The sequence below is a fragment of the Silene latifolia genome, chromosome 10 (assembly GCF_048544455.1).
Source record: "Silene latifolia isolate original U9 population chromosome 10, ASM4854445v1, whole genome shotgun sequence".
NCBI lineage: Eukaryota > Viridiplantae > Streptophyta > Magnoliopsida > Caryophyllales > Caryophyllaceae > Silene > Silene latifolia.
In genome coordinates this window covers 151,004,802-151,293,159 of record NC_133535.1, presented here as the reverse complement: position 1 = coordinate 151,293,159, position 288,358 = coordinate 151,004,802, and the positions used below count along the sequence as shown (strand labels likewise).

The 288,358-nt window shown below is 39.0% G+C and overlaps 4 protein-coding genes, 5 long non-coding RNA genes, 2 other non-coding genes and 1 pseudogene across 13 annotated transcripts; 5 read left to right on the top strand and 7 right to left on the bottom strand.

The window, feature by feature from the left end:
• The first annotated feature begins 41,016 nt into the window (after positions 1-41,016).
• On the top strand, positions 41,017-41,766 carry LOC141608536 (uncharacterized). The gene has a single exon (XM_074427879.1). It carries the CDS (start codon positions 41,017-41,019, stop codon positions 41,764-41,766), a length of 750 nt encoding a protein of 249 aa, XP_074283980.1.
• A 10,667-nt stretch (positions 41,767-52,433) lies between these two features.
• On the bottom strand, positions 52,434-55,367 carry LOC141609351 (uncharacterized). 2 transcript variants are annotated; one of them, XR_012527374.1, is made up of 4 exons: positions 54,901-55,367; positions 53,892-53,935; positions 53,120-53,232; positions 52,434-52,630 (listed from the first exon to the last, which is right to left on the bottom strand). It is a non-coding gene; the product is annotated as an uncharacterized LOC141609351 (long non-coding RNA). The 2 variants fall into 2 exon arrangements; XR_012527373.1 differs by lacking the exon at positions 53,892-53,935 and having other exon boundaries at positions 54,901-55,360.
• Positions 55,368-55,665: 298 nt separating this feature from the next.
• Positions 55,666-56,632, top strand: LOC141608535 (uncharacterized). Its single transcript, XM_074427877.1, has 2 exons — positions 55,666-55,756; positions 55,827-56,632. Exons 1-2 carry the CDS (start codon positions 55,666-55,668, stop codon positions 56,630-56,632), a joined length of 897 nt encoding a protein of 298 aa, XP_074283978.1.
• An 8,777-nt stretch (positions 56,633-65,409) lies between these two features.
• Positions 65,410-66,456, top strand: LOC141608534 (aspartic proteinase nepenthesin-1-like). Its single transcript, XM_074427876.1, has one exon. The coding sequence runs from the start codon at positions 65,410-65,412 to the stop codon at positions 66,454-66,456; it is 1,047 nt and encodes a 348-aa protein (XP_074283977.1).
• Positions 66,457-82,529: 16,073 nt separating this feature from the next.
• LOC141608531 (acidic endochitinase-like) lies at positions 82,530-120,716 on the bottom strand (annotated as a pseudogene).
• LOC141609677 (small nucleolar RNA R71) lies at positions 100,744-100,850 on the bottom strand. The gene has a single exon (XR_012527597.1). It is a non-coding gene; the product is annotated as a small nucleolar RNA R71 (small nucleolar RNA).
• A 2,261-nt stretch (positions 120,717-122,977) lies between the features above and the next one.
• On the top strand, positions 122,978-124,862 carry LOC141609350 (uncharacterized). Its single transcript, XR_012527372.1, has 5 exons — positions 122,978-123,245; positions 123,412-123,532; positions 123,679-123,781; positions 123,879-123,958; positions 124,038-124,862. It is a non-coding gene; the product is annotated as an uncharacterized LOC141609350 (long non-coding RNA).
• Positions 124,863-126,197: 1,335 nt separating this feature from the next.
• LOC141606384 (uncharacterized) lies at positions 126,198-129,330 on the bottom strand. 2 transcript variants are annotated; one of them, XR_012526702.1, is made up of 3 exons: positions 129,126-129,330; positions 127,360-128,491; positions 126,198-126,829 (listed from the first exon to the last, which is right to left on the bottom strand). It is a non-coding gene; the product is annotated as an uncharacterized LOC141606384 (long non-coding RNA). The 2 variants fall into 2 exon arrangements; XR_012526703.1 differs by having other exon boundaries at positions 127,360-127,936; positions 129,126-129,313.
• A 5,372-nt stretch (positions 129,331-134,702) lies between these two features.
• On the bottom strand, positions 134,703-265,496 carry LOC141606386 (uncharacterized). The gene is made up of 2 exons (XR_012526704.1): positions 265,080-265,496; positions 134,703-135,011 (listed from the first exon to the last, which is right to left on the bottom strand). It is a non-coding gene; the product is annotated as an uncharacterized LOC141606386 (long non-coding RNA).
• Positions 172,511-174,866, bottom strand: LOC141609349 (uncharacterized). The gene is made up of 3 exons (XR_012527371.1): positions 174,414-174,866; positions 173,212-173,324; positions 172,511-172,709 (listed from the first exon to the last, which is right to left on the bottom strand). It is a non-coding gene; the product is annotated as an uncharacterized LOC141609349 (long non-coding RNA).
• On the top strand, positions 240,144-240,252 carry LOC141609775 (small nucleolar RNA R71). The gene has a single exon (XR_012527686.1). It is a non-coding gene; the product is annotated as a small nucleolar RNA R71 (small nucleolar RNA).
• Positions 265,497-284,117: 18,621 nt separating the features above from the next.
• LOC141608530 (protein FAR1-RELATED SEQUENCE 6-like) lies at positions 284,118-286,982 on the bottom strand. Its single transcript, XM_074427875.1, has 2 exons — positions 285,874-286,982; positions 284,118-285,576 (listed from the first exon to the last, which is right to left on the bottom strand). Exons 1-2 carry the CDS (start codon positions 286,980-286,982, stop codon positions 284,118-284,120), a joined length of 2,568 nt encoding a protein of 855 aa, XP_074283976.1.
• Positions 286,983-288,358: the final 1,376 nt, after the last annotated feature.

Sequence of the window (288,358 nt, the reverse complement as noted above, 5' to 3'; positions counted from 1 at the left end):
ATGAAAAGGGAATGTAGCAAGGTGCCACTGCCAATCCCCAAAACCCGGTCCTGACGCGGTGACAATACGTTCCAAGCTAGAACGAAGAGCGGCATCAAAAGGAAGATGGACAGACCCAAAAACACTAGGGGAGCAAGTACGAAGGGAAAAGTAGAGCTTAGAGATACCAAGATCAAGCTCGAAGAAGAAGCAACTCACATTGCGGGTCCTCAATCCTCGCAACCAAGTCCATTAGCTCAATGGTCTTAGTTACTCTCGTCGCCACAATCTCCTTTGCTAAAACCAGGACAAAATCTTGTGGTCCTCCCAAAACTGTAACACCACGCAAAGGCCGAGAAATAGAAGTGGGGAAAACCCCAGGGAGCCGACTCCGTGGATCCTCAACAGGCCAAAAGACCTCCATCTTGGAGACATTAAGATGCAATCCAAAACGAGGGCCATCCAACCTAATCAAGTCCAAAACCTTCCCCACCTCCAAAGTATCACCCACGATGGTGCCATCATCTAAGTACCATGCCTGTAAAGTGAGGTCAAAAGTGTCCAGGATCTTGCAAACCAAGGGATGCAAAACCAACGCGAAAAGCAAAGGCCCCAACGGATCACCCTGCTGAACACCCTGACAAGACCATAAGCAGTGCTCCCCATAAAAAAGGCGGGCCGGGCTGGAATAACAAAACTCCACCCAACGGGAGAGAGCCGGGCAACGACGGCGGACCTCCTGAAGCATGGTCGAACGGTCAACAAGGTTGAACGCATTCTGGAAATCAACCAGCAGCATAGAAAGCCCCACCTGAGCCCCCTGAGCCTCAATGAGCCGGTTCAAGGCATGCAAGATAGCCTCTCCTCCACCGGACACACCCACCCCGAACTGAAGACCATCAAAATAAGAAGATAAAGACGGACCAACCATAGAAGCACCAACCTTAGAGACAAGCCGTCTCCAAACCGTACCAACAGCAATAGGACGAACTCCACCACCCGGTTTAACGAGTGGCGTGAGAGGGGCGCTGGCAATGTACTCACCCAGAGGAAGAGGACATCGGCCCTCAAGAAAAAGATTAACCACCCTAGTAATAGAGGTGATCAAATCATCGGAGATAGCCACAGCAGCGCCACTCAAACAGTCCATAAGGTGCTGGGCACGAAAACCATCCCTCCCACAGGAAGTACCACGAGGGAAGCTCCGTATCATATCCAAGACAACCACCGAAGAGGCAACCAGAGGATGATGATCCCCAGACAGAGGAGGCAATGAAGGAGGCGGGGCGACATGATGCTTCTCACGCAGGGCCACGAGAGTGGCGTCGGAGTAGGGGGCGACCCCAGAGGAAGAAAGCACCTGTACAGCAGCAGTATAATGGCCATCAGAAATCTTCCGCCGACATTGGCGGAGGTTAAGCTCACTCATATCCAGATCCTCATCCACAGAAAAAGAAGAAGGACCCTCATCAAGACACTCCTGTAACAACTGCAAACCCCCCCTAGGTGCCCCCCAAGCAAGGATAGCCCTGGCAATACTCTCCTCCTGATGCTGACGCCGAATAGTAGTCCGACACTCATGATTACTCCGAGGAGCGAAAGTCCTGAGCAAACAAAGTGGGAGAACAAGCAAACGAATCCAGCGGGAAAGATCACTAGGGGCATCATACACCGCATCCAAGGTCCCTTTCAAAGCCCGAGCAAACCCAAGACGGCACTTAGGAGGAATAGATTTCACGGTGCGAAGGCCTAAAGACAACAAACGATCCAGCGAAGATATAGACCACTGAACGAGCTCGACACTATCATCAGAAGGAACCGAAGAAGAAGGAGCCAAAGGTCTCGGAATACCATGAATATGGAAGGTGTAAATGCCATCAACACACCCCGGATGCTCCACACAATCCCCCTGACTATGCCGACTTCTTGCTCTAACAGTACGGGTCATAAAACACACCCCACACAACCAGAGCCCCATCCGTCTCAAAGAACTCTCGGCATTGGAATAAACAGTCAAACTATCAGAAAGAGTCTGACGCGTAAGGTCCAACGTACCAGCATGACAATGTCGGACCTGGAAGTGTTTCTGCCAAGCTGCCTTTGTAAGGCCCTTACCGAAACCATCCCGACACCCATGAAGACTCGAAAAAGGACAATGGTACCGTACAAGCTCGGGCATTTAAAGGACAGAAAAACCCAACACCCTTCCTCGCGCAAGGCGGTAAAGAACGGCCTAGGGCGACCAACACACCAACCACCACAAAAATGGTTGACAAAAGCCCTAGAAGAACCGCCCAACCCCAACAACCAACACGACTACACCCATACACACAGCAAGGATGCAGCGGCTGATCACAGAACCGGGGCACCTGTAACACCCCGGTTTATAAAAGAAGCCTTCGTCAAGACATTCCCTAATAAACCGGACTGTTACCATCTCGGTTTCCCGAGGTAGTGAATAACAAATTAAACTCCAAGGCAATTTATATAATATTTTAACTTAATTATTACAAATCCTCTTTTACCTCAAATTACAAGAACTGACATAAATAAAAGTGAAAGTCTTCTAGATGATGATCTAGCTACTAAGTCGTCTGATCCAGTGTCTCACGCCCATCCAGCTCCCGTTCTATCTCTTAACCTGTCAAGTCTGCTCGCCAATATTTGGGTCGTCACAGGTGTTCACGAATACACAGGGTCAACCACGAGGTTGAGTAGGGAAAACAATTAAACAGTGAAATATGATATGCATGATACTCCGTCACCTCCATCTCCATCTCAACTCAATCACACACATCCCCGGCACGCCCAGCCATACCGATCCCCGGCAGACTATATCAATCGACCGTCGTCGATATACCACTAAATGGCGAGGTTATCCGGGCGGAGTGTCTGAGAACCCGCCTGGGCCTTATCACAACATCGTCATCATCACACCACATCACCACAACATCCTCCATCTCCAATGCATATGAATGCTCAAAAGAGATTAATGCAACACAATATATATATATATATATATATATAAATCACTGAACTGATAAATCATAAAGTCATGCCAGTTACCCGATGTTGTGATATCATACTCAATACGATCAATTCAGTCAATCACTTTCCCGTATATAAATCATAACGTAAATCAACAACCAGGAATCAAGTCAACACAATTCAACAACAACGATAATAGGACAAGTGTATTTCCCTACCTCAAAGTGCCAGCAAATCCAATTAAGCGATTCAAGCGATCCGAGAAAATAAAGCAACGAATCTGATTATCGATTCTTCACGAATCCGTCACCTAAAAAAATTATAATATTTATAATTACTAACTACTAAATATAGAAATCTCCCAAAATAGAAGTTTTCCCGAAATACAATCCCGACACCAAACTTATGCCCAACTGATAACTAAAATAACCCGATTAGTATTTGTCCCAACTTCCCAAAATAGAAAGTTACTAAAGTAGAAGTTCTTAGAATGGAAACTTTCCCGATATAGTAGCTTTTTCATTTTAACAAACCCGACTCAAAACCCGACTTGAATTATTTAACTGACTCGGAATTAAATTGAATAACCAATATGATAAATAAAGGATTAAACGAATTATACGATTAAGAAACCCGAATCAAACTTTAAACAACTCAAACAACCCGACTCAAACTCGTCTTTCATTATTTAAATAACTCGGAATTTAAATTAATTAATTAATACGATGAATTAACGAATTCTAACGATTAGACTTATGACAAAACCCGTTTCAAAACCAAAACAACTCGTCATCAACACCACCCCCTTCACACGCGCCCCCGCACTCTCACGCGCCACCACTAGGCCGTTTCAGCCACCAGCCCAAACACCCACTCTGACCCAGCCACCAACGACCACCCCCACTGAGGTCGACTGTCGCCGACGAGTCAAACCAGCGCCGCCATTTGGCCTGGTTCACCACCACGCCTCACCAAACACTCCATGTTCTCTCTTTACCACCACCGCAGCCAACACCTATTACCTGCCAACCCACCACTGTCCTGCTCGCCGTCAGCCCACGAACCCAGACGACTTGGCGCCGCGTTTCGACCTCCCCCGAGTCCACGGTGGCGCCACCCCAATCCTAACCCTCTAACTCCCTGAAAACCCGTATCTTAAACCCGTTTGTTCCCCCAAGTCGCTGCCGCCTCTCCCTGTCAATACCACCACCTATAACCACCCTAACAACCACCAAGTCACTCGTCTCACACCACACTACTCCTATACCCCGTCAACAACCACCATAAACGCCCCTATAAGACACGAAACAACAACCAATAAATCGACAGAAAGAAGAGGAGGGTTGTGCTCTTACCTTTCCTGCCACCACAGCCGCCACCAGGGTTGCCACCGGACGTCGACAAACGGCCTAAGGCCTTCCTTGCTGCGCCGTCACCACCCATGCTCTCTCTCTCTCTCTCTCTCTCTCTCTCTCTCGTTTTGCGTGAAGGTTGATGTTGGAGCTGATGAAATGAGGGAGGCGGGTTGAGGGGTAGGGTTTGTAGGGTTTGGGTATACTATTAGGGTTAGGGTTTAGGGTTAAGGGTAATTGGGCTGGACATGTTATTGGGCCAGCTCAAATGGGTCGAGGGTAAATTGTTTAGCTCACCTTTCGAATTCCTTATAAACCCGTCTCGATTAACTTACGATAGCTTAATGTAATTATCGACTCACCATTAACCCGACTTAATTAGTGATATAAAATGTATAATAATTAATATATAATAATATCCGTTTAATTGATTATATAAAATACGGGGTATTACAGCACCACCGGACCACCGCCGCAAAACAGAAAACTACGAGCAACAAAACGCAAAACCGAAAACAGCGAGAAACAAAAAGGGAAAGAAAACAGAAACACTCACCGGTAGGGGGCAGCGCCGTCGACCACCACAGCAATGGCGGTGACTTGAGGTCGGAAAACCAATGGGTGGTGGCACAGGACAAACAGTGATCACAGAAATAGTGACAATGCCGCTTGAGAGGACAAACGCTGCACGAACTCCCCCGCAACCCACCGTGAACAACCACAACTCCTTCCCCTGACCGGCGACGTGAGTTCCAAATGGTCGACGTGGGGTGGATGACGGCAGTCAGTGGCGGAAAAACGATGCCCTAGAGGAAAAACGATCACCTCATAACGACACAAAAACCGCAAGAAAACCCACCTGAACCCTAACCTGAACCCTAATGTCGATGCCAAGAATAGCCGGCGTGAGGCGGCAGTCCTGGTGGTGAAGAAAAGGGCGGCAGTGAGGCTGATGGTTGACGGCAATCGTGCACGCTGATGATCGCCTCTCCTCTTATTATTATTATTATTATTATTATTATTATTATTATTATTATTATTATTATTATTATTATTATTATTATTATTATTATTATTATTATTATTATTATTATTATTATTATAATTATTATTATTATTTTTTTTTTTTTTTTTTTTTTTTTGCAAGAGAGTTATACTCATCTATATTCATCCTCAATGGGGGAAAATAAATGAGAGAAATCATACAAGAAAAAAGAACTCCACCAGATTACAACTAAGTATCTACCTTCCTAGACTAGTGAAACAGATTCAGTCCAGCTACGGATCCGAATGTCTCTACTAACCGCTAGACGAGTCTTTAAAATCCATTTGAGCTGAGTGGCGATCTGAACGGGGGTCCTGATGCAGCCTTTGAAAATACGGTTATTTCTTTCCTCCCATATAGCAAAAACCAAACCAGCCAAGCAACTAGTAACTAGGGAAATCTTCCACTTAGGAGTGCTATTCAGATGCTCGAGCTTATATAACCAGTTTTTTAAATCAATCCCAGACCAGGAGCTCGGAAAACCAAGCCACCGGAGCATCAACCTGCGAACTTGCTGTGAGAACTGACAATGAAAGAATAAGTGCCTATGGGATTCTGCTGCATTCTTACATAAACAACACCAGTTGACTATTGGGTAGCCTCTGGAGCAAAACATGTCCACCGTGGAAAGAACTTTTCGAACTGCCTGGAAGGTGCAAACACGATGTTTGGGGATGACTTCAAAGCAGGATAAGACCCTAGTCCAACCAAGTTTCTGATGCTTGGTCCTAAAAATATCATATGCTTTCCTCACAATGAAACGACCTCGCGATACACATGAATTTAATAGGACCTGTGCACCAGCAGGGGTACCACCAGCTTGAAGCAGACAGTCCCTAATCTTTAGAATAGCTCGCCAACTTTCAGCATGATGGGGTTTACTCGTGGAAACCCATATAGAAGACCCCATCATGTTGTAGTCTCTAGTCCATTGGTCCCAGATACCCTCCCTTTCTTGGGTTAACAGCCAAATCCACCTGCTTAGTAACGCTTTATTCCAACTCAAGAGCTCCTTGATATTGAGACCACCTTCAGACCAAGGTGCACAGATTGACTTCCAGCTTTGAAATATCATTTTCCTGGTACCATTTGGAATGCCCCAGAAATAGTTCTTGCAAAGCTTATTTACCAATTTAGCAACTATCTTAGGAAGGAGGAGAGCAGAACACCAATAGTTTTCCAAACCGAATAAGACAGAGTTAATGAGTCTGAGATTACCCGCGTAAGAGAGGAGATTCCCAGTCCAGTGATGAATTGAAGATTGGATCTTGTCCATCATTGATCTAAACATCTCAGGTGCCAGTCTCCCTGGGTTAAGAGTGACCCCCAAGTATCTAAACGGGAAACGTGCTTCTGAATAACCAGTAAGGTCGCTAATGCTCTTCCTAATGCCATCATCAACCCCACCAAAATAGATGCTTGTCTTAGTGGGATTCGCGTGCAGACCAGAAACCTTAGCAAAATCTGAGAGACATTTAGCCACAGCAACTACAGATGGGACATCACCCCTCACAAAGACCATTAGGTCATCAGCAAATATCAGGTGACTAAGTCTGAGTTTTGCACATTTAGGGTGGGATGATACCTGAGGAAGGAGGTGGAGTCCTCTCAAATGTCTTGAGAGGATTTCCATACTTAGGACAAAAAGATAGGGGGAGAGGGGGTCCCCTTGCCTTACCCCAGACTTTCCTGGGAAGAAACCATTGTGAGAACCGTTGATTTTCAGAGAGAACCAGGTTGAAGTGATGCACCCAAGAATCCATTGAACAAATTTAGGGGGAAAGGCCAGTCCATGCATCATCTGGCTGATGAAATCCCATTGAATAGAGTCAAACGCTTTTCTTATGTCCACCTTGATGAGGCATCGAGGAGAAATTAGCCCTTGGTTATAACCTTTAATGAGATTCTGAGACATCATGATGTTTTCAAAGATATTACGCCCCTTGATGAACGCTGCTTGTTCATTTCCCACTAAGTCTGGGAGAGTATGCTGTATCCTAGAAGCCAATATCTTACTAATAGTTTTGTATACTACAGAGCAACAAGCAATGGGCCTGAAGTCCTGAACACTAAGGGGAACCTCCTTCTTGGGGACCAAGGCAAGGAGAGTGGTGTTAACTTTTCTCATCAGTTTCCCCTTCTTGAAGAAATCCTCAACAGCTAGGCAGAAGGACTCCTGAACAATATCCCACGAAGTCTTAAAGAAACCAGAGGAAAATCCGTCTTGCCCTGGGCTCTTATTAGAAGAAATGCTGAAAAGTGCTTGCTTAATTTCAGCTCTCGTGATTGGGGCAATTAAAGAAGAACTGGCAGCAACTGTGACCGTAGGACCTGCAGTGAAAATTGCCTCTGGAATTGGCACAACAGGGCAGGAGCCACCCAGGAGCTCAGTATAGTAATCGACAAAGGCAGTATTGACATTGTGAGCTCCATACCTGAGCGTACCTTTTTTATCAGTGATCATACCAATGGTGTTATGATGCTTCCTCAAAGCCACCTTAGAAAAGAAGAAGCTAGAGGGGCAGTCACCTTTCCTAATGTTATGTTCTTTGGCCCGTTGATAAATAATGTCCAGCTCCTTTTTACTCAGGTCTGTGTACTGCTTTGTCAGTTCCTTATCTTTTCCAAGGAGCTCCGGAGAGAACAAGTCAGATTGGAGTGCAGTTTGGCATCGCTCCAGCTGGCCCCTAAGGACTTGGACTTGGCCAGATATGTTGGTGAAATCCTTCCTATGGAGAGTCTTGAGGGAAAAACGTACATTCTTCAGCTTATGGAATAATTGGAACATTGGTGTACCAAAACTTGGAGTTTTCCAAGCTTCATAAACAATTCTCTGAAAATCAGGGTGATCCTGCCAGGCATTAAGGAAACTGAATCTCCTTGTCACATGAATGGGGGGGGGCATGGTGACAAGGAGGGGTGAATGGTCTGAGACTCCAGGAGGTAAACTTGAGGCAAAGGAAGAAGGAAACTGTGTTAACCAATCAGGATTAACTAGGACCCTGTCAAGTCTTGCCCAGGTTCTAGTACCCTCATCTTGCTTGTTTGTCCAAGTGAACTCAGACCCAATGCAATGAATGTCATCTAAGTAACAGTTGGCCAAGCAAGTATTAAAGTCCACTAAATCTTGATTTGCAGGAGGGTTAGGTCCTGCTCTTTCATTAATCCTCCGGACAACGTTAAAATCACCAAGGACTGCCCAAGCAAGGGTCATTGTGGAAGAGATGGAGGATAACTTTTCCCATAAGCCAACCCTATCCTTAGGGTCGTTATAGCCATAAACAAGTGTAATAGCTATACTTTGATTGCTCAGTTTAGACCATGCTTCACAGTGAATCAATTGCTCATGGAGGACCACATTCTTAATGACCACAGTGGAAGGATTATAGAGAAGCCAAATCCTCCCCTGGTTATTATTAGTAACAACTACATTATTATTATTATTATTATTATTATTATTATTATTATTATTATTATTATTATTATTATTATTATTATTGTTATTGTTATTATTATTATTGTTATTGTTATTATTATTATTATTATTATTATTATTATTATTATTATTATTATTATTATTATTATTATTATTATTATTATTATTATTATTATATTTAATATTATTATAGTAATAAGTTATTATATTATATTTATTATTTTATTAATATACTCATTATTATTAATATTATTAATCACATATTTATTATTATTATTTTAATATTATTATATTAATAAGTTATTATATTAGACCTATTATTATTATATTATTATTTATTTTTTAGTTATTATTATTAATATATTATATTATTATTAATAATTTTATCATTTATATTACTAATATTATTATTATTATTACTACTATATTTATTATTATATTACTATTTTATTTTTTATATATCTTATTAGATTATTATTATTAGATTATATTAATATATTATTATTATTAATGAATAATATTATAATAATATTTATTATTATTAATGCTATTATTTTTATTATAATATTTATTATTAGTGTTATTATTATTATTATTATTATTATTATTATTATTATTATAATCTTTTTGTTATTATTTCGATTCGATTCGATTCGATTGAATCGATTGATTGATTGATTGATTCGATTCGGCTCAGCTCGGCTCCATTGATTGATTCAGATTCAGACAATTTCAGTCCAAAAAAACAGGGCCTAAAAGAGTGGAAGAATTGAGAGTGCACAATTTAAGAGGGGCCATGATAATATCCCCCGTAACAATCATAATAATACTAATACTACTACTACTAATAATAATAATAATAATAATAATAATAATAATAATAATAATAATAATAATAAACACCCCACTGACAACACCAAACCCCCGTCACACCAAACTTCCCAACTCTTTGTCTTCTTCTGCCAAAAGCAAAACTAATAGAATTGTGATATGGGTAAATATTGTATATTGATATTTTATCAATTGTGTTTTGGTAAGAAGAATACAAGCCTATTTATAGTAGAACTATAGCTATAGTATTTACGGAAGGGAATATGTGCAACAGCTATAAAATATACATATAAGGAAAAGGAGGATTGTTTCCATGTAAGGTGAAGATATGTGCAGCGGTTGGCGGAGGAAGGAGGAAATCATCGCTTATTACCCCCTAAAGTTGGAGCGTGGGGATTTGAAACGCCCAACTTGGACATTAAACCATCAAACGGTATGCGGCCGAGAGCTTTTGTAAAAATGTCAGCGAGTTGTTCCTTCGTATGAACATAGCTTGGTGAGATGACGCCCTTTTGTATTTCATCACGGACAAAGTGACAGTCGACTTCAATGTGTTTCGTGCGTTCGTGGAAGACGGGATTGCGAGCTATATGGAGAGCCGATTGGTTATCACACAAGAGTTGGATCGGTTGGGTGTGATGTATACCAAGAGTACAGAGCAATCCTTTGAGCCATTTAAGTTCACATGTCGCGTAAGCAATTGCCCTGTATTCGGCTTCGGAGGATGACTTGGACACTGTGTTTTGTTTCTTCGTTTTCCAAGATATGGGAGAATCACCGAGTAAGACGAGATATGCACTGAGAGATCGGCGAGTGGTAGGGCAGGATGCATAATCAGCATCGCAGTAGGCTCGGAGGGCGAGAGTGGAATCAGCTCGAAGAAGTATCCCTTGGCCTGGTTTATTTTTGAGATAGCGAACAACCTGAAGTGTCGCGTTCCAATGGTCCATGGTTGGTGTATTCATGAATTGAGCAAGTATGTGGACCGAATAAATTAGTTCCGGTCGAGTAATTGTGAGATATACTAATCGGCCCATGAGTCGGCGATATTTTCGTGGATCCTTTATAGCGGGAGCCTTAAAAATACCCAAGTGATGGTTGGGTTCAATGGGGATGGCAGTAGGCTTCGCAGCGAGTAATCCGGATTCGGTGAGAATATCGAGAGCATACTTTCGCTGTGAGACAAAAATTCCTGATTTGTTGCGGGCTATTTCCAGTCCGAGAAAGTATTTTAGCGGTCCTAGATCCTTCATATGGAAACAAGTGCTCAAATAAGATTTGAATTTAGCAATGAGAGCGGAGTTGTTACCACAAATCACTAGATCGTCAACGTAGACTAGCACATGTACTTCTGTCGTGTCGTTTGTAATTGAAAACAGAGAGTGATCATATGGGCATTGCTTGAACCCATATTTGTTGAGGGCGGAGGCGAGTTTTGCATACCAACATCGAGGGGCTTGTTTGAGACCATATAACCACTTCCGTAGTCTGCAAACTTTCCCATCTGTCGAGGGGTGGAATCCGGGTGGTGGCTTCATATATACCTCTTCTTGTAAGTCGCCATGGAGAAAGGCATTGTGGACATCCATTTGATGGAGTGCCCAATGCTTAGCTGCGGCCACTGCGAGCAACGTCCGTACCGTGACCATTTTGACAGTTGGAGCGAAGGTTTCATTATAGTCGATGCCTTCGACTTGTCGATTTCCCATAACAAACAACCGAGCTTTGTGTCGTTCGATAGTGCCGTCGGCGTTGTATTTAATCTTGTAAACCCATTTGGATGCAATAGCTTTCTTCGTGGGTGGAAGAGTTTCGAGGGTCCAAGTTCTATTTTTTTCGAGGGCTTCCAATTCGAGTTTCATGGCTTCTCTCCATGTGGGTACCTGTACAACATCATTGTAGTGGGTAGGCTCGTAATTGTTGGTCACGGCCGATAAGAAAACTTTGTGGTTAGTGGAAAATTTGTCGTAACTAATAAAATGAGAAATCGGAAATTTTGTACCTGTGGATGATGATTGGACCGTGAGCAAGTGTGTAGAGGGGCTCTTGGTGTTGACCACGAAGTCTTTGAGACGGGAGTTGGGAAATTTTGGTCGATGTCCTTTGCCCATGTTTACGGTCTGAGATGTCGTGCTGGAGGTGGGGTCGTGTGGTTGGCCAGAGTCGGGTTGTGAGAGAGTGGATTCGGGGGAAGTAGTATTGGGGTCTGGTTGTGTAGGAGAGGTGTCGCTGGGGTTCGTGGATGTAGGTGTCGAGGAGGTGGATGTGTCAGAAATTATGGGCGGTGTGGGTTGGTCCGTTGGCTGGTCATGTGCGGTTGTAACGGGGACAATGAGGTGTTCGAAAGGGGTGAGGGTGTCAGTAAGCAAAGAGGGAGTATCATTGGCAATGTCATAAATATTCATAGTGGCATAAGGAAATTCATGTTCAACAAAAATTACATCTCGAGATGAAAATATTTTACCGGTGTCGAGATCATAAACACGCCACCCCTTTTTGCCAAACGGATAACCAAGAAAGATGCATTTGTGTCCGCGAGGAGCAAATTTGTCCCGAGTACGATTAATATTTCTCGCGTAACAAAGGCACCCAAAGGTTCGAATATTTTCCATGGGTGGGGGTTTTTTAAAGAGAATTTCGTAGGGTGTTTTGCCGTGGTGGATGGAGGAGGGTGTTCGATTGATGAGATAGACCGCTGTGAGGATACATTCCCCCCCAAAAAATATGGGTAAGCTGGCTTGAAAAAGAAGGGCGCGAGCAACGTTTAAAATGTGACGATGTTTTCGCTCGACCCGACCATTTTGTTGTGGGGTATCGACTTGAGAAGTTTGAAAAATAATACCATTTGCATTAAAAAAATTGATGAGACAAGTAAATTCATTGCCATTATCGCTTCTTATAGTTTTGATTTTCGTATTAAATTGGCGTTCAATCATTGCAAAAAAATTTAATAAGGTTTGACGAGTGTCACTTTTACGACGCAACAAGTAGACCCAAGTAGTGTGAGAGAAATCGTCAACAAGAGTTAAAAAATATTGAGAACCACAAGAAGCATTTTCGGAGTAAGGACCCCATAAATCACAGTGTACCAAATCAAAAAGACCGTCTGCAATGTTTGTGCTTAAAGAAAATTGTTCTCGGGTTTGTTTCGGCCGAATGCAAATGTCACAATGTTTGCTATGAAAAGCAGTTTTATTATTGTTAAGAAAAGGAAGAAAACGGGAAATAGACGAAGATGGATGACCCAAACGCCGATGCCAGAGTTCGGTTTTATCAAGGGTACCTATGTGACAGGCATCAGCTTCGTCATTGCTCTGATACCATATTAGATCGCATATGGGCCTGGGCCAGGTCCATCGAGGAGGAGAGAGTGTCCACTTTATAAGTCCAAGGAGGTTCCATCCCAAAACCAATTGGCAATGGGAGGAGTAGCCCCTTGGGTTATAAGCTAGATCACTCTTCTGTATTTCTCCGATGTGGGAGACCTACATGTGATTCTTCACACGCCCCCTCACATGTAAGGTCTCCTTTTCGATCGATTGACAGGAACGCCGTAGTTTTTCGAACCTGTTTCGTCGGGCGGGAATGTCGTCGCTTTTCGGACCCGCTAAATAGTGGCCCAGTTTTTTCGTCGGACGGGAACGTCGGCGCTTTTCGGACCCGTCTTCGCCTCACAACCCAGGACTAAACCTTGGGCTCTGATACCATAATAGAATTGTGATATGGGTAAATATTGTATATTGATATTTTCTCAATTGTGTTTTGGTAAGAAGAATACAAGCCTATTTATAGTAGAACTATAGCTATAGTATTTACGGAAGGGAATATGTGCAACAGCTATAAAATATACATATAAGGAAAAGGAGGATTGTTTCCATGTAAGGTGAAGATATGTGCAACGGTTGGCAGAGGAAGGAGGAAATCATGCTGCTATTAAAAATGACGCACAACAAACACCAGACCGGGCATAATTTCGCCCGTCCGGGTATAATTTACACCCTCGGCAACATTGATTTCAATCGATGGTTGCAAATATGGAAATTGTTAACTCGATGGCTGAACTCGGTTTGGGCTTCATCTTTGCTCGATTGGTGTTGGTTGATCTTGGTTTCGAGTTGAGATTTCAGGTCGGGTCTTCGTCAATTTGGGTGGTGATGGTGAATTGATGATGATGAATGAATGGTCATGGTGATTTTAATAATGAATTGGATATGGCGACGAAAGTAACAAAGGCGTCAATTGTTTTGTGAGGCATGATTTTGAATTTGGTGTAGAAGTATATGTATTTAATTAATGAGTAAATTAACATTTTTTTTTTTGAAGGAAAGGACGTGAATTTCATTAACTTGGTAAATCAAGAGCATCAAGCTCTACAAACAGTTCGATGCGCTCCGGATACGTTCCCACCCAATACCGAGTAGAATAATCAATCGGCAAGAGATGGGCTAACTCGTGAGCGACATAATTACCTTCACGACGAGTAAAATTAAAACGGATACAAGAGAAATTACTAGCTAGATCATAGACTACTTTCCCCATTCTCCCAAAATAATTTGTCGGGAAGAACTTCGACTTTAGCATAGTTATCAGCACCAAACAATCAGATTCAAGCACCACATTATCGAGGTCCATTTGCAAAGCCGTCCTTAATCCAAAGCTAGCAGCCATGGCTTCCGCAATGTCTGGATCCCATCTCTCTCGAACCTGTTGGACACCCATCCGTTCAACGCCCTCGGTATGGTTCCTTAACACGATGCCCATTCCACACCCCGCCTCACCCATGACTGCTGCATCGACATTATGTTTCCATTGCCCAATTCCCGGTGGTGTCCACACTATCTTATCCCTCCTCTGTGTACACACCACCCGATCCCCCATGGGTTGGACCTTCCTCCACTCTTCCCAGAAGCTCAATGCCTTCCCCACCATGCTGCTTGTGTCAGTCCTCACATTACCATAATAGTGATCATTCCGGAGGTTCCAGCTAGCCCATAGGAGAACCAAATACTTGCACACTTCATCATCCTGTTCTCGCCTCAAAATTCCATCCACCCAATCCACTATGCTTCCGCAAAATGCATCCCCCACATTCTCATTTTCAAGTCCACCCGCATCCCATACGTCCAGAGCAAAGGGGCAGCTAAACAGGGCATGGGTTTCGCTCTCCACTTCCTTACCACACCGTTGGCAAGTCGGATCAGCCTCGCAAACTCGCTTTTGCACGTTTAGCCCGCACGGTAACACGCGCCCTTGCAGGCCCTCCACACAAAGCTTTTGATTTTAGGAGGTAACTTAACTCGCCATAACCGCGACCAGAAATTCGACGGGTTACTCGAACCCCCATCACCGCGCTCGGCTCGCCTTTGTTCAAAAATAAAATGATAGCCCGATCTTACCGTATAAATACCATTCTTTGTGTGTGCCCAAGCAAGCTTATCACTCTCATCATCAGGGCATAAAGGAATTCGACATATTTCACGCACCTCAAAATCATACAGGTGTTGACGAAGGAGCTCTTCATTCCATCTTCTCGGCTGACCTACAAACCAATCCGCCACCACACTATCCCGCAAACCACTCACCGGGGAGATAATTCCAGGCAACGTTTCCGTTGAACACCATCTATCCTTCCAAAATCGAACCCGTTGTCCGTTTCCAATAACCCACGCACAACCCTTCTTTAATATAGGAAGGGCCTCCATAAGACTTCTCCACACGAAAGAAGGATGATGACCAAGCTTAGCATCGAAAACGTCACCCGTCGGGAAGTATCTAGCAAACAGAACTCGAGAAACTAAAGAATCCGGCCTCTCTTGGAGCCTCCATAACTATTTGGCAAGCATAGCGAGATTAAATGACTCAAAGTGACGGTACCCCAGTCCTCCCTCTTGTTTAGACCGACACATTTTCTCCCAAGCAACCCAGTAAATCTGTCGTTTTTCCCCGCTATGTCCCCACCAAAACCTGGCCAAATCACCTTCAATACTAGAGCATAAGGTAGTCGGAAATTTAAACAATCTCATATGATAGGTGGGAATCGATTGGGCAATAGCCTTTATGAGTATTTCCCTACCCGAGTATGAGAGGAGTTTTTCCTTCCACCCCTTAAGCTTCTTCCTAATTCGTTCTTTTAAGTGATTGAAAGCCATCGACTTATTCCTACCCACCACAGCGGGTATACCAAGGTACTTGCCCGGTGACATCACCACATTAGCAGCTAAGATTTGCGTGACTTCAGCCTGCTCTATCACCTCCGTACTAGGACTAAAAAATAGTTCCGACTTTTGCAAATTTAAACGTTGACCAGACGCCGCTTGGTAGAGATCCAGAACCCCCTTTATTGTCTCAGCGTTTTTCCTATCAGCTCGGCATAAGATTAGTGAGTCGTCCGCAAAGAACAAATGTGATAAACTCGGAGCACCACGGCAAACCCGAACACCATAAAGACTTCTTCGTTCAACTTCCCTTGTGAGTAATTTAGAAAAGACATTGGCACAAAGGATAAATAAATAGGGTGAGAGCGGGTCACCTTGGCGTAATCCCCGTCGAAGTGGAAAAAAATCAGACGGCATTCCATTAATCAAAACAGCCGAGTGCACAGTTCGAACGCAACTCATCATCATTCCCACCCATCTCGGTGCAAAGCCCATTTTAACCAAGACAAATTCGAGAAAGCTCCACTCAACCCTATCGTAAGCCTTGCTCATATCCAGCTTCAGCGACATATACCCCTTCTTACCAGCATTGTGTGATTTGAGGAAATGAAAACTCTCGAAGGCCATAATAGCATTGTCCGCAATGAGTCTCCCTGGAATGAAAGCACTCTGTTCTACCGCAACCAAATCATCCAAAAAAATTTTAACCGGTTCACAAGTACTTTGGAAATTAATTTGTAAATAACATTACAAAGTGATATCGGTCTAAAATTATTCAACTCCGTGGCATGCTTTATTTTCGGTATAAGAACAATGTGCGTGTGGTTTACCCGGGTCATGTCCTCTCTGCCATCTAAACAGCTGATTACATAGTCCGCCACATCTGTCCCAATAATATGCCAATATTTTTGATAGAAATTAGAATTAAGACCGTCAGGACCCGGAGCTTTACTCGGCTTCATTTGAAATAAAGCCAGCCGCACCTCTTCTCTCGTAAAAGTCTTGGTCAATTCCGCATTCATATCAGCCGTGACACAAGCCCCCACACACGCCAGAGCCTCGTCAATCCTAGAGGGACCATCCGAGGAGAATAACGAACCAAAATACCCCATAGCAAGCTCCCGCATCCTCCCTTCCTCAGTAACCCAATTCCCAGAATCGTCTTTTAGCCGAGAAATATTATTTCTCCGCTTTCTATTCGAAGCACGAAGATGAAAGAAACGTGTATTTCTATCACCCTCTGCTAGATACCCAACCCGAGAACGTTGCCGCCAAAACGTCTCCTCGGCCATTAATAGCCCATCGAGCTTCGAGCAAAAGATTTTCCTTTCAGCTACCGCATTGTCATCATGATAGCCATTGTCAAGGAAATGCAAACGGTTCCTTGTTTCTTCTATTTGCCGTCGTAAATCCCCAAATTGAACCCTACTCCACTCGCCCAGCTTCCTCGAGCAAACATTTAATTTACTCAACGCCACGTGCCCTAAATTAACGGAGCCCCCAGCAGCCCAAGCATCACCCACCACTTCTTCACAGTCCTCACTTTGAGCCCACATATCCTCAAACCGAAACCGTTTCCCCTTCCTCACCTTTACTGGAGCAAACATAGAAAGCTTCAATGGAACATGGTCAGACTTATCAAAGTCCAAATGTGACAGTGTAATCATAGGACAAGCTTCAAGAAGAGAAACAGTGGCCAGCGCCCTATCAAGCCGCTCATAGACAGCCCCAGACCCACTCCTCCGGTACCACCAAGTATAATTATTTCCCGAGAATCCAATATCCAGTAGCTCACAGTCATTCATAGCTTCGCGAAAGTCGTCCATAAGTCTGTGTTCCCTCGGAGGACCACCCTTCTTCTCGTGCTCAAATAAAATTTGGTTGTAGTCTCTGTTTTGGCAGGCTTTTTACTGATCTAGATTGTCCTGCCAGGGATTTATATGTAGGGTGATCTAACTCAAACAACTCGCCTGATTGGTATAATTAAGTGCAAAATGAACTAGTAAACAATGACACAAAGATTTTTATACGTGGAAAAACCCTGGGAATAAGGGAAAAAACCACGGGCACCAAGCCAGGAGTGATTGTTACTATGGTTTTAGATAGCCTGACAGAGTATTGTTATATCAGGCGTGACAGGCGAATATATAGCTTAAGAATACAAAAATATAAGTAAAAGTGAGGGTATATCTGATGTCCTTTCTCATCTTCTCTTCTTTTCTATTTATAGCTGATCTCTTCCTCTTGCTTATGCCGTTTAGGGTTTCCTGGTAAATAGGGAATGTGCCCTATTTAACCGGAGGTGGTTGCCTCTTTCTTAGCCGTTGTTTTGACTGCTTCCTATATCATAGCTTTCTGGAATCGGTCTTCCTTTTTTGTAGGGAACATATATCAACTGCCTATTTGTCGCTGCGTGGTCTGGTGCTTTTCCTTTTTAGGGCTCTTTGGTTATCTTTCGCTTTGTCTTTCATCAACTCCCGCTTGGTGCCGTCTGTGTTGAATCAATGCCTGGTTTTAGATGTCTTTTGCCTGGAAGTTGTCCTTGGATGTTGCCTGGCCTATAACAGGTCAGGCAGGATAATTTAGGGCCCAACAATTGTCCCTTATCTGCTTATTCCATTATTGGGTCTCGCCAGGAATAAGGAGATAAAAATTTGGGCCAGGCAAGTGATTTGTGCAGAGTCTTTTTATCGGATTTAGAATTGGTGTTTGGTTCAACTTCTTGTAACGGTTATTTGTCATTAATAGGGTAGGTTCACAAAACCCTAGGAGAGTCATGATTAGTCTCTACCACTTGCTTTTCTAGCCGTTTTAGGATTTGCGGTTATAAATAGCCTTCTTTTGCCGTGATTTCTTTCACATCTCAATCTCCAAATTTCTTCTTTCCCTTTCTAAAAAATTCTCTCTTTGAAAAATTCATCTTCCAGAAAAAATAAGATATGGTGGTGGCGGGAGAGAAGGACACTGACTTCAAAAGCTCTCTTTGAGGGTGAAAAAGTTCTGTTGAAGTTGAAATGGTTTTCTGCCGAGGTTGAGGGGGTCCCCGATATCATTCCCGAGGATGATGTGGTGGAGGTTGGTGCTCCTCCGAGGTTCATCCATGTCTTATAAGGGGGTTGAATATTCTCCTAATAAGGCTTTGGCGGCTTCTTTTCAAGAAGCCAATCACCAAACTTGCTTTTGAGCATTATATAAAGGGGGGGCCTTATTCCTTATGGGGCCGAGGTTTGGATTCGAGAATGGTCTGTCGGGACTAATTGGAGTAGCCCGGGTTGGTTCTGTATTTTTGAGTGGGCGTTCATGGGTGGCGGTCAGCTTCCCCTTTCTCCTTTTATGACTGAGGTAATTAGGGCTATTAGGGTTCCTCCGTTTCAACTCATGCCAATGGTTTGGAAAATTGTCCATTCTATTGAGCATTTATGTTCTAAGCATAAATTGGTTATTACCCTGGATGATTTCAAGAATGTCTATCACCTGAAGAGTCATTCTACTGGGAGGTTCAATTATCGAGTCAGGTCAAATATGGCTCACCTGATTACCAACTTTGATTCAGGGGATGATAAGGGATGGGCTCAAACTTATATGTTTATCAAGGCTGATTCAATTGCCCCTGACTGGACTATCCGAATTACCCAAATTGTTGAAGGAGGTAACTTTCTTTCCGCATTATTTTTGGTTTGGTAATAATATGTTTTGGAGAGTTTACTTACTTTGCCCGTGCTTTCTTTTAGTAAATGATTGGGTGAATGATCCGATCTTTGAGGGGTCGGCTGACCGGATAGCAGCGTTTATGGCGTTGCCTGAAGAGGAGAGGGCTTGGCCTGCCTGTCTGGGGCAAGCTTTTATGCCTCGTTTTAAGAAGGCTAAGTTGAGTACGTACATACCTGTAAAGAGCACTAAGGTTCCAGGGGCATCTTCGTCAGGGAGTAAGTTCTTTTGCTTATCTTTTGTCATTCTTTTTCCTGTATTGGATTCATGCTTATATTGCTAATTTAGAAACTCGTCGTGCAGCTACCAGGGCTTCTGCCAGAATTGCTAGTTTTGGTCTGTCTTTGGTGAAGGCATGGGTCTAGAGAAGTCAAAGAGCAGTGAGGCAACGGGAAGTGATAGTGCTGTTCACGTTCAGGAACCTGTGCAGGAGGTTCAGTTGGTGTCTCCTGAAAATATTGTGGATGATAGTGACCGTCCTGAGAAGAGGAAGAGAGTGGATGAGTCTAGAGGAGTTCATGAGGTCAGGGGGGTCAGGGCTCGTATGGATGAGGTCCAGTTTGCTAAGGACCAAATCCAGGCTCAGGCTTTTGTGGTTGATGATCCCTATTTCGAGTACCAGGCAGAGGAAGCTTCTGCCCGTGCTTTGGCTGCTATGTATCGTTCCAGGGACTATGCTGCCAACCTGATTACCATGCTTCAGGAGGTATATATTGTCTTTGTTTATTGTGGGTTTTTGTGTGTGTTTTCTTTTTTTTTTGTGGCTTAGATAGGCATTTTTCTTTTGTTTTAGAATGTTAATGATGTGCTGAGGAGCGCCTGTCAACTGGAATCAGTCCATGGTCTAAAAAATGCCTTGGATTGGGAGGTACAAATCTTGAAAAAAGATGCTGACAAGTTTAAAGCTGAGTTGGAGGTGTCTAAGGCTGAGAATCATTCTTTGAAGGAGGATAATGAGGCAGGGAAGGCTCGGTTGCTGGTGGAGTCTTCTAAGCTAAAATCGCTCAGGATGCTCAAAGCTCTTCAGGCTAAGTTTGATATTGCTCGGGGAAGAGTTGAAGGTCAAAAGCGAGGCTATGTAGGAGCAGTTAAAAGTAAATGAAGAATTGGCTGTAGAGAGGGATGGGGTCCAGGCTAGGTATAAAGATGCTGCACTGTATTTCTTTGGCAAGGGCCGTGTGGATGCTATGAAGAGCCTGCTGAAGTCAGGCCTTTTTGGAATCCTGATCAGGAGTTGGCTGATCTCAATACCACTTATCCTGAGCTTTGTAAATTGCATGCCGACGAGGAAGTGGACTCTCCTCCATCCAAAGGGAAAAATAGTGATGTTGAAGAGGAGGGAGATGAAGAAGAGGAGGCTGCTGATGAGGGGATTGGCTGCACATCGTGTCCAAGGCGGGCTAGTTTGATTTTTTATGTTGTGGAATTTTGTGTTGTTTTGGCCTATTCAGGGGGGATGTTCCCTGAACAAATAATTTAGGATTTGTTTTAGTTTTTGTTGGCTTTTCCTGGATAAACGGTTTGTTGTCTAGGAAGGGTATATTCCTGGGTAGGTTTTAATATATATATCCTTTCTTCTCTTGATTTTCTTTGTGTTTGACTGGAATTTGTACTGTACATTTATGTGATTTTTGTTAGAGTAATGCTGTCGGGAGGGCTTATGGCCCTCATTCCCGTGTTTATGGGGAATGGTGGCTCTATCTGCCTGTCGGGGAGGGCTTTTGAGAATGAGGGTGGTTGCCGGTCAAGAGGGCTTATGGCCCTCAGCCTGTCAGGAGGGCTTCTTTGACAAGTACTATGGTCTATTCCACCTTTGTACTTATCTTTTTATGTACTGAGCTCAGTTTAATTTTCGTGTCAGGCAGGCAGGTGCCAAATTAGAGCATTTTTAGAAATGCTGCTCAGGTTGGGTGGAGTGGCCCTCAATCCTGAATATTTGTTTAAGCCTAAAGTGTAACATATAATAAGTGAAAAGAAGGCGTAAAACAAGTTTTCAGGATTTAAAATAAAGTTTTAGGTGAAGCTAAGAATAACAGGCAAGCAACTTTAGCACATAGCAGGAAGTTCTATTGACATGTAAATAGGATAGGTAGTTTTACCTGCTTCACAGATATGAAATAGTTTTAAGTGGGAAATGTTCCAAGATCTGGGGATCATTTCTCCTTCCAAAGTTTGTAGCCTGTAAGCTCCTTGTCCCACTATTGAATCAATTAAGTACGGGCCTTCCCATGTAGGGCCTAGTTTGCCTGCGTTCTTTTCTCTGGTGTTGGGGAAAACTTTCCTTAGTACCAGGTCTCCTTCTTTGAATACTCTGATGTTGACATTTTTGTTGTAACTCGGCGATCGCCTTTGTTGGTAGGCGGCTATCCCGACTTTGGTCGCATCCCTTAGTTCTTCTGTTAAGAGTAGGTTATCTGTAATAGGGGCATGTTCTCTTATATTGTGTTCAGCCTTTCGGTAGTTGGCATATGAATTTTTCTTTGGTATTATCGCTTCGCAGACCATAGACCAGGGAATATGGTGTCCGGCCCTTTGTGGTCATTGTTTTGGGTGTGGTCTGTCGGCCCATAGGACTAGGGGAGCTCTTCCGCCCATCTTCCTTTTCTTCTTTTCAGTTTTTTCTTCAGGCAACTGATTACTACTTTGTTACTTGATTCTGCTTGGCCGTTGGCTTTAGGGTAGCCTGGTGTAAATGTGACTAGATTGATATTCCATTGTGCACAGAAGTTAGCTGTTCTTTTTCCCACAAATTGTGTACCATTGTCACAGACTATTTCTGAAGGTATTCCATATCTACATATGATATTCCTTTTGATAAATGATATGACATCTTTTTCTTTGACTTGCCTGTAAGAGTCTGCCTCTATCCATTTGGAAAAGTAGTCAGTCATTGCTAGCATAAAGACTTTTTGTCCAGGCGCCTGAGGTAGCTTGCCTACTATGTCCATGCCCCATTTCATGAATGGCCAGGGGGCTGAGATTGAATGTAGTAGCTCTGGTGGTTGATGGATATAAGGGGAATGGATTTGACAGGCTTCACATTTTGAGCTATATGCTATGCGATCGGCTCTCGGGGTTGGCTGTAGTAGCCTCCTGAGAATTTTGCTTGCCAGGCTCCTTCCACCTTTATGATTTCCGCAGTATCCATCATGTATGTCTTCTATGACCTGGCTGGCTTCATTTGGTTCTAGGCAGCGTAAATAAGGTCGAAGTTTAGTGCAGGACATTACTAAAGCAAGTACATACTTTTCAAGTAAGCCATACCTGGTTTCTGCGTCTAGGAGACTTTTACTTACATAGTAAATCGGATCTTTGTTGGCCATCAATTTCTTTGGTCGGGACTCCACTTATGCTGTTTCGTGACGAGATAGGTAGACCGTCGGGGTTCTCCTTTGTCGGTTTTGGCAAGTAGCGGAGGTGTAGTCGGGTATGTTTTGAGCTCTGGAAGGTCGACTCGTGTTCGTGCAACCATTTGAATGCTTTGTTCTTCCCGAGTAGGTCATAGAATGCCTTGCACCTTCGATGATCTGGAAATGAATCTATTCAGGGCTGCAACTCGTCCTGTCAGGTTTTGAATATCTTTGACTGACTTGGGGGATTCCAGTTCTAATATGGCTCTTATTTGTTCTGGGCTGCCTTCTATTCCTCTTTTGGTCACCATGTACCCCAGGAATTTTCCTGAAGATACTCCAAAATGGCATTTGGATGGGTTAAGTTTCATATTGAATTCTTCCAGGATCTTAAAGGCTGTCTCTAAGTCCCTGACATGATCTTCAGCTTTCTTTGATTTAACTACCATGTCATCAATATAGACTTCCATGGTGTCTCCTATTTGGTCCTTAAACATTGTATTGACCAGGCGTTGGTATGTTGCCCCTGCATTTTTCAGGCCAAAGGGCATTGCTGTGTAGCAGTATATGCCCCTTTTCGTGATAAATGCAGTATGTTCCTGATCAGATGGGTGCATCTTGATTTGATTGAATCCACTTGAGGCATCCATGAATGTCAGGAGTTCATGCCGCCTTTGTAGCATCCACCATTGCGTCTATGTGTGGGAGCGGAAATGGGTCTTTTGGGCAGGCTTTATTGAGGTCTGTGTAATCTACACAAACTCTCCACTTGCCATTCTTCTTTTGTACCACCACTACGTTGGCTAGCCAGCTAGGGTACATGACTTCTCTTATCATCCCCATGTCCAATAGTTTGTCTACTTCTTCATTAATGATAACATGTCTTTCAAATGCAAACTTTCTTCTTTTCTTTGGGACAGGCTTATAAGACTCATCAATATTTAGTTTATGTGTAATAATATTGGCATCTATTCCGGTCATATCAAAATGTGACCAGGCAAAACATGAAGATTTACCTTTAAGAAAATTTACTAATTCGCCTCGATATTATCGGGGACATCGATCCTACCAAATGACGTGCTGTCAGTGGTACTCGTGGTCTAAAATTACTTGATCGAGTTTCTATTTTGGTTTTCGCCACATGAGTTGTCTGACAGGGTTCGTAATTGCTAGGCGAGGGACTTACCGCCTTGGAAGGCTTCAATGACTCAAAGATAGCATTCTTGGGCAGATTTTTTCACCTTTTATGGTTGCTACTCCCCATTCTCGTTGGTATTTTGATGCATTGGTGATAGGTGGAGGGTATGGCTCTTATGTTGTGGATCCATGGTCTTCCCAATATGGCATTGTAGGGATGACAGCGATTCAGGACTCGAATCTTTCGTATGAAGATACTCCTTCCACGTATGTGGGCAGGTGTATTTCTCCCAGTGTGTTTCTTGTTTCTCCACTGAATCCCACTAGGACATTAGACTTCTTTATGATTTGGCTTTCATCAATCTTCATTGCTTTAAGGACATCAAGCATGATCAGTTTATGAATCGCCTCCATCTACCAGGATTCTCATGACACGTGAAGTTCCTATTTGCATGGTGATCACTGTTTGTCATGGTGGAGGTCCTGGAATGCCCCGCATATCGGTTTCGTCAAAAGTAATTTGAGGTAAATTGTTAGGTTTAAAAGGAGATTTCATTTTTGACTCCCTGGCAATTTTTTTTGCAAATTGAAATGGTCGGGCCACAAATTTTCGATCCTCCATTGATGAATTTGACTTCATAAATGGGTGGCGCAGGGGTAAGTCACGTTGTTGCCTTTTCGTGTTTTTTCTTGTTCCATCATCTTCCCTGTTCTTTGTTGGCATCAAGTCTTTCAGGTATCCTTTCTTTAGCAGGTAAGCCACTTGTCTCCGTAGTCCCAGGCATTCTTCTGTTGTGTGTCCTATGTCCATGTGAAATTCGCACCACCTGGTGGTGTCCTTCCTTGAGTTGGGGTTGTCTGACTTCTTTGGCCACTTGACAATGTCTCCCATATGGTCAAGTCTCTTGATCAGTCCTGCAATGTCAACAAAGAAGTTATATTCTTGGATAGGAGGATAAGTATAGGAGTTACCTCGTTGTTCATGTGTATAGTTGACTTCTGATCTGTCAGGTCTCGTGTAGGGAGATGGCCTGGAACTGCTTCCTCTGTGGTGAGCAATGTTGTCAGGATCGGGATTCTACTTTGGATCGATGGGGAGGGTAGGATCGAATCAGTAGAATCGGATCGTAGAATCGTAAGATTCTACAAACTCACCAATTATAGTGTTTTATTTGGTAAAAACATATCATTGAAGATCAAAATACTTATTTATTAATATTTATCCATAAAATATTGATAATTAATGATTTTAATATTATTATATGAACATGTTTCTACAACTTACCCGAAATTTGAGTTTTACGATGTCATTATATAAAAATATATATTAATTTTTTTTACTATGAAATCGGATCGTTGGATCGTAAGATCGTAGGATCATATTATGATTCTACCTCTAAAAATTTTTAGATGATTAGGATCGTAAGATTCTACAACCATGATAGAATCGTAAGATCCAGGATCGGTCAAGCATTTTTAGATCGTGAAATCGTAGAATCATAGGATCGAATCGGGATTCTGACAACAATGGTGGTGAGAGCTTTTTCTGTTTGTTTTGTCATATCCTGAGTTGTTGTCAGCATTATCTGCCTTGTAGCCTTTGTCTTCTTCCAGCCTGATATAGCCTATGGCTAATGCTTGGACATCTTCAAAGGTATGACAGGGCTTCATGGTCATTGCATCGTAGAAGTCACCGTCCAGGGTAGCCCTTGCTGAAAGCTTCAACTACTGTTCCAACATCACATCTGGGGATTGAAACCTTTTCTTTGTTGAATCTTGTCATGTAGGATCTGATGTATTCTCCAGGCTTTTGTTTAACCTGTGCAGTCACCGGATCTCTTTTCTAGTTCCCCCGGCAACCGATGATTGAAAGAGTTGACCAGGTCGTGCAAAGGACTTGATGCTTCCGTTTCGCAGGTTTATGTACCATTGCGGGCAGTCCGTTCGAGTTGTTCCAAATCCCTTACACATGCAGACTTGACGTAGTTCATCTGGGAATTGATCTTGCCAAAGATCCTTTGCTTGTAATAGGCAACATGGTTTTGTGGATCGTGGTTCCATCATAGATTCTCATTGAGGGAATTACAAATTTCTTTGGCAGGTCTATTTTTGCTATTTCATCCACAAAGGGTGAATCAGCATAGCTCTCTGGATTTGCTTCTTCAATTGGGGTAGGAACTCCTGGAATCTTTTCAAATCTCTCATGAAGTTTTTGGATTTCTTGGAGCATAGCCATCATAATGGCCGTGTTAGTACGATCCGATGAGGTCTCTTCATTTTGAAGTTCTCCGAGTCCGTTCCTTCTCCTGCTTTGGACTTTGATGGAGTAGGAGTACCAATATTGGAGAAATCAATGTTCCTTATGATTGAGGAGAATGGTGTGCCAGGCTGGACTTTCAACTTTGATCCTGAAGCTTTTTCTCCCAGCTGTATTTTTAGGCTGGATTCTGATTCTTTCAATTTTGCCACTTCTGCTTCAGCCTGGATCATTTTTTGTTTCAGTTGTTCCATCTCCAACAACTGTTGTTTGGCAGCAGCTAATTGTTGCTCTACGCTGTCTCCTGCCATCGTTTCTTAGTTTTTTGTGGTATTTGGTTATGGGCTTTGATTATTTTTGAGTTAGATGCCCCACGGTGGGCGCCAATTGTTTTGGCAGGCTTTTTACTGATCTAGATTGTCCTGCCAGGGATTTATATGTAGGGTGATCTAACTCAAACAACTCGCCTGATTGGTATAATTAAGTGCAAAATGAACTAGTAAACAATGACACAAAGATTTTTATACGTGGAAAAACCCTGGGAATAAGGGAAAAAACCACGGGCACCAAGCCAGGAGTGATTGTTACTATGGTTTTAGATAGCCTGACAGAGTATTGTTATATCAGGCGTGACAGGCGAATATATAGCTTAAGAATACAAAAATATAAGTAAAAGTGAGGGTATATCTGATGTCCTTTCTCATCTTCTCTTCTTTTCTATTTATAGCTGATCTCTTCCTCTTGCTTATGCCGTTTAGGGTTTCCTGGTAAATAGGGAATGTGCCCTATTTACCCGGAGGTGGTTGCCTCTTTCTTAGCCGTTGTTTTGACTGCTTCCTATATCATAGCTTTCTGGAATCGGTCTTCCTTTTTTGTAGGGAACATATATCAACTGCCTATTTGTCGCCTGCAGTGGCCTGGTGCTTTTCCTTTTTAGGCTGCTGGTTATCTTTCGCCTGTCTTTCATCAACTCCTGCTTGGTGCCTGTCTGTGTTGAATCAATGCCTGGTTTTAGATGTCTTTTGCCTGGAAGTTGTCCTTGGATGTTGCCTGGCCTATAACAGGTCAGGCAGGATAATTTAGGGCCCAACAGTCTCCAATCATTATCCATGGCAAATTGGACAAAGGCTTGATATCTCTCATAAGCTGCCAAGTTCTCCATTTCTCCTCATTATTGGACCACCCATAGATACCCGTAAGACGCCACTCATTAAGATTAAATAGACCCCTAACCACCACATCAATGTGATGGGCTGTCGACGAGAGGACCTCCACTTCCACCCATTCCTTCCATAAAATAGCCATCCCCGCCGACCTCCCTATAGAATCGATTCCCACACCAACATAGTCACCCCCCAGACGTTGGATAACCCGTTGCATCTCCTGTCCCCCTAATTTAGTCTCCATTAACACCACCACCTCCGCTTTTTCCCCCGTAGCAACCCCATCAACCTAACAACTGTCGGGTCGTTGCCTAAACCACGGCAGTTGTAGCAAAGAAGACTCATTGCTCCCGGCGGGGTTGCAGGTCCGCAACCTCCGCCGATATAGAAGAAACAATAGACTCAGTATGCACCACATCACCAACGCCACCCGACTCCACCATACCATCCTCTCCCATCACCTCGACAGTAATTCCCCCTCCTCCACCCCCCTCCCACACCCAGTTATCAGTGGGTGAATCACCTATAATAGCATCATAATTCCCCGTTAAACCATGAAGATGCTTTGGATTCCCAAGTGAAGTCTCCCCATGCTCGTCTCTGTCACGCTTCGTCGATGTCATCTCTCTCGTCCTTTCACTGTGGTTTGAACGAGGGCCACCCCTTGCCAATCTTTGCCATTTCCCCGGTCCCTTCCCTCTGCTCGACCCTTCCCCCGTCGCCTGATCAAGGCCCAAAGCCCCTCCGCCAGTCTCCACCAGTGAAACACCTTCCCCAGCTGGCAAAGTCATAGCTAGAGCACTTACGCCCTCATCCTTCATCTGTTTCCTGGGTTTAGCATGAAGAGAAACCGCCTGCAGGTTCTTGACCATACTTTCAATAGCAATTGTTTCCTCCACCTTCCCCATTTCCTCAAACACTTTACTTAGAGCTCTCCCCACACCCGTTTTCCTTCTCCCACTCTCCTCCACCTTGACAGGTTTCCATGGCGAAGCCCTAATCCAACTCCCATAATCATGTGATCCCTCCTCATAAAGCCCATCTTCACAATCCTTCTACCCATGCCCTAGTAACCCACACCCATAACAAAAAAGGGGCAGTCGTTCATATTTAACTGCGAAATTAACAACCTTACCACCCCTCATGCGAATAGAGACATCCTTTTTCAGTTTGGATCGAACATCCAAAAGTACTCGCAAGCGTATATCTCGGTCAAGATGGGGAAATGAAAAGGAATCTTTAGCCACAAACACACCAATTTGGTTGCCCAGCCTACGACAGTTCTCCTCCCAATCCCTTCCCTCCAAAGGTAAGTCGTAAACACGGACCCAAAAAGGCACGAAAGAAAGAGGGACATCCAATAGGTTTCCATTTGTGTTTGGGTCGTTAAAACACCAGACGAATGAGTCAAAGTGCCATGGCTAGCCCTCCATGACCCTTTGCTTATCCTTCAATTCACTAAAATGAAACATAAAGGTTTTTGTTTGAGCATCGAGAACATTACCTCGGACCTCATTTCGCGTACCTCACAGTTTGCACATCATCTCAATAGTTGCCTTAATGTTAGTGGTTTTCGAACCCCATAATCGCCCTATTAGGGCAAGCTTGGACGGTTGTGAGTTTCTACCATCATCGCCATCATCCCAATCAAAAGCATCCTCCACCCCTTCCTCATCCCCCAAACCCACGTCTCTCTCAGCCATAATCAAAGCAAAAGTCCAGTAAAGAGTAAAAAACAAGAGATTATAGAGAATTTTTATGTAGTTTTGTGAATTTTAAAGTATTTTTGCCCCTAGAGGAGGACGAAACTACCAGGAGAAAAGGACAGAAAAAAACCGCTCACAAGGTAGAAACCCTAGAACGACCCTAATGAGTAAATTAACAATTACTCCCTTTTATATACCACTTTTTTAAAATAACTTCATCATGAAAACTTTTTAATAATTTACTACCACAAAATATTCTCGCTTCAAAAGTTGCACCCATTTACGCATTCAGGGGACAATTTCCGTCAGAATTCAAATTTTCTGATTTAAAGACTAATTTTATGACTGTTTTGCCCTTTTTTATGTTTTTATACAATTGAGGTTTCTCTCTCCCTTCTACATCTCTTCAAGCTCATAATGTAAGAATTTGTACTCATCTTGCTCATGTTATACTGATAAATATGTCCATTTCCCCCCTCTTTTCAACATAAAATTTCTAATTTTATCCCCAAAACTTGATAAAAAAAACCTTAATTTCAAATTAAAAAACAAACAGAAAATTTGTAATGAAGAATGTACGGCAGTACAGATCATATTAGGCCTAGAATTAGATGCCAGGTTATGAAAATGATGCTTCTTCGGGGGACAAAGCCATTGTGTTCATGGCCTGGAAGGGACGAAAAAGTCTACGAAATCGGAATTGATTACAACAACAACAACATCAGAGCCTTAATCCCAAAATGATTTGGGGTCGGCTGACATGAATCATCCTTTCGAACCGTCCATGGGTGAACGAAATCGGAATTGATTAAGTGGACAAAATCTGGGGACAAAGCCATTGATGCTTCATTTTAGGCATACACAAATTCTCATTATAGACGAACACTATCCGTCTATACGTATAGACGGATACCATTTCCCCTCACAAAATACCCATTTGCCATAAAGTGGAAAGCACATGGGGGGTGCCCCACCTTGTCCCCCCTACCCATTTTATTAGAGGTCTTTACCTGTCTGTTCGCCCCACCCGTCTATACCAAGACCTATTGCTAGGCATATTAGCGAGGTTAAAAGAAACGCTATTAATTAGAAAAGAGGATCTTTGGCTGCGAGAGCGGATTCCAGAGAAGGAGCTTGTGAGAGCGGAATTCTAGAGAGAATGATTGACATAGCACGGAATTTCTACACTGAATCGGAATTGATTAAGTGAATGGCAGCCATGGTGATGGTAGTTGATGATGTCGAGGGTGGTGTTGCGAGGGAGAGTAGATGGTCGTGATCTTGGTGTGTCGAGGTAGATGATGTTGAGATGAGGAGGAAGTAGGTGACAGAAATGGTGGTCTAATGTGGGAGAGGAATGGTTGAACTGAATGAGAGGATGACAGAACAAAGGACCAAAGAAAGAAAAAAAAGAATATACCAAGGGCAAAACGGTCATAAAAAAAGTTTTTTCACGGAAAGACGAAATGGGTGCAACTTTTGAAGCGAGAACATTTTGTGGGAGTAAATTACTAAAAAGTTTTCATAAGGAAGTTATTTTACAAAAGTGGTATATAAAAAGGAGTAATTGTTAATTTACTCTTAATTAATTGGCATTTTTGGTGATGAATTCAACAAAGGAGCAGGGTAAAAGGGAAGTTTTGGTAAAACAATAGCCAAACTTTGACTTTGTGGGGGCATGATTCCGCGCGTTCTTCCACCATTTCACGTGACTCCGTCTTAATCCGCTTTATTTCCGTCTCATTTTACTCGGACTCCGTGTCAATTATTCCTCCTTACCTACACATTATTATAGTAAAGTAATAGTAATACTAATATTAAACAAGAATCCGATTAATTATTAATTCTAGCTAAGACGACTAATTATTATAAATTAGTAACTAAATGAGCTATTTATTCATTTAAGCACGCAAAATCGAGTCGGAGTAATGTATAAATGAGGGGTAAAAAACAACTAAAATTCTACCTGTCATATTACTTTGACTATTCACGCTATCTTTACCGTTATATCAATTCCCGTTAATTTTATCAAATTCTTATTTAAATAAATAAAATATTCTACCACTCATACTATTACTTTCGTTACATTTGTTGTGACTACTGTTATTTCCACTACTCCCACCGTCATTACCATTTCTTTTACTAGCTAGTCTTGTTATAGACGGATATATTGATATCCGTCTATAACTAAAGACGGGTCAAATAGCTTGAAAGTGGTGAAATTTTTGGCCCCACCACCCCACTTTTTGTTTGTCCTATTAGAAATGTGATATTGTATTTGACCCGTAATAGACGGATATGTGCCGTCTATAATGAGATTTTGTGTTCTTTCACTACTCCCCTATTTAATGATGTTAATTTCATAAATCTCGTTGTTGTTACTATTACTTTCTCTATGCCCATTGTTAATATTGTTATTTTTATTGCTCATACTAGTTTGACACCTGTGCGTTACAACGAGATAATTAACTTAGTTATAATCTTACATCTTATGTCTAATTATTTGTATTTATAATCACGAGATCACCCCCACCTTATGATAATATTTGGATGTGGGACAATTCAACTATTTATATGTAGTATATTCATCACACATACATTATTTTTCAATGTGGGATAAATATAGAAGTACACCATATATTTCGCACCTAATTCGACATCAAACCCGGTTTAATAATGAGCAAATACTATACTATCTATTAATATTCGTACGTTTTTTTTTTCAATTTTTTTATCATAATTAAAATATGTGCAAATTATATGAAAAATATACTCTAATGATAACATTTTTTTACCACGAATCTAATTTATTATTTTCATAATTTTTCTAAATAAACATATTATAATATCACTAATATATAACCCCTTTATAAAGATTTACGTGCTTAATATTTGTGTGTTATTGTTTGTATTATGACAATCTTGAGAGACATAAAAGATTCTGTGTTGATACCTAAGTTTCAATGATAACTCTTATTTATAATCATAGGATCAACTAAGCTTGTGATAATAATCTTTTGATGTGGACAATTCACCCTATGACAATCTTTTGATGTGAGACAATTCAACTATTTATTCGTAATATATTCATCACATCTACATTATTTTTCAACGTGAGACAAATAATATACTTAGAAGTACGCCACATTTTTCACACCTATACTCTATTAATATCCGTACGTTTTTTTTATCATAATTAAAATATGTGTAAATGATATAAAACTTATACTCTTAAAATAACATTTTTTTTACCACGAAATTAATTATATACTTTTCATAATTTTCTTTTACGATACCTTTTTACCAAATGAAATGTATAAGTTTTTATATAAATAAAAATTATAAACATTGTCACTTGAATATAATATAGGAAATTATATCATATTGTAGAGAGAATGATACAAACTCTTAAGAGCTCTTTAAGACAACACTTAAGAGACTCAAAAGTTTTTGGGTTGATACCTAAGTTTCAAACTTCCAATGATGTCTTCTATTTATAATCACTAGTTTAGACCCGTGCAAAATTGCACGGGCATATATAAATAATATATAAAATTAAGTTTTAAAATTTTATACTTACGTTATTGTATAGTTGGATGTATAATATCTTATATAAATCAAGTTAACAACATCGTAATATAGACAAATAAAGAAGAACAATTATTACTGCTATAGCATCAAATGCTTAAAGTTAATCATTCTCTCCAATCATTATAAATGGATATATTCAAGTGATCTTGTCATTCTTAATATTTGTTGTGTTTGAATTAGTATAAATTATTTTGAGGATCATAGTGAGTACATCTTTCTGACCCGACGCGAAAACCCGATATGCTCAATCTCTTTTTTTAGGGTCAAGACCCGAAAAATCTCGACACACTAACCCATTCGACCCGAAATGACACGTTAATCGAGAATTTTATTAAAATATTAATATTTATATATTATATTTGAAATAATAATTAAAAAATAGTTAGTTTTTGTACTTTGAATTACAAACATAGCTAAAAAACGAATATTATATAATTTTTGTAACCTTTAATAATAAAATAGTTATTAAAATAACTTAATTTCTATTATTATGTCATTATAATTAATATATCAATTTAATATGATTAAAACATTAATATTAAATATGTTTAGATGTTTTTTAAAATATTTTTTCAATTTAAAAAATGGTAGAAAAAAGGCGTTGGAACTTGGAACCTATTTTTTGATCCATATTGGCCCCTAATCCGACCGTATCCCGTAAGATCCGACCCTATGTCTTACTCGTATCCTGACCCGATCCGTTAACAAATAATGGTTAGTTGACGAATGGGATTTTGTAAAGTAGTATTACGTCTAGGGCGAGTGTTTAAGCGGAAAAAAAAACATTCATGGTTTGTGTTTTATTTAAACTTTTACCATAAGTATGTAGAAAAATATATGAAATACTATTAGAAACAAAATATTTATACTTGTAATCAAAAGCTCTTTCAAAGTATACGAAGTATAAATTTTGAAATTTTCAACAAATATGATTAGCATACATATAAAAAAAAGTATAGTCAAAATACGATTTGAAAACGACGTAAACTCAAATAGAAGAAAGCTTACTATTTACTTCTTTATTTCCATAAATATAAACTGTAGACACATGGTAAATCACTAAATCTGATTCATTAAGCAGTAAATTATACCAATTATGATGAACCATGTGAAAAAAATGCCGCAAACAAAAGACGATTTCCAGATTGATTAGGGTTAATTGGCAGCATTAATAAATTAGTGCATAATATCTAGTGGGCCATGTGATTAGTGGTAGGCTCTATAATGAGACTTGCGTGTAATATGGGGTGGAGGCTTAGACGGGAAAGAAAATGTAGTTGGTTTTTATTTTATTATATTATATAGATAAAATCACCCCATCTTATGTTAATTTTTCGATGTGGGACAATTCTACTCCCTCCCATCCACTCTTTTCTTCCCCTTTGGAGTGGGCACAGAGATTAAGGGTGGAGAGTATAATATTGATAAAGATATGAGTGGGGTTTGGAAATTGGAGAGAGGTATGAATAATTAGGATTAAATATTAATAAAGGAGATGAGTGGGGTTTGGTTATTGGAGAGATGTAGGAATAATTAGAATTAAATATTAATAAATGATATAGTGGGGTTTGTTGAGTGGAGATAGGTAGAAGTATAATATTAATAAAAACTTTCTGAAAAAGGAAAAGGGAAGAAACCTGAATAATCCGTTTTGGAAAATAGGGAAGAAAAGAGTGGATGGGAGTGAGTATTATTTATATGTAATTTATGTGGTACAAATAACGTACTAAGAAATATACCATCTTTTTCGCACCTAGTTCAACATCAAGTCCAAATTCTGATTATGGGCAATTGCTACTTCAATCATATCATATATTATATTAAAGCAACAACCGGCTACCCCTTCATACGCCATATGTCACAACACATTCAATTGTCACGTGTCATACTCTCTAATTAAAAAAACATAAAAAAAAGGTGCAATCACGTAACAATTCAATTACAAAACGATTCAATCATATATCTTATCATCATATATCATATCATATCATATCATATCATATCATATATTATATTAAAGCAACAACCGACTACCCCTTGATACGCCACGTGTCACAACGCATTCAAACGCCACGTATCATACTCTCTAATTAAAAAAGCCAAAATAAAAATAAAAATGGTGCAATATATCACGTAAACAATTCAATACAAAACGATTTCGAATTAAATTACAAAAAAATTCGTCCTTCAAATTCGGGATTTATTAGCAATTTTTAATACTCCCTCCTATTCTAGATAAACCTCCCTATTCATGGGGGGCACTAGAATTAAGGAGAGAGATTAAAATAAGGTAAAGTATTGTAGTGGAGTTTGGTAATTGGAGAGATGGAAGGTATTGTGGAGTATTATTGTGGGTGAAGTGATTAAAATAAGTATTGTTGTGGGTAAGTTGATTAAAATAAGTATTGTGGTGGGTTGAGGTGGGGTATTATTGTGGGGTAAGGTGATTAAAATAAGTATAAAACTTTACCAAATAAGGAAATAGGGAAGTTATTGTGAATAGATGAAAAAGAAAAGAGGGAAGTTTATGTAGAATATAAGGGAGTAGTATTTTCAAAATTTTCTAATGAGAATATCAAACATGATTATTTTTATTAGAATGTAATTTTAAAAAAAAAAACGGTATATAAAAAGTTTAGAAGGAAAGTTGCTAATTTTAAGTTGATTTGGGCGCAATTTTAGGAGAGAACTTGCTGGATTTTGAGACGTAAATTAAAAAAAGTATTAATTAGAATATTTTTTAATTGGTATGAGGCATGTTGTAGTTGGTTAGCTTAAAAAAAAGCAACTGAATCAAAATCCACCGGTTATTTTCAAAAATATGTTATCGTAACTAAAATATCACCTTTTTCTAATTAAGGTTAGTAAACATCTTTTACTCAATTACATTCATATTTTAAGATTAATGTGAGCATAAGGTTATTATTGCCATATTTGAATGCACATTTCAAATTATTATGATTGACCTAAAAAAGAAACTGATAACGCAAATTTAGGAAAATAATAATAAAAATATTTTCAAAGATACAACGAAAGTTACTCAAAAACTAATTAAAAAATATCTTTTTTTACGTGATTGACTCGAAATAATTCACAAAAAGATTTTTATTTTTATTTGACACCTATGTTATTCCACTACTTTACACAAATTAACAAAATTGCATCATTTAATTAGTCAATTCAACTTTTTTCCAAGAAAAACGTAGAAGATAAAGATAATTATTTTTTCCAAGAATAACGCAGAAGATAAAGATAATTATATAATTATGTTATGATAGCTTCCACCTCGCATCATTAATATAAAATCTATATATAATAATTAAAACACAAACTTAACACTTACCTAATTGACACAACATTTTATCTAGCATAATAATCCACATCATCACCATTTATTATTTAAAAATAAAAAGAAAAATAAAAAGTTGATTACTCCACTATTCACAAGCGGACATTAAACTTCAATTTTCTCTCGATACATAAGTGAAAATATATTCATGTGAGATCTTATTTGATTCGTCTTTAAGAGTACATTAAAAATATCTAACTTTTATAATTTTTGCAAATACGTAACTAAAGATATTTGCCGAGTAAAAGCCGCGTTGACAAACGTGATAAAGCATAATGGCCTTGTAGAATTGAATGGAGGGAGTATATTTGTAGCATTAAACAAAAATTAGATTATAATAATTGAAATTTGAGTTTTAATTTCAAAGTAGATTATACAACATCAAACATAAATTAAAATTTTTTGGTTTTAATTTCAAAATCTGTTATACGACAAATAAAAATCATATTACATTACTCTATATTTTACGTTGTTTGTAAATGCTACCCTCTTTTGTTATATACCTCCTTATTTTTAATAAATTGGATACATAAGGAGATGTTAAAAATTAATGTTTTAACATAATTTTTCCTATAACGTACTCAAATATTATAATAGCGTAAGAAAATTAAAATATTGTACTATAAGAATAATATTAAATACCCCATGTTACTCTTCTAAAGTTTTCATATGCAACAATTCGCGATGAGAACAAAGCAAATTAAAGAAAAAAAAAGCACGTGCTACAAGTCTACAACAATTGAGAACAAAAAACAACAAAGATACATTATCGATAAAAAAAAATACCGCATGAAGAGAAAATACATAATGAAATAGAGATAATTAAACAAATTGTGCACTACAGAGATTTTTTTTTTTTTTTGAAAAATAAACAAAAACGTCATTACCCTACCACCAACCTATCAATCCCTTCCAAGCCACCATCAACCCGTTATGCCTCTTCTAGAAACATGTTAAACACGAGCTCTTTATCCCATTAACCAGTTGTTACCGTCACTACAACCTTCTCACCGACACTTCTTTTACGGCTGACTTCCACACAACCACCGTAAATCAAATAAAACCTTAAAAACCTCAATCCTTAAATAAAACGAAATAGAATTGAATACTGAAAAACGGAGAAGAAAAATACTAATTTGATCATTAGTTTCTAATAAACAAATCAAATACATTTTCTATAATCAAATTAGGTTTTAGGAAATTAAGTTTATTGTTTTTTTTAAAGAAACGAGTATACAAATGAAAAATGTACTAGATACATAAATGCCATTATGTCAGTTAATATAAATATTAATCGTAATATTATCAACTTTATATAATGACAGTCTTAAAAAGTGACACTATAATTGTTTATACAACCACACAGTTTCAAACTTTATTACGAATTATATAGAAAACATTGGTCAATGATGAAAAAAAGCTACACATGTATCGAATATTCATTTGACATGGTTAATTTTATATCAAAATTATTAATATGAAACGAATAGTTCTACGTTATATTGGTACTCTATTACATCTACTTGCCCGTCTAATATTATAATACCGTGAAATTGAAAATAAATCTGTTGTTTACTTCTCGCCAAAATACATGAACAACAATTTATGTGCAATATTTTTGCATACCAGTGTATTTAGCACAAGGCAATAAAGATATCAGTATGTACCAAACAAATGAGGTTACGTTACGCGTGTGCTTACAGAGTTAATCTCAAACGCTCCCGTAATTTTCACGGGTACAAAAGCTAGTTTATAAAAATTAAATCAATTCCTAAAATTACGCCTATGAATATTGTTATTTGTTAAACCATCAATGCTCTATATAAACAAAACTAATAAAGATCTTTTAAATTAATTGTATCATCCATTAAATAGCTGGCCATTTTTAACTTTCAAGTAAATATTTACCATTATTTCATACTATTGTAGTTGTATGAGATTTTGGCTAATTAGTATCAAACTAGTTTAGATCCCGCGCAATAAATGCGCGGTATTTATAGAATTTTTATTTTTATATTACTTAATTAGGTTAGACCCCATGCATTAAATACATGGCTTATAATTTTTTTATTTTTTTTTTACTAAATTAGATATATGATAGTGGTATCTCATTAGTTGTTCATTTTTCTCATCATTGCATTTTGTGTTGAGAAATAAAAAGTTGAAACTGAAAATTAATTAAAAGAATTGAGTAGCATGTTGAAATGTATTTTTGTAAATAATAGTTTTTTTTATAATGCAAAGTTAAGGATTCCAATTTATAAATTTTCTCTTTTTTTTTTGTCTCGAAAGTAATTAAAACGGTTTAATTTTGTTTCATACATAGTATATGAGTCAAATCATTTTCAAATAATAGAATCAGTAAAATATTTAATAAATCATAGTTTGATACAATTTTTTTATTAAAATATTTTAATTAAAAGATTATAGATTAGAGTTTAGTCAAAAAAATATAATTTGATGAAAAGATTAATTTTAATGAAAAGATAATATGTTAATGAAATAAATTATTATGATTATTAGTTACCTTAGTTAATGTATACATAAGTGTTATTAGTTACCTTATTTAGAAAGATGCTTTTTGGAGGGAAAATTTGTGAGGTTGCCTATTCATTTAGTAAATAGGGGATGTTCAGAATTATCTTGCGATAATTATCATTATCCTTTAGTCGGGTTTTACAAGACCAAACACAAAGAACGTCGAAAAGATGCTCAGACGATGAAAAATACAAAAAATGCATGGTAAAAGTATAGCCCTTTTTTTTTAGTAAAGTTCGTCCGTGATGGGTAATTAATTTTTGGATGGCGATATAGCGCCACCGGGTGGTACTAAATCTCAGCGCCACCCTAATATAAATAATATAAAATATGGAAAATAAAAATTAGTTTTCAATTTCCTGCCAAACTCTTAGGGGTAAGACCGTAATACTCCTATATATGTTATCTGGAGTTAGAAGTAAAATCCCAACTAAAACAAAATGACAAGTATCAAGTCAATGTTTTTCTAGGGTTTTCTCCTAGGGTTTCTGTCTGAGTCTAGGGTTAGGTCTTGAGGTTCTCCTCCACTTCGAGGCTCTTCTCACGTTTTTTGCGTGGGAATCTGGCTTCTTTTATCTTTGTTTTCGTTTGTGTTGTGCAGGTTGCAGATAGGGTTTGATCCGATGGCTTCTACTTCGAGCAAGGGGAAGGGAATTATGGGCGGTGATGATAGCGGCACTGGGAATGAATTTGTGTGGGACGAGGGCTCAGAGGAGGAGGAGGCGAAAGGTCAGTTGATGCTAGTCGGGAAAATCTGGGCACAGAAAGTGATTAATGCGAAGGCGGCCATAGAGACGATGATAAGACTATGGAATCCTTCGAAACCGATCATTGGTAACGTGATTGATGCAAAGGAAAAGACTTTTGTCTTTCGATTTGGTGCAATGCGGGATAAGGAGAAGGTGATAGCGAACCAACCATGGCATTTTGACAAATTCGTATGGTGTTTCGACGAACCGAATGTCGCGGGTAAGATTACTGATACTGTTTTACATCAATTGCCAATGTGGGCGAGAGTGTATGACCTACCTATTTCGGGTAGGAAAAATGAAACAAATGCGAGGAAAATAGGGTCGATGCTAGGGCAGTTTATTACTATGGAATTAAGGCCAAACCCGGAAATGGATAGGGCAATTCGACTCCGAGTTCTTCATGACGTTCGTAACCCACTTCATGCTTTTGTTCCGATCAAGATGCAAACTGGGCAGATGGTGAAGTTTGATACTCCCTCCTATTCACTATTTTCTTCCATATTTCCTTAAACGGATTATTCAAGTTTTCTTCCCCTTTCTTATTTTGGAAATTTTTACTCTTATTTTATTCATCCCTCTCTCCTATCACCAAACCCCACCTAACTTTTACTCTTATTTTATTCATCCCTCTCTCCTATCACCAAACCCCATCTAACTCACAATTCCTTATTTAATTCTTAATTATTCATTCCTCTCTCCAATTCACAAACCCCACCATCTTCCTTTATTCATTCTTTAATCATCTCCTAAAATCTTGTGCCCACATCAAAGGGGAAGAAAACCCCGAATAGGAAAGAGTATAAAGTATGAGAGACTACCAACATATTGCTATGGATGTGGGACACTTAGCCATGGTGAAAAAGATTGTGATGACGGCCCTTATGAAGAAGATGAGCTTTGATTTGGGGAGTGGCTTCGTGCCTCTCTTTGGAAGATCACCAAGACAGTTAAAGAATGGACGGGGAAGGCTATGCGATGTTTACAGCCAGACTTTGATAATGAAGGATGAAAAGATGAGGAGTCAGAGATTCCAAAAATGATAGAAAAGCTTCAGAATATTGCTGTTGGCTTCAAAAGCAAGAAAATGGCGGATGGTAAGCGTATAGACGCCGAAGGGGGGACCGAGCAGTTGATGAAGGGAGGGGGATGGCAGGAATGGGGGACAGATTTTGGGTGAGGAGGGGAATATGTCCCTTAATCTCAATAAGAGACAGAAGGAGGGGTGTGTGATAGAGGTGAATCAGGTTGGGTGTGCTGAGGGGGTGCGAAAATATAGGGGAGAAGTGACAAAACAGAGGGAGAGGAGAAGTGTGTATATGGATACGGATGAAGGGGAGGGAGACTGTAATGGTCGAAAAGAGGGGCACGAGGCTGGTGTGATCCATGCGGGGGGGAAGGGAACTAAGGGAGCTAAGTGGGAGCGGATACCGAGGGTTAGTATGGGATCGAGCCTGGAGGAGGTGGGTCTTGAAGTTGGGGGGAAGAGATCCAGGGAAGGTGAAGATATGGGTGGATATGTGAAGAAGTCGAAACACAACAAAGACGGGGGTGTCACTGGTGGTTGAGGGAGCTCAACCCCGCCGGGCCCAATGAGTCTTTTGAGTCTCAACTGTCGGGGATTGGGCCACCCCGATACTGTCGATGTGCTCCGTCATTTACTACGACGGGAGGCCCCGACCATGGTGTTTCTTTGCGAGACGAAGCTAAGTGGTCGTGAGATGCAGACTGTCCGGGCGAAATTTGACGGGTATGATGGAATGGAGGTGGATAGTGTGGGTAGGTCTGGTGGTCTTGCTTTCTGGTGCAAAAAAGGAGTACGATGTGAGATTTTGTCGGCTTCGGTACATTACATGGATTTTGTTGTTAGAGATGATGAGGGTGACTGGAGAGTGACAGGTTTTTATGGGTGGCCGGCGGTGACGGATCGCCACCTGTCTTGGCAGCTACTTCACATTTCGGGGAGGCAATCTAACTTGCCTTGGGTGTGTGTGGGAGATTTCAATGAGATCTTATCTGCAAACGAAATGAAGGGAGGTAGCCGAGCTCAGTGGCAAATGAACAACTTCCGAGATGCTATGGATGATTGTGGGTTAGTGGATGTGCAGTTTGAGGGCTATGCGTTCACATGGGATAATGGGCAAGCGGGGGACACGAACAGGCAGAGTAGGATTGATAGGACTATGGGAACTACTGAGTGGCTTGAGAGCTTCCCGTATTCTTATTTGATCCATATGGAGCGGGAATGGTCTGATCACTCGCCAATTAAGCTTGTGTTTGATAGAAGGGAAGTGAAGAGGGAAGGTATGCACAAGTTTCGATTTGAGCAAGTATGGGTGGGGGAAGATGGTTGTGAGGAAGCGATTCGGAGGGGTTTTGAGCGTGGGGGTTTGGATGTGATGAATGTCCTCGGTGCAAGTGCGAAGGTGTAACACCCCCATATACAGAGGAGCCTTAACTAGGCCTTCCTTAGCATATAAAGGCGCTACCATATCGGTAGCCCGAGGATAGTAATAACCAAGTGTCGATAAAAGAACGATTAAATTACTTTACAAGTCATCTATTCAACTAATGATACAAAAGATGCAACTCAAGGTCTACTAGCTACAATTATTAAATCTCGTGGCGACTCATCCCTGCCCGGACTCCAGCTAGCAACCACATCAACACCTGCTAAGACGGACTGCTCACCATAAGGGATCACGGCAGACACATAAACAAACAAGACAACCACACAAAGTCAGTACTGAGATAAGACATAACCAAGTTACCAACACCTACCAAAACGACACAAACAATCAGTCACAACCAGGCACTCCGCTCCATCTCCGTCTCCGACTGTCCACTGGACCAGCCCTGCCAGTGGGGGACCGCAGCCGTTCCCACCTAAGCCCCGCTCATCATACCGAGCGATAACCTTGTCCCATTAATGTGCACATCCCCTTCCGTGGCGGGTTCCACGAAGGGCGAAACTAGGGCGTGAAGCCACTCCCGCAAGTGACTTCACTCAGCCGAGAACGCATCTCGAGAACCACAGACAAACAATCACAATACAATCACTACATCGTCTGAATCAACCAATTACACTAATTACAGCACAACAACAACGATTCAACGATCGACGCACTAGACTATCTACAGAAACTGAGTAGGCGAACCTACCTTTAAGCAACCGCAACCAATCCATGCCGACAGACAACATGTCCAGCGACCAAGCCACGCCTATAACCACAATACAATTATCTATTACTAACAAGCAAACCCTAACCAAAAGAACATCGACACGGATGATGATTATGACATACCTATCAGGGAGAAACTCAGCAAAAGACCGCTACCCGACACCAAAGACGTTCCCCTAAGGCACAAGGATCTTCCAAAAGGCTTCCAAGGAGGTTTTGAGGTGAAGGGGAGGGAAAGAGGCGGCTGAAGGATAGAAGGAAAGTGGCGGAAGTGATTTGCAGATTTAACAAAACGCGATATAAAACCCTCGCTGAAAACCAGGTACTCGATCGAGTACCCAACATACTCGATCGAGTGGCCCCCTACTCGATCGAGTAACCTAGCTACTCGATCGAGTAGCCTCTACTCTATCGAGTACCACTCTTATCACGCAGCCCAAGATGGTTTTGGCACACTTTTCTAAGACTACTCCCGCTCCCATGGTCAGTCAACGCTGGTCAAAGGGTCCCTAAAAGGGCGGGTATTACAGTCTTCCCCCCTTAAAAAGAACTTCGTCCCCGAAGTTCAACTCACCTACCCCAACAAGCAAGACACGGAAAAACACGACATTACCACTCTTCCTACTCAAGTCATGACTCCTAGAAATACCAACCCCCCATGTCATCATCATCACTGTCTACGCTCTACTCGTAACGACTCTTACTACTGTCATACGCACATTATCACCGTCAACCGTTACTCTATATATCATATAAAACATCAACCTCGCAAGGCGAAGCACAATCCATGACAACTATCAAACTTATCAGACCGGGACACGTTTCTCATCAACTTTCCAACTAAGTCTCATATCAAGTTTCATGTGGTACAACTAATGCCACCATGTTACTCGGCCACGTGATTCAAATACGATTCATTGCACTATAACTATTTCCTCATGACCGTCTCTTGAAACATACAACCACATTCACTTTAAAGAACTAAAGTAATCCGTTGTACTTCAGAAATTTTTGTAATTAAAGCAAAACATAATACCAACAACATTATAAACAAGCAAAACATTATTCAAAAATAGCCTTTTTATTTCGCGACATTACTCTTCCCCTCTAAAAAGGAACTTCGTCCCCGAAGTTCACCACCCAATTTCAACGCATATTACTTATTTGCTGATTCATGACATGGGTTAAAACATATTATTTATTGTAGACATTACTCGCTAAGCATAAACTCGTTAAATTATAAATCATACATAACTCTCCGGGACACTAGGCGCCAACGATAAAGCACGTTAACATGGTATGCACAAATGTATGAGAAGATGTAATTCCGGTAATGAGGTAAGAACAAGGCGGATGCAACATACAAGCAAAAGATTCTATCACCGGTTCATTAGCTGATATAAATGTGCATGGAGAACTCAAGCACGACTTCCAACATAGAGAATTAACGGTTCAACGATGTTACTAAGTACTAACAACCACGTTAAATATGAAACTTGCAATTATAAAACAATTGAACATTTTTTATTTTTCGAAAACCTCCTGTAACAGTGCTACTCGATCGAGTATGTAGCGATACTCGATCGAGTGCCATGCTATTCGATCGAGTGCCTTGGCTACTCGATCGAGTAGCCTACAGGTCAGAATGCTTTTTATCCCGTCTTCCTGCAGCTACTCGATAGAGTACGGGGTACTCTATCGAGTACCTACAGGCCAAGTTCCTTATAAAACCTGTCATAAACGAACACATATATATATATATAGCCGTCACATAACTCGGGTCGAGATGATTTCCCGACCCCAAAGTCTATCCTGCAACATAGGTAAGTAATAAATCCGGCCTTATGGCCACAATACAAGTCCAAAATCAAGTCGCAACGAAATAACTACTAAAGTCTAGCCATACTCTTAACCACTAATACCAACTACCATCAACAAGGATAAACAAGGAGTATCACTCCTCCTGCTGCTGCTGCTGCTCAAACATCACCTCATCATCACCACCCGAAGTACCTGCTCCTGATGACCCGATCCCCGCATCCACTCCTGCTCCTGCTCCTGGGCCCACGTACCATGGAGTCAAGCCACCGTAAGGGAAGGACTGAGGTGCCCCCCACGTCGACTGATCCACCCCGTAGGAATGGAAAACCCCCGAGTAGTCCTCAACTCCCCTCCACCACACCGGATGCGGCCCCTCGGTCCCTATCCCCTGAGCGTACGCCATCTCGTGCATGTTCCGGAGTGTCAAGGTAGATGACACCCTCTCCGCCAAATAGCTGGACCGCGTCTCCGGGGTGTCAAGATAAGGGTAGCACGGGAAAGGCTGTTGCTGTTGTGGTGCCTCCGGCTGTGGCCTAGTCTCCGAGGCCCTCTCCCTCACTCGACGGGGTCCCCTCCCCAATCTGGGTCTCTCCACCACCGCAACTCCCGCATTCTCGCCCTTCGTCGGCTCCGGCATCACCTCCAGGATGGTGTCGTCGATGAGATAGGTCTGCAGCTGGCGGGGTCTGTCATCATCCTCCTCCTCTTCATCATCGGAGTCCACCGTCACTACCGTCGGCTCCAAGGGCTCCGTGGCTGGGAGGTGCTCAGGAGCTGGAATCTTCATCTAACTCATGCCCCACACCCTCCAAGCTAGACCACCGTCAGGCAAAGTCCTCAACCATTTCAGGTCGAGATAGTAGGCACGGTCCATAGTGGGTACTGGGGTAGCTAGAGGCACGTACTCCGAAGAGGCCTCAAAAGAGGTTAGCTTTTCAGCTAACCGAGTGGCGATGGCGCCACAACTCAGGTACCGGGAAGAGGAAGAAGCCATCAAGGCAAGGGTCGCACAAACCATAGAAGGAGCATTGAAGACCACTTTCCTGGTCCGCTCCGGGTTCAAGTAGGACATCAGAAGTAACACCTCATGGTTGTTGAGCTTACTGATATCCTTTCTATCATAAAGGAGGTTTGAAAGAGAATGGAGAAAGACCCTCAAGGTAACATGCTGAACGTCATTAATCAGCATGTTGCTCGAGGTGGGAGCTTGCTTCCCCGTCAAGCAAGGCATTAGGCGGCAGACGCCGCACTCAGCTGGAATATCGGTGATGGAGTCCTTGGGAGGCTTGGCCAACCCAAGGTGAGAGGCAAACAAATCCATAGTCAACAGAAAGCTGGTGTTCATTAATCTAAACTCAACAGTCTGGCCCGCTGGGTCATAGCTAAAAGAGCTCATGAACTCCAAAGTCAGAAAAGGGTAAGTATGCTTCCTCAGTCTATACAAACCCGTAAAACTCAAGGTCTCGAATATGTGACGGACATCCGTCTCTATCTCCAACTCCTCTAACACATTAGTGTCTATACACCTCATAGGTCTCATTTTGCGTTTTTGTAAGGCTACAAAACGCTCCCTCTGCTTGAAATCAACAAAAACAACTGAAGGGTATTCGGGAACTGTGGGTACCACAGGTCCACTCCCCTCTCCCATCTCAGGTGGGTTACCCCTCCCCCGCTTACTTTGGCGGATTCCAAGGTTCAGTCTCGACATCTGCTTTAGGCATATATTCAAGCAACTTGTATAAACATACAAATATTTATTTCATGTAATTTGAATTCACATACTCAGCTAAGTACACAATTTCACCAACAAATTTGACATGTGAAGCACATAATTCATGCTATTAACCTTGAATATCACACTATGTACACACATTCGTCAACGGTTTCCAAATTTTGACATACAAGCTCAGTTTACTACTACTCATAGGCCATAGTTATGGAAATTTGACATGTGAACACATTTACTCAGTAATTTCGAACATCCTAGTATGACTCTAAAGTTGTTCCAACACGCTACTAAACACATGTGTGGCAAGTATACAAGTTCGCGGAGAAGGAATTTAGGACATATGACCATCATCTTCAATATTAGAAAAGAAATTAACCCAGGTAAGTTGTCAGACGGTCTCTACAGTTGTGACTATTTTGACATCTTTTCATCAATTATCGTTTCTATTATCATACTGGAGTTCATCCTTTAGTTAAGCATTCACATACAACGCCAAATTACGCATATAAATCACGAATTTCCACTTAAGGCACTTTTAAGACGGAGTTTTAAGGCAACTTTCTAAGGTGAAATCATCAAAATCTATCTTCCAACATGACATAAACAATGTTCAAGGCTCAATTCTATCGTCTAACCATTGTAAAACAACCAAAAATCGATTTCAATTTTGGAAACCCTAGAAATTTCGATTTCAAATTTTGCAATTTCTAATCTAATTTACAGCAATTAGTCACCAACAAACATGGAAAGAAAGCATGTGAATCATGTTTTAACAATTAAAAGCACCAAATTGATCATAATAATTGGAATTTCAGATTGTTTCACTTCTCTAACACATTCAAAACAATAAATCGTGTAAATTAAGAAGAATAGCATACCTTGATTGATTAACAAAGTAAAGAAACGAAATTAAGCAAGGAAATTAACCCAAGAATCACTACTAAACCAAGAGAAAGAGAGATTTTGAGAGGAATTAGGTTTAGATATTTCGTAATATAGAGGAAGAATGAGGAGGATGGGAAAGAAATAGGAAGAATAGGGGTTTTATGAAAACCCGTAGGATTCGCTGTACAGTAACCTACTTGATCGAGTGCCTTGGGTACTCGATCGAGTACCACCCTACTCGATCGAGTAGGAGCTAAATCATCGACTATCTGCAGGAATTTTCCCCACATCCCGACATCATAGCTTTCTAACTAGATCGAGTGAGGTCTACTCGGTCTAGTAAGCACCCGCACTCGGTCAAGTATAGTTAGGTACTCGGTCAAAAGTACGAAGTAAATTAAAGATCCCTGCAAAACAACATGGTGTGTCGATTCCAAACTAAATTCGGAATTCGGCACGAAATATCATGCTCCATCACGTTTTACAATTCTTATTGCGCAACTACAATTCTCAACGAATAAAATGCACAACGCATTATGCTATATAAGTTGCCTAGCTCGGTTTACCTGCCCCCGAAATATTTATCATCATATTCATGCCATCATATTACACTTAAATTTTTACTTTTCATGTTACTACTAAACCCGTGCTCACTTCAATTTGAAGCATATAATTAACATCAATTATTCCTTTCACTTATCACATAAATACATACCTTTCAAACAAATTATTCAATCATGTCTTACATTCTATCATAAGCGATTCACCTTGCACGAATCAAACATTACGCAGCGGAAAATTTTCAACCAACAAATAAGGCATATACGCATTACTACATGCTATGCCTCGAGTTATAACTCAACTAAATTATAATCATCATCGTAGCAATTACGGTAGGATTTATAAACTCGCTTACTACTTTCGTCACTGTTAACTTTAAGCAAACACCTACATGTTCACCCTTCATGTCACGACATTCGATTCCACATTTTCACGCCTCACTATCACTTAAACCTTCGTCACATATCTCATAACCATCCTATAAGCTTGCTAATCATTCAAAGCACTTCAATAATCTCATCAACAATTATCCTACGCGGCCCAAATTCTACCATCACACCCCTACTAACTTCTAACAAGGACTTAACCGGAGGTAGCTCCGGCACAATTAACATGCATATCACACATAGACACACGGACTCCACATTCCCCATACCATGTGACTGGCTTAAGTGTCGTGGGGCTAAGATTTTGAAATGAGGGCGCCTACTCACCCAAAATCTAGCATCAGCTGGGGCTCCCATTACACATACACCAGGTTCATTTTATTAGACTCTCTACGTTCATTATGTTCATTTGTTACAGGTTCCAAAATCGTCGCTCTGATACCACTTTGTAACACCCCCATATACAGAGGAGCCTTAACTAGGCCTTCCTTAGCATATAAAGACGCTACCATCTCGGTTGCCCGAGGATAGTAATAACCAAGTGTCGATAAAAGAACGATTAAATTACTTTACAAGTCATCTATTCAACTAATGATACAAAAGATGCAACTCAAGGTCTACTAGCTACAATTATTAAATCTCGTGGCGACTCATCCCTGCCCGGACTCCAGCTAGCAACCACATCAACACCTGCTAAGACGGACTGCTCACCATAAGGGATCACGGCAGACACATAAACAAACAAGACAACCACACAAAGTCAGTACTGAGATAATACATAACCAAGTTACCAACACCTACCAAAACAACACAAACAATCAGTCACAACCAGGCACTCCGCTCCATCTCCGTCTCCGACTGTCCACTGGACCAGCCCTGCCAGTAGGGGACCGCAGCCGTTCCCACCTAAGCCCCGCTCATCATACCGAGCGATAACCCTGTCCCATTAATGTGCACATCCCCTTCCGTGGCGGGTTCCACGAAGGGCGAAACTAGGGCGTGAAGCCACTCCCGCAAGTGACTCCACTCAGCCGAGAACGCATCTCGAGAACCACAGACAATCACAATACAATCACTACATCGTCTGAATCAACCAATTATACTAATTACAGCACAACAACAACGATTCAACGATCGACGCACTAGACTATCTACAGAAACTGAGTAGGCGAACCTACCTTTAAGCAACCGCAACCAATCCATGCCGACAGACAACATGTCCAGCGACCAAGCCACGCCTATAACCACAATACAATTATCTATTACTAACAAGCAAACCCTAACCAAAAGAACATGGACACGGATGATGATTATGATATACCTATCAGGGAGAAACTCAGCAAAAGACCGCTACCCGACACCAAAGACGTTCCCCTAAGGCACAAGGATCTTCCAAAAGGCTTCCAAGGAGGTTTTGAGGTGAAGGGGAGGGAAAGAGGCGACTGAAGGATAGAAGGAAAGTGGCAGAAGTGATTTGCGGATTTAACAAAACGCGATATAAAACCCTCGCTGAAAACCAGGTACTCGATCGAGTACCCAACATACTCTATCGAGTGGCCCCCTACTCGATCGAGTAACCTAGCTACTCGATCGAGTAGCCTCTGCTCTATCGAGTACCACTCTTATCACGCAGCCCAAGATGGTTTTGGCACACTTTTCTAAGACTACTCCCGCTCCCATGGTCAGTCAACGCTGGTCAAAGGGTCCCTAAAAGGGCGGGTATTACAGAAGGAGCTTCAATCTTGGAAGAAGGTTAGCATTGGAAAAATTGTTAAGGCTATTGCGACGAAGAGACAACATATTTCTAAACTAAATGAGGGTGGGCGTTCGGTTGCAGAGGTGAAAAAGCGGCGGAAATTAGTAAGCGAGGTAGCTGATCTTTGTAAGCAGGAGGAACAGTTTTGGAGGCAACGATCCAGAGCCCTATGGCTTAAAGACAGGGATCGCAATACCGGGTTCTTTCATAGACAAGCTGAGCAGCGAAGGGCTAAGAATCACATAGGGAAGTTAGTGGATGATGGTGGGGTGGTCCGAGTGGGCGATGAGGCGGTATCACGAGTGGCGACTAGTTATTTTAAGGGCTTGTTTAAGGCGTCTGATCAGCGGGACTTTGGGGATATTTTCAGAGGGGTAGAGGGGAGAGTGACGGAGAGTGAACGCTATGTTGAGGCGTGACTATCAGGCGGAGGAATTAATTGAGGCGTTAAATCAAATGCATCCCCTTAAAGCTCTAGGCCGGATGGGATGAATGGATTGTTTTATCAGACGTACTGGCATATTGTGGGGTCGTTGGTTACCAGTACTGTGATTGGAGTGCTGGAAAGGGAGTCTATGCCGCATGAACTAAACCATACTCACATCGTTTTGATCCCAAAGAAAAAAGCACCTGACAAAATTCAAGACTTTCGACCAATTAGCTTATGTAATGTTATATACAAACTAATATCAAAAGTTCTAGCTAATCGGTTGAAAGTTTTTCTTGGTGATATTATTGCGGAGAATTGGAGTGCGTTCACCCCAGGGCGTCTTATTACGGATAATGTCTTGATCGCTTTCGAGTTATTTCACCACATGAAGCTTTCGAAGAGTTCGGATGGGGCTATGACTGTCAAATTGGATATGGCCAAAGCATATGATAGAGTGGAATGGGATTTTCTGGAAGGGGTGCTTAGGGCGATGGGCTTTGAGAGGCGTTGGGTGGGGAGGGTCTTGGAATGTGTCTCTACTGTGTCTTCAGCGGTTTTAATTAATGGGACATCAAAAGAAGTGTTTACACCGGAGAGGGGACTTCGTCAGAGGGACCCTTTGTCTCCGTATCTTTTTATCCTTTGTGCGGAGTTCCTTTCGAGCCTTGTGAGGAGAGCTGTAGAGAATAATACGATAAGGGGCTTTCGAATTTCGAACCATGCTCCTATGATTACCCACTTGTTTTTTGCCGATGATAGCATATTCTTCCTTCAAGCTGGTGTGACGGAGGCGGAGCGGTTGAGTGCCATTCTTAGGGTCTATGAGAGGGCGTCTGGTCAACTTGTAAACTTGGACAAAACGACGGTCTCGTATAGCAAAAGGGTTTCGGAGGAGAGGAGGGTGAGTATAACAGGGAGGCTTGGAGTTCGGATAGTGGACGAGCAGGACCGTTATTTAGGCATACCTACGGTTATTGGCAAGTCTAAGAAACCGGTTTTGGATATTATTCCAAATAAGCTTAATAAACGGTTGCAAGGTTGGCGTGGTAAGATATTGTCTAAGGCAGGTAGGGAGATTTTGATAAAGGTCGTGACCAATTCTATCCCTACTTATGTAATGAGTATTTTTCAATTACCAGCTACGTTTTGTGATGAGTTGAGAGCTTTGGTTTCGAAATTCTGGTGGGGGAGCGCGGATGGGCGACGGAAGATACCGTGGGTCGCGTGGAAGCGGTTGTGCAAGCCAAAAGATATGGGGGGCATGGGCTTTCGTGATATTTTGAAATCGAACCAAGCGTTACTTGGCAAGCAAGCTTGGAGGTTGCTCACTTCCCCGGAATGCTTGTGGGCTAGATTGACGAGGAGTAAATATTACGGTAATGGCTCTTTTCTTGAGGCGAGACTCGGGCACAACCTAGCTATACATGGTGGGGAATTCTTGGGGCACGCAAGGTGGTGTAATTGGGCTTCGAAGGAGAATTGGAAATGGGGCTGATACTTATATTTGGAAGGACACGTGGATTTCAGGGACGCAGACAGGCCGAGTTCTATCACCGTGTTTTGGAGACCCAAACGCTTTAATGGTTTCGGAGCTGATGTTGGAGAATGGGCAGGCATGGGATGAACAAAAACTCGCTTTGTATTTGTTACCTTTTGAACAAGAACGGGTGCAGAATACACGGCTGAGTATGAGGCAGCAAGGGGACTCGTGGTTTTGGTGTGTTGAGCGGGATGGTATATATACGGTAAAGTCGGCATATAGGCTTCTTGAGGGTGTCGACTTGAGTATGGCGGAACCATCATCGTGCACTAGTAGAAAAAACCCCTATGGTGGCAGTTATAAATGACCTTTTATGGCGGTTGTTAGAGATTTAGGGTCCGTCGCACGACGTCGTATAAAAAATTTACGGCGGTTGTGGCCGATTGTTGAACCGTCGCAATAGCTCCCCTATAGTGGACGTTGTTACACAAAACCGTCATTATAAACTTATTTAATACGACGGTTGTTAGACAAGAACCGCCACTGTAACTCATTTGCAATAGTGGTTATTGTTTGAAAACCGCTGCCATAAGCATTTCAATAACAACTTTGTACCACAATCCGCCACTACATGTTTTCTATAATGTCGGTTGTTGTTAAAAAAGCGCCACTAAAGGTAATTGTGACATCGGTTGTTAGTAAACAACCGCCACTAAAGGTGAACTAATAGTGGCGTTTCTAACTTAAGAACGGCCGCCATAGATAGATATTTTTTTTTTAAAAAAAAATTATTTGCTACCAAAATTCGGTAGCAATATCTTATAAATTTAACAAGCCAAATAGCAAAATAAACTAACAATGCATACAAAAGAATGTCAACCAATGAACTTGCATATCATCCGAACAATAGAACAATAATTTCGATGTTCAAAATTATACATCCAAGTGTATAAATAATCACATACACATCTTAGTTAATAAACTAATCAACATTCCATGTTCTATAAACACTTAATAGCCCACACTTATATAACACCTTTCATCTCGTCAATTAGCATTGTTGAACCTGCCATAATACATTTAGCAAACCAATAGTTAGAAATACAACTTATTAAATTCAACCATAAGGCACTATAGAACACTCCGATTGAAAAGCAATTCAGAGACCAAATTATTCAAAATTTAAACTTCATATTAGCATGTTTTAAGGAGATATGAACGTTATTAGCGAGAATAAGTCGGCGACCGCAATTAAGTCTAACTCGACTAGAGGTAAAATCCTATTTAAAAATCAAGCTAGTTGCTAGTAAAACGAACAGATAAGTTAGAAAAAACAGAATTAAACCTAAACAAATAAAAGTAAAAGAAAAAAAAATGAAATATACCTAGACAAATACAGAGATATAGGAATATAGGATACAGCGAGTGTCTTGGATAAAAAAAGTAGAGTATTGTAGCTCTATTAATGCTAACATAAGCTGAATTGATCATAATTCGCACTGGGACCATAACACACTAGCACCAAATATATGTATATGAATAAAAGAAAAGTTACCTACACACTTCCACTTCTCCTTGTTATCATCCACCTCGGCAAAATGAAAGTTGGGAGCAGATGAACATGAGTAAGACCAGCAGCAGATAGCTTCTTTCAATGTCCAGTACCAGCTGAATCATTCATGTAGGACACACTAATTAGACATGAACCATTGTTCTATACGGAAACAATCAGAGCAAATGCTAGTAGATTTCTAGTATTCCAATACTGAGTGTCTTGATTAAAGTTCTCTGAATAAATCTTAGCGAGAATGAACAGTGATCACACAAGAGAATAGTTGCTCTTTCCTATATTTGCAGAAGTTACATCTAAAATGCGTACTGCCACCAAAAATTCTTACTCGTAAAATATATTAGCATGATGGCCTATAACTATTTCACACAGCACGTTCATCAAGTAAGCTAAAGTTTGTATCAATTGTTGTCTGGAAGGTTTTTTCAGAAAATTGTACAACAAAATCCTAAAATACCAGAGAGTTATGGATTCTACAAGTAGGGTGATATTCTAATACATGTTGAAGTCGAGCTGTGCATTATTGTTCTTTCCCAACACAACCTTCTACCATCCTAAAATGATATCACATGGGGCCTTAATGATCCTAGCATGATACGGAGTAGAATTGAAGAGAAGAAAATGGCATCAATAATTATGCTCGCACACCAACTTGTGGTCCTCCCTTTGTCTTTTTTCTAATCTTGACAGTTAGCAATTAGTACTTATGCGCAAGCTAATGAGTATACATGCCTACACACGAAAAGAGAGAACAAACCTCGAAATAATTATAAGAGCTCTTCCTATGCCATTTACCGAAGCCTATAGACCACAAGAAGAAAGTGCGCACAAGTTAAACTAATCATTCGAAATTTTATAACAAGTCAAAAGGACAACGAAATCAAATGTTAGGGGAAAAACAACAAGGGGAAGGAAAGTTAGAAATAGATTTATATAATTGAAGATGCTAAACAACAACTACGGTCTAATAATTCCACTGAGATTTTGTTTAAAATTCTGCCCACGTCAATACCAATTACTCCTTGTTATTTAATATTGAGAAAAAGTAATGAAATAGTTCGTTGTTGATCAAAATTATTCATAAGAAAAATTAATAGAACACCAATCAATAAAAATTACTCTAATAACTTAGCAAACAAAGATAAATCAATGACTAGAATGCAATGTTTGAATGGGGGAATGGTTAGCGTTCAAGAGAAAACTCAATCCAGAAGAAAAAGCCATCTCTATAACTAGCCACTAATTATATCAGCCGACTGTCAATAACTACTAAATGGGATACCATATCATACCATATCAATTCAGGCTACTCCAACTGCAACAAAAATATCATTGTAACAAATTGCTCACACCCAACCTCAGTAGACGATGTTGTCTACCACATATGATATACTGCCTCTCTACTACTAGACTACTAGTTTTCGAGTGCCAATTACTAACTCATTCAACTCATATTAATCTTCAAATTAAACTGTAGCATGTCATCATTATCTCATCAAGTAACTGATCCCCACAACAAAATTAGAATTACAACATTATTATCACTACCTTAAGCTACCCCAATCACTGACCAAATAATAAAATCATTAACAAAAAACAATTAATAGCTGGCACTACAGTTGACAAAATGGAAACGGTAGAGCAAACAATTGGTACGATACTGAACAAAATGAAACAATAAGCAATTGATTATAATTGAAGCAAATAAAGCAATGAAACAATGAGAAAGAAACAGAAGGAAAGGAGGGTAGATAAAAAAAACAAACCTTTGTAGATATGACTAAGTGAAGAAGCCGGAGGTATTTCTGCGATTGAATTGTAGATGAATCGTTAGATTTCCCCAGTTTCACTGCAAAAAAAGAAGAACCCTAAAAATGAGATTATTAAATCTTTGAACCCAAAATCAAATTAAGCGTCATGGTGGCGGTGGTGTTGGAGGGACTGGTGATCGTCAATCAGTCAGATAAGCTGAAAGGGTGTTGGGTAATTGTAAAACAAAACCCTAATTGATTAAATCAGTAGAATATTCTGATGATACGGATTGAATGCGACGAATGATAGAGAGAGCGAGGGATTGATCGGATCCTGATTTGAAGTTTAGAAATTGGAGAGGGAAATTATTGTAATGGCGTGAGTCTAATGGTGTGAGAGGATATCTGTGCAGGTTATTGTAACACTTTAGGGGTTTTTCTGTCAAATGTCATTTGAAATAAAACCGCCACAAAATTTTATCAAGGCAGTTTGGTTCTAGAACCGTCGTTAACTTTCATTATCTTTAGCGTCATTATTACCATCGGTTGTAAATAAAACCGCCATAAAAGATATATAATGGCGGTTTTTAAATAGAATCGCCATAAATAATTTATTTTTTCGCGTCGGTTCTTATATAAAACCGCCACAATAGATCTCCTACAACATAAAAAATACGTTCCCGCCAAACTTTTTTACATTTCGCGACGTTTCTATTAGAACCGCCATGATAACCGCGACGCGATAGGAGTTTTTTCCACTAGTGGTGTGGAAAAGGATAAATGGATTTGGAGTCGTTTGTGGAAGTCTCAAGTATGTCCTCGGATCAAACTCTTTTTCTGGCAGCTATGCAGCAACACAATCGCAACAAAGGTAAATTTAGCTAACCGAGCCGGTTGTGATAATGTTATGTGTCCGTTGTGCTTTTCTTCCTTTGAAACAGGTATACACCTTTTCCGGGATTGTCCTATTGCACAAGGAGTTTGGGAGGGGATAAATGTGGTGGGAAGGGAGGAGTCGGGCTGGGTTGAAGTGCGGGATTGGGTGGAGGGGTGGTGGAGGGATATGCTTGCGATGGAAAGAGAGAAGATGATGGTGGGTTGTTGGGTTATTTGGGAAGCGAGAAACAGGGTGGTGTTTGAAGGAGGGCGTGCGATGGTGGACCATATTTTAAGGAGAGTGGAAGACGTGATGGCGGAGGCTGCGATGGATGGCGAGGTTATGAGGGGAAGTGGAATCGTGGGTGGAGTGAAGAAGGGTGTGGATAATGCGGGTTGGACTGCACCGGAGGAAGGCGGGGTAAAAATCAACGTTGATGCGGGAGTTAAGGACGGAGTTGGGGTTGGAGTTGGGGCGGTTTGTCGGGATCCGCATGGGAAAGTGTTATATGGTTTGTCGCATAATAGGAAAGAAGTGTGGGAGCCACATGCGGCGGAAGCGGTTGCGGTGTTGGAGGGGATGGAAGAAGCCGTGAGGGCGGGCCATGATTTGATTATTGTGGAAAGCGATTGCTCGCAAGTTGTTGATGCTCTCAAGTCAAGGAAGCAGGGTCGAAGCATTTTCTTTCTAGTTCGAGACGATATTTTCCGTATTAGTTCTTCGTTTAATGTTGTAGTTTGGTACTATACTAGTAGAGTGAACAATGAGGTTGCTCATGCTCTCGCTCATATGTCACCGGGTGTAGTTGGTAAAACCGTTTGGATTGATCAGTTGCCGATGGTAGCTGAATGTTTGCTTGTTTGGCATTAATGAATTTACCCATTTTGGGTTTCAAAAAAAAAATCCCAACAAAAACAAAATACTCTTTGCCCATTTTCTTAAATCATTATAACTTCGTGTGTGTATACGTACTCTTCATGAATTTAAAAGGCAAAAATCAAAAGTGAAAATTTAACGTAATCGATCAACAAAAAACATAAGAAATTTATATAAGCAAGTAATCCCGCTTTTAGTAATTGTTGTAGCATTTCATTAATTTAGATTCGTATATAATAGTTTTCATTAAACAATACACTCAGATTGGACTGTAAATGAAATTTTCATTAACTTAGCGTTTGGTATGTTTGTGTTTCTTTTGTGTGAGGTAAGTTCATAGTTTTTTTTTTTTGAAGTTATCATTGTCGTTAGTAAGAAAATGTAGAGTAAAATGATAGAGAAAGAAGAGTTTGTTAGAGAAAATCAAGCAAATGCCGGCCAACAAGATTGGAATAATTTACGGGTAATTTGTTTTTTGTAAGGATATATTTATATTTTTAAATTACCCATAATTAGTAAATGTCTAAAAATTCAAATTTTATTGTAGGAAAGTGAATTTAGCAATGTAATTTACAATTATATCCTCGGTGGCGCCGAATCTCAGCATCACCGGGTGGCGCCATCTCATTTTCCTTAATTCTTTGATCTTAATTTGGGCGATGTTTGTTTTTCAGTCGTTTATACTCTGGGAGTATAGAGTATTACATTTTGCAGTATCTCTTTCGACCTGATATTCTATAATAAGGGAAAACCAATCTTTATTTGAGTGTTTTTAATGAGTAAATCTTTAGCATCTGCTTTGTTTGGTTATTTAAAATAAATTGAATATTTAAGGTATTGAAAGAAGATGCTAGAGAACTTGGATTGTAAAAATTAGTAGCACCAACTTTCCCATCCCTTATTATCTACATACATGGTGCATCGTTAATGAAATCTATAGCATTTTAGAGGAAAAAAAACAACATAAAACATAATCAAATCAATTAATTTGCCATTTTTTGTTTAATTTCTACGACATTAGGAGAAATTTTTTTCAAAGTATTAAAATACTTTTACGATAAAAATAATGTACTAATTTTTTTTCCCCGGTGCCCCCTTACACAAAATTCCTGCGTCTGCCCCTGGTGAAATGCAATATTTATCGCCTCAAGTACTCCATTTGCCTCAATCATTTATTTGCTTTTTTATTCTTTATGAGGGGTTTACTAATTTTAATTTTAATTAAAATCAAGAGAAAATTGTTAATTACAGCCTTTTAAAAACCACTTTTTGAAAATTACAGCCTTATATAATTTTTTTGTAAATTACAGCCATAATATCACTTCTGATCAGAAATTACATCCAAAACATTAACTCCGACAGAAAATTGACGCAAATTTGAATTTTTGTGACTTAAGTTCATTTTTTAAGACCAAAATACCCTTACCTTCAACCTTTATAACCCCTTATGTTCATCCCCTTCATGAGATTTCACAACTTCATCTTCTCTAATTCTCCATTTCTTCAACATAACCACCTAATCTAATTCACCCGGCCATTATATTTAAATTCTACCCTAATCAATTTAATTGATTTCTAATTCTATTAGTCCCATTTTATGGGTAGTGTTTGGATACTTCAATTTTATGTAAAATCTGAAATGAGGAGTTCAAAATACAAATCTTCTGTTTGAGACGACCAAAACTTTCAAATCCTCAACTCTTAATTAGACTATCGATTCTCATTTATTATTGTAAGTTTGAAAACAACAGTAATCTAATAATTTCTGGAAAGAATTGATTTTTGCAACAATTTGCTAAAAATACCCAACATAAGTAATCGAGGAGAGAGATTAGAAAAGGCTATCAAAGAGAGGAGATGATGGAGCTACTCCAAACAAATGATGGAGGAGGCCCAAGCCTATGTCCTTGATGAAGAAATTCAATCCTCTCATCTCCCAAACACTAGAGATTTGACCAAATATGTATTTGCAAATGAAATGTCTATTCCCAAACATACCATAAATTAGTGGGTGTTCTTCATCATTAATTTTCCCCAAAAAGTAATTAGGGTTCTTCATGTTTGGTAATAATGGTGAGGAAGATGAGAGGTTTGAGGTTAAATAAGAGGTAAATGATAGGTAGAGTGAAAAGATTTGGGTAAGTAGGTAAACAAATATATAAGGGTATATCGGTCACTTTTTGACAAAATTCACCGAAAACGTCATCGTGGTGCAACCTGATAAGTTCCGTTATTATTTCTATACGTACATTATACATACTATATCTATATCTCCAGGTGTGTCTAAGACCCGGGCAACCTGATAAGTTCCGTTATCGAGCCTGGTCACACCCGCATGGAGGAGAGAGAGAGAGAGTCCGGTTTATAAGTCTAAGGAGGTTCCATCCCAAAACCAATTGGCAATAGATGGAGTAACTCCTTGGTTTATATGATAGACAACTCTCTCTTTTTCTTCCAATGTGGGATACTCACATGTGCGTTTATCATGGGTGAGTTGTATCTTGACACTCCCCCTCACATGAGAGGTCCCTGTTCAGGCAGATTGGATTTTTTTAAGTCTTTTGTCCAACTACAATTTTTCTGGCCCAGTTTTTCTTTTTTTTTCTATTTTTCATGCCAGGCCAGGTCTTTGTTTTAGTTTTTTCGACCATGGGCTCTGATACCATGATAAGTTCCGTTATCGGGCCTGGGCCGCACCCGCATGGAGGAGAGAGAGTCCGGCTCACTCATGATAAAGGCAAATGTGAGTATCCCACATTGAAAAAAGAGGAGAGAGTTGTCTATCATATAAACCAAGGAGTTACTCCACCCATTGCCAATTGGTTTTGGGATGGAACCTCCACAAACTTATAAGCCGGACTCTCTCTCTCCTCCATACGGGTGTGACCCAGGCCCGATAACGAAACTTATCAGAGCTCCATACGGGTGTGACCCAGGCCCGATAACGGAACTTATCAGAGCCCCTTTCTTGAGGACTCTAAAAATTGCTTCCGCTGTCTGCCGGTTGGCGAAACTATATGGCGCTCACCGGCGGGATTTTCGTTATCAATTTCTAAAAAAAAAAAAAAAAAAAAAAAAAAAAAGTAGAAATTTATTCGTCCAAATGTCCAATGATGGTGTAATGGCAATTTGATAACACCATTAAAGTTATCAATGAAGGTGTTATTTATTTCTTGCCGTTCAATATTCAAACGGATGTTTTCGGTTGATCGAAATTTGTCATATTCCCACGGACTTCTTTTGCCGAAATATTTTTTAAAAAAAAGAAGCAATCTCTTCCTTTTCTTTTGAAATTTGATTTAAATTCTCTTCTTCTAGGTGGTATTTAAATTGATATATTTGGAGTTCGAAAAAATCAACGTTCTCCAAATTTTGAAATTAACGGATAATTTCCGTTTTATTTATATTTGTCAGGTTCGATTAGGGTTCCTGCAAATTAACTCATTTTCGACAAATCCGAAAAACTTAACGTTCTTGTTCGAAGAAATTTCTAGCGAGTCTTAATACTCGTTTATTTTACCAACCTTGCGAAGAAATTAATGAAGATGGAGAAGAGATGAAGATTTTGATTTTCTTGCCCCGAAGACAAAGACGTTTTTTTATTAATTATAATTTTATTGTAATTCTCCAATCGTAAAGTTCGTACTATGTAATGCCTTTACGATTGCGGGAGGGTATTAGGATATTTGGCCCATTAGGGCCGACTATCATTAGGGTTAGGTTACAAGTTACGACGGCTACCGTCTCTAGGGTTTAGAGTGTCGTCGTCTATATATATCGTCCATGTATTTTCATGAGATCTTCAATAATACAAATCCTTCCATGAAATATTCTCCTCTCTATAATCTTAACACAACCACGGGCGGCGGAACCGGGTCTCCGGTTTTGGTCACCAAATTTACAAGCTTTATTGATGAATTTCAATATAAATTTTGAAGTATAGTACATATGTACATTTACATTTGGGGCCTCATTTCTTTGTGTTGCACCGGACCTCCATTTATTTTGAGACGCCCGGCCCGTGTATATCCACATCCGTATACTAGTATTCTATGTATCAGTCAATTTAATATAGTAAGTGTTATGAATGTTACTCCGTACTTAATATAAAATTGTTAAAACATTGAGGAGTAAAGACACGTTGTTGGAGTAAACAAGAACTTGATTGTAGCAGATATTAACATTGGAGTTATCATCATGGAAATTTGCTTATCAATCATGCATGATTATATGTTTTAGATTTATGCATGTTGTTGGATTACATGTCTTGTATTGACTTTATTAGCCATGATAAATTTTATCTGATTAGCCATTTATTTTTAAATAGCAACAAAATTATCCTATACAGTACATGATAAAAGTAACGAACTCAATCACTCCTGTTGGAATTCATGCTTAATTTGATTATGTTTGTTTCTTATTATAAACATATGGAATTGTGAGTCAAACGAAAAACGTAATAGTAATGGACGTTTGCAATTTATGGAATGCTTAAATTATGATTACTATGATTGTTTTAGTAAACAATAATGGGAATTTTTAAGAAAACAAATTGACAGGGAAGCTTTCATACTTCGACGTGAGAATAGCACATGAATGAATGTTATTTATGCTAACACTGATAAAGGAAAACCAATATGCTTAATTGATGCCAATCTTTGACGAGTTTGCAACAGACTATATACTCCGCTTTATATTTGAGAAACTTAATCTTAATGAGAATGTTTAAGTACTTATTTTAACATTAAGTTCCATCTGTGGTGGTGAAGAAATATTTTGGAAAAAGGACATATTATAAAATATTGGACCTAAAGTTCCAAAAGATTGTTTTATAAAAGATGAATATATATGTTCATATTATAACTTTGGCCTAAAGTTTAAAGATTTTAAGGGTTGTAATTAAATAAGGGGTGTAATAATTTACCACCCCTTATTAGGGTTGGTATTAGGAAAGTATTGTCATAATAAACTCATAATATTGTATGTATTATTCAGGTCTATTGTTTATGGTAAGTAGGTCTCGTAAATATACGATTTTCATATGTCGGATTAGGATTGTACTACTATATATGTATTGTTTGGCTGTCAATAAGAAGGACACACAAATATTTCCCAAAACCTTCGATTGTCAAGTTTGTCTTTAACTCGCAACTTTCATGCAATATAACTAGATATATATAAACTGAATTGGCAGCATTATTGTTAATGAAACAAAATGGTAAGAACATTGGACGACAGAATTGCAGGGGATATCACAACTACAATCTATTTGATAAGATGTCGTTCAATCTTGTTCATTTTTGAGATTATGTATGAAGGCTTAATCAATTGATGAAATTAAAGATATGATGATGCCATGTACTGTAATGAACATCTTATATATTGATGTAATTTAGGTTGAGAATTGATAATTTAGTTTGGGGCAAAATATTGTTCATAATTCAAGTTTAGTTACAATTATATTGTATAAAATAAATATAAAATTACATTACTACCCTTTGGAGGTTGACGCAAAAACGAAAACTAATCTTTAAATTTTTTAATTTTAATTTCTTTAATTATGGTAGCACTGAGATTCAGTGCCACCGGGTGGTGCCCTATCGCCGTCCTTTTTAAGAATGGTTAGCTTTAATTAAGTTAGAATATAATAGTAAAGAAATAGTTAAGTTGATTAGTTAATAATTAGTGGATGTTATTATAATTGTAGATTTCGGCGTTGTAGAAGATGACTATTAACTGGACTTATGTTAGCGAAATTGCTAAAAGGTAGGTTATCTACTCAATCTGAATGTGTATTGGTTTAATTTATCCGTTGAATATTAATTGGAATTGGATGTTGGTCGTTGAATGGTTAATGTTATTGTTTATTCGTTGAGATATTATTATTCGTATTGCATATTGGTATTGTTTTTGTTTTAGTACCCGGACCAGGGGTGGCGGTATATAAAAGGGCGTCTCGGAGTTTGTCATGGCTGTATAAACCGGACCGGGAGTGGCGATTTATACAAAGGGTGTCTCGGAGTTGCCATTGTTTTTATGGGTGTCTCGGAGGATGTGTGATTGTTGGAATTGTGAACGGAATTGAGCATTTGCATAATTGATTTGTCTTATTGTTGTCTTAATCTTGTTGTTTAGATATTCCTACTCAACCGTTGGGTTGACCATGTATTCGTTAAACACCTGTGATGAATCAATAATTGGGGAGGAGATTGATTTCATGTAATTGAGCTGGCTTAGAAGGGGAGCTGAAGGACGAGTCACGAGAGGCTATGGCATTTACTTAGCTATCTAGATCACCTAAAATGGACAAAGACTATTTAATAATCGTTTTATTTAGTTCTGCCGCAAGTTGTATTTTAATTAATTACAGTTATTTATTTGGATTATGTAATGAGACCATTTAACATTATTAATTTAAAGTACTGTGTTTTGTCTTACTTTGTTATTCACTACCTCGGTCAATCCGAGATGGTAACAGCTTCATTTTTTTTACATATCGGTGATTCGGGTTCCGTCATGCTAATTGATGTTGTTGTTGGGTTTTTTTAATTTAATTGGTTTTTACTAAAATTTGAGAGAAAAATGTTTAGAGAGAGAAAGTAGTGTTAATGTGCAAGGGGCATTATCGTCTTTTGGAATGAAAACGTCGTCGATGAAATTCTGCAGAACCTTGGAAAGGGAAAATATAGCAAGGTCTTCATCTAATTTATACTGGTTTACGTTTTTTGTCTATTAGTTTACATTCACTTTCCGATTTTAATTATTTCTTCCTCGAGTTTTGGATTTATCCAGATTTTAATTGTATGTATGGTTTAGTGTTTTTCAGTTGTCTTTGTTTGATGAAAAGGGTGAATTTCGGTAATTATGCAACTATTTGCATTGTCAAGGTTATTTTATTCACATTTTTTACATGGTTAAGCCGCTATTTCCATATGTATGTGTCTAATGAATAGGGCTCATATAGTCTCGAGATGAAAGTGTCTATTTGTATATTTCAAATTTGTCCCGAGAAAATAGGGTGTTTGAATATATGACTCTCTATTGGATGTACGTATGTATGTACTGGCCTGAAATCCCTTTTGTATAACAATGTAGAGAATAAACATTTTCAGGGAAACTTATGCATGTCTCATTATGTCTTTCCATATCTGGGTGTTTAAACTTACAATCATTTTACTGGTTTATTCTCTACCTCTTCTCGATTAGTAATTGAATTCCTATACAGAATTAAATTGAACGGAACTGGAAACAAGGTAATTATCAATACACGATACTACCTTTATTTAGTTTACACTTGAATTATATTTGACATTTTTGCAAATTTAATATCTAGCAAAGATTCATTATTTTTATTTGATTATTGTTCTAGGACAACAAATGGATGATGAATTTTAATTAAATTAATTATTTAGCTTATCAGTTTATGGAATATGATTTCTAACCAAGATGCATTTTGGATTCTCGAGTTTCATTGGTTGTTTTAGTGATGGTAAAATTGGGGACATAACAAGTCATGGGAAGTTTGTCTTGATTATCTTTCGTAAATAATACAGGAAAAATATAAAAGTGATGTAGATTGAAACTACGGTTAGCTATGTGCCTATACAATTAATTAAGCACCTAAAGTTGCTCCACAACCCCCCCCCCCCCCCCCCCCCCTCCCCCCGTCATCTGCGATGACACACATCTGGGAAAAAAAAAGTTCAGTCTTAACAGTAATTTTTAAATGACTTGTATATGCTTTATAGTCTAATTTAATTTCCCTGCCATCTACTAGGTTGCATATACATTTACCGTACATATTCTGTTGGTTGGTTTGTTCCGGATGTTGCACTTCATAGTTGCTTGCCAGCATAAGTGTCCAATTACTCCTTAACCTTTTAAAGGTACTCTCTGAGCTTAATTAGTCTCGTCTTAACGCTACGTCCTCAAATAACATTGTTCTTTTTTTGGTGCAGCTTTTGCTATTAGCTTTTGCTGGTTCTGAGTTGCGGGGAAAGATAGAATGCCTCTATACAACGGTCCAAAAGCAAACGTTCCCGGCATATTTAAATTGAATGGAACTTCAAAGAGTCTTGCTTGTGACGGTCTCTTCAAAGAGACTTCACACATGCCACCGCCTCTCCCCACTTGCTCTCCCACTTATCCTTTGTCTCACGTCTCTTCAAAATGACGGATTTTGTCCGTCACAAATGAGAATTTGTGATGTACCTTATAACCCTTATTAACTTAACTTCTTTTTTGTAGGAAATAATTTGTGAATTAAATTGCATGTGATCATGGTTGATTACTCTCTTTTATAAGCTAAGTTCATTAAGGAAATAAATAGTGAACGTTATCATGGTTGATTCACCTTTGTTGTCCACACAATATTATAAAAAATTGAGTTTTTTATTTGTTTTTTAGAGACCAATCTTCTCAAGTTCTCATAGTACTTAAATATTATGAATCAATCAATAGTTATGATACTAATAATATTTATGTTATATACTCGAACCTTCTTTAAAATCTCGAATGCATTCAAAGTACCGATCATTCATCCAAATTCGCCGGAATCACCCTTATACATTAAAAATCTCACTCGACAACAAAGAATCGAATACCTTGTCCATCATTCCACAAATCGAGCTCGTAGCATTTCCAATTTCACAAATCTCGAGGTAACGACCCCGCAAGAAATTTACGTAAAAGAAGGTTCGTTACTCTTAGTAAAATTAGGAGTTGGCACGTTTGAATCCGCCATACCATATCGTCGAACTTTTTACTTCATTATGGATACCGGTACTGATCAAACTTGGGTACAATGTGAAGATTGCCAACACTACGGCGGATGTTTCGGCAACCCTTTAATATTTTTACGTAATTCCAAGTCTCGATCGTATAATCCGATTCCTTGTGATTCTCACCCACTTTGTTATACGGGTGACTGTGTTGATGGATATTGTTCGTACCGTGTAGAATATCTTGACCGTTCCGTTGCACGTGGTATATTAGCGCACGAATCATTTACTTTTGGTATCGGACGAGGACGAGAAAGGAATGATGAAGTTAAATTCAACTTAGTGTTCGGATGCAACCGTGTTTACGAGGGTAAACCGGTTAACACGGATGAAAACGGAATGTTGGGTCTTATGTGGGGCCGACGGTCCCTCATAGACCAATTAATGACTCAAGGAGTAATCCAACGCGATATTTTCTCGTATTGCGTTCCTCATTATGACAATACGGATTTAGGAGGTGTAGGATACTTAGAAATCGGAACAGATGACGGTGATAACGATTATTATAGCTCCACGGCTTTAAAACGCTTCGGAGAAATTTCAACCTATTTTATTGAGTTGAATGGGATTAGTGTTGGACAAACACGACTACCAATCGATCCATATATTTTCAGTAGAGTTCACGATTTAGGAGGATCGATAATCGATTCTGGTTGTATGTTCTCGTATATCGCCGCAGGGGCTTATACGGTACTTACAAGAATGCTAAAAGATTATTTTTCGAAGTTGGGAAATTACAAGACGGTTAAACCTCGAAAGACGGATTTTCAATTTGGTTTATGTTACAAAGATTTGGAGGCTGGTAGGACAGGTTTACTTCTAGCAATTACTCTGCATTATTCAGGGGCGGATCTAGAACTCGAACCTGATAATGTGTTCTTCCATTTAACTCCGAACGTGTTTTGTCTGGCGATGTATCCTGCCTATAATGGCATGTCAATTTTAGGAGCATATCAACAGAGTAATTTTAAGTTTGTATATGACAGAGCTAATCTCATGCTTCGTTTTAAAAAAGAATATTGTCATCAAAGTGATTGATTATCGACACTAAATAAAATTAATAAGTATCGACAGTCTCATTCAAGAATTTGCGTTTTCTGAATTAATAGTCTATATCAATTATAATCGTTCTCTCTCGATTTCCAAGAGAATTTAGCTTGTTGTTTGAAGCTAATTGAACTAATTCTAAAATTAGTTAGCTATTAATAAAATTGCTTGAGCTTAACCTAGAATAACTTTTTGCACCCCGTCTACTGGATAGTTTCCGTCTAGAGTGAGAATTTTTGTTCACCAAATCCCGTCATGTTTCTATAGGCTCGGTTCTCACTTATTTGACGAACCACTGAAACTTGAACTTAAGTGCATTTCTGAGGAGGGTTCGACATTCCTCGGGTAAAGCCGCCAAATTCCCGTTTGTATGTGGAACATCCAACGCGTACTCCACATCGAAACTTTCCAATTGAAGCATCCAATAAGGATGACTTAATTCCTGTTATACGTTGCAGAGGATAGAAATATACTTTGCATAAGAGAATTGGTAAGATTATATTGATTTGACTTGTGTGTAAGATACATAGGAAGGTACATATATATAGGTACAAGCTAACAGCTAGTAAATATTCTAAGTAAGGAAAAGATACAATATTGACATATATGCACAAAGGGACCGTTGGGGGAGCTTGATCCGTGGGATTTTGCGGGTCAATCCTATTACCCCCCTCAAGTTGGTGAGTGTAAATTGACGACGCCCAACTTGGATAGAAGATCATTGAACTGGGATCGTCCAAGGGCCTTCGTAAGAATATCAGCCAATTGTACTTTAGTTGGGACGTAGTTCGGCTTGATGAGACCGTTTAGGATTTCGTCTCTTATAAAATGGCAATCCAACTCAATGTGTTTGGCCCGTTCATGAAATACAGGATTGCGGGCAATATGGAGAGCCGATTGATTATCACATGACAGGGCAACGGGCTGTTTGTGAGCTATACCGAGAGATGTAAGGAGGCCTTTGAGCCATTTGAGTTCGCACACGGTATAGGCCATAGCTCGATACTCGGCCTCGGCCGAGGATTTAGAAACCGTATTTTGCTTCTTTGTCTTCCACGAGATCGGGGAACTCCCGAGAAAAACAATGTACGCCGAGAGTGACCGTCAACTGGTGGGGCACGTAGCATAGTCGGAGTCACAATAGGCATGAAGGAGAAGGTGAGTATTTGAATGTAGAAGAAGTCCTTGACCGGGCTTGGATTTAAGGTAGCGTACTACTTGGAGAGCCGCTTGCCAATGATCATGCCTTGGTGATTGCATGAACTGTGCGAGAATATGGACCGGGTAAGTGATCTCAGGTCGGGTAATGGTAAGTGATGGGGCATATTCTGCACCGCTGACCAAGTCAACATATTGAGCAAGGTCAAAGATATCCACAGCAAAGTCAACGACTTAGACAGCCTAGCCGATGCATCCCATCGGCCTGTCACCTGGGTCTCGGCATGGCAACCAGCCAGCCGGGTCACATATCCGCGTACTCATATCCAAGACCCCTCGGCCGGCCTGCCATAGGTCCATCGGCCGAGGGTAGAACGGTCTTTCCACCTGCTAGCCACTTGGCCACTTGGCCACTACGTGACAAAAGGTGAAAGTCTATAAATACTCCTCAACCTTCATTGAGGAAAGGATCCACAAATTGACCTAATAACCACTATTCATCTGGTAATATCTTCCTTATCTCTCTACAATACGCATTTAGCCAAGTAATAACAACTTACCTCTCTAAGTTTACTGACTTGAGCGTCGGAGTGAGTACGCTCGGCCAAAGCCGAGCCCTCAGTTTGTTCATCGTTTCAGGAGATCACAAGGAGGATTCAAGCAAGGACATCATTCTACAAGCTACGAGTGGTAACAAGTATCTGCTCTGGAATTAAGCCCGGAACAATTGGCGCCGTCTGTGGGAAAAGACACTAGAAGCTAGTCACATTCATTCCCAAAACAAAAAAAAAACAACACAAAAACCCACCCCAAAAGCTAAGAAGATGTCGAAACAACAAGAGGTATTCGCAAATGACGAAACCGAGCTACACCAAGATGATACCTTCCACCATTCTGGAGTTGTGCAGCCCTCCACCGGCGGAGTAATCCAACCGGAATTCGGGATGCCGAATATACCAGATACGCCTCTGCCCGCCAACCAGGTCACCATCATGGGACATGTGGTTGACACGGCAAAACTGAAGATGCTCCTGGACCTAATCGGGAGTACATCAGCTCACACTGTCACGCCGACAAGAGCGGCGGAAACCGTCCAGGAGACCAGAGCCAAGAACGTGACTCCGAGAAATTTGAACGGAGCCCTAGGGGAAGCCGACCCTACCAAGACGCCGGAGGAGCCCAAAGTGGACGTGGTAAACCTAAGTCCTACCCGCACTCATTGGAGGATAGCGTCGCCGCGGCACGAACGAGGCATACCTCAAAGAAGCCAGAGGAGTCCGACTCAGCAGAGTCGGAGAAGAAGCCCGAGTCGGAGAAGGAGTCCTTCCCGCTACAAGGAGAGGAGCCGGACTAGGAATGCATGGAGCCGATCGCCGCGTGTCATTCGACACGTGGTCAGACAGCCCCTCAGTGCCTATGTCCTAGACACCGCCGTGCCAACTAAGCTGAAGTTGCCGGCGTTCACATACAAAGGAGACAGTGACCCCACCGACCACGCCGAGGCTTTTGAGTCTTACATGTCGGTATGGGAGCAGCCCGACGAGGTCTGGTGCCGAGTCTTCCCAACAACTTTGCATGGGATGGCTCAAAATTGGTACAAGGGACTTCCCGACGGCTCGGTATACTGTTTCGCCGACCTGAAGGACGCCTTCTTAGCCCAATACTCTTGCAACAAGAGGAGGGCCGTGGAGACGTCGGACCTCCTAACTATCAGACAGGAGGAGGGCGAGTCTTTACGAAGCTATGTAAAGAGGTTTGACGGCAAGGTCCAGCAGATTCGGGAGATTAATCCTGAGCTAGCGGCCTTCGCACTGATGAAAGGCCTCCCAGGGGGAGACTTAAAAGATGAGCTCATCAAGTACGGGGGCCTGGGTTTGGATGCCGCCAGGAAGATGGCCGACCGCGCCATCAAGGTAGAAGACTATCACAAGACCTGGGTGGGCCCCAGCGAGGCCGAGCCCTCAGAAAAGAGGAGCCGCCGGGAGGACAACCCGGATGAAAGACGCCGTGACAATAACGGGCCACGGTCCGATGAGAGACGCCGTGACAATAATAGGTCACGGTCTGACAGATCCGCAAGGAAACAGGACTCGACGGGCGCCGGGGGGAGTTCGGGAACTTTTTACCAAAGGCATTACAGTGATAAAACCCCTCTGGTCGCATCGGTCGCCGAAGTCTTCGCCCTGAGCAAAAACGAGGGCCAGAAGTGGGAACGGCCCCCCAAGCCAAAAGGAGACGGTGATACGAGCCAGTACTGCGAGTACCACGGCCACACCGGTCACCTCACTGACAACTGCCGGCATCTGATGAATGCCATCGAAGAGCTGATCCGAAAGGGGAGCCTCGGCAAGTATGTTGCCAAAGGCCAGAAGACCGACGCCAGCAGTTCAGATAAGAAGTCCGTCTTCGAACGGATAGGAGTGATCCATGTTGTCATCGGGGGCAACGAGAACGGAGAGTCCGCTCATGGGCACAAACGGCACCTGAACGAGCTATACCAAGCCATCAACTTTGTGCCCAACACAGCGATCCCCGCTTCCAACATCCCCGATATGACTATTGGAAGGAAAGACTACGAGGGAGTCATCGCCCCTCACAGCGACCCACTTGTGATCAACGTGGACATATCCAACCACTTGGTCAAGAGGTGCCTGATTGACACAGGCGCCTACACGAACATCATGTTCAGGGAATGCTTCCTCAACCTCGGTCTGAAAGACAAAGACTTGAGCCCCTGCACCAATCCACTGTACAGCTTCTCTGGGGCCGGCCTGGTACCCCTGGGGTCTATCAGGCTGCCAGTGATGTTCGGCGAAGGGAATGCGGCTAAAAACGTCCTAGCGGAGTTCGTGGTCATTAACGGCTCGTCCGCCTATAACGTTCTCATAGGCCGAGTCACTCTGAGCGAGGCCGATGCGGTGATGTCCATCCGGGCCCTGACACTGATGTATGTCTCGGACCGGGGGGAAGCGCATAAGCTCGTCTCCAAGGACGAGAAGGACGAGGTGGTCAACGTCCAGATATCCGCCAGAGGATGCAACATGCAATCCCTCAAAGTGGCAAAGCAGACAGAGAAGGGAAAAGCCCATCCTTACAACAGAAGGGCGACCTCATGGATGCAACTGACGGCTGACGGGGAAGATGCGCCTTTGATAAGGCATTAGGACACTGGTAATCTCCGGAAGACCTTGTATAGCGGTGGAGGTGTCCAAAACAGCTGTGGGCACCCCAACGCCTGTTTATATGTAATGAAAAATCGACCAAGTCTTTCATTAAAATGTTCATTTTCCCCATAAGTCTCTATCAAGCAACAGACGCCGGCTCACACTGTCAATCCGACAAGAGCGGCAGTCTCCATCAAGAAATAAGCGCCGTCGCAGTCACCCCAAATAGTAGACGCTTCGGCAGTCACTTAAAGTGGTAGACGCTACGTTAGACGCTCTCAAGAAGCGTACGCCGGCTCACACGTCAATCCGACAAGAGCGCGATCTCTATCAAGCAACGCACGACGGCTCACATCGTCAATCCGACAAGAGCGGCAGTCTCCATCAAGAAATAAGCGCCGTCGCAGTCACCCCAAATAGTAGACGCTTCGGCAGTCACTTAAAGTGGTAGGCGCTACGTTAGACGCTATCAAGAAGAAGACGCCGGCTCACACTGTCAATCCGACAAGAGCGGCAGTCTCTATCAAGCAACAGACGCCGGCTCACACTGTCAATCCGACAAGAGCGGCAGTCTCCATCAAGAAATAAGCGCCGTCGCAGTCACCCCAAATAGTAGACGCTTCGGCAGTCACTTAAAGTGGTAGACGCTACGTTAGACGCTATCAAGAAGAAGACGTCGGCTCACACTGTCATACCGACAAGAGCGGCAGTCTCCCTCAAGAAGCAGACACCGCGACAGTCACGGCCAGCACGGTTGATACTCGCAAAAGCGACCAAGATACCTTAGAAGCGTTTTGAGATACGCACTCTAGACTGCCTCGGCCAAGCCAAGGCAGAAACAAAAGAGACGCTCAATTAATAACGGAAGAAGGCAACTCAAACGAAGACGAGAGAAGACCTCGGCCAAGCCAGAGGCAAAGTGAAAACGCTAAGTACAGTTGAGACGCTCAACTATTAGCACAAGGAAACCCAAAGTGAGATAAAGACCTCGGCAAAGCCGAAGGCAAAAGAAACGAACTCTTATTAAAAATGACAAGTTACAAGTAAGGAGAATACAGACGGCGGCCGTCCCCATAGGGATAAGCCTAAACACAACCTACCAAGAGTTTTTACAACCGAACAAGGAAAAGGAAAGCAAAAAGTTACAAATAGGTCATTTGAAGCACCAAAAGATGGCAGAAAGGGAGGGCTTAATAATTGGCTCCAGAATAGCTGAAGCATGATCTGCTGTAAACTTGTTCTCATCAAGCAGCACATGGTTGTGTGTGAGGAGCTGAAGCAGACCTGCTGTAAACTTGTTCTCATCAAGCAGCACATGGTAGTATGTGAGGAGCTGAAGCTATCCGAGACGCCGGGTGAGCCTCCCTATGCCTGTTGCCGCTTACCATCAGCAGCGGTAGCAGCATCTTCTTCAATGGGCAACCCAGCGGCGTTCTTAGCAGCCTCAGCTTCAGCAGCCGCAGCCTTAGCCTCGGCAGCGTCAGCTGCCCTCATTCTCTCGGCTTCCTCTTTGGCCGCCTTAGCCTTCGCAGCAAGGGCTGCTTTCTCCGCGGCCGCCTCTTTCTCTATCTTCACCCTCACCGCCTCCTTGGCCTTCTCCGCCACGGCCTCCTCCTTAGAGTCGAGCTTGTCGTCAAACAGCTCGTCGAATTTGGCCCACGGAAAGGAACCATCCAAAGGGAAGAGCTCCCCAATCGCTTCCCTGGCAGCTTCCTCGGCCAGGTCCCGGTACTGGGCGCACATTTTAGGAAGCATGGCGGTTTGGAGCATCTCAATATCCTCCTCCTTTTGTCTGATCATGGCCTCCTTGCTCCGAATCACCTTCCCCTGGATACCATGCATGCTCCTGAATTCGTTCCTCTGCTGGAAATAAAGGTCGGCATGCCTCTGAACGAGGTCACTCTTCTCCAGCAGCTTCGCAACTTCAGCCGCCGCGGCCTCTGCCTTGGCCCTCTCAGTAAGGACCTCCTTTTCAGCGTCCTCCCTGAGTTTCCTCTCAGCCAAGAGCGCCTTCTCAGCATCTCCCCTGAGCTTCTGCTCATTGAGGAGACCCAGCTTCACCTTCATGGCCACCCTCTTGATGGCAGCAAGCTCAAGAGCGGATTGAGTCATGGCCTTCTCCTGCTCTATAATACGAGCACCGGTCATATCGTTCCACTTCGCCAGCCTCTTGATCAACCTCGCACTTTCTGCTACGAGCTGGGAGGGGGAAGCCTTCTGGGATGAAGACTCAGTGGCGGCATGCTGATCACCAGCCTGCAGCTGGAAAGCCTTCTGGGATGAAGAGTCCACGGTGACGTTTAGATCACCAGCCTGCACGGGGTTCTCCTCCACTTGCTGCTCAATGAGAGCGGCAACCGACGACGATTTATCTACAAAAATGCGATTAAAGCATCAACGTCAACATACATAGACATACCAAAGAGCCTGTCATCAGGAACGCCTAATGAACCAGCTAAACCTGAGCCACAGGATAGATCCATACCATGCTTGGCCTTCTTGGCCAGAGGACGCATTTCTTTGCCGGCGTCAGTGTCAGCAGTAGCAGTAGAAGCATCAGCGGCCGGAGCAGACCCTTTCCTCTTACGGACAAGGGGAGATCCATCCGCGTCAGAGTCCCCCCCATCGGTGATATCAACAATCTCCACCGTCTCCTTCTGGACTGGAGGGATGGGGGGTGGAATTGGTGTCGACACCGTCGCCGCCGAAGACTTTGTTCTCCGCGTGTGGCGCGGCATGTTACTAGCCACCTTCGCCTGGGCCGCCACCGCATCCAAGCTTTTCAGCTGCTGATCCATGAGATCATTCGGCGGCGTCCTGCGGTCATGAGCTAGGGCCTTTGGATGCAAGTTAGCAACGGTTTTATCTTTATGCAGCCCCATTCTCCTGAGGATATCCTCAGACAGGTCCGGTCCAAAATGGTCTGCGAAGGAAACAAAGCAAGAGTTAAGTAGAAGAAATAAATCGAAGTTCGTAAAACAGGAACATTGAGAGCGGTGATGGGCCTCACACCAACCCCACTCACCCTGTGCCAGGGCCGGTATGAGGCCGACATAGCAAAGCGGCTCATCCTGAAGAATGATCTGCGTTGGGGGAATCCATCTTTTCGGCACCCCACCCTTATCTGCCTCAAAAAGCCTCATCGCCAGCTTCTCATCCTCTTTAAGGGGGACCTTGCTGGCATCCATCTTAAGCTTTTTCCGGGTGACCCATCTGTCATGCTCCGCCCTAGTCTCACACCGCAAATTAACTTGGTGCTGGAAGGAACGGGGCAGCGGGTAGTCATCCGGCACCTTAACGTACACCCACCGGTCTTTCCAGTCTTTGCAAGAAGAAAGTTTGTCGACAGAAACATAACCCTGCTCCATGTGCACACTGTACCATCCTACGCGACCAGAGATTGATGGCTGGAGATGATGAAGCCGGCGGAATAAATTGACCGTCGGGGCCTCTCCCTTGAAGAGACAAAGCCAGACAAAGCCGACTATGGTCCTCATAGCCAACGGGTGCAGTTGGGCAACGGCAACGTTCATGGCTCTAATGATGGCCATAACGTATTTATTCAACGGAAACCGGAGCCCGTACTCCAAATGCCGCATGTATACGCCGGTATGGCCCGGCGGAGGGCAACAGACGGCCTGACCCTCTTCAGGGATAACAATTTTATATCCCCTGTCAAAGAAGAAATGGCCCTCGAAAAGTTTCTCACCAGAACAACTGGCGAGCTTATGAGTCCAAGCACGGTCAAGGCGGACCTTACAGGCGTCGCCGTGATCCATAACGTGCTGCCTCCCCTCATTAGGACGAGCCCTTTCAGCATCATCACCAAAATCGTCAGCGTCATCATCGACATCATCGTCATCCTCCCATTCCTCCAAAATTTGAGGATCAACCTCAGGAGAAGGAGACCTAGGGCCCCCAGGCCTCACCAGGACGGCGTCTAGTTTCTCCTCCCCATCAAGACGCGACGGGGAACCCCCCGGCGCAGAAGTACTAGTCCCGGCGTCAGCAGAAGACATGATAACAATGATTACGTAACAAAATAAGAAGTGAGAAAACTTGTTTGTTTACCTTGAAGAAAAACACTCGCCGGATCAAAGACTCTGAAGATTAGAAGAAAAGGAAGCCCTGGAAAGTTTAGAAAGATGAAGATTTTGGAGAAAAATTTGAGAAAATGAAATTGGTGGCCAAAATCACGGAATTATGCCCTATTTATAGGGAAAAGCCCATGAAGAGGGACCAATCAGGACACAGCCCATGAAACGTCAGCCAATCAGCGAACAGACACGTGTCGGACATGCAACCACGGAATGTCAATCGTTGCAACAGTTGAACGTCAATCAATGCAACAGTGAACAAGCGTCTTCAACACGCCCCTTCATATCTCTTTGCCTATTCATCTTCCTCAACAAATTCCTAGGTATTTGCTCTCCGCCGGCCTCACGATCAACCAAGCTAGGAAGCACCGGCCGGGGGCAATAAAAAACAACCGGCACTCTCAACCCTGGTCTCGGCCAGCGTCACTTTCTTGTCCACATCGGATGCCCTTTACGCATCCATGTGGAGGGGGGATATGGTACGGCCTAATAAGAACCAGACCGAAGTAGAAGAAGCCGATGCATCAGAAGAAGCCGATACAGAAAAATTTTGCAAAATACTTGCGCAGAATATACGCTCAACATACATCGGAGCCCATACCACGGCATAGACTACGCTGGGGGCAAATTGATGGGGCATATTCGCACGCCGACCAAGTCAACATATTGAGCAAGGTCAAAGATATCCACAACAAAGTCAACGACTTAGACGGCCCTAGCCGATGCATCCCATCGGCTGTCACCTGGGTCTCGGCATGGCAAACCGACCCGGTACCGGGTCACATATCCGCGTACTCATATCCAAGACCCCTCGGCCGGCCTGCCATAGGTCCATCGGCCGAGGGTAGAACGGTCTTTCCACCTGCTAGCCACTTGGCCACTACGTGACAAAAGGTGAAAGTCTATAAATACTCCTCAACCTTCATTGAGGAAAGGATCCACAAATTGACCTAATAACCACTATTCATCTGGTAATATCTTCCTTATCTCTCTACAATACGCATTTAGCCAAGTAATAACAACTTACCTCTCTAAGTTTACTGACTTGAGCGTCGGAGTGAGTACGCTCGGCCAAAGCCGAGCCCTCAGTTTGTTCATCGTTTCAGGAGATCACAAGGAGGATTCAAGCAAGGACATCATTCTACAAGCTACGAGTGGTAACAAGTATCTGCTCTGGAATTCAGCCCGGAACAGTAAGGTAAACGAGTTTTCCCACTAGATGTCGATACGGTTGAGCATCATTAAGGACAGGGGAGTCGGACTCGAGTAGATTGTGGTTAGGTTCCATGGGAATGGAGGCGGGTTTCGAGCCCAAAAGACTGGTTTCTCCAAGTATGTCTAATGTGTATTTACGTTGGGATATGTAAATGCCACTTGAATTTCGTGCTATTTCCAATCCCAGGAAATATTTGAGGGGACTCAAGTCTTTCATGTGGAAACAATTGCTTAAGTAAGTTTTGAATTGTTGAATCATGTTTGAATTATTCCCGCATATGACGATGTCGTCAACATAGACTAGGACATGGATTTCAGCTTCGGGTTGGAGAATGGAGAAGAGGGAGTGATCATAGGGGCATTGTGTGAAACCATATTGTTTGAGTGCGGAAGCGAGTTTAGCGTACCAACATCTTGGGGCTTGTCGGAGACTATAGAGGGACTTGCGAAGGCGACACACTTTCCCATCGGAATTAGTGAGAAATCCCGGTGGGGGTTTCATGTAAACTTCTTCTTCAAGGTCACCATGTAAGAAGGCGTTGTGAACGTCCATTTGATGGACGCCCTAATTCTTTGCAGCTGCAATGGTTAAGAGAGTACGGACTGTGACCATCTTGACTGTAGGTGCAAATGTCTCTTGAAAATCAACCCCTTCGATTTGTCTATTTCCCATAATGACAAGTCGAGCCTTATATCGCTCGATTGAACCATCAGCATTATATTTGATTTTGTAGACCCATTTAGAGCCAATGGCCTTTTTGTGGGGCGGGAGAGATTCGAGAGTCCAAGTGTTGTTGCGTTCGAGAGCATCGATTTCATTTTGCATTGCCTCGCGCCATTGTGGAACCTGCATTGCTTCTTTGAAAGAACGTGGCTCGTGATTGTCAATCACGGCCGCTAGAAAAATTTGATGGTTAGGTGAAAACTTATCATATGTAAGAAAATTGGTGAGAGGATAGCGGGTACCTGAGGATGGTGATGCGGAAGCAAGGTGAGTTGAGGGACCTATTGGAGGACGGACATAGCCGGATAGACGAGTGTTTGGGATCTTAGGACGTTGTCCTTTACCCATGGGTTCGGTGTTGGTAGATGGTTGAGTGGAGGGACCCGTGGATGAGGAGGTTACCGTGGGTGAGGAGGTTGGACCCGTGGGTGTGTCCACGGGGGTGGTCTTGGGTGTGGTTGTCACCAGTGAGGCGGGAGAAGTAGTAGAGGTGTGAGTGGTGGGAGTCGATGTGGGGGAAGGAGTATCACTGGAAAGTGTAGTGGTGGATATGACTATTTGGTCAATCGGGGTGTGACTTTCCTCAAGAAACGAGTTGGAGGTGTCATGAATATTTAACGGATGGTACGGAAATTCCTGTTCAAGAAAAATGACATCTCGAGAGGAAAAATAAGTACCCGTGTCAAGGTCGTAGACAAGCCATCCCTTTTTACCAAAGGGGTACCCTAAGAAGACACATTTTCGACCACGAGGGGCAAATTTGTCATGAGAACGATTTATATTTTTCGCATAGCATAGACATCTGAAAGTGCGAATATGGCTCATGGGTGGTGGTTTGTTAAAAATAATCTCGTAAGGAGTTTTACCATTATGAATAGAGGAGGGGGTGCGATTAAGGAGATAGACGGCACCTAAAATGCATTCCCCCCAAAACCGAATGGGTAGACTAGCCTGAAAGAGAAGGGCGCGAGCGATATTCAAAATGTGACGATGTTTACGTTCCACTCGGCCATTTTTTTGTGGGGTGTCGACATTAGAGGTCTGAAATAACACACCATTTTCACGTAAAAATTTTTCAAGACTATTAAACTCTCCCCCGTTATCACTACGGAGGATTTTGATACGTTTTTTAAATTGTCTTTCAATTAGAGCGAAAACATTTAAGAGAGTTTGACGGGTGTCACTTTTGCGACGTAATAAATAAACCCATGTAGACCGAAAAAAATCGTCAACTATGGTGAGAAAATATTTTGAACCACACGACCCATTTTCAGAATACGGACCCCATAGGTCAGTGTATAATATCAAAAATATTGTCAGCCATGCTAGAACTTAAGGGAAAGGGAGCGCGAGTTTGTTTTGCGCGAATACAAATGTCACAATGCTTACTGTGAAAAGTAGACTGTGAAAAATTGGTTTTATTAAAAAAAGGTAAAAAACGAGAAATATTTGAAGACGGGTTCCCCAAACGACGATGCCAAAGTTCGACGGTGTCAAGATTGCCAACGGTATAGGCGTGTACCTTGTCATTTCGAACACCCTTCAAGAAATAGAGTCCCTCACTTTGCTCACCCGCACCAATCACTATCTTCGAGGTACGGTCCTATATCAAACAAAGTTGTTGGGAGAATTGAATAGTAAGAGAGGTGTCTAATAACAAACTGGAAACAGATATCAAGTTACATTGTAAATTTTCGGCATATAGGACATCTCGTAAAATAAGACGATGCGACAGATGTATGTCGCCTCTACGATTGGCGACGGCCATGTCACCGTTGGGTAGTCCAACAGATAAAGGGGAAATAGAATGTAAATTAGTAAAGTGAGAAATGCAACCCGACATATGGTGCGAGGCACCGGTGTCGATAATCCATGAGGAAGTAGAGTAATTACCGCTGAGACGATCATTATTGTCGAGTTTACGGTTCTTCCACATTTGGGTTATTTCATCAAGTTCCCGAGCATCAAGGGTATTGAAATCAATCCTGTCCAAATTATTAAGAGAAGAACGAGAAGTAGAGGTACTATTACCGTTAGTAGGACCGGATGCCGTGGCCATGTGAGCACTAGGAGTGGAGCTGGCCGTGGTGTTTTGCTTGCCACGGTCCTGTTTATTTCAGCGAGGATCAGGAACGAAGATGGCCTGGCTTAGGTCCGTGGCATTGGGGGTCAATGTAGACACGGTCACGAGGTCGATCTCCCCAATAGTCGAGCCAATTTCCCGTTACACGGAAGCAAGTACGTAAATAATGACCGTGCTTTTTACAGACGATATAATATGGGCGATTAGAATTGGTGTTATTATTGCTATTTGTGCGATCAGAATTATCCCGACCCCCTCCCTGACTTGAGTTCGAGGCATGATGAACTTTGGCAGCAAAGGCCATCGGTTCAGGGCGAGTGTCAGTGGTATGTTTAGATAGCGATCGAACCCCTTCCTCTTGAAGTAAGCGATTGTAAACAATATTAAGATTGGGAAGAGGGGTGATGCCAAGGATTTGGGAACGGGCATTATCAAATCGGTCATCTAAACCCATTAAAAAATCACGTACCCGTTCTTTTTCGCGACGATTCTCGAAAATACTTACCCAATCACAAGTGCACGTTTTGCAAGAGCAGCCCGGAACTGCATCGTGTTCTATCAATTCGTCCCATAGGCTGGTGAGACGACCATAGTACGTCATCAGTGACTCGGTAGGAGCCTGTCGACATGTGGTAATTGCTGCCTTTAATCGATAAAGACGGGCTTCATTGTCCTGATTAAATCGTTGGTGAATGTTGTCCCAAACTTGTTTGGCTTCTGGACGACAAGTGATGGATTTTGCGAGATCGGATTCGATGGTGGCCTATATCCAGGCCGTGACAAGGGCGTTGGTGGAACGCCAGATTTTGAATTCGTCCGCCGTTTCTGAAGGTTTGACAATGGATCCGTCTATATAACCCATCTTATCTTTAGCAAGAAGGGCGAGACGGAACGCACGAGACCACTCATCATAATTATTTCCATTGAACGTAACATATGAAATCTTGGCGCCCGGATTTTCGACTTGGACAACCGAGACTACTGATGAGGTATTAGTTTGATTTGTCGCTGGATTTGTCATGATGATAGAGAAAGAGAAGAAAATTGACTGAGAAAGGATGAAGAAATATTAAAAGAAATTTTCTACTGATACCATGTTATACGTTGCAGAGGATAGAAATATACTTTGCATAAGAGAATTGGTAAGATTATATTGATTTGACTTGTGTGTAAGATACATAGGAAGGTACATATATATAGGTACAAGCTAACAGCTAGTAAATATTCTAAGTAAGGAAAAGATACAATATTGACATATATGCACAAAGGGACCGTTGGGGGAGTTTGATTCGTGGGATTTTGCGGGTCAATCCTATTAATTCCTCATCACAGATACTCTCTTCTGCTTTCCTAACCAAGTTTTCACACAAGTACTGCAAACACAAAAGCAAATCAGCAAGACAAATTCATACATGAATTCAAAATACAATCGAGGTATTATGGACGACAGGTCCAAGGTTCGAAACTCCCAATGTTCTCTAAACTAGTCCTGCTTCTTTTTATTGTAGAGTAACACTCATTTGTTAGAATGTTTTGGCTAAATAGGGTTATTTACCAAATTAATTAGACTTTTGGTGTTCATTTTAAACGATTTGGGACGAATGGATCCACGTCATCATTTTTTTTTAGGTGAAGCCGCTAAGTTCCCTAGGGGCTTGTATCCGTACCACCTTCCAACTGGTACTGTTAAGTTCTAGAAAAAGAGAAGGGCATGAGCCGCTAAGAACTTAGGCGGTTTGCATGCTTGGGCTCCACCTTTCGTACAATGTTGCAACTTTAGAAAAATTGGAAGAGGATAAGCCATTAAGTTTTCTAGGGGCTTTACTATTTCAGTACAAAAAAACGTTGCAAACACACATTACACCAACTGAAAAGTGGTAGAGACACAAGCCGCTAGGGAACTTAGCGGCTTCACAATAACGTGGACCCAGTCGCAAATGAACCCAAAAGTCTAATTAATTTGGTAAATAACACTATTTAGCCAAAAAATTCTTGCAAGACTTTGTTGGAAATTAAATTATAGTATAGTTGAACAAAATACCTTAACGACATAATAATTTTGACAGTTGATAATGAAGGTAGTTGGACGAGTAATCCAGAGAATACCATCCAAAAGAGCAGCTACATTTTCCTCGTCGTAGTCAAGCTCAAATTGTAAAGAAAAATTGTGTCGCGGGGAAACTTCAATTGCTTCTACTAGCTCACGTTCGAATGTTGCCTACCAAAACCAAATTAACTCCATAAAGTTATTATGTATAAAAGCAAGAAAATGAAAGTGCCTAAACAAAACTCGGTACTCACCATTGGCAAATTGAAGTTCACGGAAATAGTGGTCTTATTTCCGATTAAGGGTACGATAAATTCTCTCAGGTTCATCAACCACGTCGTGTCATAAGCGTCCCTCATAGTTATATTCCAGCTGCTCTTCTCTAGCTCAGTCACTGATCTACACAGAACACGCTTTGGAACTGTCGTGCCCGCAAAGTTGAACTCTCTCAGTTTCGGACAATTAAGATGTAATTCTTCTAAACCTTTAGTCCAACAATCGAGATATATTAAACTCAGACAATCAATATATACCTCCTTTACACAAGCGAAATCATTATCAATACTAAGCAAAATTAACTTCCTGAGAAGATTACTAGTTGCTTTAAATGTATCTGTATCGTGTATCTGTATAATTCCTTCTTCAAGAAGCGGAAATGTAGAAGTAAAGTCTTTTAACAAGGTAGGCTGGTCGAAGGTACACCAAGTTCGGTTTGAGGATCGTAGGTTATGCACTCAAGGTTAGTGTCTACGATGTCAATATAATCAAGCTCCCCACACTGTATTCCAATAACAGCTTTTTTCAGCTTAGGAAACTTCGAGAGCTCTAGGAATGTCATCTCGACACTGCAGTTTTCGAGGATTAGAGTTTCAATTCCTTGACAAAAAATTGTCAGGTTTTCCAAGGCATCATAGTCCATACAAACATGTGACAAACAGAGCCGCTTCAGAGACCAGAATTGATTAATCGGGTCACAACCCAACTTGCAAAATACTATGCAATTATAATGTACTTCTAATGTAATAAAATATTTTTATAATGTACTTCTAATGTAATAAAATATTTTTCAGCACTAACCTCTTGACATATACTATGCAATTATTGTTCTGATATGACCAAGACAATACAAGGAATTTTAATAAGATAAATAAATAAATTTAGTATCGATGAATTAGTACCCTCATGATTTTCCTACGAAAAAGTCCACGCTGATGGTTGAAACACAATAATTATCTTGATACTAGCTTTTCTAGACAAGAAAAATGCGGTACAAAAGGCCGAGACCCACATTCTAGAGTGTAGTGTGAGTTATAGAGAAAGGCAAGGTCGTGTTCTTTCTAGCTTTTTTTAGTTTGCTTCGGTTAAGTCTAGTTAAGTTCAGCCTTAGTCTCATCAGTTCAGCTCCAGTAAGTTCGGATTGTCTTAGTCAATTCAGCCTTATTCTGTTAAGTTTAGTCCAATTAAGAAGTGTTGATCAGTTCAGTTCAGTTAAACTCATTTCAACCCGAAAGAAGTAATTTCAGACAGGAGACAGAATTACAGTCATTTCATTTATTCAGTAAGAAAAACACTGGAGGTCCTTCATTTAGTCCAGTAAATGGAACCATTAGATACTACCCTTGATGGAGTTACTATAACTGGTATCAAAAAACCTAAACCAGAGCATCACCCCACCATACTTAGGCGACGATTTAATAGTCGGTAAGACTTGAGATATAAGAACCTGAGGCGGAATAAACCCGCTACCCGCCGCACCAGTAGCAGTAGGAATGCTAAGAAAAACTTGACCAACATTTACAATAGACCACTTACTCCAGGAGCTAAGTAATTGGTTGGTGTTGCCATTGTATTGGCAAGCAGCCGAAGGGTTGTTATAGAATTATACCCAAACAAAGTCGAAAACACTTAGATGTGCATCAGGAAAAGGGCATTGTGGTGCTGCCGATAGAAATACTTTCCTTTGTGGGGTACTGTGTCCTTGGAGGGCCTTGGCTAGGACGTCGTAGTTTGCTCCTGTCCCGGCTTCTATGTCAAAATCTATTCCGTCTAGAATTGCGTTTCCAAATGGGCCTAGAAAGTTGTTCCATAGGAAGGTTGCTACCTATGGAAAAGAAATTAACAAATGATTAACTTACAAGAACCAAACTCATTACAGAAAGTCTAGGGATTTTTTACTATTGTATTTTCACACCGAGAATTCTGAGCAGTTAAAGTTTATTCCGTAAAAAACGTTGACAGACTATCTCTTAATACGAGTTCCAAAAACAGTTTTTTTTTTCATATCAAAAATCTCGTAAAAACGATCCTTGGGGGACAAAGTTATGTTTTCGGATGTCGTAGACAAGATTTAAGCCAAATAAAGTTTTTTTTTTATTCTTTTACGGAGGTACAACTATACAAGTGAGAAAATTAAATAAGGGAATTGAAGGGTATAAATGAGAAAATTTCATTAATATTTATTGGCCTTATATTCGGCTAATTTAACTGATAAAGTCAATAATAACAAGTGATATTGATGACCGGAGTTCAAACCCCGTCAACATCAGAATTTTTTTTCTACCAGGTACTGTAGAGAAAACCTTGACTTGTATCTAAACAAAGGATAAATCGCTAATTGTTTTACCGATAAATTTACAAATCTATTCAAATCTGTAAGGCCAGATTGCCAGAAGTTACAGTATAAGGAGGAAGGATTAGTATTTAGTAAGAACCTACTGAGCATCAAAAGGAGAGGAAAGGGATTAAGTGCCAACACCACCACCCAAAGAGAGAAATACTTTGACACCGCTACTTTGGAAATACTTTGACACCGCTACTTTGGCAACTAGCGATATCGTTTCCGATGCTGCTGCAAGTTCCTGCTGTAAGATAAACTTTACGATTTCAATGATGAAATCAGTCCCAAGAATCAATATAGATTTGATTAATTCAACCCTAATGCCTTCAATAGATGGAATAAAGAAAACTTACTTTGATCCATGCACTACTACAAATGCAGGCAACTACAACGCCCCTTTAACAACGCTTATTTACGAAAATCACCATAAGACGTTGTAGAATGGATGGCGCGAATTTTACTAAAATTAATTACAACGGTTATGTGTTGATAACCGTTGTTATAGGTTTTAACAACGGGCCAAACTTGCACAACCGTTGTTAATATAAAAATTAATAACAACAGTTTACTCTGTAATACATTATAACCGTTGTTAATAATTTGGCGCAAAATTGGCGCAAATTTAGTGAAAAGTAATTATAACGGTTATATATAAATCCGTTGTTAATACTTTTTAACAACGGATTTCTAAGGACCCGTTGTTAATATATTCTCTAATGACAACGGGTTTTTGTGTAAAAACTGTTGTCAATACTTTCCATAATATAAACCACACAAACACAGATCAACTACAGCCACGAACACAAACCTAACACAAACACAAACATACACAAACACAAACACACACTTTCTCATCGTCTCTTTCTCTCTTTCTCATCGTCGCTTTATCATCTCCGTCACTGTTGTTGTCATCGTCTCTTGCTTTCTCTAATTATCAGGTAAATATGCATGGTTTAGTTTAGGTTTTGTCATCTCAGTCATTATTTTCTTTCTCTAATTATTTCATTTGCATGTGTTTTTATCGATCATTATGTTCTTTCTCTAAGTATTATTCGCTTAATTAGTTTTATCATTGTTGTTTTTCTGCGTTTATTAGCTTGTAAAACAAATTAAATAAAATAAAACAAAGAAGAAGATGATAGAGAGGAATGCATAATAAACTTAATTAATTAATATATATATATAAATACATAAAAAAACGAATTACATTGCTAAAAATGCAATTCTTAGATATGCATAGAGAGTCTTATTCTCTTCTATGATATCCATCCTCTCCTCCTTTGCTATTTGGAGGTTTCGTTCAGCAGTTGCTATATCGTCATATAGCTGCAACAACTGCTGCTCTGTCAAGCCATTTTTTTTGGCGTCCTTGAGTGCGATCCGAGCTTCCTCAAGGTAGCTCCTGAACCTGTCCTCGATGTCCAGCAACCGGCGGATGAAACTCTTGTTGTACTCGGTCATAATGCATGTCTTACGGATGGTATCATTCATTGTTGATGAAGTTTGAAGTTTGTTTGAAATATTTAGGGTTTGGAGTTTCTTTTAGCAGTTTTGGGTTTGGAGATAGTGAGGTAATGGAATGGTTATTGAGATAATGCATGAATTTATACTTAGTAATGTGTCGTTTGAGTTGTTTTTTAATTAATATATGTTTAGGAAGTTGTGCCATCATATCTGCTTCAAATCTTATAACCCTTCTCATTCCATATATTGTCCTTTCATATGCAGGGATTTGGCAGTAATAATGCATGCATCAGAATTATAAGCGCAGTAATAATGCATGCATCTAGTAATATATAATTTAATTTTTTTTTTTAAAAAAATCAACAACAATGGTTTTTTAAAAAAAACCCGTTGTCTTTAGTTATAACAACGGTTTTTTCTACTGTAACCGTTGTTATAACTTTCCCACCAAAATTTAGTCACACTTTCCACAACGGGTTTTTCTACTTTAAACCGTTGTTAATAGTTTTCACAACGGGTTTCTTAGGAAAACCAACCGTTGTTAAAACCTTTTACAACGGACGCTTTAACAACGTCCGCTTTTTTATATAACAACGGTTTTTAACCGTTGTTATAGCCTGTATCTGTAGTAGTGATGTCTTACAGACGCATTAAATACAATAAGAAGTATACGCACTTTATTCTCCTCCTTGACCCTTCCTTAATGTTTCTTGATAATGGAGGAAGAAATTGTCTTTCACCCTTTTGTTTCAGTGTACGTATGTTCTTTGTGTTTTCTTTTTTTTTTTTAGGATGAAATTGTAGGGAAATATCCGTAAAATTCCCATAAATTTTAGGACTATAACGTAGATTTAGCATGTGATTATTGTCATAAAACATAAATACAAGAGAAACGATAAAGGTAAAGAATCAACCTCGGGTCCTAGTGCAATTCGGCAAAATGAACAGAAATCAACGTAGATTTCCTCCTAATTGTTGCACCCAAGACCGTCTGAGAATATGCCCTTGTGCTAGAATGTATTCTCTAATTGCCTTGCAATATTGAGAGAATTTGTTGTGAGTTTCTTTAGATGTGAGATCTAGGTTTTGAGAGGAAATGTTCTCAAAACCCTAATAATTTTACAAATGAAAACGATTAGGTTACAAAGAGGAGAAGCTCTCCTTTTGTTCCTCTCATTCGGCCAGCCGAGCCCTCATGGGGAAGTGGGCTTCCACTTCCTCTTATTTTTACCTCGTGGTCCGGTTCTTAAAATTCTAAATGTATATGACACGCTTTTATTATAAATCGTCATCGGTTATCGGTTATTAAAACATCAACTAATAACACGGATTAGTTGAAATATTAATACATGTCCGACAAAGACAATATTGTATAATTAATTCAATATACATCAATTAAATATAATCGTTAATATTTAATTTACGAATTAACCGCTTAATTCGTCTTAGCCATTATTATTTAATCCGTATCAAATAATCATCTCAACATCGTGTTTGACTAATTATTAGTCAATGACTGGACTAATCGCTTAGTCAACTTTGGCATCAATATGATCGTATTTTCATACCGTCACATCTCTCAAACGTATCCTATAGGTGTGACTTTTAGGGACAGTTGATCACCGCCATCTGTATGACAATAACGTCAAACTTATCTAGCAAGCCAACCGTTATTGATAAACGTGGACCAACCGATTATAATACAAAAGTATACCCTTTGATCCTTTTAGAGATTTATAAGTCCTTGCACTAATCGTAGAGGACACCGGCCCAACAAGCTCCCACTTGTCCGTACAAGTGTACGTGCAATGACGTTATCCGCACTCTCTGGAGGACACAAGCTCAACAAACTCCCACTTGTCCGTACAAGTGTATGTGCGATAACCGATTCTCATATTCATTTAAAATTTCTCCCACTCAATGTAAAACAATTTGCAGATCCGGATCCGCAAAGGTCGTATTCTACAATCGATCTGTATCAAGAGTGGTTTCCCCGACTAGAGAGTAACTCAAGCGATAAAACAATTCGTATTCGAGCATGGCCATGCATTTGATTCTGACTCCTCGAGTGGCCCCGAGAAATATCGAGTACCGATAAAGGTGAATATTTCCTTCAACTCGACTCCTTCAATCTAAGCGCAGCATGAAATGACCAGAAAAAATCTACTTGGCCCCGTTACATTACGGATGACCGTGAGAAAGAAACCAAAGTCACCCAAAATCGGCCTTAGTCTCAAGAGACAGTCGATAGTCAAAAGAATCGACTCTTAGGATCACCATGGAGGTCCTATCCACGACCAGGCACCGAATGTTATAAAACATTTAGGACTCCACGTCGATGTCACAATTGTGTCCTACGAGATATCCGTATAAATCGCCTCTGTGATTGGTCAGTCAACCTTTTGACTTATGGCTCGTTGAACCCACCATCAACCAACGTCACAAAATAATTACCTTGAGTTATCAGCTCACGTGGGCAATTAAGGACCAAAAATATAATGTTTGTTCAGTTCACTTTGTGGTGTTCAAAATTGTCGTACAAAACCACATGAAAAACAAAATATATAAATATCAAAACGATGATGTCGTATAGAGTACATAAGAGAATGAATCTAATCCATAAAAGAGTACTACAACTTAGGAACACGTTTAATTCCCATGGAATTAACATGCCCTTCATGCTTATCTTGTCGTAATGGTTTAGTGAGAGGATCTGCTATGTTGTCATCTGTAGCAATCTTTTCTATCACTACTTCCTTTTGCTCCACGTAATCTCGGATTAGATGAGCTTTCCGTTGTACATGTCTAGACTTGTTGCTAGACTTTGGCTCCTTAGCTTGGAAGATGGCACCTCTATTGTCGCAATAGATGGTGATCGGGTCATTCGAACTAGGCACTACGAATAGTCCTTGTAAGAATTGACGCATCCATATCGCTTCCTTTGCGGCCTTCGGACGCGGCATAGTACTCGGACTCGAGTCGTAGAATCTTTTGTAACACTTTGTTTGGAACTCTTCCGGTGATCTGCAGCGCCATTAAGAGTAAAAACGAATCAGATCGAGATTTCGAGTCATCTCGATCCGTTTGGAAGCTAGCATCTGCGTAACCGGTTGCGCATAGCTTTTGATCGCCTCCATAAGTCAATGCCCAATCTTTAGTCCTCCGTAGGTACTTAAGAATGTTCTTGACAGCCATCCAATGTGATTCACCTGGATCTTTGTTGGAATCGACTTGTCATACTCAATGCATATGCCACGCCCGGACGTGTGCATATCATGGCATACATGATTGATCCTATAGCCGAGGCATAAGGAATCAGTGTCATGCGCTCTTTCTCTTCCGGTGTCTCGGTGCCCGAGATTTACTCAAATGCACCCCGGAGCCATAGGAAGGAACCCTTTTGGAGTTAGTCATTTGAATCTCTCTAGGATCTTGTCTATGTAAGACTCGATCGAGAGATAACATCCGACGTGATCTATCTCGATAGATACGGATGCCCAGAATTCTTTGTGCCTCACCCAGATCTTTCATCTGGAAATGGTTCTTCAACCATACTTTTACCGAAGTTAAGAGAGGTATGTCATTCCCAATCAGGAGTATGTCATCGACATACAATATTAGGAAGACAATCTTGCTCCCACTCGACTTGATATAAAGACATGGTTCCTCGACCGATCGAGTAAATCCATTTTCTTTAATCACTTGGTCGAATCGATGATTCCAACTCCGAGATGCTTGCTTAAGCCCGTAAATGGAACGCTTAAGCTTGCACACTTTCTTAGGATGTTCAGGATCGATGAAACCTTCGGGTTGTACCATGTACAACTCTTCCTCCAAAAAACCGTTTAAGAAGGCGGTTTTCACATCCATCTGCCAAATTTCATAGTCATGAAAAGCGGCAATCGCTAAGATAATCCGAATGGAACGCAGCATGACTACGGGTGCAAAAATTTCATCGTAGTGCAGACCTGGCACTTGGGTGAAACCTTTAGTAACTAGTCGTGCTTTATAGATATCTTGTTGACCTTCCACATAATGCTTTATCTTGTAAAGCCATTTGCATTGAAGGGGACGAACCTTAGCAGGTAAGTCAACAAGATCCCATACGTTGTTCTCATACATGGAGTCCATCTCGGATTGCATGGCCTCAAGCCATAGCTTAGAGTCAGAACTAGTCATGGCACCTTTATAGGTCGCGGGTTCACTACTCGTTAAAAGTAGAATGTCATCTATGTCATGTTCCTCGACCATACCTATGTATCTGTCCGGAGGAATAGAGACTCTTCCCGACCTCCTAGGTTCCTCAGGAATATTCACCGCAGCCGGGATTGAAGGAATTGGTTCCTCCAATGGTTGCTCGGTATTTGGTTATGGAATCTCCGACAGGTCGAAGGTTCTATCACTCTTTGCATTCTCGAGAAATTCCTTCTCTAAGAATGTCGCACTGGCCGCAACAAAAACACGTTGTTCGGTTGGCGAATAAAAGTAATGACCAAGTGTTCCTTTAGGATAACCTATAAAGTATGTCTTGACCGATCGCGGGCCAAGCTTATCCTCGTGTCTCAACTTGACATAAGCCTCGCAGCCCCAAACCCGTATAAAGGACAAGTTCGGGACCGTTCCCTTCCATAGTTCATATGGAGTCTTGTCAACAGCTTTAGACGGACTTCGGTTAAGTATTAGAGCAAATTGGAAGAGCATAACCCCACAATGAGTCGGCAACACGGTGTGACTCATCATGGATCGAACCATATCAAGTAGTGTTCGATTTCTCCGTTCGGACACACCATTCAACCGAGGTGTTCGGTGGAGTTAAGCGTAAGGCAATCCACGAGTCTTTGAGGTGTTGATCAAACTCGTGAGAAAGATACTCGCCACCACGGCCCGAGCGTAGTGTTTTAATCTTTCTACCCGGAGCTTCATGCCCGACTACTGGTATTCCTTGAATTTCTCAAAGGATTCACTTTTGTGCTTCATTAAGTAGACATAGCCATATCTACTTAAATCGTCCGTGAAAGTGATGAAATACCTATAGCCTTCTCGTGCGGTGATTGACATAGGCCCACACACATCCGTATGTATGAGTCCTAATAGGTCAACAGCGCGCATTCCAACACCTTTGAAGGAAATTCGAGTCATCTTACCGATGAGACATGATTCACACGTGACAAATGATTGAAAATCAAAGGCCGAGATAGCTCCATTCTTTATGAAATTTGTTTTACGCGTTTCTCATTAATGTGTCCCATACGGCGATTGCCATAGATACGTTTGATCTTTGTCACCAACCTTTAACTTTTTATTCATTACGTGTAATATTTCGGTGGTATGATCTAAAACATAAATTCCGTTCATGGAGACCGCCTTGCCATAAATCATATCGTGTAATGAGAAAATGCAAGAATTATTCTCTATTACAAATAAAAAACCAAGTTTGTCAAGTGCGAAACCTGAAATAATGTTTTTAGAAAGACTGGTACATAATAAGCGAGTTATATAAAAATAACTCAAATCCGCTAGGAAAGTGGATCACGTATGTTCCCCTCGAGACGGCATCCACTCGTGCTCCATTCCCGACACGCAGGTCCACCTCACCCTTTACGAGGGGTTCGATGTTTGAGCCCCGCACATGATTACACGAGATGAGAACCACAACCAAGTATCTAGTACCCAAGTTAGTAACTTGCGTGGTTAATCTCAATCATATGAATAAAAGTAGAAGAGAAAGAAGACATACCAACAGGTTTAACGCAACCTGCTTTTATGTCCTCATGATAAACAGGACATGTGCGCCTCCAATGCCCAGTCTTGTGGCAATGATGGCATTCCATGTTTTCGGTTTTGCTCTTTGTCGCGCCTGATGAGTTACTTGCCTCACCAGGCCCACTCTTACCTGATCCCGACTTCTTGAACTTCGGTTTACCTACCGCTAGGTCTGCTGGAGCTTTGCCCTTACCCTTGCCCTTGTTTGACACAACGAGAACATCCTGTTTCAAGCTCCCACTGAACTTCATGTCCTTCTCGGTGCATACGAGAAGGGAGTGCGATTCATGGGGACTTTTCTTCAAATCATTCATATAGTAATTCGCTCTAAAGAGCGCAAAACCATCGTGGAGTGAATGAAGCATGCGGTCAATCACAATGTTCTCGCTGATTTTACAATCAGCGTCTCCGACTTCTCGACATTCTCAATCATCTTTGAGAATGTGTGGGCTAACTGGTTGGCCCTTCTGGAGTCTCGCATCAAATAAGCGAGTGGTATGCTCATAGGTCACGATTCTCGGAGCTTTCGAGAATTCCTTGGTGAGCGTGGTGAAAATCTTGTTCGCACCTTGGGCTATGAAGCGTTTCTGCAAATTGGATTCCATTGCAAAAATGAGTACGTTTTTAATCGCACCCGCTTCCATGACGAAATCGTTATACTTGGCGATCTCGTTAGCTCCAGCCGTGGGGCCTGGGTTTGACGGGATGGGCTCGATCGAAACTTGAGCTTCCGTCACCGTGCGGCAACATTCCGTAATGCCGCCTCCCAGTCGCGAAGTTTGATCTATCATTCTTGATCGAGTTGGTGATTCATCGATTCATGAAGATCCGAAGCCGGGACTCACGGTCCAATGTGGCACTTGGCATTGGGTCGTCAAGACGGCCAGCCATATTGTTATTAGCGAGTTTAAGTGATCGTGATCTACCTTTGAAAAAGAAAGGAAAAACAAAACGAAATAAGCAACTCATCGAGGTGATTTAAGTCTATTAAAAATTCATTTTAATCATGTAGACTCATTGCACTTGCATAATTGATCTCCCTCAAGAATAATACAAGTGATCCCAAGACTCAATTTCCGTAAATTGATAAGCCAACTGTTTAGCTAGTTCTTCCGTAAGAACTCTTGGTCGATAGATTTCCGTAAATCCTATCTATAGTCCACTATAATCACAGGATCGTACGAGTGACCATAGTGTTGAGATAAAATAAGTCAATCAGTTCCAACTTACCCGACGTAGAAGGGGTCATATTATGCCTATCGACGAAGAAGGGATTCATTGGAGTTTGACCTATAAATACTATTCTCAATTTTTGGTTATACGAGGAAGATCCCATCAACTTAGTTTTAATTCATTTTTAAGTGAACGAATAACTAGCATTACGTGGATGAATTAACTTAGGTGATGGCTTAAAAAAAGATCGTGTGACATAAGATTGTCATAGAAAACTAACGCGTGACCTCTATATGAGTCAGTTTTCATGCAAATATTAGGTGGTTTGGTTTTTAGGCGGAATATGATGCAATCTATCGTTACGATAAAATAAATAAAAGAATGCAAAACGTAAATAAAAATTCCTAGTGTGGCCTATCCTAGTAAAAAGAACATAATACAACTTTGGAATCCACCGTTGGACCCGAGAAGCTTGTCTTGATGTTCCATCTTTGTCCATGTAGCGGGAGTGAGCATCCGATCTCCATCTTTGGTCTTCTCAAAATTACAATTAAAATTTACAAAAATAAACCTATTTACATTCTAAATAAAAACTGTAATTACAAGGAAAAAATCAAAATGGAGATACGAGATCTCAAAATACAACCAAGACCGTGTTCCATCATTACGGTAACACGTTCTACTAAGGCCACACTAAGTTACAACCGTTTGTAAAATAAATAAATACGTAATAAAAGCATTCAAAACATTCAAAATAACGATAAATATAATGCATCAACTAAAAAAAATTTATTCGTGACATAATTCCGTAATTATGTTAAATTTATCCAAACCACCAAAGACAATTAAAATTATGTGATAAAACCGATTTAATCAACTTAATTTTAATTCATTACAATCCGTTACTTTAAATCGTTTTAAAATAACTAAATGGTACGTGAGTGAACCGTTTCACTATCAAGCGAGTGTACAACATCCGTATGATGTACATTTTATGGCCAAAAGAGAATTTAAAACAAAAAGAATAAAATTCAAAGCTGCCAAAACGAAATCCCTCGATCCAGGGACAAAAGTTCTCGATCGAGGAACAAAAGGGGTCGATCGAATGAAGCTGCCATTCGATCGATAGGTTGCCAAACAGTAAGTACTCGATCGACAGGACTCGAGGTCGATCGAGGACTCATATTAGCAATACTGCTCGATCGAGTACGAGGATTTCTCGATCGAGCAGTGGGGTTTTAAAAGAGGTCGATCGAGTGAAGCATGTGCTCGATCGAACGAAAACGACACTGATAGAGGTCTCGATCGAGTAGAAAATTGCTCGACCGAGAGCAAAACATGCTGAAACTTTAAAAACCCTCGTGAAAACAATTGGTAAAACAAAAACCAATGCAATTTTGATCTAAAACGCATAAAATCAATTCTACAATTGACAAAACTTAACATATTGCTATAATCTCCGTATAAAATAACAATATGCAAAAGAACAAATCAAAAACAAGATCAGCCGTGTGTATACATGACACGGTTTTCAAGAACAGAAAACAACCGAAATAAAAATTCCAGCCGCACGGTTTTCTAGACAAAAACAAGATCGTTTCAAATCGTTTTTATGAAAATCACATTGAAAAATATACGTGGCCTCGCTCTGATACCACTTGTAGGGAAATATCCGTAAAATTCCCATAAATTTTAGGACTATAACGTAGATTTAGCATGTGATTATTGTCATAAAACATAAATACAAGAGAAACGATAAAGGTAAAGAATCAACCTCGGGTCCTAGTGCAATTCGGCAAAATGAACAGAAATCAATGTAGATTTCCTCCTAATTGTTGCACCCAAGACCGTCTGAGAATATGCCCTTGTGCTAGAATGTATTCTCTAATTGCCTTGCAATATTGAGAGAATTTGTTGTGAGTTTCTTTAGATGTGAGATCTAGGTTTTGAGAGGAAATGTTCTCAAAACCCTAATAATTTTACAAATGAAAACGATTAGGTTGCAAAGAGGAGAAGCTCTCCTTTTGTTCCTCTCATTCGGCCAGCCGAGCCCTCATGGGGAAGTGGGCTTCCACTTCCTCTTATTTTTACCTCGTGGTCCGGTTCGTAAAATTTTAAATGTATATGACACGCTTTTATTATAAATCGTCATCGGTTATCGAATATTAAAACATCAACTAATAACACGAATTAGTTGAAATATTAATACATGTCCGACAAAGACAATATTGTATAATTAATTCAATATACATCAATTAAATATAATCGTTAATATTTAATTTACGAATTAACCGCTTAATTCGTCTTAGCCATTATTATTTAATCCGTATCAAATAATCATCTCAACATCGTGTTTGACTAATTATTAGTCAATGACTCAGACTAACTGCTTAGTCAACTTTGGCATCAATATGACTGTATTTTCATACCGTCACATCTCTCAAACGTATCCTATAGGTGTGACTTTTAGGGACCAGTTGATCACCGCCATCTGTATGACAATAACGTCAAACTTATCTAGCAAGCCAACCGTTATTGATGAACGTGGACCAACTAATTATAATACAAAAGTATACCCTTTGATCCTTTTAGAGATTTATAAGTCCTTGCACTAACTGTAGAGGACACCAGCCCCAACAAGCTCCCACTTGTCCGTACAAGTGTACGTGCAATGACGTTATCCGCACTCACTGGAGGACACAAGCTCCAACAGAAATTAATTATATTTGTTTTAACTTCCTGTATAAATAAATATATTACGAACCTTTTCGCACGACCGAAACCCGATCGTACCTTTTTGTGAAAGACGGGATATGTTAGGGTAGGGTAAGAGGGAATAATAATTCCCGGACTTTATTTACATTAATCGAATCTGATCCATCACGGAGTCGTCTTTTATATTAAAGTCTCGTAATATTTAATATGAGTTTAAATTGCATTTAAACCCGAGACACATAGGGCACTCGAATATTATTAAATATTCTAACATTCTCCCACTTGGCCTATGTGTTGACTTGATGGTTCAGTAACTATAATGTGCACTTTTATGTTAAGCTCACTAACTTTTATATCCTTATCGAATTAGAACTAATTGGATCATGGCGGTCACACATCATTTATAAATCGACATGATTCCTTCCATGTATCACAAATCAATTCCAAATCTAAGTCATCTTTAATTTGAGAAGAGCATTAATTCACACAATTAGCCACATGTAATCTAATAACTGTAATGTATACATATACTATAATGATTAACATGCCTGCTATAACAGAAACAGTACTATAAGTGAATTCTAGATGTCACATTTATTACAAGCATATTAACTTTATAATAACAAGGCCTTTGATACAACACCCATGCGTTCTACATGGCCAATGAACTCCTTGGGTGGTAATCCCTTAGTTAATGGATCTGCCACCATTTTATCCGTTCTTATATGCTCAAATGACACTCTTTGCTTCTGTACCTCCTCTTTGACCGATAAGAACTTTAATTCCATGTGCTTAGCACCCTTGGAGTATTTACCGTTCTTACAGAAGAAGACGGCTACAGAATTATCACAATAAATTCTCAGCGGCTTGGCTATACTATCGACGATCCCAAGTCCCGAGATAAAATTTCGCAACCATAATGCATGAATAGCGGCCTCAAAGCATGCCACAAATTCGGCTTCCATAGTAGAAGTAGCAATGACAGACTGCTTCCCACTTTTCCATGATACTGCCCCTTCAGCTAAAAGGAACAAGTAGCCAAATGTTGATTTTCTACTATCAACACATCCGACATAATCAGAATCTGAATAACCAATCACCTCAAGATGATCGGATCTCCTATAAGTAAGCATGAGCTCCTTAGTGCCTTGTAAGTACCTAAGGACCTTCTTTGCAGCTTTCCAGTGGTCCATCCCGGGATTACTTTGGTACCGACTCAACATTCCAACAACAAAGCTGATATCTGGTCGAGTACATGTCTGAACATAGTTCAAACTCCCAACCACAGATGCATAGGGAATTCTCTCCATTTTTTTTCGTTCCAGCTCATTACGGGGACATTGCATTTTACTAAATTTGTCCCCTTTCTGTATAGGAACTATCCGTGCAGAGCATTCATTCATTCTATATCTCTCTAAAACTTTGTCAATGTAAGCTTTCTGAGACAACCCTAACAATCCTTGTGATATATCACGGAAAATTTCAATTCCGATCACATAGGATGCCTCACCCATATCTTTCATTTCAAAGTTCTTAGATAAATATTTCTTTACATCATGCAACATGCCTAAATCATTCGCAGCAAGCAAAATATCGTCAACATATAAGACTAAAATAACAAATCTGCTCCCATTTATCTTAATGTAGATACACCGATCGATGGTAATCTCTACAAACCCATATGACGTGATGGTATCATTAAACTTTAAATACCATTGTCTAGAAGGTTGTTTTAGCCAATATATTGACTTTTTCAACCTACACACCTTATCTTCATTACCCGGGGATACAAATCCCTCAGGTTGGTACATATATACTTCTTCCTCAAGCTCACCATTCAAAAAGGCGGTCTTTACATCCATTTGGTGAAGCTCCAGATCATAATGAGCTACCAAAGCCAAGACAATTCTTAAAGAATCTTTCTTTGACACCGGAGAGAAAATTTCTTTATATTCAATACCATCTTTCTGAGTAAAACCTTTGGCAACAAGTCGAGCCTTATACCTTTCAATGTTACCTTTAGAGTCCCTTTTGGTCTTATAGACCCATTTCGATCCAACGGCCTTAGAACCCTCAGGTAACACTACTAAGTCCCATACTTTGTTGTCATCCATAGATTTCATCTCCTCTTTCATGGCAATTAACCACTTTTCAGAATTATCACTTTCCATGGCGTTACGGAATGAGACTGGATCCTCACTAATGCTCAAGTCACATTCAACGTTATATGTCTCGTAGTCATCTAGGATGGCTGATCTTCTTTCTCTTATAGATCGCCTTAATTGTTCCTCTGGAACATTGACTACCCTTCTTCGCCTTACAGGTTGCCTTGACTGTTCACGTGACATATTATTCTCCCCTTGAATTGTGACTTGATCATCATTGTTATTGTCATTTTGTGGGTCTTGCACTTTATTTTGTTGTTGTCCCATCATGTCATTTGACTGTGACGACACAATTGGTACAACAATTTCACGTGCAACTTCAGGAGAAGAAACTTCAACCTGAATTTCTTTAATGTCCACTTTTCGTGGTTCAATGCTCCCACTAGTTTGGCCGTTCTCAATGAATCTAGCATTTCCAGTCTCTACTATTCTCGTACTGTGATTAGGACAGTAAAATTTATAACCCTTTGACTTTTCAGGATAGCCAATGAAATAGTCAAATAACCACTGACTGTCCTAGGATCTAGCTAGCTTCTTTTCATTTGGGTTATACAACCTTAGTTCAGCTGGGCAACCCCAAACTCGAAGATGTCTTAAACTCGGTTTCCTTCCCGTCCACAGTTCATAAGGAGTCTTAGGAACTGCTTTACTAGGAACCCGATTTAAAACATAGGTTGCTGTCTTTAATGCATAAATCCATAGTAAAAGAGGTAAAGAACAGTTACTTAACATGCTCCTAACCATTTCCATTAAAGTACGGTTCCGCCTTGCAGCAACACCGTTCTGCTGAGGTGTACCGGACATTGTATATTGTGCACAAATACCTCTACTTTCAAGTAACTTTGAAAATGGACCAGGACATTGTCCATTTTCAGTAAACCTTCCATAAAACTTACCACCCCTATCAGACCTCACAATTTTCACTTTCTTTTCAAGCTACCTTTCCACCTCATTTATGAATATTTCAAGGATATCCACAGAACGAGCCTTTTCATGCAACAAATAAGTGAAACCATATCGGAAGAAATCGTGTATAAAGGTGATAAAGTACTTTTCACTACTCCAAGATGGAGTGTCAAAAGGTCCATAAATATCGGTGTGTATAATTTCTAAAAGCTGGGAGCTCCTTGTAGCTGATTTCTTTATTGTATGTGATATAGGACCATTTTGCCCTCTTTTTCCCTCTATTTTCATGCATATTCGACCCCATTTAAGGCGGTTTTGTACCCCCTTTACTCTCGTTTCTAGTCCCGATTCCCTTTACTATGACACTTTGGCCCCCTTGCAGAAATTGAGGCGGGAACGGGCGAAATGAAGCTAGAAAGACGGGATTTCTAAGCTATGCATGAAAGATGAAGGGAATTATCTTTGAGGAGTACCCTCCTAGGTAGGTAGGCGACATTGGTGGGAGTACATTTACAAGGAAATGAAGGAAGAAGTATGAAGAAGCATCCCAGTAGGTGGTGGCAGCGGCTAGCCGGTGGGAAGGCATGTGAGCTTAACAAATACAAAGAAATGAAGAAGGTTACAGGAATCTCCCAGCCGGTCAAATGACCGGCCGGCACTGGCTAGCGGTGGGAGTCCCTCCAAAAGCCAAAAGTCAAGATTGAAGTCAAGGGTGCCCACCGGTCTGGGGCCGTGGCCGGTTGGGAGGTTGGCCGTGCACACTGATGACTTCAAAACTTCAATTCAAAATCCAGGAAACTCCCACCGGTCAAATGAATGTGGCATTGACTTGGACCTACGGGAGTCGAGTACGTGTTTCAAAGCCCATTCCAAATTCTATCCTAATCCTTGTGGAACCTATAAATACCCTTTCTTAAACCCCTTTGTACACACAACCCTAGATCTGAGAATATTTCCCTTTCAAGTTTAAAACTTTGCTAATCCTTTTGCTAATCATTCCTTAATTAGACTAGTTCTTCAATCAATTTGTGATTGAATTTGGGTTGTAAGAAGAAGATTGAAAGTTTATACTTATTTATTCTATCATAATTCCTTTCTTGCTTCTTGATTGGTATTATTTCTCTCCTTATTTTCATTTGTTTACATTTTGTTCTTCCTTCAAGTTTAATTTGATTGTTTATGTTAAAATTGTTGTTGTTGTTTGTTTGTTGTTGTTAATTTCATCCTTGTTCATCTTTTCATTGTTCCTCTTTGCCTTGATTCTCTCTCTTTTGTTCATCCTTGGATAGTTGTCCTCAAAGACTTAATCTTTGAGTTGATTTGGTTAAAGATTGTGTCTTTTAGAATAGTTAACCTTGTTATTAGAATCAATCTCTTCTTCTCTTAGTTATTGTTGATTTGTTGCATGCTTAGTAGTAAGATTCATCTCCTCACCATGTTTGTGACCAAAGTTTCCATCTTTGTTGTTTATTTTGCAATTAGAACCATGATTAGTGAGTAGTCTCCTTCTAGGACTCGGTTTGACCCGATATGGGTGATTTGACTAACTAATTGTCACCAAGGCTAATTTGTGGGGAAAATTGGTTAGGGTAGTCTAGGGGATTTTTCATGCTTTAGGTTTGGTTTCCGGGTAGTGTCGGCTTTTGACCCTTGTCCACCAACGGAAGTTGGTTAGGTTGTTAGTCGAATATTTGGGGACCGACCCTTGTCACCAACTAAGGTTGAGACCGGAAGGGAGAACCGAGGGAAGGTACCTCTAGGCTAGCGTTTGAAATCGACCTCCGGAAGGGGGAGTGGGATGACCCGGAATATGATGAGGGCTTAATGACCTTGACCATTCACTTGACCTCCTTGGGAAAATGCATGTTCTTGGGGTTGTCGGGTTTTGAGTTGGGGATACCGACTTTCGAACCGGGAGGGGGTTAGTCGGAGTAGCTAGTGTCCTAGTGCGAGACCGGAAGGGAGGTTCTAGGCGACTTAGAGCCATCTCCCCCTTACCTTTCTACCCCTTTTGATTAGCCGAGACGATTAGTATGTGGAATTACTCATGTTTATGGTCGGACCGAGTTCTAGTCCTTCTCTTTATTTGATCTATCCTTTATCTTTAGCTTGTTTTCACCTTATCTTGTTGTTTGTCTTTAAATTTGATAGCTTAGCGCTAGTTTGTTACTACCCACTTTGTTATTTATCGACTTAGCTAAACCGGTGAATTAGAACGATTAGTACTCCACCTACTCCTTGTGGGATCGACCCTTTTAAGTGTACAACGATAAAATCGTGCACTTGCGAGGTTTAACTTGAGACCATCAAGTTTTTGGCGCCGTTGCCGGGGAGTACGGCTTGATATTAATCGTTTTTGTTCTAGTTTAGACTAAGTCCTTTGTTACTAATCCTTTCTTTCAAGTGCTTAGGTCTTTTGCATGAGTAGGCGACGAAGACGAGGTCAACCGATATATCAACTTGACCGCGAAATTGAAGCCACGGCAAGAAGACTTAATTCATTAAGAAGAAGGGGTTTACTTGATATTCCACCGATTGAAGAAGTTAATCACCAAGAAGCTACCGAAGTAGTGTTTGAAAATCCTTTTGGGGTTTTAGAAGAAGAGCCTGACACCATGGGTGATCCGGTTCCGATAAGAGACACTATGGCTCCTAAGCACATAGTCAATCCAAGCATCCAAAGGCCACGAATTCAAGCTAATAACTTTGAGATTAAAAATGCCTTGCTCAACCTTGTTCAAGACAACCAATTTGGAGGAGGTCCCTTGGAGAACCCAAATGATCATCTAAATGATTTCCTTGAAAATTGTGATATGTACAAATCAAATGGGGTTTCCGATGACGCGGTTCGCCTTAGGTTGTTCCCCCGTTCTCTTAGGGGTTCGGCCAAGGATTGGTTGAAGAATTGTGACCCGGATTCCTTCAAGACATGGGATGAGTTGGCATCGGCATTTTTGAACAAGTATTTCCCACCCTCAAGAACGGCGAAAGTGAAGAGTGAACTACAAAGCTTTACTCAAGAAGACGATGAGACCTTATATGAGGCATGGGAACGGTATAAGAAGCTCCAACGGTTGTGCCCTCACCATGGCATCTCCGAGGCCGAGCTAGTGAACAATTTTTACAAAGGGTTGACTCAAGACCTAAGGCTTTCATTGGATGCGGGATCGGGGAAAGGTGCCTTAGACATTTTGGGGCATAAAGCGGCGAAAGAACTAATTGAGGAGATGGCCTCAAGAACTATGGAATGGGGAAGTGATAGGCAAATGAGGAAAGGCAAGAGCAAGGACTCTAATTTGGTTTTGAATGTGGAAGTCAAGGGAATGCTAGATGAACTCACCCAACAAGTTGCTTTGCTAAATTCAAAACCTAAGGGCTCCGATATGAGGCAAGTTTTGTCTTGCGAGTTGTGTGGTGAACAAGGGCACACTCCCATCGGGTGTCCCTTGATTGCACCCCTAGGTGAAGAATGCTATGAGCAAGTAAATGGGATTTGGAGTCCACAAGTGCAAGACAAGGGTTCAACAATAATAACAACAACCAATTTGTCAATGGAAAAAGAACTCACCCTTTCTTGTCTTATGCTTCACAAAACATTCAAAATCCAACCACTTCCCAACCTCAACAACAACAAAGGTTCAATCAAAACTCTCAATTCCAAAGACAAATTCCACCCGGTTTCCAAGGGAAACAATTCATCACCCAAAACCAACAACCATTTGGGGGTTTCAAGGGACAAAATTTCAATCAACAACAAACCCAAAATTTCCAACCACAAAACCAAAACTTCCAAACCCCTCAAAAACCATCTTGGGAACAAGCTTTTGAACAATTGGTCATTGCAAATCAAAAATCCGACTCAAAGCTTGATAACCACATTGCCTCACAAAGCCGGGTGAATGATGAAATACGGGCATCACAAAAGGCTACGGAAACTCATGTGGCCCAAATTTCTCAACAATTGAGTCAATTGGCTCAAAATCCGGGGAAGTTTCCGGGGAATACGGTTAACCCAAGGGAGATTAATGCGGTGTTTTTGAGGAGTGGTAAGCAATTGGAGGGGGTTGAGGAATCCCCTAAGTGGAAGAGGAAGAGGGTGTCAAGTGAAGTAGTGAAAGAGCACCCGGTTGAAATTGTGCAAGAAGAGGAGATTATGGTGGAGAAGTCTAAGGAGGTGGAGATGGTTGACCCTCCAAAGCAAGATGAGCCTATTGCAACTAAGGCAAAAGAATGTACTCCACCACCAAGGGAGTATGTAGCACCGGTACCCTTTCCACAAAGGCTTGCAAAGCCTAGAATTGAAAAGAAGTATGAGAAGTTTGTGGAGATCTTGAAGGGAATGAATGTCACGATTCCTTTCCTTGACATGATTACCGAAATTCCATCTTATGGCAAGTTTCTTAAGGAACTTGTCACTTTGAAGAAGAAGAATGGAGAGGTGCAAACCATCAACCTCTCTAAGGAATGTAGTGCTATACTCACTCACACCAACAAGCTTCCTAACAAGCTAGAAGATCCGGGGAGCTTCTCTATCCCTTGTTCTATCCAAGGGGTGGCTATTAAAAGAGCTTTGTGTGATTTGGGGGCTAGTGTGAGCCTCATGCCACTTTCTATATTCAAGAGGCTTGATTTGGGAGACTTGAAACCTACTAGAGTTTCGCTTCAACTTGCCGATAGGTCGGTTAAGTTTCCCATAGGTGTGATTGAAGATGTACCCTTGGTTGTTGGGAAGCTTGTCATACCTTGTGATTTCTTTGTTATGGATATGCCCGAGGATTACAATGTGCCAATTATTTTGGGGCGACCTTGTCTTGCCACCGGGGGCGCTATGATCGACGTTAAGAGTGGGAAACTATCTTTGCAAGTGGGTGAGGATAGGGTGGAATTTGAACTCCACAAGTCCATGGAAGCTCCTTCTCTCGGTGACACTTGTTGCATTGTTGACATTCTTGAGAATCCCATGGAGGAGCATGACCCGAAAGCTTCCTCCATGGATCCTTTGGAGACTTGTCTTGTTAGTGGGTATGAGGTCGATGACAAAGATATTGAGACTCTTGCATATGTATGGATGTTGGATTCGGCTCCTATTCATGAACAAGCCCCCAAATTTGAAGTGTTGGAAGTCGGTAAGAAGGAGGAGAGTTCCACGCCTCCTCCTACGGTTGAACTTAAACCTCTTCCTTCTTCTTTGAAGTATGAATTTCTAGGAGATAATTCCACTTTTCCCGTCATCATCAATAGTGCACTTGATGACACCCAAACCTCAAAACTCATTTCTTTGCTCAAAAGGTTCAAGGGTGTCCTTGGGTACACTATTGGTGACCTCAAGGGGATTAGTCCCTCTTTGTGTACTCATAAAATTCTTCTTGAAAATGAGGATGCATCCTCAATTGAACCACAAAGAAGGCTTAATCCCATCATGAAAGAGCTTGTAAGGAAAGAAGTCCTTAAGCTACTTGACGCGGGCATTATCTATCCTATTTCGGATAGTAGGTGGGTAAGCCCGGTTCATGTAGTTCCCAAAAAAGGAGGCATGACGGTAGTGCGAAATGACAAGAATGAATTGATTCCTACAAGGACGGTAACCGGGTGGAGAATGTGCGTGGACTATAGGAAGTTGAACAAGTCCACCCGGAAGGATCACTTTCCTTTACCGTTCATGGATCAAATGCTAGAAAGATTAGCTCAACACAACTATTTTTGCTTCTTGGATGGCTATTCGGGATTTTTCCAAATCCCCATCCATCCAAGCGACCAAGAAAAGACCACCTTTACTTGTCCCTTTGGCACCTATGCATATAGGAGGATGCCATTCGGACTATGTAATGCTCCGTCTACTTTTCAAAGAGCTATGATGTCAATTTTCTCCGATTTCATTGAACAAGAAATGGAAGTTTTCATGGATGATTTCTCGGTTGTTGGGAAAAGTTTTGAAAGTTGTTTAATGAATTTGGAGAAAGTTTTGAGTAAATGTCAAGAGTCTAACCTTGTGCTTAATTGGGAGAAGTGCCACTTCATGGTACAAGAAGGTGTTGTGTTGGGACACATAGTGTCCAATCGTGGGATAGAAGTTGATAAGGCTAAGATCGAAGTCATTGCTAGTCTCCCACCCCCTACCAATGTCAAGGGGGTGAGAAGTTTCCTTGGACATGCGGGCTTTTACCGCCGCTTCATCAAGGACTTCTCAAAGATTGCGAGACCTTTGACCGAGTTGTTAGCCAAAGATACTCCTTTCGTGTTCTCTAACCGATGCCTTGATGCTTTTAATAGGTTGAAAGAAGCCTTGACAAGTGCTCCAATTATACAACCTCCGGATTGGAGCTTGCCGTTTGAGTTGATGTGTGATGCGAGCGATCATGCCTTGGGCGCGGTATTAGGCCAAAGGAAGGATGGAAAAGTGCATGCAATTCATTATGCGAGCAAAACTCTTGATGATGCTCAAACAAATTACTCAACAACGGAAAAGGAGCTCTTGGCCGTGGTCTTTGCAATGGAGAAGTTCCGGACCTATTTAGTGGGAGCTAAGGTTATAGTGTTCACCGATCATGTTGCTTTGAGACACTTGCTCATCAAGAAGGAGTCCAAGCCTCGATTAATTAGGTGGATACTTCTTCTCCAAGAGTTTGATATGGAAATTAGGGATAAGAAAGGGGTTGAAAATGTGGTGGCCGATCATTTATCCCGGCTCATCAACCTCAATGTTGACAATGGGCTTCCTATCAACGATTACTTGCCCGATGACCACTTGTTGTCCCTAAGCTTGGGTGACGCACCGTGGTATGCGGATATAGTGAATTATTTGGTCTCCGGGATAATCCCATATGATTATGACTCACATAAGAAGAAGAAATTCTTTCATGATCTAAGGCAATATTTTTGGGATGAGCCTTGTTTATACAAATCTTGTGCGGATGGGATAATCCGGAGGTGCATTCCAAGTGAAGAGGTGAAGCCGATAATTTCACATTGCCATGATATGCCAAGTGGAGGGCATGGTAGTTCAAGAAAGACCGCCGCAAGGGTGCTCCAATGCGGCTTCTATTGGCCTTCCCTATTCCATGATGTGGCAACCTACGTCAAAGGGTGTGATAAGTGTCAACGAAGCGGCAATATTTCAAGGAGGCATGAGATGCCAATGAACTACATTCTAGAGGTGGAGTTGTTTGATGTATGGGGAATTGACTATCAAGGTCCTTTTCCATCATCCAATGGATATGAGTACATACTTGTTGCGGTGGATTATGTGAGTAAATGGGTTGAAGCTATCCCAACGAAAACTTGTGATGCAAAGTCGGTGACAAAGCTCATGGAAACTATCATATTTCCAAGGTTTGGTGTCCCAAGAATTGTGATTAGTGATCGTGGGAATCATTTTCGGGAAAGAACTCTTGATGCTCTTCTAAAGAAACATGGGGTGCAACATAGGCGTAGTCTTGCCTACCACCCACAAGCAAACGGCCAAGCCGAAATCTCAAACCGTGAAATTAAGATGATTCTTGAGAAGACCGTGAGCCGGTCAAGGAAGGATTGGTCAACCAAGCTCAACGATGCATTATGGGCTTACCGGACCGCTTTCAAAACACCGATAGGAACTTCACCGTTCCGGTTGGTGTACGGGAAGCCTTGTCACTTACCGGTAGAGTTGGAGCACAAGGCACACTGGGCAATCCGACTTCTCAACTTCGACTTGAAGAGTGCCGGAGAAAAGAGGCTTCTTGACCTCAATGAGTTGGAAGAATTCGGGCTTGAGGCTTATGAGAGCTCAAGGATTTACAAAGAGAAGACTAAGAAATTTCATGACAAGAAAATTTTGAGAAGAGAATTCGAGGTGGGAGAGTTGGTCCTCCTTTTTAACTCGCGGTTCAAGCTATTCGCGGGGAAGCTCAAGTCTAAGTGGTCGGGACCTTTCACCGTGGTCCGAGTCTTTCCACATGGCGCGATTGAAATATCCGATGGAGATCACTCCTTCAAGGTGAACGGGCAAAGGCTCAAGCACTATGTTGCCGGAACCCCTATAATCAAGGATGTGAGCTCCATCGCCACCTCTCTTCCAAATTATTGATTGTGATTCTTAACTCCGTCGAGCCTGCGACATTAAACAAGGGCGCTACATGGGAGGCAACCCATGCAACTTTGTATATATCATGCATTTAGGTAGAATTTGAGGAATTTTGGATGGATACTACTTGTCAATTTGATTGTTGTCGGTCATGATTGTTGAAGATTTGGGGTTTTTGTTTGATGAACAAGTGTCCGACCATTTATTGGCCTTTATCCGACGTCCCGAGTCGGGTTTGAAAGTCGAAAACACGGAAATCGAGGCCAATAAATGACGGGAGTTGGAATAAGGGTTTATTGGAGAAAACATGATGAAAGGGAGTCAGTAGGGTGGCCGCGGCGGTCTTCGACCTGGGAAGTTCTGTAAATTTAATGGAATTTTGACGAAAACACAAGGAAGAGTAGTCCCAACCGGCAGGCCGGCAGCCGGTCCACCGGCTGGGAGTGCGTATACAATTGGAAATGTATCAAAATGGATTGAAGGGGAGCCCCAGCCGGCAGGCCGACAGCCGGCCCACCGGCTGGGGGTACGCTTATAGGGGATTTTCAGCAAAATTGGCTTAGAGGAAGCCCAGCCCGGCGTAAGAAATGGCGGCGACCCCGCCCACCATTTGGGGACTGCAAATATTGAAGGAATTGAAAGTAGGGTGTCCTCCCAGCCGGGTGACCGGCGGCCGGTCTTCTGGCCGGCTGGGAGTCTTCTGTAAAATTCTCAAAATTTCCACATTAGTACGTTTTCCCAGCCGGGTGACCGGCGGCCGGTCTTCTGACCGGCTGGGAGTACTCTGAAGCTTAATTTTACGCGAAAAACACCCTACTCTTTTCATTCTTTTCGACTCCTTTGCTCCCTCCTCTCTCACTCTAACCCTAACCACCCTCATTCTTTCCCATCAACACCACTCCCACCACCCCCTACCACCACGTCAACCACCATCAACCACCTCAACCTCCTTCCTAACCTTTCACCCACCTTCAAAATCACAAACATGGCCCCAAAGAAAAGAGTGAGGAGAGGAGACTTGGCCCTTCAACAAGCGGAGGCGGTAGCGGCGCGGCGGCACGATCGCATGAGCTCCGATCCGACTTCCGGATATCAATTCACTTCAATCACAATGAAAGGTAAGTTTGTCTTATTCAAGAAACGCCCTATTGCCCCTACCCGATTTATTGATCGACAATCCATGCGGGAATTAGGATTAGATCAAGTTACTCTTGAATTATTTGATGGGGTGGGTATGAAAATGATGTATGCGATTCATGAGCGGACCTATGCCCGTCTTACTTGGGAGTTTTTGAGCTCCCTCCGTCTTGACAAGCACCGCCAAACCCAAAAGGTAGCCTTTTTGCACTTCCGATTGATGAACAAGGACTACTCCTTGACCCTCCCGACCTTTGCATCCCATTTCGGGCTTGACACTAGCCCGCCTCACAAGGCACCCGAGACTTTCGACCATGGGGCCTTATGGAAGGCTATTTCGGGTTTGGATGATATCAAGGGGGTCAAGAGAGCCGCAAACACCGTCCATAATGCGGCTATTCGGGTTTGGCATCGGTACATGGGTTGGACCATCTTTGGCCGAGAGGAAAATCATAATTTCCGAACGGAGGAATTGGAAATTCTCGGCTCTTACCTTCGTTCCAACCCAACTACCTTCAAAATTGACATCGCCCACCATTTGGCCCTCACATTGCAAAGGCTTAGCAATTCTCCGGCCTCTAATACGGCCGTTGTCGTGGGTGGACTCATCACCCATTTGATTAAGCGGCTCAACCGGAGAGTCAACTTGAGTGGCATGCGTTATATGATCGGTGATACAATGTTTATCAAGAGCTATATCCACCACAACCTCGGTTGGTTGAAGACCCACCCGAATGATGGCCTAGACTATTAGCAAATTCAGGTGGATGGGGTTGATCGAAATTCTATCCCTCTTCCCAACCCCGACAAAATGAAAGTGGTGCCCAACTCGGAGTATTATTTGCTTGAGATTGAAAATCTTGAAGACCCCTCTATCCCACAACAAATTAACCCTAATCTTCGGTATACTCGTGGCCGACCCATCATTCCCGCAAGGTCTACCTTGCGGTATGCCACACCGACTACTCCTTTTGTCCCCGGGCCCTTCCAACAAGGAGAGGGGTCCTCCGGTCAACAACAACAATCGCCCCCTCTCCATGCCGACCTCATTTCCTTCATGGCGGAGATGAAGATTAATATGACAAACGCCGCAAGTGAGCGGCATGGGCTTCAACAAAGACTTGACCGGATTTACTATGACCATTCTCTTGGTCAATTCCCGGTCTATGATGATTGTATGAGGAACCAATACAAACACCCCTCCGGCCTTCACCCTTCCTACTATTTATTCCCGGATGGCGGACATCCGGAAGATGGGACCTTCCGCTACGGAGATATTAACTTGCGGCCCGACTACTTTAGTGCCCCGGTCTTTCCCACCCCGCCTACCACCCAAGGGGAGGGACATGACGCGAGGTGGTTCGGGGGTGCCCCTTCAATCTTCCAAGAGGGCGGGTCCAGTGGTGCCGGAGGGCACCCGGAGATGTTTGTTGGTATGAACCAAGCCATGGAGGATTTCAGCTCGGATGTCCACTTGAACACGGACGATTTCATCCGTGACTCCGAGTTCGGGGCAATTCAACGTGATGGTGATGGTGATGGTAATGATGATGATGGAGACGGTGATGGTGATGATGATTTTGAGTAGAGCCTAGTAATGAGGGCTCCACTCCTTCTTCCCCTAATGACAAGTATGATCTCTCCCTTTATCCAAAATTCTCATTCATGTTTAAATTTTTCGCATGCATTTAGTTGATAATTCATTTAGTTGCATCATATAGGATTGCATTAGATTTCAATTTTGTAATATATTGTCACATTTAGTAATTGCATTCACTTAGCATAACTTGCATTGTCATTTAAATTTTGCATATAGAATAGAGCATGCATTGCATTTTCAAAATAAAAACCAACTAAAAATTGACAACAACAAAAAAAAAAAAAAAAAAAAAAAAAAAAAAACCACCAAAAACATGTTATTTTCTTTCACTAAATTGCCCTCCCATGTCTATAAATAAGTGTAGGGAGGGCCTAAAAAAAAAAAACAAAAACATGCTTTTAATTTGAAATCCCTCCACACATTTATTTCCATTTGGAAGTAATGTAAATAAATAAGTGTGGGGAGGGAGTTCTTATATCAAAAATCAACAAAAATATGTCTTTTTAATTTTTCAAAAACAAAAATCACAAAAATATGTTATTTTCATTTCAAAAATCAAAAAAATCAAAAATATGTTACTTTAATTTTCTCTTCACTCCCTATGCTTTTGTCCATTGAGGACAATGTACATTTCAAGTGTGGGGAGGGAAATATCCACTTTGTGAATATTGTTTATATTTGTTCATATCATTATATGTTTGTAAATTTAAGAAAATTCAAGAAAATGCCAAAAAATTCAAAAATTTCTGAAAAATTCAAAAAAAATTTGCATTGTATATATATGTTTTGTCTAACCTTTGGCATGGCGCATTGACCACTTGAGGCAAAAAGGAGCTAGAAGACCGCTTGGTATAATCCTTCCTATCTCTCACTCCTTTTACTATTCTTTCTTCTTGGTATCTTGATATTTTGAAGGAGAACGAGAATTTTTGTTGCCTTGGGTGTCTCCTTGGGAGACCGTTTGGATTTGTTGGTGTTGATGTGCTGCTAGGTTTAGCCAATTTGTTGCACGTTTTATCTCATGTTTGTTTAAATTTCCGCATGCATTTGTTCACATGTAAATACTTGTTGCATTTCTTTCTTTTGCATTGAGTTTGTAAATAAGTTTTTAAGGAAGAACATGGTCAAAGGAAGGGAACCAAGTACCCCCATGATGAGCTTATGTGCCCAATTGTGCCTTTCCCCTCCTCGTGACTCACGCCCGTGGCCTCTTAGTTAGCCAAGGAAGGAGGGCTTAACCAATGAGTCTAGACCGATCTTGTGAGACCTAGGGCCGTAGACTAGACCTTTGGCTCGACTTAGCTACTCAAAGGTAAGGGTAGAGCCTCCTAGGGTGGGTACATTCATACCCCGCCCTCATCTAGGTTTGAGAGTAGGCCTCCTCGCGTGGCGTGTCACATCACTACGCATAAGTGTGTCGCATCGTCCTTAGACCATGAAATTGCATTACATTTCTGTGCACATGATATGAAGCAAAAATCAGTTTTTATGAACCTCACGATAGCCAAATAGCCTTGTTTTCTCCCCTACATCGTTTCCCTTTTTGATTCACCCCATTTGAGCTTAGCCTTTTCATTTGGCAAACCCACTTAAAATAGCTACATTCCCATAACCACCCTTCCTTAATCAAGAATTGGTCGGTTTTTGTAGTTGTGTTGTAGGAGGTGATTTGGGTCGTGATGGTTGATGGCTTGCACGTCCACTTGGGTCGGATTTCAATGTGAAATTGGTTTTGTATAAAAAAATAATAAGAGGTTGTAAATTGTAATGAAAAAGCAAAATAGAAAAGTGAAAATGTCGTGAAAAATCAAAAATAGTAAGTCAAGTTGTATATACGTTATAAAGAAAAGAAAAAGGCAAAGCAACACCCCTCCTCATCAATAAATGGGGTAGAAGAAGCCGTTGCTAAATAAAAAAGGGGCAAATTGATGTTTTTCCAAAGATGAGTCGGGTTTACACATTTTTTGCATGGCTTGGGAAACCGAGTCGTTGTTACGGTGTAGACGTTACCATTTGTTGAAATAAAAGGAGTTTTATCAAATTTTTCCTACTTGAGTTGGGTTTATGCAATTTTTGCATAGTTTTGGTCATCAATGCTATGTTAGGGCATAGACGTGTCTCATGTGTTGCAATAAGAGAGGGGATGTGATGTGTCGACGATTCTTGATTTGAGCCCCACATGTCCAAACGGTGCTTGCACCAATCCCGTTTCGACCTACTCCTTAGCCCCGTTGTAACTCTTGCTTCATTCTTGTGTGCATTTTATCATTGTTTGCATTTCATTGGACATAGGACGGTTTTACACATTAGATTGCGGGCACGTTTTCGCTAGTCGAGTTAGTTGAGTGATTTTGGTTGCTTTTTGTCACAAAAATCACCTTGTTTCTTTCATTGAGTGACGAGTGAAAACCGTGAGGATGTCGTTGCCTTGGTCTCCTTAGTCATGGGTCCTTTGGTTGAATCTCGTGTCGGTTTTGTAATTCTCGGCGGACTTGCCCTTTCTTCCCTTTCCCCGCTCTTGAATGTGTTTCTTGAGCATTGGTCACACGAGGGTTGCTTGAGTCATATTTAGGGGATTGGCACCTCAATTGGCACTTCTGAGACGGTACTCCCGACCTAAACCGTGTTTTATTGTTTGAAAAATTCGGCCACTTAGATGAGGAAAGTGGATCATTTTGTTAGATGCATTCTATTTGTTGATTACGTGATTTTATGGTGAATGTGTCGAAAGTTTTGTAGCAAGACCCAACTTGCCTTGCAATAGGGCACTCTCCCCTCATGGGTGTCAAATTGTGAGTTGAAGGGGCGTTGAGTGCGCTAATACTCGATCGGCTTAAGTAGTAGTTTAGTTGAGTGATGCTTATATTGTGCATCCACTCTCCATATCTATCATAATAATGCTTTGTGCAATTGGTTGAGGACTTACTCGGGGACGAGTAAGGTTCAAGTGTGGGGAGGTTTGATATAGGACCATTTTGCACTCTTTTTCCCTCTATTTTCATGCATATTCGACCCCATTTAAGGCGGTTTTGTACCCCCTTTACTCTCGTTTCTAGTCCCGATTCCCTTTACTATGACACTTTGGCCCCCTTGCAGAAATTGAGGCGGGAACGGGCGAAATGAAGCTAGAAAGACGGGATTTCTAAGCTATGCATGAAAGATGAAGGGAATTATGCTGAGGAGTACCCTCGGTAGGGGCACAGCCTAAGGTGGGAGTACATTTACAAGGAAATGAAGGAAGAAGTATGAAGAAGCATCCCCACCGGTGGTGGCCCAGCTAGCCATTTACTGGGAAGGCATGTGAGCTTAACAAATACAAAGAAATGAAGAAGGTTACAGGAATCTCCCAGCCGGTCAAATGACCGGCAGCCGGCTAGCCGGCTGGGAGTCCCTCCAAAAGCCAAAAGTCAAGATTGAAGTCAAGGGTGCCCCAGCCGGTCTGGGACCGGCGGCCGGTTGACCGGCCGTGCACATCTGATGACTTCAAAACTTCAATTCAAAATCCAGGAAACTCCCAGCCGGTCAAATGACCGGCGGCCGGTTGACCGGCCGGGAGTGCGAGTACGTGTTTCAAAGCCCATTCCAAATTCTATCCTAATCCTTATGGAACCTATAAATACCCTTTCTTAAACCCCTTTGTACACACAACCCTAGATCTGAGAATATTTCCCTTTCAAGTTTAAAACTTTGCTAATCCTTTTGCTAATCATTCCTTAATTAGACTAGTTCTTCAATCAATTTGTGATTGAATTTGGGTTGTAAGAAGAAGATTGAAAGTTTATACTTATTTATTCTATCATAATTCCTTTCTTGCTTCTTGATTGGTATTATTTCTCTCCTTATTTTCATTTGTTTACATTTTGTTCTTCCTTCAAGTTTAATTTGATTGTTTATGTTAAAATTGTTGTTGTTGTTTGTTTGTTGTTGTTAATTTCATCCTTGTTCATCTTTTCATTGTTCCTCTTTGCCTTGATTCTCTCTCTTTTGTTCATCCTTGGATAGTTGTCCTCAAAGACTTAATCTTTGAGTTGATTTGGTTAAAGATTGTGTCTTTTAGAATAGTTAACCTTGTTATTAGAATCAATCTCTTCTTCTCTTAGTTATTGTTGATTTGTTGCATGCTTAGTAGTAAGATTCATCTCCTCACCATGTTTGTGACCAAAGTTTCCATCTTTGTTGTTTATTTTGCAATTAGAACCATGATTAGTGAGTAGTCTCCTTCTAGGACTCGGTTTGACCCGATATGGGTGATTTGACTAACTAATTGTCACCAAGGCTAATTTGTGGGGAAAATTGGTTAGGGTAGTCTAGGGGATTTTTCATGCTTTAGGTTTGGTTTCCGGGTAGTGTCGGCTTTTGACCCTTGTCCACCAACGGAAGTTGGTTAGGTTGTTAGTCGAATATTTGGGGACCGACCCTTGTCACCAACTAAGGTTGAGACCAGGAAGGAGAACCGAGGAGGGTACCTCTAGGCTAGCGTTTGAAATCGACCTCGGAAGGGGGAGTGGGATGACCCGGAATATGATGAGGGCTTAATGACCTTGACCATTCACTTGACCTCCTTGGGAAAATGCATGTTCTTGGGGTTGTCGGGTTTTGAGTTGGGGATACCGACTTTCGAACCCGGGAGGGGGGTTAGTCGGAGTAGCTAGTGTCCTAGTGCGAGACCGGAAGGGAGGTTCTAGGCGACTTAGAGCCATCTCCCCCTTACCTTTCTACCCCTTTTGATTAGCCGAGACGATTAGTATGTGGAATTACTCATGTTTATGGTCGGACCGAGTTCTAGTCCTTCTCTTTATTTGATCTATCCTTTATCTTTAGCTTGTTTTCACCTTATCTTGTTGTTTGTCTTTAAATTTGATAGCTTAGCGCTAGTTTGTTACTACCCACTTTGTTATTTATCGACTTAGCTAAACCGGTGAATTAGAACGATTAGTACTCCACCTACTCCTTGTGGGATCGACCCTTTTAAGTGTACAACGATAAAATCGTGCACTTGCGAGGTTTAACTTGAGACCATCAGTATGTTTAGTCTGCTTACCTTTAATGCAGTCTACACACACATCTAAGTCACTAAAATCCAATTGAGGTATAATTTCATCTTTTACCAACTTCGTTAACCTTTCTTTGGATATGTGACCTAGCCTTTGATGCCACAAGTAAGCTGATTGTTCATTCAATGCACTACGTTTAATACCTTGACTCTCAACAATAAATAGGGAATCATAAAATTTAACATCAAGATTGAACCTATAAAGTGAATCAATCAAAGTACCACTACCATAAAAGTATTCATTACGGTACATAGAAAATACACCATATCCAAATTTAAAGTTAAAACCTAAATTATCCAATCTACTTAATGATACAAGGTTTCGAGCACAATCAGGTACATAGAGACAATCTATAAGATCTATATGACAACCAGTGTCTAAGATTAATCTGTAAGTCCCAATGCCCCCAATGCGTGCTTTCATCCTGTTTCCCACGGATACAAACATTCGGCTCCTCTTGGGTGGATCATACGATATCCCTGTTTAATGTGAGAAATATGAGTAGTTTCACCAGAATCTAACCACCAAGTATTACTAGGTACTTCTATAAGGTTTGATTCAAAGCAGACAAAACTATAATGTTTACCTTTCTTTTCGAACCATGCCTTCCTTTTAGGACAATCCTTCTTGAAGTGTCCCCTTTTCTTGCAAAAGTGACACTTCTTCTCTTTCTGGATCGCATTTTCAAGTCCCTTAAAGAAAGACTTTCCCTTCTTACCATTTCTACCCTTCTTACTCGGTTTGGCTTTGCTGCTGGCACCATCATGACTCAAGAAATGAACAGCTTGATCTTTCATCTTCTTTGTTCTTCCTTCCTCCTGTATAAGCATGGCTTTTAACTCTTGATAGTTCCATTTATCTTTAATGGTGTTATAGTTCACCTGAAACTGGCCAAACTCATAAGGTAGAGAGTTAATGATGAATTGGACCAAGAAAGTATCACTTACATCCATTCCTAAAGTCTTCAACTTTCTTTGCCGGAGTTAGACATGTGTGCCACATGATCATGAATCGGTTGAGACCAGTCAAACCTTTTAGTAGTCAACTCACTCATTAAACTACCAACAATTGACTTATCGCCTAAATCCGACTGTGAACACTCCTTTACTTTGAGCATGAATTCCTTACTTTCTCTGTTTTAGGCATGGAGGGCTTAATGTTATCAGCCATTGTCATCCTCATGAGGTGTAAACCCAACCTGTTAGATTTCTCCCAAGCCTGATAATGACACTTTTCGGCTTCGGAGCTCTGAGGTGTAATTTCTGTTGGCACCTCATCTGTTAGGATGACAATGTCCAAAGCCATTATACCCAATGTATACTGGATCTTTAAGGCCCACTCATCATAATTAAGCCCATTAAACTTTACAAAAGAGTCAGCAGATGCAAACATATTTGGAGATGCTGCAAACATTTATACATGTTTATCTATTAGTGCTTTGAAAAACTATCATACAGATTCAAATAAAATCATATAAACTTTCATACATGTATTTAAATGACCTTTGGGCAACACTTAAATACAAGTAGCCATCATTGATGTTAATATGTACTTTAACAATTAATTATTAACACACATGAATCAAATAAGAATGCTATCTTTGGATATACATACTATAAGACCCAATTTATGAATAACTAATCCGTTTATATTATCAATTATATTTAATGACCCACCTTTGGGTGATCTCCCAAAATATAGATGACAAAAAATAACTGATCAATCAAACTATAATGTCATTTAATCATCTCTTTTAATCATGATCAATTAAAACTTTAATTTCAAATGTCTAAATGCAATATAACAAGGCCACTTTGGTGACTAACATGTGATATATACAAAATAAACATTTAAACTTAATGGGTTATATAATCTTTTATGTGTTAATATTTCACAACACTTATTACTCATTCTTATGGCATACCAATATAGTGACTATTTTTATCATGTCTTTTCCTGTACATTGCTTGCATGTAAACGAACGACAATGAATGACCAAAAAAACTGTCATGGTCCACGGAAATCTTTTATGTACAGTGTAAAGAAATGGCACACATATTTTCTTGTTTAATGTGCATATGCCTTCATAAGTCTTTAATTATTTTGATCCATATGCAAACAAACAAAAGAACCGGACCACAGTAACCAGACAATGCAAATGTCATCCTCATTATCACTTACCATGTGAAAGGATTTGCAGCGGAAAATTCTTACGGAGTATTGATTAACAATTAATGTTAATCAATTTAATTTCAATATTGCAAAAAACTAGGCTATTACAAACCCAGTAAACAAACAATAAATTGCAAATTGAAAACAAACCATATAAATAAACTTGCATTACATACACAATTTTATGACCAGTGTTGTACTAATTAATCATTTATGTCACCAGAATGTTCACTGATGATTATCATTAGTCATTACTCATTTAAGAAAGAATGGTAATTCCACATGAATATACTTCTATTGGTACTTATTAATACGTATCAAATAAATTAAGTGAACCAATTAAACATAACTTTAATGAGTAAAATAATTAAATCTATAATTGCTCTGATACCAAATGTAAGATAAACTTTATGATTTCAAGATGAAATCAGTCCCAAGAATCAATATAGATTTGATTAATTCAACCCTAATGCCTTCAATAGATGGAATAAAGAAAACTTACTTTGATCCATGTCTTACAGACGCATTCAATACAATAAGAAGTATAAGCAATTAATTCTCCTCCTTGACCCTTCCTTAATGTTTCTTGATAATGGAGGAAGAAACTGTTTTTCACCCTTTTGTTTCAGTGGACGTATGTTCTTTGTGTTTTTTTTAGGATGAAATTAATTATATTTGTTTTAACTTCCTGTATAAATAAATATACTACGTACTTTTTGGCACAACCGAAACCCGATCGTACCTTTTCATGAAAGACGGGATATGTTAGGGTAAGGTAAGAGGGAATAATAATTCCCGAACTTTATTTACATTAATCGAATCCGATCCATCACGGAGTCGTCTTTTATATTAAAGTCTCGTAATATTTAATACGAGTTCCAAAAAAAGTTTTTTTTTTTTTTTTTCATATCAAAAATCTCGTAAAAACGATCCTTTGGGGGGGGGGGGGGACAAAGTTATGTTTTCGGATGTCGTAGACAAGATTTAAGCCAAATAAAGTTTTTTTTTAATTCTTTTACGGAGGTACAACTATACAAGTGAGAAAATTAAATAAGGGAATTGAAGGGTATAAATGAGAAAATTTCATTAATATTTATTGGTCTTATATTCGGCTAATTTAACTGATAAAGTCAATAATAACAAGTGATATTGATGACCGGAGTTCAAACCCCGTCAACATCAGAATGTTTTTTCTACCAGGTACTGTAGAGAAAACCCTTGGCTTGTATCTAAACAAAGGATAAATCGCTAATTGTTTTACCAATAAATTTACAAATCTATTCAAATCTGTAAGGCCAGATTGCCAGAAGTTACAGTATGAGGAGGAAGGATTAGTATTTAGTAAGAACCTGCTGAGCATCAGAAGGAGAGGAAAGGGAGTAAGTGCCAACACCACTACCCAAAGAGAGAAATACTTTGACACCGCTACTTTGGCAACTAGCGATATCGTTTCCGATGCTACTGCAACTTCCTGCAATATTTGGATTGCAGTGACCAGATAAGTTCAGTTGAGGTGTCTGGCAATTTCCAAATACATTCAGGAAACCGATATTTATGAATTTGTAATTTCCTGTCGCACAAGCGGCTGCTAAGGTGCCTTCCCCTGTGTTTTGACCCCAGTATGTAGCGATTCCGGCCCCATTGCAGTGGTAATACTAAGACCGGCTAATAGAGATGTGAGGATTAACAGTGGTAATACTAAGACAACCATGTTTATTTGTTTGCCATATTCTTATGTGATGCCTGGTTTATGTAATGCAGGAAAAGGTCATTTTTGACTAAGTTTTATCAATTAGGAGTATTTGGTAGAATAGTATATTAGAGAATAATTGGTACAATTATTCTGTGTATATTTTGTATCATTTAGTCGAAGATTGTAACTACTTACTCCCTTATTCTTAGCCTTATTTTAGGAACACTATCCTTGATTCTAGGTAACTAATAGCTTGTTAAGTAGTATATAATGATGTATCCTCATAATGTATTATTCATTCAATTAATATAACTTACATGGTATCAGGAGAAAGGTTCGATCTCCATACCTAACCTAAAAACACCCTCCAAAACTCGTGTTTCTCGACCTCCTCCAAATGTCAGGAAACACCATCCCCAACAGTGCCGAGCCCTCAAAACCCTTGGTACTCGTCAATATTCACGTGGTTCCTAAGTTTGACGGATCCAACTATCAACAATGGCGAATTCAGTTTGAAGCATTGTTGCAAGGTTACGATCTGTCATCGTATATTGATGGCACTGCCCCTCCAACCAAATTCCTTGAAGAAAAAGACAAACAACCCGTCCCAAATCCGGCGTACAATACTTGGTTCAGACAAGACCGACTGCTTTTCGGTGCCATGGCAAGCACACTCGCCCCCTCAATCAACCCTATCCTAACTCGTCTGACCACCACCAAGGAGGCGTGGGATGCCCTCGCGACATCCTATGCTTGTCCATCTCGTGGTCATATCAAACAACTTCGTCACAAATTAAAACACACCACCAAAGGCTCCTCCTCCATCACCGAATACATGAACAAAATCAAAGCCACTGTCGATGATCTCGCTCTCTTGGTACAGTCCTCTCCCAAGAGGACGTTACTGATCAGATCATTGATGGTCTGTCCTCCTCTTACCAGCCTGTTATCGATGCGGTCAATTCCCGCGATACCCCAATTAGTTTCTCCGAATTTCACGAGAAATTAATCCGCCAAGAACTTACCATCCAACAAACTGAGGCCTCTCAAACCACCACCTTTACCCCGATGGCTCACCCCACCTATACCCGCCACTCCACTGCCCCTCACAACTCCTTCTCCCACACTCGTGCCGTCCCACAATCCTCTGCCTCCTCCAACCAAAACCCCAAAAACCCATTTCGTGGTAAGTGTCAATGGTGCCATGTACAAGGACACACCTTGTCTTACTGCCCCATATTCAAAGCCTTGTATCCTGACATCTGCGTTCCAACATATACCCGTACACCTACTGCTCAAACCAACACAACAGCCCAAGCTCACCCTACGACCCTTACCTCGCAAGCTGTACCCTCCCCATGGCTTCTTGACAGCGGTGCCTTACACCATGTCACCGCTGATTTAACTAATCTCTCGCTTCATCATCCTTATGATGGAACCGATGAAATTGTTATTGGTGATGGTTCGGGATTGCTTATCTCCAATACTGGTTTAGTCTCTTTACCCTACTCCTCTTCATCCTGTTTTAAATTACAAAATGTTTTACATGGTCCACAAATACACAAAAATATTATTTTCGTCTCACAATTTTGTGCCGATAATAATGTTTATATTAACTTTACTTCTTCCTCTTTTATTGTGAAAGCATGTGAAACTGGTGCTCTCTCTTCACCCGGCCCTGCCAAGGACGGTGTCTACTACTGGCCCTCACCGTCATTCCCGCAAGTCCACACTGTAACCGTTCCCCACGCTGACCTCCATCACCGCCTTGGTCACCCACATTCAGCTGTTTTTCATCAAATTGTTTTCAGTTTAAACATTAAAGCCTTGTCTTTGAATAATAATTGCAATGCGTGTTCTATTTATAAGAGTCATAAATTGCCGTTTACTGTTTCTTCGCTCACATCTCAATTTCCGCTTGAAGTAGTATTTAGAGATTTATGGACTTCTCCAGTACACTCTTTCGATGACTATAAATACTATGTAATTTTTGTGGATCATTTCACGAAGTTTACATGGTTATTTCCTCTCAAGAAAAAATCCGACACTCATCGGATATTTCTCAATTTCAAAGCCTTTGTTGAAAAACAATTTTCTCGCCCATTACTTACGCTTTATTCAGACAATGGAGGAGAGTTCGAAAAATTAAAACCTGATCTCGCCACATTTGGTGTACAACATCTCACCTCTCCTCCTCACACACCCGAACATAACGGGTTTGCGGAACGACGCCATCGCCATATAGTGGACACCGGTCTTGCGCTTCTATCACACGCTTCCATGCCAATTCGCTACTCGTCCTTAGCCTTCCAAACAGTTGTTTATTTAATAAACCGCATGCCTACCTTGACTCTCGCTCATCAGTCCCCTTATACTCGGCTTTTCCAAACACAACCCAAATACCACAACCTCCACAATTTCGGTAGCCTTTGCTACCCCTGGCTCCGCCCATATACTCATCACAAACTCGACCCTCGCTCTATAGCAAGTGTCTTTGTTGGGTAATCTCCTACTCAACATGCCTATATGTGTCTCGATCCTAAAACCCACCGTATCTACATCTCACGACATATTCGTTTTGTTGAAGATACATACCCATTTGCTTCCTCACCCGTATCTACCCCTCTTCCCACTTCCACTTCCACTTCCTGGTGCCAACTTGAACTCCCTCTTATCACGCCTCCAGACTCATCCCCTACCTCCGCTGCCAACCCCCCTGACAACCACGAGCCACCCACTCCTCGCACTCGCCCACCCATTACCCATATATACAATCGTCGCCCTTCCTCTCAACTCACCACTGATACCCCTCCTGCCTCGCCCAATAAAACCCAGCCTCCACCTGATCCCACTGAACCCGAGTCCTCCCCCCAACCCCCACCGCCACCTCCTCACACCCATGCCACCCGCGCATCCCGCAATATCTTTAAACCCATTGACAAACTCAATCTTAATGCCCAATTACAACCAATCGAACCCAAAACCACCAAACAAGCTCTCCTTAGTCCTACCTGGCGCGCTGCTATGGAAGCTCAATTTAATGCCCTTCAAGCAAACCACACCTGGGAACTTGTTCCCCCTTCGCCCGACAAAAACATCGTGGGTTGTAAATGGGTGTTTCGCACCAAATACAATCCCGATTGCACAATCCATAAGCACAAGGCACGCCTTGTGGCCAAAGGCTTCCATCAACGACCCGAATTAGACTATAATGAGACCTTCAGTCCCGTCATAAAACCCGCCATGGTCCGATTGTTGTTAAGTCTTGCCGTCACCAAAAATTGGCCGCTTCGTCAACTCGACAAAAATGACGCTTTTCTCCAGGGCACACTAACTGATACGGTTTATATGGCTCAACCTCCGGGTTTCATTGACTCCCAATAACCGTCTCATGTTTGTCGTCTCAAGAAAGCGCTATATGGTCTCAAGCAGGCCCCACGGGCTTGGTACACCGAGCTACGGTCATACCTGCTTGACACGGGTTTTCGCAACTCCATATCTGACACTTCACTTTTTATACTCAATAAAACTCATGATTTATTTGTTCTTGTCTATGTCGATGATATAATTGTAACAGGTGCTTGCTCGTCTCGCGTTGATTCCTTCATTCAGGCTCTCGCGCAAAGGTTCTCCCTTAAAGACCTTGGCCCACTTGCCTATTTCTTAGGAGTTGAGGTTCAGCCATATGCCAAGGGTCTATTTCTCACTCAATCCAAATACACAACTGTCCTTCTCACTCGAGCTAAGATGGCCGATGCTAAACCGTGCCCCATTCTTATGGACTCCTCAATCAAGCTCTCCATCCGTGATAGTCCTCCATTCGACAACCCTACTGAATTTCGCGCTCTAGTAGGCAGCCTGCAATATTTGTCACTAACGCGTCCAGACATCGCCTTCACCGTGGGAAAGCTCTCGTAGTTCATGCATCAACCGACTATGTGCCACTGATCCGCCTTAAAACGCCTGCTTCGATATTTAGCCGGCACTGTCACCCACGACATTATGATCTATCGTGAGACCCCCTTAAGCCTGCATGCTTACTCCGACTCTGCCTGGGGAGATGTTCCTGACGACCTCACCTCCACTGGCGCTTACATAGTGTACCTTGGTCGTACACCTATCTCGTGGAGTTCCAAGAAAAATCGCACAGTTTCTCAATCCTCCACTGAAGCCGAATATCGCACCATCGCTAATGCCATGGCTGAGCTTATTTGGCTTGGTCACCTACTCCAGGAGCTTCATATCGTCCTTCCCTCGGCTCCAGTTGTCTACTGCAACAATCTTGGCGCTACCAGTCTTAGCTCCAATCCCGTGTTCCACTCTCGCATGAGGCATGTTGCCATTGACTACCACTTTATCCGCAAAAAGGTTCAGTCCGGTCTTATGCGTGTTACTCCCATTGTTAATGACGACCACCTCGCTGATGCACTTACTAAAGCACTGTCCAAGTCTCGCTTCAATATGCCCATGTCCAAATCGGTCTTTCGTCCCGACCGTCCGTCTTGCGGGGGGATATTAGAGAATAATTGGTACACTTATTCTGTGTATATTTTGTATCATTTAGTCAAAGATTGTAACTACTTACTCAGTTACTCGCTTATTCTTAGCCTTATCTTAGGAACACTATCCTTGATTCTAGGTAACTAATAGCTTGTTAAGTAGTACTCCCTCCATTCAACTCCACACTACCATTATCTATTTTGTATACTATTCACACTTAAGCATTCAATTTCAATTTTCTCTCAATACATAAGTGAAAATATATTCATGTGAGATCTTGTTTTATTCGTCTTTACGAGTAGATTAAAAATATCTAACTTTTATATTTTTTGCAAATACGTAGCTAACGATATTTAACGTATAAAAGACGCGTTGACAAACGTGAAAAAAGAAAGTGGTAGTGTGGAGTTGAATGGAGGGAGTATATAATAATGTATCCTCAATTCCTCATAATGTATTATTCATTCAATTAATATAACTTACATATTAAACATAGTACTAGTATTTCAAATAGAGAAGAATAATATAGAGATGGACCGCATTGAAGCAGAGAAGTTTGAAGATAATCTTAGAATTATGCTTTATTTCAAATAGAGAAGAATGATGGAATACTAATTTAGAGATGGCAAAACTGACCCGACTCGAATAATCCGATCTGACTTGGCCAACTTGACCCGATATTGTCGCAGACGAACTGATATGGCTAAAAAAGTTGATAATAATCCCTCCTCGATCTAAACTCGACCCGTTTCTTACAAACTCAAATAGAATTGACCTGAATCCGACTGGTTGACCCGTTTGCCAGGTCTAAATACCGGAGTACTATAGTACTCGTACTATTATTATGGCTATACGCTAAACAAGTTGGGTAGATGTTGAAATAACCAACAGTAAATCAAATCTATATATATATATATATATATATAGAAATAGGATCCTGTGCGAACCTAAAGTTCGGTGCGAACTTACGAACTAACACACAAGCCCCTCAGATAAAATAATAAACGGCCAAAGATTAGACGCTCGTTTAACTCTTACAAACCCAAACCCCAACCCCAACTCTCACTCTCACCTCCCGGTCTTTTCCACCTCCTCACATCCACCTCTTCCTCCCACCGCTGTCCTCTGACCACTGTCATCCAACGACCACGATCAGCTGCCGACGGCGCGCTCTTTGTCGCACTCTTTGTCGCACTCTTTCGCACAAACCACAACTGTTATTGAGTTCTGCTCAAATTCATCGCACCAATCCTCCAATTTCGATCAAGTTTCATGTAAGTTCTTTAATTTCGTAATTATTCTCATATTTTTATTAATTATTTCCGTTGTTTTAAAGTTTCCCCCAAATTTGAAGTCTAACCCTAATTAATCTGGGTATAATAAGCTTCATTAATGGTGATTAAATGGATGAATTTTTATTTTAATTTGGAATTGAAACAGGGGTGTACAAGTATGTGTAGGAGCTATGGAATAAGAAACAATCAGATGTTATGAGGTTCATTTTAAGGACGCGTTGCTGGGAATATCATCAATTACCTTCAACTGTTTTGTCGTTCGATTTGTATCCTTTTACTCGTTTTCTTGGTTTACTTTCAAGCTTCAAGTCATGATAGTTTTTCCGCAAACTTCTCTTTATTCTTTAAATGTCGATAGACACCTTTTTCTTGAATTTATTTATGTAAGCATTTAGCCTTAACCAATATCTAGACCAACAAGGATATCGTTGCTGGTGATATTGTTCTTGCTTCAGCATATGCTCATGAACTTCCTCGCTATGGACTTGAAGTTGGACTTTCAAACTATGCTGCTGGTAATTTTGCTTCTTGATTCTATTAGAATTATCTACTGTTATAGGTTTTATGTCATGTACACACGTAGCCTGAACACTGATCTAAACATCCTTGCAGCTTACTGCACCGGGCTTCTACTTGCCAGAAGGGTGTTGAAGATGCTTGAGATGGATCAAGAATATGAAGGCAATGTTGAGGTAATAACTGTTGCTTCTATTCTTAAAGTTTTATTTAATCTCTTTGGTCAATATCATTTAGAATGTGTTTTTTTGACAGGCAAGTGGTGAGGATTTTTCTGTTGAACCAGCTGATACCAGGAGGCCCTTTCGTGCATTGCTTGATGTTGGTCTTGTTAGGACAACTACTGATGGTGACGTCTGGGGTGAGGCGCCGACTGAGGTGGTGCTGGTCGTCGGGGATGAGGAGTGGTGCTGGCCGTGGGATGAGTCCTGGTCGAAATGGTCTATTTGACTCCGAAATCTTCTAATAACCCATAGTGACGAGGTGGTGTGAGACTAAGCAGCAATGGAGTTGTAGGCGGTGGTAATTTATGATTAAGTGGAGTGAGTGGTGGTGGTCATGGGAGTGGTTGGGCGTGACTAGCGATGATCAGTGGTGTCAGCTGATAGTGTCGACGAAGGGCTCGTGGGAGTGGGAGTGAGTCGAGTAATCTGATGGTGGAAATGTGGGTAGAAGGGCCGTTGTGTGTGACGGTGGTAGTGAGAGCCACCGGAGGCGGTGGTCAGCGGGTCATGTATGGTGATGGGTTATGAATTAGATGGTGATTGTTGGTGGATACATAGAATAATACTCTACATACACCAATCTATTCTTCTGGATACTCAAGTATATTTGCGTATCTACAACAACGGACTTGTGTATCTACAGTAACATATTTGTGTATCTAGGCTCTTTTTTCGAATAGAAGATGACATGAATGGTGTTTGTTCATGAAATTGAGATTATAGATAGATTTTGATGTACTCCGTAGTAGAATTTCTGTTGTACACTTGTACCGAAGGTAGGATTTTAAAAGTTGAAGTATACTCCGTAGTCCGTACTCCCTATGCTTTTTACTTTCTATACAGATTATTCAACTTCTTACCTTGTTGTGACTTTAATTCAACATTACTCTTATTATTTATTGAGTACCTGAATTATGAGACTTTAATTAATTACGATGTACTCCAAGTCCGTATTATTTATCGAGGTACCCTAATTTTGTAGTATGTCATAAACTCATACGGAGTAATATTGATCTCAATTACACTTAGTTTGCGTATATTCTATTTGTGGTTTACATATTCCATACGAACATGCATGCGTGAGACAACGAGATTTCGATTACCCGCCCCCTTCGTTTGATCCCATTAAGTTGCTGGATACAAACTTTTAGCATGTTGAATATACTCGTTTAAGGTTTTAGATACATACCTCTAGCTAAACAAATTAATTAGATACACTCCCTTAAGTTTCTAGATACATATCTTTAGCTAGCTAGATACACTCTTTTAAGTTTCTAGATACATACTTTTACCTTGCTAGATAAATACACTCCTTTAAGTTGTTAGATACTTATCTTTAATTTATTAGATACATTCCATCGCTTGCTAAATAAACTCCTTTACCTTGCTATATACATACTTTTATCTTGCTAGATACACACCTCTGGCAAGGTAGATACACTATTTTACCTTGTTAGATACATTCATTTGCTTTACTAGGTACACTCATTTACCTTTGCTAGATACACTCTTTTACCTTACTAGATACATTCTTTTACCTTACTAGATACACATCATTATACGTGGTCCTTATTTGTGGTCGGAGGGAGTACTAATGTACTATCTATACAAAGGTCAAAACAACTAGGGGTGTTCACCGGTCCAAAATCGGACCGGACCGGATGAACCCGCGGACCGGATAACCACATATCCCAAGACCGCGGACCGGACCGGTTAGAAGGAGACCGGACCGGACCGGGACCGGGAACCCTTTAGGTCCGGTTTTTCCGGTTTGGACCGGACCTGTACTAATTTATAAGGCAAATTTAGTTTTATTTTTTATTGTGGACCGAACCGGACCGAGAGACCGGTCACATAATTTTGGGACCGGAGACCGGACCCAGAGTATGTATCCGTCAGGCCAGGACCGGGCCATTGGTCCGGTTGGTCGGTTTTCTTGGTCGGACCACTTTTTGTTCACCCCTAAAAACAACATATATCTGTGGTCCTGAATATACATTGTTGTAGAAAAATGATGCTTCTATTAAGATTCCGCTTGAAAGTCCATGACCTTCATTAAAATCCATCCGCTTTTTAAGTACCCATCTTTGAGACCAAAACTTGATGCTGCATTGATATATTGAAGCTAATGGTTTGCTTTTGAGTTATGTCTACTTCTCTTCTAAGATCATGGAACTTTTACATCAGAATATTAGGAAAATGTAAATCAAAATTCACACACCAGTACCAAATACACGAATTCACACTGTAGAGTTGATAGATACAACTTCTTTCAGTTACCCTGATGTCTCTGAAATTCGTCTCCGGTGTCGGAGCTTACTTCCTTTTTCCCATATCAGTGTACTCACGTCACCCCTAAGTCTCAGCAGATCCGACGATGACCAAATTGTAGCTCACCACGACACCAGTGCTTTCAACCACGCGACTTTTCCCATCACCGGTGGACTCAAACTTGAAGATTGCTTCAAGTTTGTGTCAGATGTTCAGAAGCTTGGAATATTATATTCCATACCAAATGATGATTCAATTTTCGGTTTTCAAACGAATGTAGATGTACATTAACATTAATAAAATACCAGAAACCGGCACGATGCTGGTACATTGAACACATTTGATCACCTAGCTAGTGAGACTTCTTGTCTTCTTATCATATACTATATCCTTTGTATCCTTCTTTACAGTGTGAAGCCACCAATATCACCTTATACGGCAAAGGTGTACTGACTCTAAGAAACGACCCGAATTCAGTTCTCATTGCGTTTTGTATGAGCAAGAACGAAAAGAGAACAGTCTTCACATGACCACATCAATCCTATAGAAAACCTGCAAAATGAGATGAAACAAGCTTAAACAAGAGCAAATATGCATATCTTCGTCATTCTTATCTCTACTGGCAGACTGCAAGCCTCCGTCCTCATCAGGCCCCCTATACCACAAACAAGGAAAACATTGTGGAAACCATTCTCATCACTACACAAACAAAATGGAACAACTTCCTACTTCGTGTGCCATAAGAATTAAGACGAGTGATAAACTGATAACATGTAGAAGAACATACGAAAATGCTAATTGTTTAGTATGAAGTATGAACCATAACCATAAACCTGGTTCATACAGAGTACTTAAAACAGTACTGTAATACACTAACAGGCACCAGCAACATTCCTGCAAGTATCAGTTTCCAAAACATTACGATTCTACTATCCAGGTTACAAGTCTCGTATGAGACAATATCACATGTGAAACAAATTGAAATACTTGCAGCACTCATTTAATTGTTTGGCTATTGATTCGACTCACATGTAAGACCGTCTCTCCTAAGTTTGTGTAAAATTTGGAACAGAATTCCTCACCTTTGTAATCTCAAACTATAGAAAAAGATGCTCACACCCTGCTAGACTTTGCCCAGAACAATCCCTTTTTCCCTAATAGACGGGCTTTCTAAAGCTGATTTATTGCTCCTTGATCCGAACGAGAAGTGTCGCTTCAAGAAAGGCTTTGCTGAAGGAATCTTCAATCTAGAACTATTACTCAGCTTAGGACTCTTTTGATTCATTGCTTACATTACCTAGATACACATATTACTTGTCCAGATACATGTATGAGTGACGTTAGATACATAAATCATACACGTATCTAATAATACTCATACATGTATCTGGTGACAGTACTTCATGTATCCACCCCCAAAGGCACAAACTATGAGCTACCAGTACCACCATAACCATCCCTCCACTACCACCACCACCACCATAACCACCCTAGCACCACCGACTAACACCACACAATACCACCGCCATTACGCACTGCGGAGGAACACCACACCCACCACTTCAATCTTTGCCACCGCATCAACCACCATAACTCAACACTCCCTGACGCCGACCAGTCAAGTGTATGGCTTCACAACCAGTAGCGTTTAGAGTCTCCCTGTGACATACACCACCATCCTAATTCAAAAACCTTGAATCAACTATCAAAGGCAATGTAAAACAACAACATTGTTATCCCAATGCTTCAAAGACTCTTGCTTGTTCAAGTTCAGGAAAAATTGGCATGCCATCTGACACAACTTAACCGGGCTATAAATTGTTCTGAGCTCAGCTTTCACATTCTCAGGAGCACTTGGTTAAGCAATATGAAATAAGCCGCGTGAAGAACCGCTAGCAGTAAACTACCAGTCAGTAGCTAGTCTCAATAACTCAATAAGACAACAACTTTACTCCGTGTAACACAAACTGGTCCGACATAACCCTGACAAATGACTGACGTCACATAATGTAACCCGCATACAACATTGTATAGTCATATTCTACGAGACAGTCCCGAATAAGCTAACCCAAGCAAGAGTGGTCATGCACAGAAGGGAGTAAAATATTCCATTTTACGAAAATGCAAGAGTGGTCATACACCACCGCTTCTATCACTATGTTTCAAGCTAACCCAAATCGGTCATAAACTCAGTCTCGTGCGGCTGCGAAATACCTGAATGCAGGACAAAGTATATTCAACATCGTTTGCTGTTATTTGATGGTGGGTCATGATCCTCATTCTATGAATCTTGTAAAACTAAAGGAAGGATTCATGCCCAAAGATTAAGAATGTGTTACCATCTTTGAAGAACTACACCACGTATAGAACTGAACAGAAACATATACAGTAGCAATTTGGAAAAAAAACCATGGAAGTCGTCTTAAAAAGTACCAGATACAATAGATACCCATGGTATTACTACCGGATACAAATAGTATTACTACTAGATACACAAATCGATTTGTGTATCCAGTAGTAATACCATGTGTATCCGGGCTAGTATTTCGTGTATCCACGATCTAAAGATCAACTACGACAACCAAACTGGCCACCACCACACCTACTGCCAGCACCACCACCACCACCCCTACTGCCAGCACCACCACCAGCAGCATCCCTGAACTAACCCCACGAAATTTGACCAATTTTTATAAACCCTAATTTTTAATTAGAATCCATACTACAAATCAATTTTTTGATTATAATCTTATGTTTTCTCATAAAAACACTTCTTAAATCTTCACAATGGAATAGATTCAAAATACTAAATAAATCTTCAGAGATTAAAATAAGAAATGAAACTAACCTTTCTTCTATAATACACTGAAATGCGTCCTTGGGAATGGTGGTAGAAGCGGCGGTGGAAATGGTGGTCGACGGTGGAAGTGGCGCTGACGGTGGATGTGTGAGAGGCGATGGAAGTAGAGTATTTACGGTGGGTTTGTGGTGTGAGGGTGTTGAATTGTTTTAGTTGGGCAGAAAAATAAGAAAGCGCGCGTGAGAATGACTGTAATTGGTTAGTTCGTACGGTTCGCACCGCATCTTTAGTTAGAGACCCCGTAATATATATATATATATATATATATATATATATATATATATATATATATATCTATCTATCTATATTAATAAAGGAAGCTTTTTTCGAGCGATTATACAGAGTCCACGTTTTGCGAACTACCTAGAGCAATATTAAATTAATTAAAGACTCCAATATAAATAAATGAATACGGAGTATGTGTTACGTATACACATGAAGTTGATTATATTATTATTGAATTGTTCACAAACTACAATTCTATGAGAATAGCAACACTAACAAAACACAATAACCTAAATGTGTATATATAGTTCTTTATTGTCTAATCGTTTACCAAAATTATGATCAGTCTGCATGTTTATTTTACTTTCTATTATTATTCTTATTTTTTTTGTCCTCTAACAACTTACCATTTGATTTTGTGTTTGTAGGTAATATGCACTGTTGATAAAGAATAAAGAATTCATTATTCATGATTCTGCTTGCATTGCAAACACATCGAGAGCAGTATTTAGCTATCCTTGCAAACGGATGAACAACTGATAATCTATATAGGCTGGTAATCATTAATTGTGTACGTTTATATTTATGGTATATTTTGTGTTTACATAACTTAAATTTATTATTTCGTTCTTTTGATAGGAGTTGAGAATCATGGGAGAATGAGAATGAAGTCACGTTGTTACATTGCCGCCAATTGACATCATTCGTAGAGGTCATCTATATGGCCATTGTTGATGAAAGACATTTGTAAAGTAAGACGGTTATTGAAGATTTATATATTCGGTGTTAATATATACTCCTATATTATTTCAAGTTGGTCATGTATGAATTCTCTATATTAATTATTAACTTAGATTTTGTGAAACACATGATTCAAATTTATGGTTTTGGCAAACATATAATATGATAATACTCTCAGGAGCTAACAGGCCGAGTTAGCCCAACATCATCTTATTCCATGAACTTATTTGATCTTTACTACCCCAGTACCCCGTATATTGTTTTGTCTAATCATGGTCCGGGTGTGTGTAGGAGATTTTTATGGAGTTGTTAGGTAAGAAAGGACATGATAAGATATTGATGGAGTTGATGGACAATCAAATTATTCCTTGCTAATTTGCAAGTAGTTATACGTGTATACTCTTAACTATGGAGTATTATGTTTGTGGTTTTTTGGCGTATAAGACTATATGTTGTTGAAATTGTCGATAATCCATTAATACATGTGTTCATCTTTATATTAGTTGGTCTTAATTGGTACTTTATTTATTTTAGTTACTCTCTCCACCTAAATATTTACATATACTTTATACATAAATAACGACATACAACCGGAGGAAAATTTCTTATAATAATATTTTTTAAAAGAAAATAATATTATTAAAAGGTAAAGTAGAAAGTAAAACATATCCAAAACAAAAACGTAGACAATTACAAAGGGAAATTATTAAATATTTAAATTAGGTTTCAAACAATATATAATACTGCAACTTTTTTGAACTACCGAAACGTTGGTTCTATTAGAGGGACAATGAGACATAAGATGTAACACAAGATAAGATAATAGAGAGCTCAACTTTTTTGAACAGTTAAACTATTGTAAAGATTAAGAATTTGAGTTAACTTCTAATCGATTGAAGGAATACGTAAAAAAATCAATGCAACAGAGAAAAGTTCATTCATAAGTTCAGTTCAGTTCAGTTCAATTCCGCTCTTATAAGCTCATTGAGAAAAGTTAAGCTCGTGTTAATTCAGTTCAGAAAATTTAAGCCCCTAAGTTTAGTTCAACTCCTATAAATTCAGTTTAGAAAAGTTAAGCTCAATTCATACCAAATTTTCTATAAGTTCAACTCTTACAAGTTCAGTTCAGAAAAGTTAAACTTCTATAAGTCCAGTAAAGCTTCCATATGTTCAGTTCAACAAAGTTACGTCCAAGAAAATAGGGCGGCTATCATTACATAATAATCATAGGATATTACAAGTTGGCCCGGGCATCGCCCGGGCATTAAGATATTACAAGTTGGCCCGGGCATCGCCCGGGCATTAAATCTAGTATATATATAAAAGAGAGTTTTTTCGAGCGATCTGAGAGCGTCCACATCATCAAAAATCAATTTAGGAAAGTATAATTTTTGATGTAAAAAATAAAGTGGAAAATCTTTTAATTATTATAATTTGTATATTTCCTAAATTATATTCAAATGATATTTCCAATTTTTATATCAGAATTTTACATTTCATTTGGCAAAAAAATATGGTTAAAAAAAATATGAAAATAATATAATTAGCTTTGTGGTAAAAAATGCTATTATTAGAGTATAAATTTCATATTATTTGCACAAATTAAAGATGGTGTACTTCTTAATATGTAAAACTGTGTAATTTTTAGTTTGTTTTGTCCCACATTGGAAAATAACGTAGGTGTGGTGAATATACTACATATATATAGTAGAATTGTCCCACATCGAAAAATTAGTATAAGGTAATGTGATCCTATGATTATAAATAGGAGGCATATTTGGAACTTATGTATCCACCCAAAAATTTTTGAGTCTTAAAAATATTGTTTTAAAGAGCTCTTAAGATTTTCTATCATTATCTATGATATGATATAAAAAATAAAGTGGAAATCGTTGGGAACTACCCGGGAAAGAGTTAAGAACATGAACAAGAAAATCAAAAAATACAAAACTAAAGGTTTCACTAATGGTAGTCTCCTGACACAGTACAAAACTAAAGATTTTACTGATCCCTATCTAATGATCGAGACTAAGTGGTTTTACCTTCAAAGAAAAATCATATGTATACAATAGTGATTTTTTTAAGAAGAGACATGCATTTCTTGGTATATTATATCTTTCACATTGAAAAATAATGTAGGCATGATAAACATACTACGTCTAAATAATTAAATTATGTATCTCACATTGAAATAATAGTATACGGTAGAGTGATTCTATAAATATAAATAGGAGATATCCTTGAAACTTAGGTATTAACCCAAAATTTTTTGATATAAAAGATATGTACTTTTTAGCATGTTATATGTCCCACATTGAAAAATAATGTAGGTGTGGTGAATATATTATGTATAAATAATAGAACTGTTATATATATATATATATATATATATATATATATATATATATATATATATATATATACATTTTCTATATTATATTAAAGTGATATTTATAATTTTGATATAAAAACTTTATATTTCATTTGACAAAAAAGTATCATATGAAAATTATATAATTAGATTGTGACAAAAATAAATGTTATCATTAGAGTGTAGATTGTATTGTATTTGTATTTTCTCATTATTAAATCGGGTTGATGTCAAAGTAGGTGCAAAAAAAAAATGGTGTACTTAGTATGTTATTTGTCCTACATTGAAAAGTAATGAAAGTGTGGTGAATATACTATGTATAAATATTAGAATTGTCCCACCTCGGAAGATAATCATAAGGCAGGGTGATCTTATGATTATAAATAGAAGTCATAACCCAAAATCTTTTGATTCTCTTAAGTATTCTCAGAGAGAGCTCTTAAAATAGTTTGTATTACTGTCTCTACAATAATGATTTCTAACCTAAGTTAATCTTTGGAAAATCTTTTAGTTATTATAATATATGCTCTGTATTTCTTGTTTTATATTCAAGTGATGTTTCTAATTTTTATATAAAAACTTTTACATTTCATTTGACAAAATAATGTCGGTAAAAAAATTATGAAAATAATATTATTAGATTCATGGTAAGAAATGCTATCATTAGAGTATATATAGATTTCATATAATTCGCACATATTAAAGATGGTGTATTTCATAGTATGTTATATGTCCCACATTGAAAAATAATATAGATGTGATAAATATACTACATATAAAAAATAGAATTTTCCCACATCGAAATATATCATAAGGTGGGTGATTCTATGATTATAAATAGGAGGCATCCTTGGAACTTAGGCATCAATCCAAAATCTTTTGATCTGAGTCTCTTAAGTATTGTCTTGGAGAGCTCTTAAAAGTTTATATCATTATATTTTCTACCTATAGATTTTATATGTCCCATATTGAAAAATAATGTAGGTGTGGTAAATATACTACGTTTAAATAATATAATTTGAATTGTGTTAAAAAATATTCTATCATTAGAGTATAGGTTCCTATCATTTGCACATATTTTAATTATGATAAAAAAAAATAGAAAACAAAAGTCCATGGTAGCATGTGTAATCTATCAAAGTTCAAGGTTACCATGAGAAATTTCCAATATTATAATGACATAGTTAATTAAATTTTCATTTAAAAGAGAGAGATATCCGTACTAATAAAACAATAAAGGGGTATTATTTTTTAATTGTTATTTTATTGCCACACTATCAAACTTAACGTCCATTTAACAACCTTTACATTAGGGGGTACCATGGGCAAAAAAATAGAACCTCAAGGGTACCATAGGCAGATTCTTAAAACTAGGGGTAACATGAAAAATCTGACAAAATTAGGGGTACCACGGGAAATTTCCGTATCTCAATTATGTTCAAATTTTTTTGAAGAAAAACAACGTACAAATATTAATGGAGAGTACTTGATCATATTATTAAATTTAAATATAACTATTAGATATAATGAGTAACAATTGTCTGTATTCGGGATCTGGTTGGATGTCGAACTAAGTGCAAAAAAGATGGTGTAATTCTGAGTATGTTATTTGCCCACAATGAAAAACAATGCAGGTTTGATGAATATATACTACGTATAAATAGTAGAATTGTCCCACATCAGAAAAAAAATCCAAGTTTGGTGAATATATTACTTATAAATAGTAGAATTGTCCCACATCGAAAGATTAGTATAAGGTGGGGTGATTATATGATTATAAATGAGAGTTAACACACGTATATATTAATCTTTTATTTTTTTTAAAAGAGATATTTTAATAATATGTAAACAAATCATTAGACATAGAATTTAAACATTAAACCATTATAACATTTTTTTTGCATTATAAATAAGTTAATTACTCCATTGCAACGCACGGGCATTCAAACTAGTTTGTAGTCAATGAAACATCAACATCAAATAGGTGTACATTCATTCTGATGACTTATTGGCAGATGCATTGACCCATTGACTTCAAATTGCATGATTGATATGTTACATAATACTAGCAGCCTCTTTTCTCCGAGTTTTAACTACAATAATGTTGAAATTGGACAAATTCTCATGTTTAACATTTACTCAGACGAACGAAGTTTGTGTTTTGACTCGGGTTTTTACCCAACGCACAGCTAAGATTAACAAATAACAATAAATCTCCGAGAAAAGGGTTCAGTGAATATGAATTAGATTATAAAAGAGAAATGGGATTTTACAGGGAATAAAATGACTATGTAAAAATACTTATTGACGTTATTCAGCTATTGGGAAAACGAAATATGAGTCAAATTGGATCAAATTCACAAATAATTACATAAATACAACTGTAGCCTCGAGTTTCCGCTCGAATCATAGATTTTGATACATTCAATTCAAAAGGTTGGAAAAATCCTTTGAATGCAACTCAAGCTTGTACCATCACAGGAATTTGCTGTGGAAAAATCCTTTGTTCAGCTGTCAAAAATCCTCGAGTTTCTGTCCTGTTATTTTTGGAAATCGAAATAAGGTAAGTTATGATTCCAAGAGATGCAGCACCAAAAGAAAATGCAGCAGCTGCACCAAATATCCCAGGTTTAACCTGTAACAGTTTGTATTATCAACCCAGATACTGCGTAATGACGACACGCGGCCTGACTCGGGGAATTGAACGCCATACTGTTTTGCTCCTCCGATTAAGTAGACTAAATCGAAACAAATGAAGCTGTCCAAAACATCACGCCCAAGAATGCAATCAATCGAGTAACTCTAGCTTCGGCCCTGAACATAAATAGTTTAATTAGCAAGCAGTTACCGGGGGCAAACTCGAGCATAAGGCCCACTGCAGTTGAAATCACGCCCAAGATGGCTATTGACTTATTACATTGCAATGTGATGAGTTGGTATGATTCTTATCACATCATAATTAATTTAAATAAGATTCATAATTGGATAATTTAATTGATCATTCTTTCAAGTTTGTGATGTTAAGGATTTGATTAATTTTGTTAAGGAATCCGACAGCTACGCAACTACATACGAGACCTTGTTAGGTCGGTCACTATAACTTTTTAAGGACTCTCTTAAGATGGCCCTGTGCATATACGGAGTAATTCTCAATCGTCTAACCACCTTCATAGGACAGCCCTTGGCATATACGGTACATGCCAATTTATCGACAAGAAATTATCGTTACCACAATGCCTAAACAACTCCCTATAACACGGTAATATTGAAAGCGGATACACAAGATTTTACTCTGGAAAGAAAAGAGAACATTCAAACTTCATTATTGATCAGGAATTATAAAAAAGCAGTAAAACTTATGGATCCAAGTAAATAGCAAAATTATGATACAAAGATTAAGAAAATAGCTTTAAGATCTCCTCCAAGCTCTAGCTATGTTAACAACCCATATAACATACACCCTGTCTTTAATATCTTCGTAGAATCGGAAATAGGCATGTCTCCAAGATCTCTTCACAACTAAAGTGCCACAAACTCCCCAAAATCCTACGATGAATCCAAGTATCACACTTATGTAAAGTCCCAGCATAAAGTCGTCTTTCGTGTCTTGCTTGTGGTAACCATTTGGCGTGATGGTGGGTGCTTCATCTCCAGCACATGTAGGGAGCGGTGCTCCGCAAAGCCCGGGATTTCCCATGTAACTTGATGCATCAAAGCTTTGCAATTGGGTACCGACTGGAATCTTCCCCGTCAAGTTATTGTCGGAAATATCGAATACCGTTAGATAGCTAACTTGAGCCAAACTTGCTGGGATTTCTCCGGTAAGATGGTTATGTGATAAATCAAGAGACTCCAAAGAGGTCAGTTGACCTATTCTTGGCATAATAAAACCGGTAAGATTGTTTCGTGATAGATTTAAGAATTCTAATCCAACGAGACTTGATATACCTTCTGGAATATGACCTTCTAGCTTATTGTTGGAAATATCAATGCCTTTAAGTAATCCTAATGAATCTTTGACACCAAATGTCTGTTCATTTCTTTTCCACATCACGCGTGTATTATCTTCGCCGTCACCATTGTCTAGATCATATTCCAGCTGTGCAAAGGACTTGCCAACTGTATTAGACATGCTTACCAGTTTGTATAAACATCTTGGAATAGTACCAGACATGTGATTGCCAGAAAGGTCCATGAGTTGAAGTTGTGAAAGATCACAAAAGCTTGTAGGAATGACTCCGGTAAAACCATTATTTTGTAGGTTAAGAAAGACAAGATTCCTGAAACTATGCCCAAAGCTAGGGGGTATGTGACCAACCAATGAGTTATTTGCAATGTCAAGAAATATCAAGGACTTGCAATTTACTAGGGATGCCGGTATTTCCCCTGATAGATTATTGTTACTCAAGTGTAAACCTTGAAGTTGGTCTAACGCACCCATAGAGGTTGGTAAGTTTCCCCAAAGACTATTGTTCGCCAGCTGCAAGTTAACTAATTGATCAAAATAGCTCCAACAGTTCGGAAACTTTTCTGAAAGCAAGTTGTTGGATATATCAAGATCGGAAAGAGGACTTCTGATAACTTGTGTGTGTGGGCACAATAAATTAAAAAGGCCTTCTGAAAACTTGTTATTGTTTAGATATAGAATTGATACATTATTCCTTAGAAATGAGGGTATTACACCTTCCAAGAAGTTGTAACCCAAGTCAATTTCAGGGAGGTTATTAAAGATGGTTGATACATCTGGAATCATACCATATATCATATTGTGAGACATTAACAGATACTCAATTTCCGACAACAAGCTCGAGCTCCAAAAGGAAAGAGGAATAGTGTCTGAAATACTAGCATAGGATATATCAAGCCCCAACAAGTTTTTTTGAGTTATAATCCATCTGGGAAAATAAGGGCCTATCTTGCATGATCCTAGACGTAGCGTATCGAGCTGAAATGGAGGAATCCAATCAACACTAATGTTAACCACAAGTTCTTTGTTAAATGACAAATCCAAAAAACGTAGTTTTGAAAGGTTTGATAAGTGGGCAATTGTGAGAGTTTCATTCAATGAATTAAAAGAAAGACCCAATATCTCGAGCATCGTAAGTTTCCCAAGGGATTGAGTAATGGTCCCATTCAGGTTATTTCCGTCAACCCTTAATTCCCTTAAGAAATAAAATGCCCCAATGCTATCCGGAATTGTGCCCCAAACTTGGTTTTCAGTTAATAGTAGAGACACTAATGCCTTGTGAGGACATGTAGAAAAGGATTGGAGGATGTCAGAGAACTTGTAGTTGAGATTGGTATTTGTCATGTCCAAGGTTTGCAAGCTACATAAGTTATCAAGAAGTTTCATAGCATGTAAAGATAGTTGCAGATTATTAGCAAACATTTGGTTATAGGAGAGGTCAAGATATATAAGGTTGGTCTCAAGTCCACTCAAGTTGAACAACCACTCAAATATTGACGTGTCATTCAAGTTATTATAATGAAGGTCGATGACAGTAAGGGTGGTTGATGAATTAATATATGAAAAAGAAGAAGGTGAGTTTTGAGATAGTTTACAATGAGCCAAACGAAGCTCTTGTAAAGAAGGTAGGTTGTTAACAATAGAGAGCCAGATGTTTGTAGTTGCACTCAGATCAATACCACTCAAGTCCACTTCCCTTAACAACCTCATACGCGAAAGCCACCACAAGTTATCCACCCTCATCTGCCACAAATATTCAATATTAAGATCGAGGGATGTTAATCTGGAAAGATTTCCGATCTCTTGAGGAATAACACCCGAAAACCCAGACTGGGAGAGGTTAAGTTGCTCTAAACTAGCAAGTGAACCTATAAACTTGGGTAATTGCCCATTGAAATTATTACTACTGAGGTCCAAATATTTCAAATGCTTCAAATTAATCAGGGAAATACTGAGTGTACCTTTAAAACAAGGATTGTAGGATTCCGCAGTGCTAGAACCACGAAGTTTGATACCAATGACATGACCGGATTGGGTGTCACAGCGAATACCGGGCCATCGGCAGCAATCCAGAGTGTGTCCCCAAGAATCGAGGAGTCCACAATAGTCAACACTAATGCCCTGTTTGAAGTGAAGCAGGGCATCTCTCTCACTCTCCACACATTGGAAGTGGGTTTTATTAACCTCAAATGATCCAACATGGTAACTGTAGTATGTTAGCCAAACACTGAAGAGTACAATGAGAAGGTGTTTATATGATCCACGAAAGAAATGGGCACTCATTGTTATTCAAAATGGTGAAGTATAAAAATATTAATTCGAGAGATAATGTTTATTATATTGATTTTTTTGGGGGTAACAATAATGTTTTTTACATTGATCAGAAGGTTGTTGTGTGCATTTATTTATAGTAGAATGCAGTCCATAATTTTAATCACAGTCTACTTTGATGGAGATAATGGAGTCTTGGTCTAGGTATCACCGAAACGGATACGTGACACGACATCCCATAAAATTTAGGTCAAAACATGTTATTTAAATTTAATAAAGTTACTCCCTCCAATCCAATTCAAACTACCCACTTGCTTTTGGGTGGTCTTCCAGGGGACACTTTGACCGCGTTTTTCATCATTTGTATATAATTTTTTTTTTTTTGCAAAAAATAGATATTTTCATAATACAACTCAATATATAAATTTTATCGTTCAAAGTTTAATATTTTTCTGTGGATTAACGGTCAAACGTTTCAAAGTTTGACCTCTAAAAAACAAGTGGGTAGTTTGGATTTGATTGGAAGGAGTATATTTTATAGTTATATATGTACGATTTTATTTTTGAAAATATATTTGTTATTAAATTTATAATAAAATTTATATTTTATAGTTAAATACGATGGTGAATGGTTGAATGTTCGCTCTTGGTAAGTCTTGGTCTTCTAATATTATTTTTAATCATGATTGATACTTGATTGTATGGTTAAGGTTGAATAAAAGTCTTGGTCAACTGTTATTTTTAATCATGATTAATTAAACCTCTTCTAGAATATAAAAGGATTAGCTAAGTAAGCTTAGGTAGTGTTTGGATAGAAGTATTTCATTTCAAAACCTTGATTTAGAATCTGAAAATTGAAATTGAGTTTTTCAAATGCAAATATACTGTTTGGGGAAGTGAAAATTGTGAAATTTGAATTTGAAATTTCAATTACCAAAAAAAAAAAAGAACTTAAAATCGAGAAAGCAAAATTTTATATAAATATTAATATTAAATTACCTTGTTTTTCCAAATCAAATCACCATAATTAATCACATTCCTCCTAACACATCTTGTTACTATTTCATAAACCCTAATTATTGCATAGAAATCCCCAAATTTGCTGGGCTCTAAAATCTTCTATGGAGGGCCATCTTTTTTATTAATATTTCATGAGATGATGAATCATGCACAGAAAAACTGAGTACAAGATTGAATTAATGACGCAGAGAAAGGTGAGTGAGTAGTAAAAAAAGATTCGGGTTGAAAATCTGTATAATTTGTGATCCTAGAGAAACAAAATTGATATGGATGATTGTCAATGACGCAAGATTTCTAAATGACACCCTGAGAGGTGGTATTTGTTTTAGTCTGATAAAGATTTGTATTAAATCACTGAGGATTTGATACAAATCCAAATCCAAAATTAATTGGGCTCCCAAACAAGAGATTTGTGTCAAATTGGGATTTGAGAATCAAATATTGATTCCCAAACAGGCTGTTAGGTGTTTCACCAAGTCTCCCTTGTAACAGGCATATCCGTCACAAGCTTACGATGACAGATTAAGTATTATTCATGTAGGTAGATAGGACAAAATAGATTGCTACTCTCTAAACACTCTGCTTTTGTCTTATCTACCCACATAGATAGTACTTGACCGGTCGCAAACTTGCGATGGATATGCCCGTCACAAATGAGAATTTGTGTAGGCGTTTAGGGATGCCTCATAGACAAAATCACTGTTAACTACAGTTGAAACGAGAAGAAAAAACAATTTTTCTCTATCGAATAATCTTTGGACAGTTAAGTAAAATTAGGACCCAAACACAACGGGAGGAGTGACTCGACTCGAAAACAACTCGACCCAAAAATAACCTGATCCAAAATCCTACTCGAATGACCCATATCTTTCAAATGAAGCTAATTACGGAGTAAGATAAATGTGTGATTATCAAAGAATGTTGAATCTTCGTTCTAATTGGTTTTAAGTCTCGGTCTTCTGGAGTGTAACTTGAGCTAACTTGTGATTATCAAAGAATGTTGAATCTTCGTTCTAATTGGTTTTAAGTCTCGGTCTTCTGGAGTGTAACTTGGGCTAACTTTTTCTTTTCCACGAAGAGTAATACGCATTTTCGAGGACCGTGGACCGTGGAGTAGTTAAAGAACGAATTTGAGTGCACGATATTAAAGGTAAAATCAAGCCGTCAATCAAGGGCTATTGTTTAAGGCTTACGGCCAAGACATATAATGCGATGAGTTGGTATGGTTCTCACATCATCATTAATTTATACTTTATCCGGACTCGTTCGAGCTACCTCAATTTATTATCAAACTAGTTTTATACCCGTGTAAAGAATGCACCGGTCGTAATAGCAGGCGCGAATACGTTATCATTAGATACATGAACATATAATTGAGCGTGATTAAGTGTTCAATATCGTGACAATATAAATAGTCCATATTTGGAGATTCAAATATTTGATAAATATTAGATTTAAATATATTAGATAATATACAACGGTATTTTATTAAAATTATATTAAGATATTTGACATGTTAGGCCCGTTGAACGTATGTAAATTGCAACATTTTATCTAAATTGTGACATTAATTAAAATAGGAATATGAGATAGGAATATGAATTCGGTTGAGGAGAGAGGGTAATTAAATAAAATAGGAAACATGGGGGGACCCACATGTAGAAACTCAACAGCCAATCAAAAGTCAAGAAAAAACTTGGCTTTTATATTATGTAGATTTTTTTTTTAGGCTACATTAGACTTCCTTAACTCATATGTTTACCACTCATACCGAAATGTTAAAATTTATCAACAAATTATGAGACACATTCATCACTCCTCCGGTTAATATTATTATGATAATAGGGTTTGTCGCACTCCCCCAATCAAACAATTTACTCAACTAATGTAGTTGGGTAGTCGAGGTCGAATCACAAGGGGCTTGGGTAATTATTAATTGTCTAAATTCTTATACTTAGCTAAGTCAAACGAAACAAGTTGGTTGATTAACTCAGGGCTAGACTAAAGAGCAAGAAATAGAATAACTAATTGTAACACCCCTGATTTTCGGCTAAATTAAAACTTACTTTTACATACAAAACTGGCCGAAATACAAGGATATTATAATTAACATACAAAGTGTCTTATTACAAATCTTTTAAAAATAAAATTATACAAATAGATCCAAAAAGTTTCACAAAGCTTTAAATAAAATATTGTCTTGAAATAAAATCCTTTTTGAACTGCAGCAGAAGTAACCTGAAAATAAACCAGAAGACAGAAAGGAACTACCCCCATGACGAGTAGCCCCGAAGGGAGAAAACACGTCAGCCGGAAAGCTGAGTAACAGATAATACCTCAATAGAAGCAACTTAATTTTGGTCATGGCGTGGAAACATACACATGTAAAAAGAAAAATAAACACAGAGAATAATAAAAACACTCCCCGTAAACTAATCTAAACCTCTAACTAGCTCAGTTCTATTTTCCATAAAATATACTACACTTTCTTGTCCCAATAATTAACTCATTATTCCGTCTCATAATATAATACTCCAACTGCCTCATATTGCATTCTCATCGTCGACCCTAAGACCAGTGACAAGGGGTGAGTGAACTGGCGGATAAAACCCGCGAAACAATATTTCCATCTCAATATCGATTTCAAACTCAAATAACTCGATAACCATGGTCGCACCGAACCGTAAAATAACTCGGCTCAAAGGCCCCATAACTCATAACTCAATACCAGTAACCAATATTCATCTCAATTTCAATATCGATATTGTCAAAGGTTCAAAGAACCATGCTCAACACTTAGAGTAAAACTCTAAGCTACTCACCCACTTATCAAGATCAAAGGGACACCAACTAAAATACAATACACCAACCAAAGATAAAATGTAATAATGTCGTGGCTTAGCTCCAAATTCAATAGCAATAACCATTCAAGTCACAATAAACAAGTAATCCACCATCCGTAGTGAATAGCAAGCCCACTTAATGCTTTTACTAAAATTGTTCCTGCGTATTACTCCACTTGACAGCCAATACTTCCATATATGCAATTTGGCACTAAATACGGACGAACACCGCTCTACAACTTACATAGACTATCCTTCATCATTTAAAATCAAACTCTCGCGCCATCTAAGACAGTAATTGTAAACTCGTCTCACAAGGTAATAAAATTAAAAGTAGGAACATAGAATTACCAGTACAGTAGTACGCATAATATTATACCACAACAATTAATCACTCTCCAAAGACAAATAATTACACATATACACACAACCTCGAACAATAATATTAATATTAGGATCGATCGTGTTACCTTAAACCCTATCACAAATTCAGCCAAGCTATAAAGCAAAGAGATCAGGAAACGAGTGGCGACTAGCGTAACGAAAGACACCGCAATTCGGACTGATAGGGAAGGATAGCCGAACTGTAAGGATGAGAGGCGTTGATAGATTTATTGTGTGAAACTCAGAATGATGACTAGACGAGACTTGCACAGCCGCCGTTCATAGGGTAAGAGAATAAGAAAACTCAAGAATAGTTTTTACAACCTTATAAATACCAGTTTTCAAAAATTACTACCTTATAAAAAAACTCCTTAAATTACTATCTTACTAAGCATTAGTGCATACAAATTGCTGCCAATTCCCTTTTTCGGTGTGTTTTTATGTTAACTGACGAAAATACCCCTTCAATTAAGTAGATTGTTCCCTTCCCATAATCAATAAACACACTCCTCTTCACTTAAACCTTATCTCTCCTCTTTTGTCCCACGCACTCCTCTTTCTAATTTCTCCATCTCCACCAAATAATCAAATTGAGGGCTGAATTTCTTCTATAATTTGCCGACAAAGCATGTCTCCCTAATTTCTTGCTATTAACTAGTGTAGATCCCGCGCAAATGCGCGGTAAATATAGGCCTTTTAATTTTTAGTGCATTAGTTACAGATTGTAGATTTATATCTCACGAATTTTTATAAAAAATAACTAATATTAAAATAAATCAAAAGATATGAATAATTTCATGAATTGTGTTTTTTATGAAAATATTTTAACTACATCAAATTATTTTAAAAAAATTCTTTTTTCCGTCACGAAATTAATAATAGGAATACAGTTGTTATATATAGATTATTTTAAATGGAAAATTAGCTTAATAAATAAAATCTAATTTATTTCCATATATAAGTTTGAGCATTTTGGAGGGAAAACTTTATATAAGTTGTATTCTCTCAGTATATAGGAGGATTTATATTTTTTAAATTTGCATCTCATTAATATTTATCAGTTCACTCCATTAGATTTATCTTAGTGAATGTTTTTATCACGAAGCTAATAGTAAGAATGTGTCAAGTTATTCTCTACAGTAATAATTATTACATTACTGAAAAATTTAGCAACTTATACTTTATAGTTTAATATCAATTTTATTTTATTTTAATGAAAAAATCATAATTATGAAATTATTTAAAAAATGAGAGTTTATTTATTAGAATATATTCATTGAAAAGATAATAATATAATGAAAGAAAATTTTATTTATTACCTTATTTAGCTAGATGCTTTTTAAATAAAATAATATAGATTATTTTATTTAGCTAGATGCTTTTTGGAGGGAAAACTAAGAGAATTTTTATTCTCTTAGTAATAGGGAGATTCCTCTTTTTTGTGCAATTAAAAATTGGGAGTATGGTGGAAGAAAATAAACAAGCAAGGAAGAAGATGAGTAAAGTAAGAATAAGAAAGGAGAGAGATGGGTAATAGAAATAGAAATAATGAGAGGGGTAATTTGGTCAGAATTATTATGTTTTGGAAGGAAAGTTCAAATATTAACGGAATATTCTCTTTTAAGTGACCGGAAAAGGGAATTGGTAGCAATTTGTACGCACTAATGCTTAGTAAGGTAGTAATTTTAGCAGTTTTTTTTTATAAGGTAGTAATTTTTGAAAACTCGTATTTATAAGGTTGTAAAAATTAATTGACCCTAAAAAGAATTAATAGTCTAGAACAATCTTAACATACGGTGCATAGTCAAACGAACTAGGTAGATATGGGCTTTGGCAATTGGCATTGTGGTTTATTTAGGATTGGACTATAAAAGTGATTTAAAATAGGCTTAACTATTAAATCAAATTGTTTGGTCCAAAAAGAGATAAGTAGTCATAAAATAAAAATCATTATAAATCAAAAGATATACTAATAAACAAGGTAATCACATAATTTTAAAAAGTAAATAATATTTTATGATCAAAATATTTGGGTATTACAATCTTCCCTTCTTAAGAGGAACTTTGGCCCCGAAGTTCGGATTTGAAAATAAAATTAAATTGAAAATTTGAGTGGTATTACACTAATCTATAAAATATAATTAAAAGCCTACCCTAAAATGACAAATAAATGCCACCTAGACAGAGCCACGTAGAATCCAAAAAGCCACATAGATTAAAATTTCATGTGACGCGGCATATTTAAATGTGATGTTGCATATTTTTAATGTGACATGGCGAATTAATGTGACATGGATTATCAATTTATTATTACATGACATTAATTTAGATAATTTATCTATAAATTAATTTAATTCACTTATATCTATAATATTAAAGGATATTATCATTATTCTTAAATTAATTTTGTATATTAAATATACTGTCTTCCAAAATTTATATAACCCTTATAAATTTACATCAAATTTCATAATTTATAATTAATATTGACATTTTAATTGAAATTTTTGTAATAAAAAATGTTAATAAATTTCATAATTTATAATTAAAATTGAAATTTTTGTAATAAAATATGTTAAGGAATTAATTAAACCTCTTCATATTACAAAACACTCACCATTATTAACATTTTCCTATTTAATTCATTGTTTTTAAATTTTTTGTAATAAAACTTGTTAATAAATTAATTAAACCTCTTCATATTACTGAACACCCACCATTATTAACATTTTCCTATTTAATTTTTTTTTTAATTAAACATGGTAATAAATTGATTAAAACTCTTCATAGTACTTAACACACACAAAATTAATTAAAAGTTTTTCCTATTTAATTAATTTTTGTAATATAATATGTTAATAATTCTATTAAAACTTTTTATATATATTACTCAACACCCATAATTGTCATTAAAATTTTGTCCTATTTAATTCATCTCTTGAGGTCCTCGACAATCAATTATCTAATTTAATAATACCACAAAATAAATTAAAAATTAAATTAAAATATAGGAATTTATGGTTGTGTAATGACTATAAAACTTATAATACCTAAAATAGTTTCTATTCACTGTATTTATTTAAAATATGCTCATTTGTCATGAGTTTCTAAGTTGTGGATTATATTTTATGGTTTAATTTATTTATTTGATTATATTGAGTATTATTGTCGAGTAATATTGTTGTTGTTGTTGTTGTTGTTGTTGTTGTTGTTGTTGTTGTTGTTGTTGTTGTTGTTGTTGTTGTTGTTGTTGTTGTTGTTGTTGTTGTTGTTGTTGTTGTGTCCAATAAAGTATATTTTAATTTGTTATGTTGTTGGTTTTATAAATCGTTTGCTTTATATTTGAATTCATGTTTTTCAGTTGGTTTAATTTAAGTGACTTACATGTGACAATGTTTTGATTCGTTTGTCAAGTTTTTGCCAGGTTGATATTTTATCTTTTGGTCAATGTATTTTTTATATAATTTTAAAGCACCATGAAACGTATGTGAATGCAGATAAGGCAAACCATCACGTGGGTAATCTGAAGAGGGAAGAAATACAAAAGGCACGAAACTGAGGTAAAATTAAAGGTAAAAAAACGTAAGGTAGAAACTGATAAGTAATGGATGATTGTTGACTGGTTCTCAGCTTGCTGCTCATCAACTTCTTTCCTCTTGGACTGTCCATGGAAAGTTTCAAATTGATATGGCTTATAACTGGTTTAGGACTGCTCAGGTTCATCTCCCATGGGCTCAAGCTTTAAAGCATCAATTTATCCTCCCTAATCATAGCCTAGTCACCTCTCTGGCTGTTCAGCAGCAGCTTGCAACAGTAGACAATCTCATTGGTCGAGGGATGATCATTTCAAATAGATGCATCTTATGTAAGCAAGCAATGGAGACTCATGCTCACTTGTTCTTCAGTTGCCCCTTCTCACATGCTGTCTGGATTGCGCTCCTTCAGTGGTTAGATATTGATGGAAGAGGACATGACTGTAAAACTGAACTACTCTGGAGTATGCATAAGAGTAAACGCAGACATTGGAAGAATGGCTGGTTAAGAAGTAGCATTGCAGCTGCTTGTTACTACATCTGGGCTGAACGTAATGCTAGAATTTTCACAGGAAAAGAAGCAGCGATAGAGCACCTCGTCTATGTAATCAAGTCGACTGTTAGTACTCGCATCCTTGGGAAAATTTCTACCATTCATTATGCTCATATGGCTAGTAGGCTAAATAGGCTTTGATTTCTTAGCCTAAGTGGATATGTTTGTATTGAAATCCTTGTCCTTTTTCTTCCCCTTTTATGGATGAATAAAAAGGACTATAAATTTCTTGCAAAAAAGTAATGGATGATTGTTGATCTCAAATTAGAAGTCTTATAATATTTCTTTTAATTTGTTATTAAACGTATATTGTGGTGTAATTTTACTATTATACTTTCCCGATCAAACTATTTGAATTTGTATTTTTGTATTCACGAGTATAATCATCTATAACATATATTTTTCTTTTTCATTTTATATAAACTGTTATCAAGGCATGTAATAAAAGGAAGCGAAAGTGAACCTTCGGGTAAATATTAAATAGTATGATTCCTAAATTCTACTTCGCATGTTTTTAAGTTTATGTGTTTTTTTGTCAAGGAATAATACATAAAACTTACTCTCATAATTTCCTAAAAAAAAACCTACTCTCATAATTACTGATAAATAAATAATACAAATAATTGAATGAAAAATCTTTAAAATTTCACAATTTACTTTTTGAACCATCATGACAATAATTAATCATTTTAATTAAGTCATTTCCTCTTCCAATTTAAGTTTTCTCCAACTCCAACCTTTTTATTGTATTTTTATTAAATTTACTTTACTTTTTTAAGTGGTTTATGCTTTTTATCCATTATAAGATGATCATTGATCTCAAAATGGAGATCTTATAATATTTCTTTAAATTTGTTATTAAGCGTATATTGTTGTGTAATTTTACTATTATGCTTTCTTGATCAATCTATTTGAAATTGTATTTTTGTATTCATGAGTATAATCATCTCTAACATATATTTTTCTTTCTCATTTCATATGAACTATTATCAAGGCATGTACTAAAAGGAAGTGAAAGTGAACCTTCAGATAAATATCAAATAGTATGGTTTCTAAATTCTAATTCGTATATTTTTAAGTTTATGTGTTTTTTTTTTCAAAACCGGAATAGATTATTTTATAGTCTTTAATACTATTTTTACTAGTTTGGATGCCCGTGCGTTGCAACAGGGTAATTAACTTAGTAAAAAAAAAAATTGGTTATAAGGTCTTAATATTTACATCTTATGTCTTATCATTTATTTAGATAGATCAAAAGTCAAAACATCTTATTTAAGAGACGCAAAAGATGTTAGGTTGATAACTAAGTTCCAAGGATGCCTCATATTTATAATCATAAGACCACTACATCTTATGTTAATCTTTCGATGTGGGACAATTCTATTTTTTTTATATAATCCTACATTATTTTTTAATGTGGGACATATAACATACTAAGAAATACACAATTTTATATATGTACAAATTATATGAAATTTATACGCTAATGATATCATTTTTACCGCGAATCAAATTATGTTATTTTCATAATTTTCTTAACGATATTTTTTTGCCAAATGAAATGTAAAATTTTTTATATAAAAATTAGAAACATCACTTGAATATAATATAGGAAATATATATTATAATAACTAAAAGATTCTCTACTTTATTTTTTACATCAAAAAATATTATTTATGATACTTTCCTAAATTAATTTTTAAGATCACCCCACCTTATGATAATTTTCTGATGTGGGACAATTTAATTATTTATATGTAGTATATTTATCACACCTGCATTATTTTTCAATGTGGGATAAATAACACACGAAAAAGTACACCATCTTTTTTGCACCTATTTCGATACGCAGCCCGATTTAATAATGAAAAAATACTTTACTATCTATTTATATTCGTACGTTCTTTTCCATTTTTTGTCATAATTAAAATATGTACAAATGATATGATTTAAATTACATTTTTTTTCCTAACACGACTTTTAAGATGTAATTGAGGGAGCAATAAAATGTATAAACAAATGCAAAATATTTTCTATTTCTGGTGCGATTTTGATTAATGGTTAAACATTATGATGTGTTTTAGTTACTCAAATGTAATGAGGCATAATATTACCTATATTTGAAAGTTAAAAAGATTTAATTTTACTATTTATCAAAGTAAAAAAGCTCATTATTGATTTGTTTGTGGATTCAAGATCTTTTTATGCAGCACTTGATTGTATTATAATTCTTAAATTTTCTATTTTAGTGCAGAGATTATCATTATATGACACATTAATAACCAATTTATGTATATTTAGCACCCATTTTATTTTTTTTATTATGATTTTGTCTTAAATAAAGTTATTATACTATCGATTGTCTTAAAATAAATATTATAATATCACTAATATAGTAATATATAATCGCTTTTATAAATATCTACTAAGGTTTGCCATTAATACAAACTCTTATAAGAACTCTCTAAGATAGTTTTTAAGCGATTCAAAAGATTTTTGGTTGATACCTCTAAGTTTCAAATATGAAACATATTTATAATCATGTGATACCTCATCTCATGATAATCTTCTAATGTGGGACAATTCAACTATTTATATGTAGTATATATTTACTACACCTACATTATTTTTCAATGTGGGATAAACAAATATGTGCAAATAATATGATACTATATTCTAATGCTAGCATTTATTTACCACGAATCTAATTATAAAATTTTTCAAAAAAAATTATGTTACTTTTTTGCTAAATGAGATGTATAAGTTTTTATACAAAAAAATTATAAACATCACTTTGACATAATATAAAACATATATATATATATATATATATATATATATATCGTGGAGATGATGATATAAACTCTTAAGAAATTTCCAAGACAATGCTTAAGAGACTCAGAAGGTTTTGGGTTGGTATTTAGGTTCTAAGGATGCCTTCGATTTATAATCATATGATCACCCATACCTTATGCTAAACTTTCAATGTGGGACAATTCTATTATTTATACGTAATCTATTCACCACACCAACATATTTTTCAATGTGGGACAAATAACATACTTAGAAATACACCATCTGTTTCGCACATAATTCGACATCTAACCCGGGTTAATAATAATGAGCAAATACTATACTCCCTCAATTCAAGACCAAATACAACATTCCTTTTTTACACTATTCATGAACGAATAGAATCTTTACGATTCCTTTCAATATATAAGACAAAATATGGTCATGTGGCATCTTATTTGATTCACCTATAAAGTACAATGAGAATATCAAATTTTTAAATTTTTTATAATGTAAACTTAAAGATATTTACGTTGTAATTTGTGTCTTGGCAAGTGTGTAAATGAAAATGTTGTATTTGGTCTTGAATGGAGGGAGTACTATTTATTAATATTCGTACATTTTTTTATAATACTTTTTTGGCAAATGAGATGTATAAGTTTTTATATAAAGATTATAAACATCACTTGAATATAATACATAATATAGAAAAAATATGTATATATCATACTGTGAAGATAATGATATAAACTCTTAAGAGCTCTCCAAAACAATACTTAAGAGACTCAAAAGGTTTTTGGTTGGTATATAGGTTCCAATGATGACTCATATTTATAATCATAGGATCACCCACCTTATGTTAATCTTTCGATGTGGGACAATTTTATAATTTATACTTATTATAATCACCACACTAACATTGTTTTTCGATGTGGGACATATAACATATTAAAAGAAGTACACCATCTTTAAATACTCGTATGTGCAAATCATATGAAATCTATACTCTAATGAAAGCATTTTTTACCACGAATCTAATTATATTATCTTCATAATTTTTATAACAATATTTTTTTGCCAAATGAAATGTCAAAGTTTTTATATAAAAATTAGAAACTTCTCATGAATATAAAATAGGAAATATAGATATTATAATAATTAAACGATTCTCCACTTTATTTTTTATGTGGAAAATATTATTTATGAAACTTTCCTAAATTAATTTTTGATGATATGGACGCTCTAGAATCGCTCGAAAAAACTCTCTTATATATATATATATATATATATATATATATATATATATATATATATATATATATATATATATATATATATATATAGATTTTTATATAGGATCGTGGACATAAGTATAACAAGAGATGGATCAAATTCTTGAAATAGTAATATGGAACTTGAAAAATTTTATGAACCTTTTGGAATTCGGATTTAGGGAATATAGTTTTTCAGATTATTGACAATTGAAATGAAAATTTAATTCGTAATACATACATGGAGTAGATACCGACCATACCGTTGGATCGTATCTAATATTTTTCTATCGATATAATAAATGTTTTTCGGATGTAAATAATATTTGAAGCGTGCACATGGTGATAAGAATTCAAAGATATTTCTATGGGAGGGTTGATGGAGAGGTCTAGAAATAATTTGGAGATGACTATACTGAGGTATTGAGTTTCCTTATAAGGCATCATTGAAGATTTTTCCATACGGAATTTATTATATACGGATGGTTTCGACTTTTAATATTTAAAAAACTCACTTTATTATATTGCGGAGTAAAACACACGTATGTATAATGAGTCGTCTTTGTCATTACTCTGTTGTCAAGTTTCTCAAAATTAGTAGCTACCACATTGTCACTTGCAGGATTCGATTTAAAAAAATAAACCAAAGTTGTCAAAGAAATAAGGTATTAACTAATTAATTTTTATGTATTTCAAGACTGTATATTTTTAAATGAATCAACAACTAATTACTCGAACAAATATTCACAATACGATAAAAATATCAAAACTAAAACAGATAAACCCGTGAATTTCACGGGTCACAAACCTAGTTAAGTTCTAAAATAAAGAAGCAAGCAAATTAGTATGGTTTTACTTGATTGATAAAAAGCCTAGGGTGTGATTAAGCGACAAACAATCATGATTAGCATATTAATTCCGTCATCAACTAGTCATCATGGGGTAATTAGTTAGGGGAAAACGCATCTAACTCGCCTATTAACTCCCTCCCGGGCTCATAATAGGACACTAGGATTCCCGACTCACCTCCCTCCCGGGTTTGTGACTCGGACCTCACCTAAGCAAGGTTCTAGGACCCGAAAACGCGCGCCATCCCCAAGGTCCCCGACTCGATGCTAGGAGGCACTAAGTACGCGATTAATTCCCGGGTTTTCTAACCCTTTTCCCAAAGGTGAAAGTCAACCGGGTTTTCATATTTAGGAAGATCTCTAGTCTCTTATAAGTTTTTCAATGGAAAATTTTGCAGTCTTTTTTCTTGGTTTTTTCCTTCCTATAAAGACTAGATCTTAATTTGCTCTCCATTTTATCATTGGAGAGCTTATTTAGTCTTATGTCTAAGTTTGGAAGGTTTAAATTAAGAATTTAATAGCATTATTTCAGCAGTTTATGAAATTTATGAATTTAACTGACCAAATCATTGTTGATTTTCAGTTTAGAAATGTATCTTTATGATATACTCCCTCCTATCCACTCTTTTTTTCCCTATTTCCTAAAACGGATTATTCAGGTTTTCTTCCCTTTCCTTTTTGAGAAAGTTTTTATTAATATTATACTCCTACCTCTCTCCACTCATCAAACCCCACCATATCCTTTATTAATTTTTAATTCTAATTATTCCTACCTCTCTCCAATAACCAAACCCCACTCATCTCCTTTATTAATATTTAATTCTAATTATTCATATCTCTCTCCAATTACCAAACCCCACTCATATTTTTATCAATATTATACTCTCCCCCCTTAATCTCCGTGCCCACTTCAAAGAGGGACAAAAGAGTGGATGGGAGGGAGTAATTTGTTTGGAAGTTTTTTAATCCTTTGGATTTCTAAACAACTGTGTATTTTCTTCTTCTGGGCAGTTGGGATCTCTTTCCCTTTGGTGTTAATTGTGTAGAATTTTGCAAGATTTTTTAATATGCTTGAAATTAGGGAAAATTGATTGGTTTCTTTCAATTGTGCGTGTGAGGATAGAGAAATAACTATCTGCATCCGATTTCAGATTCGTTTCGTTTCAGTTTTCTGGCGATCCGTTAAATTGGTAACTGCCCTTTACGGTTAGTCCGTTCTTTTTTAAGACGAAACTTTTTATGTTATATTATTCTTTAATTATTTTTCGGGCTTTAAAGTGACATTCTTATTTAACGAGAGTTTTCTATTGGTGCCCTTTCTTTTATGCTTGCTACCTGGTAATTTGAAAATCTTGATTTTCATTTACCGTTCTCATCCGAAAGGATGGTATAGGTTGATTTTCGATCAATCTAGTTTCTTTACCTTATCAAAAAAAAAAAAATTAATTAATTAAACTAAGATTTGAGTAGGAGAATATAAAAAGGAACAAACTTTATCACTACTAATCAAAGGTTCTAACTTTAATAATAGCAACAACATAAACAAGATGAACAAGAGAGAGTAAATTCTATTCTAGCAACAAACTAGTTTTGTGACCCGTGAAATTCACGGGTTGTTCTGTTTCTAGTGTAATACTTTAGTGTTTTAATACAATAACATACTACGATCAATTCAATTTACGGTTTTCATGTTTTAAGGGTTGTATAAATTCAATTAGCCTTTTATACAACAGTTTATCAGAAACTAAAATTTCATACATTAGATATACTAAGATAACACTATCAAAACTAAAGTAACTCAATGCAAGCTAAAATGAAATAATAATATAAGTATTTATAAAATCAAATTAAACAAAACTATATTATCAAACAAAGATCCCCAAAGATAGAGCACCCTCACAAATTAGATATCAAAATTTCATCAACAATTCTGAAAATAACATAAAACACACAATTAGAAATGTTATGACAAAACTAACATTTCATACCCCCATAAAATTGAAGCTAATACAATAATAAATTACGGAACTAAAAATTTTAAAGCAGCAAGAACTTGAAAAACAATTGGATCATTATTGCCGAATACTTCACCTATTAAAAAATATTATACAAAAAATGCTATGTCATTCCCTCAAATTTTCCACCTTTTAGCCATATATTTCAACAGTACGATATCATTATTGAGAGACCGTCTCTCCGGAGTTTTTGTGATATTTATGGTTAAGGAGGAGTTAGATGAAGAAATTGAATGATTTAAATGATGAGACTAAATTCTTAATTTATTTTTATAATTTAAATCATGATCTTATGGTTTCCACACAAAAATAAATATTACTAAACCTTATAATGAGTTTTAATAAATTTATTAAAGTAGCCTTAATATTAACAATATAAATTAATAGAATTTAATTATGATAATTCTACATGGCAAAAAATTAAATGTATTAAGTTGTCTTTTAACTATATAGTATAGATTATATAGATTTATAGATGTGGCATTCGTAATGTACGCGTGGCTTTTTCTTCGCCTATGTGGCTTTGTCTACGTGGTCTTTTGAGGTTACTCTTTTAATATAGTTTTATAGATAAGAGAAATATAAACCCAAACAACTAACAAAAACCAAGAAAGAGTAAATGTAAACAATTGAACAAATAAAACAAAGTGAAAAGAAAAGAATTATACCATAATATGAACGAAGACTTGAATTGTATAGATTTAAAAAGGATGATTACAAAAGATAAAACCTTGACACAAATAGATTAACTAAATTAGACACTCCAATATTCTAGAAAGGAGAGAATAAGTTCATTAGAGAGAATTAGGCCCTTTTTTTTTGGACTTAATTTCAGTTCTAATAAGTTCAGTTCTAATAAGATTCAGCTCCATTCGATTGATTCGATTCGATTCGATTCAGCTCCATTCATTCGATTCAGATCGATTGATTGATTCAGTTCATATTAGTTTATTTCAACATTACTATTATTATTCTTATTGATATCATTATTATTATTTTTATATTAATGTATTTACTATAGTTATTATTATATTATTATTTTGATTATTATATTACTATTATATTTATTAATAATTAATTCGTATTGTTTATATTATTATATTTATATTTAATATATTTATTATTATTATTATTATTATTATTATTATTATTATTATTATTATTATCATCATCATCATCATCATCATCATCATCATCATCATCATCATCATCATCATCATCATCATCATCATCATCATCATCATCATCATCATCATCATCATCATCATCATCATCATCATCATCATCATCATCATCATCATCATCATCATCATCATTATTATTATATTATATTTATTATTTTATTAATATATTCATTATTATTAATATTATTCATAAAATATTTATTATTATTATTATTGTTATTATTATTATTATTATTATAATTATTATATTTAATATTATTATAGTAATAAGTTATTATATTATATTTATTATTTTATTAATATACTCATTGTTATTAATATTATTAATCACATATTTATTATTATTATATTTAATATTATTATATTAATAAGTTATTATATTAGACCTATTATTATTATATTATTATTTATTTTTTAAGTTATTATTATTAATATATTATATTATTATTAATAATTTTATCATTTATATTACTAATATTATTATTATTATTATTATTACTACTATATTTATTATTATATTATTATTTTATTTTTTATATATCTTACTAGATTATTATTATTAGATTATATTAATATATTATTATTATTAATGAATAATATTATAATAATATTTATTATTATTATTAATGCTATTATTTTTATTATAATATTTATTATTAGTGTTATTATTATTATTATTATCTTTTTATTATTATTTGATTTGATTCGATTCAGTCGATTCGGTTCAACTCGGCTCCATTTAGTTCGATTCGATTCGATTCGACTTTATTAAGTTCAGTTCATTGATTGATTCGATTGATTCGATTGAGACAATTTCATCAAAAGAACAGGGCCTAATTAAAAGAGTGGAAGAATTGAGAGTGTACAATTTAATATGGGCCATGATAATATCCCCCGTAACAATCCTAATAATAATACTAATAATAATAATAATAATAATAATAATAATAATAATAAACACCACTAACACCAAACCCCCGTCACACCAAACTTCTCAACTCTTTGTCTTCTTCTGCCAAAAGCAAAACTAATAGAATTGTGATATGGGTAAATATTGTATATTGATATTTTATCAATTGTGTTTTGGTAAGAAGAATACAAGCCTATTTATAGTAGAATTATAGCTATAGTATTTACGGAAGGGAATATGTGCAACAGCTATAAAATATACATATAAGGAAAAGGAGGATTGTTTCCATGTAAGATGAAGATATGTGCAACGGTTGGCAGAGGAAGGAGGAAATCATGCTGCTATTACCCCCCCTCAAGTTGGAGCGTGGGGATTTGAAACGCCCAACTTGGACATTAAACCATCAAACGGTATGCGGCCGAGAGCTTTTGTAAAAATGTCAGCGAGTTGTTCCTTCGTATGAACATAGCTTGGTGAGATGACGCCCTTTTGTATTTCATCACGGACAAAGTGACAGTCGACTTCAATGTGTTTCGTGCGTGCGTGGAAGACGGGATTGCGAGATATATGGAGAGCCGATTGGTTATCACACAAGAGTTGGATCGGTTGGGTGTGATGTATACCAAGAGTAGAGAGCAATCCTTTGAGCCATTTAAGTTCACATGTCGCGTAAGCAATTGCCCTGTATTCGGCTTCGGAGGATGACTTGGACACTGTGTTTTGTTTCTTCGTTTTCCAAGATATGGGAGAATCACCAAGTAAGACGAGATATGCACTGAGAGATCGGCGAGTGGTAGGGCAGGATGCATAATCAGCATCGCAGTAGGCTCGGAGGGCGAGAGTGGAATCATCTCGAAGAAGTATCCCTTGGCCTGGTTTATTTTTGAGATAGCGAACAACCTGAAGTGCCGCGTTCCAATGGTCCATGATTGGTGTATTCATGAATTGAGCAAGTATGTGGACCGAATAAATTAGTTCCGGTCGAGTAATTGTGAGATATACTAATCGGCGCACGAGTCGGCGATATTTTTGTGGATCCTTTATAGCGGGAGCCTTCGAAATACCCAAGTGATGGTTGGGTTCAATGGGGATGGCAGAGGCTTCGCAGCGAGTAATCCGGATTCGGTGAGAATATCGAGAGCATACTTTCACTGTGAGACAAAAATTCCTGATTTGTTGCGGGCTATTTCCAATCCGAGAAAGTATTTTAGCGGTCCTAGATCCTTCACATGGAAACAAGTGCTCAAATAAGATTTGAATTTAGCAATGAGAGCGGAGTTGTTACCACAAATCACTAGATCGTCAACGTAGACTCGCACATGTACTTCTGTCGTGTCGTTTGTAATTGAAAATAGAGAGTGATCATATGGGCATTGCTTGAACCCATATTTATTGAGGGCGGAGGCGAGTTTTGCATACCAACATCGAGGGGCTTGTTTGAGACCATATAACAACTTCCGTAGTCTGCAAACTTTCCCATCTGTCGAGGGGTGGAATCCGGGTGGTGGCTTCATATATACCTCTTCTTGTAAGTCACCATGGAGAAAGTCATTGTGGACATCCATTTGATGGAGTGCCCAATGCTTAGCTGCGGCCACTGCGAGCAACGTCCGTACCGTGACCATTTTGACAGTTGGAGCGAAGGTTTCATTATAGTCGATGCCTTTGACTTGTCGATTTCCCATAACAACCAACCGAGCTTTGTGTCGTTCGATAGTGCCGTCGGCGTTGTATTTAATCTTGTAAACCCATTTGGATGCAATAGCTTTCTTCGTGGGTGGAAGAGTTTCGAGGGTCCAAGTTCCATTTTTTTCGAGGGCTTCCAATTCGAGTTTCATGGCTTCTCTCCATGCGGGTACCTGTACAGCATCATTGTAATGGGTAGGCTCGTAATTGTTGGTCACGGCCGATAAGAAAACTTTGTGGTTAGTCGAAAATTTGTCGTAACTAATAAAATGAGAAATTGGAAATTTTGTACCTGTGGATGATGATTGGACCGTGAGCAAGTGTGTAAAGGGGCTCTTGGTGTTGACCACGAAGTCTTTGAGACGGGAGTTGGGAAATTTTGGTCGATGTCCTTTGCCCATGTTTACGGTCTGAGATGTCATGCTGGAGGTGGGGTCGCGTGGTTGGCCAGAGTCGGGTTGTGAGAGAGTGGATTCGGGGGAAGAAGTATTGGGGTCTGGTTGTGTAGGAGAGGTGTCGCTGGGGTTCGTGGATGTAGGTGTCGAGGAGGTGGGTGTGTCAGAAATTATGGGCGGTGTGGGTTGGTCCGTTGGCTGGTCATGTGCGGTTGTAACGGGGACAATGAGGTGTTCGATAGGGGTGAGGGTGTCAGTAAGCAAAGAGGGAGTATCATTGGCAATGTCATGAATATTCATAGTGGCATAAGGAAATTCATGTTCAACAAAAATTACATCTCGAGATGAAAATATTTTACCGGTGTCGAGATCATAAACACGCCACCCCTTTTTGCCAAACGGATAACCAAGAAAGATGCATTTGTGTCCGCGAGGAGCAAATTTGTCCCGAGTACGATTAATATTTCTCGCGTAACAAAGGCACCCAAAGGTTCGAATATTTTCCATGGGTGGGGGTTTTTTAAAGAGAATTTCGTAGGGTGTTTTGCCGTGGTGGATGGAGGAGGGTGTTCGATTGATGAGATAGACCGCTGTGAGGATACATTCCTCCAAAAAAATATGGGTAAGCTGGCTTGAAAAAGAAGGGCGCGAGCAACGTTTAAAATGTGACGATGTTTTCGCTCGACCCGACCATTTTGTTGTGGGGTATCGACTTGAGAAGTTTGAAAAATAATACCATTTGCATTAAAAAATTGATGAGGCAAGTAAATTCATTGCCATTATCGCTTCTTATAGTTATGATTTTCGTATTAAATTGGCGTTCAATCATTGCAAAAAATTTTAATAAGGTTTGACGAGTGTCACTTTTACGACGCAACAAGTAGACCCAAGTAGTGCGAGAGAAATCGTCAACAAGAGTTAAAAAATATTGAGAACCACAAGAAGCATTTTCGGAGTAAGGACCTCATAAGTCACAGTGTACCAAATCAAAAAGACCGTCTGCAATGTTTGTGCTTAAAGAAAATTGTTCTAGGGTTTGTTCCGCCCGAATGCAAATGTCACAATATTTGCTATGAAAAGCAGTTTTATTATTGTTAAGAAAATGAAGAAAACGGAAGATGGATGACCCAAACGCCGATGCCAGAGTTCGGTTTTATCAAGGGTACCTATGTGACAGGCATGAGCTTCGTCATTGCTCTGATACCATATTAGATCGCATATGGGCCTGGGCCAGGCCCATCGAGGAGGAGAGAGTGTCCACTTTATAAGTCCAAGGAGGTTCCATCCCAAAACCAATTGGCAATGGGAGGAGTAGCCTCTTGGGTTATAAGCTAGATCACTCTTCTCTATTTCTCCGATGTGGGAGACCTACATGTGATTCTTCACACGCCCCCTCACATGTAAGGTCTCCTTTTCGATCGATTGACACGAACGCCGTAGTTTTTCGAACCTGTTTCGTCGGGCGGGAACGTCGTCGCTTTTCGGACCCGCTAAATAGTGGCCCAGTTTTTTCGTCGGACGGGAACGTCGTCGCTTTTCGGACCCGTCTTCGCCTCACAACCCAGGACTAAACATTGGGCTCTGATACCATAATAGAATTGTGATATGGGTAAATATTGTATATATTTATATTTTCTCAATTGTGTTTTGGTAAGAAAAATACAAGCCTATTTATAGTAGAACTATAGCTATAGTATTTACGGAAGGGAATATGTGCAACAGCTATAAAATATACATATAAGGAAAAGGAGGATTGTTTCCATGTAAGGTGAAGATATGTGCAACGGTTGGCAGAGGAAGGAGGAAATCATGCTGCTATTAAAAACGACGCACAACAAACACCAGACCGGGCATAATTTCGCCCGTCCGGGTATAATTTACACCCTCGGCAACATTGATTTCAATCGATGGTTGCAAATATGGAAATTGTTAACTCGATGGCTGAACTCGGTTTGGGCTTCATCTTTGCTCGATTGGTGTTGGTTGATCTTGGTTTCGAGTTGAGATTTCAGGTCGGGTCTTCGTCAATTTGAGTGGTGATGGTGAATTGATGATGATGAATGAGTGGTCATGGTGATTTTAATAATGAATTGGATATGGCGACGAAAGTAACAAAGGCGTCAATTGTTTTGTGAGGCATGATTTTGACTTTGGTGTAGAAGTATATGTATTTAATTAATGAGTAAATTAACAATTACTCCCTTTTATATACGACTTTTTTTTAAAATAACTCCTTATGAAAACTTTTTAATAATTTACTACCACAAAATATTCTTGCTGCAAAAGTTGCACCCATTTACGCATTCAGGGGACAATTTCCGTCAAAATTCAAATTTTCTGATTTAAAGACTAATTTTATGACTGTTTTGCCCTTTTTTATGTTTTTATACAATTGAGGTTTCTCTCTCCCTTCTACATCTCTTCAAGCTCATAATGTAAGAATTTGTACTCATCTTGCTCATGTTATACCGACAAATATGTCCATTTCCCCCCTCTTTTCAACATAAAATTTCTAATTTTATCCCCAAAACTTGATAAAAAAAACCTCAATTTCAAATTAAAAAAAAAAACCTGAAAATTTGTAATGAAGAATGTACGGCAGTACGGATCATATTAGGCCTAGAATTAGATGCCAGGTTATGAAAATGATGCTTCTTCGGGGGACAAAGCCATTGTGTTCATGGCCTGGAAGGGACGAAAAAGTCTACGAAATCGGAATTGATTAAGTGGACAAAATCTTGGGACAAAGCCATTGATGCTTCATTTTAGGCATATTAGCGAGGTTAAAAGAAACGCTATTAATTAGAAAAGAGGATCTTTGGCTGCGAGAGCGGATTCCAGAGAAGGAGCTTGTGAGAGCGGAATTCTAGAGAGAATGATTGACAGAGCACGGAATTTCGACACTGAATCGGAATTGATTAAGTGAATGGCAGCCATGGTGATGGTAGTTGATGATGTCGAGGGTGGTGTTGCAAGGGAGAGTAGATGGTCGTGATCTTGGTGTGTCGAGGTAGATGATGTTGAGATGAGGAGGAAGTAGGTGACAGAAATGGTGGTCTAATGTGGGAGAGGAATGGTTGAATTGAATGAGAGGATGACAGAAGTACAGAACAAAGGACCAAAGAAAGAAAAAAAAGAATATACCAAGGGCAAAACGGTCATAAAAAAAGTTTTTTCACCGGAAAGACGAAATGGGTGCAACTTTTGAAGCGAGAACATTTTGTGGAGTAAATTACTAAAAAGTTATTTTACAAAAGTGGTATATAAAAAGGAATAATTGTTAATTTACTCTTAATTAATTTGCATTTTTGGTGATGAATTCAACAAAGGAGCAGGGTAAAAGGGAAGTTTTGGTAAAACAATAGCCAAACTTTGACTTTGTGAGGGCATGATTCCACACGTTCTTCCACCATTTCACGTGACTCCGTCTTAATCCGCTTTATTTCCGTCTCATTTTACTCGGACTCCGTGTCAATTATTCCTCCTTACCTACACATTATTATAGTAAAGTAATAGTAATACTAATATTAACAAGAATCCGATTAATTATTAATTCTAACTAAGACGACTAATTATTATAAATTAGTAACTAAATGAGCTATTTATTCATTTAAGCACACAAAATCGAGTCGGAGTAATGTATAAATGGGGGGTAAAAAGCAACTAAAATTCTACCTATCATATTACTTTGACTATTCACGCTATCTTTACCGTTATATCAATTCCCGTTAATTTTGTCAAATTCTTATTTAAATAAATAAAATATTTTACCACTCATACTATTACTTTCGTTACATTTGTTGTGACTACTGTTATTTCCACTACTCCCACCGTCATTACCATTTCTTTTACTAGCTAGTCTTGTTATAGACGGATATATCGATATCCGTCTATAACTAAAGACGGGTCAAATAGCTTGAAAGTGGTGAAATTTTTGGCCCCACCACCCCACTTATTGTTTGTCTTATTAGAAATGTGGTATTGTATTTGGCCCGTAATAGACGGATATGTGCCGTCTATAATGAGATTTTGTGTTCTTTCACTACTCCCCCATTTAATAATGTTAATTTCATAAATCTCGTTGTTGTTACTATTACTTTCTCTATGCCCATCGTTAATATTGTTATTTTTATTGCTCATACTAGTTTGACACTTGTGCGTTACAACGAGATAATTAACTTAGTTATAATCTTACATCTTATGTCTAATTATTTGTATTTATAATCACGAGATCACCCCCACCTTATGATAATCTTTGGATGTGCGACAATTCAACTATTTATATGTAGTATATTCATCACACATACATTATTTTTCAATGTGGGATAAATATAGAAGTACACCATATATTTCGCACCTAATTCGACATCAAACCCGGTTTAATAATGAGAAAATACTATACTATCTATCTATATTAATAAAGGAAGCTTTTTTCGAGCGATTACAGAGAGTCCAAATTTTACAAAATTGTGTGAATTTTTAAAATAACCTAATGATAAAGAAATAAATATGATGATAATGCTAAAGATAAAATTAGGTTGATATGTATATAATCTTATCTATATTAATACAAAAGACAATACTCAATCCTCAGCGCGCCACGTCATTATTGCAGTTTTTTTTTTTGAAATTCATGTTATGGTGGGACCCGTGAGTGTGCAATGTATTTATTTCTTCAGATTTCCGTCTTTTCAAACATGCGATAAATTCTGTCTTACAACAAATTCTATGAAATAATATTGTGAAAAAAATTCTATGAATTAATATTATGAAATAATTTTATACATTCCGTGTAAATAAAATTAATAACATATACGCAAAATGAATTACAAATACGAGTAAATGAAATTGAATTACATAAATTTTAAAACAAAATTACATAATAATAAAATTACATAATTTCAAGAAGAAATAACATTTATATACGGGATCGAACATAAAACGCAAATGAATTATATACATATGTTAAAGTTGATTATATTAGATTATATTTCTTTACCCGGATGTAAAGTTTTTTATGTATGCAATTTTTATTTACAAGAGTAGATTACTTTATTTCGTTATAAACCACTGTATGTAAACACGTGTTTGTAACAAATTTAAACATAAATTATGTAGATCGTAGATTTAGACAAACTAGATAAGTACAATAGAAATACAAAAACAAATATACATCTAAAAACATTAATACTGGCCCAAATACATACCCGTGCAATTTTGCACGGGTTTAAAACTAGTAATCTTATATTTTAGGTAGAATTGGAGACTTCTTCTAAAGATGCGACAAAAGACATTAATTGGCATGAGCATTCTCAATAGCGGATAAGAAGAAGTATTATAGTAATAACATTGTTATTGTTGTCAAATTCTAAGTTAGTATCCTACAACAACTCAATAACCTTAGACTATATAAAGATAGATTTAATTGTCATACCTAGATCAGATCGTTTTACTTTTTCAGTTATTCTTTCGTTTATGTATCATTTAGTTTTCAAGTTTGCGATATTGTTTTGTGTATTTGATCTGTATACGATAGTAGATTCATCATATTTTATTAATCTTAAAGTTTTTTTGTTTTTGCTATTTCAAATTTTGTTATGACTTATCTATGTTTTTTTTTTTTTCAGGTGTTGGGCATCGACAAACTTAAGCGGTATCATTCTATTTTATAAGGAGTATTATTTTGTTGGTTTTGATTCTTAATTTTTTCCTTGAACATCATAATGTCACTGATTTTTAAATCGATCAAAGTATATTTTATTAGATCTTATTAATAAGAGTAATATCTCTCACAATATTACGGTAATGATCTAATAGAACGAGTTTAAGATGTCAGATTAGAGGTATACAACTCTGGCCTTGAAGCTATATATAAAACGAAATAGAATTTCCAAGCACAAGAAACTTAATATGGTTTCGTTATAAAAAAAACAAAAGCTTAGTTATATTCGAGGTCAAGTAAGTGTTTTGCACTAATCGTGATTAATTTGATGCTTAAGATATGACTGCGCCATTTTTGTATTTTAGTTTACGCAGCTTTTTTGCTTTGGTGGAAACAAGAAGGGGTTCGAACTAAAAGGTTACTTTTATCAAAAGGAATTCTACTTCAAGTTTGTTTTGGATACCGTCCGTATTTTAACACTTCCTTATTATTGTATTGTGGAATAATTCCCTTGGTTACATCACGTAATTAAAAGGGTTAAGTGACTCGAAAGGATTTAAGAAAAGAACGGAAGTGAGAAAGTGAGAAGCCCGAACCAAATTATTGAGTCGGTCGTTGTCAAACTAAGAGCATCTAAGATTGCATTGGAGGTTTATTGTAGACGGATGCTACTAATACTAAAATTAGGATAATTGTTAGCGTCTAATAATTCAATGTTAATTATCCGGTGTTGTTATGGGCTCATTAACAAATAATATGCCCAAATGGTCAATAGGGACAATACTATTTTGTTATACTCTTACAGTCTTACTTATAACATTCACGATTGGTTAATCTAAAACTGTGATAGTTTTACTATTTTAGTACTCCATATGAGATATAGCACACGAACAATTTGAAATTAAATTCCCTCCCCTTATTATGTGAGAGGTTTGTCAATAACGCTATTGAGATATCGTCTCTTTAAAATTTTTGTGGGATTAGAATACTATCTCCATATCATTCATTTATTTACCATTTTTATTGGTTGTGGAGGTATTTTAATTAAAGGTAAACAAAAGAAAAGAAGTGATGTTTGGATAGCAAAAGTGGTATCCGGAAGTGCCGTAAGGTGCTGCATCCTCAATTTGAGGTCCCGGGTTCGATACCCTAGACGGGAGTGCTGTGGTATTTGCACGGTGGCCCTATGGGTCTGTTGAACGAGGTGCCGGCTTTCCGTGCTGTCGCGTATCCTCAAGGTTTGGGCTCGCCGGACTCTCCTTATGATCTCTGGTGTAAAGACACTCGTCATAGTTCTGACTAGGCGGATCCAATAAGGTTTGAAAGGAAAGCCATTTCCCTTGCTTGCAAAAAAAAAAAAAAAAAAAAAAAAAATGTTATACTTCAAACAATTATAACACTTTTTCAATTGACACCCAGAAATTCAACTTTTACAAATTGCTTCGAATGAGTTTTAGAAAAGATTATGTGGTTGAGATATTATATAAAGAGTATAGTTAAACTTTTCAAACTAACTTTCAAGCCATATTCTATACTCTTACTTTTAAAAACTGCTAAGACGGATGCACGGAGTTGAAATTAACTAAATAGAGATGAGCTAAATTGAATTAAGCTAAATTAACAGTTAATTTGAATAAAAGTGATATAGACTGAATAAAACTAAGTTGAACTGAAAAGAGTTGCAATCAAGTTAGAAAGAACAGGGCGTACATTTATCTCTCAACAATACAAAATACAAAAGTAATTTAAAGATTTTAGGAGCCAATTAATTTACAAATGTTGATCTAACCTACAATGCGACAACTTACGTAGAGTTTTCATTTATTTAGGGAGTTTATTAAGGGTGTGTTTGGATAGCAAAAGTGAAGGGAAAGGGAGGAGATGGGGAAGGAGGGAAGGGAAAGGGAGAGAAGGGAAGGGGAGGGAGAATGGAGAGTGGGTGTTTGTATACAATTTCACTCCAAATCTTGCCTATTGTGGAGAGATTTCGATTAGGCTTGGAAGAGGGAAATTGGATCTCTCCAAATCTCTCCCCCTCCATTTCCCTCCACCCTCATTTGCTATCCAAACAAGGGATTTTAAATCTCCTATTCTCCCTCCCTTTCTTTTCCTTCCAAATCTTTCAATCCAAACACACCCTACACCCTTAGGGTGTGTTTGGATAGCAAAAGTGGAGGAAAAGGGAGAAGAGGGAGGAGGGAAGGAAAAGGGAGAGGAGGGCGGGGGAGGGGCAATGGAGTGTGGTTGTTTGGATACAATTTCCCTCCAAATCTTGCCTATTGTGGAGAGATTTTGATTAGGCTTGGAAGAGGGAAATTGGATCCCTCCAAATCTCTCTCCCTCCATTTCCCTCCACCCTCATTTCCTATCCAAACAAGGAATTTTAAATCCCCTACTCTCCCTCCCTTTCTTTTCCCTCCAAATCACTCAATCCAAACACACCTTAAGAATCTTGGATGATTATAATACTTTCCATGATGCTTGACTAATACTTCCGGTAGAAGTCTAAAACGTTTTACATTCATGAACAAAAAAAAAAAGAATCAACGACTAAATAGGTAAGTACGCCCCCGTCCCGTAAGATATGAGAAAAGTTGGGCGACATAAGTAACAATTTAAAGAGAGGATCATACATATTTGACAAGCAAAGAGACTTAGACAGGAAGTGTGAAGTCCGATCAAATTAAAATTAGTGCAAGGTTGTTGGCTGCTTAGTTTAGCTTGATTCGGTTCATTCAATTCAGTTCAGCTTCTTTTAGCCAAAAAGATCGAGATAATACATTATAATAAACATAATGTTCAACAACTGCTTATAAAACATACAAGTACAAGCGGCCCGTGCATCGCACGGGCATTAAATCTAGTCTATTAATATTCGTACGTTTTTTTTTCAATTTTTTTTATCATAATTAAAATATGTGCAAATTATATGAAAAATATACTCTAATGATAACATTTTTTTACCACGAATCTAATTATATTATTTTCATAATTTTTTTAAATAAACATATTATAATATCACTAATATATAACCCCTTTATAAAGATTTACGTGCTTAATATTTGTGTGTTATTGTTTGTATTACTAGGTTTGGTGTCCGGCTTCGCCCGGGCTACCTCCGTTTAACGTTAAATTTTATTTTCAATGAAATAAACTATGTCGGAGTTGTCTAACTCACACGTTTACTATTTGTAATATATTTAACTACGGCATATCTTGTAATTATGATGAAATGTAAAATTTATTTTCAAATTATGAGACACGTTCACTACCCCGCTATTAATATTATTACTTTCACGACATTCTTTTTGAATATCATTACGTTCACTACTCCCGTGGTTACTATTGTTTCTTTTACTAATTCCTCTATTTTTTTTCGTTAAATTCATTATTCTCGTTAATTTTATCCGGCCTATATTTAAATAAATAAAATATTTTCTTGAGTCGATTGATTATTTAATTGTTCATACTTTTTCTCATTGTTACCTTTGTTACTTTCACTACATTCGTAGTTACTTTCACTACTCTCACTATCATTATTATAACTGTCACTACTCCCACATTACTACCGCTAATTTTATTAATCTCGTTGCTACTACTATTACTTTTACTACATTTATTTAATGTATAATTCTACGATGATACTAATTAATTCCATAAGTGGGGCATGTTAATTTTAAGGAAAATCACTATATTCTTGTATTTTCTAAATATAATTACTTTAATTTAATGTAATTTCCATAAATATTTTTTATCAAGGAATCTGTATATTATACTTTTAACCAAAACTATATAATATTTACATTGAGATCCCTTTATCGGATCCATCACACGGTCTTTATCGATTTAAAACTATATAGTATAATTAATTTGTATAGATTTCTTTAATTACATTGAAGTCCCTTGGTTTCTGGAATTAATATATAGTACTAGTATTGGTGCCCGGCTTCGCCCGGGCTACCTCTACTTACCATTAATTTTTTTTCCATTAAATAAAAGTACTTAAAGTTGCATAACCCATGAATTTATCATTAATATATTTTTTATAACATATCCTAAAATTACGATGAAATAAATTTTGAGACAAATTCACTACTATCGCTATTAATATTTTACTCTTATTAATGAAACAATAGTAATAACATTTCACTACTTGCCCGTAATCATTGATAATTTCACTACTCCCGCCGTAATTATTGTTACTTTCACTATTACCGCATTAATATTGATTATTTCACTACTCCCGTTGTTGTTTCTACCACTCTCACTAATCTCGTTGATAATATTGTTACTTTTACTATTCAAATGAGTGATTATTATCATATAACTATATCCTATGTTACTACAATTCTTTTCTTTACTAACGAAATTACTTTTACTACTTAGACATGCAATTTTAAGAGGATTATATATTTATATAAATATATTACATATGTGCATTAAATCAAATCGAAAGAATTATGCAATATTATATATTATGAAATCTAACTTGAATTATTTATAACCTACTTATTATATTTTTGTATGTTAAATAATTAACATCTCTATACATTAAACTATAAAGTTTAATAAAATTGCATAAATTTTAAATTTAATATATAATATTTTGATGATAATAATTAATACCATAAGTGTACATGTTCATACTAATTAATTATTTTATTTTAAGGAAACTGACCATCTTCTAGTCTTCTATAAATATTTAGGAAAATTATCAGGCATTTTTTTCTTTTGGTCTCCTTGAAATTGACCATATTAATTAATCATTTTATTTTAAGAAAATTGACCATCTTAATTAATTATTTTATTTTAAGGAAATTGACCATGTTTAGGAAAATTACCAAGCTTCTATATAATTTAATTTTAACTCAAACTATATAATATTTGCATTGAGATCCCTTATTCGGGTCCATCACACGGTGCTATTGATTTAAAACTATATAGTATAATTAATTTGTATAACTTTCTTTAATTACATTAAAGTCCCTTGGTTTCTGGATTTAATATATAGTATTGATTGATGACAATCTTGAGAGACATAAAAGATTCTGTGTTGATACCTAAGTTTCAATGATAACTCTTATTTATAATCATAGGATCAACTCAGCTTGTGATAATAATCTTTTGATGTGGACAATTCACCCTATGACAATCTTTTGATGTGAGACAATTCAACTATTTATTCGTAATATATTAATCACATCTACATTATTTTTCAACGTGAGACAAATAATATACTTGGAAGTACGCCACATTTTTCACACCTATACTCTATTAATATCCGTACGTTTTTTTTTATCATAATTAAAATATGTGTAAATGATATAAAACTTATACTCTTAAAATAACATTTTTTTACCACGAAATTAATTATATAATTTTCATAATTATATAATGAGATCTTATCTGCAAACGAAATGAAGAGAGGTAGCCGAGCTCAGTGGCAAATGAACAACTTCCGAGATGCTATGGATGATTGTGGGTTAGTGGATTTGCAGTTCGAGGGCTATGCGTTCATATGGGATAATGGGCAAACGGGGGACACGAACAGGCAGAGTAGGATTGATAGGGCTATGAGAACTAATGAGTGGCTTGAGAGGTTCCCGTATTCTCTTTTGATCCATATGGAGCGGGAATGGTCTGATCAATCGCCAATTAAGCTTGTGTTTGATAAAAGGGAAGTGAAGAGGGAAGGTATGCACAAGTTTCGATTTGAGAAAGTATGGGTGGGGGAAGATGGTTGTGAGGAAGCGATTCGGAGGGGTTTTGAGCGTGGGGGTTGGGATGTGATGAATGCCCTCGGTGCAAGTGCGAAGGAGCTTCAATCTTGGAAGAAGGTTAGCATTGGAAAATTGTTAAGGCTATTGCGACGAAGAGACAACATATTTCTAAACTAAATGAGGGTGGGCGTTCGGTTGCAGAGGTGAAAAAGCGGCGGAAATTAGTAAGCGAGGTAGCTGATCTTTGTAGGCAGGAGGAACAGTTTTGGAGGCAACGATCGAGAGCCCTATGGCTTAAAGACAGGGATCGCAATACCGGGTTCTTTCATAGACAAGCTGAGCAGCGAAGGGCTAAGAATCACATAGGGAAGTTAGTGGATGATGGTGGGGTGGTCCGAGTGGGCGATGAGGCGGTATCACGAGTGGCGACTAGTTATTTTGAGGGCTTGTTTAAGGCGTCTGATCAGCGGGACTTTGGGGATATTTTCAGAGGGGTAGAGGGGAGAGTGACGGAGAGTGAACACTATCTTGAGGCGTGACTATCAGGCGGAGGAAGTAATTAAGGCGTTAAATCAAATGCATCCCCTTAAAGCTCTAGGCCGGATGGGATGAATGGATTGTTTTATCAGACGTACTGGCATATTGTGGGGTCGTTGGTTACCAGTACTGTGATTGGAGTGCTGGAAAGGGAGCCTATGCCGCATGAACTAAACCATACTCACATCGTTTTGATCCCAAAGAAAAAAGCACCTGACAAAATTCAAGACTTTTGACCAATTAGCTTATGTAATGTTATATACAAACTAATATCAAAAGTTCTAGCTAATTGGTTGAAAGTTTTTCTTGGTGATATTATTGCGGAGAATCGGAGTGCGTTCACCCCATGGCATCTTATTACGGATAATGTCTTGATCGCTTTCGAGTTATTTCACCACATGAAGCTTTCGAAGAGTTCGGATGGGGCTATGACTGTCAAATTGGATATGGCCAAAGCATATGATAGAGTGGAATGGGATTTTCTGGAAGGGGTGCTTAGGGCGATGGGCTTTGAGAGGCGTTGGGTGGGGAGGGTCTTGGAATGTGTCTCTACTGTGTCTTCAGCGGTTTTAATTAATGGGACATCAAAAGAAGTGTTTACACCGGAGAGGGGACTTCGTCAGGGGGACCCTTTGTCTCCGTATCTTTTTATCCTTTGTGCGGAGTTCCTTTCGAGCCTTGTAAGGAGAGTTGTAGAGAATAATACGATAAGGGGCTTTCGAATTTCGAACCATGCTCCTATGATTACCCACTTTTTTTTTGCCGATGATAGCATATTCTTCCTTCGAGCTGGTGTGATGGAGGCGGAGCGGTTGAGTGCCATTCTTAGGGTCTATGAGAGGGCGTCTGGTCAACTTGTAAACTTGGACAAAACGACGGTCTCGTATAGCAAAAGGGTTTCGGAGGAGAGGAGGGTGAGTATAACAGGGAGGCTTGGAGTTCGGATAGTGGACGAGCAGGACCGTTATTTAGGCATACCTACGGTTATTGGCAAGTCTAAAAAACCGGTTTTGGATATTATTCCAAATAAGCTTAATAAACGGTTGCAAGGTTGGCGTGGTAAGATATTGTCTAAGGCAGGTAGGGAGATTTTGATAAAGGTTGTGGCCAATTCTATCCCTACTTATGTAATGAGTATTTTTCAATTACCAGCTACGTTTTGTGATGAGTTGAGAGCTTTGGTTTCGAAATTCTGGTGGGGGAGCGCGGATGGGCGACGGAAGATACTGTGGGTCGCGTGGAAGCGGTTGTGCAAGCCAAAAGATATGGGGGGCATGGGCTTTCGTGATTTTTTGAAATCGAACCAAGCGTTATTACTTGGCAAGCAAGCTTGGAGGTTGCTCACTTCCCCGGAATGCTTGTGGGCTAGACTGACGAGGAGTAAATATTACGGTAATGGCTCTTTTCTTGAGGCGAGACTCGGGCACAACCCTAGCTATACATGGTGGGGAATTCTTGGGGCACGCAAGGTGGTGTAATTGGGCTTCGAAGGAGAATTGGAAATGGGGCTGATACTTATATTTGGAAGGACGAATGGATTTCAGGGACGCAGACAGGCCGAGTTCTATCACCGTGTTTTGGAGACCCAAACGCTTTAATGGTTTCGGAGCTGATGTTGGAGAATGGGCAGGCATGGGATGAACAAAAACTCACTTTGTATTTGTTACCTTTTGAACAAGAGCGGGTGCGGACTATACGGCTGAGTATGGGGCAGCAAGGGGACTCGTGGTTTTGGTGTGTTGAGCGGGATGGTATATATACGGTAAAGTCGGCATATAGGCTTCTTGAGGGTGTCGACTTGAGTATGGCGGAACCATCATCGTGCACTAGTAGAAAAACCCCCTATGGTGGCAGTTATAAATGACCTTTTATGGCGGTTGTTAGAGATTTAGGGTCCGTCGCACGACGTCGTATAAACTTTACGGCGGTTGTGGGCGATTGTTGAACCGTCGCAATAGCTCCCCTATAGTGGGCGTTGTTACACAAAACCGCCATTATAAACTTATTTAATACCAAGGATGTCTTAGTCTAGTGGTTAAGACGGAGGTATTGTGGACAATAGGTCTCAGGTTCGAATCCCCCTTCCCCCTTATTGTAATGCGACTTTGTGCGCGCTTCGTGAGACCAAAAAAAAAAAAAAAATAGTGGTTATTGTTTGAAAACCGCCGCCATAAGTATTTCAATAATAACTTTGTACCACAATCCGCCACTACATGTTTTCTATAATGTCGGTTGTTGTTAAAAAAGCGCCACTAAAGGTAATTATGACATCGGTTGTTAGTAAACAACCGCCACTAAAGGTGAACTAATAGTGGCGTTTCTTACTTACGAACCGCCACCATAGATATTTTTTTTAAAAAAAAAATTATTTGCTACCAAAATTCGGTAGCAATATCTTATAAATTTAACAAGCCAAATAGCAAAATAAGCTAACAATGCATACAAAAGAATGTCAACCAATGAACTTGCATATCATCCGAACAATAGAACAATAATTTCGATGTTCAAAATTATACATCCAAGTGTATAAATAATCACATACACATCTTAGTTAATAAACTAATCAACATTCCATGTTCTATAAACACTTAATAGCCCACACTTATATAACATCTTTCATCTCGTCAATTAGCATTGTTGAACCTGCCATAATACATTTAGCAAACCAATAGTTAGAAATACAGCTTATTAAATTCAACCATAAGGCACTATAGAACACTCCGATTGAAAAGCAATTCAGAGACCAAATTATTCAAAATTTAAACTTCATATTAGCATGTTTTAAGGAGATATGAACGTTATTAGCGAGAATAAGTCGGCGACCGCAATTAAGTCTAACTCGACTAGAGGTAAAATCCTATTTAAAAATCAAGCTAGTTGCTAGTAAAACGAACAGATAAGTTAGAAAAAACAGAATTAAACCTAAACAAATAAAAGTAAAAGAAAAAAAAATGAAGTATACCTAGACAAATACAGAGCTATAGGAATATAGGAATTAGGATACAGCGAGTGTCTTGGAAAAAAAAAAGTAGAGTATTGTAGCTCTATTAATGCTAACATAAGCTGAATTGATCATAATTCGCACTGGGACCATAACACACTAGCACCAAATATATGGGGCGTATATGAACAAAAGAAAAGTTACCTACACACTTCCACTTCTCCTTGTTATCATCCACCTCGGCAAAATGAAAGTTGGGAGCAGATGAACATGAGTAAGACCAGCAGCAGATAGCTTCTTTCAATGTCCAGTACCAGCTGAATCATTCATGTAGGACACTAATTAGACATGAACCATTGTTCTATACGGAAACAATCAGAGCAAATGCTAGTAGATTTCTAGTATTCCAATACTGAGTGTCTTGATTAAAGTTCTCTGAATAAATCTTAGCGAGAATGAACAGTGATCACACAAGAGAATAGTTGCTCTTTCCTATATTTGCAGAAGTTACATCTAAAATGCGTACTGCCACCAAAAATTCTTACTCTTAAAATATATTAGCATGATGGCCTATAACTATTTCACACAGCACGTTCATCAAGTAAGCTAAAGTTTGTATCAATTGTTGTCTGGAAGGTTTTTTCAGAAAATTGTACAACAAAATCCTAGAATACCAGAGAGTTATGGATTCTACAAGTAGGGTGATATTCTGGATAACTGTTGAATACATGTTGAAGTCGAGCTGTGCATTATTGTTCTTTCCCAACACAACCTTCTACCATCCTAAAATGATATCACATGGGGCCTTAATGATCCTATGATAAATCAATGACTAGAATGCAATGTTTGAATGGGGGAATGGTTAGCGTTCAAGAGAAAACTCAATCCAGAAGAAAAAGCCATCTCTATAACTAGCCACTAATTATATCAGCCGACTGTCAATAACTACTAAATGGGATACCATATCATACCATATCAATTCAGGCTACTCCAACTGCAACAAAAATATCATTGTAACAAATTGCTCACACCCAACCTCAGTAGACGATGTTGTCTACCACATATGATATACTGCCTCTCTACTACTAGACTACTAGTTTTCGAGTGCCAATTACTAACTCATTCAACTCATATTAATCTTCAAATTAAACTGTAACAAAATTAGAATTACAACATTATTATCACTACCTTAAGCTACCCCAATCACTGACCAAATAATAAAATCATTAACAATAAACACTTAATAGCTGGCACTACAGTTGACAAAATGGAAACGGTAGAGCAAACAATTGGTACGATACTGAACAAAATGAAACAATAAGCAATTGATTATAATTGAAGCAAATAAAGCAATGAAACAATGAGAAAGAAACAGAAGGAAAGGAGGGTAGATAAAAAAAACAAACCTTTGTAGATATGACTAAGTGAAGAAGCCGGAGGTATTTCTGCGATTGAATTGTAGATGAATCGTTAGATTTCCCCAGTTTCACTGCAAAAAAAGAAGAACCCTAAAAATGAGATTATTAAATCTTTGAACCCAAAATCAAATTAAGCGTCATGGTGGCGGTGGTGTTGGAGGGACTGGTGATCGTCAATCAGTCAGATAAGCTGAAAGGGTGTTGGGTAATTGTAAAACAAAACCCTAATTGATTAAATCAGTAGAATATTCTGATGATACGGATTGAATGCGACGAATGATAGAGAGAGCGAGGGATTGATCGGATCCTGATTTGAAGTTTAGAAATTGGAGAGGGAAATTATTGTAATGGCGTGAGTCTAATGGTGTGAGAGGATATCTGTGCAGGTTATTGTAACACTTTAGGGGTTTTTCTGTCAAATGTCATTTGAAATAAAACCGCCACAAAATTTTATCAAGGCAGTTTGGTTCTAGAACCGTCGTTAACTTTCATTATCTTTAGCGTCATTATTACCATCGGTTGTAAATAAAACCGCCATAAAAGATATATAATGGCGGTTTTTAAATAGAACTGCCATAAATAATTTATTTTTTCGCGTCGGTTCTTATATAAAACCGCCACAATAGATCTCCTACAACATAAAAAATACGTTCCCGCCAAACTTTTTTACATTTCGCGACGTTTTTATTAGAACCGCCATGATAGCCGCGACGTGATAGGGGTTTTTTCCACTAGTGGTGTGAAAAAGGATAAATGGATTTGGAGTCGTTTGTGGAAGTCTCAAGTATGTCCTCGGATCAAACTCTTTTTCTGGCAGCTATGCAGCAACACAATCGCAACAAAGGTAAATTTAGCTAACCGAGCCGGTTGTGATAATGTTATGTGTCCGTTGTGCTTTTCTTCCTTTGAAACAGGTATACACCTTTTCCGGGATTGTCCTATTGCGCAAGGAGTTTGGGTGGGGATAAATGTGGTGGGAAGGGAGGAGTCGGGCTGGGTTGAAGTGCGGGATTGGGTGGAGGGGTGGTGGAGGGATATGCTTGCGATGGAAAGAGAGAAGATGATGGTGGGTTGTTGGGTTATTTGGAAAGCGAGAAACATGGTGGTGTTTGAAGGAGGGCGTGCGATGGTGGACCATATTTTAAGGAGAGTGGAAGACGTGATGGCGGAGGCTGCGATGGATGGCGAGGTTATGAGGGGAAGTGGAATCGTGGGTGGAGTGAAGAAGGGTGTGGATAATGCGGGTTGGATTGCACCGGAGGAAGGCTGGGTAAAAATCAACGTTGATGTGGGAGTTAAGGACAGAGTTGGGGTTGGAGTTGGGGCGGTTTGTCGGGATACGCATGGGAAGGTGTTATATGGTTTGTCGCATAATAGGAAAGAAGTGTGGGAGCCACATGTGGCGGAAGCGATTGCGGTGTTGGAGGGGATGGAAGAAGCCGTGAGGGCGGGCCATGATTCGATTATTGTGGAAAGCGATTGCTCGCAAGTTGTTGATGCTCTCAAGTCAAGGAAGCAGGGTCGAAGCATTTTCTTTCTAGTTCTAGACGATATTTTCCGTATTAGTTCTTCGTTTAATGTTGTAGTTTGGTACTATACTAGTAGAGTGAACAATGAGGTTGCTCATGCTCTCGCGCATATGTCACCTGGTGTAATTGGTAAAACCGTTTGGATTGATCAGTTGACGATGGTAGCTGAATGTTTGCTTATTTCGCATTAATGAATTTACCCATTTTGGGTTTCAAAAAAAAAATCCCAACAAAAACAAAATACTCTTTGCCCATTTTCTTTAATCATTATAACTTCGTGTGTGTATACGTACTCTTCATGAATTTAAAAGGCAAAAATCAAAAGTGAAAATTTAACGTAATCGATCAACAAAAAACATAAGAAATTTATATAAGCAAGTAATCCCGCTTTTAGTAATTGTTGTAGCATTTCATTAATTTAGATTCGTATAATAGTTTTCATTAAACAATACACTCAGATTGGACTGTAAATGAAATTTTCATTAACTTAGCGTTTGGTATGTTTGTGGTTCTTTTGTATGAGGTAAGTTCATAGTTTTTTTTTTTGAAGTTATCATTGTCGTTAGTAAGAAAATATAGAGTAAAATGATAGAGAAAGAAGAGTTTGTTAGAGAAAATCAAGCAAATGCCGGCCAACAAGATTGGAATAATTTACGGGTAATTTGTTTTTTTGTAAGGATATATTTATATTTCTAAATTACTCATAATTAGTAAATGTCTAAAAATTCAAATTTTATTGTAGGAAAGTGAATTTAGCAATGTAATTTACAATTATATCCTCGGTGGCGCCGAATCTCAGCCTCACCGGGTGGCGCCATCTCATTTTCCTTAATTCTTTGATCTTAATTTGGGCGATGTTTGTTTTTCAGTCGTTTATACTCTGGGAGTATAGAGTATTACATTTTGCAGTATCTCTTTCGACCTGATATTCTATAATAAGCGAAAACCAATCTTTATTTGAGTGTTTTTAATGAGTAAATCTTTAGCATCTGCTTTGTTTGGTTATTTAAAATAAATTGAATATTTGAGGTATTGAAAGAAGATGCTAGAGAACTTGGATTGTAAAAATTAGTAGCACCAACTTTCCCATCCCTTATTATCTACATACATGGTGCATCGTTAATGAAATCTATAGCATTTTAGAGGGAAAAAAACAACATAAAACATAATCGAACCAACTAATTTGCCATTTTTTGTTTAATTTCTACGACATTAGGAGAATTTTTTTTCAAAGTATTAAAATACTTTTAGGATAAAAATAATGTACTAATTTATTTTTCCCGGTGCCCTCTTACACAAAATTCCTGCGTCTGCCCCTAGTGAAATGCAATATTTATCGCCTCAAGTACTCCCTTTGCCTCAATCATTTGTTTGCCTTTTTATTCTTTATGAGGGGTTTACTAATTTTAATTTTAATTAAAATCAAGAGAAAATTGTTAATTACAGCCTTTTAAAAACAACTTTTTGAAAATTACAGCCTTATATAATTTTTTTTGTAAATTACAGCCATAATATCACTTCTGATCAGAAATTACATCCAAAACATTAACTCCGACAGAAAATTGACGCAAATTTGAATTTTTGTGACTTAAGTTCATTTTTTAAGACCAAAATACCCTCACCTTCAATCTTTATAACCCCTTATGTTCATCCCCTTCATGAGATTTCACAACTTCATCTTCTCTAATTCTCCATTTCTTCAACATAATCACCTAATCTAATTCACCCATTATATTTAAATTCTACCCTAATCAATTTAATTGATTTCTAATTCTATTAGTTCTATTTTCTGGGTAGTGTTTGGATACTTCAATTTTATGTAAAATCTGAAATGAGGAGTTCAAAATACAAATCTTCTGTTTGAGACGGCCAAAACTTTCAAATCCTCAACTCTTAATTAGACTATCGATTCTCATTTATTATTGTAAGTTTGAAAACAACAGTAATCTAATAATTTATGGAAAGAATTGTTTTTTGCAATAATTTGCTAAAAATACCCAACATAAGTAATCAAAGAGAGAGATTAGAAAAGGCTATCAAAGAGAGGAGATGATGGAGCTACTCTAAACAAATGACGGAGGATGCCCAAGCCTATGTCCTTGATGAAGAAATTTAATCCTCTCATCTCCCAAACACTAGATTTGACCAAATATGTATTTGCAAATGAAATGTCTATTCCCAAACATACCATAAATTAATGGTGTTCTTCATCATTAATTTTCCCCAAAAAGTAATTAGTGTTCTTCATGTTTGGTAATAATGGTGAGGAAGATGAGAGGTTTGAGGTTAAATAAGAGGTAAATGATAGGTAGAGTGAAAAGATTTGGGTAAGTAGGTAAACAAATATACAAGGGTATATCAGTCACTTTTTGACAAAATTCACCCAAAACGTCATCGTGGTGCAATTTTCAAAGAAAGGTAATATTATGGCTGTAATTTTCAAAAAAAATTATATAAGGCTGTAATTTTCAAAAAATAGTTTTTATAAGGCTGTAATTAACAATTTTCTTTAAAATCAAATAAATGATTGATAAGGAGGGACGCCAAATTCTCATGTCCTCCACATTGTTTTGTATTTTGAGAGCTACATGTCCATTTAGATTAATTTTTACAAATAATATCAACTATCATTAATTCCTCTTATTTATAGAGGGAATGCAAGTTCATATATTATTAAGATCTGATAATCAGAAGGTTCATATCAGATCCTATTATTTTATTACACTGATCAAGATATGTTTCAGTTATACTCTATAAATATTTATTGAGAACCCTACTAATTGAGTTATTCATTGACCCAACGGTTTATTGAGTTATTACGTTTCCTCTAATTTTTCTGGCCCAGATTTTTTTTTTTTTTTTTTTTTTTTTTTTTTTTTCATTTCCAGGTCTTTGTTTTAGTTTTTTCGACCATGAGCTCTGATACCATGATAAGTTCCGTTATTGGGCCTGTGCCGCACCCGCATGGAGGAGAGAGAGTCCAGCTTATAAGTCCAAGGAGGTTCCATCCTAAAACCAATTGGCAATAAGTGGAGTAACTCCTTGGTTTATATGATAGTCAACTTTCTCCTTTTCTTCCAATGTGGGATACTCACATGTGCGTTTATCATGGGTGAGCTGTATCTTGACACTCCCCTTCACATGTGAGGTCCCTGTTCAGGCAGATTGGATTTTTTTAAGTCTTTTGTCCAACTGCAATTTTTCTGGCCCAATTTTTTTTTTTTTTTCTATTTTTCATACCAGGCCAGGTCTTTGTTTTAGTTTTTTCGACCATGGGCTCTGATACCATGATAAGTTCCGTTATCGGGCTTGGGCCGCACCCGCATGGAGGAGAGAGAGTCCGGCTCACTCATGATAAAGACAAATGTGAGTATCCCACATTGAAAAAAGAGGAGAGAGTTGTCTATCATATAAACCAAGGAGTTACTCCACCCATTGCCAATTGGTTTTGGGATGGAACCCTCTCGAACTTATAAGCCGGACTCTCTCTCTCTCTCTCCTCCATACGGGTGTGACCCAGGCCCGATAACGGAACTTATCAGAGCCTCTTTCTCGAGGACTCTAAAAATTGCTTCCGCTTTCTGCCGGGGGGCGAAACTATATGACGTTCACCGGCGGGATTTTCGTTATCAGTTTCTAAAAAAAAAAAGTAGAAATTTATTCGTCCTAATGTCCAATGATGGTGTAATGGCAATTTGATAACACCATTGAAGTTATCAACAGTTTCTAAAAAAAGAAAAAAAAAAGTAGAAATTTCATTGTCCAATGATGGTGTAATGGCAATTTGATAACACCATTGAAGTTATCAATTTTTTTTTTCGGTGCTCGCCATTGAAGTTATCAATGAAGATGTTATTTATTTCTTGCCGTTCAATATTCAAACGGATGTTTTCGGTTGATCCAAATTTGTCATATTCCGACGGACTTCTTTTGTCGAAATATTTTTTTTTTTTTTTTTTAAAAAAGAAGCAATCTCTTCCTTTTCTTTTGAAATTTGATTTAAATTCTCTTCTTCTAGGTGGTATTTAAATTGATATATTTGGAGTTCGAAAAAATCAACGTTCTCCAAATTTTGAAATTAATGGATAATTTCCGTTTTATTGATATTTGTCAAGTTCGATTAGGGTTCCTGCAAATTAACTCATTTTCGACAAATTCGAAAAACTTAACGTTCTTGTTCGAATAAATTTCTTGCGAGTCTTAATACTCGTTTATCTTACCAACCTTGCGAAGAAATTAATGAAGATGGAGAAGAGATGAAGATTTTGATTTTCTTGCCCCGAAGGCAAAGACGTTTTTTTATTAATTATAATTTTATTGTAATTCTTCAATCGTAAAGTTCGTACTATGTACTGCCTTTACGATTGCGGGAGGGTATTAGGATATTTGGCCCATTAGGGCCGACTATCATTAGGGTTAGGTTACAAGTTACGACGGCTACCGTCTCTAGGGTTTAGAGTATCGTCGTCTATATATATCGTCCATGTATTTTCATGAGATCTTCAATAATACAAATCCTTCCATGAAATATTCTCCTCTCTATAATCTTAACATAACCACGGGCGGCGGAACCGGGTCTCCGGTTTTGGTCACCAAATTTACAAGCTTTATTGATGAAATTCAATATAAATTTTGAAGTATAGTACATTTGTACATTTATATTTGGGGCCTCATTTCTTTGTGTTGCACCGAACCTCCATTTATTTTGAGACGACCGGCCCGTGTATATCTCCACATCCGTATACTAGTATTCTATGTATCAGTCAATTTAATATACTAAAACGTGTTATGAATGTTACTCCGTACTTAATATAAAATTGTTTTTTTTTTTGGAGAAGATGAACATTAAATTAAAACCAAACGAATTCAGTTACATCAGGGGGGGGGGGGGGGTCGGGGGAAAGAGGCGTAAATGCCAAAACAGTAGGGAACGCAGTCCCACTCAAAACAACCCAAGGATGGACTAGAATCAAGAAGCGAAAAACGGGCAATGGCGTCTGCGACACGGTTGGTCGATCTCCTCTCAAAACCCAGCTTCAACCGGGGTGAATCCTGCAAAAGAGCCCTACACTCAAGGATAATGTTAGCATGGGGGCCACAGGGGGCATCAGTCCGAAGAATAGAAGAAACGGCGTCCAAACAATCAGAAACAACCAAGACATCAAACCCCAGACCAATAGACCGTCTAATCCCATCACGAATGGCAAGGAGCTCGCAAACAAACGGGTTAGGGGAAAACAGGCGAGAAGACCAACCCAAAACCCACGTACCGGTCCAATCTCTAGTGACACACCCTAAGCTAGCAAAGGAGGAGGAGGAGGAAAGAGCCGCATCAACATTGGTTTTTAGCCAGTGACGCGGAGGGAGGGCCCAGCTAACAGGATAGCGACAGGCAACAGGCGAAATGGTAGACAAAAGGGTAGTAAGGCGGTCATGAGCAGAGGACCAGGCAAAGGCCTGAGAACGGACGGAGTTACAGAAGGTGTCCAAGGACAAGGGAGGGCGCGAGGAGAAAATAATGTCACATCGTCTAAGCCAGATGCGCCAAATAAAGAAGGAGAAGAGGGTGCTCCAATGGGGACGACTGGAAGTACAATTATCAAAGATCCAGCGCTTGAGGTCGGGAATGGTGAAGTCAAAATTAGGGTCGAGACGAGCCCAGACGCTAGAGGCAAAACTACAATCACGGAGAGCGTGAAAGGAGGACTCAGGAAGGGAGGGGTTGAGGCAGAGGGTACATGACTGACATTGGAGGATATTTCTAGAGAAAAGGGAGACTTTATGAGGGATTTTGTCCCACCAGATCAGCCAAAGGAACACCTTAATACGAGGAGAAGTAGGGAGATTCCAAAGCCACATCATGTCTGTGGCAAAGGGGGGCAGGGAGTGGGCGGGGACCGAGAGGGAGTGATAAGCATCAATGAGAGAGAATTTACCTTTAGTGGCCAGAGAGGTGGTGAGGATGTCAGGACGAGGAGAAGAGGGGATGGGAATGGCAGAGATAAGGAGCGTGATATTGTCCGGGAGGACAAAATCGAGGGAGTCAAGGGACCATCTTCCCTCCGAGATAATAGTGTTAACCATAGCCGCAGAGGAAGGAAGGGAGATTGGTCCAGAAATGACGCTCCTTAGAGTACCCAGGCCGAACCAATTATCGTCCCAGAGACGAATGGAAGAGCCATCTCCAATTGACCAAAAGAGATGGTTTTGGAGAGTGGCCCACCCGATTCCAACATTTCTCCAGATGTGAGAACCCGAGGAGAAGGATCGGGGTGAGGGTGACAGGTACTTACTGTGGATAGCTTTGGAACAAAAGGAAGATTTGTCAAGAAGAAGCTTCCAACTAAGTTTCATGGAGAGGGCATCGTTGAGAGGTTTAGAAGCCCTGAGGCCGAGGCCTCCAAGAGTTAGGGGGAGAGTGACAGTATCCCAATTGATGAGATGGAGTTTGCTAGCAGATTCACTGGACCAGAGGAAGTTCCTAGTGACCTTATCAATGTTATGAAGGGTAGAGGAGGGAAGACGGATGCATTGCATAGAATAGGCAGGAATGGCATTTAGGGTGGATTTGATAAGGCAGGTTCGGCCTGCCCTAAAGAGATAACGGGATTTCCAGCTAGCAAGTTTAGCATGTAAATTGTTGACAATGAAGGTAAGGTCGGATCTCTTTGGCTTTTTGCCCATGAGCGGGAACCCTAAATAAGTTCCGAGGTTGCAAGCTCTTTTGATGCCAAGAGCATTCTCGAAAAGAGTAATCTCAGAAAGAGGGGTATTCTTGGAAAAGATGATTTTACTCTTAAGACAATTTATCTTCTGACCCGAGTTGGAGCAGAAAGAGAGGATGGTGTCCTGGAGGGCACAAAGGTTCTTGTCAGAGGTTCTCCCAAAGACAAGGATATCATCAGCAAAGAGAAGGTGAGAGAAGGTGGCACCGCCTTTCCCAAGAGGGAAGGGGGACCACTCGTTGTCACAACAAGATTGGTGGATAAGGTTAGAAAGGGCCTCCATGCAGATGGTGAAAAGGTAGGGGGAAAGGGGGTCTCCCTGTCTAATACCCCGAGAGGGGAGGAAACTGTCAAGGGGGGAGCCATTAAGGTTAACGTGGACAGAGGTAGAAGAGATGCAACTCATAATGATGTCAATGGTATCAGTGTCGATGTTGACAGAAAAGAGACAGGTTCTGATAAAGTCCCACTCAAGTCTATCAAAGGCTTTTTCAAGGTCGAGCTTGAGAGCAAACCAGCCTAGCTTGCTCTTGGAGGAATGGATAGAGTGAAGGATCTCAGTGGCAATGATGTAGTTAGAATCAGTACCTCTACCAGGGATAGAGCTACCCTGGTTAGGGGAAATAATGCTATGCATATGAGGCTTGAGGCGGTTGACAATTATTTTAGTGATAATCTTATAAGAAGTGTTGCAAAGGCTAATGGGTCGGAAGTTTGAAATGGTTTGGGGTGAAGGAATTTTGGGAATCAGAGAGATGTCGGTCTTGTTTATGGAAGCAGGGACAGTTTTAGAGGTGAAAATTTGTTGGATGAACGAGACGATGTCAGAATTAATCACATGCCAGCATTTTTTTGAAGAAGCCAGTGTGATAACCGTCAGGTCCCGGGGCTTTGTTGGAGCCCAGAGAGAAGAGGGCAAGGCGGATCTCATCAGCGCAGGGGATCGTGTACAAGGTGATAGGGGAGGAGCCCAAGTGAGGGTACGAGGGGGAGGGGAGAAGGTGCACAGTGTCTTTGGAGGTGTTGTAGAGGTTTTTGAAGAAGTTAGTGATGTGAGAGTTGAGGGCCTCGTGACCCGAGATGACCAAGCCGACATCATTCATTAAAGAAAGGATACGGTTAAAACTCCTACGGAGGACGACAGACTTCTGGAAAAAGGAGGTATTACGGTCTCCATCGGTGAGCCAGTACAAGTGGGCACGGTCCTTCCAGTAAAGGTGCTCAAAGTCGAGAACTCGATCAAGGTCACGGGTAAGGGAGTCGTTGAGGTTAAGGAGGAAGTCGGAACATGGGTGATTACACAGCTCTCTTTGGACCCCTGACAGGCGAGAATTGAGAGTCCGCTTTAACTTAGGAAGGGTACCAAAGGTCAAAGCCGCCCAGTCAGTCAAGGTGAAGCTGATATTGTAGAGATTAGTGGGGACACACTCAGATAAGGAGGGCCAGGTATGGGCGACCAGAGGGAGGAAAGAGGGATCAGACATCCAAAAATAATGGGACAATGATCGGAGGACAGTCTAGTCAAGTGGAGGTTATGTGAATTTGGGTAATGGTCTAGCCACGACTGGTTGACCCAAACCCGGTCAAGACGCTCAAGGATGGGATTAACATGGCGTTTGTTGGTCCAGGTAAACTCCGGTCCAGAGAACCCAATGTCAATAAGGTTGCACAAGTCCATAGTAGAGTTAAAAAGATTAACTCTGTTCTGTTTAATACCGCGGCCTCCAAATTTTTCAGAACTGTTACACACTTCATTGAAATCCCCAATGCACACCCAGGGGAGAAGGTTAGTGGCGGAGAGGTTTAAAAGGTCAGTCCAAAGGTTGCGTCTAATTCTGAACTTAGGGCTACCATAAACAGCAGTAAGAAAAAAGTCGAAGTTAGTCGAAAGTACCTGAACCACCGCATTGATGGACTGCTCTCCTTTGTTGATGAGGGTAACCGCTGCCTTCACACTATTCCAAAGAATAATGATACCACCCGTAAAAGCCACCGGGTCCAACACCTCAACCGAATCAAAGGGGAGCTTGCGCACGATGGACAAAGAATTGGGGGAACTCACTCTAGTTTCAGAAAGGATCACAATGGAGGGCTTGTGTGCATTGATAATGTAAGATAAGTGGGTGCGAAACGAAGGTCTTGCAATACCTCGACAATTCCAATACAGAATATTCATGTTTGCAGGTGTGGACAGCGGGCCGCCCACGGGGGCGCTTGGTGAAGGTCGAAAAACAAGCGTTTGCATTTTGTATGGAGTCGCCACCAATTTTTATGGAAATTGGAACCGTTCGAATACCTCGTGTCATGTAAAGACACAAAGTAGTGACATGAACACTAAGCAATCGTTACCCTTAGCATTCTATGTCTAGAATGACTCTCGTGGATGCCAATGAACACGGGTGCTCACGGAGATCTGGAGTAAGGGGTGAGGGTACGTATTAGGAAGCTCTTTTGATCGAACACCTAATCCCGCCCGCCTCGATAGCGGCCTCTACTAATGATTAGGGAAGTTATTCGTACTCGATATATCGTTGGCTATAATGCATGAACGCAACATCCAAGTTTTAATCCTAGCATATGAAGATTTAACTAAGTCGGTTGACACGTAATTAGCATACAATTGGGTCGAAGTAGGATTTAATGTTCAATTACATGTGAAAACATACAAACAATAAAAGAAATACAAAAACTATAAATTACAACGATGAAAATTACATTAATTACAACGGAACAGGCGATTTATGTCGAAAATACCTTTAAAACGGATAATTTGAGAAAAAGGAACAAAAGAATAAAACAGAACAGAAGTGATAATACGGATAATAGTTAATTAATACGTAAACTAATTAAACTATGTCAAGGCAGAAAAGTTCCGGGACAGAAATCATCCTGGAACAGGCGCAGCAGGACTGCGCCCTCTGGAAGAGGCGCAGCAGTTGCTGCGTCTGTTCCAAGGGTGAGTTCTGGCTGTGAAGCCGAAACTGCAAATCGTTAATTTGATTGGTAAATTTAATGATTGATTGATATATTTACTCGGATGAAAGTGATTAATAGGTTATTTACATGTGAATGATGGTCATAAAAGCGATAAACATGAATGACGGATGTAAACGAATTAATTACATGAAATTATGATGAAAACATTAATGAGTCCTCTATTGAAATAAATCAATTAGGCTAGATACGACAGATATACAACGAATATGCGACGAACATGTGAATAAACAGATGAAAACTATATCAATAACGAATTCCAGAAACTCAATATGAACAAATTGAACCTCTAAAATCCGGGTTTGAATTTTATGACGAAAACCCGTAAATATAGATTATTTAGGATCTAAGTCGGATTTGTGATGGTTGAAACATACTAATGAATGATGAATTATATGATACAATATACATGTGAATTATCAGTGACGATTATATCAAAGAATTAACGGACAAACAAATAACAAATAAAAAAGAAGCGAATACAGAGGACGAGGAAGAAGAAAAGAAGCAGGAACTGCGGCAGCCTCACGAAGAGGCGCAGCAGAAGCGCGCTCCTTCAAGAGGCGCAGCGATTCTTGCGTCTTTTCTCGACGTCCCGTCTCTCGGAAATCCGCAAAAAACGGGTTTTAAAGCATGGTTTTATAAATCGGTTTTAATGGTGTTTTCGACATAAATCTTACAATGGTGATACGAAAAGTAAAATACAATAATTAAATAAGGATTATACACCCTCAGACTTACATGTTGACGGAACGAGATGAACTAAGATATCGATTAGTGAATGCTCGACGCGAATGCAAAGAGAGTGCCCTCGTAAGAGGAAAACGATTAATTAATTAAGTTGATTGAGTGTAGTTGGTCAAATTGGTCGGTCATGCAACGGAGAGGCTGGTACCCGGAAAGATCCGAGCTTACGTGGTCGAAAGTTCAAGCACGTAGGCGCCAGTAAGTAAGAACAAAGTCTAGAATGCAAAGGGAGAAGAGAAGGGCGGACACTCGCGTGAGAAATATGAGGAGCGAAGGCTCCTATTTATACTAATCACACGACGGAATTAGGGTTTCGTAGACTCTTTGGAAGTGAATCTCGGAAAGATATGAAAAGGATACGTAAGACATGCAAAGAAGGGCTCGGGAAAAGGCGCGCTAGCCCATCTGCGTCTCTTGGAAGAGGCGCAGCGCACCGCGTCTATTCCCGTGAGGTTTCCTCTCGAAGAAAGATTTCCGCGTTTGAGTTATGGTAGGACGGAAATAATTCGATTATCTTATGAATATTACGGGATATTATTTGCCAAAAGATAAAATTTGTGAAATATGGAATAGAAATACCCGGAACATTCCAAAATATTCTGACTCGGGATTTAACGGTTATCAGAAAATGGAGACGGTTTTTTGACCCGGACTCCGAATGTACTCTAATTACTGCCAAAACGACCGTATCGGGACGTAGATGACATCTAAGAGGTAGACACTCAATATTTGAGCGATCACTTGACGATAATCTTACGAACTGTCACAAATCGTTCCGCGTATCAAACATGCGGCCCAATCATCACTGGGTGGTTTGCGGGGTGCGAAACGAGGTGTCTCTGAGCCCCCACTTTGACCGAGGCTTGGACAAGGCGAAAGTCAAGGTATAGCCATCAGTCAATCAAGATTACAACCTGACGACTATGGCGACGCGAGGCGGCTCAAGGGGTCCGAGCCAAGGACTTGTCGTCGGGAACATTTTAGAGTCTGTAGACTATCGGGGAGGGTCGTTTAAAGTCCATTAGACTACGTAAGGAAGCTCGCCAGCCATAAGAAGAAACCATACCTGAGATACCCCTGGGTGAAACGGAACTGAAGACGCTTCGGTAAAACTCTTGGGTCTGAAGGTAACTTGGTGTCTGAAGGCATTAGGGGTCACAGGGATACTGAAGAAACTTCTTTCTCGAGATGCTTCCGGAGAATGACACCTTTGCCGAACTCCGTAAAGAATAAATATCGAATAGCACTGGACGTCGGTAGAAACTGCTGGGGAATCCGCTTGCGTCGGTCTCAAGCGAACTCTTGCAAAACTTGAGGTTGAATCTGCTTGCGTCGGTCTCAAGCGAACTCTTGTTGGGAAATATATTGACGATTAGGAACATCTTGATCGTCATGGAAGAAATCTTGAGTGAGCAATACTGCAAAATATTGCTGCGCTGGGGACAAATATTTCGACGATTAGGAACATCTTGATCGTCATGGAAGAAATCTCGAGTGAGCAATACTGCAAAATACTGCTGCGCTGGGAACAAATATTGAGTGGCAGGACACGGTTGGCTGATGAAATGCGGGCCGGAACGAAAGAAAAATCGTCGAATGGACCAAAAGAGTAAAATAGCATCGAGGAAGAGGCGCACCAAAGATGGGCCCACAAATAACAAACTTATAACGAATTTTTGAAAAATCCGTGGAGGGAACAGAAGGAAGAGGCGCAGCAAGAGCTGCGTCTATTGGAAGAGGTGCAGCGCCTGCTGCGTCTTTTCCCCAATTTGGTTTTTCTGCGTAAAAACGCGAAATCAGAGGGGTTTGTGTTCATTATTTCGAAACACAATTCACTCATTTCTCTCTCAAATCTTCACCATTTCCGCCAAGGTTTGGTTCAAAAGCTTGCTTTAAATATGACTAATCGAGGTATATGTCTTAATCTTGCATTAATCTTCCGCATTTGTCGAATTTTGAGCCGCGAAAATTAGGGTTTTCGACCCTTTTGATCGAAAATTTGGGGCTTTTCCCCCAAATGGTTTTGCCTTGCCAAATTGATGCTAGAAATGGATAGTAGGTGATGTTAGGAACATAACCACGCATTTGTTTCGAATTTTCATCAAGTTTTGAGCCTTTGAATGAATTTTGAGACGGTTTTACAGCTGAACCGTAATTTGCTTCGAAAATAGCCTTAGGATTGCCCATTGGCGATGAAATTTGATATTTGGGATCCTTGAATGATGGGTAAACTTTCTATCATCTCGGAATTTTGGTTTGTGACAACTTTTTCAGGACACCTTTCTAGGGCATAATCACCGTTATAGCGAAATGCTGCCGAATTTCCGACTCGAACCCAGAACTAGGCTTTGAATTGGACTTGACTTGACCCAATTTATCACATGAGTGATCGGGTTGGTGGGAATATGGCCAAGGATGGCACGGGAGGAGTAGTTTCAGGGCTTTGAAGGCTTGAAAACCCCTTAACAAAGGCTTGTCGTCGCGTGACGCGGCCTGAATTTACTTTAATGTTGCAGGTGATGAGGCTTCTACTTCTGGGAGGGCTCCCATGGAGATAGACGTTGCTACTGTTGAGGAGGCTTTAGAGCAGGCCTTCACCGCTGCGGTGATGGCTGCTGGAGACGAGGCTCACGAGGAGGAGGCCGTCGAGGAGGAGGAGGCCCCGAGACGGGCCAACGTCGGCCGAGGAGGTCGTCACCGAGAGGAGCTCTGCGTGGGCCGAGACTCGGGAGAGTAGACACCTCGTGTGGGCTGCACAGTGGTCACCGTCCCTACAGACGGTGAAGAGCTTGGTAAATAAGAATTCCCTACTCATTATTCATCCTCTTTCATCCTTTTTGTTCAAATTTCTTTCAAATTTCATTCAAAACTAAAGATAGATTTGTTTCAAATCATAATAGGAGGCCGGGAACATCAGGTCGTTCTCGGGTTACACGACAGCGATGGAGCACTACGAGCTTTGTCGGCGGAGGAGAGGGCCATGATCGAGCGTGGAGCGTTCGGTCCTCCGGTTCAGTCCGGAGGGATATCGTGAAGAGGAAGTTGCGGGCTAACCTTAGCCTGGTCCGCTTTCTTGGATCGATTCTCGGGATACGACTTCCACGTTTCACCTACCTTTTGGTGAGGTGGGAGTCACTCTGGAGGATTACGGCATGATTTCCGGGTCCGCCGTGTGGGCCCGAGGAGATGGTGTGGCCGAGAGGCGCTTTGTGAGGGCGGATTCGGCCGAGGCGAGGAGATTGATCGGCTGGAACTTGTCGCCGAAGGTAATGTGGGATGTCGGGTTTGGTACCCAAAGACTTACGTTCGAGACTACTTTGCGGGAAAGACCCGGCGCCGGTGACGATCGATGGGAGGGAGACAGCTCCTCCTCCTTCTGTACGGCCGAGCAGAGGGCCTGCCTCGTGGCTTTGGTGGTTCTGTCTTCGATTTACCTCGGAGACAAGGGCGAGAGGCTATCGACGAAGCTCCTTCCCTTTCTTTTCGACCGAGTTCCCTAGGGCGTTGGACCGGGTCATTGCTGGTTTTGCGGTCCTCATCCGCTTCATGAGGGCCATGGTTCGTCCGGAGTTGATGGAGAAGGGGACTTCTCTCCGGCGCCGCTTCGGACACAGGCTCTTGTTGAGGTATGAACCTTCCTTTAGACCAAAGTAAATTCCTTTCTTTATCAAATCACGAAAGATCGTCATTGATTATTCTATTTTACAGGCGTGGGTGTACTCTTACTTCCCGAGTCTCGCGCCCAAGAGGACGGAGCCGTTGGAGAGGGCCTATCCCGTGGTGAGGGATTGGGTCATGTGCCGGACGAAGAGCAAGCGTTCTTCTCACAATGTCTACCGGCGGGATGTGAACGCTCTTCAGCTGAGCAGCGTGAGTATCCCATTTGTATTCATTTATTCCTCTTATACTTTGTTTTTAATTGATCATAGGATTGATCTTTGCCTTTATATTGTCGCAGTGGGTGCCCGGACTTGGGCGGAGTACGCAGAGCGCCCCTTTGTCGCCGAAGTCCTTCGACCTAGGAGCCCGAGTCGCCGGCTTTGCTGAGGACGTCGATGGGTCCCGTGTGGTACCGGGCGAGCGGTTGGCTCGTCGGTGCTCTCGGGACACGTTGACGGTTCCGTCGATCCTCCCAGGACGATGTTTAGGAGCCTTCCGGGGCGTAGAGGGAGGCGGACTTGGCGGTGCCGTGGCGACGACCTTCTTCTCGCTGGGCGAGGACTACTCGGCGTTCCTTTACGGGAGGTTGGCGTACTGGCCGGTAGTGGTGAGTATCTTTTACTTTTGCTTGGTTTGATTTCGAGGATTACGACGAAAGATCATCGATTAACGAGAGCTATTTGTCTTTGCAGGAGGTTGAGGCGGCGGGCATCGAGCCCCCAGAGTACCCCGAGACCCTCGAGTACACTGACGCGACCGGGAGGACGACGATCTCCGAGTTGCGTGACTTTGACGTTGTGATGGATCTTGGCTTAGATGATGGCAAGATTCGATTCGGAGGGTAAGCCTCCAACTTGCATGACTTTTGTGTAAGAACACATTTGATTGAGTTTGTTCGATTTGCTGAGAATTTCTTTTGATAATGCAGGTCGCGCCGTCCCGGTTCGTGGCACTATGGAGGGTGGCCAACCGGCTGCGAGCTACTGCCATCGAGGCACTCGTCGGTGGTCGAGGTCGTCAGGAATGAACCTTATTTGTTTGATTTTTTTTTTGATTTTGCTTGAATTGATTGACATGAGCCAATTTGTTGCTGTTTACAGGGTGACCGCGAGCTGGAGCGAGAGTTGACCCAGTCTCGGGAGGAGACGGCTCGCTTGTTGAGGGAGCTCGAGGTTCGGGACGCCGAGATCGCCGTTCTGGTGGCGAGAGTTGCCGAGTTGGAGGGCGCCCAGCAGTAGTTTTGTGTAGTTTTGTAGACTTGTACATTTTGGACATTTGATTTTGAAACATTTTTGGACTCTGTTTGGGACGCAAGCCCCCAGTTTGCTTGGACTTTTTGGACTTTGTTCGGGGCGCAAGCCCCCAGTTTGCTTGTACATTTGCTCTGTTTGGTGTATATATGGTGGCCTGAGTGCCTTTCTTTCTTTGGGTTGTGTTACTTGTACCTGCAGGTTAGTTCTTGAACAGGTTTGGTAGATAACGGTTTATGCCGTCATGCTGCCGAAATTTACATGGAAATTACGCAAAACATACATTTTATATACATAAGGCCTTTAATCAGTGCAAAATGAGACTCAAAAGGGCCCGATGAAAAGCAAAAATTTGCCGGAAATGACCGGACGGCAGGGAGGGTTACCCCCTAAAAAAAAAGAAAAAAGAAATCTGTAAGTTAGAGATGTGGAAATGAAATTAAGAAAATAAAAAATAATAATAAAAAAGTAAATTAATTATAATGGGAATTATGTCCTAAAATGAGGAATTGGAATTATTTTTAAAAATGAAAGTGAAATGTATTTCCTAAAATGAAAATGTGCACATGCGGTAAAATGGCGAATTGTCGATGTCGTCTCGAAATGCGTGCCCGCGAAAATAGGAAACTTGAAACATGGTAAACTGCTCGTATTTACCAAAATAAAATCCCGTAGGAATAGGAAATTATTCGTTATAGAATTAGGAAAGATCCAAACGCGGAAATCACAGAAGTGAGACTGGGGAAGAGGCGCAGCATGAGCTGCGTCCCTCTGAAGAGGCGCAGCGAGTGCTGCGCCTGTTCCCAAGCTTGTCCGTTCTAGCGGATTTTTGGAAACAACAATTAGTATAAATAGAAGCGTCGACGGGGCGTTAATTCACACAATTCTTCCGTCTCCTCCTCGTCTATTCACATAAAACTCTCAAAATAAATCTTCAAGAGAAAATTGTCATTATGAATACTTTGGAGATCCACTTGAAGGAATGGACCAACGAGTTTTCGAATATGGAGAAGCACGACATGGGTGCTTATAACCTTGGGTCTTTGTTGAGTTTGAAACTCATTAAGGTAGTAAAACCGTTCTTGGATGCTTGCCTTGACTATTGGGACCCGAATTATCATGTTTTCGCGTTCCGGGAGGTGATATTTGCCCGTTTCTGAAGAAATTGTCGCTATTGGTGGGTGGGACCCGAACATTTACCTGCCATTCCTTCCACTACACAAGGGTATAAAAGCAAATTCAGAGACTTGCTTGGACTGACTAGACTTGAGGTGGATCGCTTAGTTACCCCGAAAGGCGTGAGAATGTTGGACTTTGTAGACCGATTCATTAACAGGGCCGACCCTACTGTTGTTTCCCATGTTGCCGGGAGGAGGGCATTTGGCTTTTGTTTCTTTGCACGTGTATGTCTTCCAAGGACACGTTGATGAAGATTTGAGGGGTGATCCCCGTCTTTTGGGTCTTATTGAGCAAATGGAGTCGCGCAGAGCCTGACTTGTTTATGCTTAGGGAGATTATCTTGGGTTTGGATAATAGGAAATCCAACCGCGATCTGCCGTTCTTGGGGAGTTTCGTCATTTTGCAGGTAAAAGACATCATCTTTTCTTTTTTTTTTTCGTTTTTTTTTTTTCGATGTCTAATACCTGCTCTTGGTAGGTTTGGCTTATGGAACGGCTCCGATTGATCGAGCCCCCAGTTCATGCGCTTTCCTATCATGCTCGTTCGATTGCGATGAGGACGCGGTTGTACATGGTGGACTTCACCCGGGTCTGTGACTATTGGAAGAACAAGCTCAAGAATGATGATGGTCCGCTGATTAGGTGGGTCGTACCATGGTGGCACCTCAAGTCTGTCACTGGAGTATCTTCTTTGGATCCCACTAGGTCCGTGCGCATTCCGGGATTGGAGTTTATGGTATGCATCTTTCCGGAAAGATTGATGAGGCAAGTTGGGTTGAAGCAGACAATCCCTAGGCTTGATACCGTCCCGCAGACTGCTATGGCGCTTACTACAGAGAGCCGAAGAGAATGGGCTTTCAAATGGGCCCAAAGGAACATGTGGTTCTTGAGCTTCTCCACCAATGCTTTGTGGGTGTCGGACTCTTATCTGAGGTGGAGAAAAGCTGCAACTCCGGAAGAGCGCGAGAGACTGAGGAAACGCGAGCTTGTTGATTACAAGGTGCGCGAGGGAGAGAAAGAGAAGGAGAAGCATCGACGAGGGGAGAAGAAGAAGCCGGGTTTCAGGTCATTCATCCTTCAAAGAAATCAAAGACTACTCCTGTTGCGGAAATGGTGGTTGGCAAGAACGGAAGAGTCAGGCCTCGAGAAAGACCGTTGGTGATTAGGTCTGAAGTGGTGCAAGAGCGCCCGACTCGAGGTCGTGACGGGAAATATGACGAGAATGACAAGGGCAAGGAGAAGATGGAGGAATAGCCCGAGTCTTAATTTATTATTTGATTATTATTATTATTGTTGTTGTAATAAAAAGGAGGGATTTTTAGAATCCTAGCCTATTCTATTTTTATTATGTAACGTACTACTATTATTTAGAAGGGAAAAAAAGGTTAAATGGTTATGAAACCGTTGGGATTTTCCACTTATTATTCTTGTCGAATTTCAAATGCAATGCAAATGTCCTTCTATTTACATTTTTAGATATAATGGGTTGAATCCCGTGAAGGATTGCCTACGTATTCACTTAAGAAGCGAAATCAAACCCTTGCGCGTAGTTCGAGTAAATGTAAAAGAATAATTGTTCGAAGCAAGAGCTTGTAATGAACATAGAAAATAAGTATGAGCTTTTGCTTACTCTGGAGGTGCGAATTTAGTTTATTTGATGATATGAGGATGACAATTTCTTCAAAATGCAAGAGCACAAATGACATTTAGCTTATTTCAGCTTGGCCAGGGGCCGTTTATTTAGTGCCACAAGAGCGACACATGGGTTTACGCGAGGCGCGTTTTTTTGTCCTATTCTAGGCATAGTACCGTTTCAATTGGTCGAGGTTTGTGGGGGTTTGAAAACTCATTCCCATCTAGGTCTGTGATTCTAACTGCACCCCCTGGGAGTATGGATTTGACTAGAAATGGTCCGGCCCAGTTAGGTTTGAATTTTCCCCTTGGGTCGACAGGTAAAAGAGCTCTAACCGATTTGAGTACTAAGTCTCCTTCTTTGATGTTTCTTGGCCTAACCCTTTTGTTGAAAGCTCGTTTGATACGGGCTTGATATGTTTGGACATTATGTAAGGCGCGTAGCCTACGCTCATCCAGGAGGATGAGTTCTTCATACCTATCCTTCTTCCAATCGGCCTCCGGGATTTGACTTTCTAGTAGAATACGCAAGGATGGTATCTCTAGCTCGACTGGTTGTACAGCTTCCATGCCGTAGGTCAAATAGAAAGGAGTAGCCCCAGTGGGCGTTCTAACAGATGTACGGTATCCCCATAAGGCGAAAGGTATCTTGCTTGGCCAATCTCTGTAGTTGTCGATCATTTTCTTGAGAATCGTGACAACATTCTTATTTGCCGCCTCTACCGCGCCGTTAGTTTGTGGTCTATAGGGCGAAGAGTGGTGATGCTTGATTTTGTATTTGGCTAGCAATTGCTCGGTTTCAGCTTGGAAGTGTGACCCATTATCGCTAATTATCTCATGTGGGCAACCATATCGACAGATGATGTTGTTTTGTATGAATTTTGCCACATTTTTAGCCGTAAGACCAGTGTAGGAAGCCGCTTCTACCCATTTGGTGAAATAGTCAATCGCCACTAGAATGAAACAGTGACCTCCTGTTCCGGCTGGGGTTATTTTCCCGATTATGTCGATTCCCCATGTAGAGAATGGCCAAGGAGATGTCATCGTGTATAGCAATGAAGGAGGGACGTGTTGCACATTCCCGAAGATTTGACAATTGTGGCAGTGTCTCACGTATTTGATGCAATCGGATTCCATTGTGGTCCAATAATATCCCAAACGTGTGATTTTCTTTGCCATCATGGGCCCACTCATGTGAGGACCGCATTCTCCGTCGTGGACTTCTTCCATCACCTTCCGTGCCTGTGAATGATCAAGGCATCGCAGGACTACACCAAGAGGTGTTCTTTTGTATAACTCTCCTTGCATCAGGATGTATTGGGAAGCTAGTAGGCGTATAGCACGTTGTCCCCTTTTGTCCATGTCTGGTGGATAGGTACCATTAAGCTTGAAATTCAGGATCGCTTGGAACCAGGGTTCCTGTGCGATTTCCTCTTCGTCGGTGATTTGATGGACGTTCGGCTCGACCGTCGTTCGATGCACAAAGGCATGTTCATCATGTGATCTGGCATATTAATCAAAGATGCGAGTTTCGCAAGAGCGTCTGCAAATTGATTTTCCTCCCGAGGTAGGTGTAGGTATGTTACATGATCAAAGAATTGAGCGACTTGATCTATCCTAGCCTGATAGGGTGCGAGGCTTTCACTTCGTATTTTCCAAGATCCTGTAACTTGGTTGATGATCAGTGATGAGTCCCCATGTACTCGGGAGGTTTTGATGCCTAAGCTACGCCGCTTGTAGTCCAATGAGACAAGCTTCAGATTCTCGCAAAGCATTGTTTGTCACCTCGAGGTCGAGTTTGACCGCAATCGGTGTATGCTCACCTTCAGGAGAAATGAGCAACACTCCTATTCCAAATCCTCTTAAGTTTGACGCTCCATCAAAGTATAGGTCCCAGGAGTCTACATCTGTTTGAAGTATATCCTCGTCGGGAAATGACCAAGTATCTACGGTTTGTGCGTCGTTGATGGGATTTTCTGCGAAGAATTCGGCGACGGCGCGACCTTTTATAACTTTCAGTGGCACATATTTAAGGTCGAATTCTGAGAGCATCAGAGTCCATCTTGCCAGACGTCCGTTGAGGACGGGTTTCTCGAAGAGGTATTTGACTGGATCCATTTTGGAGTATATCTTGACGGAGTAGCTAAGCATGTAGTGACGTAGCTTCTTCGTTGCCCACACAAGAGCGAGGCATGTCTTTTCGAGTTGTGAGTATTTGCACTCATATTCCAAGAACTTCTTACTTAGATAGTAAATAGCTCTTTCTTCGCTTCCTACAGTTTGAGCCAACATGGCGCCCATGGCGGTTCCCGTTACTGTGAGATATAAACCAAGAGGTTGATCTCGTTGCGGTGGCATGAGCACTGGTGGTTTAGCCAATATCTCCTTGATTCGGTCAAACGCCTTTTGACAATCATCATCCCACATGGCGTGGTCTGTTTTCTTGAGTTTCTTGAAGATAGGCTCGCAAATCATTGTAAGTTTTGATATGAATCGACTTATGTATTGTACTTTTCCCAGGAATCCTCTGACTTCTTTTTCTGTTTGAGGTAGTGGCATTTCAATCAGAGGTTTGATTTTTGAAGGATCTATTTCTATACCGCGTTGGCTAACGACATATCCCAGGAGTTTCCCAGATGTTACCCCAAATGTGCATTTCTGGGGGTTGAGTCTCATGTTGTACTTTCGTAGTCTTGCGAAGAACTTGCGAAGGTTTGCAATATGTCCCTCTCTTTCCTTGGATTTGACGATCATGTCATCTACATATACCTCAACTTCTTTGTGCATCATGTCATGTAGGAGTGTAGTTGCGATGCGTTGGTATGTAGCTCCGGCGTTGATCAATCCGAATGGCATTACCGTATAGCAATATGTTCCCCATTGGGTGACGAATGCGGTCTTGTGCATATCTTCCATGGCCATCTTGATTTGGTTATAACCCGCATATCCATCCATGAAGGGTAGTAATGCGTGGTCTGCAGTATTATCTACCAATATGTCAATGTGAGGTAGAGGGAAGTCATCTTTCGGACTCGCTTTGTTCAAGTCTCTAAAATCAACACAGACACGGATTCTCCCATCCTTTTTGGGTACAGGTACTATGTTAGCTACCCAGTCAGAATACTCGGAAACTTTGATGAACCCGGCTTTGAATTGCTTGTCCACTTCTTCCTTAATCTTTAGAGCCCATTCTGTTCTCATTCGTCAAGCTTCATGCTTTTACGGGTTTGAAACCTGGCTTAATCGGAATCCTATGTTCGCAATATCCCCTGTCGATCCTCGGCATGTCTTTGTAGGACCAAGCGAAAACGTCTTTGAATTCATTTAGGAGGTCTATGAAATCGGCCCTTTCGGTAGAGCTCAAGGTAGTCCCTATCCTAAGTTCTTTGGGTTCTAGTTTGGTTCCTATATTGATGGGTTCGGTGTCCTCTATTACAGGCCCCCCTTCCCCTTCCTGTAGTATTTCTTTGGCTACGTAGGGAGGTATTTCGGTCAAGTCTGGGTCTTGGTCATCCTCGCATCATCGTAAACAATTGCACTCAAGATAACACAAAGAGTAAGCGTAACCCGATTTATTCATATTAAGATTTGAGTAAAGTTGAAACAAAGAAGCCAACTGATCCATGGTCCGTGGCGGCAAAGGGACAAGAATTGGGGCATTTCCGAACTACCGTGACTACTCGAGGCTAAGCTAGGAGAAATGAAGGGAGTGGGGATGACAACAGGAGTAGATTCTCTAATGACTTCTCTAGACTCCGACTCTGACTCCGACTCCGACTCGAACTCGCCGTCTTCTGGTTCTCCTTTGAACATCTCTCCTTCTCCAGTGGTGAGCTTGAAGAGTCTTCCTTGGTTGTTGGTCCATTTGATAGATTTTCTCCATCCTTCTCGCCGCTTTGTGTCGATTTTGTGATCAACGCGGTGGGGTTGAAGCGATCGTCCTGAAGTATCATAGTAATGATCTCATCCTGCGCGGCTCTAATGAATCGATCTTCTCCAAACAATAGGCTAACAGCTTGTTCGTCTAAGCAAGGTGCTTGACGGGTTTTGACGGTAGGAACCGTTTCTGGAGGAATGAAGTAGCAATCGTGAAAGATCTCGATTCCGGCTAGCTTCCTCTCAAGGTAATGCCAAGGTTCGGGAAATCCGTGAAAGAGTTCTGAGCTTCCTTCTTGAACGAAGTACCCATTTAAAGTGGGGAGATATGGCCTCATTTGGACTCCTACGTGCTTGCGGTTTTGGACTTGGGCGAGCATTTCGAGAACTTCTTCTTTTGTGGGTTTGTACCCTAAACCAAGTGGTATTCTTGTTGAGTTGCCTTCCTTGTATGGTGCGAAGGTATTTTTCCGAATTGGGTTCAAAGGCATTCCAGGGAAGTATCCCTGAGATTTGAGTATGTGGTTGACCACCAAGTTGGAGTAGGGATTATAGTATAAGGGTGCCAACTCACTTTCTATGACGTTTACACTTTGGAAGCCCCCAAGTTCGTATATGGGATCCGCAAGGACTTGATTGTTTGATTGCTTCTCGATTATTGCCTTGATGGGTGACGAAGTGATTGTCACTACTTTGCCATTTAGTGGAATCTTGATCTTTTGATGAAGGGTGGATGTTACCGCTTTGGAAGCATGAATCCAAGGCCTTCCTAGAAGTATGTTGAATGAAGCTTCGATGTCCACTATTTGGAAGTTAACCTTCCGTTCGATTGGTCCTGTGGCTATGGTTAGGTTAGCAAGTCCTGCCACTTTTCGTCGCGTACCATCATATGCACGAACACCTTGATTTGTAGGATTCAAATCCGACTCTTTCATGCCTAGTTTGTATGCCGTTTTGAGGGGTATGACGTTGACCGCGGAGCCATCGTCTACCAAGGTCATTGGCACATTTTTCTTTAGACAGGATGATGTGATGTATAGAGCAAGGTTGTGACTAGCGCCAAAAGGTGGCAAGTCTTCATCCGAGAAAGTAATAGGATTACTTAGCTTAGGTGATTCTTGGAAGACCAAGTTGACTATATCTTCAGGAGTAGAGTTATGTGCTACATTCAATTTGGCCAAAGCTTGCAAGTGAAAGCTTGGCGATGTGGAAATGAGCTTGCCACTAGTTGCGACCGAAAGATCAACCTTGGTCTTCGTAATTGCTTGAGCAAATGATCAGTGGGGTCATCTTCGTTGTCATTTGGTGTGATGACGTTGGTTGGACCGTTTTGAGTAGTGCTTTGATATGGGCGACCCGAACGAGTTAGGTGATCCACATCTTGGTCTTCACCATTTTGGACTATTTCCTTGACTAGGGAGTTTTCAATGAGATACTCGTCCTCATCGTCATCGGCCCAAACCCCATTAACTGCAGCTAGTTCCTTCATTCTCATGATATCACTTTCTAGTCGTATGATTTGATCGACTAGTTTATCAACTACGGTGACTACTTCTTGCATAGTGGCGTTTTGAGAGAATATCAATGGTACACGTTCTTTAGGTATTGCATTGGGATTGCGCAAGGCCGTTACCATGTTTTCTAGTTCCCACACTTGTCTGTCTACACTCCTTGCCCATGCGATGAAGTCGGAAATGGTAGGGGAGATAGTAGAGTAGAGCTTTTCTTTTTCAATTGCGTGAACTTCATTTTCGGTGGGAGAAATGAGGTGTGAGCAATCTAAGGTAGATTCGTCACTTGTAATCACCAGAACTCCAAGAGGATTCTGAGTGTTGTTGGGCTTACCTCCTGGTGGAATTGGAAGTCGACCATCTTCAATCATATCTTGAAGCACGTGTTTCAACTTGTAGCATTTTTCTGTGTCGTGCCCTTTGCCCCTATGGTATTCACAGTATGAATTTTCATCCCAAAACTTGGACTTCTTTTCGGGTTCGGGAGTAGGTCCAATGGGTTGGAGTTTACCTTGCTTCATTAACCTTTTTAGAGCGTTGGAGTACGTATCCCCAAGGTTTGTGAATTTCCTTGGTGGAGTAGTTTTCTTAGATGGCTCGAGAAGGTTAACTTCGTCGGTCTTGCTAGTAGAGCCGTACGAACGACTCGTGGACCCTTGATATCCTCTACCTACCGTTTTGGACAAGAGTCCTTTACGGATGTCATCTTCGATTCGTGTCCCTAACACGGTTAAGTCCTTGAATGTCTTGATGTTTTGATATCTCAAATGGTTGGCATATATGGGCTTGAGATTATCCACAAACTTTTCCACAAGAGTAGCCTCATCCGGGCGTTCAACTAGTTGAGTACTAGTTTTCCTCCGCCTACTTAGAAAGTCGGTGAATCCTTCTTTGTCATTTTGGGTAAGAACCTCTAGAGTACGCATGTTGACTTGGATCTCGGCATTATCCGCATATTGTTTAGAGAACTCGATTGCGGCGTCTTCCCAAGTAGCGACCTTCTTGTGATCTAAAGTGTAGAACCATTGCTTCGGGATGGTGTCAAGAGATGAAGGAAAGATCCTTAAGAACATCTCGGGTTTGATGCCTTTGATAGACATGTAATCTTTGAAGGCACGGATGTGGTTCAAAGGGTTCTCATGTCCTTTGAACTTAGGGATATCCGTCATGCTAAAGTTGGTTGGCAATTTGGAATTGACGGCTTCGTACTTGCGATTGTTTTCCCTATAAATGTCATCCCCCTTAAGGTACATCAATTGCTCCTCTAGGTATTGGAGTCTTTTCTCAGCTGCAGTTGTCCCTATGATAGGATTCTCATCCTTAGACTCGTCATCGGAGTAACGTAGTACTTCACTTTTAAGGGGAGGCAACCTTCCCTCTACATCAAAGATACGGCCTTCGATGAGTTCAAGGCGGTCATAGGTTTGGTTTTGGGTAACTTGCATTTGGGCTAGCGCGGCTAGGATTCGATCATTACTATCTTGAATTTGTTGGAGATTCGTTTCATCACTTGATCTGGGCATCTTGAAAACTGGATAAGAGATCGGCGACGAATCAAAACACGATCGACCATTCTATCACACTTGCTAAAAGAGGAAAAGTTTTGACTCGTGAAGTGGGTGTGTGCCACTTGTGTTGAGTGAGTTTTGAAGGAAGACAAGGTCTTTGAAAATGTGTGTCCTAGTCAACTGTAGTGTAGTTGTAGATGTGGACTCGAAGTGAGGTTTTGAAATGGGCTTGTGGCCCGAATTTTGACACGACAAACGGACAAAGTTTTGACCGGATTTTGCGCTAATTGAAGGCCTTTTTCGAAATTTTGTTTTGAAATTGGGTTTTGATTTTTGAAAATTCGTCATGATTTGTTTAGAAATGGTGATCACGTAAGGTTTACACATTTATACAAGCATTATAACGGGATGCTGAGTGCATTTAAAAGGGTTTTGGTTTAAAGGGTGGGTTGCCATACCGAACCATCAAACCCGAAGTCTGTGGAGAGGCTCGTGCCAAACAAGAGTAAGGCCGATTCCTAGTCCATTTCCTCAAGTAGTGAAGGCCCTTGATACAAACAAGAGTAAGCATCATGGTATGGATGATGTCAATCGCTATCCATCCTTAGGCCGAAATAAGAATTAGGACCGTTTAGACGGGACGATTGGTCGAATGGGTTGGGTTGGGCCTAGGAAGGCCGAATAAAACGGTCTAGGAAGACCGAGTTATGAAAACCGACAATTGTCTTGTACAAACTTATTCCCTAACCTTGTTCGAGTTTCACCCTTGGCTACACGTAAGTGTATTTTCCCCAGCGGAGTCGCCAAACTGTGGACAGCGGGCCGCCCACGGGGGCGCTTGGTGAAGGTCGAAAAACAAGCGTTTGCATTTTGTATGGAGTCGCCACCAATTTTTATGGGAAATTGGAACCGTTCGAATACCTCGTGTCATGTCAAGACACAAAGTAGTGACATGAACACTAAGCAATCGTTACCCTTAGCATTCTATGTCTAGAATGACTCTCGTTGATGCCAATGAACACGGGTGCTCACGGAGATCTGGAGTAAGGGGTGAGGGTACGTATTAGGAAGCTCTTTTGATCGAACACCTAATCCCGCCCGCCTCGATAGCGGCCTCTACTAATGATTAGGGAAGTTATTCGTACTCGATATATCGTCGGCTATAATGCATGAACGCAACATCCAAGTTTTAATCCTAGCATATGAAGATTTAACTAAGTCGGTTGACACGTAATTAGCATACAATTGGGTCGAAGTAGGATTTAATGTTCAATTACATGTGAAAACATACAAACAATAAAAGAAATACAAAAACTATAAATTACAACGATGAAAATTACATTAATTACAACGGAACAGGCGATTTATGTCGAAAATACCTTTAAAACGGATAATTTGAGAAAAAGGAACAAAAGAATAAAACAGAACAGAAGTGATAATACGGATAATAGTTAATTAATACGTAAACTAATTAAACTATGTCAAGCGCGTAAAAGGAGTTCGGGACGAAATCATCTCGAACAGTAAAGAGATCGCGCGCCCTGGAAGAGCGCAGCGATTCTTTGCGTCTTTCAAGGGTGAGTTCTGGCTGTAGTTTTAACTCCAAATCGTTAATTTGATTGGTAAATTTAATGATTGATTGATATATTTACTCGGATGAAAGTGATTAATAGGTTATTTACATGTAAATGATGGTCATAAAAGCGATAAACATGAATGACGGATGTAAACGAATTAATTACATGAAATTATGATGAAAACATTAATGAGTCCTCTATTGAAATAAATCAATTAGGCTAGATACGACGGATATACAACGAATATGCGACGAACATGTGAATAAACAGATGAAAACTATATCAATAACGAATTCCAGAAACTCAATAGGAACAAATTGAACCTCTAAAATCCGGGTTTGAATTTTATGACGAAAACCCGTAAATATGGATTATTTAGGATCTAAGTCGGATTTGTGATGGTTGAAACATACTAATGAATGATGAATTATATGATACAATATACATGTGAATTATCAGTGACGATTATATCAAAGAATTAACGGACAAACAAATAACAAATAAAAAAGAAGCGAATACAGAGGACGAGGAAGAAGAAAAGAAGCAGGAACTGCGGCAGCCTCACGAAGAGGCGCAGAAGGAACTGCGCTCCTTCGAAGAGGCGCAACAGTTGCTGCGTCTTTTCTCGACGTCTGTCTACTGGAAATCCGCAAAAAACGGGTTTTAAAGCATGGTTTTAGAAATCGGTTTTAATGGTGTTTTCGACATAAATCTTACAATGGTGATACGAAAAGTAAAATACAATAAATAAATAAGGATTATACACCCTCAGACTTACATGTTGACGGAACGAGATGAACTAAGATATCGATTAGTGAATGCTCGACGCGAATGCAAAGAGAGTGCCCTCGTAAGAGGAAAACGATTAATTAATTAAGTTGATTGAGTGTAGTTGGTCAAATTGGTCGGTCATGCAACGGAGAGGCTGGTACCCGGAAAGATCCGAGCTTACGTGGTCGAAAGTTCAAGCACGTAGGCGCCAGTAAGTAAGAACAAAGTCTAGAATGCAAAGGGAGAAGAGAAGGGCGGACACTCGCGTGAGAAATATGAGGAGCGAAGGCTCCTATTTATACTAATCACACGACGGAATTAGGGTTTCGGAGACTCTTTGGAAGTGAATCTCGGAAAGATATGAAAAGGATACGTAAGACATGCAAAGAAGGGCATGGGAAAAGGCGCAGCAGCCACTGCGTCTCTTGGAAGAGGCGCAGCGCCTGCTGCGTCTATTCCCTGGGAGGTTTCTCTATTTGAAGAAAGATTTCCGCGTTTGAGTTATGGTAGGACGGAAATAATTCGATTATCTTATGAATATTACGGGATATTATTTGCCAAAAGATAAAATTTGTGAAATATGGAATAGAAATACCCGGAACATTCCAGAATATTCTGACTCGGGATTTAACGGTTATCAGAAAATGGAGACGGTTTTTGACCCGGACTCCGAATGTACTCTAATTACTGCCAAAACGACCGTATCGGGACGTAGATGACATCTAAGAGGTAGACACTTAATATTTGAGCGATCACTTGACGATAATCTTACGAACTGTCACAAATCGTTCCGCGTATCAAACATGCGACCCAATCATCCCTGGGTGGTTTGCGGGAGGTGCAGAAACGAGGTGTCTACAGCAGGGAGGAGGGACGAATTAGATAGCTCGCCTGGAGCTCTCGGATAAGCCTCTTCCTCGACCCCTTCTGGCCCGTGGCTTGGGCAAACACAATTGGGTTGGGGGTTGTTCCCGCGAAGGTTCAGGGAGATTTCCCTGTGATCCAGAGCCGGTACTCGCTCCCAACAAATTTTTATATCCAGCCCCTCAATCAAAGATAGGGTTCTGAAATTCACTATCAAATTGGAGAAGCTTGCAGCAATCACTTTTTTGGAGGTTGAGCTCAATAGAAAGACCCTCCTTAATCGAGGCAAGATGGGAGTAAGGTCCATTAGAAACTGGAGCTCGGGTGGAACGGGTAGGGATGGGTGAAAGGTGTGCCAAGCACTGAGGAACCATTTCAGAAAGCACAGAAGAACCGGGGGAAGAGTTGGGAGGTCGGAAAGGTTCGGTAGGTGGGCAGGCTCCAGGTAGCCCGAGAGAAGGCGGGTGTTGAGGAGGCAGATGTTTGGGCAAGGAAGGCGGGGCGAGTATGGGTTTGCAAGGATGGCTCGGAGGCAGGGGACGGTTACCTGAGGCGAGACGAGGCGACGTTCTAGAGTGAAGGTGGTTTCGTTTATGGGGGCTTCTGGGAGAGTGAGTGGTGGGGGTTGGTAATAAGCCTCGGGGGTTGTATCTTGGTGGTACAGGATCAAAGTTATCGGGTCTCGGGTCGGGGGCCGGGGGAGGAACAGGATTGATGACGGGAGGTAGGAGGACGGAATTAGAAGTTTGAGGAGTATCATGTTCTGGTGAAAGGGCGGGTTTGGTTGTGGTGCTGTTATTGGGGTCGCCATGAATCTGGGTAAAGGTGATTTGGGGGAAAGGTTTAAATTTTGTGAGGAGAGAGGAAAGGGAGGAGAAGTGTGCAGGTTGGGGGAGTAAAGAAAAAAGGGGGGGGGGGGATAAGCTAAAAATGTGGTCAAGATTTAGATTAAGTTTTGAAAAGGTAGTGAGGCAGGAGTCAGAGGCTAGGGAATCACAAGAAGGGATAGGAGGGGGTAAAGAGGACAACCCAGGAAAAGAGGAGGAGGGTAAGGAGTGCTTACAAGGAACCTTAAAAGGAACCATGGTCCAAGAGTCAGAGTTTGAAAGAGACGAGTCCACTTTCATCTTATTAACCAGAGCAGACGTGTCAGCAGGGGGTTGATGTAACTTAGCAGGTTGTATCTTTGTGGGTTGTTGAAAGGTGACATCAGCCTTCTTTGGGGCCACAGAGACATTGGAAGCACTGCACACTCCATTGCAGAACCCGTGACACACAACACAAAAAACTTGCTTATCAGCAAGCTTAATTTCCTGACAAAAGGATCCCAACCAGATTTTTGAAGGGGCTGGTTTAGATTGATCGAGATGGACGGATATCCTGGCGAATCTGGCATTGTTTCTATTAATTCCATTAGCATCAAATTTAATGAAATGCCCAATAGAATTACCAATAGCTTTGAGGATGTCGGGCCTGTGATATTCAATTGGAAGCTCCGGCAAAATAATCCAGGTGGGAATGGAAGTGATCGATGCCGTCGAGGGTTGGAAGTTTGGGACCCAAGCTTGAACATGGAGATAGTGACCTTGGAGGAACCAGGGTCCATTTTCTTGGACATGGGTAAGATCGGAAGAGGAATCAATTTTACAGGAATAAAAACCTTTACCTAACCCGATCAAATGAATTTTACTTTTGCAGCTCCAGAGAGTTTTGATGCTCGAAGCTAGGTGGCCGGAATCAATAGACTTCCCAGTTAATTTGATGATCAGGGTGTTTTCCCATTTAGCGTTGATGGAGTTGATCACGTTTTAGGGTAGCTCAATAGAAGGCTCAGGGAGATTTCTGTAGGAAGATGATTTGGGGGTAAAAATGGGGAAGGTGGGGGCAGGGGTTTTGGGAGGTTGATTGAGAAGGGAGTTTGTTAAAGCTGATTTGTAGGAGATCGGTTGTGGGATTAAAGCTTCCGGTGCCGGCGAGTTGATCGGAGGAAGGGAGGGGTTAATTGATGCTGGTCTGGGAACAGCCGGGGTAGGTAGGGGGAGGAGGCCATCGTGCTGTGCGCCCAAAGAAACGGAGGTGAGGGTGGAGGAGGGAGCCAGAGGGGTGGGCAGAAGGTGGGCGGAAGTCATCAAGCAAGGAGAGGACGGTGGTTCAGTAAGGTTAAGGTGGTTTTTGGGTAATTTTGTGGTTATATCTATGCCTAACATAATTCTCTAGAACAATCTCTCTCTTACATCTCTCTTGCTTTCAGAAGATGTCTTAGTCTAGTGGTTAAGACGGAGGTATTGTGGACAATAGGTCCCAGGTTCGAATCCCCCTCCCCTCTATTGTAATACGACTAAGTGCGCGCTTCGATTGACCAAAAAAAAAAACATCTCTCTTGCTTTTTTTGAGGAATCTGAGTTTGTCAACTAAATATCCCCTAATATAAAATTGTTAAAACATTGAGGAGTAAAGACACGTTGTTGGAGTAAACAAGAACTTGACGGTAGCAGATTATAACATTGGAGTTATCATCATGGAAATTTGCTTATCAATCATGCATGATTATATGTTTTAGATTTATACATGTTGTTGGATTACATGTCTTGTATTGACTTTATTAGCCATGATAAATTTTATCTGATGAGCCGTTTATTTTTAAATAGCAATAAATTATCCTGATTACAATGATTGTTTTAGTAAACAATAATGGGAATTTTTAAGAAAACAAATTCACAGGGAAGCTTTCATACCTCGACGAGAGAAATTTAGCACATGAGTGAATGTTATTTATGCTAACACTGATAAAGGAAAACCAATATGCTTAATTGACGATGCCTATGTTTGACGAGTTTGCAATAGACTATATACTCCGCTTTATATTTGAGAAACTTAATCTTAATGAGAATGTTTAAGTACTTATTTTAACATTAAGTTCCATCTGTGGTGGTGAAGAAATATTTTGGAAAAAGGACATATTATAAAATATTGGACCTAAAGTTCCAAAAGATCCGTTTTATAAAAGATGAATATATATATGTCCATATTATAACTTTGGCCTAAAGTTTAAAGATTTTAAGGGTTGTAATTAAATAAGGGGTGTAATAATTTACCACCCCTTATTAGGGTTGGTATTAGGAAAGTATTGTCATAATAAACTCATAATATTGTATGTATTATTCCGGTCTATTGTTTATGGTAATTAGGTCTCGTAAATATACGATTTCCATATGTCGGATTAGGATTGTACTACTATATATGTATTGTTTGGCTGTCAATAAGAAGGACACACAAATATTTCCCAAAACCTTCGATTGTCAAGTTCGTCTTTAACTCGCAACTTTCATGCAATATAACTAGATATATATACATTGAATTGGCAGCATTATTAATGAAACAAAATGGTAAGAACATTGGACGACAGAATTGCAGGGGATATCACAACTACAATCTATTTGATAAGATGTCGTTCAATCTTGTTCATTTTTGAGATTATGTATGAAGGCTTAATCAATTGATGAAATTAAAGATATGATGAAGCCATGTACTGTAATGAACATCTTATATATTGATGTAATTTAGGTTGAGAATTGATAATTTAGTTTGGGGCAAAATATTGTTCATAATTCAAGTTTAGTTACAATTATATTGTATAAAATAAATATAAAATTACATTACTACCCTTTAGAGATTGACGCAAAAACGAAAACTAATCTTTAAATTTTTTAATTTTAATTTCTTTAATTATGGTAGCACTGAGATTCAGTGTCAGCGGGTGGTGCCCTATCGTCGTCCTTTTTAAGAATGGTTAGCTTTAATTAAGTTAGAATATAATAGTAAAGAAATAGTTAAGTTGATTAGTTAATAATTAGTGGATGTTATTATAATTGTAGATTTCGGCGTTGTAGAAGATGACTATTAACTGGACTTATGTGAGCGAAATTGCTAAAAGGTAGGTTATCTACTCAATTTGAATGTGTATTGGTTTAATTTATTATCCGTTGAATATTAATTGGAATTGGATGTTGGTCGTTGAATGGTTAATGTTACTATTAGTGTTTATTCGTTGAGATATTATTATTCGTATTGCATATTGGTATTGTTTTTGTTTTAGTACCCGGGCCAGGGGTGGCGGTATATAAAAGGGCGTCTCGGAGTTTGTCATGGCTGTATAAACCGGACCAGGGGTGGCGATTTATACAAAGGGTGTCTCGGAGTTGCCATTGTTTTTATGGGTGTCTCGGAGGATGTGTGATTGTTGGAATTGTGAACGGAATTGAGCATTTGCATAATTGATTTGTCTTATTGTTGTCTTAATCTTGTTGTTTAGATATTCCTACTCAACCGTTGGGTTGACCATGTATTCGTTAAACACCTGTGATGAACCAATAATTGGGGAGCAGATTGATTTCATGTAATTGAGCTGGCTTAGAAGGGGAGCTGAAGGACGAGAGGCTATGGCATTTACTTAGCTGTCTAGATCACCTAAAATGGACAAAGACTATTTAATAATCGTTTTATTTAGTTCTGCTGCAAGTTGTATTTTAATTAATTACAGTTATTTATTTGGATTATGTAATGAGACCATTTAACATTATTAATTTAAAGTACTGCGTTTTGTCTTACTTTGTTATTCACTACCTCGGTCAATCCGAGCTTCATTTGTTTACGTATCGATGATTCGGGTTCCGTCATGCTAATTGATGTTATTGTTGGGTTTTTTTAATTTAATTGGTTTTTACTAAAATTTGAGAGAAAAATGTTTAGAGAGAGAAAGTAGTGTTAATGTGCAAGGGGCATTATCGTCTTTTGGAATGAAAACGTCATCGGTGAAATTCTGTAGAACCTTGGAAAGGGAAAATATAGCAAGGTCTTCATCTAATTTATACTGGTTTACGTTTTTTGTCTATTCTTTCCGATTTTAATTATTTCTTCCTCGAGTTTTGGATTTATCCAGATTTTAATTGTATGTATGGTTTAGTGTTTTTCAGTTGTCTTTGTTTGATGAAAAGGGTGAATTTCGGTAATTATGCAACTATTTGCATTGTCAAGGTTATTTTATTGACATTTTTTACATGGTTAAGCCGCTATTTCCATATGTACGTGTCTAATGAATAGGGCTCATATAGTCTCGAGATGAAAGTGTCTATTTGTATATTTCAAAATTTATCCCGAGAAAATAGGGTGTTTGAATATATGACTCTGTATTGGATGTACGTATGTATGTACTGGCCTGAAATCCCTTTTGTATAACAATGTAGAGAATAAACATTTTCAGGGAAACTTATGCATGTCTCATTATGTCTTTCCATATCTGGGTGTTTAAACTTACAATCAGAGTAAAGGGTAACATAGGGACCTGAACTATGGGTTTTTTTCCAGTTAAGGACCCGAACTTTCAGAGTTTCCAGTTAAGGAACTCTCATCTAACACCGTTAACTATTTCACTACTCCATGACTTCTCTATTTCATTATTCATCAATCCATCATGAACTTAGAACTTACGGAAGCCAGTTATTGTCTTACTCCAAATCAATTCCTTGTAAGTTTTGATAATCATGAGTTCATCTTACCTTTCATATCAAGTATTTTTTTTGTCAATAATTACATTAACATAGTAATATCATCAATTGAAAATTTACCATTGGTTACATTAGCAATTGCAGTACATGAGCACATTCCAAAATAGTACTTGATACAAGTCGTTCTGGATATAATAGCAATTTTATTATATGAAGCTTTTAAAACTATTAATCGTCTAGCGTCGGTTTTGTATAATTGTAGAAGAGTGAATTTAAGGTAATTATTTTGGGTACATTATAATTTTATTAGGAAATAAGAATAGTAGGCATTACGATAACCTTGCTCGTATTACGATATCTCATAATTGATTTCTCCGATTCCGATACATCTAAGACGACACGAGACGTACACTACAAAATTCAATATGCAACAAATGTGACTCAATTTCTGAACTTTATCTTTATTTTGTAAAAAGGGTTTTGTTTAGCTTGTGCCTCTGGCAGAGTTAATGGAGGCACGAAAGGAGTATTAAAAATGGAAAGTAGACATTTTAATTTGGAGTAAGACAATTACTGGCTTGCATAAGTTCATGACGGACATAGAAATGAAGAAGTTAGTAGGGTAGTGAAAATTTTTAACGGTGTTAAATAAGAGTCCCTTAACTGAAAACTCTAAAAGTTGAAGTACTTAACTGGAAAAAAATCCATAGTTCAGGCCCTTATGTTACCCTTTACTCATCATTTTACTGTTTTATTCTCTACCTCTTGTCGATTAGTAATTGAATTCCTATACAAAATTAAATTGAACGGAACTGGAAACCAGGTAATTATCAATACACGATACTACCTTTATTTAGTTTACACTTGAATTATATTTGACATTTTTGCAAATTTAATATCTAGCAAAGATTCATTATTTTTATTTGATTATTGTTCCAGGACAACAAATGGATGATGAATTTTAATTAAATTATTTATTTAGCTTATCAGTTTATGGAATATGATTTCTAACCAAGATGCATTTTGGATTCTCGAGTTTCATTGGTTGTTTTAGTGATGGTAAAATTGGGGACATAACAAGTATTGGGAAGTTTGTCTTGATTATCTTTCGTAAATAATACAGGAAAAATATAAAAGTGATGTAGATTGAAACCTGTCATCTGCGATGACACACATATGGGAAAAAAAAAAGTTTAGTCTTAATAGTAATTTTTTTTAAATGACTTGTATATGCTTTATAGCCTAATTTAATTTCCCTGCCATCTACTAGGTTGCATATACATTTACCGTACATATTCTGTTGGTTGGTTTGTTCCGGATGTTGCACTTCATAGTTGCTTGCCAGCATAAGTGTCCAATTACTCCTTAACCTTTTAAAGGTACTCTGTGAGCTTAATTAGTCTCGTCTTAACGCTACGTCCTCAAATAACATTGTTCTTTTTTTGGTGCAGCTTTTGCTATTAGCTTTTGCTGGTTCTGAGTTGCGGGGAAAGCTAGAATGCCTCTATACAACGGTCCAAAAGCAAACGTCCCCGGCATATTTAAATTGAATGGAACTTCAAAGAGTCTTGCTTATGACGGTCTCTTCAAAGAGACTTCACACATGCCACCGCCTCTCCCCACTTATCCTTTGTCTCACGTCTCTTCAAAATGACGGATTTTGTCCGTCACAAATGAGAATTTGTGATGTACCTTATAACCCTTATTAACTTAACTTCTTTTTTGTAGGAAATAATTTGTGAATTAAAGTGCATGTGATCATGGTTGATTACTCTCTTTTATAAGCTAAGTTCATTAAGGAAATAAATAGTGAACGTTATCATGGTTGATTCACCTTTGTTGTCCACACAATATTATAAAAAATTGAGTTTTTTATTTGTTTTTTAGAGACCAATCTTCTCAAGTTCTCATAGTACTTAAATATTATGAATCAATCAATAGTTATGATACTAATAATATTTATGTTATTTACTCAAAACTTTGTTAAAATCTTGAATGCATTGAAAGTACCGATCATTCATCCAAATTCGCCAGAATCACCCTTATACATTAAAAATCTCACTCGACAACAAAGAATCGAATACCTTGTCCATCATTCGAAAAATCGAGCTCGTAGCATTTCCAATTTCACAAATAATCTCGCAGTGACGACCCCGCAAGAAATTTACGTAAAAGAAGGTTCGTTACTCTTAGTAAAATTAGGAGTTGGAACGTTTGAATCCGCCATACCATATCGTCGAACTTTTTACTTCATTATGGATACCGGTACTGATCCAACACTACGGTGGCTGTTTCGGCAACCCTTTAATATTTTTACGTAATTCCAAATCTCGATCGTATAATCCGATTCCTTGTGATTCTCACCCACTTTGTTATACGGGTGACTGTGTTGATGGATATTGTTCGTATCGTGTACAATATCTTGACCATTCCGTTGCACGTGGGATATTAGCGCAAGAATCATTTACTTTTCGTATAGGACGAGGACGAGGACGAGATACGAGTGATGAAGTTAAATTCAACTTAGTGTTCGGATGCAACCGTGTTTACGAGGGTAAACCGGTTAACAAGGATGAAAACGGAATGTTGGGTCTTATGTGGGGGCGGCGGTCCCTCGTAGACCAATTAATGACCCAAGGAGTGATAAGGATTTAGGAGGTGTAGGGTACTTAGAAATCGGAATAGATGACGGTGATAAGGATTATTATAGCTCCACAGCTTTAAAACGTTACGAAGAAATTTCAACCTATTTTATTGAATTGAATGGGATTAGTGTTGGACAAACACGACTACCAATCGATCCATACATTTTTAGTAGAGTTCACGATCTAGGTGGATCGATAATCGATTCTGGTTGTATGTTCTCTTATATCGCCGCAGGGGCTTATACGGTACTTACAAGAACGCTAAAAGATTATTTTTCGAAGTTGGGAAATTACAAGACGGTTAAACCTCGAAAGACGGATTTTCAATTTGGTTTTTGTTACAAAGATTTGGAGGCTGATAGGACAGGTTTACTTCCATCAATTACTCTGCATTATCGCCGCAGGGGCTTATCAGGTTTACTTCCATCAATTACTTCCATCAATTACTCTTCCATTTAACTCCGAACGTGTTTTGTCTGGCGATGTATCCTGCCTATAATGGCATGTCAATTTTAGGAGCATATCAGAGTAATTTTAAATTTGTATATGACAGAGCTAATCTCATGCTTCGTTTTAAAAAAGAATATTGTCATCAAAGTGCTTGATTATCGACACTAATTAAATAAAATTAACAAGTATCGACAGTCTCATTCAAGAATTTGCGTTTTCTGAATTAATACTCCATCAATTATAATCATTCTCTCGATTTCCAAAAGAATTTACCTTGTTGTTTGAAGCTAATTGAACTAATTCTAAAATTAGTTAGCTATATATTAATAAAATCACTTGAGCTTAACATAAACTAACTTTTTGCACCCCGTCTACTGGAAAGTATCCGTCTAAAGTGAGAATTTGTGTTCACCAGATCCCGTCATGTTTCTATAGGCTCGGTTCTCGCTTATTTGACGAACCACTGAAACTTGAACTTAAGTGCATTTCTGAGGAGGGTTCGACATTCCTCGGGTAAAGCCGCCAAATTCCCGTTTGTAAGTGGAACATCCAACGCGTACACCACATTGAAACTTTCCAATTGAAGCATCCAACAAGGATGAGTTAATTCCTCGTCACATATACTCTCTTCTACTTTCCTAACCAAGTTCTCACACAAGTACTGCAAACACAAAAGCAAATCAACAAGACAAATTCATAGACCAAATTAGAATACACAATCGAGGTATTAGGGACGACATGTCCAAGGTTCGAAACTCCCTATATTCTCTAAACTAGTCATTCTTCTTTTTATCGTAGAGCAACACTCATGTGTTTTACTACTAATGAGTGTTACTCCGCAATAAAAAGAAGCATAAATTAACCTTGCAAAACTTTGTTGGAACTTAAATTATATAGTTGAACAGAATACCTTAACGACATAATAATTTTGACAATCGATAATGAAAGTAGTTGGACGAATAATCCAGAGAATGCCATCCACAAGAGTAGCTACATTTTCCTCGTCGTAGTGAAGCTCCAATAGTAAGGAAAAATTGTGTCGCGGGGAAACTTCAATTGCTCCTACTAGCTCACTTTCGAATGTTGCCTACCAAAACCAAATTAACTCCATAATGTTATTATGTATAAAAGCAAGAAAATGAAAGGGCCTAAAGAAAATTGGGTACTCACCATTGGCAATTTGAAGTTCACGGAAACAGTGGTCTTATTTCCGACTAAGGGTACGATAAATTCTCTCAGGTTCATCAACCACGTCGTGTCATAAGCGTCCCTCATAATTATATTCCAGCTGCTCTTCTCTAGCTCAGTCACTGAGCTACACAGAACACGCTTTGGAACTGTCGTGCCCGCAAAGTTGAACTCTCTCAGTTTCGGACAATTAATATGTAACTCTTCTAGACCTTGATGGTCTCAAGTAATACCTCGCAAGTGCACGATTTTATCGTTGTACACTTTAAAGGGTCGATCCCACAAGGAGTAGGTGGAGTACTAATCGTTCTAATTCACGAGCTTAGCTAAGTCGATAAAAAAACAAAGAGGGTGGTAACAAACTAGCACTAAACTAACAAATTTAAAGACTATAAACTAGACAAGATAAGAACAAGCTAAAAGATAAAGGATAGATCAAATAAAGAGAAGGACTAGAACTCGGTTCTCCCACTAATATAAGTAATTCCACATACTAATCGTCTCGGCTAATCAAAAGGGGTAGAAAGGTAAGGGGGAGATGGCTCTAATTCGCCTAAAACCTCCCTTCCGGGTTCGCTAAAGGACACTAGCTACTCCAACTAACCCCCCTCCCGGGTTCGAAAGTTGGTATTCCTAACTCAAAACCCAACAACCACGAAAACATGCATTTTTCCAAGGAGGTCAAGAATTTGGTCAAGATCATTAAGTACTCATCGTATTCCGGGTCATCCCACTCCTCCTTCCGGAGGTCGATTTCAAACCCTAGCCTAGAGGCACCCTCCCTCGGTTCTCCCTTCCGGTCTCAACCTTAGTTGGTGACAAGGTCAAATTTCGGGTATCCAATTTACAACCTAACCAACTCCCGTTGGTGGACGAGGGTCACAAGTCGACACTACCCAAAAGCCGAACCTTAAACATGCAAATTCCTCTAAACTACCCTCACCAATTTTCCCCACAAATTAGCCTTAATGATAATTAGTTAGTGAAATTACCCATATCGGGTCAAACCGAGTCCTAGAAGGAGACTACTCATTAATCATGTTTCTAAAGGCAAAATAAACAATAAAGATGGAGTCTTTTAGCATAAACATGGTGGGAGGATGAATTTTACTTCTAAACATGCAACAATCCAAGAATAATTATGAAGAAAGATGGTTTAATCTAATATCAAGGATGAACAAACTAAAAGACACAATCTTTAACACAATCCACTCAAAGATTGAATCTTTGGGTACAAACAACAAAAGATGAACAATGGTAAAAACAACAACAATCAAACTACAAAGATGCAAATTTAACAACAACAATCAAACAAACTTGAAGGAAAAGCAAATGTAAACAAATGAAAATAAGGAGAGAAATAATACCAACTCAATAGCAAGAAAGGAATTAGGATAGAAAAATAAAGAAGGAGGAACCTTCAATCTTCTTACAACCCAATTTCAATTACTAATTAATTGAAGAACTAGTCTAATTAAGGAATGATTAACAAAATGATTAACAAAGTTTGAAACTTGGAAAAGGAAATATTCTCAGATCTAGGGTTGTGTGTACAAAGGGTTTAAGGAGGGGGTATTTATAGGCTTGTATAAGATTAAGAAGAAAAGAGGAGAAAAGAGAGAAAAGGCCCAATTTCGCTGCTTGATGCGTTTTGCCGGTGGACCGGCTGCCGGCGCTACTACCGGCAGAACCGTGCAAATTAAACAAAATATCTGGCAAGTGTGTTCTGCCGGTGGACCGGCTGCCGGCCTGCCGGCAGAACACTACCTTCAGGTCTTTTTCTTCTTCCTTGAGATGTGTTATACCGGTTGACTGGCTGCCGGTGCTCCTCCCGGCAGCGAGGTCAAGCTTCTTTTTCCTCTAAAACTTCAATTAATTCTTCCTGCTGTGTTCTACCGGTGGGCCGGCTGCCGGCTTGCCGGCAGAACACAACACTCAGTGATTTCTTCAACTTCTGGCTTGGCTGAGGGGGTGCTATGCCGGTGGGCCGGCTGCCGGCCTGCCGGCAGAACACTTCCTTCAGCATTTCTTCACCTCTTCTTCATGCAAAGGCAATGTGATGCCTTTCTTGGCCCAATTCCTTTATACTTGACTCGGTTCCTGCAAAAGGATACACAAAATCTCTTTACGGGGATTGGGCACAAAATGCAAGGAAAGGCACACTAAACCGACTCGATACGAGTCGGAATCCATGAAAGAAAGAGGGGAATTAAGCGTAAATTAATCGTATAGCAAACCTTTAGTCCAACAATCGAAATATATTAAACTCGGACAATCAATATACACCTCCTTTACACCCGCGAAATCATTATCATTACTAAGCAAAATTAACTTCCTGAGAAGATTACTAGCCGCTTTAAATGTATCTGTATCGTGTATCTGTATAATTCCTTCTTCAAGAAGCGGAAATGTAGAAGTAAAGTCTTTTAAGAAGGTAAGCTGGTCGATGGTACACCAAGCACAGTCGATCTCTTTAATGCTGGCACAAGCAGCCGCGCTGACACAAAGTTCGGTTTGAGCATCGCAGGTTATGCACTCAAGGTTAGTGTCTACGATGTCAATATAATCAAGCTCGCCACACTGTATTCCGATAACAACTTTTTTCAGCTTAGGAAACTTCGAGAGGTTTAGGAATCTGATCATCTCGACACTGCAGTTTTCGAGGATTAGTGTTTCAATCCCCTCACAAAGCCTTGTTAGGTTTTCCAATGCATCATAGTCCATAACAACATGTGATAAACAGAGTCGCTCCAGAAACCAGAATCGGCTAATAGGGTCACAACCCAACTTGCACCCTCGAATAGAAACTTTGCGCAAGGCTTTTGAAGTCAGCATTGAAATGGGAAATTCATATGCTATAGATGAGCTGTTAACGGTATCATCCCACAAGAAGTGCAGCGTTTGCACAGTAATACACAAGTCTTCAACATTAATTTGTTTTACCAATTCAATCCAATTATCAACATGAGAAAAGTACGTGGAATCATTGAAGGCCACGCTCAATGCTAATTTCCGAATAGGTGAATCTAGATGTCTGGCACTAGTCAACCGATGATCCACGTCATCCATAAACATCTCCCTTAGTTGACTAAAATTGGGCTCTCCAACGCCGACTTCAGTAGCAGAAGCAAGGGATTGCATTGCAAATAAGTTATGATCGAAGTAAAGAATTGGGTATAGCTCGCAATAATTTTTCTAGGTTTTATATAAGATGGATGTTCGAGCAGAATCCTCTAAAGGAAGACGAGATAATATACTAAGGATTATAGGGTCCGGTAATTGTGAAACCCGGTCCAAATTCTGGTTCCTATAAATCTTTTTATTGTCAGAACACGCCATCTTCTCTGTAGAATTTTAGAGCGGAGATCCGGAGACTAGTAGTTCATAATATTGAATTGTATGAATTTTATTATTATTATCGACTATGGATGCGATTTTTATCATGAGACAGTTGATGGAATACCATCGGGACAAGAAGAAGGATTTGCATATGGTTTTTATTGACTTGGAAAAGGCATATGATAGGGTACCAAGAGAAGTACTTTGGTGGGCTTTGGCGAGAAAGGGTGTGTCGCGAAAATATATTGACCTCATAAAGGACATGTATGAGGGGGCTAGTGCAAGTGTTCGCACTAATGTTGGGAGAACGGAAGAATTTCCTATTACCATCGGGGTGCATCAAGGTTCCGCACTTAGTCCTTTTCTCTTTGCTATAGTTATGGATGAGTTGACAAGGGATATTCAGGACGACATCCCTTGGTGTATGATGTTTGCTGATGATATTGTGTTGATTGATGAGACAAAAGAGGGGGTGGAGAGAAAGTTGGAATTGTGGAGACAGACTTTAGAGACTCGTGGGTTCAGGCTGAGCAGGAGTAAGACTGAGTATTTGAGGTGTCAGTTCACTAAGGTGGCGGGGTTGAGATCGACAGAGGCGGGGAGTATTATTTTCGATGGGAATGTTGTTGAGGGCTCGGATTTCTTCAGATATCTAGGATCTATTATTCAAAAAGATGGGGAGTTAGACGGAGATGTGGCTCACAGAATTAAAGCGGGATGGTTGAAATGGAAGAGTGCTTCAGGGTTTCTATGCGATAAAGATATGCCCCAAAGATTAAAGGGAAAATTTTATCGCACGACAATTAGGCCTGCTCTACTTTACGGCTCCGAGTGTTGGGCCGTGAAACATTGTCACATTCAAAAGATGAGTGTGGCGGAGATGCGCATGTTGAGGTGGATGTGCGGACATACAAGGAAAGATCGGTTAAGGAATGAGGTGATTAGGGAAAAGGTAAAAGTGGCGCCAATAGAGGACAAGATGATGGAAAACCGACTAAGTTGGTTTGGCCATGTAGAAGGAGACCTATGGGCCTTTTGATTAGGAGGTGGAGACTTGGAGAAAGAAAAAAGGTCCCTAGAGGCGAGAGGAAGACCGAGACAGACATGGTTGAGAGTGATAGAGCACGATATGAGAGTTCTGGGGCTTGAGGAGAGTATGGTGACGGAGAGGGCACAATGGAGGGAAAGGATACATGTGGATTTTTAGTATTTGATGTTTTTTGACAGATTTAGTGTTTTTTTTTATTTATTTAATTTAAAGAAATTAATTTATTTATTTTTCTCTCCTTTATTACACACTTTTTCAACAACCACTTTCTTATAGATTTTACCTGATTTATTCCGGATCCTTAACTCTATTTCGGTTTTTAAAAATCGTTTTAACCTTTTCTCTCGATTTAAATTTTAAATTTTTATAAAAGAAAGACGAAATTCGATTTTAAAAACCCCTAAGTTCACCTTAACTTTCCATTACATTTTCGTTCTCTCTTTTGTTTTTTATCTTCCCTTTTATTCGCATTTTGAGGCGTGCGTTCACCCATGGACGGTTCGAAAGGATGATTCATGTCAGCCGACCCCAAATCATTTTGGGATTAAGGCTCTGATGTTGTTGTTGTTGTTGTTGTAAGATAGTTGTAATAAGGGCAATACGATTCATCATCAATACTATATATTAAATCCAGAAACCAAGGGACTTCAATGTAATTAAATAACGTTATACAAATTAATTATACTATATAGTTTTAAATCACTAGCACCGTGTGATGGACCCGATTAAGGGATCTCAATGCAAATATTATATAGTTTGGGTTAAAATTAAGTTATATAGAAACTTGGTAATTTTCCTAAACATTTGTAAGAGACTAAAACATGGTCAATTTCCTTAAAATAAAATAATTAATTAAGATGGTAAATTTCCTTAAAATAAAATAAATAATTAAGATGGTCAATTTCAAGGAGACTAAAAGAAAGAAGATGTTTGGTAATTTTCCTAAATATTTATAGAAGACTAGAAGATGGTAAATTTTCTTAAAATAAAATAATTAATTAGTATAAATATGCACACTTATGGTATTAATTATTATCATCATAAAATTATATATTAAATTTAAAATCTATGCAGTTTTATTAAAATTTATAGTTTATCAGATGTATAGAGATGTTAATTATTTAGCATACAAAAATATAATATAAGTAGGTTATAAATAATTCAAGTTAGATTCCATAATATATAATATTGCATAATTATTTCGATTTGATTTAATGCATATATGTAATATATTTATATAAATATATAATCCTCTTAAAATTGCATTTGTAAGTAGTAAAAGTAATTTCGTCAGTAAAGAAAAGAAGCGTAGTAACATTGGATATAATTATATGATAGTAATCACTCATTTGAATAGTAAAAGTAACAATATTATCAGCGAGATTAGTGAAAGTGGTAGAAACAACAACAGGAGTAGTGAAATAATAAATATTAATGCGGCAATAATGAAAGTAACAATAATTACGGTGGGAGTAGTGAAATTATCAATATCAATACGGCAGGAGTGACAGTAACTAATTACGGCGGGAGTAATGAAAGTAACAATGATTACGGACAAGTAGTGAAATGTTATTACTATTGTTTCATTAATAAGAGTAAAATATTAATAGCGGGAGTAATGAATTTGTCTCAAATTTTATTTCATCGTAATTTTGGGATATGTCATAGAAAAATATATTAATGATAAATTTATGGGTTATGCAACTTAAGTAATTTTATTTAATGAAAAAAAAAATTAACGGTAAGTAGAGCTAGCCCGGGCGAAGCCGGGCACCAATACTAGTTATATAGTAAACCCGAGACCTCGATTTAAGGAAACTAGATAATCTAAATATCTTACTCTCTAATCTTAGCAATCCCAAGATATCTTATACGACAATATCTCAACATTCTCAAACCTGATAAGCAAGTGGCCACAAGGGAAAAGAATGCGGATTAGTCAAGATTTGAACTACTTAGGACCTCAAATTTTAACTCGGCTGCGTTCCTAGGTAGGGGTGGGCATAATTCGGTCCGGACCGGTAAAATGGACCGGTCCGGACAGGAATCTAGTGGACCGGAACCGGAATTAAAAATTCTGTTTCGGTCTCCGGTCCACAATTTTCCAAGATTCCGGTTTTCGGCCCGGTCCGATCCCGGACCGGTATTTTCCGTTTCGGACCGAAATTATTGTTATTTGAAATTTTTTTCTTAAAATTGTATTTTTATTCCGGTCCAATGGATCGGAATTTTTGGACCGAAATTTGAAAAAGTGGGTAATTCTGGTCCAACCGGTTCGGTCCGGTTTTGGACCAGAATTTTTCCGGTCCGGTCCCAAACCAGAATTTTTATAATCCGGTCCGTTCCTGGTCCATAAATTTTGTTGATTCCGGTTCCGGTCCAAACCGATTCCGGTCCGGTTTTGGACCGGTGGCCAGCCCTATTCTTAGGGTTCGAGTCACTAACCCTTTGGTTAAGTTGGAACAAATCTTTTTCTTTATTATAGCGGCATAGCCCCCTACTACTAAGAGAATAAAAATTCTCTTAGTTTTCCCTCCAAAAAGTATCTAGCTAAATAAGGTAATAAATAAAATTTTCTTTCATTACATTATTATCTTTCAATGAATATATTCTTATAAATAAACTCTAATTTTTTAAATAAATTCATAATTATGATTTTTTCATTAAAATAAAATAAAATTGATATTAAACTATAAAGTATAAGTTGCTAAATTTTTCAGTAATGCAATAATTATTACTGTAGAGAATATCTTGACACATGCTTACTATTAGTTTCGTGACAAAAAACATTTACTAAAAAAAATTCACAACTTAAATAATTTTTTTTTATTAGTTTTTCATATCAATTTTTTTGTTTCATATCAAAATAAAATGGAGTGAACTGATAAATATTAATGAGGTACAAATTTAAAAAGTATAAATCCTTCTATATACAAAGAGAATACAACTTCTCTAAAGTTTTCCTCCAAAGTGCTCAAACTTATATAAGGAAATAACTTAGATTTTTATTTATTAAACTAATTTTCCATTAAAAATAATCTATACATAAAAACTGTATCTTCTATTATTAACTTCGTGACGAAGAGATTTTCTTTAAAATAATTTGATGTAGTTAAAATATTTTCATAGAAAACACAATTTATGGAATTATTCAATTCTTTTGATTAATTTTAATATTAGTTATTTTTTATAAAAATTCTCGATATATAAATCTAAAATCTGTAACTAAACTAAAAATTAAAAGGCCTATATTTACCGCGCATTTGCGCGGGATCTACACTAATTCTAATTAATCAACAAGTGATGCCCTGTAAAGGTGACCACTGGCCGAACCGCACTCGTGAGGACGATGGGTCGATCCTGGTTGGCTCAGGCTCACCCATACCCGCGTCGTGACTCGTGAGGAGGGTTTGGCAAGCCGGATTGGCGCAATGATTTTTAGGTTTTTAAGTTCGTTACAACTGTTAGATTTTATCTTCTAACCGTATAATTTAGAGTCTCCGATTGATATTTTAAACCGTCTCTCTCAAATTTTTCTCTTCCTCGGTGGTTACAGGCATATTGGACCATTTCCATTTTTTCAATACTAACGATTAATTTCGGTACGAAAGTAGATAATTGTGTCTACATGACGAACATGGGTAAAGGGATAACATAGTCTAAATTAGTTTCATTCTATTGTTTTACTCCGTACTTATTAAGACTAAGTTTATCCTCAAACTGAATATGAATCTTAACAACAGTAAAAATGATCCACTTTATCGTTAAGACTTATTAACTCATACTTTCTTATTTATTCCATTTTATCCCTAAAATCTATCAAAAATATCAACAGTAAAAATGACCCACTTTTACACACATAATACACTATTCACGGGTCTTAAAGTACGTCTGGGATTTTCAGGACCCTCTCTAAGATTTTGCTAAAGTATAAGTATTAGCTTTATGCGTGGATTTGTGCAAATCTCATACTGAGACTCTTGCTCATATCAATGCTCATACCCGTATAATCAGGGGCGTCTCGAATAATTCGGAGGCCCCGTGCAAAATGAAAACGGAGGCCCTCAAAATTTGAGGAAATAAATAAAATAAATAAAAATGGTTTTGGCAAGGCTCGAACTCGGGTGGTTTGGGCAATTGAAACATGTATTCACCAATGTGCTATCACACTTTTGTTAATATACATGGAGATTATTATGTATATATGACTAATGTTTTCATACTTTATACGAACACGAGGCCCAAAAATTTGGAGGCCCAGTTCGCGCGCTCAGCCCGCACTTGGTCATAGCCGCCCCTGCGTATAATCTTAGCCTAAAATAGCAAGAACTAAAATAACCCCATTTAGAAACTCCAATGATTTGTTTGGACCAAAGAATGCCAAAGAAAGTGACTTGGGGGAAGGCAGGCTATTGATTAGTTGGTCTCTCTTGACACAAGTATTTCCGTTCTAAGAGGTCATATAACATTTCGTGTGGTTCGATGAGAAATACTTCTTGCTATTTCTTATTTTCTTATGCATCCTATTTTTATCTCTTTTATGTTATTTGACTCGTTGTAGAGAAAAGCAAGGTTGTGTTCTTTCTAGCTTTTTCAGTTTATTTCGATTCAGTTTAGTTAAGTTCAGCCGTAGCTCCAATAAGTTCAAATTGTCTTAGTCAATTCAGCCTTATCCTGTTAAATTTAGTTCAGTTAAGAGCCATTCGGTTCAGTTCAGGTCAATTCAGATCAATTCAATTCAGTTAAACTCATTTCAACCGAAAAGACGTAATTTCACACAAGAGACAGAATTACAGTCATTTATTTATTCAGTAAAAAAAACACAGGAGAGCCTTCACTTAGTCTGGTGAATGGAACTATTAGATACTGCCCTTGATGGAGTTACTATAACTAGTATCAAAAAACCTAAACCAGAGCATCACCCTACCATACTTAGGCGACGATTTAATAGTCGGTAAGACTTGAGATATAAGAACCTGAGGCGGAATAAACCCACTACTCGCCGCACCAGTAGCAGCAGGAATGCCAAGAAAAACCTGACCAGCATTTACAGTAGACCACTTACTCCAGGAGCTAAGTAACTGGTTGGTGTTGCCATTCTATTGGTAAGCAGCCGAAGGGTTTTTATAGAATTGAACCCAAACAAAGTCGAAAACACCGGCATTGATTGCAGCACTTAGATGTGCATCAGGAAAAGGGCATTGTGGTGCTGCCGATAGAATTACTTTCCTTTGTGGGGTGGTGTGTCCTTGGAGGGCCTTGGCTAGGACGTCGTAGTTTGCTCCTGTCCCGGCTTCTATGTCAAAATCTATTCCGTCTAGAATTGTGTTTCCAAATGGGCGCGAGGTTGAGGTTCTGCCTAAGAAGTTGTTCCATAGGAAGGTTGCTACCTATGGAAAAGAAATTAACAAATGATTAACTTACAAGAACCAAGCTCATTACAGAAAGTCTAGGGAATTTTTAACTATTGCATTTTCACACCGAGAATTCTGAGCAGTCAAAGTTTATTCCGTAAATAACATTGACCGACTATCTCTTAATACGAGTTCCAAAAACATATTTTTTTTCATATCAAAAATCTCGTAAAAACGATCCTTTGGGGGGGGGGGGCAAAGTTATGTTTTCGGATGTCGTAGACAAGATTTAAGCCCAATAAAGTTTTTTTTATTCTTTTTTTAAAAAAAAACGGAGGTACAACTATACAAGTGAGAAAATTAAATAAGGGAATTGAAGGGTATAAATGAGAAAATTTCATTAATATTTATTGGCCTTATATTCGGCTAATTTAGCTGATAAAGTCAATAATAACAAGTGATATTGATGACCGGAGTTCAAACCCCGTCAATATCAGAATGTTTTTTTTACCAGGTACTGTAAAGAAAACCTTGACTTGTATCTAAACAAAGGATAAATCGCTAATTGTTTTACCGATAACTTTACAAATCTATTCAAATCTGTAAGGCCAGATTGCCAGAAGTTACAGTATGAGGAGGAAGGATTAGTATTTAGTAAGAACCTGCTGAGAATCTGTGGACAGCGGGGGCCCACGGGGGCGCTTGGGAGAGAGGAGAAACAAGCGTTTGCATTTTTGTTGGAGTCGCCACCAATTTTTATGGGAAATTGGAACCGTTCGAATACCCCGTGTCATGTCAAGACACAAAGTAGTGACATGAACACTAAGCAATCGTTACCCTTAGCATTCTATGTCTAGAATGACTCTCGTGGATGCCAATGAACACGGGTGTTCACAGATATCTGGAGTAAGGGGTGAGGGTATGTATTAGGAAGCTCTTTTGATCGAACACCTAATCCCGTCCGCCTCGATAGCGGCCTCTACTAATGATTAGGGAAATTATTCGTACTCGATATATCGTCGATTGTATGCATACAATGCAACATCCAAGTTTTAATCCTAGCATGTGAAGATTAATACTAAGTCGGTTGACACGTAATTAGCAAACAATTAGGTCGAATTAGGGATTTAATGCTCAATTACATGTGAAAACATTCAAGCAATAAAGGAAATACAATAACTATAAATTACAATAATGGAAATTACAATAATTACACCGGATTAGGCGATTTATGTCGAAAATACCTTTAAAACGGATAATTTGAGAAAAGAATAAAAGAATAGAATTAACGAACAGATCAGAAGGTGATAATACGAATAATAGTAGATTATGCGCAAGCTAATTAAACTAGGTCAAACAACAACGGAGTTCAGAGACAGAATTCAACCCGGAACAGGCGCAACAGAGCTGCGTCCTTTGGAATAGGCGCAGCAGACGCTGCGTCTGTTCCTGACCTGAGTTCTGGCTGTGAAGCCGGAATTGCGTGTTGTTAATATTCGTTGATAAATTTAAAGATTGATTAGATTATTTACTCGGACGGAAGTGATTAGTACATTATTTACATATGAATGGGTCGTGAAAACAGTAAAACATGGATGAGACGGAATTAAGACGGATTAATTACATGAACGAAGGATTAATTAGCAAACTAAATTAAATTAAACTAAACACGACGAATTAATGACGAACATATGATGATGAACAGATACAAATATGCCAACGATGAATTCCAGAAACTCAATATGAACGAATTGAATCTCTAAAACCCGGATTGAATTTAATGACGAAAACCCGCAAATATTGATTACTTGGGATTTAAGTCGAATTTAACGGTGAATTAAACATGTTAATGAATGATAAATAATATACATGTGAATTATTATGTCAATATGACGAAGAATCAACAAGAAACAAATAAAGAAAACAACGAATGAGTTTACAGAGGACGAAGGAAGAAGAAAGGAAGCAGGAACTGCGACAGCCTCACGAAGAGGCGCAGCAGGTACTGCGCTCCTTCGAAGAGGCGCAACAGTTGCTGCGTCCTTTCTCGACGTCTGTCTACTGGAAATCCGTAAAAAGGGTTTTTAAACAAGGTTTTATAAATCAGTTTTAATGATATTTTCGACATAAATCTTACAATTGATGGTACAATAAGTAAAATACAATAAATAAAAGAGAGATTTACACCCTCAGACTTACATGTTTGACGAAACGAGAAGGACTAAGATATCGATTAGTGATGCTCGACGCGAATGTAAAGAAAGTGCCCTCGTAAGAGGAAAACGAATAGATTAATTAAGTTGATTGATGTGTAGTTGGTCAAATTGCTCGGTCATGCAAACGAGGCTGGTACTCAGAAGGATCCGAGCTTACGTGGTCGAAAGATCAAGCACGTAGACGCCAAAAAGTAAGAACAAAAGGTCTAGAATGCAAAGGGAGAAGAGAAGGGCGGACACTCGCGTGAGAAATATGAGGAGCGAAGGCTCCTATTTATATTAATCACGTTAAGGAATAGGGTTTCGGAGACTCTTTGGAAGTGAATCGCGAAAAGATATGAAAAAGATACGAAAACTACGCAGAATAGGACCTGGGAAGAGGCGCAGCAAGCACTGCGTCTCTTGGAAGAGGCGCTGCACCTGCTGCGTCTGTTCCCAAGTGGTTTCCTCCTGCAGAAGAAAGATTTCCGTGTTTAAGTTATGGTAGGACGGAATAATTTGGTTTTCCTTAATATCTTATGTGAATATTACGGGAAATTTCTTACCAAAGGATTAAGATTGTGAAATATTTATAAAATATGGAATAGAAATATCCGGAACATTCCAGAACATTTTTACTCGGGATTTGACATTTATCGGAAAATGGAGACGGTTTTAGGCTCGGACTCCAAATGTACTCTAATTACTGCCAAAACAACCGTATCGGCACGTAGATGACAACTAAGAGGTAGGCATTAATATTTGAGCAATCACTTGACGATAAACTTACGAACTGTCACAAATCGTTCCGCGTACCAAACATGCGGCCCAATCATCACCGGGTGGTTTGCGGGAGGTGCAGAAACGAGGTGTCTACAGAGCTCCCACTTTGACTGAGGCTTGGACAAGGCGAAAGTCAAAGTATAGCCATCAGGTCAATCGAAGATTACAACCTGACGACTATGGCGACGCGAGGCGGTTCAAGGGGTCTGAGCCAAGGACCTATCGTCGGGAACATTTTAAAGTCTGTCGACTTCCGGGGAGGGTCGTTTAAAGTCCATTAGACTACGTAAGGAAGCTCGCCAACCATAAGAAGAGACCATACCTGAGACTTCTTTCTCGAGATGCTTCTGGAGGTGCATAGGAGCTAAGGGTAAGCGTAGGAGCTAAGGGTAAGACCTAAAAGATATATAAGGATTGTGCTAGAGTGTGGGACCCTAAAGAAAAGCATCGACGGGAAGGAGGCCAAATATAAGTTCAACTTAAAGAGGTAACCAAGGTTTGAGTGTAGGAACTCTAAGGAAAGGTGATCCTAAAGAGAAAAGGTGATCTTAAAGGAATATGATCCTAAAGGGAAAAGTGTATGAACTCTAGGGAGTTTGGGAACCTAAAAGAAGCTAGGTGTGTGAACCTGGGTATATGAACCTAAAAGGATGGCTAGTATGGGAACTTAAAGGCTTGTGAACCTAAAGGAATTGGGATCTTAAGGTTAAGTTTAGGAACTACTGGGTTACTAATTCTTGTTTTAAACATGTGCGTTTAAACTGTCTGAGGTATGAGAACTCCAAAAGGATTTATGGGTTTATGAACCTAAAGACGTTGGTGTGGGAGCTTAAAGGTTTATGAACCTAAAGGAAGCCATTTTAGAATCTAGGGGTAAGAATCCTAACTTTGGGGTTTACGAACCTAAGGAAAGAGTGCTGGTTTGGGAACTTCTGGAGAACGACACCTTTGCCGAACTCTGTGAGGAAACAATAAATATTGGAAGTAGCAGGACACAGGCGGGAACTGCTGGGGAGAAAACTGCTTGGGTAATCTTCAAGAGATATTGGAAGTAGCAGGACACAGGCGGGAACTGCTGAGGAGAAAACTGCTTGGGTAGCCTTCAAGAGATATTGGAAGTAGCAGGACACATGCGGAAACTGCTGAGGAGAAATCTGCTTGGGTAGATGTTAATCTTCATGTTTTGAGAGGGAATGTCTGTCCGCTTACTCTCGCTTGGGGAAATCTTGTTGGTAATTTATCTCCATGTCTCGAGAGGGATCGTCTATCCGCTTACTCTCGCTTGGGGAAATCTAATGAAGGTGTGTCGAAACACCTGTCGGGAAATACTCGCTCGTTGTGACAAGCGAGGTCTTGATAAAGTACTGCTTCTAATACTTACCTGCATGGTTAGTAGCCACACAAGAATGCAAACTTATATATGAACGTAAGCGATTATCACATGGACCTCGAATGAGGAAACACATAGGCTTTGCAAAAGTTGTTTTTTTATAAAAGTTGTTTAAAACTTGTTCAAAGAAATTTGTAATGCGTTATGCATATTCAATGGGCTTTAGACACGTGACTGACGCGGCGTAGACCTTATACGGATGTGAAATATAGACCTAGCTTGGACTGACTTTGTTTAAGTATGCGCAACCCCTAGCCAAGTGTGGGTGACAATGTGTATCAGTTCCAAAGGTAGAAGAATTGCAAGAATGATGAAGGCATATAAAGGCAAGGCATGAGACATGGATCATCTGTCTACTTCTTTCACCACCGTTTGCTGTAAAAGAGACCCCTCTTGAGGCACGAAGACTTGGAGAATTGATCTAAGACCTTTGTCATTGTCCGGACCGAGCACTGGCTAGACTTAGAGGAATAAAGGAAGGGTGGCGTCTCGAAAGAGAAGCCCCCATGATGAGAAGATGACTCTGGACTTTGGTAAAAAAAAGGCTGGGCGACAATAAGGAGCCCCTAGTATAGAGGTGTTGGTTGTGGAAGGGATGTTAATTGAGGTTGGAAGGTTGAAAATTGTGATGGTTGAAAGTTGTTAATTAGGATGGTTGATAATTGAGATTCAAAGTTGGAAGTGGGGATGGTTGTGTCCTTGAGGACTGCCTACGTATCCACCTGAAAAGGTGAAATCAAACCATGCTCGTAGTTCAAGTGTGTGCCTAAGCTATGTTGTTAGGGCCTTAAAGTACATGGGTCACAAGGGTGTATTCCTTTGGTGACTTGAAGAATTGATTTGAGATAACCCCCTCTGATCATAGACCAAAGAGGTATAATTAATTTTGTAAAAATTTCCTTGTCACTTGAGCACACCTAAAAGTGGACCCTAAGGATGAATATGGGTATGTCCCGTTCTGGGTAGCAAAGTATTTGAAGACTCCGTATTTGGGTCAAGGTGAAACTGGATTGGATATTTGGAATGTGGAGCTCGGTAATAAGAGGCTTTTATGAACAAATCTCTGGAGCTTTGATTTTGTGGAGTTAAGGCTTTATGGAGTTATGTTTTGTAGTGTGGCTTAGAAAGTGGGGTCTCTTGGCTTGATGTAGCCTGAGCACATAAAGGTAGGTTAAAATGATGTGGGATCAAGTTTCCATGTCTTGGCCCTAAAGGATGGGTATACATGACAAGTTTCAGAGGATTCTCAAAATTCCCTAACTATCTCCCTGGTAACGGTCTCGAGAAGGACTTAGGGTGTGATATGTGAAAGGCTAAGTGAGGGTGCTAGCTGACCATCTTCATTGATGTCTTGATTCTATATAGACTTCAATAGTGTTCTGTATAGACTTCAGGAGTATTCCGTGTAGCCTTGTTCTTGATTCAGATTCAGATTCTTGGTCTAGAATACATCTCGGATTTTTGCTCAGATTCTTGATCAGGTTTTTGAAGATAACTTGTCTTTGGATATTGGCTTGACTTGCTTGATCGAGCCTTGTTCTTTTGACTCTTTTGTCTTGGATTATAGGCATAACTGCGGCCTAGGAATATTGATCTTGGTCATTTCTCTTGATTGAGCCTTTGTCTTTGATCATGGCTCGTATCGCCTTTGATTTGCTTGTATCATGGATTTGGGTCAGACTAGCACCTCTTGATGTGAAACGGGTTGGTCTTTTAGTAACACGGGTTGTTTATTGTGGGGTGATACCCGTCGTAAGGTGTCAAAAATAATATTTATTTTCCAAACTAAAACTATAGCTAATGATAGTAAGGGTCGAACCACAGAGAGACAAGGTTGATTTTGTTTGCAAATTTTCAGTCTATAAAAGTAACAATTAAATGGGGGTTTTGAAGTTGGTTGGCTAACAGGCTAATCGCAAAATTGAATATTCTTAACAAGATAAAAAGGGGATCGGGAACTTCGGTTCACCATGGCACAAAACAGGTCAGTCAAGCAGCGGAGATCTTTTAATACGGTCTCAGGGAAGATAAGCTAATCTTTCGATCAACACTCAAATAACCTCGCGGTCTAATAATTCCCAAGAATTTATCAAAGTTTTCACTCAAGAGAAATTCTAAGTCTAGCGACAAATTAAATTACCAATCTTTCGACCTAGTAAAGAAATCCATCAAAAGATAACAAGACCAATACGGAAGAACTCATGCTACACAACTATCCTATTTCAATACCATGGCTCACCTCGTTCCCAATCAAAGGAATTACCTACGCATAATCAAGACTATACTAATTACTAGATTAATAATAAAGAATGAATTCAACATGATGGAATCTAACTAGAACAAAGGAGAGAAACCAATTACTGAAATTAATTGAAGAAAACAAGAATTAAATTAACAAGGAAGAATAAAGGAAAGAATTATTGCATTAAAGGCTTACTAATTGAATATCAAGAACCAAACATGTGAATCCAAGGTCTCCGTCTCAAGCTAGATCTGAAAACTAAGTTTTTCCAGAATAAAAATTGCATACCCTAAAAGTTGCTGCGTTCAACTGATAAAAGATACTCAAAGTTAATTACAAGTTGGGCTTTTAAAAGTCTAACACGGAAAATTAAACAACAGCTCGAAAACAGGTCGATCGACTGGGAATGCAGGTCGATCGACTGAACATGCGGAACAGTAGCTCCTGTCTAAGCTCCAATGGTCGATCGACAGAAAGGCTTAGTCGATCGACTAAGTATGCTGTGCAGTGGCTCCTTGATGCTTCCAAAATGAGTCTTCACTCCTTGCACGCATCTCAAGGTGAGTGAATGAGCTCTCCTTCCTCTTAGCTTCCTCAAACTCGCTTCCGGAGGACGAACTTGGCTTGATTTAGCCTACTTCCACGCATTCCTACAATAAATCATAGAAAATGCAAAGTAAACCGTTTCGGGAGAAATAGCAGCCTTAAGCCACCAATTAAGCATGGAAATACGTGCCAAAACCTCAAATAAATTGTATAGAATATGCACGTATCAAATCTCCCCAAACCAAACCTTGCTTGTCCCCAAGCAAGCACTATGACCCGTATAAAAACCTAAATGGAGAGGAGTACATTTCAGAGCTAACTACAGTCAATACCAAACCATTTAATGCCCAAAGTCAACTACTGCAAAGCTTAAATCAAGCCAACAAATTTATGCATATCATAGAATTAGATCGGGCGTTCGACCATGCAAGACTCACACAATCGGACTCTCCCGGATCGCTCTTCTCTCAGCAAGGCAAATGGTAAGATGATATGTAAAAGAGAGGGAAGAGAAATACAGTCTCTCACCTAGACTGCGACCGACAAAACATGTATGCTGGACTAGCATGAATAATGATTCTATTCACCGTACATACGCATAACCACCGTCAAGGACTATAACATGCCGAACTATTGCAAAATTTGGATATGTGAGGCTAAGTGGGAAAGAAGGGGCAAAACAATTATGGGGAAGTGAAGGTAAGAGCCAAGCTAGTACCTAACGAACCATTAGAAACCGAATCCCATTCTTCCAACCCAACAAAAAGACCATGCCTTATTGACTAGGCAACACAAAAATCCAAACGAACGCCTCCAATTCAAGAGATAAGCATATGAGGCGTGTCTTTTTTCTCAGCCAAGACTTATTATTCTCAAGAGACTCTTTTTTTTTTTCATTTTCTATTTCTGTTTCTTTTTTTTTAACATTCGAACTGGTGGTCGATCGACCAATGAGGGCTGTCGATCGACCACCCTGCACACTTCAGAACATTCTGCCCAGGTAACAGCCTCCTTTTTTTTCATTTTTTTCTGAATTTTTTTCTTTCTTCTTTTTTTTTTCAGGCTGAAGTTACTCCTTCATTTCTCAAAATTACCCGCTCCAAAATTGCAAGAGCGAACCAAAACGACTTAAAACAACAAATTCCTCTACTACTTCCTAGCTTGGCACAATGGTAGGCTAAGTATGGGATGTAGTTGAGGGCAACTGGCGATTTTGGCTTATAGTGGAGTTAATGGGGTAAAATGAGAAAGGGGAGGATGCAATAATTCTCCAAACATGCAATACCGACCACAAAACAATGCGTATAGGCAATAAGCAATCAAAACTCATACACGTGCAAAACATGGAATGAAGGGAGTAACTACTCTCAATCCTAATTTAACCGGTCATAAATGTCACCAGTTATAGGCTCTATATCTCAGAAGGTATAAGTAGTTTGCCAAAAGTAATGAGTCAAGTCTAATTGCCCGAAATAGATTCCATAACAAAATTTGAGATATCGCTTTTAATTCTTACTAAGCAGCTATGAAGAGGCAAGGAATGGCATATTTGACTAATAGAGCCTAATCATCATTAAAAACTCCAATCCGACTCAACTATATGCAAAAGTAAACGTGATATTTTTGGCTTTTTTATGCATTTTTTCAATTTTTTCCTTGTTTTTTTGTTTTTTTTTTTTGAATGGTGAAAATGAAAACAAATGCAAACAAAAATGCACTAAATAACAAATGTAGATGCAAAACAAAAGGCATATGCAAATACCCTCCCCAAACCAAAACGCACAATGTCCCCATTGTGCTCAACAACAAATCACCAGCAGAAGAATGGGAGAATAAAAGCATAAAAGTAAAAGGAAGCGAAAAGAGAAAGGAAAAATACTCACAAAAAATACGACTTCCCCAAACCAGCCAAAAACGGGGAGGTCACCAGCATCTAATCTCCACCCTCGTAGGGGGTCACATCCTCGTCGGACCCGACTCACTCTCTCCTCCTCCTCGGCAGCAGGAGTAGCTCTCCGGAAACGGAGGGAGTGGGTCTCCTGGAAGTGGAGGGACCAGAGTGGTGGTGGTAGGAGGGGTCTCTAGCGGCCGAGGGTAGCCACCCTCGGGGGAACAAAGTAGGAAGGGTGAGCCAAGTCACCCTTCGGAAGCGGCCCCCTCGAGCTAGCTCGTCGTAGACCGGGAACAGGCGATGGCCGTGTCCAATCGTGCTCGTTGAAGCTCCTGCACAAATCACCCAAAACACGTGACATTGCCCTCTGGTCCATGACCTGAGGGACAACTAAAGGAGTAGGTGCCCGAAAAGTAGCCGCACCAGCAGTAGGGGTGGTAGTGGAGGTAGGGGGTGCCTGTGAAGAGGAGGCATGAGCCCTCCTCAAAGTGCCAGCAGAAGGCGTGGCTGCCACCAAAGGAAGCCTGTAACTAGGCAAAGGTGGCCTAGCAGACCCCTCGACAGTGGTGAGGGGCAAGATAGGAGGGTAACCGGTGACAGGGATGCGGTCACAGATGAAAGAGTCAATCTTCCACCGCATCTGTCTATCGACCCAATAGACACTCCTCGCGTAAGGAAGGTCCATAAAACGCAGCTCTGGGTCAATGGGATCCTCCTGTCGAGGGAAAAGTAAAACAAGACGGTTGGCGATACGTGTCACCAAACCGCCACAGGCAATGGTGGTCAAGGTGCCCGCACTTACAGTCTGAAAGTGCGCGGCGGTCAAGTAAGCAATGTTGTAGATGCGGGCTCTCCGACGCTCAACGTTCAGATAACCCGCCAAAATTGACAACTCAATGTTATTAACATTATTCGACTCTTTACGGCCAAAAATGGTATTACCCATTAGCCGTAGAAAATAACGAAGAGGTGGCAAGTGAACGGAAGTGCCCGTTCTCCTCGACCCATAAGTATCACCAATGCAGGACCACATGGCCTGGTGAGTGTCAGAGGGGTCCGAGGTGCTACCCTCGGAGCAAAGACCCAGAAAACCCGCGAAATCAGCAAGTGTCAGAGAATAATTGACATTAAAAAGGCGAAAGGAAATGCAAGGTTTGGTCTCATCAGCCTCAAAGGCTGCGGAATCAAAAGCATAAGAGGAAAAGAATTCTAGGGTCATGACATAATATGTGAACTCAGACATGTCCACTAGACCTATCATACCCGTCCCATTTAGCAGGGACACGACCGACTCATAACAGCCTAGGTTCTCCAAAGTGTCTTTATGGAGAAACCGGGTAGCTGTGACCTTTACAGACGAAACAAAGAAAGAAAATTTAGCGCGCTGAATAGGTTTTTCAAAGATAACCTGCGGATAGTCAGGTAAACTATCCGTTGTGGTTTCTATCATCAGAGGCGGTCCGCGTGGCCGCTTAGCAGGCCGTTGGCTTGACTGTCCCTCTTGCATTGGCGCTTTTCCCTTTGTCATTGTTATTCCTGCAAAAAGAGTCAAATTAGCAACAACAACCAACTCAAGCTACAAATTCCGGAAGCCCGCGTCAAAATCAGACCATCTACCCAAATTAGGGTTTCGAAATTTTTAGGGCAAACGGAATTAATCGCTCCTAGTTGCTAATTAGGGCCGAAAATCAAGGGGTAAAGGCTAGAATAAGTAATTAAAGCATGTATATTAACAGAAATCAAACCCTAAAATCGTTTTCCCCAAATCGATTTTTTCGACTCAAGGGGTCAGTGCTCGAAAAATTAGCATGGATCTTCAGCAAAACTCGAACAAAAAGCATAGAAATAAGATTAGAAGCATACCTTGATGACTTCTTTGAAGATTAAAGCAAGAATGGCAGAGAATGAGGCGGAAATAAGGTGAAAATCGCAGCAGTGGAAAGGAACTTAGGGTTTCTTTTTTTTTTTTTTTTTCAGAATTTAGGGAAGTGAATGAATGAGAAAAGAAGAATGTAAACTTCCCTTATTAACTTCCTCTGAACCCGCGGACTGGTCGATCGACCAGTTCACTTGGTCGATCGACTGATCCTTCAGTAACGTACCTTCTGGACTTTCCTTGGTGGTCGATCGACTATGTGACTCAGTCGATCGACCACTACTCTATGCACAGTAGCCTCTGTACTCCTCGCTTCAGTCGATCGACTGAACACCCTGGTCGATCGACTATTTGAGCTGGCAATTGGAATTAAATTCGTCAAAATTCATTTTGCCATCAAAACTTCCTGTCTTTTTCTCGCAAAAATCCAGTAAACCACTTACGCACTTTGCATAAAATAAATTCCTGCAGAAATCATCAAAGGCGTACAATTTTCCCCAAACCAGGAGATTACAAACTTAAATGAAATAGAGAAAACAAAAGCAATAAATGTAAAAATGCAAAATGAATGAAGTAACAAAAGGGAAAACCTAAATTACAAAATAACTACAACCTGGGTTGCCTCCCAGTTAGCGCTGGTTTAAGAGGTCCCGCACGACCTTGTTACCTCACTTTTCATCATCTGATAGCGGGTCGAAGTACAAAACCTCGACCTTCCCAACATATGCATCTGATCCATGATAGTGCTTCACATATTGGCCATTTACTTTGAACCTTTCTCCAGTAGAGGTCTCCAATTCAACTGATCCGAACTTTGTGACAGCTGTGACCGTATAGGGACCGGTCCACCTGGATTTCAGCTTACCAGGAAATAGACGGATACGAGCGTTAAAAAGAAGTACCTTATCGCCAATATTGAACTCGCGCTTGATGATTCTCTTGTCGTGCCAGCGCTTTGATTTTTCCTTGTAGATCCTTGCATTGTCATAAGCCCTGACCTAAATTCCTCTAGCTCATTCAATTTGTGTCATGCGTTTCTCACGAGAGAGGTTAGGATCCAAATTCAAATCACAAATAGCCCACCAAGACTTACGCTCTAACTCAACAGGTAAATGACATGTCTTACCATAAATCAATCGGTACGGTGACATCTCGATTGGCGTTTTAAACGCCGTTCTATAAGCCCATAAGACATCAGCTAGCTTAAGACTCCAGTCTTTCCGTGATTTAGAAATAACTTTAGCTAAGACTTCTTTCAATTCTCTGTTAGAAACCTCAACCTGACCACTAGTTTGGGGATGATACCCCAAACCTCTACGATGTTGGACACCGAATTTAGTCAATAAAGCACTAAGTTGTTTCTCTTTAAAGTGCATTCCCCCATCGCTAATGACAACCCGAGGGACACCAAAACGAGGGAAAATAATCTTTTTAAACAATTTAATCACGGCTTTTGCATCGCAATGGGGAGTAGCAATAGCTTCCACCCACTTGGATACATAATCTACAGCTACGAGGATATATTTATTACCTTGACTGCTCGGAAAAGGTCCTTGATAATCGATGCCCCAGACATCGAAAATCTCGACCTCAAGAATGCCCACCTGTGGCATCTCATGTCTCTTGGAAATATTCCCCGATCTTTGACAAGCATCGCATTCAGCAACAAAGCGTGACAATCGCATGCAAAGTTGGCCAATAGAAACCAGATTGGAGTACCTTAGCTACGGTCCTGGACGGACCGTGATGACCACCATAAGCAGAAGAGTGGCAAGCCTCTAGGATATCCTTCACCTCCCACTGAGGTACGCATCTCCGGATGAGACCGTCTGCGCATTCCTTGAAAACATAAGGATCATCCCAAAAATATTGTCTAGCATCATAGGCAAACCGCTTCTTCTGCTGCCATGAAAGCTCGGGTGGTATCCTACCTGTCACAGCAAAGTTAGCAAAATCAGCAAACCACGGAGGTGGATAAGAACCTGAAGTAGTAATAGCTAACAAACTCTCATCAGGAAAGGAATCATTAATAGGCAAAGAATCCTCCCTTTCTGTCAGCTGCAGACGAGATAAGTGGTCAGCTACCACATTCTCTGCTCCTTTCTTATCTCTGATCTCCAAATCAAACTCCTGCAAAAGGAGTATCCACCTCAAAAGCCTTGGCTTTGCATCTTTCTTAATAAAGAGAGTCTTCAACGCTGCATGGTCAGTGTAAACAATAACCTTAGAACCTAATAAATAAGACCGAAATTTGTCTAAGGCAAAAACAACAGCTAGAAACTCTTTCTCAGTGGTAAAATAGTTGACTTGAGTCTCATCCAGAGTTCGGCTCGCATAGTATATGGCATTCAAAGCTTTATTCTTTATTTGTCCCAGTAATCGCACCGATCGCATAATCGCTGGCATCACACATGATCTCAAATGGGAGGTCCCAATCAGGCGGCTGAATGATTGGCGCAAAAATTAGGGCCTCCTTTAACCTGTTAAAAGCGACATGACACTCATCAGTAAATTCAAAGACAGCATCCTTAAGAAGCAATTGTGTAAGCGGTTTAGCAATTTTTGAAAAATCCTTAATGAAACGCCGGTAGAAGCCAGCGTGACCTAGGAAACTCCTCACTCCTTTAACATTCACGGGAGGAGGTAATTGCTCAATCACCTGCACCTTTGCCTTGTCAACATGTATACCTTTATCAGAAATCATATGCCCTAGCACAACTCCCTCATTGACCATAAACTGACACTTTTCCCAGTTTAAAACAAGATTAACATCTATACAACGCTGCATGACTTTATCAAGGTTAGCTAAACAACGATCAAAGTCACTGCCATAAACTGAGAAATCATCCATGAATACTTCCATAATATTTTCTATATAATCAGAGAAAATCCCCATCATGCACCTCTGAAAGGTAGCAGGGGCATTACACAATCCGAAAGGCATTCTACGATATGCAAAAACACCCTGTGGACAGGTAAAAGTAGTCTTACTCTGATCGTCAGGATGAATAGGGATCTGAAAGTACCCTGAATATCCGTCTAGAAAACAGAAAAATTTGTTAGAAGCAAGTCTTTCAGTCATTTGGTCAACAAAGGGGAGGGGGAAATGGTCTTTCTTGGTGGCGGCATTTAACTGTCTATAATCAATGCACATCCGCCACCCTGTCACTACTCGAGTTGGTATTAGTTCATTTTTATCATTTTTAACCACGGTAGTCCCTCCTTTCTTCGGGACTACCTGAACTGGGCTAACCCACTTGGAGTTGCCAACTATATAAATAATACCCGCATCGAGTAGTTTCATCACCTCGGCCATAACAACTTCCTCGCATCTTTGGGTTCAACTTGCGTTGACCGTCATCGTAAGGCTTGTGACCCTCTTCCGGCTCTATCTGTGCATACAGACATCGGGGATCGATGCCCTTAATGTCATCCAAAGAGTAACCCAAAGCCTTCTTGTTTTTCTTAAGCACACACATCAAAGCATACCATTTGGTCATCATTAAGCTTAGAGCTAACAATAGTGGGTCTTGCTCCGTATCATCTAGAAAAACATACTTAAGATTAGGGGGAAGTGGCTTACGCTCTGGCACCTTTACCTCTACAAAGATAGACAGAATCGGCTTCAATGGTGTAGCAAGTGTTCACCAAGTTATCGTTGGCCAGGCTCAAAAGCATCTCATCTTCTTCTTCATTGAGCTCGTAGCTCTCCATTGAGGCAACCAAAGCATCGGCTCCTCAAAGCATTCTCCATCAGTATTACCTGCACACTCATCTGAATGAGTTAGATCAGCTAAGGGATCCTTGGCTAAGGATTCCCTCCAATTACAAGTAACAATCCTGTCAACAACATCAATAGAATAACACGTATCCTCATCAGCAGGTTCCGTTGCCTTGTGAGCAAGACTGAACTCAATGGTGTCATCCCCTACCTCTAAGGTGATGGTTCCGCGTTTGACATCTATCACACCCAGTTTGTATGTAAGAACGGTCTGCCTAAAATGATAGGTATCTGACTATCCTCTGCAATGTCCAAAACAACGAAATCTACAGGAATAAAAAACTTACCCACTCGAAGGGGTACATCCTCTAGAACACCTATAGGTCTCTGAGTCGATCTATTTGCCATTTGAACGGTAATATCGGTCACCTTAAGTCTACCAATGTTTAACCTTTCGCAAACAGAATACGACATGACACTAACGCTGGCCCCTAAGTCACAAAGGGCCTTTCCGATTACCTGGTTACCTATAGTGCAAGGAATTGAAAAACTACCCGGGTCCTTTAATTTAGGTGGCACATTAACTTGTGAAAGAACATTACATTCCTCCACAAACGCAACATTACCATCATCACGAAAATTTCTCTTACGATTCAAAATGTCTTTCATAAATTTAGCGTAAGAGGGTACATGGGTAATTAAATCAGTGAAAGGAACCGTTACCTCGAGGTTGGACCATCTCGTAAACTTACCAAACTTACGCTCTCACTTGGTAACCTTCAAGCGCTCCGGATATGGGGATCGCAACACCGGCCGTAGGATCGTAACCTTTGGCTTTCGTAGGTTTAAAACCCTCGTCAAATCATCAATGAGTGATGGATCATGCAAACTAGTTGACGGATTTGCATCCCGCTCGGAGATCGGTCGATCGATCGGTATGGGTGGTCGATCGACCAAGTGAGTCGGGAGTGAGCAGTTCGACCGAGAATTAACGTCATCGGGTAATTGATCGATCGACCGAGGTTGTTTGTCGATCGATTGGATGTGCTAGGAGTGAATAGTTTCGACCAGAAACTATTTTGTTCGACAATTGATCGATCGACGGGGAATGTTGGTCGATCGATCGAATTGCTGGCATTGACTCGTTGTTGCATCGAGAATTCAAACGAGCTTCTTCACCATTTCACGAGTCTTCCTTTGGCTTGTCGGGACTTTCATAAGAAAGGCCACTTCTGAGATTTATGGCATTGATCGTCTCAACCGGCCCTTCACATTTAATTGAAGAATTAGCGGCTTGCTTGGCCTCCATATTCTCCAATTGTTTCACAAAATTCTGTGAGGACTCAATCCCGGCTGCTTCCATATTCGCCACTTGAACCAAAAGGAGTTGGACCATCTCTCTTAACTTCTCGACCTCATCTGAGTTTTGAATAGGAACTTCGACATTCCCTTTGGAAGCTTCAGAAGTCTCGAGTTTCTCGAGACGGTTAGAAATGGAAGTTATAAGTGACACAACAGCAGTCATGTCTTCACCTTGCTTTCGTGACTTACCACGTGAACTTCCAAACTCGGCTTTATGGATTTGCCATCTCCTCAATGGTGTTCCAACCTTTACTTTGACCGGTATTATTTTGGAACCTACCATTAGCAATTTGCATCCAAAATGACTTTGTAATCATCATATAAAGCATTGTAAAAGAGATTGCAAAGATACCATTCTTTGGAAACCATGATGAGGGACAGCTCGGACCAAACGTTTGAAACGTCCCCATGCTTCACAAAAATCTTCGTCGGCTCCTTGCTGAAAACTCGTGATTTTACTCTTCAAGGCATCAGTCTTCGAAGGCGGGAAGTACTTCTTGTAGAAGCCTAGTGCTAAAGATGTCCAATCAATGACTCCAGCTGCTACTCTATCGAGGTAGCGATACCAATCTCGCGCCGAATCCTTCAAGGAGTATAAGAACATGAACCCCTTTACTTCATCTTGAGTTACCCCCTCCGGTATAGGTATTGAACAGCAATAGTCCGTGAAAATTTCCATATGTTTCAAGGGGTCTTCATCTGGTAGACCCGCGAACTGATTCCGTTCCACTAAATCAATATAAGAAGAACGAAACTCGAATTTACCGGTAGAAGGGGTAGGTAACTGTTGCCCCTTTGGAAGGTGGTGCTCCTTTGGCTGAAAGTTATCATATATCGTAGCCATAACTTCCAAAATGAGAGTACTCAAGTCTTCCTCTCAACAACCTGTCCTCTAACTGTGCAAAAGCAAAACTAGAAGCAAAGGTAAGCAACGGCCTCAAGGAACAAAAGTTCCCTGAGACAAGAAAAATAAACTAAAATAAAGCAAACAGAATTACACCGTCTCCCCGGCAACGGCGCCAAAATTTGATACCCGTCGTAAGGTGTCAAAAATAATATTTATTTTCCAAACTAAAACTATAGCTAGTGATAGTAAGGGTCGAACCACAGAGAGACAAGGTTGATTTTGTTTGCAAATTTTCAGTCTATAAAAGTAACAATTAAATGGGGGTTTTGAAGTTGGTTGGCTAACAGGCTAATCGCAAAATTGAATATTCTTAACAAGATAAAAAGGGGATCGGGAACTTCGGTTCACCATGGCACAAAACAGGTCAGTCAAGCAGCGGAGATCTTTTAATACGGTCTCAGGGAAGATAAGCTAATCTTTCGATCAACACTCAAATAACCTCGCGGTCTAATAATTCCCAAGAATTTATCAAATTTTTCACTCAAGAGAAATTCTAAGTCTAGCGACAAATTAAATTACCAATCTTTCGACCTAGTAAAGAAATCCATCAAAAGATAACAAGACCAATACGGAAGAACTCATGCTACACAACTATCCTATTTCAATACCATGGCTCACCTCGTTCCCAATCAAAGGAATTACCTACGCATAATCAAGACTATACTAATTACTAGATTAACAATAAAGAATGAATTCAACATGATGGAATCTAACTAGAACAAAGGAGAGAAACCAATTACTGAAATTAATTGAAGAAAACAAGAATTAAATTAACAAGGAAGAATAAAGGAAAGAATTATTGCATTAAAGGCTTACTAATTGAATATCAAGAACCAAACATGTGAATCCAAGGTCTCCGTCTCAAGCTAGATCTGAAAACTAAGTTTTCCGAATAAAAATTGCATACCCTAAAAGTTCTTTGCGTTCAACTGATAAAAGATACTCAAAGTTAATTACAAGTTGGGCTTTTAAAAGTCTAACACGGAAAATTAAACAACAGCTCGAAGCAAGTCGATCGCGGGAATGCGGTCGATCGATTGAACATGCTTGAACAGAGCTCTGTCTAAGCTCCAATGGTCGATCGACAGAAAGGCTTAGTCGATCGACTAAGTATGCTGTGCAGTGGCTCCTTGATGCTTCCAAAATGAGTCTTCACTCCTTGCACGCATCTCAAGGTGAGTGAATGAGCTCTCCTTCCTCTTAGCTTCCTCAAACTCGCTTCCGGAGGACGAACTTGGCTTTATTTAGCCTACTTCCACGCATTCCTACAATAAATCATAGAAAATGCAAAGTAAACCGTTTCGGGAGAAATAGCAGCCTTAAGCCACCAATTAAGCATGGAAATACGTGCCAAAACCTCAAATAAAGTGTATAGAATATGCACGTATCATGGGGAATGGGCTTGCCTTCCGTCATAGATCGTTAACAAAGGAGATGGTCTGGATTCGTCCTAGAATCTCTTGAGATATGCTCGTCCTAGACTAGGGTTATATTGTGGTTTTTATTGCCAGACATGGAATAGGTAAGAAAGAACACGGAGTTTCAGGTCCTCTACAACATAGAACGGAACATCGTTTAAGTGCACTCACATCGACTTGGAACGCGTGATTGTTGTTTGTTTGTTTTAAAATGTCTCAAATCAATTCTTGTTGCCACAGGAAAAGGTAAAGGAAGAGATATGATAGGATATGTGGATTGAAAAGTGTACTTTTATTGAAATGAGTAATGAATGTACTTAACATAGACTCGAAAAGACATGTGACTCGTGGGACAGCCCCCAGGTTGTCACTAGGAATAGAAATGGACACAAAGAAAGACACTAGAAAAATTGTGGGATAGAAAGCCTAAGGCTCGGACTCAGACTCGGACTTGATTTCAGATCTAGAGTCGTAATCATCGGCCCATGCTTGAACATTTTCTTTTCCAGCAACTGGCTTCGGCCTCTGACTTTGAGCATTCACCCATTTGAGCACCTCGTCCTCATCATTGGGAACACTGAAAGGGTAATAGTCAAGAAAAGTTTCTTGACAAGTGGTATATCCATGAGGATTGCCTAAGTGTGACGATCCGCACACTTGAGCCCTTAGATTTATTTTATGCTTATGTAATTTCATTTTCCTTGTACATTTGTAGTAAGTATTTTCTTAGTAGTTTTAGAATAGGTTTCCATAAATAGGTATATCGCTATTCTGAACTAAACTTGTAAATTCAATGTATCCTGCTACCAGGACCAAACTATCAAATTTCCCTCTTTGAGAGGTGCTAGTCAATGAAAAACCGCTTCTCATCCAAAAGCTTGTTGTTGCTTGTTGCTTGCTTTCAATAATCGTATTGCTTACTTTTATTGCTTTCGTGTGTCGGACTTGATAATCGTGACTAGGATTCCCGACACACACCCCCGAGACCCGAATATCGTGCTAGAGGGCGATCCCTCACTAGTACGAAGAGCCTTGTCGCTGGCATCTTGCCTAGAGAAGGGGCAAAGGTGCGCGCCACGGTCCGGCAAAAGTAGCGGACCGTGACATTTGGTATCAGAGCCCGGTCTTGGACGGGCGTCGCAAGCCGCATTTGTTCATCGAGATCGAGAAAATGGGCGAAACAATCGAGGACCGAGTGGATGCCTTAATGGACACAATCGACGTCAAGCTTCCCAAACTCGAGAGCATCGTTATGCGGATGGCTGCGAGCCTCGAGGAGTTACAAAAGACGGTTTGTGACCTTGAGACGAAGGTGGACGGGATGGATTCCCGCATCCAAGCGATCAGTGGTGCGATCCCCGACGATCGGGAGGAAGAGATCAATCATCTGCATCGAAAGGTTGAGATGTTAGAGAACACGTGTGCCACGCTCGTGAAAGCGGTGGCCAATGACGGGAAATCTGTGGGGAGCCATAAGGTGAAGGCACCTCCACCTCGTGCCTACGATGGGGCGAGGGATTCGAAAGCGGTCGATAACTTTATCTTCGATATGGAGCAATACTTCCGAGTAAGTGGGCTCGACGAAGACGCGGAAGTTGTCACGGCAAGCATGTATCTAGTCGACGATGCCAAGATGTGGTGGAGGGCTAGGTACAAGGAAATCGATGCGGGCACGATTACGGTGACATCGTGGGCCGACTTCAAGAAGATCTTGAAGGATCACTTCTACCCCGAGAACACGGAGTTTGTTGCTCGGAAGAAGTTGAAGGAAATCAAGCACACCAAATCAATCCGGGAATATGTGAGGGAATTCTCAGCGTGCATGCTCGAGATTACCGAAATGTCCGAGACGGACAGGACATTCGAATTCATTGATGGGTTGAAGAGGTGGGCACAACAGGAGGTCATGAGGCAGAATCCCAAAACTCTGTCTTCGGCCATATCAGCTGCGGAGCGCCTACTCGACTTTCACGGAGAGCGAGAAGCACCAAAAGTTGTGGCACCAACGGGGAATACTGGTGTGTCACAAAGTGGGTATAACGGACAAAGGCCACAAAACAGCGCCATTTCAGTTGGGAACAGTCGGTTCCGCTCACAAGGAAGTCAAGCCCAATCGGCGAGCACTACAAACTCGCCCTCAAGCTCGTCTTCTAAGGTGGGAAACTCTACTGCTTCCACAACGAAGAGACCGTTCGCGTGTTTTGTGTGCAAGGGTCCTCACAAGATGGCCGATTGTCCGAACCAAGCGGAGTTCAATGCCATGTTCAAGAAGATGCCGAAAGGGGCTCAAGAACATCTTGATGGGGCGTTGGCCAACTATCACCAAGAGTGTAACGAAGACTCGAGTGATGGGGAAGACCAACCACGGATGGGCTCACTTCAACGGATCAGCGCGATGGGGAAATACGAAGATTCCTCCGCCAAGAAATCCAACGGGCTCATGTACGTGGACTTGATGGTGAATGGGAAGCAAGCACGAGCCTTGATCGACTCGGGCGCCTCCCACAACTTTGTTACGAAAGAGGAAGCGGATCGGTTGGGGCTAGTTACGCGGGATGCTAACATGTTTGCCTGAAGCGGTCAATGGGAAAATGAGACGCGTCCAAGGAGTGGCTAAGAAGGTCGCGGTCCAAGTGGGTGAGTGGGCAGGGGAGCTCGACTTCACCACCGTTCCGCTGGATGACTTCAAGTTAGTACTCGGGATGCAGTTCTTTCAGAAAGCATTGGTGGTATTGAAACCGAGTGACGGATCGATGCTACTAATGGGGTCTATCGTAGTGAATACGGTAGATGGCGACGAAGACAAGGGGCAGCATCGAATTTCGGCTATGAGGGTGATACCGATGCCGAAACAAGGGATGCGACCTTGGAGAATGCCTAAAGGTTCGGTGGAGCCGAGGGCGAACAAGACCCAGGCTAACTACGATGCTAAGTGGCCTGGGGGACGAAAGAAGAGTCTACCCCCTCACCGAGGAGTAGACGATGAGGGCCGAGATGCCCAAAGAAGTAGGCCTCGTACCATCAGGGGGCCGCGTCGATGTGCTGAGTCGACGTCCTGGTTTGCGGGTCAGTCGACCCAAGAGATAAGGCCTCGTACCATCAGGGGGCCGCGTCGATGTGTTGAATCGACGTCCTGGTTTGCGGGTCGATCGACCCAAGAGAGAAGGCCTCGCACCATCGGGGGCCGCGCCGAAATGCGATTCGGCGTCTGGAGATCTCACATTCCCTTGAATGCAGTCTTTGAAGTGACGAGAGACAAGACGAAGGTTCGTTGGGGCCGTGACTTGGAGAAAGCCCGAGAGAGCACTTTTCAAGCAGCGGCAAAGTGGGCGTTCCCGAGAGACAAGGAGCACGTGGTGAACTTGGAGAACATGACGTTCGGCAGCTTCTATGTCAAGGAACTCCAGCCTATCCTTGAAGGGACGAAGAGGCCAGTCATTTTTTGGGACGAAGCGCACATTCAAGCCGAGTTGTACAAGCCAATCCCCAACACTGCATGGACAGTCAGAGCTCACCGAGGATGTCTCACTGAAGCACCGTTCAAGATTTTTTGTGTTGCCGAGGGCGGCAACAGATTAGGTGGGGGAGAGTGTGACGATCCGCACACTTGAGCCCTTAGATTTATTTTATGCTTATGTAATTTCATTTTCCTTGTACATTTGTAGTAAGTATTTTCTTAGTAGTTTTAGAATAGGTTTCCATAAATAGGTATATCGCTATTCTGAACTAAACTTGTAAATTCAATGTATCCTGCTACCAGGACCAAACTATCAAATTTCCCTCTTTGAGAGGTGCTAGTCAATGAAAAACCGCTTCTCATCCAAAAGCTTGTTGTTGCTTGTTGCTTGCTTTCAATAATCGTATTGCTTACTTTTATTGCTTTCGTGTGTCGGACTTGATAATCGTGACTAGGATTCCCGACACACACCCCCGAGACCCGAATATCGTGCTAGAGGGCGATCCCTCACTAGTACGAAGAGCCTTGTCGCTGGCATCTTGCCTAGAGAAGGGGCAAAGGTGCGCGCCACGGTCCGGCAAAAGTAGCGGACCGTGACACTAAGCTACCTTACGGGTTAAAGGTTAAGAGGGACAACCTCCCGCTTTCGATCATATCTTGAATGTCGTTTTTTAATTTGTAACATTTTTCTGTATCATGCCCTTTGCCTCTATGGTATTCGCAGTAGGCATTCTCATCCCAGAGTTTGGATTTCCTTTCTGGTTCGGGTGTAGGTCCTATAGGCTTCAACATTCGTTGTTCCATGAGTCTCTGAAAGGCATCGGTGTATGTAATACCAATGTTGGTAAATTTCCTAGGAGGTGTGCCCTTATTTTCGGAAGCCTTTGTGGATGACCTTACAGGGTTGTTAGGTTTCTTTGACGAAGGATCCATGAGGATGCCTTTATTGATTTTGATTCTTGGATGAGAAGAACTAAGAATGGATTGCCCACTTTTTGCTTTCTCCTCGAGACCATGAGGTTGAGGGTTTGTCTGGACACTCTTCATTTTGAAAGATTGAGTCTCAAGCTTCTTATCCATTTCAGCAAATTGATTCCCCATGTTGGAAAGTCGAGAGTTTAGGCTATCAATAGCTCCCTCTATTTTGGAAAATTTGTTGTTGAAGGCAATGTAAAGCATGAGCATTCCATTATGGATATCGTCATCTTCGAGGACATTGATTTCTTCATCCTCACGAGGATTGAGGAGATGAGAACAGTCTAGAGATGATTCTTCGTCATGTTTAATGATATTAGACCCAAGAGGGTCAATTTTCTTAGATTGCGCGACAGAAGGTGGCTTAGGAATCTTGCCTTCTTCGATCATATCTTGGATGGTGTGTTTCAAGAGAAAACACTCTTCAATATCATGGCCTCTACCTTGGTGATATAAGCAGTATTTGTTTCCCTTCCAGAGGTTCATCTGTTTCTCTAAAGGTGGATCCGGAGTCGGTCCTATTGGATGTAGCTTGCCTTGGGCAGAAAGTCACTTCAAAGCATCGGCATAAGACATGCCTAAATCGGTAAGAACCCTTTGATGCCTCCCAGGTTTCCTTTCAGCTATTTTTGGCTTTCTAGGACGATGGTTATTGCAAGAGGTAAGCTTTGGACGACCTAGACTAGAGGTTTCTCTAGGTGGCGTGTTCTTTTCCACCATTCTGTTCTCGAGGGTGAGGACGCGAATGCTCAAACTTTCCACTGTAGCTTGAACTCCTAGGGCCATGGCATAAACGTCTTGAAGAGACACGGTGATTGTGGCTTGAACTGCTTCGCGACTTTGCTGACTGACAGAACTTGCTGTATTCCTACTCGACAGAAATGACGCGCATTACAACTCGATTCAACATGGGATCACGCATACTAAGGCAACAAACAAAGGAAGGGACAAGATGACAAATCTAGACTTGACTTGTGAATTCGCGAAACGTCGTGAGCGACTTCTCGTGTTTGAATTCACGGTGCTTGTCTTTAATTCTAGACTCGAGTGTTAACTTCGACAGAGTGACATTTATATGGTCGACCTTATTGATGGGATTGATGACACGTGTTGATTCTAATACGCGTGTTTAAGACAGACTTGACTCGAGGTTCGGGTATGTGTGTCCCGAACGTGTCATTAGGAGAATTCAAGAAATGGATTTTGGAATGACTTGATGTGTTAGCCTCGAGTGTGTGAGTCGAGGTGTGGAAATGTTTAGCTCCTAATTGAATTGGGGTAGGGAGTCCAAAATGACGGCGTAACGCCTTAGGACTTGACTTGAATTTTGAAAAGACCCAAAATGTAAAGGAAGACGAGTTTATGACTCGACAGAGTTCCGACTAGGACATAGTCGGTTTGAATTTTGACTCTAAGTTAGCCCGATTGAATTTACATATCTACATTTACACGGTTTGAAAAATATTTTGGTTTTCTTTTTTCTTTTCTTTTTTTTGGACTTTTTTTTTTCGTTTTTTTTTTGTTTTTTTTTTTTACGTTTGGTTTTTTTTTGTATTTGGTTTTGAAATGGGTTTTAGGCCCGAAGTTTGACTCGACAGAGGGACAGAGTTTTGACTGGATTTTGCGCTAATCAAAGGCCTTCTTTTTTCGAAATTTCTGTTTAAAAAAAGGGTTTTGATTTTTTTACAAAAATCGTCATGGTTTCGTTTAGAAATGGTGATCACGTAAGGTACAAACATTTATACAAGCATTATAACGGGATGCTGAGTGCATTTAAAGGGTTTTGGTTTAAAGGGTGGGTTGCCATACCGAACCATCAAACCCGAAGTCTGTGGAGAGGCTCGTACCAAACAAGAGTAAGGCCGATTCCTAGTCCATTTCCTCAAGTAGTGAAGGCCCTTGATACAAACAAGAGTAAGCATCATGGTATGGATGACGTCAATCGCTATCCATCCTTAGGCCCAAATAAGAATTAGGACCGTTTAGATGGGACAATTGGTCGAATGGGTTGGGTTGGGCCTAGGAAGGCCGAATAAAACGATCTAGGAAGACCGAGTTATGAAAACCGACAATTGTCTTGTACAAACTATTCCCTAACCTTGTTCAAGTTTCACCCTTGCTACACGTAAGTGTATTATCCCAGTGAGTCGCCAAGCGTGGACAGCGGGGGCCCACGGGGGCGCTTGGGAGAGAGGAGAAACAAGCGTTTGCATTTTTGTTGGAGTCGCCACCAATTTTTATGGGAAATTGGAACCGTTCGAATACCCCGTGTCATGTCAAGACACAAAGTAGTGACATGAACACTAAGCAATCGTTACCCTTAGCATTCTATGTCTAGAATGACTCTCGTGGATGCCAATGAACACGGGTGTTCACAGATATCTGGAGTAAGGGGTGAGGGTATGTATTAGGAAGCTCTTTTGATCGAACACCTAACCCCGCCCGCCTCGATAGTGGCCTCTACTAATGATTAGGGAAGTTATTCGTACTCGATATATCGTCGATTGTATGCATGCAATGCAATATCCAAGTTTTAATCCTAGCATGTGAAGATTAATACTAAGTCGGTTGACACGTAATTAGCAAACAATTAGGTCGAATTAGGGATTTAATGCTCAATTACATGTGAAAACATTCAAGCAATAAAGGAAATACAATAACTATAAATTACAATAATGGAAATTACAATACTTACAACGGAATAGGCGATTTATGTCGAAAATACCTTTAAAACGGATAATTTGAGAAAAGAATAAAAGAATAGAATTAACGAACAGATCAGAAGGTGATAATACGAATAATAGTAGATTATACGCAAGCTAATTAAACTAGGTCAAACAACAACAGAGTTCAGAGATAGAATTAAACCCGGAACAGGCGCAGCAGAGCTGCGTCCTTTGGAATAGGCGCAGCAGACGCTGCGTCTGTTCCTGACCTGAGTTCTGGCTGTGAAGCCGGAATTGCGTGTTGTTAATATTCGTTGGTAAATTTAAAGATTGATTAGATTATTTACTCGGATGGAAGTGATTAGTACATTATTTACATATGAATGGGTCGTGAAAACAGTAAAACATGGATGAGACGGAATTAAGACGGATTAATTACATGAACGAAGGATTAATTAGCAAACTAAATTAAATTAAACTAAACACGACGAATTAATGACGAACATATGATGATGAACATATACAAATATGCCAACGATGAATTCCAGAAACTCAATATGAACGAATTGAATTTCTAAAACCCGGATTGAATTTAATGACGAAAACCCGCAAATATTGATTACTTGGGATTTAAGTCGAATTTAACGGTGAATTAAACATGTTAGTGAATGATAAATAATATACATGTGAATTATTATGTCAATATGACGAAGAATCAACAAGAAACAAATAAAAGAAAACAACGAACGAGTTTACAGAGGACGAAGGAAGAAGAAAGGAAGCAGGAACTGCGGCAGCCTCACGAAGAGGCGCAGCAGGTACTGCGCTTCTTCGAAGAGGCGCAGCAGTTGCTGCGTCCTTTCTCGACGTCTGTCTACTGGAAATCCGTAAAAAGGGTTTTTAAACAAGGTTTTATAAATCAGTTTTAATGATATATTCGACATAAATCTTACAATTGATGGTACAATAAATAAAATACAATAAATAAAAGAGAGATTTACACCCTCAGACTTACATGTTTGACGAAACGAGAAGGACTAAGATATCGATTAGTGATGCTCGACGCGAATGTAAAGAAAGTGCCCTCGTAAGAGGAAAACGAATAGATTAATTAAGTTGATTGATGTGTAGTTGGTCAAATTGGTCGGTCATGCAAACGAGGCTGGTACTCAGAAGGATCCGAGCTTACGTGGTCGAAAGATCAAGCACGTAGACGCCAAAAAGTAAGAACAAAAGGTCTAGAATGCAAAGGGAGAAGAGAAGGGCGGACACTCGCGTGAGAAATATGAGGAGCGAAGGCTCCTATTTATATTAATCACGTGAAGGAATAGGGTTTCAGAGACTCTTTGGAAGTGAATCGCGGAAAGATATGAAAAAGATAAGAAAACTACGCAGAATAGGACCTGGGAAGAGGCACAGCAAGCACTGTGTCTCTTGGAAGAGGCGCAACACCTGCTGCGTCTGTTCCCAAGTGGTTTCCTCCTGCAGAAGAAAGATTTCCGTGTTTAAGTTATGGTAGGACGGAATAATTTGGTTTTCCTTAATATCTTATGTGAATATTACGGGAAATTGCTTACCAAAGGATTAAGATTGTGAAATATTTATAAAACATGGAATAGAAATATCCGGAACATTCCAGAACATTCTGACTCGGGATTTGACATTTATTGGAAAATGGAGACGGTTTTAGGCTCGGACTCCAAATGTACTCTAATTACTGCCAAAACGACCGTATCGGCACGTAGATGACAACTAAGAGGTAGGCATTAATATTTGAGCAATCACTTGACGATAAACTTACGAACTGTCACAAATCGTTCCGCGTACCAAACATGCAGCCCAATCATCACCGGGTGGTTTCCGGGAGGTGCAGAAACGAGGTGTCTACAGAATCAGAAGGGGAGGAAAGGGAGTAAGTGCCAACACCACCACCCAAAGAGAGAAATACTTTAACACCGCTACTTTGGCAACCAGCGATATCGTTTCCGATGCTACTGCAACTTCCTGCAATATTTGGATTGCAGTGACCAGCTAAGTTCAGTTGAGGTGCCTGACCATTTCCAAATACATTCAGGAAACCAATATTTATGAATTTGTAATTTCTTGTTGCACAAGCGGATGCTAAGGTGCCTTTCCCCATGTTTTGACCCCAGTAAGTGGCGATTCCGGCTCCATTTCAGAGATCGGCTAATAGAGATGTGAGGATTAAGAGTGGTAATGCTAAGACAGCCATGTTGTTGGATTAATCTTCCCAAAACTCCTAAAATTAAATGGTGAAATAAGTGTTGATGTTTCAAATGGAAATACGTAAATTGTTTACGTTTTGGGAGAAGAAACATGTAATGCACAAAGAGTTATAGAATTGTTTTTAATTAAACAATTAATGGTTTGCTAGAAGTTTTAAGAACTTTTAGTATAAATAGATATTGTTGCTAATAGTTTTTATATACACAAAATGCATAGAGACAAATTAGTTTATATTGGTGAGAATACTTCTTGTTCTAAAAGAGAGAAAAGAGAGTGTTCAACATCCATTAGAGATAATAAGAGTGAGATAAAGTTTGAGAGGGAGTGACAATACTAGTGTGTGATTGTACTCTATGAACTTTGTAATTTCTTATTAGTGAATTAATTTGTCGAGAGAGTCGTGGTTTTTCCCTTAGTTGAGAAGGGTTTCCACGTGATAAATTGTGGTGTCACTTTATTTGCTCTTACTTACGTTCATTGTGTGTGTTATTTCGTAGTATCGTTGTTGGGTGAGATTCTTCCCGCACCGGGTTTACAGGACGCTTCTCCAACAGTGGTATCAGAGCCGAAGGTTCTGTATACTGGGAGGTGCGGGAAATTCCGATTTAGGGAGGAACTTATTTATCGTAAGTAAGATGGCAGATAAATTTCATGTTCCATTGTTTGATGGGAAGATGAATTTTATGGTGTGGAAAAGCGCACAGTTGAAGACTTGCTAGTCCAGTCGCGTCTTGATGAGGCTTTGGAATTGACTAAGCCATTAGAGATGAGTGAGTCTAATTGGGAGTCAAAGAAAAAGAAAGTCGTGAGTATGATAAGGTTGGGGGTAGCACCGGAGATTAAGTATAATCTTTTGGGCGAAAAGGAGCCGAGGGCCTTGTTAGAAAAGTTACAAGGCATGTATGCGTCAAAGTCGCTCACCAACCGACTATGTTTACGGTGGGAGTTGTATCAACTCAAGATGGAGGAGGGTGATACAAATTTGCAAGACCACATAAATAAATTCAACCAACTATTGTGTCAACTCTTGAATGCCGATGAGAAGATAACGGATCAAGAGCAAGCTCTCTTGTTATTGGCTTCATTGCCAAAGATTTTTAGACCAATTGTGATGACGATGCTCGTGGGTAAAGAGAAAATTTCTTTGGATGAAGCAATAACGGTGGTAAGAGAAAATTAGAGGATGATGGCAAAAATAGATGGAGATGCATCATTGAGTGATGAGGCGCTAGTGGAAGATGGTTGTGAAAGAGGGAGAAGATCACAAAGACATGAAAATGGCCAAAGAAGTAAATCGAAGTCGCACGCGAGGGACATAGATAGTGTAGAGTGCTACTATTGTCATGAGATGGGCCATATTCAACGAAATTGTCCAATGAGGAAAGAAGACTTGAAAGGGTGAAGTCTTTAAGAAAAAAGTTGGGCAAGGCTAAGGTTGATGTTTTAGGTGATTCTTCCAATATGGTGTGTGGTAATAGTAGTGATGATGAAGGCATATTCTTGACTTCTCAAGATGAGGTGGAGTGTCAAGAAAAATGGGTGATGGATTCAGGTGCCTCTGTGCATGTGTAAAGACCAAGGATCATTTGATACTTTGCAAAATAATGGGGACTTTGGGCATGTTAAAGTGGGTGATGGCCTCAAATTAAAAGTTGAGGGTGTAGGGAGTGTAAGAATGAAACTCCATGATGGCACCATAAGAACTTTAAAAAATGTGAGGTATGTCCCTAAAGCTTGTTCTAACATTATTTCTTTGGGTGTGTTGACGACTCAAAGGAACCAATATGTTGGTTGTGGTAAATGGTGCAAAGTGTATCGTGGGAGAAGCTTGGTGGTGTAAGGGAGGAAGACGAAAAAAAATATTTGCTATGTGGAGGGACATAGCGTGAAAAGGAAGGCCAACGTAAAGAAGAAAGTCCGCTTTTCTGAAATAGTGGAAATTTTTGGAGCTTTGGGTCCAAGGAGGAAATTGTTGGATTAATCTTCTCAAAACTCCTAAAATTAAATGGTGAAATAAGTGTTGATGTTTCAAATGGAAATATGTAAATTGTTTACGTTTTGGAATAAGAAACATGCAATGCACAAAGTGTTATAGAATTGTTTTTAATTAAACAATTAATGGTTTGCTAGAAGTTTTAAGAACTTTTAGTATAAATAGATATTGTTGCTAATAGTTTTTATACACATAAAATATATAGAGACCAATTAGTTTATATTGGTGAGAATACTTCTTGTTCTAAAAGAGTGAAAAGAGAGTGTTCAATATCCATTAGAGATAATAAGAGTGAGATAAAGTTTGAGAGGGAGTGACAATACTAGTGTGTGATTGTACTCTATGAACTTTGTAATTTCTTATTAGTGAATTAATTTGTCGAGAGAGCCGCGGTTTTTCCCTTAGTTGAGAACGGTTTCCACGTGATAAATTGTGGCGTCACTTTATTTGCTCTTACTTACGTTCGTTGTGTGTGTTCCTTCGTAGTATCTATGAACTTATGATGATGTAAGGCTGATGTAAGTAGTAAAGTAGTTAGAGACTAGTAACTATATAAGCATCATAACAGAATTATAACAACTAATTTCTCAGAAATACAAATTAACAACTTCTCTCTCTTATCTCTCTCTATAACAAACTCTCTCAAATATTAGAATTACTAAGCTTCTATATGATCATTAATGGAGAATATGCATCTTCACATGGTATCAGACGAACCATGGGTTTGATTCTGGGTTTCTATGGTTGATTTTGCTCTTTCTCCTACTGCTGTTCATCTCATTGTGAGAATTGTTCTTCTCGAACTCTTATTTTCAGTTCACTTCCGCAAAATTCATCTCTTCTTGATCTTTTTTCTTCGTTTTCTTCGTGATTCTTGTGCGTTCTTCTCTGTATTCCATTCTCCTTGACAATTTTTTAGCTGAATTTCTGTGTCATCATGTCTGCTGATACTAGTGCTTCTGCTGTTGCACCGTATGCTGTTCTTGATGATCCTTTATACATTTGTAGTACTGATCAGCCGACCTTGAAATTAACTGAGATTAAATTCAATGGAAATAATAGTTTTCTTCAATGGAAACGAGAGGTGTATAATGCTTTGATTGCAAAAAACAAAGAAGGTTTTATTGATGGCACATGTCGTGCACCTGCTCAGACTGCTAATACTTATCATCAATGGAGGAGGTGTGATTTCTTGATTATGCGTTGGATAACTAACTCTTTAGAACCTGAAAATGGTGAAACCTTGAAGTATGCTGCTAGTGCTAAAGAAATGTGGCTTGAGTTGTTAGATAGATATGGACAGGTCAATACTCTTGAAATTTACTCCTTGAAGAAAGATTTGGGGCATATTTCTCAAGAAAATACCAGTTTGGTAGAATATTATAGCAAAATGAAAATTGCTTGGGAAAGTATTGATGAATTAGATCCAATTCCTTATTGTACGTGTGGTGCAATGACTAGCTGTACATGTCAGTTGTTGAAAAGGATTCTTGAGAGGGAAAACAACTCAAAGCTTATCCAATTTTTGATGGGACTCAATAATGGTTATGATACAGTCAAAACAACTGTACTGTCTATGGATTCCTTACAACCTCTGAATAAGGCCTTAGGATTAATGCAGAAAATTGAAAAGCAACGACAAATTTTGAGCATACTGTGGTTCCCACTGAGGTTAATGCCTATGCTTCTACTTGATCTCATGATGTTCATCAGGGAGATTGGAAAAGACAGAAGCAGGATGTCTCTCAGGAGAAACCAGTGCCTAAGTTCTACAATGGTTGTCAGAAAGGAGGACATACTGATGATGAGTGCTATCATCAGAAGATATGTGACTATTGTGGCAAGAAGGGACATCTGGTGGCTGCTTGTCATCAAAGAATCAGGCATGCTGCAGCCAAAGGTGGCAGGGGTAGAGGTAGGCATAACTACTCTGGTGGCAGATCCAATGTGTACCACAGGAAAGCTAACAATGCAGATGTTATACAGTCTGATAATCCACTTGATGTTTACACTGCAGGTAGTTCCACTATGATGGGAGTTGACACAGCTGTGGTGACAGGCATTGTTCAGAATGTGATACAACAGATGTATAAGTTTATGTCTGACAAATCATCTACTGGAGATTCTTCTGTGAACTTTGCAGGTACTGATTTGTACTCTGAGGCTTTTACTGTTGCACAAGCTTATGGTCAGTTGGGCTGGATAGTTGATGCAGGTGCATCAGACCATATGACCTCATAAGTTGATATGCTTACAAATGTTAAGTCTTTAAACAAACCTATAGTAATTGGACTTCCTGATGGTTCTATAAAGTTGGTGAATACAGTGGGAGATATAATGTTAACATCTGCTATTCACTTAAGGGATGTTCTAGTGGTTCCTGATTTTAAGCAGAATTTGCTCTCAGCAAGCAAGTTAATTCAGCATACTCCTATGATTGTCTTGATCACATCTGAGCATTGTTTGTTCCAGGACCCTATCAAAATGGAAAAACTTGGCATAGCTATAAGGAAAAGAGGCTTATACTGGTTTACACCAGCTTTGGAGGATAAGAATAAAGTCTCAAGAGTACAAGACTCAAGAGATCTTAGAAAGTCAAGCTATTTGTCAAAATCTAATGCTTGTAATTCTGATTGTAATCTTGAGCTTTTCCACTCTAAACTAGGGCATAGTTCCTTTGATAAATTGCAGCATGTAAAATCTTTGACTGCCAAACCAATGCAGAAATTCAATTGCAGTACTTGTCACTTGTCTAAATTGCATATGTTACCTTTCCATATAAGCAGCTCTTATGCTCAGGGGTTGTTTGATCTTGTTCACATGGATCTATGGGGTCCTTATAGAACACCTACTATCACAGGGGCTAAATACTTTCTTACTATCTTTGATGATCATTCAAGGGTGACCTGGATTTATATGTTCTAGAATAAATTTCAGGTGGCTAGTTTAATTAAAAAAAATTTAGCATATATTGACACACAATTTGGAGGCAAGGTCAAGACATTCAGAAGTGATAATGGTTCTGAATTCTTACAAGAGCAGTACTATGAGTTGTTTAATGAGAAAGGCATTGTGTTGCAAAGGAGTATTGTGGGAAGGCCACAACAAAATGGGCGTGTGGAAAGAAAACATAGACATTTAATTGAAACAGCAAGAGCAATCAGGATTCATGCAAACTTACCAATTAAATTCTGGGGTGAGTGTGTACTTGCTGCAACATACTTAATCAACAAGATGCCAACTTCTGTATTAGGGTGGAAAACCCCATTTGAAGTATTATTTGGCAAACCAGCTACTTATGATGAATTAAGAGTCTTAGGGTGTTTGTGTTATGCACCCATGCCCCTTTCTCAGAAAGATAAATTTGGAACCAAGGGAAGAAAGTGTGTGTTTATTGGCTATCCATTTGGTAAAAAAGGATATAAATTATATGATTTACAGGATCACAAGACCTTTGTGGCCAGGGATGTGATATTTCAGGAAGAAATTTTTCCTTTTAAAGACCAACAGGCTGTTTCAGAAGACACAGGTCACATAGACAATGATTTAGTAGATCTATTTCATCATGATGATCCACTTTCAACAGGGAATATTCCCATACAGGTCAGGGAAACAGCTGCATTTACTAATGAACAACAGATCCAGCAGGACCCTTCCCCTGTCACTGTCACTGATATTCAACAAACAGTCACTAATACTGGTCACTGGTGTCCAACAACCTGCTGTTGAACAGCAACAGAGAACACGAGTCCAGACTGTTACTCCTCCTATCAGGCAGTCATCAAGACCTACTCAGTTATCATTAAGACTTAAGGGATTTCATTGTCCTCAGAAGTTACCAGCTCAGAAGAATTCCTTCCATGCTTATATCTTAGACAATATGGTAGAATTTTCTGAAGAATATGTGAATTCATTGTCTAAAGTCATACATGAAGTTGAACCCTCTACCTACTCACAAGCAAAGAATGATAAGAGATGGTAAGAAGCCATGGACAAAGAACTACAGGCTTTAGAACAAAATGCTACCTGGGTTCTTACTACATTACCAGCAGGCCATAAAGCAATAGGTTCAAAGTGGGTCTATAAAATAAAACACAGGGCAGATGGTTCAGTGGAACGTTTCAAAGCTAGGCTGGTGGCTTAGGGGTTTAATCAAGTAAAGTATAAGGATTATGTACATACTTTTTCTCCTGTTGCAAAATTTGCAACAATCAGAGTTCTTCTTGCTCTAGCAGCTTCTAAGAATTGGCCTTTCTTTCAACTAGACAAACCAGGAGAAGTCTGCAGATTAAAGAGATCACTTTATGGTTTGAAGTAAGCATCTCGTCAATGGAATATTGAATTGACTAAGTTCTTACAAAGCTAAGGTTTTGTTCAGTCTAAACAAGATTATTCTTTGTTTAATAGGGTACATCCAGTGACAAAGAAATTCATCATAGCACTTGTCTATGTTGATGATGTGCTCTTGACATGAGAATCAGTTCAAGAGATTGAGAGCATTAAGATGGGTCTTGATAAAGCTTTTACAATAAAAGACCTAGGAAAAATGAGATATTTTTTGGGTTTGGAAATAGCAAGAAATGACTCTGGTTTGGTCCTTAATCAAAGGAAATATACACTTGACATTATCAAAGATATGCAAATGGAGGATTGCACACCAGCTGATTTCCCAATGCCAGGAGGCCTGAAACTTTCTACTGATTCAGGTGAACTTTTGTCTGATCCAGAGAGATAGAGACGGCTTATAGGCAGGCTGCTTAACTTAAACATGACACATCCTGATATTTCATACTCCACGCAGCATTTAAATCAGTTCTTACAGCAACCACGAGTGCCGCATATCACTACTACAAATCCAGGCAACTACAACGCCCCTTTAACAACGATTATTCACGAAAATCACAATAGACGTTGTAGAATGTATGGCGCGAATTTTACTAAAATTAATTACAACGGGTATGGTTATATAACCGTTGTTATAAGTTTTAACAATGGGTCAAACATGCACAACCGTTGTTAATAATTTGGCGCAAAATTGATGCAAAGTTAGTGAAAAGTTTTCACAACGATTACTTTTGAAACCCGTTGTTAAAACTTATTTAACAACGGTTGTTGTTTTACAATCGTTGTTAAAACGTTTTAACAACGGTTTTTGTTTAACAATCGTTGTCAATACTTTCCATACTATAAACCACACAAACACAAATCAGATACAGCCACAAAACACAAACCTTAACACAAACACAAACACAAACACAGACACAAAACACACACTTTCTCATCGTCTCTTTCTCTCTTTCTCATCGTCGCTTTATCTTCTCGCCGTCACTGTTGATTTCATCGTCTCTTACTTTCTCTAATTATCAGGTAAATCTCGCCGTCACTGTTGGTTTCATCGTCTTTCATCGTCATTATTTTCTTTTTCTAATTATTTCATTTGCATGTATGTGTTTTTATCGATCATTATGTTATTTCTTTAAGTATTATTCACTTAATTAGCTAGTAAAACAAATTAAATAAAATAAAACAAAGAAGAAGCAAGATGATAGAGAGGAATGCATGATAAACTTAATTAATATATATATATATATATATATATATATATATATATATATATAAATACATAAATTAAAAAAAAATTACATTAATAAAAATGCAATTCTTATATTTTCATAGAGAGTCTTATTCTCTTCTATGATATCCGTCCTCTCCTCCTTAGCTATTTGGAGGTTCCGTTCGTGCCAGATTGCTATATCGTCATATAGCCGCAGAATCTTCTTTCGCTCTGTCAAGCCATCTTTTTGGCGTCCTTCAAGATCTGGATCGAGCATCCACAAGGTAGCTCTCAAACTGTCCTCAATGTGGAGCAACCGGCGGATGAAACTGTTGTTGTTCTCGATCATAGTAAGAGTCTTAAGGATGATATCATTCATTTTGTTGATGGAGTTTGGAGTTTGTTTGAAAGATTAATTAGGGTTTATTTGGAGTTTGTTTTAGCAGTTAGGGTTTGGAGATATATAGTGAGATAATAGAATGTTAGTTGAGATCATGCATGTATTTATACTAAGTAATGTGTGGTTTGAGTTGTTTTTTAATTAATATATATGTTAGGAAGTTGTGCCATAATCATCATCATATCTCTCTCTGCTGCTTCAAATCTTATTATAACCCTTCTCATTCCATATTGTCCATTCATATGCATAGGGATGGCAGTAATAATGCATGCATCGGAATTATAACGGGCCGTAATTATGCATGCATCTAATAATATTTAATTTAATTTTTTTTATTTTTTAAAAACAAACAACAACGGTTATTGAGAAACAACCCGTTGTCTTTAGTTATAACAACGGTTTTTTTATTACAATCCTTTGTTATAACTTTCCCTCCAAAATTGAGTCACACTTTCCACAACGGGTTTTTATACTTAAAACCGTTGTTAATAGTTTTAACAACGGGTTCCTTAAGAAAACCAACCGTTGTTAAAACCTTTTACAACGGACGCTTTAACAACGTCCGCTTTTTTATATAACAACGGTTTTTAACCGTTGTTATAGCCTGTATCTGTAGTAGTGTATGCAGGCAACTATCCAGTATCGTTGTTGGGTGAGATTCTTCCCGCACCGGATTTACAGGACGCTTCCCCAACACATGTTTAGTTGTTTACCATATTCTTATGTGCTGCCTGGTTTATATAATGCAGAAAAAAGGTCATTTTATCAATTATTTGGTAGAATAGTAAACATAATACTCCTCATACACAAATACAATCCACCCAAGTGGAATATTATAATGGCTTGTGTGTGAGGAGTATTATGTTTACTATTTCTAATGGAGAAGAATGATGGAATACTAATTTAGATCTAGCAAAACTGACCCAATTCGAATAATCCGGCCTGACTTGGCCTAACTTGACCCGATATTGTCGTAGACGAACCGATATGGCTTAAAAAGTTGATAATAATCCCTCCTCGATCCGAACTCGACCCGTTTCTTCCAAACTCGAATAGAATTGACCTGAATCCGACTGGTTGACCCGTTTGCCAGGTCTATATACCAGAGTACTATAGTACTCGTACTATTATGGCTATATGCTAAACAAGTTGGGTAGATGTGGAAATAACATAGAGTAAATCAAATTTGTAGTCAATGAAACATCAGCATCAGAAAGGTGTACATTCATTCTGATGACTTATTGGCAGATGCATTGACCCATTGACTTCAAATTGCATGTTTAACATTTACTCAGACGAACGAAGTTTATGTTTTGACTCGGGTTTTTACCCAACGCACAGCTAAGATTAACAAATAACAATAAATCTCCGAGAAAAGGGTTCAGTGAATATCAATTAGATTATAGAAGAGAAATGGGATTTTACAGGGAATAAAATGACGATGTGAAAATACTTAATCGACGTTATTTAGCAATTGGGAAAACGAAATATGAGTCAAATTGGATCAAATTCACAAATAATTACATAAATACAAGCTAATCATAGATTTTGATACATTCATTTCAAAAGGTTGGAAAAATCCTTTGAATGCAACTCAAGCTTGTGCCATCACAGGAATTCGTCGTGGTTCTGTTGGAAGCTGATATCGTTCAGCTGTCACAAATCTGCGCACTGGTGTTGCTGGGACGTCTGGTAGCGCTATTACTATGTCAGTCCGACGATCCATATGATCAAGAGAATTACCATGATTCTGAAACTCAGTAGTAGTACGCGAAATGTATCTGCTGTTATTTTTGGAAATCGAAATAAGGTAATTAATGATTCCAAGAGATGCAGCACCAAAAGAAAATGCAGCAGCTGCACCAAATATCCCAGGTTTAACCTTGTAACAGTTTGTATTATCAACCCAGATACTGCGTAATGACGACACACGGCCTGACTCAGGGAATTGAACGCCGTACTGTTTATCATCCATACAACAGTTTTTCTCGCTGATTCTACATGTTTATTTCGAGGGGTACAAGTGATAAAATCTCAAAAACATAATTACCAGGAGAAGACGAAAGCGAAAATGGAAAGTATATGTGAAGAGGAGGAAGAAGAATTCCGTCTGCTGCAACAACCACAGTCAGTTGAGATACTTACGATGATTTGAGCAAAAATGACAGAAACTGAAGCTGCAACCAACAGGTAGAATCTTCACCTGTCCAAAACATCGAGTAACTCTAGCTTCGGCCCTGAACATAAATAGGTTAATTAACAAGCAGTTAGAACCTTACCATTGTCTTATCAGGGGCGAACTCGAGCAGAAGGCCCACCGCGGTTGAAATCACACCCAAGATGACTACAACAATGCAAACTGCTATCGACTTGCATTGCATCATCTTCATTTTTCAGCATAAACTCGATAATAGGAATAACTAAGAACCTTTTGAACATGCAATTAGACGGCCCTAGATAGATACAAGCTGTCTATCAAGGGATATTCTTTAAGGCTGACGGCCGAGACATATAATGTGATGAGTTGGTATGGTTTTCATAATTAATTTATTTAAGATTCATAATTTAATATTGGTAATTTTTGAGGAATAATACAGAACATATTCACAGGAGTTGACTTTATCATTGTTGCAGAAGTATGCTTGTTGTTGACTTAAGCTATAGATAATTGGATAATTTAAGTGATCATTCTTTCAAGTTTGTGATGTTAAGGATTTGATTAATCTTCTTAAGGAATCCAACAGCTACGCAACTACGAGACCTTGTTAGGTCGGTCACTATAACTTTTTAACGACTCTCTTAAGACGGCCCTGTGCATATACGGAGTACATGCACAGGACTTTACTCTGGTGACCGGTGTTAAACATATAACGCGGTCACTATAACTTTTTATCAATAAGGAACCATCGTTACCAAAATGCCTAAACAACTCCCTATAACACGGGTAATATTGAAAGCAGATACACAAGACTTTACTCTGGTGACCGGTGTTAAACATATAACGCGGTCGCCCCTCATAAACCAGACCCATATACATCAAACTTCATTATTGATCAGGAATTATAAAGAAGCTGTAAACTATGCACTTATGGATCAAGTATTGATGTTACAGCAAAATTATGAAGAAGCTTAAACTACACACTTATTGATACAAAGATTAAGAAAGTAGCTTTAAGATCTCCTCCAAGCTCTAGCTATGTTAACAACCCATATAACATACACCCTGTCTTCAATATCTTCATAGAATCGGAAATAGGCATGTCTCCAAGATCTCTTCACAACTAAAGTGCCACAAACTCCCCAAAATCCTACGATGAATCCAAGTATCACACTTATGTAAACTCCCAGCATAAAGTTGTCTTTCGTGTCTTGCTCGTGGTAACCATTTGGCGCGATGGCGGGTGCTTCATCTCCAGCACAAGCAGGGAGCGGTGCTCCACAAAGCCCGGGATTTCCCATGTAACTTGATGCATCAAAGCTTTGCAATTGGGTACCGACTGGAATCTTTCCGGTCAAGTTATTGTCGGAAATATCGAATGCCGTTAGATAGCTAACTTGAGCTAAACTTGCTGGGATTTCTCCGGTAAGATGGTTATGTGATAAATCAAGTGACTCCAAAGAGGTCAGTTGACCTATTCTTGGCATAATAAAACCGGTAAGATTATTTCGTGATAGATTTAAGAATTTTAATCCAACGAGACTTGATATACCTTCTGGAATATGACCTTCTAGCTTATTGTTGGAAATATCAATGCCTTTAAGTAATCCTAATGAATCAATGCCAACAAATATCTGTTCATTTCTTTTCCACATCACGCGTGTATTATCATCGCTGTAACCACTGGGTAGATTATATTCCAACAGATTAGACATGCTTACCAGTTTGTATAAACATTTTGGAATAGTACCAGAGATGTGATTGCCTGAAAGGTCCATGAGTTGAAGTTGTGAAAGATCACAAAAACTTGTAGGAAGGACTCCGGTAAAACCATTATTTTGTAGGTTAAGAATGAGAAGATTCCTGAAACTATGCCCAAAGCTAGGGGGTATGTGACCAACCAATGAGTTATTTGCAACGTCAAGAAATATCAAGGACTTGCAATTTACTAGGGAAGCTGGTATTTCACCTGATAGATTATTGTTACTCAAGTGTAAACCTTGAAGTTGGTCTAACGCACCCATAGAGGTTGGTAAGTTTCCCCAAAGACTATTGTTCTCCAGATACAAGAAAACTAATTGATCAAAATTGCTCCAACAGTTCGGAAACTTTTCTGAAAGCAAGTTGTTGGATATATCAAGTTCGAAAAGAGGACTTCTGATAACTTGTGTGTGTGGGCACAATAAATTAAAAAGGCCTTCTGAGAACTTGTTATTGTTTAGATATAGATGTGATACATTATTTCTTAGAAATGAGGGTATTACACCTTCCAAGAAGTTGGAACTCAAGTCAATTTGAGGGGAGTTATTAAAGATGATTGATACATCTGGAATCATACCATAAATCATATTGCGATACATGAATAGAATCACAATTCTCGACAACAAGCTCGAGCTCCAAAAGGAAAGAGGAATAGTGTCTGAAATACTAGCATTGGATATATCAAGCACCAACAAGTTTTTTTGAGTTGTAATCCATCTTGGAAAATAAGGGCCTATCTTGCATGAACTTAGAAGTAGCTTATCGAGCTGAAATGGAGGAATCCAATCAACACTAATGTTAACCACAACTTCTTTGTTACGTGACAAACCCAAAGCACGTAGTTTTGAAAGGCTTGATAAGTGGGCAATTGTGAGAGTTCCATTCAATGAATTAGAAGAAAGACCCAATATCTCGAGCATCGTAAGTTTCCCAAGGGATTGAGTAATGGTCCCATTCAGGTTATTTCCGCCAACTTTTAATTCCCTTAAGAAATAAAATGCCTCAATGCTGTCTGGAATCGAGCCCCAAACTTGGTTGTTATATAATATTAGAGACACTAATGCCTTGTGAGGACATGTAGAAAAGGATTGGAGGATGTCAGAGAACTTGTAGTTGAGATTGGTAAATCTCATGTTCAAGGTTTGCAAGCTACATAAGTTATCAAGAAGTTTCATAGCATGTAAAGATAATTGCAGATTATTAGCAAACATTTGGTTATAGGAGAGGTCAAGATATATAAGGTTGGTCTCAAGTCCACTCAAGTTGAACAACCACTCAAATATTGACGTGTCATTCAAGTTATTAGAATTAAGGTCGATGACAGTAAGGGTTGTTGATGAATTAATATATGAAAGAGAAGAAGGTGAGTTTTGAGACAATTGACAACTACCCAAACGAAGCTCTCGTAAAGAAGGTAGGTTGTTAACAATAGAGAGCCAAATGTTTGTAGTTGCACTCAGATCAATACCACTCAAGTCCACTTCCCTTAACAACCTCATACGCGAAAGCCACCACAAGTTATCCACCCTCATATGGTATTCATTTGAAAGTTCAAGTTCAACATTAAGATCGAGGGATGTTAATCTGGAAAGATTTCCGATCTCTTGAGGAATAACACCCCAAAACCCAGAGTGGGAGAGGTTAAGTTGCTCTAAACTAGCAAGTGAACCTATAAACTTGGGTAATTGCCCACTGAAATTATTATTACTGAGGTCCAAATATTTCAAATGCTTCAAATTAATCAGAGAAACACTGAGTGTACCTTCAAAACAAGGATTGTAGGATTGCGCAATGCCATCGATATAGTCGGAACCAGGACCACGAAGTTTGATACCAATGACATGACCGGATTGGGTGTCGCAGCGAATACCGGGCCATCGGCAGCAATCCTGAGTGTGTCTCCAAGAATCGAGAAGTCCACAATGGTCAACACTAATGCCCTGTTTGAAGTGAAGCAGAGCATCTCTCTCACTCTCCACACATTGAAAGTGGGTTTTATTAACCTCAAATGATCCGGCATGGCAACTATAGGATGTTAGCCAAACACTGAAGAGTAAAATGAGAAGGTGTTTATATGATTCACGAAAGAAATGGGCAGTCATTGTTATTCAAAATGGTGGAAGTATAAATATAATTAATTCGAGAATAGTGTTTATTATATTGATTTTTTTTGGTAACAATAATGTTTATTATATTGATTAGAAGCTGGTTGTGTGCATTTATTTATAGTAGAATGCAGTCCATAATTTTAATCACAGTCTACTTTGATGGAGATAATGGAGTCTTGGCCTAGGTATCATCGAGACGGATACGTGACACGACATCCCATAAAATTTAGGTCAAAACATGTTATTTAAATTTAATAAAGTTACTCCCTCTAATCCAATCCAAATTACCCACTTGCTTTTGGTTGGTCTTCGAAGGGACACTTTGACCGCGTTTTTCATCATTTGTATATAATTTTTTTTTTGCAAAAAAATATAACATATGAAAGATATTTTCATAATACAACTAAATATGTGAATTTTATCGTTCAAAATTTTATATTTTTCTATGAATTAACGGTCAAACGTTTCAAAGTTTGACCTCCAAAAAACAAGTGGGTAATTTGGATTGGATTGGAGGGAGTATATTTTATAGTATATATGTACGATTTTATTTTTGAAAATATATTTGTTATTAAATTTAATAAAATTTATATTTTATAGTTAAATATAATGGTGAATGGTTGAATGTTCGCTCTTGGTAAGTCTTGGTCTTCTGATATTATTTTTAATCATGATTGATACTTTTATGGTTAAGGTTGAACAAAAGTCTTGGTCAACTTTTTTTTTTTTAATCATGATTAATTAAACCTCTTCTAGAATATATAAGGATTAGCTAAGTAAGCTTAGGTGTTTCACCAAGTCTCACTTGTAACAGGTATATCCGTCACAAGCTTACGATGACAGGTTAAGTATTATTCATGTGGGTAGATAAGACAAAATAGATTGCTATTCTCTAAACACTCTGCTTTTGTTTTATCTACCCAAATAGATAGTACTTGACCCGTCGCAAACTTGCGATGGATATGCCCGTCACAAATTAGAATTTATGTAGGCGTTTAGGGATGCCTCATAGACAAAATCACTGTTAACTACAGTTGAAACGAGAAGAAAAAACAATTTTTCTCTATCGAATAATCATTGGACAGTTAAGTAAAATTAGGACCCAAACACAACGGGAGGAGTGACTCGACTTGAAAACAACTCGACCCAAAAATAACCTGATCCAAAATCCTACTCGAATGACCCATATCCTTCAAATGTTTGCAGTAAGATAAATGTGAGATTATCAAAGAATGTTGAATCTTCGTTCTAATTGATTGATGAGTTGATCTATGGTTTTAAGTCTCGGTCTTCTGGAGTGTAACTTGGGCTAACCTTTTCTTTTCCACGAAGAGTAATACGCATTTTCGAGGACCGTGGACCGTGGGGTAGTTAAAGAACGAATTTGAGTGCACGGCATTATTAAAGGTAAAATCAAGCCGTCAATTAAGGCTTACGGTCAAGACATATAATGCGATGAGTTGGTATGGTTCTTACATCATCATTAATTTATATTTTATCCGGACTCGTTAGAGCTACCTCAATTTATTATCAAATTTTATTTTTTTTAGGCTACATTAGACTTCCTTAACTCCTATGTTTATCACTCATACCGAAATGTTAAAATTTATCAACAAATTATGAGACACATTCATCACTCCTCCGGTTAATATTATTATGATAATTATTATGATAATAGGGTTTGTCGCACTCCCCAATCAAACAATTTACTCAACTAATGTAGTTGGGTAGTCGAAGTCGAACCACAAGGAGCTTGGGTGATTATTAATTGTCTAAATTCTTATACTTAGCTAAGTCAAACGAAACAAGTTGGTTGATTAACTAATAAGGGCTAGACTAAAGAGCAAGAAATAGAATAACTAATTAAGTTCTAAAATAAAGAAGCAAGCAAATTAGTATGGTTTTACTTGATTGATAAAAAGCTTAGGGTGTGATTAAGCGACAAACAATCATGATTAGCATATTAATTCCGTCAACTAGTCATCATGGGGTAATTAGTTAGGGGAAAACGCATCTAACTCGCCTATTAACTCCCTCCCGGGCTCATAATAGGACACTAGGATTCCCGACTCACCTCCCTCCCGGATTCGTGACTCGGACCTCTCATAAGCAAGGTTCTAGGACCCGAAAACGCGCGCCATCCCCAAGGTCCCCGACTCGATGCTAGGAGGCACTAAGTACGCGATTAATTCCCGGGTTTTCTAACCCTTTTCCCAAAAGTGAAAGTCTACCCGGTTTCCCAAGGGCACCCTTTCGAGGTTCCCCCTCCCGGGTTCAACCTAGATTGGCAAGGAATGTAAAAGGGTGGTCAACTAAGTACCTAACCAATTCTCATTGGTGGACCGCGGGCATTTTCGAGGACCGTGGGCCGTGGGGTAGTTAAAGAACGAATTTGAGTGCACGATATTAAAGGTAAAATGAAGTTGTCTTTGTCTATCAAGGGATATTGTTTAAGGCTTACGGCCAAGACATATAATTTTATGAGTTGGTATGGTTCTCACATCATAATTAATTTATACTCCGTCCGGTTTCGTTCGGACTACCTCTATTTATTGTCAAATTTTATATTTTTAGGCTATGTTAGACTTCCTCAACTCATATGTTTACCACTCATACTGAAATATTTAAATTTATTAACAAATTATGAGACACATTCACCACTCCCCCGGTTAATATTATTACTTTGACTATTCACGCTATCTTTACAATTATATCAATTCCCGTTAACTTTATCAAGTTCTTATTTAAATAAATAAAATATTTTTCTTAAATCTAATTGTTAGCTAATTTTTCATACTTTCTTCGTTGTTTCTACTATTACTTTCGTTATATTTGCTGTGACTACTGTTACTTTTACTACTACCGTCGTCATTACCATTTCTTTCAGTTACTATTACTTTCTCTACGCCCAGTGTTCTTATTGTTACTTTTATTGCTCATACTAGTTTGACACCGGTGCGTTGCAACGGGATAATTAACTTAGTTATAATCTTACATCTTATGTCTAATTATTTGTATTTATAGTCATGAGATCACCCCCACCTTATGATAATCTTTTGATGTGGGACAATTCAACTATTTATATGTAGTATATTCATCACACCTACATTATTTTTCAATGTGGGACAAATAATATATTTAGAAGTACACCATATATTTTGCACCTAATTCGACATTATACCCAGTTTAATAATGAGCAAATACTATACTATCTATTAATTTTCGTACTTTTTTTTTCAATTTTTTTATCATAATTAAAATATGTGCAAATTATATGAAACTTATACTCTAATGATAGCATTTTTTTAACACGAATCTAATTATATTATTTTTATAGTTTTTTTAAATAAACATATTATAATATCACTAATATATAAACCCTTTATAAATATTTACGTGCTTAATATTTGTATGTTATTGTTTGTATTATGACAATATTTGAGAGACTTAAAGGATTCTGTGTTGATATATAAGTTTCAATTATAATTCTTATTTATAATCATAGGATCAACTCACCTTATGATAATCTTTTGGGAAATGGATCCTCTCCATTTCCTTTCTCTCCATTTCCTCTCACAATCTCTTTAAAATAATAATTTCCCCTTTCACCTTCATTTTCCTTTATCTTTATGCGTAAATTTAGAACCGTTAGATGTTGTGCACATGCGATCTGCACCATTAATAGGAACTTGCCTCTCCATTTCTTTTTAGGAAATGGAGAGAAAATGGGCTCAATCTTTTGATGTGGGACAATTCACCTTATGACAATCTTTTGATGTGAGACAATTCAGCTATTTATTCGTAATATATTCATCACACCTACATTATTTTTCAACGTGAGACAAATAATATACTTAGAAGTACGCCACATTTTTCGCACCTATACTCTATTAATATCCGTACGTTTTTTTATCGTAATTAAAATATGTGTAAATAATATAAAACCTATACTCTAATAATAACATTTTTTTACCACGAGTTTGCCTTCTCATCCCACATCGGTGGATTTGGTCTTCCCTCTTATGTTTATAATGCTCTTTTTTCATTATTGGATAACTGAGTGGACCAAAGGGGATTTTGTTGGGAGATTTGGGGCTATGGGTTTGGGTCCAAACACATACGCGCGCATGCCGGCCCGACCCGAGCTAGGGGGCTCGGGTAGAGCACCTCCGGTTCAGGCCAAAGGCCCAGTTTTACCTTTTTGGGCTTGTGTGTAAATCGACTGTCCACATTTAGTGTACTTGTGTTTATATTCTGAATCTGCTCTCTTCAGAAAATACACAACAGAATACTATCATGTCTTCTCTCAAATTATCTCTTCTCTTCTCTTGCTACTGAAATTTCTGGGTATTGTTACTTTTTGTTCCAAGGCTTCTTTACACGAGTGGTTGTGTACGGGAGTCGCAGTGTTGACCTTGGGAAACTACCGACGTGAGACGATTACCATCGCGGTCGTGCCCATATAGTTTTCAAGTCAGTGGCTACATGACCAGGCACTGTTTTTCTCTTCCAGTTTGGCAAGTTCTTTTTTCCTGTCCATTGTTGCGTCTTTACTTTCCAACATTAAGAACACCTTCATTATTTTTCAATGTGGGACAAATAACATATTAAGAAATACACCATCTTTTTTGCACCTAGTTCGACATCAAGCCCAAATTCCGATTACGGGCAATTGCTACTTCAATCATATCATATCATCATATATTATATTAAAGCAACAACCGGCTACCCCTTTATACGCCACGTGTCACAACACATTCAAACGTACGCCACGTGCCATACTCTCTAATTAAGAAAAACATAAAAAGGTGCAATCACGTAAACAATTCAATTACAAAACGATTTCAAATCATCATATATTATATTAAAGCAACAACCAGCTACCCCTTCATACACCACGTGTTCAAACACATTCAAACGCCATGTGTCATACTCTCTAATTAACAAAAAAAAAAAAAAAAAGGTGCAATCACGTAAACAATTCAGTTACAAAACGATTTCGAATTAAATAACAAAAATTTTCGTCCTTCTGATAAGTAGTAATTTAGTATCATTTGTACTCGTACTTTTATCTTATATTTAACTCGATTTTGTGCTATTTAATTGTCTAATAGCTCATTACACTAATTATTTACTAATTATAAGTTTTATTATAATAATTACGAATAAATGTTATTTGTCGGGAATTTGGTACTACTCTATTCGTTTTAATTTTATAGGTACCAATTGACAAATAAAGGAGGAAGTTTGGAAGCAAGACGAGTTGAGACGGATCCAAGCATGTCAATTGTCAAGTAGTGAAGTAGAGCATCAGTCAAAGAGTAAGTCAAGGTCAACTTTCGACCAAATCCAATGTCACCCCTGACCTCTCCATCTATCTCCCTGCCAAATGATTGAAACTCAATCACGAGTCACCATTTTTCGTGCCCATCCACCTCCATTCCACATTCATCATCATCCTCACTAGCCCACCTCACCTCGACAACCACCACCATTCGTACCCATTTACACCTCCATTTTTGAACACCACCTGCTACTCCTCATACACCATCACCAATTCACATCAAACTTCCATTCACAGCCACCACCACTTTCCACCACCACTCCCCTGCATTTCGTTCCACCATTAATCACCACCTCCATTAACAACCATTTAAACCATCTCCTCAGCTCACTCAAACCCGACATTGGAACTCGACTCAGTTGCAAAATCAGTAGCGCTCCTTCAATTAACCATCAATCGAGCATCAAGCATCAACCCAGTTATTAATTAGTAGATTAGTAGAAGTGGTATATAAAGACCACATTAGAATAGAATTACATTACACACTATATAAGACTACACTATAAAATGCCGTGCTCTGGCACGGGTTCTAACCTAGTTATTAATTAGTAGATTAGTAGAAGTGTATAAAGACCACATTAGAATAGAATTACATTACACACTACACACTACCTTAGAAATTAGACTAGAAATTAGATTAGAAATTAGTCTCTCTTATTCTCTCAATATTGTAAGACAAGAACATCTTCAATTAATTTTTCATTTAAATTAAAGTTGTAATTTTTCTTCTATATTAATTTAATTCCTCTTTAATTTATTCAAGTTTAACAATTATCAATAGTTTACATTTACATTAGTGGGTTGCAATTTGAAGCAGGAGGAAATTCCTCCTTGTTTTCCAATCCAAGTTTCCATCTTTATGGTTGTTGGTATAATTCTTCCTCTTATTTCTCTCTTTAATTTCAATTGTTTACATTTACTTTCTTGCTAGTTTTAACTTGATTGTTGTGTTTGAATTTCTCTTTTGTTGCTAGATTATCATTTTCCTCTCTTGTTCATCTTTTCGTGTTCACCATTGTTGTTCCCCTTTTAAAGCTTGAATCTTTGAGTTGTTGAGTCAAACATTGTTACTTTTTGCATTAATCATTTGCCATCTTAGTTTAATTAGCCTTTCCTAATAGATTTGTTGGTTGTTACATGTTTAATTGTAGAAATCAATTTTAGATTATGTCAATGTCTAAAGTATTCATCTTTATTAATTATTTTGTCTTAATAACCATGATTAGTGAGTAATCCTTTAACTAGGACTCGGTTTAATCCAACATGAGTAATTTACTTGATTGATTCCCATTAAAAGGTAGTTGAATTGGGGAGGATTAGTAAGGGTAGACTAGAGGATTGATTTTGTGAATTGGTCAATTTTGGGTAATGTTGGTTTGTCATTTGTGACCCTTGTCCACTAACGAGAGTTGGTTAGGTCGGGAACCGGGTACCCGGGATTTGGTCCTATTGCTAACCTAGGTTGAGACCAAAAGGGAGAACCGGGGAGGGCACCTCTAGACTAGCGTTTGAATTCGACCTTCGAGAGAAGGAGTTGGATGACCCGGAAAATGATGAGGCCGGCTTGATGGAACTTAGGAGATGCTAGGATACCTTAGAGAAGTGCACGTTTCTAGGGTAGTCGAGTCCTCTACCTTAGGATTCCGGCCTCCGAGACCGAAAGGGAGGGGGGTTGGGAGAACTAGTGTCCTAATGCGAACCCGAGAGGGGAGTATTAGGCGAATTAGAGTCATCTCCTCCTTACATATCACCCCAATGACTAGCTAAGGGAATCATGATGATGAATTATGAATTGTTGGTGGAAATCGGGTCCTAGGCTTTTAACCCCTTGAATTACATCATTTTCATTTGCTTGCTTTATGTCCATAATTAGTTCAATTGCATTTTAGTTTATTTAGTCTAGTTGATTAGCTAAATTTCCTTCTCAATTATTGTCGACTTAGCTAAACACAAGATTCAAAACGATTAATATTCTCCCATGCTCCTTGTGGATTCGACCCTCAATTAGTGCAACGAACTCGTTCACTTGCGAGGTTTAGATTTGATAACCATCACCTTCAAATCCGGGATTTATTAGCAATTTTTAATAGTATTTTCAAAATTTTCTAATGAGAATATAAAACGTGATTATTATTATTAGAATGTAATTTTTTTAAAAAACAGTAATAAAAAGTTCAGAAGGAAAGTTGCTAATTTTAAGTTGATTTGGACGCAATTTTAGGGGAGAATTTGCTGATTTGAAACGTAAATTTAAAAAAAAAAGAATTAATTAGTTAGAATATTTTTTAATTGGTATGAGGCATGTTGTAGTTGATTGACTTAAAAAAAGCAACTAAATCAAAATCCACTGGTGATTTTCAAAAATATATTATCTTAACTAAAATACCGCCTTTTCTAATTAAGGTTAGTAAACATCTTTTACTCAATTACATTCATATTCGTATAGATCCCGTACTACAGTACGGTATTTGTAGAGGTTGTGTTAGAGAAAAATTTAATTAAAATGTTATCATTAATTATTTTTACATTTAGTAAATCTAATATCTATAAAATGTAATTAAAATATTGTCATTAATTATTCTGTCACCTATAATAGTTGAGAATTCATTTTTTACGTTTTTTATATGAATTGGTGTATATAGGAGTTAATTTTTTAGGAGGTTAATTTGGAAAAAATATTTTGAAATTGAATACTGACAAATATTTACATAATTGATTGAATATATTGAATAGTGCTTGTTTGGTTACCCCTTAAAATTCATGGGAGTTGAAAAATCCCATGAATTAGAAAAGAGGGACTTGTTTGGTTGCCCACTTTTTGGCAAAATGTGGGAATTTAATTTTCCAAGGAGTTGGAAACTCCTCCACAATGGAGGAGTTCAATTACCTAGCTCCCCCTAGGTAATTGTAAACTCCTGTGGAATTAAATTCCTACGTTTTTATATGAGTTGGCCTATATAGGAGTTATCACGGTAGAATATTGTGTATTGTGTATATAATAATTTGAGTATTGTGTATTGGATGATAATCTCGGTAGAGAATATTATATAGTGTATATAAAATATTATTATAGTGTATAAAATTCCCATTTTATTGTTCTTGATTTTCTGTGTATATATACCCATTTATTATTGCCCAAAATAGATTGACATCAATTATTTGAAGGATATATTATTGAGTATACAATATTGTAGAAGGGAATATTCGGTATTCCATATGGGGGCATACTAATTGACAGCAATATATTATTGATTATAATATTTGACTGCAATATTTTTTGACTAAAATAAATTAATTAGAGTTAGAATTTAGAAGGGAATATTCCGTAAGGGGGTAGTTAAGCGGGAAACATGAGCGGTAATAACACAGACGTGTTATTCTTTTAGTCTATAGGGGATTTTAAGATTAATGTGAGCATAGGGTTATTATTCCCATATTTGAATGCACATTTCAAATTATTATGATTGACCTAAAAAAGAAACTGATAACGTAAATTCAGGAAAATAATAATAATATTATTTTCAAAGATGCAATGAAAGTTACTCAAAAACTAATTAAAAAATATCTTTTTTTACGTGATTGACTCGAAATAATTCACAAAAAGATTTTTATTTTTATTTGACACCCATGTTATTCCACTATTTTACACAAATTAACAAAATTGCAGCATTTAATTAGTCAATTCAACTTTTTTCCAAGAAAAACGTAGAAGATAAAGATAATTATTTTTTCCAAGAATAACGCATAAGATAAAGATAATTATATAATTATATTATGATAGCTTCCATCTCGCATCATTAATATAAAATTCATAAAAATTAAATCACTTCCTAAAATAACGCCTATGAATATTGTTATTTGTTAAACCATCAATGCTATATATATAAACAAAAGTAATAAAGATCGTTTATTGTAGGAAAAGGCTACATATACCCAATGTGTATGGCAATTCCATACACAACCACTAAAAACACGACACGTGTCAAACTAAACTAGTTAATTTAGGGTTAGGATGGTAATTGTTGCATTAGTGGTTAAGTTGTTAACTACATGTAGTTAACATATTTATGGAATGTTTATTGTTTAATTTATTTCAATTATTCAATTTTATTTACTGAATAAAAAAGTTTGATCCAACGTTTTATGTATTAATTGCAATATTAAGTTTTTTTCAAAGGTTGATCAAACTTGATTAAACTCATCAAAAAATAATCAAGATCATAATTATTGATTAAAGACGAACCCTAATTATATTTGTCAAAATCAATCATAAAATTAATCAAGATCAAAATCGACAATGATGTATCATAACATTAATGAAGATCATAAGTAGTGCTTAAAAGACGAACCCTAATTATATTTGTCAAGATCAAAATCGACAAATATTGAAGATCAAAATCGACAATGATCAATCAAAATTTTATCAAGATCATAAGTTATGGTTGATTGACGAACCCTAATTATAGTGATTAAAATCAATCATAACATTAATGAAGATGAAGATTTACAATGAGTAATTTTAACATTAATCAAGATTATAATTAAAATTGATGAACCATAATTTGATTAATCGATTTTTTGAAAGAATTTGGTAAACCCTAATTGAATTATCAAAATTGTTCATTATGAAATTGATGAACCCTAAATTTGGGCGTAAAAGGAGAAACCAAAAAAAAAAAAATTGGTGCTACTGAGGTTCGAACACGGGAGGTTGTAGATGTACTATGATGTTTGTAACGTGAGTCGTAACCAAGTAAGCAAGGGGTATCAGCACGTCCATTAAGCAATTAAATTTCATTATATACTATAGTTAGATTTATTGTAGGAAACATATTTTCGGTTAGCTTTAGTGTATAATTCTTTTGCAATTTTAAAAATATTTCGAAATTATGTATATTTTGATGATGATTTACACTAGTAGAAATAAGGCAATTGGCATCGGCACAGTGGCATCGGTTCTACTAATAACCGATGCCAAATTCAATTTAAGGTAACATTGGCATCGGTTGTTACTAAATAACCGATGCCATTATTATTTCTTGGACAGTGGCATCGGTTACTACTAACAACCGATGTCAATTTAACAAGTCCTTTTTATATTAACAAAGCCCGTGAACCTCGGTCCTCATATTTTTACCCTATTCCCCTTCCCCTCATCTACACGACGCCTTACCCACTCCCCCTACAACCACCACCACCCCAACACTCGGTCTCTTAGAACCGCGCACAACTCACTCCCTTCACCGCCTCCCTTACCCTTAATGACCACCGCTACCACCATCATTTCCTTCGCCATCTCACAACCCCTCGTCTCCTTTCAGTTCCTCAACCACGCACGTCTCACTCCCTTCTCGCCACCCTTGCTAACGTTGTCGGCGCTTCCATTTGACGCTCTGACCATGGCTACCACGGCTCCCAACCAACTTGCCGGTAAAATTCCAAACCCTAATTTATCGTCCCCAAATTCGTAATCCTAATTAATTTTGTTTTTAATCTAATTTGTTTGTTGGTTGTGTTAGTCTACATTAACCCTTACTTATGTTCATCCTTTTTTAATTTTTTGTAATTTGCAGATTTTTTTTTTTAAGAGAAGTTCTGGTAAGTTATTATTTTTTTTTTTTTTTTTTTGCGATTGAAAGATGTAATTAGTTTGTGGTGTTGTTCATGAAGGGATCTGGTTTTGGATTAGTGTTAATAGTTTGCTGAAACTAAGTTAGCAAGCAGCTGAATTTGATAACTGTGAAGTAGCAAGCAGTCATTTGCAATGTTCTTCTGTTTTTCCTTTTGATAAGACGGGTGGGTGGGGGGAAAATTATATACCTCTTTATGTAGTCAATGAAGATTAAAATTGCGAAATAAAAGACGAACTGATAAATAGACCTCTTGAATTCATCTAATTTGAGCATTCTCTATTGGATCCAAACTTATATATAGTGAGTTTAGGGCTATTAGTTGATTTCTCGAACACATGTGACCGGAAATAATGACCTGCTGGTCGAGTGTTGGTTGGGCATGTCGCCTATAAAAGTTTGTTCCACTTATCATCTTGTTTAGTAATCGGAAAATTAACAACTCCGCTAATATCTGAAACGCTAAACATGTTCTGATTTCATATTTATATGGTTTTCTTTCACTAGTTAGGGTTTTTTTGTTCTAACAACTTTTTTTTACAGTTTTCAACCGATTCCATATCACTTTATTTCACCTCGATTTCCGGTAAAAAAAATTAGCAATGCGTCTCAGCACCAGTTGTTATGTTTATCTTTTTTTCTTTCACCTCTTCTTTTCAATATTAATGATGATGGATTGTCGGTTTTGTCATTGGCAGGTGTTGATGCTATTGGAGGTGTACGCTTGCCGGCTGGTTTTGCAGTGTTACAGGATTTAAGTCATCACATAGGCCTATTTCACATTTAGGGGCTATTATTCCCTTATAACCAAGTCTTGATTCTATCGGTATGTTACTCTAGGGAGTGTTCCACTTGCATAGTTGCATTTGATTGTTAGAATGATACTTAAAAGTATATGCTGCTAGGTAAGGTTGATGAAAGTGCCAGAAATCTGATAGATTTAGTGGTTCTATAGAGTGGTTCTTAGACTTGTTAGTTGTTACTGGTGAGAGTTATCAGGATACTAAATTTTAATACACCGCACTAGTTAAAGACTCAACTAGTTGTAGTTGTTGAATGGGAGCACTGTTAACTCTTTGTCCTGTAACCCTTAAAAGTTTTTTTATTTTTTTTATTTTTTTTTGCTTTAATCCATTACGTGCTTGAATATCAATTAGCCTGAAACCTTTTTCATAATCCTGATGGTTCTCTCTCAAATTCTCAGCTGAATAGAGTGCTGATGATTAAGGGAAAACCTTAGCCCCTTCGCTGAAGCTGTTTCACTTGTGATGCCACAATGACCTGCAAGGCTGCAAAAAAACATGTCAGGTGTTTCTCTTTACCTGATTCTTTTCAACTTATTTCTACATGTCAGTTTCATAGTCTATGGGATTAATTCAATAATTATTGGTTATTGAAACACACTTTGTACATGTGACGAGGAAAGCCAAAAACATTTGACCAGTTAATGAAGAACTGAAGATCTGAGTGAATAAATATGTTGTATAAAGATTGTTGTTAATTGGAAATGAGATGGAGCAAAGGGTAAGGGAGGTTTGGATTGTTGTTAATTGGTCTAGTCCAACTTTCTTGTGCTAGTTGTTTAGCTAAACTTTTCATCTTATTTAGTCCAATTTTTCATTTATAGAAAGCTCATTATCCTTTCTAAAGTAATTATTATTGTCAGACTACAAATTACATGTTATAAAATTAAATTGGTCCATTATACCTTGCTACTTTTTCTCAGGATGACAATGTGGGCTTTTCATATATAAGTTTACGAGAAGCTCGCCCATCGTTGTAAGTGTATACCATTGCTTACAGTTTATTGACTAGACTCATCAATGTATAAATGTTTATAGTTTGGATATGCTGCATGAGTGGTTTTATAGTGCTTGTTTTCATTATGTAGTCTAAAGAGAAGGTTTAGACATCAAACTCTTGAAAAGTAGTAGGTTATCTCGATTGTGTCTCCATTCCTTCTGCTTGTTTCAACTTACATATCATCAATGGAAAAGAACAATTTGATAACCTTATGTATTGTACATCTTTTGAATTGTTACTTTGCGATTGTCTTGGCAGCAAAAAGTAATGGAATCAAATCTATTGTTGTCGGAATTGAGTGATCAAGTGTTATTTAATTTTTTGGAAAGAGTATCAAGTTACGGGGTTCTTGGAGAAGTCTTGTTCTTGTGGGGTAAAATTTGATTTTTTGTTGGATGTTTGCGTAATTAAAAGAGTCAGTAGTTATAAGATTTCAGTGTTTTAGTATTGAAAGAACTTGACGCTTTGTTGAGAAACTCAAATTGCTTTTTGTTATTTAATGTGTGGTCAAACTTTACCATCGACTTTGTTGTGTTGGGGTTGCAATGACAAAGGCTAACATATTTCCTTGTGTGTCTTAGCAGTGATTGTGATTGTTTGGCATGAACCTAAATCTCAAACAAGAACATGGGAGAAGTAGATGTGATCTTGCGCATGTCGGAAGCATTCCGACTAAGAGACTACATTAGGGTAAGAAATGCTCATTGTTTCTGTATTTTTATTGTAGTAGTTCTGACTAAGCGGCTACTAGACTAAACTGAAATGATTTCAGTAACCTAAAATTAGTTTGTTATGTGTGTCTCTTTTACTTGATTATTCTCTAAAGTTGTGTGCACACCGTTAATATTCTTTAGGGGGGTGTCAAAGAAGAACAGATGCTGCAATACATGGGGCCGAACACATGCATGATAACATCACAAGCAAAGCAGCTTATTGAGGTCTATATATGAGTGAACGGTTGATGTAGATACTCGAATAGTTAAGGATTTATATGTATGTCATTTTGTTGCCGGATACAATTCCTTGAATGGCTGTATTTTATTTGGATTTGTTGGTATTGAACTTATGAAATTTGGATTGCTCAATTTATAAATTGTTGAATTTTCTATAGCGTTTAGAAAATAAAATAATGCAGGTATGATTGTCGAATTTCTATAGCCAATAACTTATTTATTGGCTAGGCACAATTTTTTTTTATTGTTGTAATTGATGATTGACATCGGTTCTTAAGTGACAACCGATGCCAATAATGCAAAATTGGCATCGGTTTTTATGGTACAACCGATGCCAATATGTGTAAATTTCCATCGGTTAGAACCGATGCCAATTGAATAACAACCGATGCCAATATGTGTAAATTGGCATCGGTTCATGAACCGATGCCAATTCAAAAAAATGTCATTGGCATCGCCCGCATTGGCATCGGTTGGGAACCGATGCCAATCACTGTTTATAACCGATGCCAATTGCATTAATTGTACTAGTGTTACTTGCCTAAAAAATATTATCTTAAATGATTTTTGGAATCATATCTTTTCCATTTTAACAAATTCCCCATTTTAATATTTATTGTGTTCACACTTTATTTTATTTTATTTTATTCTTCAAAATATCAATTTTTTTTTTAGGAAATGATTTTTATTTTATGCAAAAAATATTGACATTGCACGTAATCTTTTTGGAGGGAAAAAAGGGCGGGAATAAAGGGAGGGAAAATATGGAGGGTAAACTAGGTTAGCATTCTTAGTTTTCATATAAATAGGGAATTAAATTTTAAACCTAACACACTCAAAACAAAACTGATCAAAGTCACAAATCTCATACAAATTTATTTCGATTTCATTGCTATACAAATTCCCATGGCTAATCAAGCTAATGAGATTGCTAACCTAACAAGAGAGCTTGCCATTGAGCGAAAAATTCACACAACCGATACTATGGAAACACGGTTTTTTATTAGGGCAATGTTGGACTCGGTTGATCCTAAAGTCATAGAAAAATCTATGTCCCGTTCCCCTTACAATCTAAAGAACGTGTGGTACATCTATGAGGAAGAATTCAATGCAAAATATTCAAGGTCACTACCGGATGAACAATTGAAGTGGCGTCAAGTGGGTGATCGTGAATACCTCCCGATGCCTGTTACTGACTTTTCAATTGTTCGGGTTGAAGATGGAGATAACGTTGAAGTTCCTAGAACCCCTCCTCCAACGCACCCAGAATGGAGGTCTAGGGGACGTTATGCCCTATATGGAAATGTTATGAGGCGCATTAATTTCGGCAATTAGTATTCCAATTATTATTAAATTTAGATTGTTATGTTAGGGTTTCGAATTTCAATTTCAGTATTTCCACGTTTTGCATTTTCGTTTTATTTTAGTTGTAATCTTTTTATTTTAATGAAATAATTTTGTTATTAATTTCATGGTTTTATTTCAATTATTGTATTTCATTTGTTGAAATTATAAATCAGGAAAACCGAATTGAGAATGGAAAAACAGACGGAAAAAATAATATAATAGTATGAAATCAAAAAAAGTTGATGAACCCTAACTGATGAACGCTTTAGTAGACGTGGAATCAAACAATATATTATCAAACGTAAAAGGGAAAAAATAAAAGTGTTGCTACTGAGTCTCGAACTAGGGACCTCATGTAAAAGGGAAAGAAAACGTAAAAGGGAAAAAAAAGGGTGTTGCTACTGTGGTTCGAACTAGGGACCTCATGTAAAAGGGAAAGAAAACGTAAAAGGGAAAAAAAAAGGGTGTTGCTACTGTGGTTCGAACTAGGGCCATCTTAGTTGTGGTATTATGCTTGGAAAGTGACTCATAACCAAGTAAACAAGGGGTATCAGCACGTCTATTATGCAATTACAATTCATTTTTTATTATAGTTAGATTTATTGTAGGAAATATTATAACTTCCTATCTCGTTTCCTTATCAATGGCCTAGATTTCGTCATTTTCCTAAAATATTTCATTTGTTTCCCATAATATAGAGTTTCAAATTTAAATCTTAAATTTTGGCTGATTTGATAATATATTGCCTTTTTTTAATTTAACACTATTTTTTGAAATTTAGGAAATATTGAAAATTGAATATAGGGTTTAGGGTTTGGAATATAGGGTGTAGGGTTTAGGGTTTGGAATATAGGGTTTAGGGTTTGGAATATAGGGTTTAGGATTTGGAATATAGGGTTTAGGGTTTGGAATATAGGGTTTAGGGTTTGCAATATAGGGTTCATGTGTACTAAGCTAAGTAAATTGATATTTACTTAATTACGAATTAAGTTATGACGATTATAGGTTAAAAATGACATTTCATGTAAATAGTACTTAGCTAAGCTATATAGATCATATGTTATTCATAAATTGACATTTTATGAAATTACGAACTAAGTTATGACGATTATAGGTTATAAATGACATTTCATGTAAGTAGTACTTAGCTAAGCTATATAGATCATATGTTATTCATAAATTGACATTTTATGAAATTACGAACTAAGTTATGACGATTATAGGTTAAAAATGACATTTCATGTAAATAGTACTTAGCTAAGCTATATAGATCATATGTTATTCATAAATTGACATTTTATGAAATTACGTACTAAGTTATGACGATTATAGGTTAAAAATGATATTTCATGTAAATAGTACTAAGCTAAGTTATATAGATCATATGTTATAAGTAAATTGATATTTTATGAAATTACGTACTAAGTTATGGCAATCGTAGCTTAATATCGACATTTTATGAAAATTATGTGAATTAGGGTTTCTAAAATGCTATTATACTTTAAAACTTATATTTTACGTAAACACGTACTAAAGTAACACTGGTCATAGCTTAATATCGACATTTTATGAAAATTATGTACTAAGTAGTTCCGATTAAAGCTTAATATCGACTTTATATGAAAATTGTTTACTAAGTAGTTCCGATTAAAGCTTAATATCGACTTTATATGAAAATTGTGTACTAAGTAGTTCCGATTATAGCTATATATTGACATTTTATGAAAATTGCGTAGTAAGTAGTTCCGATTATAACTTAAAATTCTTAAAGTATATACTCGTATAATAAAGTATAAAATACGTACTCGTATAAATCCTAAAATCTTAAAATACATACTCGGATAATAAATACGTATAAATTAAACAATAAAATCACTTTAAAAAAAAAAAATTATCACTATAAATAGTGATGGTCTGTCGACATTCCCCACCCTCATTTCATTTTCTTCCCCTTCCTCTCCTCAAACCGCCAATTAAATTAAAAAAAAAAAAATTAAAACACTCTCCTCTCTAACCCTAAAACAAATATGGTTTTAGTTGAAGATGACGACCTTGATTGGTCAATCTATGCGCCACCTAGAAGGGTGTACCCAGTCCCGAGTGTGATATCGAAACTCGAAAAACCGCCAGAAATTGAAGGGACCGACGAAAATACATCCCCATTTAGGGTTGCTTCATGCAATGACATAATGTCATTCTACATCATACCTAGGTGTGGATCTTGGCAGAAAATCACTATGTCTCGGGTTTGTAAGTCATGGGCCTACGGTTGGATGCAATGCAAGAAAATAGTGGAGGTGAAGGAGGAGGAAGCCGGTGGTAAATATTGTCCTTAAGTTTGTTTTTAGTTTTCAGTTCATGCATTTTAGGGTTAAGGATGTTTTATGTATATATTTGTATTTGGTTTGGTTGTATATGGGTTATATTAAGTTTGCATGGCGGGGCAATTTCGATCAGACGATGATGATGATTGTTTTTTGATGATGTTTTGTCTTTTGATGATGAACATGGTGCATGCAACAGGTAGATCGGGTTGGGTATTGTACCGGATTAGTGATGGTTTTGTGATCAGATTAGTGATGGTAAGTAGTGATCGGGTTGGGTATTGTAACATGTTTTCCGTCTCATTTTCAATTGCATGGTAAGTAGTTATTGTAATCGGATACTTATTGTAAATCGCTTGTTTATAATTAATGTAATCGGATAGTTTTCAGTTCATCAGTTGATAGCATCTTCAATTTCCGTCTTACAATCACTTTAATTTCCGTCATCTGATATTTTTAATTTCCGTCATTCACCCCCTTCAATTTCGATTAGGGCTTACACCATTCTTCCCCTTTCAATTTCACGGATTGATAAGTATTAATCCGTATCATAATTATTTTAAGTTCTTTATTTTCCGTCTGGTAATCGATTTAATTTCAGTCTAGTAATCGATTTAATTCATCGTATCAGTATCGTATTTATTTTAAGTTCTTTAATTTCCGTCTGGTAATCGATTTTATTTCATTCGAAAATTAAGTCAACTTAGTGTATTATATATTTGACATGTGTTATAGGTTGAGTATGTAGATGAACTAAATGATTATGTCTCCATGAAATTTATGTCAATGCACTGAAATGTTAAGAAATGAACTAGTTAATGAATTCAGTTTGCATGCAAATATCCGCGACATTAATTCGTCCAACATTTGCATATGGAATTCCTTTGCATATCGTTTCAAATTCATGTCGGATGACGTTTTATTCAGTCGTTTGACGGATTAATAAGTACCATGCAAAAAAATGTCAAATCAGTGAATAATAATTACACTCAATTGCTTGTTCAACTAGATGGAGTACAAAGTTGTAAGTTGTACGTAAGTTGCATGCAATCTATTATAGCTTACTGGAAAAGGCGTGTCAGCAGCATTCCCATTCTTCTCTTTAATTTTTTTTGCGCCAAACATACACAACTATGTACTCCATCTAGTTGAAAAAGGACTGCAGTCAATTGTAACTTTGCGCCAAACGTAACAGTATTGATAAAATCAGTATTGATAAAAGTAACAAATGAGCGGAGTTTGCGCCAAACGTAACACATTTAAAAGACTAATCAGTATCTAAAACATAAAGCTACTGAGTGTTTCGAGGTGTGTTCGAATTAACCCTTCTTCGACGCGGAGTTGGTTGGGAAGGACCTGCATCATCATCGACATTTAAAGGCCTCCTTACCGTCTTTTGCCTTGGCCGCGAACCTCTACCTGCCCCTCTTTTATCAACCGGGTCTCTCAAAGCGCCTTCTGTAGGAGGAGGTGCGTTCCTTATCATGTGGCGTTGGTTATTCTCCTTAGATTGTAATCTCCTTTTACTCCAGACCTTTGTTACATCAAAGCCTACACCAATAGCGTTCAAATTTGCAATACCCACATGTGCCTCTAAAGCCTTCACAATCTTCGCTGATTCCGCCTCATATAAGGCGTACGCCTCATCGTCATGTAATGCCATCCTATAAATGTAGTCGTTCTTCAGCGTTATGGCAAGAGCTCGGCTAATTCGTTCATCGGCAGCGGGATTGTAGTACCCTACTTGAAGATGCTCATAACCCCGAACCAAATCCTTCCGCCATTGATTCAGAATGTACTTATCGGGAATAAATTGAACTTTCTTGATCTGTAGTACACGAATAATATGCCTGCACAATATTCCTCTAAATTCGAAAAGTTTACAAGTACAAGTAAACTCACCGAAGTCCAATTGAGCCTGAACAACGTATTTTTTCTCTCTACGGTACCCAAATGGTGTTTTCACCTCATCCCTGACATTATACAAACAGAATCCACCAATGTTAAAATCAGCCTCGGCATTGGTGTGTATAAGACCGTACACCTCAGCTTGCACCTCTCTGAACATGGAATTGGTATAAGCCTTTTGGAAGACCTCCTCAGCTATGACGGTCTGATTATATGAACATGGTTTTTCATGACTAGCATAGTTCAATTGTAGCTCATGCTCGACTTTCATACGTAGGGCATTATCATAACTCTGGAGGAAGTTGATCAGCGTAGTTTCAACGTTGACGTAGTTCTTGAAAAATCTGTTCGTCTGTTCACTTCTTTGCGTACTTGACATACCTGCACAAAAAGTGTCCCTCCAATACAATGGAGCCCATGAATGTCGGTTATCAAAAGCATACATGATCCAATTATTTTCTTTAAGATTATATTTAGTGACCATATGATGCCACGCCTCCTCAAAATCATCGCTATCTGCACTATCATCAATAATTTTCCGAAGGTCAGTATTAATTTCTTGATACCTTGTAAGCTTGCCCAGATTCTTTGTCGCGTTTCTCAAAATGTGCCAAAGACACAAACGGTGTTTACTATTAGGAAATACGTCTTTCACGGCCTTACCGATCCCCTTGCATTGATCAGATAGTATAACTGATGGTGCTCTACCCATACAGTCTAACCATCTCCGAAAAACCCAAGTAAAGCTCTCCGCATCTTCATGTGAAATCAAAGCGGAAGCAAGTACAATTGAACTACCGTGATGATTTATGCCCACAAACGGAGTAAACGGCATTTTGTACCTGCAATTTAAACAAAATTATTTCAATTTCATGCAAAACCAGACCCTAACTCGATTAATACCAATTTTCAGTCCGTAATTAGCCGACCCCCTAACGCATGATTAATATACATTCTAATCAATCTTATATTGGGTCATTGTTGGAAAAGAATAAGTGAGCAGCTGATATACATTCTAATCAATCTTTTCAGTCCGTAATTTTTTTCAGTCATGCTTAAAAATCCTACATCCATTAAGTGCACAACTGATAGAAATCCTACATTCATTAACTAATAATGTTAGGGTTCGATGGTGTTACCTGTTAACACAAAATGTAGCATCGTATGAGAATACAGCACCAAATGACTTGGCCATTGCTCTACACCGTCCATCGGCCCAGAACACGTTCAGTAGTTTGCCCTCAATATCTGGTTCTATGGCATAATAAAAGTCGGGATCAAGTTCTTTAAGCTTAATAAATTTCGCTTCCAAAGTCGCAGCATCGCCATTTATTCGACTTCGTCTTCGTTCAAGATTAATCAGGTTCCTTACATCACTCTGATTGACGCGTAAATTAGCGTAACCACCCGCTTCACTAACTAAACTGTTAAAATTTTGCGCAATGGAAATACCCGCGGCATCATTCATTAAAGCTCGCCTTTTGAAATATTCGTCAAGCAGCCTGTAACTAACCATGTGAGGCGTCATTTCAGGCTTCAGTTCATGATTGTGCGTCAATGTTGCGACATTGATGACGATGAAATCGTCTTTTAATGATGCATCAATGCCGAATTTACATTTTTCAAAGTTTACTATGTCTTTAAACCCGTTCTTTTTACTCGGCTCCGCCCCCCATGTGCAACACAACCTTATTCTACTCATCATGTAGAAACGAGGTTGGTTCTTCCCCGATCCATGACGCTTCACACCCCTATCAACGTACTTCTTCAGTAGTTTATCAACCCTAATAAACAGTTGAAAGGCGTTCTTATACGCATATAAAAAACAATATGCGGCAAACTCGTCACCATTCTCGAATGACATTCCTTTAGCTTGTGGATTAACTTCAAAAGAATCAGCATTACCCCCACTGTTTAACATATTACCAACCTTTTGCACGAACCCCCCATCGATAATTGCAGGTTCATCGTCCAAAGCATCGTCATTGACAGCATCGTCATTGACAACATCGTCATTCACAAAATCGTCATTGACAGCTTCGTCATTGACAGCTTCGTCATTGACAGCTTCGTCATTGACAGCATCGTCATTGACAAAATGGTCATTCACAGGATCGTCATTGACAAAATCGTCATTGACAAAATGGTCATTCACGGGATCGTCATTGACAAAATGGTCATTCACAGGATCTTCACTACCTGAACTACCACTTTCTTCGTCCCAAGGTTCATTGAGATCAAACACCATTATAATTCAATATAATTTCACTTTTTTTTTTCTAATTGAGTTTATGTTTTAAGATTAAAAGAAAATTTGAAAAAAAAGGAATATAATTAACAAAATATAATTAACAAAATTAGGGCATATTTTCGAAAAAAATAAAATCTTAACAATATTTTGGAATAAAATCTTAACAAAAATATAATCAGAAATCAAGCAAATTTTTTTTTTAAAAAAGGAACGTTTTAATTATGGAATAAAATCTTAACAACTTTCACATTTTTTCGAAAAAAATATCCTTAACAATACTGATTAATATTTCACTATAATAAAATGAAATGTAGTAGAATAGACGTGCTGATACCCCTGCTTACTTGGTTACGAGTCTCTTCGCAAAAACTATGTCGCTTCTATGTCAACCCGTGTTCGAACCTTAACAGCAACACATTTTTTTTAAAAAAAATTTTGGCCATGAATTATACAATATCTAAGCTAATTCGAATTAGGGTTCTTAATTAATTGATTCTAATGGATTGATCAAGAATAGACAAATAAATTTGAATATAATTTTCATTAATTAATTGATTAAGTTTTGATTAAGATTTGATTGAACTTAATCGTATTGATGATAGATATTATTTTTTTATTCGATTTAATAAAGTTTTCGATTGAATTCATGAAGTTTGTCTATTGATCATGATCTACAATAATTTATGATTCGATTTAATCAAGTTTTTGATCAGAATGTTTGCCATCGAATTTAATCAATTGATCATGAACTTCTAACCATATAAAATTAGGGCTAATCAATTGATGATCAATCATGATCTTCATAAAGTTTGCGATCAAATTTAATCAACATTGATTGATCAACAATTAAAAACAAAAAAATATGGAATAAAAATGAAATAAAATTTTGAAAAATATATTTTCTTTATTGATTAAAATTTATTAAAACATTCCAAAAATAAACTAACTACATATAGTTAACAAGTTAACCATAATTGTTAAATTACTAACCTAACCTTAGTCTAACTAATCTAGGTTAACTATAGTTTGCCACGTGTCAAGCTGTGATTGGCTGTGTATGAAATTTGCCATACACATTGTGTATGTGTAGCATCTTCCTTTATTGTATCATCCATTAAATAGCTGGGCATTTTTAACTTTCAAGAAAATATTTACCATTATTTCATACTACTGTAGTAGTATGAGATTTTGGCTAATTAGTATCAAACTTTCAGAAGTATCTTGCGATAATTATCATTATCCTTTAGTCGGGTTTTACAAGACCAGACACAAATAACGTCGAAAAGATGCTCAGGCGATGAAAAATACGAAAAATGCATGGTAAAAGTTTAGTCCATTTTTTTGAGTAAGTTCGCCAGTAACTGGTAATTAAT

Excerpts from the sequence above, each read along its gene's own strand:
- LOC141608536 (XM_074427879.1), top strand. The coding sequence starts at position 41,017 with ATGGTGTTTCTTTGCGAGACGAAGCTAAGTGGTCGTGAGATGCAGACT.
- LOC141608535 (XM_074427877.1), top strand. The coding sequence starts at position 55,666 with ATGGATTTGGAGTCGTTTGTGGAAGTCTCAAGTATGTCCTCGGATCAA. Across the intron at positions 55,757-55,826 it reads GCAACACAATCGCAACAAAG|GTATACACCTTTTCCGGGAT; the intron begins GTAAATTTAGCT and ends CCTTTGAAACAG.
- LOC141608534 (XM_074427876.1), top strand. The coding sequence starts at position 65,410 with ATGGATACCGGTACTGATCAAACTTGGGTACAATGTGAAGATTGCCAA.
- LOC141608530 (XM_074427875.1), bottom strand. The coding sequence starts at position 286,982 with ATGGTGTTTGATCTCAATGAACCTTGGGACGAAGAAAGTGGTAGTTCA. Across the intron at positions 285,577-285,873 it reads GCTACATTTTGTGTTAACAG|GTACAAAATGCCGTTTACTC; the intron begins GTAACACCATCG and ends TTTAAATTGCAG.